Raw genomic sequence first — 235,858 nt, 5'->3', positions numbered from 1 at the left:
AGTTCAAGACCAGCCTGGGCAAAATGATGAGACCCCATCTCTAAAAACAAAACTTCATGGGGGGAGGTGTAGGAAAATAACATCTAAAAAGACTCTCTAGGGGGATGACAAGGAAAGACAAAATGTTGGGAAATGCTAGACTTGATGATCTAGAAGCGTCCTTGTTCTAGATCCAGATCTAGAAGGTCTGACAGTCTATGAATCTGGCTCTACGGGAGAGTGTTGATGGGAAATAGCAGAGGGAAGAGTGTTCTAGGAAGAGGGAACAGCACAAGCTGAAAACCTCAGATGGGAATGAGCCTGGGTTATGGGCTGGACTGTGTGCCCCTCTAGCAGCTGAAATAGCTCAGATGGGAGAGTGTTTGACCGAACTATGTCCCCCTAAAATTCATATGTTGAAGTCCCAAACCCCCAGTACCTCGGAATGTGACTGTATTTGAAGGTAAAGTGTTGAAAGAGGTGATGAAGTTTAAATGAGACCATTAGGGCGGGGCCCTAATCCAACAGGACTGGTGTCCTGTTGGAGGAAGAGGCAGCTGGGATGCATGTGCATAGCGACAAGACCATGTGAAGATTCAGGAAGAGGCTGGGCAAGGTGGCTCACAACTGTAATCCCAGCACTTTGGGAGGCGAAGGCAGGCAGATCACCTGAAGTCAGGAGTTCAAGATCAGCCTGGCCAACATGGCAAAACCCTGTCTCTACTAAAAACACAAAAATTAGCCAGGCATGGTGGCACACGCCTGTAATTCTAGCTACTCGAGAGGCTGAAGCAGGAGAAACTCTTGAACCTGGGAGGCGGAGACTGCAGCGAGCCAAGATCTCACCACTGCACTCCAGCCTGGGCAACAGAGTGAGACTCTGTCTTAATAATAATAATAATAATAATAATAATAACAATAATAATAATAAAAGAAGATGCAGGGAGAAAGGGGCCATCTACTAGCCATGGAGAGAGGTCTCAGGAAAAACCAGCCTTGCCGACACCTCTATCTTGGGATCCAGTCTCAAGAACTATGAGAAATATTTCTGTGGTTTAAGTCACCCAGGCTGTGGTATTGTGTTATAGCAACTGGAGCAGACTCATACACTTGCCCTCTTCTTCTTCTTCTTTGTTTTTTTAAATACAGAGACAGGGTCTTGCTATGTTGCCCAGGCTGGTCTCAAACTCCTGGGCTCAAGTGATTCTCCCACCTCAGCCTCCCAAAGTGCTGGGATTACAAGCATGAGCCACGGCACCTGACTTTTTGTTGTTGTTGTTCTTTCGGGGTGCTTTTTTTTTTTTTTTTTTTTTGATACAGTGTCTCTCCTCGCCCAGGCTGGAATGCAGTGGCACGATCACGGCTCACTTCAGCCTCAACCTCCCAGGCTTAAGTGATCCTCCCACCTCAGCCTCCCAAGTAGCTAGGGCCACAGGTGCACGCCACCAGACCTGGCTAACTTTTTAAAATTTTTTATGTAGAGATGGGATCTCAGTATGTTGCCCAGGCTGGTCTTGAACTCCTGGGCTCAAAGGATCCTACCACCTTGGCCTCCCAAAATGTTGGGATTACAGATGTTAGCCACCTGGCATCTTTAAAGAACAACCAATACAGGGACATGAGATCAAAATAGGTTGTGGGGAGAGTGGGGAGATGCAGATGATGACAAGCTTCACAGGACTGGGAATAATACTGGGTTTTTTTATTGTTGTTTTCTTGGCATGGTGGGGAGCATGGGAGGATTTTAAGCAGGAGTGTGACAAGATCTGCCTTACGTTTCTAGCAGGACCACTCTGAATGCTGGGCAGAGAGCAGATCACTCATGGGCAAAGACAAAAGCAGAGGGACTATGAGAAGGAGAGAGAAGAGGGTGGCTGGGACCAGAATGGCAGCAGTGGGCATGATGAGTGGGTTGGATTCTAATACATATTAAGAGTAGAGCTAGTGGCTGGGTGCCGTGGCTCATGCCTATAATCTCAGCACTTTGGGAGGCCGAGGCAGGCAAATCACTTGAGGTCAGGAGTTCGAGACCAGCCTGGTCAACATGGTGAAACCCTGTCTCTACAAAAAACGCAAAAATTAGCTGGGTGTGATGCACATGCCTGTAATCCTAGCTACTTGGGGGGCTGAGGCAGGAGAATCACTTGAACCTGGGAGGCAGAGGTTGCAGTGAGCTGAGATCGCGCCACTGCACTCCAGCCTGGGGACAAAGCAAGATGCCATCTAAAAAAAAAAAAAAAGAGTAGAGCTAGTAGGAATTGCCAATGGATTAGAATGTGAGGTGTGAGAGAAAGAGAAGGGTTATGGATCATTCCAGACATTTAGCCTGAACAACTTGAAAAGTGTAGCTTCAGTTATGTTTGGTCCGGTTTTGTTTGAGATGTGTATTAGACGTTCACATCAAGGTGTCAAGCAGTGGTCAGATGTTCTGGGACGGTCTGAGTAGAGGTAGGCACAAGAAGGGTCCGCCCCCCAACCCCATGCTTCCCGCCCCCACAGCCCCTATCATAGAATATTTGCAAACAGCTCTGTACTTTTCCGCATTCATTCCCCATTAAACTGAGTGAGAGAAAAAACTTTAGGTGTCATGTTTACCATTGTATGTCCCAGGCAAATGATCTGTTGAATAAATGGTACGATACAATGAGGAGTTAAAATTTACTGAGGCGCAAATGTTCCTAAACATTCCCCTCCCCTTCCTGAGCCAGATAATGTTATCTTTTCCAGCAGAATGTTCTGGTCCCCACCCCTTCCTGTCCCTATCAGACTGATCAGGGACATTTGTGGGCAGAGGAAGATGGGCCAAGAGAGCCTGAAACAAGAGCTAGAGGGCTCATGAGAGAGGTTTAGACAACCTATAAAATGCAGAACCAGGAGAAAGTAAGGAGGGGAGGAGAAAAAGAGAGATAGAAGAGACCAATCCTGCCACTTAGTCTTCAAGTGAAACAGGGGTTTCTTTGTTTTATAGGCTTTCTTTGGAGCATGGAGGGTGTTAAATGAGAAACTCCAGGGTAGTGTGTGTGAGAGAGAGAATTGGGAAGAGAGAAAAAAGGTATGAGAAGTGTCAGGCCTCTGAGCCCAAGCCATCGCATCCCCTGTGACTTGCACGTATACATCCAGATGGCCTGAAGTAACTGAAGATCCACAAAAGAAGTAAAAACAGCCTTAACTGATGACATTCCACCATTGTGATTTGTTCCTGCCCCACCCTAACTGATCAATGTACTTTGTAATCTCCCCCACCCTTAAGAAGGTACTTTGTAGTCTCCCCCACCCTTAAGAAGGTTCTTTGTAATTCTCCCCACCCTTGAGAAAGTACTTTGTGAGATCCACCCCTGCCCACCAGAGAACAACCCCCTTTGACTGTAATTTTCCATTACCTTCCCAAATCCTATAAAATGGCCCCACCCCTATCTCCCTTCGCTGACTCTCTTTTTGGACTCAGCCCGCCTGCACCCAGGTGAAATAAACAGCCATATTGCTCACACAAAGCCTGTTTGGTGGTCTCTTCACACGGACGCGCGTGAAAAGAAGTTTTGCTAGGGGAGAGAACTGACTCTCCATGCGTGGCTTTGAAAACCACAAGCTAGGAACAATTTATCAAGAAGACATAGCAATCATAAATATATGTACACCTAACAACAGAGCATCACAATTCCTGAAGGAAAAAAAAAATCAGGAAGCAAAAATAGACAAAACTAAGGTAAGAAACAGATAAATCCAAATAATCAATGATTCTTTCTATGTAATTCACTAAAATTGATTTTTTAAAAACAAGCTGCGGTGAACTATGATTGTGCCATTATACTCCTGCCTGGGTGACAGAATGAGATCCTGTCTCAAAAAAAAAAAAAAAAATCAGCAAGGGTATAGAAAAATCGCATCAACACTGTTAACAAATTTGATCTGACATTTACAGAACACTGTACCCAATAACTGCAGAATATAAATAGTTTTCAAGTGTACTACCAAGCCTTTCAAAGATAGACCATGTGGCCAGGAGCAGTGGCTCAGGCCTGTAATCCTGGCACTTTGGTAGGCTGAGGCAGGCAGATGTCCTGAGCTCAGGAGTTCAAGACAAGCTTGGGCAACATGGCGAACGCTGTCACTACCAAATACAAAAATTACCAGGTGTGGTGGCACACACCTGTAATCTCAGCTGCTTGTGGGGCTAAGGCAGAATTGCTTGAACCTGGGAGGTCGAGGCTGCAGTGAGACAAGATTGCACCACTGCACTCCAGCCTGGGTGACGAGTGAAACCTTGACTCATTAAAAACAAAACAAACAAACAAACAAAAAATAAAATTAAAATACAAAAACCATGTGCTGGGCCATAAAATAAGTCTTAATTCATTGCAGAAGACTTAAATCTTAAGGAATATGTTCTCCGACCACATTGGTCTTTAAAAACACACCAATAACAATAAACACCTAGAAAATCCTAAAGTATTTGGAATTTAAATAACATCCCTTTAAATAGCCCATAGGTCAAAAGAAAAAAAAAAAACCACAAGTGAAACTAGAAAATATCAAACTGAATGACAATGAAAACACATCAAATTAATATTTGTGGGAAGCAGCTAAAGCCATACTTGGAGGGAAATTTATAGCTAAATGACCGTACTGGGTGGGGGAAAGAGAGGCCTAAAATTAATGACCCAGAAGTCTGCCTTAAAAAAAAGCTAGAAAAACTAAGAACAAAGTAGGCCTGAAGTAAATAGAAGAAAGGAAATACTGAAGTTAAGAGTAAAAATCAGTGGAATAATGATAGAGAAAACAAGGCTAAAAACCGGTTCTTTGAAAAGATTAATAAAATTGAAAAGCACAACTAATACCAGACTTTCTCTTTTTTATTCGTTTGAGTTTTTTGTGCTGACTGTGCACGGACCAGTTCACATGGGTGCTGGGTTCACACAGGTTACAGGGGGAGGCAGAAGGAGAGAACACACCACAGCCTCCAGAGCGCCTCCATTGCAGATAAGCACGCATGCGCTCCTCCGTGCCGCACCCCTGTTCACTGCTGGATCCTGCGGATGCTCTGCACCTGGAAGGTCGGGGCATGAGAGCCCCACTCCCGGAAATGTTTGTAGTCACCGGAATGGTGATCGCATTCCAGCACATACTGAAATCCTCGGTAGCCCGGAAACTGGGAGCAAACCCAGCTGGAAAAGAGAAAAGGCAGACAGTTACTCTACAGAGACACCAGCATGGTGATCAACACAGGGGCAAAGGGATCTATGCACACGCACACAATTCCAGCCATCCTGGCCTTTCTTCAGTGCTCACAATGTGCCATGCTCTCTCCCCTACCACAGGGCCTTTGATCATGCCATTCCCTTTGCCAGAAGCACCATCCCAGCCTTTCTTTTCCTAGACAAGTTGTATTTGTCCTTCATGGCTCATCTTAATTATGAGGGCAATCTGACTCGTTCCCCAAATCAGGCCACAGTCCCTTATTATACCTTTGTAGCACTCATGTAATTCGATAGTTTTCAAATTATTTGTAAAATATCAGCCTCCCCTGCCAGCAGGCAAGCTCCTGAGTGTAGGAACGTGTATGTTTTGTTCATCGTTATCACCACCTGCATAAATATATAAAAGTCTAGCAAGGAAGAAGGGGTTCCTAAATATTTGCTGAATAAGTGAACAAGTGAAGGAATGGGAAGTCTTGTTCTTTCCCCTTTCTCCCTCCTTCCTTATCCAGAGGCACTTCCAAGAAAAAAAGCTATCATTTCAATTCATTGATTTTTTTTTTTTTTTTTTTTTTGAGACAGAGTCTCACTCTGTTGCCCAGACTGGAGTGCCGTGGCATGACCTCGGCTCACTGCAACCTCTGCCTCCTGGGTTCAAGTAATTCTGCCTCATCCGAGTGGCTGGGACTAGAGGCATAGCCACGACACCCAGCTAATTTTTTGTATTTTTAGTAGAGACGGGCTTTCACCATGTTGGCCAGGCTGGTCTCGAACTCCTGACCTCAGGTGATCCGCCCACCTCAGCCTCCCAAAGGGCTGGGATTACAGGCGTGAGCCACCGTGTCTGGCCCAACTCATTGATTTCTACTCTGTTCAGGACAAGGATTGGTGTCTGGTTTTCCAAGCCTCCATTTCCCTTTCTGTAAAAGAGGAAGTGAACTCAAGAATCACAAGGGGTCCCTCTTACTCTAAAACAACATGATTCTTTGGTGGTTCCTGAGAAAACTAAAGCCAAAAAAAGAAAAAAAAAAAAGATGAAAAACCCTACCTCCCATCTTTGCCCCCTGCCTACCAGGAGCCAAGGGGCACCTCAGAAAGTGGTTCTGATGTCCTCCCTAAATAAGAATCTCACACCTTAGCCTTCACCTGCCACCTCCTGGGTGGAAAGGAAAGGGCCAGTCAGTGCTGAGTTTGAAGCTGGATTGTTACCTACCTGCTGATGGACTTTGAGCAGGTTGCTGGAGCCACACCTGTGTTTTATGGCTAGGGGCATTCATTCTCCCCTCTTCTAGCCAAAGAGCCTGTGGCCTCTCACTCTCAGCCAAGGTGAGAAAATGAGGCTGAATCTAGCAATGGACCACATGACCAAACCTAGCCAATCAGAACACCCCATTCCTATGGGCATGATGATTGGTTCAGAGTTGAGCACAGGACCCAGCTGGACCAATGAGCACCTTTCTTGGAACCTTTAATAGAATCACTGAGCCTGGACACTGTCTTTCCCTAGGGCTGGATGTAACGATGAAGCCGCCACCTTTGCCTTCACACAGGAAGAGCTTGTCTAAGAATATAGTCACACAGAGGCAGGCAGGGCAACAGGTTGGGGGTTGTGGGGGGAGAGAGATACCTGCTGTAGTACCTGGATCCAGCTATGCTTGAAGCTAATTACAGGGGCTGATAAATATCTTCTGGGCTCAAACCAGTTTGATCTGGGTTTCAGTCCCTCAAATTCTGCCTGATACCTCCCTGTGCCTCAGTGTTCTCCTCTGGAATGTGGGCATCAGAGCACAAAAGTCCCCAGCACACAGTTTTCACAGGAGGTACACCTACCCCTCCCAGTAGCCCCTCCCCTGCCAGGTAGAGCCTTGAATACACTTACGCCCCAGAGTGGACGTGGAAGGACCCTACTTCATTGCCTTCCCATCCCATGGCCTGGAGGGAAGGATAGTCATCGCTCAGCTCTCCTTTCTTGCCCAGGAAGTTCTCTTGCTCGAAGATTGTCAGCCTCGAGTCACGGTGGTTCTACAGGAACAGGGAACACAGTCAGACCAGCAGGCTCCCAGTTGGAAACCCAGGAGCCTCTCCTGGCCTCCACACTCCCTGCCCTTGTCTCCCAAATCAGCCTTCCTTGCAAACCTTTTGGAAGGGCAATAAGGCAACAGGTACCAGAAACCTTGCCATTTGCCCTTCCAGAAATTTCCACAAAGAAAATAATCATGGAATAAATAGGCTGCAAGAATGTTCATCATAACAGTTTTTTCAAAAACAAACAAACAAAAAAAGGAGTCAACTTTTATGTCCAAAATTGGGGATCCAGTGGTAAGCTGAGGCATTACACTGTGGTTAAGAAAAAGGGTGTAGAGGCCCGGCGCGGTGGCTCACGCCTATAATCCCAGCATTTTGGGAGGCCGAGGAGGGTGGATCACCTGAGGTCAGGAGTTCAAGACCAGCCCGACGAACATGGTGAAACCCTGTCTCTACTAAATACAAAAAATTAGCCAAGCGTGGTGGCACATGCCTGTAATCTCAGCTACTTGGGAGACTGAGGCAGGAGAATCGCTTGAACCTGGGAGGCAGAGGTTGCAGTGAGCCGAGATTGTGGCATTGCACTCCAGCCTGGACAACAAAAGCAAAAACTCCATCAAAAGAAAGAAAGAAAGAAAGAGAGAGAGAGAAGGAAGGAAGGAAGGAGAGAGAGAGAAAGAGAAAGAAAGAAAGAGAAAAAGAAAGAAAAAGAAAGACAGAGAATGAAAGAAGGAAAGAAAGAAAGAAAAGGAAAGAAAGAGAAAGAAAGAAAGAAAGAAAGAAAGAAAGAAAGAAAAGGAAAGAAAGAGAAAGAAAGAAAGAAAGAAAAAGAAAGAAGGAAAGAAAGAAAGAAAGAAAAAGAAAGAAAGAAAGAAAGAAAGAAAGAAAGAAAGAAAGAAAGAAAGAAAGAAAGAAAGAAAGAAAGGAGGGAGGGAGGGAGGGAGGGAGGGGAAAGGAAAAGAAAAGAAAAGAAAAAAGAAGGAAAGAAAGGAGGTGTAGAGATATCATCTCAAATCCTTCCTGCTAGGAGGCAGCTGCCACTTACCAACTGACTGAGGTTAGACAGGATTTCTGAGCCTCTGTTCCTGTATCTATAAAATGAAACTAACCCTACCCATTTTTCAGGGTTCTTTTGAGGACTAAATGAAATCAGGAGTTGCAAACTGCTGGGAATGAGGGATTGTTTCTGTTGCAGCCCGCCACGGGTCCCTATATTAGCACAATATCTAGACTGTTTGCAGAATAAATGAACAAATGGACTTATTCACAAAACAGAATACTAGGGAGCTATGAAAAACGATGGAAGTGAGATTTAATCACCTGGACTGATGATTGCGACACATTTGCTCAGTGAGAAAAGCTAGTTTCCAAGCCTTAGATTCATTATGATTCCAATTTTATGACAAAATTATGTGTGCAATATAGATAAGATATATAGATTATACAGATATAGATGTAGATGTTGATTTGGATGTGTATATACATAGAGACACAAATGTATAGGTTGAACATCCCTAACCTAAAAATCCGAAATCCAAAATGCTCCAAAATCTAAAACTTTTTGAGTGACGACATGACACTCAAAGAATGCTCACTGCAGTATTTCAGATTTTGGATTTTTGGATTCAGGCTGCTCAACTGTAAGTATTACAAATATTGCAAAATCTGGGGAAAATATTCAAAATCCAAAACACTTCTGGTCCCAAGCATTTCAGGTAAGGGATACTCAACCCTGACCATAGCAGGATTTTCCTTCAGAATTTTGGATGGTAAATATGGTGACTTATGTCATTTTAAATCAATAAGAATTGAAAAATAAAACACACTTTGTTGTTTTTGTGTTTGTTTGTTTGTTTTTGTTTTTTTGTTTTGTTTTGTTTTGAGACAGAGTCTTGCTCTGGCGCCCAGGCTGGAATGCAGTGGTGCGATCTTGGCTCACTGCAACCTCTGTCTCCCGGGTTCAAGTGATTCTCCTGCCTCAGCCTCCTGAGTAGCTGGGACTACAGGCATGTGCCACCACACTCAACTAATTTTTTTGTATTTTCAGTAGAGACAGGGTTTCACCATGTTGGCCAAGCTGATCTTGAACTCCTGGCCTCAAGTGATCTACCCGCCTTGGCCTCCCAAAGTGCTGGGATTACAGGTGTGAGCCACCATGCCCAGCCTAAAATACACCTTTCTGAGCCTCAATGTTTTCATTGGTGAGATGGGAATAATAATGCCCACCTCCACCCACACTCCAAAAACAGCAGTAAAATGTAAGATCAGGAGCACTGATGCTGAATTAGGAGCAAGAAATGAAACCTTTCCTCTCCACTTGGCCCTACCATCCCTGGTACCCAGATTCTCTCAGGGTCCCTGAATCACAAAAAAAAAAGGGCACAAAACTGGCAGGGGCTCCTATCACAACCAGGGTTGCTGTGAGCAGAGAGTTTAAGGCAGGCTCTGGTCAGATGTTATACGTTCTTCTTCCCAAGAACATTGGTACTATTGCCCCATTTCAAGATGAAGAAACCGAGGCTTGGAGAGGAAAGAGACTGAACAGCCCTTGTCACACAGCTTGAAGTGGCGACATGAGAATTTCAACTCTGGAACCTTTGATTCCGAAGTGCCCACATGAGGGGCTTGGGCCTCCCCGGGATGCAGCAGTGGTAGAACTTACAGCACAGGCCGCAGGCCGGAAGGAGGTGAGCCTCTCGGCGGGGTAGGCCGTGTTGCCGCCCCAGGCATCCCAGCTTGGATATTCGCCTCGTTCCAGAATGTACTGCTGCCCTTGGAAGCCAGCATGCTCAAAGCCCACCCACCTGCAGACAGAGGGTAGAGTGTGCAGGAGGTAAGCGTCCCCCTCACCCTGCATTCTAGACCAGCAATTGGGTCTAGAACGGTCACAGTCACAACCATTCAGGGGTGACTGTGCCCCCAGGAAACACTTGACGATGGCTGGAGACATTTTTGGTTGTCACGACTAGGGGAGGGACTGCGAAGGCCATCTATCGGGTAGAGGCCAGGGATACCACTAAACATCCCATAATGCACAGGCCAGCCTTCCCTGCAAAGGATGATCCAGCCCGAAACATCAGTAGCGCCAGAGTTGAGGAACCCAGCTCTAGACCTCACTTGCTGTGTGTCCCATAGGTAGGGAAACTGCTTCACACAGGTGCCCTGACAACCTTGCTCCTCCGTCCGTGTCCACAGAGGCCAAGGAGGCAAAGCTGATCACAGACTGATCTCACCTTGGTGGAATTCCCCGTGATCCTGCCAGGGTGTGGGAGACGGGCAGTCTTGCAAGGAGCGACCGCATGGCCATCTCTCATTTTCCTCCCTCTCTTGTGGGAGGCTGCCACGAGGCAGCCCCTCATCTGCCTCTCTGGCCACTCTGAGATGTGGGGCTTTCCACCTCGCCTCCCCACAGGCGACAGCAGCAAGCTATCGTTGAAGCATGGAAGCAGCTCTTCAGCCACGGGGTTCCTACCATTCCTAATGCCTGTCATTCAGCCCCCTTTGTTTTGGTGTCGTCCAGTAGGACAAGGGACACAGGAGGCTGCACCTTGCCTTTACTGTCTGTATAAGTAATAAACTGTCTGAATCTATCCAAGCTCATTGTCTGCTTACTGGCTGAGTCTGTCAGCCTGCTGGACATACCCCTAGAAAGCCTCTGTTCCCATCTGACCCCCATTCCCCACCTGCACAAATCAGAAGCTAAAAGAGTATTTACTAAAGCATGAGATGTGCAAAAATCACCCAAGATGACCTCAGGTGGCACTCACAGGTGTAGCATTAAGTGACTCCAAATCTCCTATCTACTTTCCAAACTTCTACAACCTTCTATCCAATATGGTAGCTACTGGCCACATCTCCTGTCTATCTACTTTCCAACTTTCTAGAACCTTCTATCCAATATGGTAGCTACTGGCCACATTGCCTTTCTAGCTACTTTCCAACCTTCTAGAACCTTCTATCCAATATGGAAGCTACTGGCCACATCTCCTTTCGATCTACTTTCCAAACTTCTAGAACTTTTATCCAGTATGGTAGCTACTGGCCACACCTCCTTTCTATTTACTTTCCTGCCTTCTAGAAACTTCTATCCAATATGGTAGCTACTGGCCACATCTTTCCAACTACTTTCCAAACTTCTAGAGCCTTCTATCCAATATGGTAGCTACTGGCCACATCTCCTTTCTACCTGCTTTCCAACCTTCTAGAACCTTCTATCTAATATGGTAGCCACTGGCCATATGTAGCTAATTAAATTTAAACTTAAATAAATTAAGATTAAACAAGATTCAGTTCTCTACTCATGCTGGCTACCTTTCAAATCCTCAATGGTCACATCTGGCCAGTGGCTCTGAAATGGATGGTGTAGATGTAGAACATCTCCATCATTGCAGACAGGTCCACTGAATGACACTGGTCTAGAAAGTCTTGGTGTGTTATTAGTGTGTCCTTAACACCTCTCTGTGTCTCACTAATCTCTCTCTCTCACTCTCTTTTTTGTTTTTTAATTTTTTTTTTTTTTACAAAAAATGATCAGGCCACATGCTTAGCAGCAAGACTATTTAGCTAAAAATTAATAGCATTAAAACATTATGTTTATTTTTACAGTTACCTTCTACTTTAGGCGGGTGATGTTGGCTTTCAATTTACGGCTGGGAGGGACATTTTTAGATCCAACACTGGATTCTAAGGATCTCCTGCAGAACTGCCTCATCCAGTGGGCAGGGTCTGTGTAAATGGCACCCTCCTACTGTTGGGCAGTGCGCAACCTGCATAATCTTACATGGCAGTCCTGCACACTCCTCAGTACTTCAGGAGGGCACAACAGTAAGAGCCTAGGGAGAGGGGACCTAGAATATCTAAAAGTCCTAGCACCCGTCTCTAGGTCCCTTCCTGTCCACCCTCTACCCCAACTCAGTGTCCCCCTAGACTCACGCTCCACTCAGCACTTTCAAAGATCGCACAGTCTCGAAGCCAAGCTCCAGCACGCTGGGGCACTCGGCCGTGAACTCGTGCCGCCGGCCCTGGAAGCCGTCCTCATCCCACACCACCATCTGTGCCAGGAAAAAAAAAAGGTGGAGATCCGCATCAGAGTCCCGTGAAGGGTGAGAGGTTGGGGGCTCGCCCCAGGATCTGGCAGGTAAAGCAGGGATTGCAAACTCAGATTCCTCCAGGAGCCAGGAAGGCAAGAGCAGTGATAAATGTGAGACACTAGACAGCACAGGTGCCAGGTAAATGGGTGGCCTCTTCCCAGTGCCACCAATGGTTGCCAAGTGGGAATGCAGGCCAGACCTTCCAATTTCTCAAGACAATCACTAGATCTGGACTTTTATGTGGTTCTTCCAGGCTTTTAAAGGCTGATGATAAATCCAAAAGCTTTATAAAACAAACAAACACACACAGAGATGGTCAAAGAAATCATGCCCAAAGACTGCAACCTCTGCCAAAGAGTGTAACAGGTCAACTTTGGGAACCAGAAGACCCAAATTCACATTCAACCTCCCTGTATGTGACATACAAGTCCCTTCTCAACTCTGAGCCTTGATTGCACCTCTGTGAAATAGGCATTTATAATGCCCCCCTCCTAGGATTCATGGGGACCTGAACCCTCCCCATACCCCCTGAACACCCCCTCCCCATGCCTCTTCCTACCTTCCAGGGTCCCGCTGACTTTGTGCATTGCAGGGTCATTGTGGCCCCTTCCTGCAGAAGAGAAGAACATTATAATCTTCCACCCTGACCCTCTGCTCTCCTCTTTATGCAGATGGCTGGCTTGGACCTGGTCAGGATCCACATAGGGAGTCCAGGAGTGACTGGGCTAGGGGCAATGCATGGCTTTGGCCTGTCCCTCTCCTGTCCTTTCCATCTGTCACCAATGCCATCTTCCATCCTATCCCCATCTCAAAACTCACCCTTGCTGGGTCTCATTGACTCTGAGCCCCACTCTGTATTCTCTTATCTGCTTGTTATGGGAAAATTTTTGTGGCTGCTGGTGGGTGGGTGCATCACCCCAGCGAGTGCTGAAATGCTCAGCATAAGAGAGCCCTTCCAAAGACAGCACCTAGCTCAAAGAGGTAGCTCTGATGGTGGAAATTTAGGCAATAGGGCTACAGGAATAATTTGTTTTTAAATGAGGGAAGCAGGTGCTGGTCTTGATGGTTGGGGCTCATCCTTGGTTAGGATGAGGATGGCATTCAGGATGACACAGTGACATCCCTAGGACTGGGGACCTGGGTTCCTCGCCTCCCAGAATGCTCACTCAGAACTCTGATCCCACCCCTCCTCCAAACCTGGGACTTACCGAGATAGGCCCAGGGAACATGTCAGATCTGAGACCAGCCGAGGTCGGGCTCTTATAGGCAGGGAGGGAAGAGGGGCCCCTGGGAGACAAAGCCCCGACTCAGCAACTGGGCCACAGAAACAAAAGCCAGCCCTGGCTGAAGAGCCAATGGCAAGCCGTCAGCAGCTCTGGCTTTAGCAGGGAGGGAAAGGACCAGATCACCACCCCCAGGGATCAGCCACGAAGAAGGAGAGAGGTGGAATATTGGCCCTCATCAGCCCCACAAGGTTCCTGACTAGAGCAGGAGAATGAGCACTAGATGAGGAGTCCAGAAGCATCCTTCCTAGCTATGTGAGCTCCAGCGAGTCATTTCCCCTCAATTTCTGCCTATAAAATGGGGCAGAAACAAACCATATCACAGAGTTGTTGTGAGGTTACATAACATGCCTGGTACAGAGTAAACATTCAGGAAATGCCTATTCCTTTCCTTCTCTCTTTCCCCTTTCTCTTCCAGTTGAAGCAATCCAGATAGGCTTGCCGTTAGAGGAGGCATTTGAACTAGACTCTGAAGGATGAGGAAGATATGTACAGAGTGAGATGGAAGGAGAGGCATTCTAAGAAAAAGTTCAGAGGTGGGAACTTGGGGCACATGTACAAGAAAGAGCTGGTAGCCCAATTGGCCTGGAGCTCAGGGGACCTGAAGGGAAGTGAGGCAGGAGAAGAGGGCTAGGCCAGGGCCTGCTGGGTCCACAAAGCCTGAAGATGAATCCGGATGGCACTGTGGGCAGCATAGAGGAGCTGTTAGTTGCAAACATGCTTTGCAAACTGTGGCACACTTGCCAAATATCCAGGACTTGTACAATTTGCTGTGTGCCTCTTGTCCCGAAACCCTGCCCTCTGAATTGGCGTATGAGGGACCTAAGAGGTCCCTCATACATACATACTTGTGTGTAAAATGGGTGTAACAAGCATAGGAAAACAGCATGACTGGAAACCAGATCATCTGAGATGAAATCCAGCCCTGCTTCTTTCTTACCATCCGTGTGACCTGGAGGACACCTGAGTCCTGCTCATGACCTGTAAAGTGGCCACACCAGTTTCCTTTTAAGAGGGTGAAATGCAGCTCTATCAAACGCATGACTTTAGGCTGGGCGCAATGGCTCACGCCTGTAATCTCAGCACTTTGGGAGGCCGAGGTGGGTGGATCACCTGAGGTCAGGAGTTCAAGACCAGGCTGGCCAACATGGTGAAACCCCGTCTCTACTAAAAACACAAAAATTAGCCGGGAGTAGCGCGGGCGCCTGTAATCCCAGCTACTAGGGAGGCTGAGGCAGGAGAATTGCTTGAACCTGGAGGCAGGGGTTTCAGTGAGCCAAGATCATGCCATTTCTCTTGACCCTGGGTGACAGAGCAAGACCCCGTCTCAAAAAAAAAAAAAAAAAAAAAAAAAAGGAATGCATGACTTTGATGAAGGGTTGGCATGAAAATGAAAGGTTAACAATGCACCCTCTACAGCCAGACTGCCTGGGTTTGCATCCCACTGGTGCTGGCTGGGTAACTTTTAAGCATGTTACTTACGCACTCTGAGCCTCAGTTTACTTGTGTGTAAAATGGGTGTAACAAGGTAAGTTGGGATTAGTCTAAGAAACAGGGGGATTGTGAGGATAAATGTGAATAGCACATGAACAGCAGCTGGAATTGCTCCTGCAACATAAAAAATATTGTGGTATTTCCATCATCTTCATCATCACCATTGCTAATAAGAAAGATGATTATTATTAATTGTTGATCAAAAAGCAGGGGTGCATAGTTTTTAAGAGCCTGGGTTCATGAGTAAAGAAGATGTGAGTTCCAATTTTATCTTACATTTCCATTTTTATGAGAAAGTGGCTGAGAGAGAGGAAGGAAAGGGAGTTGCTTCAGTTTCCTTATCCGTAATTGGGGTTAATCCCAGAGACTTCATCCTTATACTGAGGAGTACAGGACAATGCAAAAAAAAAAAAAGAAAAGAAAAAAAGAAAAGAAAATAAATTGGCTCCATAAGACAGGGCAAAAAAGAAAAAGATATAATGAAGGATACAATAATAATAATAAATGCTCAGAGTGGAGCCACCAACATGGTGGGCCATCCCCCTTCTCTGCCCCCACCCTCTGGCAGACAGCCCATTCCTGGGGCTTTAGGGGGGGCACGGAACTGCCCCAGATGACCTGGCTTTGAAGCCTAGACTGGTGGGTGGGCCCTCACCACAGGCGTCTTGGCCCCAGTTCCAGTGGCTACCCCATCTTGCAGTTCCTGCCCACACCCCACCCACCAAGTCTTGGCCCAGGATGAAAGGCCAAGGAGAGGCTAGGAAGCGAGGGGGTGCTGGGTGGTGGAGGGACAGAGGCAAAGCTGGCTCCAGGCCAGGGAGAGTTCAAGACAGAGCTGGGCTCCACGGGGAGCCTAGAACCCCGAAAAAGAAGAGACAGGAGCCTATCCAGATGCCCCCGCAATATACCCTGCCTGGGACTGGGGAGCCGACTGCAGGTGACCTAGCTGAGCAGCTCCCCAGGCTCCTTCTGACCCCAGCTGTACTGTGAGTTCCCGCCATGTGACTATGTTGAAGTCATTTGTTCCACCTGGGCCTCGGTTTCTCCATTTGTGAAATGGGAGGATTGGGCCCTGTGATTTCTGGCGTCTGTTCCTCCGTCCTGAGGCTTGATCACCCCAACTTGACCTCTGTCTCTCCGTCTCTCGCTCCTTCACTGTCCATGTCCCCTGTGCCTCTCTGTGTCTCTGTCTCCACCTCTCTCTTTGTCTGTTACTTCTATCTGCCTCCTTACTTCTCTCTCCTTGCCTTGGTTTCCCTATCTCCTCCGTACCCTACCTTCTGTTCCGATCCATTGGAACCACCATTGAGTCACCAGTTATTGACTGAGAACCCATGATGTGCCAAGCTCTACCTAGCCAGGCCCAGCTAGGTGCTGGGGCCAGTGGTGAACAAGATGTGGTGGGCATCTGGGGCTTGCCAGGGCAGGAGGCTCTGGGACAGGCAGTCATATTTCTGGCCACCAGCACTGTCCTCCAGGTCAGATAACGTGGCCTGGGTAGAGGCGGGGAACTGGGGTGGCGAGAGGGATCACTGTCGATAGGTCAGGAAAGGATGGGGCCCAATGTGGGGAAAAGAAAAAGACCCAGGTCTCCGATATCCAACCCAGCTGAGCACAGTGCGACTCTCCCATTCCCACCCCAACCTACAAAGAGGAAGTCAGGCCAGGGGGCCTCAGGCCAAGGTCAAGGCTGGACAGCAGGAGAAGAAAGCACACAGGCCCAGAGCTGGCTGGCCTGGGCTGGCTCTGACCTCTCTGTGCCTTCACTTTCCTCTTCTGTGAAATGGGCATAATGAAAGTACCAAATAAGGCAGATTGTCCCGGGGACTGACCGAGATAACACGGGTTCGGCACACAGTAAGCACTCCGTAAAAAAGGCTGTCCATATCAAACCCACATCTGCCTTTACAAAACGCTTCTGTGCTCATTGTCACCTTCTTTTCTATATGGCATCCAACAGGGACACGTGCCCACCTTATAATTGCAGACACAGAGGCCCCCCTAGGGGTAGAGACCTACCAAAAGCCACACAGCGCGCAGTGGCTGAGTCAGGATTCAAACTCTGGTCTCCTGCCTCCCAGGGTCTCCCCTTTTCCCTGCCCCATGTTGGCAGCCAGCAGGGACCCTTTTGGGGGCCCATCCCTGGCTGGGGTTGTTGAGAAAGGAGTCAGGGTAGGGTTGGAAGGTGAAGCTGCTGTGGCCAGGGTTTCTGCTGTGTGTGCTGGTCTCACAAAGGAAAGTGCTGCTGTCTGCAGTGATCCAGGCGAGGTCAGGGCCCCAGTCCCCCACTCCCTGCCCAGGCCTGCTGAGCCAGCTTCCCCTTTGTGCCACAGACTATAGGGCCTGATGTCTGCCAGACTATAAAATGGGGGGTCGGACTCTAGTCACCCATAGCACCTGCCCGCCTGCCTGTCCTCCAGCAGGAAGTAGCAAGTCCCCAGGTAAGAGGGAACCCACAGCCCAGCTGAGAGCTGAAGGGGAGGGGAAGAGAAAAGGGAGACAGAGAGAGGGAGGCAGAGATAGCAGTGCCATGAGAGTCAGAGAGCAGGGCCATGGAGATAAAGACGGAAGTGGAGAGAGGAAGAAAGGGAGGGAGAGGGAGAGGGGAGAGAGTGAGAAAAGACAGAAATAGAGAGAGAAGTAAATATAATTAAAAAGGACAGATAGAGAGATAAGCAAAGATACAATGAGGGAGAGATAGTGGGGGAGAGAGGAACAGAGAGGGAGAGAAACAGACAGGCAGATAGGCAGAAAGAGGGAGAGAAGTAAGAAACAGATAGAGAGGCAAAGACAGGGAAGAGAGGAGGAACAGAGGGAGAGGGTGAAGCAGGGAGAGAGAGAGAATGAGAATATCTCCAGGAAGGCATGAGTCCAGCTGCCAGCCCTGGGGGAGTGTTTAAAGCCACAGATGTGGTCCAGATGTCTGGCCTCACCCCTGGTGAACAGGGGGCACCCCAGAATATGCACAGCCTTCCTGGAGGAGGCTGGGGGAGGGATGTGCTTATCCCAACTAGCTCCGCCTTACAGAATGTGTTCGGGAATCAGCTTGACCAGAGGGTCTTAATCTGTGCTAGCAGGGGGTCCTCAAATCCCTTAACATTGTCTCCAAAGTTAAAGAGAGCATTATTTTTGTCCGGGGACAAAGTTGAGGTATTCATCAAACATTCAAAGGAGTCCACGACCCCAAAGCAACAAGGAACCACTGGAATTGACCAAAGCCCTCTCCACCCAAAGCCTACCCAGCCCCAGTCCTCATTTTCAGAACCCTCCACATGCAGTAAATACATCCTCTTGGGTCCTCCCATAAGCCTCAGTCCCCGGCCTGTATTTGCACCCATACACCAACCCCTCAGAGGAAGCAGACGGGGAAAGGAGCTGGGAGCATGCATTCATTCATTCTCTGAACAAATGTTAATTGGGCATCTCCTATGTGCCAGGTGCAGAGCAAGTGTTAGGGATGGACGGTGAATAAATCAGATTAAGCAAATGGCAGAATACTTTAAAAGCCCAGTTGCTGGCTCCATTTCCTTGAGTTGAAATCAGAGCCCTACCACTTAGTAGCTGTTTGGGCCTGAGCTGGGCCCCTTCCTTCTCCAGCCCCCTGCTGCTCAGAGGGGATCATGATAGCAGCTACTCCATCGGGTGAGGTTCATGGTCAGATGGGTTAATTAATGTATGTCACAGTGCCTGGCACACCTTAAGTACTCCCAAATGGGACTTCTTGTTATTAGTCTAGGGAGGCAAATTGGAGTTGCACAAGCAAATCAGTGTGATAAGCAGTGTGGAAAATTGCAGGGGGCTAAGGAAGGACCTAGCGGGGTAATGGAGGGTGGAACAGCTAGTGGAGGGAACCGCATGGTCAAAAGCCTGGAGGAAGGATATATGTGGGATGAGTGGCCCCCAGACGGGAAGGTCTTGGCTGGGAAGTAGGGATGAAAGAAAAACTTCCAGGCTTAACCGTTTCAGAAGGAGATAGAGAGGAAACGAGCTCCAAGGAGGCTGAAAGCACAGGATGTGGGGCTATGAGGGCAGGAGGCAGTTTGGGGGTGTCATCCCTGAAGGCCAGAGTTTCTTTACAGACTTTTGCAGGCGGGAACCATGTCTCAGGCTGCAAAGGCCTCGGCCTCGGCCACAGTGGCGGTGAACCCAGGGCCTGACACCAAGGGGAAGGGGGCCCCACCTGCAGGAACATCCCCTAGTCCCGGCACTACCCTGGCCCCAACAACCGTGCCTATTACCAGCGCCAAGGCGGCGGAACTGCCTCCTGGGAACTACAGGGTAAGGACCTGGGGGTGCAGTGGCTGGGTGCCATGCCTTCTTTCCTTCCTTCCCTCCTCCTCCTTCTTCTCCTCCTCCTCTTCCTCTTTCACCTCTTACTCCTCCGCACCTCTTTCTCCTCCTTTTTCTTGGCTTATTTTCTCTCCTTTCTATTTACTCTCCCTTTTCTTCTTCTCCACCTCCCCAGACTCTTATCCTCTGTCCCTATTCTCTTTTTCCCTCACCTTGGCCTCCTCCTCCCTCCTCCTTCTGGGACACAAGTGTGGCCCAGCCAATCTGGGAGCCCATAAAATAGCCAGGGGTTCTGACACACTTGGAGAAAGTGGGGCCGGGCGCAGTGGCTCATGCCTGTAATCCCAGCACTTTGGGAGGCCGAGGCAGGTGGATCACCTGAGGTCAGGAGTTCGAGACCAGCCTGGCCAACATGGTGAAACCCTGTCTCTACTAAAAATACAAAAATTAGCCAGGCGTAGTGGTGGGCGCCTGTAATCCCAGCTACTTGGGAGGCTGAGGCAGGAGAATCACTTGAACCCAGGAGGCGGAGGTTGCAGTGAGCTGAGATCATGCCACTGCACTCCAGCCTGGGCAACAGAGGGAGACTCCATCAAAAAAAAAAAGAAAAGAATAGAAAGAAAAAGGGGACCTATAGTTGAGTTGTGCAATAACAACAACCAAACCATACCGCTTCACAGCTGAAGGGACACCTGGCAATCAGGCTACACCTGCACACGCACATGCTTAGAGTTTATCGAAAGCAAGAAAAAAAAAGAAGAAAAGGAAGTGGGCTGGCTTAGCAGCAGGGAACCAGCTGTCCTTGGAGGCTCACTGGGGCAGCAGGATGGCCTCAGACCCTCAAAATTGCTCGAGGTGGTCTGGGCTGAAAGGCATCCTGTGGAGCAAGGTGTCCAGTCCCCTGGGATTTGGTTTGGTGTGGTTTCAACCTCAGGTCACAGAAGTAGGCCATTTTGCAACCCCTAGTTCATGACACGCTCTCATGTGGTCAGTGCGTGGCAGGTTTTTATTTATGTACCTATTTAATCATTAGTTTTATTTAATTTCTAATAATGCAATATGCACCTACAAACCCACCACCCATATAAAAGCCAGGACTTGGTTAAAAACTTTCTACCTAACTCTAAGGTGTCTCCCTTGAGTCCATCATTTTCCTCCCCAACTCCAGGAAATACTGTCCTATCCTCAACCTGTGTCTGTAATCTGCTTGCTTGCTTTTGTATACAATTTTATGCATTATTCCTTTAAAAATGTATACACACATACACATGTATATTTATTTACTTGTTTTATTTATTCATTTATTTTGAGACCGAATTATGAGACGGGTTTTGCCATATTATCCAGGCTGGTCTCGAACTCCTAGCCTCCGCCTCCCCAAGTGCTGGAATTATAGGTGTGAGCCACCGCAACTGGCCGATTTACTTGTTTTTAATTTATTGAAATATGCAATGTGATTATTCTGGGCTTTTCTTTGTACTTTTCACTTACTATGAGATCCCTAATATCCATCCATATTGTTGCGCATGACTGCCGGCCATTCATTCTGGCTGCTGCCTGATATTTCAGAGCGTGACCATCTCTTTCCTGCTAAGCACGATTTCAGTGGTTGCTAGCTTTGCTCTCGTGAACAGCATGGCTTGGACGTTCTTATCCCTGTCTCCTGGTATCGGGGAACCTGCCCCGATATTCACATAGATTCTTTTCTATTTTTCCTAAGCGTCGGCCAGCTTGAGAAATAAAGGGACAGAGTACAAAAGAGAAAAATTGTAAAGCTGGGCGTCCGGGGGAGACATCACATGTCAGTAGGTTCCGTGATGCCCCACAAGCTGCAAAAACCAGCAAGTTTTTATTAGGGAGTTTCAAAAGGGGAGGGAGTGTGAGAATAGGTGTGGGTCACAGACATCAAGTACTTTACAAGGTAATAGAATATCACAGGGCAAGTGGAGGCAGGGAGAGATCACAGGATCACAGGACCGGGGCAAAATTAAAATTGCTAATGAAGTTTTGGGCACCATTGTCATTGATAACATCTTATCAGGAGACAGGGTTTTGAGATCAACCGGTCTGGCCAAAATTTATTAGGCAGGAATTTCCTCTTCCTAATAAGCCTGGGAGAGCTATGGGAGACTGGAGTCTATCTCATCTCTGCAGCGTCGACCATAAGAGACGACCACGCCCAGGGGGGCCAGTTTAGAGACCTAACCCCAGGTGCGCATTCTCTTTCTCAGGGATGTTCCATGCTGAGAAAAAGAATTCAGCGATATTTCTCCCATTTGCTTTTGAAAGAAGAGAAATATGGCTCTGTTCTGCCCGGCTCACTGGCGGTCAGAGTTTAAGGTTATCTCTCTTATTCCCTGAACAATTGCTGTTATCCTGTTCTTTTTTAAGGTGCCCACATTTCATATTGCTCAAACACACATGCTGTACAATTTGTGCAGTTAATGCAATTATCACACGGTCCTGAGGCGACATACATCCTCCTCAGCTGACAGGATTAAGAGATTAAAGTAAAGACAGGCATAGGAAAGCACAAGGGTATTGATTGGGGAAGTGATAAGTGTCCATGAAATCTTTACAATTTATGTTTACAGATTGCAGTAAAGACAGGCATAAGAAATTACAAAAGTATTAATTTGGGGAACTAATAAATGTCCATGAAATCTTCACAATCCACGTTCTTCTGCCATGGCTTCAGCCAGTTCCTCCGTTTGGGGTCCCTGACTTCCCGCAACATCCCGGGGCACACATACAGGAGTTTCTCTTGGGCAACCAAAGGTAGAAGTGGAAGTGCTGGGTCATGGTTATATGAACCTCCCCTCCTCTTACAGCTGGGGAAACTGAGGCTCAAAGAAGGCAGAAAATTGTGCCTTGGTCCATGTGAATGGCAACGTTGTCCCAACTTGGAACAGCAAGTGGACAAGGAACCAAACATGAGGCTTAGTGAGGAGAGAAGATTAGCTCAAGTTTTCCCCTATGTTGTGGAGGGTTGGATTTGCAAGTGTCTCCTGAGCATCAGCTCTGTGGCAGGTACTGGGGCTGGGGCTGGAGATACAGAAATTGATCAACCTCAGGCCCTGCCCTGGAGGAGTCCTTGGTCTTTGGAGGGGCTGGGTAATGGGAGAGAGGGAGTGCAGAGAGAGAGGGAGACCCCAAAGCAAAACAGCAGTGACTGTGTGGTGGGTTAGTTGTGCTGCTAATGGGGAGAGGACAGTGGGGGATGCTCAACCAAGGCCGATGGAGGAAGGGGCAATCAGAGAAGGCTTCCTGGAGAAGGTGGCACCTGAGCCTAAAACAGAATAACGAGCTGGAATGCGTATTAGGGAACTTCAGTTAGGCAGTGGGAGCTCCAAGCTGGATATGTGTGGTGGAGAAGGCATTCCAGGCAGGAGGAATAGCACAAAGAAAGGCCTGAAAGGGAGGTTCATAAGTTCCTAATGATGGCGCAGATCTTAGCTTCAGAATTAGGGCATGAGGCCAGGTGCAATGGCTCATGCCTGTAATCCCAACACTTTGGGAAGCCAAGGCAGGCCAATCATTTGAGCTCAGGAATTCGAGACCAGCCTGAGCAACATGGCAAAATCCTGTCTCTACAAAAAATAGCCAGGCATGGTGGTGGGTGCCTGTAATCTCAACTACTCGGAGGCTGAGGTGGGAGGATCGCTTGAGCCTGGGAGGCGGAGGTTGCAGTGAGCCATGATTGCGCCACTGAACTTCAGCTGGGGCGACAGAGTGAGACTCAGAAAAACAAACAAACAAACAAAAAACAAAAATCAGTAAAGAATTGGGGGATGGGAGGACAGGATCATTTCACAAACTGTGGCTCATCACACTTTTATGTGACTCCTGCACTGCTGGCTTTTATTTATGTAGATACTTAATGAATTTTTGACTCCCCCCTCACTCTGCCCTTGGCATGGGGGCTTCTCTCCTGCAGCTGGTGGTCTTCGAACTGGAAAACTTCCAGGGCCGTCGAGCAGAATTCTCGGGGGAGTGCTCAAATCTGGCAGACCGTGGCTTCGACCGTGTGCGCAGCATCATTGTCTCCGCGGGACCGTGAGTACTGGGCGGCGGAGGGGCACACTCTCTGCCACAGTAAAATGACCACACAACAGTAGCTGCCATTTCTCCAGCATCTGCTCTGTGCCTGCGGCCGTTCGTACTCCTGGCACATACATTATGTCCAATCCTCATATCAAACTGAAGAGGGAGGAATTGTTCTCAATCTCATTTTACGGATGAGGAAACTGAGGCTCGGAGAGGTGATCCAATTAGCATAAGATCACACTGGCAGTAAGCCATGGTTCTGGGCTCTGGAGAAATGCTGCTTCTACTATAGCAAAAACTCTAGCCCGGCCGGGCGCGGTGGCTCACGCCTGTAATCCCAGCACTTTGGGAGGCCGAGGCGGGTGGATCACGAGGTCAGGAGATCGAGACCATCCTGGCTAACAAGGTGAAACCCCGTCTCTACTAAAAATACAAAAAATTAGCCGGGCGTGGTGGCGGGCGCCTGTAGTCCCAGCTACTCGGGAGGCTGAGGCAGGAGAATGGCGTGAACCCGGGAAGCGGAGCTTGCAGTGAGCCGAGATTGCGCCACTGCAGTCTGCAGTCCGGCCTGGGCGACAGAGCGAGACTCCGTCTCAAAAAAAAAAAAAAAACAAAAAAAAAAAAAACAAACTCTAGCCCATTACCGAGGGCTGAGAGAGGTCAAAGAGTGAAGTGTCCACTCGCTGTCCCCTCTCCTGGGCGTCCAGCTGCCTGGGAGTAATGATAAGCATCTGTGGCACACCCACCAGGTGCCAGGCACTGACTCGGGACCACACCTAGATGATTCACAGTGCTGTAGGAGGCAGAGGCTATTCTTATGCCCACTTGACAGATGGAAAGACTGAGGCTCAGAGGGGGTGAGTCTCTTACCCAAGGTCACCTATTGGTAAGTGGCACAGCCAGGATTCAACTCAGGTTGATTGAGTTCATTCCTAAAGCTCTTAATCACCATGCTTCACTGCCTGTTCCTGTCTCTGTGGGTGTCTCTGGGCCTTAGTGACTCCCATATAAAACAGGGATAGTCATCCTTGGGCAGAGTGGTTGCCCTATGTCCAGCCTGTGTGTGCTGAGGTCAGGGTGGAGGGGCAGCCCCAGGACAAGATCCACGCAGCTCGTTTGCTCTTGTCTCCCCCACTTTGAAAGCCTGCAAGGGTTCCAGTCATCCTGTATTCTGAGCCCATTCCGAGATGAGCTTTGAGGTCAGACAAGCCTGGGTTTGAGTCCTGACTTCCCCTGTTTGCCTTGTTCAGTGTGCAAGCCTCAGTTTCCCCATCTTTGAAATGGGGAGAAGGATGGCCCTCACCACTCCTCACAGGATTATGCTGAGGTCTGAGGGAGATCATACAGCATGGGCCTGTTACCTTGTGGGCACCCAAACATGGCAGGTGACTCTGATGGTCACGTACCCACCTCCCTGCCCGGTGAATTTAGCCAACTTATCCTGGAGGCTACCCGGGACCATTTCTACCTCCTGCACCCTCAGTGTGGTCAACGCAGCCTCAGCTCCACCCTCAGCCCCAAAACCCAGCTGGAAGCAGAAGCTACCGGATGTGGCCAGCATGGGTTTTCAGGCTTTTTTTGGTACCAGTGACTCAAACCCAGAGTATTTCTCCTCAAACAAAGATGCAGCTGGTGTCTGACGTGTGCCTTGGAGCCGTGCCTGATGGGCATGGAAACGGGCCTGTGGTCCGGGGGCCTGGGTCTGTGTGGGCGCTGGCAGGGCCATGGGAAAAAAAGAATGAAGAGGGTGAGGTAGGCATGGGGAAAGTGAGGAGGCCTGCCTGCCTGAAACCCAGGAGACTGCAGCCTGACACCCAACACCATCATGTGACCTTAGGCTGGGGACTTAACCCCTCTTAGCCTCAGTTTCCATATCTTATAAATTAAAATTCCTGCCCTACCCTCTCTCCCTGCTTGCGGGTTGAAATGAGCCATGGGAGATAAGAAAAGGCATAGATATAAACATTTAAAATTTAGATCCTCACTGGTCCTGCTGAAGAAGATAGGGGAGATTTTAGGGGGACTTGGGCATGGTGGCAAGACCACATCAGTGTCTGTTTTTCCAGAAGCCTAGACCTCCAGTTTCCTTCTCCCTTTAATCAGGAACAGTATTAATTTGGAGGCTTACTCTGTGCTGTATCTGTTCCATGCATTCCCTCTTTTAGGCCCTCATAATCTCCCAACAAGGTAGATGCAACAAAGTAGATGTATCATTTCTTCTCTGTTACTAAAGCTTAGCAGGTGTAAGTGCTGCCCAAATGCATGCAGCAAATGGCAAAGCTTGGATTAGAATTCAGGTCTGTCTGTTTCCAGGGTCTGTCCTCTTAACTCCTACATGAAACCACCTTCCAAGGCTCCCTTCTTATTCACCCATGCGTCTATCCACCCATTTATTCATCATCCATCTACTTACCCATGCATCTACCCATTCGTCTATTGATCTATCCATACATACATCCATTCTCCATTTATACACACGTACCCACCATGTGTTCTCCATCACCCACCCATCCATCTATAAATCTATCCATCTACCCACCCATCCATCTACCCATCTAGCTATCCATCAATTCAACCATCCCTTCATCCATCCCTTTATCCATGCATCCATTCATCTGTCCATCTACCCATCCACCTATCCATCTATTCAACCATCCTTTCATCCACCCATCCATCCACCCATTCATCTGTCCATCCATCCATCTATTCTCCCATTTATTTCTCTTCTACTCCAGACCAGACAGGGCTGAGGCAAATGCAACTCTATTCTGGGAAGACAAACATATCTTTAATTTACTCCAGTGTGGTTAACTCATCTCTCAGACAAAGACCTGAGGCTCCTGTGATGCATTCTGTCTCAGCCCATGGTGATAGCCCATCATCCTTGTCTCCTTCTGGGGAGAGCAGGGTCCCAGCAGCCCCCTGGGAGAAGATGCTAGTGTCAGTGTCCCCTCATCCGTCTCTTTTTTCCTAAGAACTCTTGAACACACGGGGAGCAAAGGTCAAGGAGTTCCTTAGTCTCAGCTTTCTCATCTACGGAATGGGGATTGTCTTATCTACCCCACCTGCACTGCCACAATCCCTGGTCCCTGTAACACAAGCTCACTTCTTGTCCTTAATCAATCTTCACTGGGAAAGCCAGGAAAATCTTCCATCTAATTTCAAACTTCTAATTAGTCCATGTAAGGAACCTAGCATCTTCATAAGCGCTATCACATTATATTACCATAGGTATCTGAGGGTAGATATTACCATCATTCCCTTCCCATTGCCTCATACTAGTTACTGAGTATCTCCCGAATACCAGGCCAGTATTTACCCAGCAAGGATGCAAACACCTGTATCAATTTTTCCCTTACCCCTGTACCTCCGAGACTGTCGTTCATTTAATATATTTCATTTAAAATGATCCTGCTAACCACAAATAAACACATTTTAAAAGAACCCTGACACCACTTTTTACAAATGGAAGGCTAGTATTATTTCCTATAAGTAAAAGGTATCCATACAAAATTAACAATAAACACAAAAGTGGTATTATTATGTTGCTATTACACCATTGTCTGCTGGAGGTTCTGGGCTAGTGGTCTTTTCTCTCTTTGTTACAAAAGAAAAAAAGGAGAGATTAGTAAGTGTTAAAGGCACATTAACATCAAACGAGCCTTTCTCCTAGCTGGCGTCAAGTTTCAAATGTCTATGTGTTCCTTGGCTCCAAGTCCTGATAGTACTTGAAGCATGTATGAACCTTACATCTAGAGAAACAGTGTGCTCAGATAATCACACACATTTATCTCACTTAATCCTTCACCAACTCCAAGGAAACAGGCATATGAGTGTAGATGAGAAACAAAGGCTCAGAGAGGTAAAGTCACTTGCCCATAGTCACACAGCCTGTAAGTGTCAGAGCCTAAAATCAAACCCAGACATGTTCAGCCCCCTTTGGACTTTCCTACTGTCCTCAGGGCTGCCTTGCCAGGGGAGAGAGAAAGGCAAGTAGGGAGTGGGGGCTTCTACTAACCATATGTCTCCTGTCTGCCTCATGGTCCTTCTTGTATCCAGCTGGGTCGCCTTTGAGCAGTCCAACTTCCGCGGGGAGATGTTCATCCTGGAGAAGGGCGAGTACCCTCGCTGGAACACATGGTCGAGCAGCTACCGCAGTGATCGGCTCATGTCCTTCCGGCCCATCAAAATGGTGAGTGGCTCTCCGGCTGGGGCTGGAGAATCAGCCAGGCGGGGCAGGGCAGGTGTAAGTCTGAGATCTGACAAGGGCAAGAAGGAGATGATGGTGGGTAGGGAGGCGTGGCAGCCTCCGAGTTGTCAAAGGACCGTGGATTCTTGAGCTCATCAATTCATCAGTGTCCTTAACACACTCACTACATACCCAGCTAGGAACCCTGGGCAAATGATAAGCACAAAAGCTTCCAAGTTAGAGCTAAAAACTTCAGCATCTTCCTTGATTCTCTTGATATCCCTGGCTGCACATTTAGACCTTACTGGGAGCTTTTTTTTTTTTTTTTTTTCCCAAAGATGGGGTTTTGCTGTGTCCCCCAGCCTGGTGTACAGTAGTGTGATCATAGCTCACTGCAGCCTTGAACTCCTGGCCTCAAGTGATCCTCCCGCCTGGGCCTCCTAAAGTGCTAGGATTACAGCCGTGAGCCACCATGCCAGGCCTGGGAAAACTTTTCAAATTTCAGTGCCCATTCGAAACACCAAACATGCTGGTTGCAGATCATGCAATGGCTAAGAAGAGGGATATTGTAGCCGGGCATGGTGGCCCATGCCTGTAATCCCAGCACTTTGGGAGGCTGAGGTGGGTGGTTACCCAAGGTCAGGAGTTCAAGACCAGCCTGATCAACATGACGAAACCCCGTCTTTACTAAAAATACAAAAATTAGCCGGGCGTGGTGGCGCATGCCTGTAATCCCAGCTACTAGCAAGGCTGAGGCAGGAGAATTACTTGAACCCGGGAGCCAGAGGTTGCAGTGAGCCGAGATCATGCCATTGCACTCCAGCCGGGGTGACGGTGCCAGACTCCATCTCAAAAAAAAAAAAAAAAAAAAAGGAGAGGGATACTGTAGAAACGCAGCTTGAACCTCTTAATAATAAGACAATATACTGAATTAGTTTCTTATAATATTTAACTAAGTCAACTTCCAGAAGATTCAAGGTCAAAATGGTGGCGATATCTCCAAGTGATTCACAGTTTTTTCCAGAATTAAGTTGATGATGAGTCATGAACCAGCTACATCTTACTCACCAATGTTAGTTGCTGATGGTAACCGACTTTTGTCTTCCATGATGGGAACATTTATAAGAATTTTCATGAATGTGCATTTGAGGCTATCAAGTGCCAACCACCAGCTGTTTTGACATCACCAAATTTATCTTAATGGATTATTCAAACAGATCATTCCCAACACTTTTCGCAGAATGTAAGACTGAATTATTTGCCTTCATGATGCACTCTCTGTAAGAATTCACAGATGTCTCTCTCAATCATTGAATGGTTCTTATATGCCAACCTATGTTAAGGGGTTTGTTTGGAAGAGTGATCAACCAGGGCATTTCCAGTAGCTTCTAGAAGCTTGCTATTCAACATAATAGGCAGTAGCCATATGTGGCCATTGGACACTTGAATTTTGGCTAAATGGAGATGTGTCATAAGTGTAAAATACATATTAGGTTTTGAATACATAGTAAAAAAAATTTTAAAGAATGTCAACAATGCATTGATATCATTATATTGGTTACATATTGAAATTATAATATTTTAGGTATATTTGTTTAAATAAAATATGTTATTAGAAATGTTTAGAAATCTCAAAGCCTAGACCCCACCCCAGACCAATTAATTCTGAATCTCTAGGGCTGGAACTCCGGCACTGCTATCTTTTCTATGCCCTCTAAGTAGTCCGTCTGTGCAGCCAGGGCTGAGATCCAACCATCTAATTCAGGGGTGCCCAATATTTTGGCTTCCCTGGCCCACGCTGGAAGAATTGTCTTGGGCTACACATAAAATACACTATCACTAACGATAGCGGATGAGCTTTAAAACAATTGCAAAAAAAATCTCATAATGTTTTAAGAAAGTTCACAAATTTGTGTTGGGCCACATTCAAAGCCATCCTGAGCCACATGTGGCCTGCAGGCCGCAGGTTAAATAAGCTTGGTCTAACCCTTCCTCTCTCTGCCCTGCCACAGTCCTGGTCCAGGCCACCATCATCTCTGACCTGGTCATCTTCAGCTCTCTCCCTGCTGGGTTCCCTGACTCCTTTCCAGCCCCCTGTCGTGGGAAGTTAGAGGGATCTTTTCAAAATAAAAAAAAAAAATAAACCTGACCATCTTCTACTTGAACCCAGACATTTTGGTTGGCCTGTTTCTATTTTCCTTTTTTTTTTTTTTTTTTTTTGAGACACATCTAACTCTGTTGCCCAGGCTGGAGTGTAGTGGCACGTTCTGGCTCACTGCAACCTTCACCTCCCTGGGGCAAGCAATTCTCCTGCCTCAGCCTCCCAAGTAGCTGGGATTATAGGTGTGCACCGCCACGCCCAGATAATTTTTGTATTTTTTATAGAGACAGGGTTTCATCATGTTGGCCAGGATGGTCTCAAACTCCTGATCTCAAGTGATCTACCCGCCTGGGCCTCCCAAAGTGCTGGGATTACAGGCATGAGCCAGTGCGCCCAACCAGTTGGCCTGTTTCTGCCAGGCTCTGGTTCTAGGCTCTGAGTGCAAAACTGTGCATCAAACAGACTAGGTCCCTGTCTTCATGGGACTTAAGCTACCCAGGGAGGCAGCTATCAAAAAGCTAATCATAAAAATCCATCTACAATTGCAAACTGTGGTAGGTGTTACACAAAGGCCATGCAATCTAACTAGGAAAGCAGAAGCAGGAACTGGGGGCTCAGATATTGTTAGAGGTGGGAGTGGTCAGGGGGTCATCAGGGAAGCCAGCTCCCAAAGTTTGGAAACCAACTCAGCCACGTGAAGAGCAGATGGTAAAGCCTTCCAGGGAACAGTGTGTGCAAAACTCCTAGAGCAACGATGGACTGGTGGGACCAAGAAAATTAAAGGTGGCCAACAAAGCTGCAGCAGAGGGAGTGGAGGAAAGAGGGAGGCAAGATGGGAGGGGAGGTGGTGGTGGAGACCAGGGTCTTGTAGGGTCTCATAGGTGGTGGCAAGTTCAGTCTTGACCCCTCTAGCAGTGGGGAGCCATTGACTAACAACCTTCCCAAGGCCCTCAAGACCGTAACAGTAATAAGTAATCATTGTTGTACTTTTACCACTGGCTGGTAATTGCACTAAGGGCATTTGTCTTGCCATGCCCCAAAGGGTCCCCTGTGCTTACATCCCTGCCTGGCACCTTGCACTTGCCTTCCTGCACCCTGGCCACACAGATATTGTCTTGCACATTCCCACCTCCCAGCTTTTGCCTATGCCTTCTCTGCCTCAGTGCCTTCCCTCAACCCTCCTTCCCTTCTCAGCTTTGTGCACTCCTCCTTAACCTCCAAGGTCCCTCTCTAGTGTCACTTCTTCCATGAAGCCTTCCCTGATCTGCTCTGCTTTTCTCTGGAAGAATTAACCAGTTCTTTCTTCATCTATAATCTCCTACTGGAGTCTTTCACAGAAGGATGCACTTACGTTCTGGGCTCCTCTTCCTCCTAGTGGTGGTGAATAACAGTAGATAATAACAGTAGATAATCACAGCATCCATTTTTAAGCACCAACTACGTACTGGGTATATTACCTGCCTTTTACATAATCCCTACAACTGTCCTATGCTACAGGCTATGATAACATGCATTTTAAAAGCAAGGAAACTGAGACTCAGAAGTAGAAAATGACTGGCCTAAGGCCACACAGCTGGGAGTTGCTGGGGCTGGGATTTGAACCAAGGTCTGTGGGTTTGAACCTAGACACTGAGGTCCGGCATCACTCTGCTATTTCCTGTTCATCTCTTTGGCTCTTCAAACCCTTGGGCCTAAAACAGTGCATGATGACTTTTGAAAAGATGGATGATCCCTGCCCTCAGAAATAACAGACGAACTTTAAAAACAAGATACAGGGTCATGAAAGCATTAAAAATAAGTGCAAGCCAGAACTGAATCATGTGCCCACATTCAAGGGTGGGCCTGGTTGTTTGTTTGTTTGTTTTTTGAGACAGAGTCTTGCTCTGTCACCCAGGCTGGAGTGCAGTGACACAATCTTGGCTCACTGCAACCTCTGCCTCCCAGGTTCAAGTGATTCTCCTGCCTCAGCCTCCTGAGTAGCTGGGACTACAGGTGCGTGCCACCACGCCCAGCTAATTATTATTATTATTATTATTATTTTGTATTTTTAGTAGAGATGGGGTTTCTCCATGTTAGTCAGGCTGGTCTCGAACTCCTGACCTTGTGATCCCACCCATCTTGGCCTCCTAAAGTGCTGGGATTACAGGCGTGAGCCACCGCGCCCGGCCAGGCCTGTTTTATAGTTGGACTGAACCGTGAGTTGAGTAGCCATGACAATCCCACGAAGCAATAGTAACCCCATTCTTTTTTGTTGTTGTTGTTTGAGACAGTCTTGCTCTGTCGCCCAGGCTGGAGTGCAGTGGTGTGATCTCGCCTCACTGCAACCTCCACCTCCCAGGTTCAAGTGACTCTCCTGCCTCAGCCTCCCGAGTAGCTGGGATTACAGGCACATGTGATTGCACCTGGCTAATTTTTGCATTTTTAGTAGAGATGGGGTTTCACCATGTTGGCCAGGCTGGTCTTGGACTCCTGACCTCAGGTGATCTACCTGTCTCGGCCTCCCAAAGTGCTGGGATTACAGATGTGAGCCACCATGCCTGGCAATAACCCCATTCTACAGATGAACAAACTGAGGCTCTGAAGGAGGCAGAGTAAAATGTCCAAGATCACCAGTGCATAAATGTCAGAGGCAGGATTTGTTTTTTGTTTTTTTTTTTTTTTTTTTGAGACGGAGTCTCGCTCTGTTGCCCAGGTTGGTGTGCAAGTGGCACGATCTCGGCTCACTGCAAGCTCTGCCTCCTGGGTTCACGCCATTCTCCTGCCTCAGCCTCCCAAGTAGCTGGGACTACAGGCTCCCACCACCACGCCCGGCTAATTTTTTTTGTATTTTTAGTAGAGACGGGGTTTCATCGTGTTAGCCAGGATGGTCTTGATCTCCTGACCACATGATCTGCCCGCCTCGGCCTCCCAAAGTGCTGGGATTATAGGAGTGAGCCATCGCACCCGGCCTAGAGGCAGGATTTGAACCTAGATCTGTGTTCCACCAATGTTCCACGTTTCACCTGGTTTGTAAGAAGCATTTACAAAAGGGCAATTGGTTAAACTCCTGATGGCACAGGGACACTGCTTAGGAATGAAGTGTTTCTCTGAAAGGTTCTGCCCCTCCCTGGCTGTGTGATGTTGATCAATAAGCTTGACCTCTCTGAGCCTTTTTGTCCCTGATCATAATTTTAAAAATAATAAATACTTTTTTTTTTTTTGAGACAGGGTCTTGCTCTGTCACCCAGGCTGGAGTGCAGTGGTGTAATCATATCTCGCTGCAGCCTCAACTTCCTGGGCTCAAGCAATCCTCCTGCCTCAGCCTTCCAAGTAGCTGAGACTACAGGCATGCACCACCATGCCTGGCAAATTAAAAAAAAAATTATTTTTTTGAGAGACAGGATCTTGCTATGTTGCCCAGGCTGGTCTTGAACCCTTGGCCTCAAGCAGTCCTCCCACCTGGGCCTCTCAAAGTGCTGGAATTACAGACATGAGCCATGGCACCCGGCCAATAAATGCATTTATTGAGCACTTGATGTATGCCAGGCATCGTGCTCAGTGCTCTATATGGATACACTCATTTCATCCTCACGAGGACCCTATGACGTGGGAGTTGTCATCCCATTTTCCTTATGTCTCCTTCCAGACTAGACAGCAGTGGTCCCTGGAGAGTCCCCCAGCAGCCTGAACAGGCTCATCTCTCTCGCTCCACACCCAGAAGGCCCCGCTAAGTTTCTTCTCTTTGTCCCATTTGTACTTCACACACCTGACCCGGCCTCTCTTTCCCCAGGATGCCCAGGAGCACAAAATCTCCCTGTTTGAAGGGGCCAACTTCAAGGGCAACACCATAGAGATCCAGGGGGACGACGCACCCAGTCTCTGGGTCTACGGCTTCAGTGACCGCGTGGGCAGCGTGAAGGTCTCCAGTGGAACGTAAGCATCCCTCCTGCCAGGTCCGCGTCCCCTGCTTCAAGCACAGGCAGAATCAGAGGCTGCTCCCCTTACAGGTTATAACATCAGATTCCTAGAGAAGGCCATGGCCCCTTCCACAGTCTCCCAGTGCTGGTTCCTGGGATCAGCCAACAGAGCTCTATTCCTCTGGGGAATAGAGTCACACTTTGAGGAATTCCAGGTCAGTGTAAACAAATCAGCTCTAAAAAGCTGTTAGATGGAGAAAATAGGAGCTGCTAAGCCTAGTTGGGGTTGAAGGAGTAATCAACTAAAAGGGCCGGCGCTGATGTGGATAGATGAGGCTGGATGCATCCAGGAGCAGGGAATATTCAGGGAAATCAGAAGCTTCTGGGAGAATGAACAGAATGAGTTCTGAGCAGTGAATTTGCATCATAAGATGGCCCTGACCCTGCTACTGACATGCTGAGGAACTCGAGTGAGCCTAAACACCTCTCTGCCTCTCAGTCTTGCCAGCTAGGCAATGGGCACACAAAATTCCCTGATCCAAGAGTGCCCTTCCTGCTCTGAACGCTCAGGATCTGAAGCTATCAAAACGGAGCCCCATGACCTTATGTCATGAGAATACATGGAAGGGCCAGATCAAAGGAGTCACTTTATCCATCCCCCTGCCTCCAAATGACCATGCCAGACACCCTTGATCTCCTCTAGGTAAACGTAAGGCTCTGTCTCTCCATTCCCAGACTTGTTCTGAGCTCCTGTAACACCATCATGGCTATGGCCTTTTTCTTGTTCCTTTCTGCCTCCCTGAAACCTATATCCCTGCCATTCAAGCCATCTGAAATATACGGAGCCTTGTCTGTGAGCCAGGCACTGTGCTAGGTACACTGGGGAAAGCAGCGATGAATACAGCCAAGTTCCTACCTTCAAGGAACTTACTTGGCCTAGCAGGGAAACCCAGATATACCTGTGAGATGGTGTCCAACAATACTAGGTAAAGAATGGGCCAGCCAGGGCAACTGTGTTGTAGGAGGTCAGAGGAGGAGAGGTTTCTAGGATTTGGCTGTGTATGTTAGGGCAGAGGGCAGGTCAAAGGTTTATCTGCAGAGGATGGAACTTAAACCAGGCTTTACAATATAGGGAGGGGGTCTGGCAGAAGCCTGGAAAGACCCTCTCAGCAAAGACAATGAGAGAAGTTAGAAATTAATCACTGATGATAACTTCTATTGAGTGCTTACTATGTACCAAGGACTGTGCTAACCACTTTAAATGAATAACTATTAAATCTTCATAACAAACCAAGGAGGTGGGTGCATTATCATCCCCACTGTACAGACAGTACATTGAGGTTCTGATACCTTATCCACCTAGATTCTCACAGCTAGTAAATCAATGGCAGAGCTAGGATTTGAACCCACATATATTTGATACCAGAGTATGTGTTCCCAGCTGCTACGCACTGATGCACTTACCTACAAAGAAAACCAATTTTTTTTTTTTTGAGATGGAGTCTCGCTCTGTCCCTCAGGCTGGAGTACAGTGGTGCAATCTCAGCTCACTGCAAGCTCCGCCTCCTGGGTTCACGCCGTTCTCCTGCTTCAGTCTCCCGAGTAGCTGGGACTACAGGTGCCCACCACCACACCCTGCTAATTTTTTTGTATTTTTAGTAGAGACGGGGTTTCACTGCATTAACCAGGATGGTCTCGATCTCCTGACCTTGTGATTTGCCCGCCTCAGCCTCCCTAAGTGCTGGGATTACAGGCTTGAGCCACCGCGCCCAGCCAAGAAAACCAATTTTTTGAAATAACACTTCCTCTCTTTCATTTGCTTCATTGTTAACCAGTCCCTAAGTCCTATTCTTGCTTCCTTGGATTTGTTCTCTGAGCCCTGCATCATCACGTTTAATGGGATGTGTATTCATATTCCTACCATGCACAGGCAACATGCTTAGCAAACACTTGAGGTGCATTCTCCATTTGGTCCCCCCCAGCACTCTTAATAAAACCAGGCACCGTGACCATGCTCACTTCCTAGAAAAGGAAACCGAGGCCTATCAGAGAGGCAAAGTCCTTGCCCCAGGGCACAGAGCAGGAAGGGATATAGCCAGGACAGAAGTGAGAGAGCAGCCGACTGCAGGGATCAATGAAGGACAGGCTGGTCTGGCAGGGGTCTGGGTGCCAGGCAACGAGACAGGCTGTCTCCACTCTGTCCTTCTCACTTTTCTCTCAGATGGGTTGGCTATCAGTATCCTGGCTACCGCGGGTACCAGTACCTCCTAGAGCCTGGTGACTTCCGGCACTGGAATGAGTGGGGAGCCTTCCAGCCACAGATGCAGTCCCTGCGTCGCCTGCGTGACAAGCAGTGGCACCTCGAGGGGTCCTTCCCTGTCCTGGCCACAGAGCCCCCCAAGTGAGTCCACACCTCACTCTGCTACCTTGCCCCAACCCTTCTTCATGTTCAATTATTTCCCCCATTTTTCCCAGGCAAATAAAATTCCCTAAAGCCAAAATTTCTCCTGGATCTGTAAACAGATGTGTGCCTTGAGGTCCCCCATAGTTACTGGGATGTGACTTCCTCGCTCTTAATAATTACAACGATAATAAAAGCAGCAAACACTGAAAAGTTCTTTCTGCCTGTTATGTGAGTCTACCAAATGTGTAGGCAGAAATGAATAAGGCCAAGTTCCTGCCGTCAAGGAGTTTGCTCCACCTAGCAGGGGAAACCCAGATACACCTGTGAGATGCTGTCCAAGGATACTAGGTAAGAGATGGTCCAGCCAGGGCATTCGTGCAGCAGGTCAGAGGAGGCAGGTTGGTTTCTGGGTCCTGAATGGATGTGTTGGGGTGGAGGACAAGTACTTGGCCTTACTCATTATGAAGACTGCTCCAGGAGGTTGGTATGAGGAAATTGAGGTTCAGAGAGGGGAAGTGATTTTCCCAAGGTCACACAGTTAGCAAGTCAAGACTTGAATTCAGGCTGTCTGGCTCCAGAGCCTGTACTCTTCAAGACAAATCTATAAATTTTTTTCAAACTGTAGCCAGTTGAGCATCCCCCCTCAGGATTTTTTGCACTGTCTGCATGCCACCTGGTCTACTTTTGACATATTTTTATTTAAATAGACTTATTTTTTGTCCTTAAATGCACTGATTTGTAAATAAATCCTTATAATGCTCCAAGAAGTGGAAAATCAGCATCATATACATAGAAAGCAATCACACAGGCTGGGCGTGGTGGCTCACCCCTGTAATCCCAACACTTTGGGAGGCTGAGGTGGGTAGATCACTTGAAGTCAGGAGTTGGAGACCAGCCTGGCCAACATCGCGAAACCCCATCTCTACAAAAATTCCAAAAGTTAACCCAGCATGGTGGCGTGCGCCTGTAATCCCAGCTATTCGGGAGACTGAGGTGGCAGGATCACTTGAGGCTTTAGCCTGGGAATTTGAGGCTACAGTGAGTCGTGATCATGCCACTGGACTCCAGCCTGGGCAACAGAGTGAGATCCTGTCAAAGAAAGAAAGAGAGAGAGAGCGAGAAAGAGAAAGAGAGAAGGAAGGAAAGGAGAGAGAGAGAAAGGAAGGAAGGAAGCAGGCAGTCGTATAAATAAATCAAATACAATTTAAAGAAGGCCAAGTATCAAATTTCCAGCAGATACCACTGCCTGCAACCTGTTCACTCTTCGACAAAATGGGAGATTAGCCAGTGTTGAAAAGTGTGAAAGAGGACCGGGTGCGGTGGCTCACGCCTGTAATCCCAGCACTTCGGGAGGCCGAGGCAGGCAGATCACTTGAGGTCAGGAGTTCGAGACCAGCCTGGCCAACATGGTGAAACCCCGTCTCTACAAAAATATAAAAAATTAGCCGGCTGTGGTGGCGGGTGCCTGTAATCCCAGCTACTTGGGAGGCTGAGGCAGGAAAATCGCTTGAACCGGGAGGCAGAGGTTGCAGTGAGCCAAGATTGCGCCACTGTACTCCAGCCTGGGTGACAGAGTGAGACTCCACCTCAAAAAAAAAGAAGAAAAAAAACCAACAAAACAAAGAAAAGTGTGAAAGATGTTTGCACCAAACTGAGACTTTTTTCCTCCTTGATTTAATCAATAAAGGTTGAAAAGAGCATCGTTTTCTTGTATCTGATTCAGTGTTACTCAATCCTGGAGCTGGGGTACATCAGGAATCATCTCATTTGGAAATCTGTGCCAGACACTATTGTTTCCCATATCAACAGTTAATATTGATTGATGTTATTAATCATTAATCTATGCAGACAGCCTGGTGGAACGGGGTGTCGGGGTTGCTATGGATATCTTCCTGGAGGAGGGAATATCTGAAGGGGGCCTTGAAAGATGGAGCAGGAGCTTGCTTGATGGAGAATAGGGGAGATGATATTCCAGGCAGAGCAAACAGCAGTGTCCCCGCTACCCCATATGGCACCTTTGTGCAAATGATAAAAAGATGTCTCTTCCTCAAGACATTTTACTGCCATCTGTTAGAAATTATTGGTATAAATCTGGGACGTCTACCATGTAAATGTGATACCCTTGTGCTGTGCCCAACATGCTCAGCTGAACTTGGCAGCCCTGGAGCACCATGAACAAAGGCATAGAGGTTGAGAGAGTTGTGGTGGGCCCCGGTGAAGCTTATTGAGGTGGGAACATTAGCTTGGTGGTTGTGTGGGCAGAAGCACAGGGTGGGACGGATACACTTGTACGTCAGGAGATAAAGCTGGCAAGAAAGATAGGGCCTCATGACACCCCACCCTGTGGTTTTGCTGAGCTTCAAAGTTGAGACACCACCTCACATAATCTTGGACAGGTCTCACTCACCTTCCCTCATCTCACTTTCATTCTCCCCACCTCAACACTCTTGGCCAGCATCTTGGACTAGAAGACAGGGCTGTCTGCGGACCAGGATTCCTGGACAGAAATCGGGAATAAAAGGGTATTAACCCTGCTGTACTGTTAGAAGTTGGAAAGAACTAGGCAAATTGCATCCATTCCCTGGGACTTGTTTTTCTCTTCTATAAAACGACAGCTCAAATACCCATCCAGCCCCAAGATTCTGAGGTTCCAAAGTTCTATGACTCTCTAAGGTTCTGATATTTATCTCTAAGCTTCTGTGATTCTCTGATTCCAAAGCCAAGCCACATGGATCCCCATTCTAAGTTCTTAAGGTCTGTGAGTAAAGCTCTAAAATTCTACTGCAGTGGAGTCCATCTTCACAGTCATATGAGCCCCCTGAAATTGACTTCCATAGTTCTTTACCTTCAAGGTCTTATTGTTGGTAAGATGCACTATGATTTTATAATTCCAGGAGGAAAAAGAGAAATAATACCAATCAAAACATAACACAATTGTTTTCTGATCACTCAGAATTTTTATACTTATTGAAAGAATTATTTTCAACTTATTTAGATTTAACAGATTTTTTTTCAGTGTATCAATCTGATAAGTCCTATAAAAGGTAAACATACTAGAAATTCATCAGTTAAGTCAGTTCTAAAACCTCTTTGCGGCCAGGCACAGTGGTTCATGCCTGTAATCCCAGCACTTTGGGAGTCTGAGGCAGGTGGATCACTTAAGGTCAGGAGTTTGAGACCAGCCTGGTCAACATGGTGAAGCCCCATCTCTATTAAAAATATAAAAAATTAGCCGGACATGGTGGTGCACACCTGTAATCCCAGCTGCTCTGGAGGCTGAGGCAGCAGAATAGCTTGAACCCAGGAGGTGGAGGTTGCAGTGAGATCGTGCCACTGCATGTCAGCTTGGGCGACAGAACAAGCTTCCATCTCAAAAATAAAATAAAATAAAAACTCTTTGCATTGATGGTCCAGATTCTGGCCTGGCACAGTGGCTTATACCTATAATCCCAGTATTTTGGAAGGCTAAGGTGGGAGGATCACTTGAGCCCAGGAATTTGAGATCAGCCTGGGCAAGATGGTGAGACCTTACCTCTACAAAAAATAAAAAATAAGCTGGGTGCAGTGGTGCATGCCTGTAGTCCCAGCTACTGTGGAGGCTGAGGCAGGAGGATCCCTTGAGCCCAGGAGTTCCAGGCAGCAGTAAGCTATGAATGTGCCACTGCACTCCAGTCTGGGGAACAGAGCAAGACCCTGTCTCTAAAAACAAAAACAAGGCCATACATGGTGGCTCACGCCTGCAATCCCAGCACTTTGGGAGGCTGAGGTGGGAGGATCACTTGAGCCCAGGAGTTTGAGACCAGCCTGGGCAACACAGGGAGACCCCATCTCTACAAAAAATTAAAAACAAAACACAGAGTCCAGGTCTTCTGGATCACTTTCATCTCACAGGCATTTTTTTTTTTTTTTTTGAGACGGAGTTTTGCTCTTGTTGTCCAGGCTGGAGTGCAATGGCCCGATCTTGGCTCACTGCAACCTCCGCCTCCCAGGTTCAAGCGATTTTCCTGCCTCAGCCTCCCGAGTAGCTGGGATTATAGGCATGCGCCACCATGCCTGGCTAATTTTTTGTATTTTTAGTAGAGACGGGGGTTTTTCCATGTTGGTCAGGCTGGTCTCGAACTCCCAACCTTACTTGATCCTCCTGCCTCGGCCTCCCAAAGTGCTGGGATTACAGGCGTAAGCCACTGCGCCTGGCCTCACAGGCATTTTAAAATGTGCATATTAGCATCACTGAAACAAGATATGTACACTTGGCAGAATAAACACCAGAAGAAAATAACAATTAAAGTCATTTTATATTTAATGTATTGTTTGCTAATGAATTTATGAATAAACAAAATGCCTTGTAATAACAAAGGAGGACATATAAAATTATAAGCAAAAAATAAAGAATAGAGACTAAAAGAAGCAAGTTAAAGAAAATAACATGTAGTAAGGCTGAGAGTGAGTGTGACTTAGGAACCATAAACCTGGTGTTCCTTCCATGGGTCCTAGTTTCAACATATCTCTCAAAACATGAGCATCTCACCACCTGGAGCAGAATTTCAGAGCTTAAAGATAAGCCACACTTTTGCCTTCAAACTAAAACTAAGGTTTCATTTCATCAGGTGCTCAACCCCAGAAATCATGATGAGTCCAAGTTTAATATTGACGGAAACCAGTGAAGCTGGACTTCCAAGGGGCTATGTTGCCTTCAGCCTTTTCGGGGGCTTCTCCAAGGCAATTTTGACTGCATGGGTTTGGCTCTAAATGCTGGCTTTTTGTTTGTTTGTTTTGGTTTTTGTTTTTTGTTTTTTGTTTTAGCTAGAGTCTCACTCTATCGCCCAGGCTGGAGTGCAGTGGCGCAATCTCAGCCCACCACAACCTCCACCTCCCGGGTTCAAGCAGGAGTGTCCCTAAGCACTGGCTTTAAAATACAATGCCTGAGGAAACTGGGGACTTCATATTGTTTCAAAGCTAGATAGATCCCAGCTTGTGAATCTTTGAGTCTCAGGCCTTTGGAAAGGCAAAGCATCTTGATTATGAGAGAGCGGCTCTCATTCTCATCGACAAGAGGCAACCCGTAATCTTTTAGACATTGGAGCATAAGCCCAACGCCGGCAGTGTGTATATGTGGGGTGGAGGCAGGAGGATCACCCAGAGGCATTGAATGCTTTTGTGCCAGCATGAGATGCTGATAAATACACAGCAACTGGGCTCTGGGGAAAAGACATGGTTCCAGGGTGCCCTGCAGAGGTTCTAAAGAGATGAGCCTTCTTAGAGCCAAACTGCCACGACAGCCAATAGCCTGGGTCAGATACTTAGGATCAACGAATGCTTTGTGAAGCCTGGATCCCCAGCTAGGAACAATAATACTACACCCTTCCAGCAGGAGAAGAAAACCTGCCCACTTACTTTTACTTCCTGCCCACTGCCGAGCCACTGCCTTCTATCAGTGTACTAGAAAGGGTGAGAGAGACCTGAGTTTGCATTCCAGCTCTGACAATTACCAGCTATTATCCTTGGCCAAATCAAATTACCTGCTGGAGCCTCTGTTTCCACATCTGTAAAATGGGAGTAATGATAATAAAACACCAAAAGCTTGGAGAGGGTAAATGATCAGCTTGAATATAATAATTATAAGGTGTTTAGCACATAGCAAGCACCTGAATAAAGTGTTTTCTGTGGTTGGGCATGGTGGCTCACACTTGTAATCCCAGCACTTTGGGAGTCCAAGACAGGTGGATCACTTGAGGTCAGGAGTTGGAGACGAGCCTGGCCAACATGAAGAAATCCCATCTCTACTCCAAATACAAAAATTAGCCAGGCATATTGGCGCATGCTTGTAATCCCAGATACTCAATAGGCTGAAGCAGGAGGACTGCTTGGACCCAGGAGGCGGAGGTTGCAGTGAGCCGAGATCACACCACTGTACTCCAGCCTGGGCAACAGAGTGAGACTCTGTCTCAAAGAAATAAATAAATAAAATAAAAATAAATAAAATGGTTTTTAAAAAAATTTTAATTAAAAAAAAAAAGTAGAGACAAGGTCTCACCATGTTGCCCAGGCTGGTCTCAATCTCCTGGGTTCAAGCTATCCTCCCTCTTCAGCCTCCCACAGTGCTGGAATTACAGGAGTGAGCCATTGAGCCTGGCCTAAAGTGTAATTATTGACATAACATCAACCTCATCCTCTTGAATGTCAGAGCTGGAAAGAATTTTTGGATCAATGTGTATTATGCTACATCTATTCTTCCTGCTTTTGATAAATATTCTTCCTGCTTTTGATAAAACCTCTTAAGTACTGGGTTTTGCCTAGATGCTGGGAAGATAGGTTGGGGAGGAAGACAGAAGAGGTATCTGCTCTAGGTGTTCCCGGCTGAAGATGCAGACAGGAGGAATGAATTATTTTGTCTGCCTTCAAAGTCACATCAAATTCCTGGGCTGCACAGTCTGGTGTCTGGTCCACCACGATGTCCTGAGGGGCAATTAGCCTTCCTCAAGGAGGTGACAGACAGATTGAGACCTGGAAAGGTTCACTGAGCTAGGGGTACTGAGAGAAGTCCCAACCTAGACAACAAGACGATCATTCTGATCCTCCTCCTTAGCCTCTCAACTGAGATCTGCCAATTCTGTCTTCCAAACCTCTCCGGAACCAAAACACCCCCTCCATGCCCACATCCCCTCTCTGGGTTCCTGAATTATTTCAACACCCTCCAAACCAGTTTCTGCCTGTTTCTTCTTCACACAGCACCAGAGGGATCTTTGCAGAAAGTCAGGCTCCCCATGCCCTTCCCCTGTTGAACACCTTCCCTGTCTCTCCATCACTGCAAGAGAAAAGCCCCGACTCCTTCCCACAGCCCACAAAGCTCTGCAGCATCCAGCCCTGCAGACACCTCTGATCTCTTCTCTCACCTCCACCACATCCTGTCCACTCTGCACTTCATGCAAGGCCCCAGGCTCGCTTCCTTCCTGCTAGGCCTTTGCACCTGCTAGATTCTGTGACCAGTGCACTCTTCCAAGGATCCCCACCCATGCCTCTGGCATGTATACACACGCCTGGCCCTCCCTCCCTGGACCAGGTTAATCTCTGCTGCTCCTGCCTCATCAGTTACAGGTGCTCACTTTACTGTGAAGGCTTGTTGAAGGATCTAGCTTCCCCAACTTGGACCTTTGTCCCCCTGTTAGCTGCTGAATCTGTGCCTAGCATAGAGAGCTCAGGAAATGCCATTGCTAGAATGTTATTAAACAAATGCCCCCATTCACACCTCTTCCTCTGAACTCCATTTTTTTCATCCACAAAAGGACATTATAAAACACCCTGCTGGTGTTTAATCTATGTGTCTATCAAATCAGTCATATGAAGTCTCTAACATGCACGCAATAAACACTATGTAATGTTGTTGTATTGTTTCCAGACCAGTAATGGCTGGCTCCATGGAGGCAGCTTTATCAGTCCCAGCATTTTCCATAAGGCAAGCACTAACTATTTATTGGACACATGAATGAATTAATGAATGACCAATGAATGAACATGTGGCTGGCCATGGGCAAATTACTTAATATCTGTGTGCCCTAGTTTCTGTGTGTGTGTGTGTGTGTGTGTGTGTGTGTGTGTGTGTACTCACCCAGGATGGAGTGCAGTGGTGCGATCTACACTCACTGTAACCTCTGCCTCCTGGGTTCAAGCAATTCTCGTGCCTCAGCCTCCCAAGTAGGGGGAATTACAGGTGAGCAGCACCATGCCCTGCTCATTTTTTTTTTTTTTTTTTGAGACGGAGTCTCACTCTGTCGCCCAGGTGGGAGTGCAGTGGTGCGATCTTGGCTCACTGCAACCTCCACCTCCTGGGTTCAAGCGATTCTTCTGCCTCAGCCTCCTGAGTAGCTGGGACTACAGGCATGCACCACCATGCCCAGCTAATTTTTGTATTTTTAGTAGAAACAGGGTTTCACCATATTGGTCAGGCTGGTCTTGGATTCCTGACCTGGTGATCCACCCGCATCGGCCTCCCAAAGTGCTGGGATTGCATTTTTTTTTTTTTTTTTGAGACAGAGTCTCACTTGTTGCCCAGGCTGGAGTGCAGTGCAATCTCAGCTCACTGCAACCCTTGCCTCCCAGGTTCAAGCGATTCTCCTGTCTCAGCCTCCTGAGTAGCTGGGACTACAGGCATGTACCACCACACCCGGCTAATTTTTGTATTTTTAGTAGAGACAGGGTTTCGCCATGTTGGCCTGGCTGGTCTCGAACTCCTGACCTCATGTGATCCACCCACCTTGGCCTCCCAAAGTCATTTTCGTATTTTTATTAGAAACGAGGTTTCACCATTTTGGCCAGGCTGGTCTTGAACTCCTAGCCTCAAGTGATCCGCCCGCCTCGCCTCCCAAAGTGCTAGAATCACAGGTGTGAGCCATGCACCTGACCCAGAAATTTATTTTAAACAGATAATATATACATATGGCAAATAGAAAGTTAAAAGAGAACAAAGAACCAAAGTTCACAATGAAAAGTAAGCCTGCATGCCTACCCTACCTTTTCTTCAGGTATTCAATGCACAAGCATACGATGCATAGATAGCTCTATTATTTTTCCAATTTTACACATGAAGAAGCAGAAGCACTGAAAGGTTATAGAACTTAGACTGTGCTAAGATTTATCAGTCAGGAGTTTTGTTTCATTTGTGTATATCAGGGCTTCACAACCTTTACGCTATTCGGCATTTTTTGCAGGGTTTTTTTTGGGGGGGTAGTGGCAGGGCTGGGGGTGGAAAGGGTGTCCTATGCACCGCAGAATGTTTAGCAGCATTCCAGGCCTCTACTCACTAGATGCCAGTATCGCCTCTCCACTTCCCCAGTTATGACAACCAAAAATGTCTTCAGAGATTGCCAAATGTCGTGGTGGTGGAGGGATGTCAGGGCAAAATCCCTGATAAATGGAGAGAATGTGGTATATCCACAAAAACTCCCTCCAAAACCACTGGTGTGTATGACTATACATCAGACCACCCCTTTCTTTTTTCTGTGTTTTACACAAACAGTAGCACGAATACACCCCGCTGCGGGTCTACTTTTCTTTTCTTACACCACTTTTTGGTGATCATTCCACTTCATTGCTTACAGGCAGAAAGGAACTTCTCTTAAACAGAACTGACCGGGAGAAGTGGTGAGCTGCCCGTCCTAGGGGTAAGCCAGCGAGCAGACAGGGGCTTCCAGGGCGGCGGGGCGGGGTTCCCGGGGCGAGCCTCCGGGAAACTTCCCGACCAGCCTCTGCTCACCTCGCGGTCCCGAGGCGCAGTGGAGGGGATGGGGCGGGGCGGGGCGGGGCCGCGTATCGGGCCCGCCCCCGTACGTCACGTCGCCGCGGCCCCGCCCCCGCGCGGGCACCTCCCCCTTCCCCGGCTGGGGCGGCTGGAGAGCCGGGAGTCGCTGGGTGCGTGGGGCTGCCTCGCCGCGTCTCGCCACGGTAGGTGGCCCTGGGGCGGCAGGGGGTGGCCTCGGGTTGCAACCGGGGGCGCGGGCTGGGGGCCGTGCGGGTCGGCCTCGGGCGCCTGGCAGCCCTCCGTCCTGGCGGCTGCCTCCGGGCCCGGCGCGACTGCTCGGGCTCCGGGGCTGGGAGCTGGGATCTGGGAGGCAGGCAGGCGGCGCGGGCGCGCGGTTCTGGGATCCGCACCCGCTCGGCGTCCCGAGCGCTTTCCGCGGGGTGCGGCATCCACCGGGCCCCCGTTACCACGCTTCCCGCTTCGGACCCAGCGCCTGGGAGACGCTCAGCGTCTGTTGGCGGGGGGACTGGGGGGGAGGGCGGCGCGTCCCCGCCTCCGGAGTCCCCAACCTCGCCCAGGCGCGCGGGGACCCCCAGGCGGGCGCCAGGGCGCGTGGAAGTTAACTTGCAGCAGCCGTGGAGTTGCGAGGAGCGTCAGAAGTGGAGGCGTTGGGGGCGGAAATCGTCGGCTGGGGAGGTGGGCGCTGGGAGCACTGGGTTGGGGAGCCCTAGTGAACTTGGAGGTCACTGGTGAGGAGTGGAGAGGAATTTGACCCGAGGATCCCACCCCAACCCCCAACCTCCCTCCGTAAACTCCGCTTCTCGGTGTGAGCTGGATGGGAGGTGCCCGGAAAGCCGGGACTGGGACTGGTAGCAGGGGACTGGGAGCATGGGCTCAGAGGCTGAGCACGCCTGACCTGGCAGAGTCGTTGTTAGATGGGACAGAGGTCGAGGTCTGGCATTCCCACTCAAAGGCCCGTTCCCTAGGGAAGGAACCATCCACCTCAGCAGAGTCATTAGAAAGAACCGTGCCTAACCTCTTGCCCCCTTCCCCTTTTACAGATGGGGAGACTGAGGCTTGGAGAGGTCACCTGCCCGTGACCCTAGGATTCACAGCTAGGATGTGGCAGAGCTGAAACTCACTCACAGGCCTCCTGACTTAATGTCCTTGGGGATGTTGAGGAGGCGGGCTGTTGAACTCCTACTTATCCTACAGAAGCCCCCTCAAGCAGCACCTCCTCCGGGAAGCCTTCCCTGGCATTCTCCTGGTATTGTTGGGTGCTTCCTGTTTTGAACCCCACAGAGTTAGCCAGCCCTTTTTCTCACTTCCCAACAGACATTCCCTTGCATGTCTGTCTGCCAGACTGGGCTGTGGGTGGACACCTCTCCCTAGCCTCCATGTGATAACCCTTTCATCTCAGCAGGGTGGTCTGCTGGCGAGGGTAGGCTTCTGGATTTGAACAGATCTGTGACACACCGGATTTAGTAGTGATGTGGCCCGGGCGACGCATTTTCCTTCCGATCTAGTCTCAGTTTCCATAACTGTAAAGCTGGGTTTATTTCATTGTCCTAAAGGAACTGTTGGGTCATTTCTGAATCCCCCCACCCCACTGAACCCCAATTGTACTGTTGTTTACTTAATATACATCTTTGTATCACCTGATTTTTAAAAATCTCATGCAAACTTTTTTTATAACAGCTTTGTTGAGATACAGTTCACATGCCGTACAATTCACCCTTTTAAAGTATATGTTTCCGTAATTTTTAGGATGTTCAGAGTTGCATAGTCATCACCACTGTCTAATTTTAGAACATTTTTATCATGCCCAAAAGAAAGGCTGTTTCATGGTCACTCCCCAATCCTTTCTTCCCCTATCCCTTGGCAACCACTTACTGACTCTCAAATTCTCTATGAATTTGCCTGTGCTGGACATTTCATATAAATGCAGTCATATACTATGTGGCCTTTGGTATCTGATGCTTTTCACTTCAGAGAATGTTTCTAAGGTTCAGCCCCTTGCAGCCTGTATCAGTACTTCATTCCTTTTTTTTTTTTTAAGTACTTCGTTCCTTTTTATGGCTGCATAATATTCTATTATGTGGATATACCACATTCTATCCATTTGTCAGCTGATGGATGTTTGGGTTGTTTCTAACTTTTGACTATTATGAATAATACTGCTATGAACATTCATGTACAGGTCTTTGGACATACATTTTCAGTTCTCTCAGGTATATTTCTAGGAGTGGAATGATTGGGTCGTAAGGTAACTTTAGGTTTCACCTTTAAATATTTTTTTAATTTATTTTATTATTTATTTATTTTGTAGAGATAGGGGTCCCACTATGTTGCCCAGGCTGGTCTTGAACTCCTGGTCTCAAGCGATCCTCCTACCTCAGGCTCCCAAAGTGCTGGGATTATAGGTGTGAGCCACTGCACCCAGGTTTAACCTGTTGAGGACCTGCCAGACTATTTTTCCAGAACAGCTGTACCATTTTATATTCCTACCACCAGTGTATGAGGGTTCCAATAATCTTAAATACATTTAGTGTTCTCTGAAGCAGTCATAACCCTTGAAATCACTGGCTTTGATGTGTTAGTTGTAAACTATTTTCAGGCCGGGCACGGAGGCTCACACCTGTAATCCCAGCACTTTGGGAGCTAAGGTGGGCAGGTCACCTGAGGTCAGGAGTTCGAGACCAGCCTATCCAATATGGTGAAACCCCGTCTCTACTAAAAATACAAAAATTAGCCAGGTGTGGTGGTGCGTGCCTGTAACCCCAGCTACTTGGGAGGCTGAGGCAGGGGAATCGCTTGAACCCAGGAGGCAGAGGTTGCAGTAAGCCAAGATCAATCACACCACTGCACTCCGGTCTAAGTGACAGAGCAAGACTCTGTGAAAATACCGAAGCAAGGAGAGGCAGTGTAGGACCCAGTGGCTTACAGAGCCCACCCCAGGAGCTGGCACACAGTATTAGGAGGGGGTGAAAGGAAGGTGGAAGCTGCTCGGATCTTCCCATCCCGGGCCAGCCTGGAGCCCCCTTGCCAGCTGAGGCTTTGTGGAGGCCAGGGAGACCCTCCATGGCTCTCCTAGACCATAACTGAAGGGGAAGACTTGTCCCTTGACCCCAAAATTAAGTCTGGTCCTGCCCACACCCTATCTGGAACCCCCCACGCTACTCTGAAGGTGACTTCTCTGGGTGGCCACCGGAGTGTCCTATGTGAGTTGCTGCTTATTTCAAGAGGGGCCACCCCCCAGGCCTGAGATGAGCAGTCCTGAGTTACAGACGCTTCATCTGTGAACATTCTGCACACACAGACATCTTCCCCCTCCTCTCAGCACCTTCCCCACCCCTAGGACCCTGTGTTTCTTCCTTCACACTCTTTGCTTCAGCAAGAGGCTGCACCGGAAGAACTCAGGTCAGAACCCAGCGTTTTCACAGAGGAAGAGTTCCTTGAGAAGGTAGGTAGTTCACCCCAGCTTGAACCTGTACTCTGCTGGTTCAGGAACTTAGACCAGCACTTATCTGCGTGTTCCAGTTTCCTGACAACTTGGTTCATCTGGGCAGCTGCTGTTTGGGAATGGTGTTAAGACCACGCCTCCCAGCCGCTGTATCTGGCACCTCGTGACTTTATTCTTTTTTGCATACTTGCCTTTCCTTGTCCTTTTAAAATCCTGAGTTCCTGTGCATTAAGAAAGCAGCCTAGGCCGGGTGCATGGCTCATGCTTGTAATCCCAGCACTTTTGGAGGCTGAGGTGGATGGATTGGTTGAACCTAGGAGTTTGAGACCAGCCTGAATAACATAGTGAAACTCCATCTCTACAAAAAATACAAAAATTAGCCAGGCGTGGTGGTGCGCGCCTGTATTCCCAGATAGCCGGGAGGCTGAGGTGGAAGGATCGCTTGAGTAGAGGTTGCAGAGAGCTGAGATTGCACCACTGCACTCCAGCCTGGGCAACAGGGCGAGATTGTAGGGTATTAGGTCAGTACATAAAAATCAATTAAATATTAAAAAAAGAAAGAAAGAAAGCAGCCTAGGGACATGGAGACGGGGTGGGAAGGCTCCCTAGGCAAGGAACTGCCGCTCTCTGGGTGTCAGTGTACCCTACTGAGGAATGGGCATAGACCATTCAGAACTAAGATGTGGTGGTGCCTTGGGATCGGTTAGGCTGTTGAAATGTATTATTATGATTATTATTATTATTATTTTTGAGACGGAGTTTCGCTGTGTTGTCCAGGCTGGAGTGCAGTGGCGTGATCTCGGCTCACTCCAAGCTCTACCTCCCGGGTTCACGCCATTCTCCTGCCTCAGCCTCCCGAGTAGCTGGAACTACAGGCATATGCCTGACTAATTTTTTTGTATTTTTAGTGGAGACAGGGTTTCCCCGTGTTAGCCAGGATGGTCTCGATCTCCTGACCTTGTGATCCGCCCGCCTCGGCCTCTCAAAGTGCTAGGATTACAGGTGTGAGCCACCACGCCTGGCCTGAAATGTATTATTGATGTGACTTTGTGGGTGTATTTGTAGTAAGAGTGGCAGATCAGATGTAGCTTCACAGCCTGGGGTTGGTGACCAGAATGTACTTTCTTGGAAAAATGCATGTGGCTTGTGTGGCTTTGATGCCCCACGTGGCACCAGGGAAGCTTCTCTGGGTAGCAGCAGCTCCTGCTCCCCGACTTGCTGCCTATTCCGATTGCTTGCAAGTCCCCGTGCCCTCTGAGGACCTGCATGTACCCGGTCTGGGGCCCCTCCAGAGATCTGGGATGACTGTCCCCTCCCGTCACTTCTCAGGTCTCCCCCACCCTTTACTGCAGCCAGAGGAGGATTTGTGGGAATGATTCATTCAGAGCTGCTTGAGATCTTGGCCAGCCCCCAGAAATTGCAGGGAAGGACCTCAGAGGCAGTGCCCACAGGCCCTAGGGAACGTCTGGGGCTGATGGCCCAGGGAGAAACTTCTTATCCTATGTGCTCAGATGGCGGGCAGCCAGCCCGTCTGCCGAGTGACTTTGTATCAGTAAGACTTTTGACTGGGGCTTCTGCAGCCAGAAAGCAGGCAGGCAGCCCAGAAAGCAGGCAGTGTGATAGGGAGCTAGGGGGCACTGGCCTGTATTAGAATCCAGGTGCTCCACATCTTTCTGGGGCTGTTGGCTGTTTCTCTATGCTTTGGTTTTCTCATCTGTTGAATGCAGGTATAAGTAGGACCTATCTTCCAGGGGTGCTGGATGGAAGGGAATGGTGGTAAAGCACTTATCTTGGTACCAGGCAAAAGCTGAGGCCCTGGGGTTAAACAGGCTCTTTGGAATTTTGAACATGTTCGTTTGTGAACCTTAGTTCCTCCGTCTGTCAAAAGGCAACAATTATAAATACAGCCAATATCAACAGGGCTTACTGGGTGCCAGACACTGTTCTAGGCACTGTATGTGGTTTAACTCATTTAATTCCCCCAACAGCCATATGATGTGAACAGGCTGAGGCTCAGAGAGGTGAAGTAATTTGCACAAGGTCACCCAGCTAGGAAGTGGGAGACATAGGATTTGGATCCAGAATCTTTCTTTTTTTTTTGTTTTGGGTTTTTTTGTTTGTTTGTTTTGAGACAGGGTCTTGCTCTGTTGCCTAGGCTGGAGTGCTGTGGCACAATCATAGCTCACTATAACCTTGAACTTCTGGGCTCAAGCGATCATCCCACCTTGGCCTCTCAAGTGCTGGGGTTACAGGCGTGAGCCACCACACCCAGCCCAGACTCTACACTCTGAATTCTCATTCTTACTCCTCCTTGATATCCCATCTTAAGGCCTAGCACATAGAAAACACACAGAAAACATCAGGTGTTGTTATAACTATTCTGAATAAATATTGATCCGCTCTCCATCCCTCTGTCCACACTCCTTCCCTGATGATCAGAACATGCAGGGCTCTTGGCCTGTAAAGTCCAGATTCCCACCCACTCCTCCCTACTCGCTCTGTTCCTCCCACTCCCACACTCTCATGCACAGCAGAGCTTGGAAGCAGCCAAGTCCCAACTCTTCCTCCAAATTGCTGTGTGACATTGGGCAAGGAGCTTCCCCTCTCTGAGCCCCAGTTTCCGTACATGTTAAATGGGTGAGTTCACCCTGCTGCATGTTTTTTGTTGAGCTCCCATGCTACGTGTGTGTTTTTAAAATTGAGTCAACATTCAAACATTTCTAGAGAAAAATTCTGATTTCTCATTTCTCTTGGAAACCCAGGAGCTTAGGCCAAACTGGAGTGGCCTGAAGCTGCCCCTTAGGTGGCCTGGACTCTCCCAGTCACTGTGGTTCCCCCTACTCCCCATTGTCACGTAAGTGCGGCTTTTCAGGGGATCTGAGGATGCCTTAGGCCTGCCTCGTGCCACCTGAATAAGCAGTTCCATTGCTTTAAAAACAATTTTTTTTTTTTGAGACGAAGTCTCGCTCTTGTCGCCCAGGCTGGAGTGCAATGGCATGATCTTGGTTCCTTGCAACCTCCGTCTCCTGGGTTCAAGCTATTCTTCTGCCTCAGCCTCCCAAGTAGCTGGGATTACAGTCGCATGCCACCACGCCCAGCTAATTTTTGTATTTTTAGTAGAGACAGGGTTTCACCATATTGGCCAGGCTGGTCTCGAACTCCGCCTGCCTTGGCCTCCCAAAGTGCTGGGATTACAGGTGTGAGCCATCGCGCATGGCACAATTTTTTTTTTTTTTTGACACGCTCCAAGAGCCCTTCCAGCTCTGTGTTTCTAGGATATTGGAGGTTGTCTGAGGCCTCCTGATACCCTGTCTGCCATTTTAAGCCCTCAAGGCATTTTTTTTTTTTTTTTTTTTGAGATGGAGTTTCCTTCTGTCGCCCAGGCTGGAGTGCAGTGGTATGATCTTGGCTCACTGCAACCCCTGCCTCCTCGGTTCAAGTGATTCTCCTGCCTCAGCCTCCTGAGTAGCTGGGATTACAGGTGCCTACTACCATGCCCAGCTAATTTTTGTATTTTTTTGGTAGAGACGGGGTTTCACCCTGTTGGCCAGGCTGGTCTTGAACTCCTCACCTCAAGTGATCTGCCCGTGTCAGCCTCCCAAAGTACTGGGATTACAGGTGTGAGCCACTGTGCCTGGCCTTTTATTTGTTTTGTTCTTTTTTTTTTTTTTTTTCCTTTTTGAGATGGAGTCTCGCTCTGTTGCCCAAGCTAGAGTGCAGTGGTGTGATCTCGGCTCACTGCAACCTCTGCCTCCCAGGCTCAAGCGATCCTCCCACCTCAGCCTCCCAGAGTGCTGGGACTGGAGGTTGTCCCCATTGCATACTCCCTGTGTGGGGAGTTCCTGTCTCTGGGCGCTAGGGTGCCGTGCCACCTTACCTGGTACAGGCCCCTACCTAACTGTTGTTCCCCACAGTGAGATATTTGTTATTGACCACGCCATTTCCCAGAAGCCAAGGCTTGGAAATAGTCACTTTCCCGAGGTCACACAGGCCTGAGATTCAGCACCAGGACTCAAAGCCCATCTGCCCAACTTCAGAGGCTGTCAGTGGAAGTCATGCCTTGATCCCAGCACTGCACGGATAGCCACTGAGTGACGTCTTCCACTAGAATAAGGACACATGAGAACCCTCAACTGGATGTTGGGGTGCAAGATTTAAGAAGCAACGAGGTCCTAGTTGTCCTGGAGTTTACGTTCTGGTGGAGGCATCAGGCAAGAAAAAGTAACCCACATCTCTGACGTGAGATGTCAGCCTATGAAGTTGAGTACCCAGGCCTCTCAGATCTTAACATGCATATGATCCCCTTGGGGAACTTGTTAAAGTGCAGATTCTGTGTTTTTGGTTGTTTTTGTTTTTGTTTCTGTTTAGATGGAGTTTCGATCTTGTTGCCCAGGCTGGAGTGCAATGGTACAACCTCGGCTCACTGCAACCTCTGCCTCCCGGGTTCAAGCGATTCTCCTGCCCCAGCCTCCCAAGTAGCTGGGATTACAGACACCTGCCACCATGCCCGGCTAATTTTTGTATTTTTAGTGGAGACGGGATTTCACTGTGTTGGCCAGCCTGGTCTCAAACTCCTGACCTCAAGTGATCTGCCTGCCTCCACCTCCCAAAATGCTGGGATTACAGGCGTGAGCCACAGCGCCCGGCTAAAGTGCACATTCTGATTAGCAGGTTTGGGGCAGAGACTAAGACTGTGTTTCTAACCAGTTTCCAGGGGCCTCTGATGGTGTTTGTCTAAAGACCACATTTGGAATAGTGAGGGTCTGGATCAGAAATTGGCAGATTACCACTCATAGGCCACATCCGGCCCGCTACCTGTATTTGTAAATAAAGTTTTATCGGAACACAGCTATGCTTATTTATTGACATTTTGTCTGTGGCTGCTGTTGTGTAACAAAAGCAGAGTGGAGTAGTTGTGATAGAGACCAGAGAGCCCACATTGCTGGCCTTTGAAGAGAAAGTCTGCCAGTTGCTTTTCTAATCATCTTTTGAGTCCCTACAAGTTATAAAACTTTGATTTGGTGAGTGTTAGATGCTGATAAAAATAGTAATGATTGCAGTTAAGACTTGGGTGCTTTCTGGGTACTTAGCTCTTTACGTTTATTTTTCTTAGCTCAATTCTATCATAGGCAATACTACTGTCTCCACTTTACAGGCGAGAAAACTGAATAGAGGCTGGGCCATTGGCCCAGAGTTTGTGGACCAATGAGTAGGTGAGGCCAATTTGAGTCAAGTTGACTGATTCTTATTGGACAGGAGCTTCTGCCTAGAACTTTTTCCCAGAGCACAGAGAGGGTTTAGTTTAGATTTCCTTCTGTCCCAGAGTGTTCTGGTGCCTTCATTTCTTTCTCAATCCATCCTTCTGTTTACTCAACAAATACCTGTGCACCCTGTGCTGGAAGTTTGGGGACCATGCTGGGTTCTGAGAGGATGTGGGGACTAGGATGGGGTCCCAGCCCTGCACATTCCATGGGGTTGGCAGGGAAGCAACACCAGAAGCCACACAGGATGCTAAGCACCTTGGGGGATACTGGTACAGGGACAGGAGGCAGTCAGGGAAGACTTCCTGGAGGAAGGGGTGCAAATGATGCCAGTAGGAGTTAGCTTTGTAGAGGAGGTCAGGAAAGGTTTTCCAAGGAGAGAGAATCACAAGTGCAAAAGTTTGGAGGTGTGAGACTCTGTGGCCTGGTATGTTTGGTAGAGTTCAGGGCACAAAGACTATAGTGTGTGTGTGTGTGCGTGTGTGTGTGTGTGTGTGTGTGTGTGTGTGTGTATGTATGTTGAGGGTTGGGGGAATCGGTGGTGTTATAATAAAATTGGAGGTCAGCAGGAGTTAAGTCACAACAGAGCCTCAGTGCGATGCCAAAGGACTTGAATTTTGCCCTGGAGGCTGCTGTTGCCTAGTATGAAGTGCTAAATCACAGAGCGAAAGTCTTCCTCCCCACCCTCTGATGACTTTCCGGAGAAAGCCTCCATTAGGTGCTAACGCGTCTTTAGTGCTTCTCCCCAGACTCCTCTTGTTTAACAAAGATCGGACACAACCGGCTCCTTTGGGGATCCTTCCTTAGGCTGGCGGCCGTCTCTAGCCAGAAGGCATAAAAAAACATTGCTTCCTTCGATTTTATTTTTGCATTAATTTTTTAATTAGGGCATGTTTTAAATTTAATCCAGTGGATTATAGTTTCCCTTGAAAATATGTTTTAAAAATATTGGATCCATTGAACAAAAATGAATACGATTAAAGGGGGTTCTGGATGTAATTAACATTGGGAAGGTAGTGTTCAGAAGCTTGGAATTTGGAGAGCCCCACAACAGGTGAGAGGGCTGGAGGGGGCTGGGCCAGTAGTCACCTCTCTCTCAACATTCCCCTTCTTCCCTGGATACCCAGGGGCCTTGACTGAAGGGCGGGATGGCTGTGTAGCTAAGATGTGGGTGCAGGGATGTAGGTGCCCGTTGATGGTGTAGGAGCTGAGGTTCCTGTTCCAGGCTGCTGCTAGTGCTCATCTCTCTCCTTCTCTGTCTGGTGATTTTCTTATTCTTCTTTTCTTTCTTTCTTTTTTTGAGATGGTCTTGCTCTGTTGCCCAAGCTGGAGTGCAGGGGCAGCATTGCAGCCTTGAACTCCTGGGCTCAAGCAATTCTCCTGCCTCAGCCTCTCGAGTAGCTGGGACTACAGGTACAGACCACCACACCTGGTTCATTTTTTATTTTTTGTAGAAATGGGGTCTCACTATGTTGTTCAGGCTGGTCTTGAACTCCTGGGCTCAAGCAATCCACCTGCCTCAGCCTCCCAAAGTACTGGGATTACAGACGTAAGCCTCTGTACCCAACTTGTCTTGGTTTCTATTTTTGTCTCCCTGCCTCTCTCTCCCTCCCACCCATCCCCCCAACTCACGTCTTTCCCTGTCTCTGTCACTCTTTCTGTCTTACTCCCATCTTTGCCTCTCCTCTGACTCTCTCTCCCCATCTACATCCTCTGTCTCTATCTCCCTCTGTCTCTGCCTCTGTCTGTTTTTTTCTCTCTCTGTCTTCTTCCGCCCCAATCTGCACCACTTCCCCCTTCCTTCCCGCTGCCGACCCCAAGCCCACACAGGTGCCAGCACGGCCCTTCCTTTCTCTCATTAAAAACTTTTCATCCCACTTGCTTTGGCTGGTGGCTGACATCCTGCCACAGAACCATCCGGACCCTTGCAGAGCCCGGGGGCTCAGCCAGAAACCTTTGGAGGTGTGAGAAAGTGGTAGTAGCTACTTCCCAGGTGGAAGACAGAGGCCCTGTGGAGTCAGGCACCTGGCAAGGCCGCCCTACAAGGCCATGGTTTCCTCTCAACCCACACCCTTTCCACGCCCCCAGGGCCCTCCCTTCCCCACCGGGCCCCAGGGCTGTGGGGAAGAAGAGGAAGCCTGGGCTAGCAGCAGGACGGCAGATGCTGTTTTTGGTTTGATTTGGTTTGGGGTACTGGGGGAGTGTCGGCTACCCTTCCTCTGAGCACTGCTGGAAGCTGCATGCAGTAGGTGCCTTTGCCCTTCATTCTGCTACGTGGTCATTCCTTGCTCAAGTGCACAGTAGACCAGCAGTGCATATTTGATGGCTAAGAGTTTTGGGAAGAAAAACAAGGTTAGAAACTGAGTCTTGCCTCCAGGCTGGGCACAGTGGCTCACACCCATAATCCCAGCACTCTGGGAGGCCAATGCGGGCGGATCACTTGCGTGAGCTCAGGGGTTCAAGACCAGCCTGAGCAACATGGCGAAACCCTGTCTCTACAAAAAAGTACAAAAATCAGCCGGGCATGGTGGTGCATGCTTTATTCCCAGCTACTTTGGAGGCTGAGGTGGGAGGATTGCTTGAGCCTGGGAGGTCAAGGCTGCAGTGAGCCAAGATCACGCCACTGCACTCTAGCCTGGGTGACAGAGTGAGACCCCGTCTCAAAAAAAAAAAAAAAAGAAAGAAAGAAATAGGGTCCAGCTTTTTCTTTTCACAGATGGGGAAACTGAGGCCCAGAGAGTTGAGGTAACTTGTTCTGGATCATGCAAATAGCTTGGAAATAATGGGGTCTGGGTCTTCCATGCCTCAGAAACTGGGAACAGTGCACCCCTGTGTTGAGCTGGTGGCTGCTTTGACATCCCTCAGCGGTTGTTGTGTAGACACCGACTTCTGAGAGATGGGAGATTCTGGTTCGAGGCCTGGTTTGCTCTCCTCTACCTACTGCGGGACTCTGGGCAAAATCTTCCTTCTCTGAGGACCTTGGGGTCCCCAGGCATAGTCCCCATGGCACAGTCCTGAGGATCGCAGAGCGTGGTCAGGTTTGCAGGGTCGGAGGTTGCTGACCTCACCGTGGATGGAGGGCTTCTTCAACACAGGTTGCTGTACCCCACTTCCAGAGTTCCCATTCAGCGTGGTCTCCTTGAGCCCTGATAATCTGCATTTTGTGTAGGTTCCTAAGCGCTGTTCCTGCTGGTCAGAGAACCCACGTTGAGAGCTGGGGTAGTAGAGGTGCAGCAGACGAAGCACACGGGCGCTAAAACCTGCTGTGAGATCTCAGGCAACGACTTCACCTTTCTGTGCCTTGGCTTCCTCAGCTGTAAAATGGAATGACAGAGCACTGTCCTCATAGATTAGTTGTGAGGATTAAATGAGCGATTGGGAGGCGGAGATGCGCGGATCACCTGAGGTCAGGAGTTCAAGACCAGCCTATATAATTGATTTTAATTGAAATTCCTTTTGGTAATTCTTAAAGATAATAATACATTTTGATGTTTACTCATGAACATTACTGATATTCCTTCCTCCAGCTACATGATAATGTTTTCTCTCCTGTGGGTGAGATCTAAGAAATGAAACTCGGCCAGGCATGGTGGCTAATGCCTGTAATCCTAGCACTTTAGGAGGTCTAGACCTCCTCCTGAGGTCAGGAGTTTGAGACCAGCCTGGCCAACATGGTGAAACCCCATTTCTACTAAAAATACAAAAATTAGCCAGGCATGGTGGCTCAAGCCTGTAATCCCAGCTACTCAGGAGGCTGAGGCAGGAGAATCACTTGAACCTGGGAGATGGAGGTTGCAGTGAGCCGAGCTTGTGCCACTGCATTCCAGCCTGGGTGGCAGACAGAGTGAGACTCTGTCTCAAAAAAAAAAAAAAAAAAAAAAATGGCCGGGTGCAGTGGCTCACACCTGTAATCCCAGCACTTTGGGAGGCCAAGGCGGGCAGATTACAAGGTCAGGAGTTCGAGACCATCCTGGCTAACACGGTGAAACCCCATCTCTACTAAAAAAATACAAAAAATTAGCTGGGCATGGTGGCACACACTTGTAGTCCCAGCTACTACTCGGGAGGATGAGGCAGGAGAATCGCTTGAACCTGGGAGGTGGAAGTTACAGTGAGCCAAGATAGTGCCACTACACTTCAGCCTGGGCGACAGAGCGAGACCTTGTCTCAAAAAAAAAAAGAGCAAATATTTGTAAAGTGTGTAGAAAACCCCCCAGGCACACAGTAAGCACTATATGCATGTTCACTTTTTTTTTTTTTTTTTTTAAAGACAGGGTTTTGCCCTGTCACCCAGGCTGGATTGCGGTGGCATGATCATAGCTTGCTGCAGCCTTGAATTCCTGGGCTCAAGTGATCTCACCCTCCCAAGTAGCAGGGACTACAAGTATGCACCACCACGCTTGGCTAATTTAATTTTCTTTTTTTTTTTTTTTTTTGCAACAGAGTCTCGTTCTGTCGCCCAGGCTGGAGTGCAGTGGCGCAATCTCAGCTCACTGCAAGCTCCGCCTCCCGGGTTCACACCATTCTCCTGCTTCAGCCTCCCGAGTAGCTGGGACTACAGGCATCTGCCACCACGCCCGGCTAATTTTTTGTATTTTTAGTAGAGACGGGGTTTCACTGTGTTAGCCAGGATGGTCTCAATCTCCTGACCTTGTGATCCACCCGCCTCGGCCTCCCAAAGTACTGGGATTACAGGTGTGAGCCACCGCGCCCGGCCTTTTTTTTTAGAGACAGGGTCTTGCTATGTTGCCCAGGCTGGTCTTGAACTCCTTGTCTCAAGTGATTCTCCCACCTCAGCCTCCCAAAATGCTTGGGATTATAGGCATGAGCTACTGTGCCCGGCTTTGTCTTACTATTATTGTTGTTATTCTTATTGCCATGATTATTTACCTTCCCCTCCTCCACAAAGACAATTCTGTTCACAGTGAATTCCTTGCCATTCTCCAAATTTCCAGTGTGCTTTCACACTTCTACCCGCTGCTCGAGCTGTTCCTTCTACTTGGGACGCTTCCTCTAACTTCTGCACGTGTTAAAATGCTGGCATTCTTTTCGACTCAGCTCAGATTCCTTCCTCTGATGTCTGTGATGACATGACTTGCTTCCCCTAACCAAGCTCTTATTTCATTCTGTGAATTATCCTGTTACTTGGGTGTCAATCTCCTGTGCTGACCCTCAGGCTCCTGTAGATCTGACTTGGGGCTTTGCTGGTACAGAGAGTCTCCCAGGAATGTTACTTTCAAAGTCCAGCTTTGATGGTGTTTCAAGAAGACCAGCTCCATCGTTGTCAGTGGCAGCTGTCAGAGAAGCCTTCCAAGGCATATGGGGTGGAGCCCCATTGGGACGTGGGATTTCCTTAATTAGTAAGAGTGTGAACTTAGCACTCCACAGTCCCAGGTTCATGTCTGTGTTTTGCCATTTAGTGTGATGCAGCCTCGGATAATTTCCTTAAATTTTTTTGTGTGTCCTTTGCATCTTCATTTTATTTTATTTTATTTTATTTATTTATTTTTTATTTATTTACTTATTTATTTATTTTGAGATGGAGTCTCGCTCTGTCACCCAGGCTGGAGTGCGGTGGCACGATCTCGGCTCACTGCAACCTCCGCCTCCCAGGTTCAAGCAATTTTCCTGCCTCAGCCTCCTCAGTAGCTGGGATTACAAGCACACATCACCAGGCCCGGCTAATTTTTTTGTATTTTTAGTAGATACGGGGTTTCACCATGGTGGTCAGGCTGGTCTGGAACTCCTGACCTCATGATCCGCCCACCTTGGCCTCCCAAAGTGCTGGGATGACAGGCGTGAGCCACTGCGCCCGGCCTGCATCTTCATTTTAAAAGGATGCCATCATCATTTACAGCAGCGGGTTTTTGTGAGGATTCAGTGGGGTCTCATTTCTGCAGCAAATATGAGCACCTCCTGTGTGCCTGCTCTATGCCGGATGCCGGGAATCCAGCAGTGAGCAGGAGAGACCCTGTTCCTGCCCTGGGAGAGCTGATATTTTAGATGGACACAAGGGGAGGTATAGAAATGATAGTGTCGCTGTCTCCGGAGGATGCAGCAGGAAGGAGATGGTCTTTGAGAAGTGTTCTGTGCGTGGTCTTGCAAGTAGGAGGCCCTTAGCAATTGGTAAGTGTGATGATTACTGTTATTGCCGTAATTATTTGGGAGAGGAGGCAAAAGGGGAAGGGAGGCATTGTGGGAAGAGGGAATAGTTTCAGTACAGGGTCAAGAAGGCATTCGGTGTCAAAGTCGTAATATTCACAGCCAATGTTTATGGATGCCCTAGTGTGTGTCAGGTACTCTGCTAAGGACTTCCTAGGTGCAAATTCATCTCAACCTCCAGGGAAGTGCTGTGTTATCCCCATTTTCCAGATGAAAGACATAGGGCACGGGGGAACTGAACCACTTGTCTGGGGAAGTGGAGGGGCGGGAGTCAAACCTAGATTCTTACCCCTGCATCTAGGGTGTGTGATGGGAAATGAGACTGAGTGGGGACAGGTCCTCATAGGGAGGGCTCAAATCTTGACTGTCCTCCTGCTGGAGTCCCTTAGATGGTCCCGGGATGGACAGGGTGGGGAAGTTCATGGCACATCTCATTTTATGGTCCAGAAAGCCAGTGGCATGCAGCCCCTCCAAGAGTGGGTAGGAAAGGATGGCTCCTCCTGGACCCCTTCTAGTTGGGTTCTCCTGGTTGGTGGCAAGTCCCTGGCGGGGCTGGAGTTGTGGGAGGTGATAGGCACAGTGCAGCCCATGGTTGGGAGCCTACATTCTGGGTGGTGAGGATGCTGGTGAGTGCTCCTTCATTGCAAGGATGCAGTTGCTCACTGTCGCCTTTTCCTCGTTTCTGCTCTCTGAGACCCTCTCTACTTAGGACTGGGCATGAGGGGAGCCCAGGAGAAAAGCAGATAATGAGGATCCAAGGGACTTGTATTTGTCTCCAGCCAGTCGCCTCCCAAATACCTATGGCTTGCTCGTTCCTGGGCAAACAGGTGCCTCAGGCAGTATCTTTATCTTTTGTGTGTGTGATGCCATTGGAACCTCACAGTGACCCGTGAGGCAGGCATCAAGAGAAGGCCTGTTGTTGTGGGATGATAGCAACTCTCAAGTCAGACACACTTGAGTTAGAACTCCAGCTGGCTTATGCATGAGCTTTGAGACCTTGCTCCAGACACTTCTCTGGTCCTCAGTTTCCTCATCTGTGCAACAGGGATCATAATAATGATTATTTTGTGGGTGACAGATAATAGTTATATGGCATCTAATGCATAGAAGTGCTCAGTAATTCATAGCAACGAAAATTTTGTTGTTCTTCACCCATTTTACAGATAAGGAAACTGAGGCTCAGAGAAGTTAAGGGACTCTCCCCATGGCATTTTGCTTCCTGGTAATGGCCAGGCAAGTTTGCAGATGGAAATACTTTCCATAAAACCCAGGTCCCCCAAAGCCCTGCACCATTAGGAAAAGGCTGTTCCCCAATTGTAAATCTGTCCCCCAAAACAGTGAACCATGAGATCATGCCCCTTCTCTCTCGTGGGTTTCTCCCTGTGATGTTTTAAGTGTTCATACTCTGAGCAGCTCTTAAAGCCTTTGCAATTCTTCCGGTTCTTCCTGCTTCTAGGAGTGAGTGAAAACGAAGAAGATATCACAGTCTGTCCAGGAAGGAAACAGAGGAGCAGGTGAATGCTCAGGAAACCGGATTCGTAGTATGCACTACCCCAGAATTGGGGCTGGCAAATTCTGCTCTTAAAACCCCCACCTAGAGCCAACTGCTGCCCCTAATAATATGCCCAAAATATTACCAGGACGAAGGCCTCATGCTTCCTGGATGAACCACAAAAAAAAAGGTTGAGGCCATCTTGTTGAGGAACATTACATCCAGCAAGTATTTATTTATTGCTTGCTTTGTTCTTGGTCAAGCCTTTTCACTTTTTGGCCATCAGCCATTGCAAAACCTCCACAACAAAGAAGTGGAAAGTCATGCAATCAGAAAAGCCATAAACTACAGCTGGGGCCAGGGGAAGAGGGAAGTTAGCTGAAGACTTTGTAAGCAGAAACATCAGGAAACCTTCTGACATGTTAATAAAGATACTCTAGAGTCACATCTTGTGTGGAAACTCAAATCCGCATTGTTGGGGCGGAAGTCGGAGTCAGTGACTGGCCCCAGCTGTCACCCCGAGCCTTCAGATAAGACGGTGGAACTAGGCAGGGCGCCGTGGCTCACGCCTGTCATCTTAGCACTTTGGGAGGCCAAGGAGGGTGGATCACTTTAGCCCAGGAGTTTGAGACCAGCCTGGACAACATAGTGAGACCTCATCTCGACAAAAAATAAAATTAGCCAGGTGTGGTGGTGTGTACCTGTGGTCCTCTCTACTCGAGGGGCTGAGGTGGGAAGATTGCTTGAGCAGTCCCTGGAGGAAGAAGGTAGAGCCAGGAACTATCATTAATTAAACACTTAACCAGCTCTAATATGGTAGTAAAGCCCTTATGTGTATTTAGCTGCTCTCCCGATTCACAGATGAGAAAAATGAGGCCCAGAGAGGTTAAGTGATTTACCTGAGGTCACAAAACTAATAGGTGGGGAATTCAAACTCAGGCGCATCTTTCTGCAAAACGCATTCTTTTTTCACTACTCCCTGATATCTGAGGAAACTTATTGATGAGCAAAATGACCTGAAAAAAATAAAATGTGAATGCCTCTCAGTGTCAGGCTCTGTGATAAGTGTAGGAAAAAAAGAAAAAGAAGAAGAAGAAAAAAAACCCACCAGACTGCAATGCCTCCCAGCCCGTGAGCACTCACAGTGGAATATGGGAAACAGAAGGGCAAACAGCATTTACCATACAGAATGGTGAGTGGTAGGCAGAGGGGACTGTGAGACATAGGAGGGTAGAGCTTAATCTAGTCGGGGTATTCAGGGAAGGCTTCCTGAAGAAGGAGATACTTTAGCTGAGGAGATAAGCAGCCCAAGATAAGGTGGGAAGAGGGTATGGACCCATCTATTAGCTAGGACTCTTGATAAACAGAGACAGAAACCCAGCTTCCATAGCATTGAGCAAAAAGGTAAATTTATTGGATTATGTAAGAGGTGAGCCTCAGGTATGGCTAGATCCAAGGACTCAAGTAATTTTAGGGATTTGTGTCTCCATCTCGGCTCCACCTTCCTAGGTTGGCTTTGCTCTCATGCCAGCTTTGCAGGTGGTGACTAGAGATGGCCCCACACCTCCAGCCCTATACCCTACTTGCTTAGCCTCCCCGCAGAATTCTGTAAAAGTCTCCAGTTGAGTTTCATTGACCTAGATTGGGTCAAACGTCCATCTTTGAACCAACACTGCAGTCTGGGAATGAAATGCTGTGATTGGCCAGGCCTAGGTTATGTGTCTGCACCAGGGGTCGAAGGTGGACTGAGAATGAAAATAAGAAAGCCAGGGATGCATGGCACCCTTGGGGCTGATAGAAGGTCCATGGGGCTGGAGAAGGGGTCTGATCATGACACCCCTCTAAGCCACGTGAAGAAATTGCATACTGAAGACAGTGGGAAGCTTTGAAAGTATAGTGAAGGCGGGGGTGACATGCCACCATATGGGGACAGGCAGGGGTGGAAGCATGATCAGGTGGCGGACAGTGGGGACTTGGACTGGGCTGCTGGTGATGGAGAGAAACAGTTGGATCCTGGGGGTGTTGAGTGTAATGCACAGGACTCAGTGGTGATTGGATCAGGGGTTCATGGGGAGGAAGAGGTTCATGATCTTGGGTTTCTGGCTTGTTCCAACAGGCAAGCCTGGAAGAGAAACCAAGCTCAGGAGATCCTATTAGGAGTTTAGGTTGATTGTGTTGAGTTTGAAATGCTGTCAAGCATCCAAGTGACAGACTAGTGGAGAATTGGCCATTTCACGGTTGCTATGCTGAGAGGGGCCGGTCAGGATTCTGTGGCCTTAGGAGAAGGGGTGCAGAGTGACAACTCTATCTAGTAAATATTAATTGACCACCTACTGAGCTGCAATGCTCCGGAAACAGAGCATTCAAGGCTCCCAGACAATGAATGCAGAATATGTAAGTCAATCATATGATGTGTTAGAAGGTGGTGAGTGCTGGGGGAAAAAAAAAATCACGCAGGGTGAGGGCTTCTGGAGTGCCGTGTTGGCGGGGCAGGTTGCAGCACTAACTGGTTGATCAGAAGAGGCCTTGAAGAAGTGCGATGTGAGAGAGGACAGGAGGGTGAGAGAGTGAGCCAAGTGGATGTTTGGGGAAAGGGCATCCGGGCAGCGGGCACAGCCAGGGCACTGGCCCAGAGGAGGGAGGGTGCTTGTGTGTTTGAGTGACAGCAAGGGGGCCAGCGTGGCTGGAGAAGAGGCAAGGGCCAGTGGGGTTGGGGGCAGAAAGGTAAGGGGTGGGGTCAAACCTGTAAGGCAAATGAGGACTGGTTTTTCCTGAGTAAAGTGGGAGCCATGGGAGGATGCGGAGCAGAGGAGGGCCATAGCCTGACTTCCGTTTTCCTAAGGTCACTGTGGCTGCTTGCTGAAAATCAACTGATGAGACAAGGGCAGAATCAGGGAAGCTAGTGATGAGGTGGCTTGGACCAGAGTGGTAAGAAGTGAACGCCTGAAACAAACGTCTGGCAGTGCGGGTGGTGAGAAATGGCGGATTCTGGCTCTGTTTTAAAGGTGAAGTTAACAGGAGTTGCTGCTGGATTGGATTAGGGTGAGAAAGAAGAATCAAAGCTGCCTTCAAGGTTTTTGGCACCAGCATGAAAGGATGGAGCTGCTACCAGCTGCAGGTGGGGTATGCTGCTGCTACCAGCTGCAGGTGGGGTATGCTGGGGAAAGGACCAGGCTCAACACCCAGGTGCAGGGAGGAAGAGAGTGGGCAACTGTGTCCAAGTGAGGAGAGAGATTTGGGTTCAAGATGACAATTCAGGAGATGTCAGCCTGTGGGGAGCATCCAGGGGCGCTAGTATCTCCTGAACTGGAGGGAGGAGAGAGGGCCACAGTAGCCAAGTGTGACCTCCTGATACCTGTGCCAGAATGGCTGGGTTTGGCCCCGCATAAGGAAAAACCCTGTAAACGTTTTCATGGGGCTGTAGAGAAAGAGGAAGACAAGCAGACATAACCTCCTTGGCATCTGATCAAAAGCCACCGTGGCCTGGCTGCTCATTTATTGAGTGTGGGTCTGGGAGGTGTCCATGCCAGGAGCCGGGGTGTGGGTGGCATGATCAGAGGCTGAAGCTCAATTGTCCTTGAAGTTCCTGGCGCCCAGGACCGACTAGCCCTGGGAGAGCGCCGTCCTGCAAGTGTTGATTGAATGAATGCAAAGAGTCTTGTGTGTTCCTCTGCAGCAGCCGGGAAAAAAAAGTGTGTGGGGTGGAGTGGGGCGGGTAGCATACCCCAGCCAGCAACACCATTCCTCAGCATTTGACAAAGTGTGATTAATTAATTTTTTTCTCTCTTTCTTTTCTTTCTTTCTTTCTTTCCTTCTTTCTTTCTTTCTTTCTGTCTTTCTTTCTTTCTTTCTTTCTTTCTTTCTTTCTTTCTTTCTTTCTTTCTTTTTCTTTCTTTTCTTTCTTTCTTCCTTTTTTTTTTTTTTTTTTGACAGAGTCTTGCTCTGACACCCAGGCTGGAGTGCAGTGGCATGATCTCGGCCCACTGCAACCTCCACCTCCCAGGTTCAAGCAGTTCTCCCTGCTTCAGTCTCCCGAGTAGCTGGGATTACAGGTGCCTGCGACCACGCCCGGCTAATTTTTGTATTTTTTAGTAGAAACAGGGTTTTACCATGTTGGCCAGGCTGGTCTTGAACTCCTGACCTCAGGTGATCCTCCTGCCTCAGCCTCCCAAAGTGCTGGGATTACAGGCATGAGCCACCGTGCCAGGCCATTAATTTTCTTTTTTTTTAGGAGACAAAGTCTCTCTGTTGCCCAGGCTGGAGTGCAGTGGTGTAACCATGGCTCATTGCAGCCTCCAGCTCTTGGCCTTGAAGTGATCCTCTTGCCTCAGCCTCCCAAAGTGTTGGTGTGAGCCACCAAGCTTGCTGAAAGTGTGATTCGTTAAGACTATTTTTATTCAAGTCTAACGTGTATACAGAAAAATGCATATTTCATACGCATACAGCTCAATGAATTTTCAAAAGACGAATGTGTCTGTGTGACCAGCACCTGGATCAATAGCTGAACGTACATAGCACCCCTCCCTGCCCCAGGACACCTTGCTCCCCCTGCAGTTACCCCTTGCCCCACCGGGGTAACCACCATCCTGACATCTCCCCCTAGAATTTCACCTGTTTTTGTACTTTGTATCCATGGAACTGTTACTGGAACGGGGTCCCGATCCAGACCCCAAGAGAGGGTTCTTAGACGTTGTGCAAGAAAGAATTCAGGGTGAGGCTGGGCGCGGTGGCTCACACCTGTAATCCCAGCGCTTTGGGAGGCTGAGGCGGGCGGATCACGAAGTCAGGAGATCGAGACCATCCTGGCTAACACAGTGAAAGCCCGTCTCTACTGAAAATACGAAAAATTAGCTGAGCGTGGTGGTGGGCGCCTGTAGTCCCAGCTACTCGGGAGGCTGAGGCAGGAGAATGGCGTGAACCCAGGAGGCGGAGCTTGCAGTGAGCCGAGATCGGGCCACTGCACTCCAGCCTGGGAGACAGAGCGAGATCCGTCTCAAAAAAAAAAAAAAAAAAGAATTCAGGGTGAGTTCATAAAGTGAAAGCAAGTTTACTAAGGAAGTAAACAAACAATAGAATGGCTACTGCATAGACAGAGCCTCCCAGAGGACTGCTGGTTGGCTATATTTATGGTTATTTCTTGATCATATGCTAAATAAGGGGAAAGGTGTGGGCAGTTCCCAGAACTGAGGGTTCCTCACCTTTTTAGACCATATAGGGTAACTTCTGGCATTGCTATGGCATTTGTAAACGTCATGGCGCTGGTGGTGGGAGTGTCTTTTAGCACGCTCATGCATTATAATTGGCCTATAATGAGCAGTGAGGATGACCAGAGGTCACTTTTGTTGCCATCTTGGTTTTGGCGGTTTTGTCCGGCTTCTTTATTGCATCATGTTTTATTAATGGGGTCTTTACGACCTGTATCTTGTGAAAGCAGTCCTGCTGACTTCCTGTCTCTGTGACAAAGAATGCCTGACCTCTTGGGAATGCAACCCAGCAGGTCTCAGCCTCATTTACCCAGCCCGTACTGGAGAGATGGAGTTGCTGTGGTTCCAGTGCCTCTGACAGAACCACGCGTTATGGTCTTTCTTGTGCTGACTTGTTTCGCTCATCACAGGTGTTGTTATTGCGTAAGGTTCTGGCTTGTTCTTTCTCCTGGCTGTTTAGTATATATCTGTTTATTTGTATTTACTTGTTTATCCATTCTATTGCCAATGGGCATTTGGATAGTGTCCAGTTGGGGGCAATTACGATCATGCCACCGGGAACATTTTGATATGTGCCCTTCGGTGAACAGTTGAATGCATTTCTCATGGATGTATAATCAGCAGTAGAAATGCTGGGTTGTAGAGAAGGTGCACATTCAGGCTTTGTCTCAGTTAAGCCAGAGTTTTCCAAAGGGGTTGAACCAGGTTTCCCTCCTGCCAGCAGAGTATGAAAGTTCTGGTTGCATTACATCCTTGCCAACACTTGGTATCCTTTTCTTTTTTTAGTTATTTAGTTATGTAATGATCCCACAATGTACTTTAAATTTGCATTTGTTTCCCCGATGGATATGAGTTTGAGCACCTTTCATATGCTTATTGACCACTTAGATAACCTCTTTTATGAAGTATGTCTTCAGACGTTCCCATTTTTCTGTTGTGTTGCCTGTCCTTTTTTAAATTGATTTCACAGAACTCTTTATATGTTCTCAGTATAAATATTTGTTTGAGATGTATTATAAATATCTTTTTTCATGCATGACTTCATTTGATCCATAAGAGGAGGAACCGGGAATTTTAAGCCTCAAGGTCATTGGAATCCAGGACAAGCTTCACATGTGTGAGCCTCAGTTTCCCTCTCTAAATCCTGTGGATATTAGCTCATTGACTGGTGTATAGATGGAACTGTGACTGATATTAGCATCTTTTGCTGGGATGAGGAAGCCCTGAATTAAAATGGGCAAAACTGGCCTTGCATGGCTTTCAACCTAAGTCATCCCTGTTTCTCAGGTCTGTATACCAACTTCCAGGCTAGGCCTTGAAAATAAACAGTGAGCAAGGCCCATTTCCTACCCTTGGAGGGGACTGCACCAGTGGTGAGCGCAGGGGGCTGTGGGATCCCAGCAGAAACACTAACTGGGCTAAGGCATTGTGGAAAGCTTCCTGGAAGAGGTGAGTCTCAGGGTGGAGTAAGCCTCTTCTGTTCAGGTACAGGCTTGGGCACCTTTGTGCATCAGGCACTGGACAGGTACCTGGGAGATGGAAAGAATCGGCTTAGTCTCACCCCCTCTTACCCCGCAATAGACCAGTGTTCTTGATGGGGATGACTGCACCCCCAGGGGGCAGTCAGCAATGCCTGGGGACATTTTTGGTTGTCAGGACTCAGGGAGGGGATGCTACTGGCATCTCCTTGGTAGAGGCCGGGGATGCGGCTAAACATCCTACAATGCATGGGACAGCCCCACCCCATACTACCACAAAGAATGATCTGGTCCAAATGTCTATAGTGCAGAGACTGAGAAACTCCAAGATGGACAATTACAATACGATATGAGCGGGGGAAGAGAGGAGAGCAGAGGGATTGGGAGTGTTGTCCTGGCCTTAAGGAGTTTGTTTGTTTGTTTGTTTGTTTATTTACTGACTTTGAGACAGAGTCTTACTCTGTCATCTAGGCCGGAGTGCAGTGGCTCAATCTCGGCTCACTGCAAACTCCGCCTCCTGGGTTCAAGTGATTCTTCTGCCTCAGCCTCCTGAGCAGCTGGGATTACAGGCGCCTGCTACCATGCCCAGCTGATTTTTGTATTTTTTTTTCTTTTTCTTTTTCTTTGTCTTTTTCTTTTTTTTTGAGACAGAGTCTTGCTCTGTCACCAAGTTGGAGTTCAGTGGCGCGATCTCAGCTTACTGCAACCTCTGCCTCCCAGGTTCAAGTGATTCTCCTGCCTCAGCCTCCCGGGAGTAGCTGGGACTACAGGTGCGTGTCACTACGCCTGGCTGATTTTTGTATTTTTAATAGAGACGGGGTTTCACTATGTTGGCCAGGATGGTCTCGATCTCTTGACCTTGTGATCCGCCTTCCTCGGCCCCCCAAAGTGCTGGGATTACAGGCGTGAGCCACCGCACCCAGCCTAATTTTTGTATTTTTAATAGAGACAGGGTTTCACCACGTTGTCCAGGCTGGTCTCTAACTCCTGACCTCAGGTAATCTGCCTGCCTCAGCCTCCCGACGTGCTGGGATTACAGGCATGAGCCACCGTGCCTGGCCAGGAGTTTATTAACCTTCATGCCCACCACGTCAACCACAAACCACGTGTGGCTGCAGAGCCCTCGAAATGTGGCTGCTGTGGCTGAGGAACTGAATTTCAAGTCTTTATCTATTTTAATTTCAGAACAGATACTCATTCCCATTCTTGGAAAACTTTTAAGTGTGTGTACAACAGTTTGGGTGTGTGGATATACTTTGTTCAACTATCAATTTTATGAAATCTCTGTACAGATTAGCCATTTCTACTGAGAATTTAGCATCCAAATTGAGATGTGCTGAAAGTAGTTTTACCCTGGGTTTCAAGGACTAAGTAATTAAAAAAAAAAGACTATAAACTATCTCAGTAATGTTTATATTGATTGATGATAATATTTTATATATATTGAGTTAAATAAAATGTTATTAAATTTACTTCTGTAACATAGCTACTGGAAAACTGAGAATTTGAAGTGTGTCTCACACTGCATTTCTATTGGGTGGCGCTGTTACAAACTACAGGAAGGAGCTAGAATTCTGTGGAAGGTTTTAGGCAGGGGCTGACATCCTCTGGCCAAAATGACAAGAGGGAATTCCAGAGACCAGGGCAAGTCTGGCCACAGGGAGACTGCATGGCCTAGGAGACCTGAGCCACAGCCGCCAAGAGAAGCCCTGATTCCCCAGAGAGGAGGTGCCCGCTGCCAGTCCACAGGTGAGCAACAAGACTGGATCCAGAAGAGGGAGGAGCCTTTAGGAGAGGCAGGCCCATCGCAAGGCTGACTGATCCTTCAAAGGAGCCTCCCAGCTAAAAGCCAGCAGGAGAGAGACCTTGGCCACCAAGGGTCTGCCAGCTCCTGGTGGTCCCCACTCCAGCCACCTGCCAGCTCGAGCCTGACCCTCGCCTCCACCCTGGCTGCTGCCTGTACCGCTCTCAGGTTTGAAACCTCATCTCTTGCTGCTTGGCTCTGCTCTCTACTACTTACCAGCTGTGTCAACTAGAGCAAGTGGCTTTCCCTCTCTGGGGGCTACCAGCTTTGCATGGCCTGGCCCATGTTGCAGCTAGAGCTCAGGAAAGATCAGAGATGCCCACAGGTGACAGGTCTTCCTGGGCTGGGTGTTTTGGAGGTGGCATTATGAAGTCTCAGTGGGGGGTCTGCAGACAGTATTCTCTGTTTGCAGATGGCTTCCCCTCTCCACTCTGTGTGTTACGTCCTCATTTCACTGCTGAGAAAGTGGAGGCTCAGAGAGGTGAAGCAGTTTGCCCAGGGCCACACAGCTCCACAGAGGCAGAATTCAGATGAGTAATGCTGACTTTGCAGGTCCAAGGATACCCCTTCCATGGCTATAACTCAGTGTTCGATCAAGGGCAGAGCACTGCACCTCTCTGGGCCTCAATTTCCCCATTTGTCAAATGGGGAGAATAACAGTGCCAGTCAGCTGCTGTGAGGCTATAGTAAGTTGAATAAAAGTAACAGAGCACCGGCCCAAGGCAAGGCTTCAGGTGGTGGCTGCTGTTTGTTGACTGATCTGTGCATAAGTGTTCACTGCAGCCTTCTGCAGTGAGTGGTAGGAGCCCATTTTTAGGGGAGGAAACTGAGGCTAAGATGTGCAACTGGTGAGAGCAAAGTTGGGGACTCATCTGGCTTCTTGGCCCTGGAGCACTTTCCCTCCTCTGCTCGGCCCTCCGGCGTTACCTGTTATTCATGACGGGGCAAGGCTTGCGCTGTCCCCAGCCTGGTCCTCCGTCCTGCATGACTGGACATGAAGGGGCATAGCAGCAGCCTTGCCAGTGGCGCTCACAGATGTCCAGCCCACTAAGCCTGCTCCCTCCCTCAGGAACTCTGCTTCCTTTGCTGGGTGAGCTGTAACCTTTCCTCCTTCCTGCTCCAAGCAGCTACTGAGAGTGAGAGTGGTTGATCAGGAGGCTGGTACGAAGACACCTAGGCTGTGGCCAGATCCTAAATGTCAGAACTGGGAGAGGCCTTAGAGGTCATTGGCCCCTGGCGCTGGTTGTCTAGACACCTCGTTCAGCCTCAGTCTCCATAGTTGGAAAATGGGAGGAATCGTCAGCTTGGCAAAAACGGCAACCTCCGGCAACACAAAGTTGGTGCAGAAGGGGAACATGCAGACTGCTGGCAGGAGGGTCTTTGGGAGGGCACTTGCAGTATCTGCTGAAATATAAAGGGAGAGTGGCCCCTGAGCCCGCCGACCCCCTACAGGTAGCTACCTAGAGCTGTGCTTCTCAAATCGTATTGTGCATGGAAACGCCTGGGGTCTGGTTAAAAAGCCGGTTAAGTACCTTCTAAGGCATGGGACTAGCAGCCTCCCAGGTGGCCTTACTGCTTGCAAGACCCTAGTGAGGCCCTAGGGCACCTTTCATGCATGGGCACAAGGAGGCATGGTCCTTTGTGATGGTATGTCATTGCAAGAAGATGAAAGCAGCTTACATGTCTGTCAGAAGGCCTTGGCTAACTGAATGGTGTGTTGTTCCTGCTGGGATGCTCTGGAACAATTAAGAAGAGGGAGGGAGGGCCGGGCGTGGTGGCTCACGCCTGTAATCCCAGCATTTTAGGAGGCCGAGGCGGGTGGATCACAAGGTCAGGAGATTGAGACCATCCTGGCTAACACGGTGAAACCCCATCTCTACTAAAAATACAAAAAAATTAGCCGGGCGTGGAGGCGGGTGCCTGTAGTCCCAGCTACTTGGGAGGCTGAGGCAGGAGAATGGTGTGAACCCGGGAGACGGAGCTTGCAGTGAGCTGAGATCACGCCACTGCACTCCAGCCTGGGCTGGAGTGAGACTCTGTCTTAAAAAAAAAAAAAAAAAGAAGAAGAGGGAGGGAAGGAGGTCCATCAAGGTGTTGCATGTTGATGTGTCTTTTCTTCTGGAAGGATATCAGTGCCCTCTGGAGGCTGGGGCTTTGTCTTGTTTACTGATTTGGCCCCGGTGCTAGAACAAGGCCTGGCACCCAGTAGGTGCTCAAGCAATGTTTACTGGATGATAGAACAAACATGCTGACACGGAAAGACCTCGTGTTCAGTGAACCCAGTCAGTTTCAGGAGGCTATGTAGAATCCAGGACTTCTTAACCTTGGCACTAGTGACATTTGGGACTGGATGATTCTTTGTGCTGGGGATTACCTGGGCATTGTAAGATGTTTAGCAGCATCCGTGGGCTCTACCCATGAGATGATCCCTAATTGTAACACCAAAACTATCTCTGGACATTACCGATGGTTCCCTGAATGGCAAAATCGCCCCTGGTCCCAGCACTTTGGGAGGCCGAGGCGGGCAGATCACTTGAGGTCGAGAGTTTGAGACCAGCCTGACCAACGTGGTGAAACCTTGTCTGTACTAAAAGTACAAAATTAGCTGGACATGATGGCACATGTCTGTAATCCCAGCTACTTAGGAAACTGAGGCAGGAGAATCGCTTGAACCTGGGAGGCGGAGGTTGCAGTGAGCTGAGATCGCTCCATTGCACTCCAGCCTGGGTGACATAGTGAGAGTCAGTCTCAAAAAAAAAAAAGAAAAGAAAAGAAAAGAAAAAGCAAGTGTAGATGGCTCCCCTCCAAACTAATCAACAGCAGTTACATCTTAGAAAAGGGGGAAGAACATAGGATTGGATCTTTTACTCCAAAGAGACTTATGCCTTCTCCCTCCAGTTTGTAATATAGAGGTTGTACCAATGAGTTGAGCAATTAGGTGCATCTTAAAAGTAGAAATGGCACATGGACTGGCTTGTAGAGCTGTGAGGGTTTAGTGAAGTTACACACCTGGAACGTTCAGCACAGTGTCTGGCTCATGGTGGGGGTGCTGCCAAAGGACACCATTGTTGTTTTATTGTGTTGCATCTCTCCAGCAGCCCCTAAGCATACAGAAGCAGATAAGTCCTTCTCGCATATGGGCAGACTGGAGCTCAGAGAGGGAAAGGGACTCTCCCAAGGTCACACAGCAAAGGAGGAGCTAGGCTTGCCTTCATGACTCCAAAATAAGGACAGTTTCTCCTCTGCCACCCTGTGGCCCCCGCCGGGCCGCTGGGCCTCCTGGTCTTTGTATCTGTGGATTGAGGCTGTGTGGGCTGCTTCAAGTCCCCCAGCTTGTTGACTGCTTGGTGTTCACCAGCCCGGCTGGCACCCAGGAAGCAAACAAGGCTGGAAATGTCACGGGGTGTAGCCTGTGGGAGTTGTGCTCTGGCTTTGCCCAGCAGCACTGGGAGGACTGCCAGGGATTTGGAGCCTGCGAGGAAGGACCTTGGCAAAGATGTTCCCTGTAGGTGGGTACTGGACTGGCGGCCAGCCCTATGCAGCTTCAAAGTCATGCTGCTCACCCACTGCTCAAACATCTGCCATGGCTCCCTAGTACCTAAGCCTAAATTTTCCTTCCTGTGCCTGCTGGGATAGCATTCCATGTCCTACAAAGGACTCTCCGTGAGATGCTAGATTCCAGATACTAATAATAGTAATAATGATGATAAGACCTAGAGCACCTGCTGTTTGCTAGGTGTGGAACTAAGTGCTTCACATGCAATATCTTTTTTTTCTAATAAAAAAATTGTATTTACTTAGAAGCATTCAGAATGTCAACAAAACAGCTGCAACTTTTTCTTTTTGCAATTACAGAGTGGTATTCAGTTAACAGAATAATTATTTCGTATAAGCTGCATCAGAGACAACTGAAGATGAAAAAACTATCATCCCCATATATAACTAATTTGTGCTGTGCACCAACAAGAACCCGCTTTAAATTTCCATGCCAATTTACAGCCCCCATACTGTACCAGGCAAGGTTAGCGGCTATTGAAAATACCATCAGGACAGGGCTATCTAAAGACACATTCGGTAGTGTGTTAACTATACAAAAAAAGACACTGTACAGTTTAAAAACAAATCTTACACAGCCTTACATTTCAATTTTTTTCTTTAAAAGGAGTGAGTTGTGTACAGGGGGGTTAAATGCTTTATAGACAAGAAAAAAAAAACTGCGCTAGAACCAACTTATTCATCATCTTCTTCATCTTCATCTTCTTCATCTTCCTCCTCCTCATCCTCTTCATCTTCCTCATCTTCCTCCTCTTCCTTCTTTTTCTTGCTTTTTTCAGCCTTGACAACTCCCTTTTTTGCTGCATCAGGCTTTCCTTTAGCTCGATATGCAGCAATATCCTTTTCGTATTTTTCCTTCAGCTTCGCAGCCTTCTTTTCATAAGGCTGCTTGTCATCTGCGGCAGTGTTATTCCACATCTCTCCCAGTTTCTTCGCAACATCACCAATGGACAGGCCAGGATGTTCTCCTTTGATTTTTGGGCGATACGCAGAGCAGAACAGGAAGAAGGCCGAAGGAGTCCTCTTGGGTGCATTCGGATCCTTGAACTTCTTTTTTGTCTCCCCTTTGGGAGGGATATAGGTTTTCATTTCTCTTTCGTAATGGGCCTTGTCCGCCTTTGCCATATCTTCAAATTTTCCTTTCTCTTTAGCAGACATGGTCTTCCACCTCTCTGAGCACTTCTTAGAAAACTCTGAGAGGTTGACTGAAGCATCTGGGTGCTTCTTCTTATGCGCCTCCCGACAAGTTTGCCCAAAAAATGCATGTGATGACATTTTGCCTCTCAGCTTCTTAGGATCTCCTTTGCTCATGTTTAGTTATTTTTCCTCAGCGAGGCACAGTCGCCCAGTGCCCGTCCGGCTCTCACTTGCCCCGGCGCTGTCTCTGTGGAGCTCAGTGTACTGCAATGCACAATATCTTATTTAATCCTTACAAAAGTCATATGGCACTGCTGCAATATGATTCTCATTTTACAAATGAGGAACCTGATGACCACAGAGGTTAAGTGTCTTGCCCAAAGTCATGTAGCTCTGTAGCCAGCATCTGTAGCCTGACTCCGGAGCCACACTTTAACCAGGAGACCATCCTACCGTATCTTGTTAGGAGAGCAAGCCAGCATGATGCCAGCAGAGAAGGCCTCTGGGTACATGGGAAGAACCCAGCCAGGTGTTCAGGCCTGGCCGTGCCATTAACTTGCTGTGTGACCTTGGCCACACTCTCCTTTCTGAGCTCGCCCAGGCTTTCTCCGAGGCCACTGCTGGCTCTGCATTCCCGAGCTCAAGGACCCAAAGTTATGCATCAAATCTAGAAATCATCTTCTCTTATTTTATATCGTATTACAGCATTGATATGTATATGATACATATACATTGATATGATATGCTTCTATACCCGGTCTGTCACACCGTGTGGATTTCCTCAGAGGCTCCTAGAAGGCCCTGCTGTCCAGGCTAGGAGGTTTCTGGCAGCCCCAAGCTCCCTGGCTTCTGCGTGAAGGTGTGAATAGAACCATGCTGTTAAGTGGGGGTTTGCAGAAACCAGGGTTTGACCTGGGAGAGCCCTAGGCAGCAGGGGATGATCAAGTGATCAAGATAATATTTTAATGCAAAATTTGAAAAATCAAAACTAACGGATGAACCTTGAACAGAGTGTGCTAAGTGGAAAAAGCTGGTCATTAAAGAACATGCTTTGTGTGATTCCATTTTTATGAAATGTTCAGAATAGGCGAACTCATAGAGACGGAAAGTAGAGTAGTGGTCTCCTGGGGCTGGGAGGAGAAGGGGGTTACAGTTTGATACGTAAGGGTACGAGGTTTCTCTTTGGGTGATGAAAATGTAGCAAAATTGACTATGACTATACGAAAACTCTGTGAGTGTACTACTCTGCACATACTAGAAACCTGTGAATATATTAAACCCTGTGATTATACTAAAGACCATTGAACTGTACACTTTATTTTTTTATTTTTTTTGAGATGGAGTTTCGCTCTGTTGTCCAGGCTGGAGCGCAGTGGCGCAATTTTGGCTCACTGCAGCCTCTGCCTCCCAAGTTCAAGCGATTCTCCTGCCTCAGCCTCTTGAGCAGCTGGGATTACAGGCATCTGCCACTGCACCCTGCTAATTTGTGTATTTTTAGTAGAGACAGGGTTTCACCATGTTGGCCAGGCTGGTCACGAACTCCTGACCTCAGGTGATCGCCTGCCTCGGCCTCCCGTAGTGTTGGGATTACAGGCGTGGGCCACCGCGCCGGGCCCATGAACTGTACACTTTAAATAGGTGAGTTATATGATATGTGCATTGTCCCTCAGTAAAGCTGTTATGAAACAATCTAAATGCAAAAATATCCATGAAAAACAACATATAAAAATTGTAAATAATGTCAGGATCAGTATTACTGATTTTTTTCTTTCTGCCTTGGCTCCAGTGTGGCTTAGCACAGCGCAACATCACTTGTCCTATTTAAACACTTTATATTTTTTGTTTGTCATGGATTTTTTTCCACTGATCTAAAAAAGATTGCATTGAAACATTATTGATCTTGGTTACTGAGTTTTTTGGCACCCCCTTGAGTTTTTGTGCTCAAGGACAATGCCCTGCTTGCCTCACCCTGTTCCTGCCCTGCCAGGCAAGCCTTTTGCTCTCCCTAGGGTGGCCAGGGTCTCCCCCACCACTCTGTCCCTTCCTTCTCTCTGTCTCCCCATCTGACGGCTGAGACCAGCAAGCCCACCCCAAGAGAAGCTATGATTTGTCTGTCCAGCCAGTGAGTCATGTGTGAGGACCACAGTAGGGGGCTCTCTCCACATCACATCCTCCTCCTGCCCACAGTGTCTCCTTTGCTGCTTTCTCCCTTCTCTCCCATCTCCCTCCTTTTTAATTTTTTTGTTTTGTTTTGTTTAAGGCCAAGCACAGTGGCTCATGCCTGTAGTCGCAGCACTTTGGGAGGCCGAGGCAGGCAGATCACTTAAGGTCAGGAGTTGGAGACCAGCCTGGTCAGCATGATGAAACCCTGTCTTTACTAAAAATACAAAAAAATTAGCCAGTGTTGTGGCCCAGTGCCTGTAATCCCAGCTACTCAGGAGGCTGAGGCAGGAGAATCACTTGAACCTGGGAGATGGTGGTTGCAGTGAGCTGTGATTGCTCCATTGCACTCCAGCCTGGGCGACATATATATGTGTGTGTGTGTGTGTGTGTGTGTGTGTGTGTGTGTGTGTGTGTGTATTATATATATTTTTATATAATAATTTTTATACAATATATATATATAAATTTTATATAAAATATATATTTTTTTGAGACGGAGTCTCCCTCTGTCAACCAGGCCAGAGTACAGTGGTGTGATCACAGCTCACTGCAGTCTTGACCTCCTGGGCTCAAGTGATCCTCTGGCCTCAGCCTCCCAAGTAGTTGGGACTACAGGAGCATGCCACCACACCCGGCTAATTTTTAATTTTTTTGTAGAGATGGAGCTTTACTACATTGCCCAGGCTGGTCTTGAACTCCAGAGCTCAAGCAATCCTCCCTCCTCGGCCTCCTGAAGTGCTGAGATTACAGACATGGGCCACCACGTCTGACCCCATCTCTCTTCTTTGAGATGGCTCCCTGGGTCCCCCAGCAGCTATCACTTGGCCTCCAGCCCTTGTCTTTTCAGGCATCCTACACCAGAGAGAGCCTGTGTCCCCTCCCAGGTCACAACCAGACCAATGCTCACAATTTCCCACCGTCCCCAGGATAACTCCAAGCTCCTTACCTGGCATTCAAAGCCTGGCACAGTCTAGAGCTTGCCAATCTCCTTTCCCCACTTTTCCTGCTCACCACTGCTGATTTCTCATCGGTAGATTCAGATGGGACTCACAGTTATTGAAGAGCTGCAAGGCATTAGCCACACCCCTCTGGTCTTTCCCTTATTAAGCCCCTATCTCACTTAATCCTCACAGCAGCATCGCTAGTAAGAATTATTGGGCCCATTTTACAGATGAGGAAACTCAGGCCCAGAGAGTGGAGGTGATGCTGCCAAGGGTCTGGGGTAGATGCAGGTGCACGCCCAGTCTGGCTGGCAGCATGGGACTCTGACCACCTGCCTGTGCCTCCCCTCATCCACTGCGGATGTTTGCTTTCCCTCAGGGCCATGTGTACAGTGCCTCTGCCAGGGTCACCCCCACTTTGGTCCCTGTTGGCCTTCACACTGCTAACTTAGTAGCCAAGGTCACATGCCAGTGTGTGATGCCAGCGTGGAGAGGAGCCATGGTTCTTTTATAACAGTTGCCATCTCCTACCTACTTATATTTGGGGCTTGCTATGTTGATAGCCGCAGGCTGGGTCTCAAATTCCTGGGCTCAAGCTGTCTTCCTGCCTCAGCTTTGTGAGCAGCTGGGATCACAGGCATGAGCCGCTGCTCCTGGCCACTTTTACTTCTTAAAATAAAATCAGAACATGCAAACCATGCTCCACAATATGCCATCAAGTGTTTCTGGTGCAAATCCCTACTGCTCTTGTGTTTGATGGTGGGGCGAGGAAACGGGCAGGAATGGGAAGGAAGGTGAATCTAGACTCCTGAGGCAGGACCATGGCTCCCTGGCCCTAACAGCCATAGATTTTGTGTCCATAACGGAGCCAGATGCTGGCAGCGATTCTTAATTGGGGTTCCAGGCTGCATTCGGGGGCCTAGGAATTTGGATGAGGGGAAAATTACATCTTTATTGACCCTAGTTTAACATTTCCTCCAGGTGACAACATAGGTGATAAATCACAGTAGTAGTGGCAGCACTCGCATCACCAGTAGAAACCACACTTTTTTTTTGAGATGGAGTTTCGCTCTTGTCGCCCAGGCTAGGGTGCAATGACGCGATCTCGGCTCACTGCAACCTCTGCCTCCCAGATTCAAGTGATTCACCTGCTTCAGCCTCCCAAGTAGCTGGGATTACAGGTGGCTGCCACCACGCCTGGCTAATTTTTTTGTATTTTAGTAGAGACGGGGTTTCACCATGTTGGCCAGGCTGGTCTTGAACTCCTGACCTCAGGTGATCCGCCCACCTCGGCCTCCCAAGGTGCTGGGATTATAGACATGAGCCACTGCTCCTGGCCCATATTTTTATATCACATTTTAGGTGCCACAGATGTGTCTGCTTGCAGATGACAGTGATTATTCTGTCTGCTACTAGATCTTGTTATTGATTGCTTTAATAAAGGAGCAGATAGGTTACAGATAATATTTCACAGCAATTTTTGTAATCACATTCTTAGCCAAAGTTTACTATGTTGGTTTCCTTTTCATCCTGTATATTTTATTGTATTCCATTTAAAAGCATTATTCTGGGAAGGGGCCCATAGATTTCACCAGATGGTTGAAGAGATCCATGGCACAAAATGGTGGAAGAACCCATTAGACCTGGGTTTGAGTCCTCATGCTGCCCTGCACCTGCTGTGTGAGTGTGAGCAGAGTGTGAGCAGCCCATTCCGCCTCTGGATTTCTTATTCATGATCCAGCCAGAGAGGGGCTGTCTCCCCCACAGGGTTGCCGTGGGAGGCCTGCAGTGGGAGTCGATGCCACTTTGTTGTGGTGCCTGTCTGTTGGGTGTTATTAGGTCTTCTGGGCAGGACGTGACACTGGGTGCTCCAGCGTGCCCTGAACGTGTTCCCACCGCCTCCTGCACACCCCAGTCTGTCTGGGCATCCATCCCACTGGGTTGATTGTCTGCCGGCTCAATGGCCGTGACACTCATTATGGGCAGGACTGTGTCCGTCCTAATAAATAATGGTACAGAATTGTAGCTGATGCCTCTGAGCTCACACTCTTTGCCAGCTTCACAACAGCTCCACAAGGTAGGTGCCGTTTTCAGACTTATTTTGGAAATGTTAAACGTTATAACAGGTGAGTGAGGCTCAGAGACAAGAAGTCACTGGCTCAAGGCCACTGGTGAGTGGCCACACCAAGATCGCCTGGGTCTGTCCAACTTTAGGTCTACACTCCTGACCCCTGCACTCCACGATGATTGCATTCCTGAGCCTGGCCCAGGTGGGCAGCCAGTGAATAGTTAGCTGGTGCAAAAGTAATTGCGGTCTTTGGTATTACTTTCAGTGGCAAAAACTGCATTACTTTTGCACCAGCCTACTAGAACGCTGAGTTCAGTGCCTTAAGCGGTGTTTCACAGAGAGGGAGCAAGGGGCAGCGCTTGTTAAAATGCAAATTCCCTCAGCTCCACGTTAAAATGCAAATTCCCTCAGCTCCACCTTGCCTCTTCCAAATCAGAATATTTGAGGGCAGGCCCCAGGAAATCTGCCTTTTAAAGTTTTGGGCTATTCAGAAGCACACCAAAGTTTAACCACTACCCTAAAGGGAAGGAATAACAGTCAGGTAGTAACAAAGCTCTGTTCTGAGTGCTTTATGTGAGTTTATTTATTGTGAGACAGAGTCTTGCTGTGTCACCCAGGCTGGAGTGCAGTGGCGCCATCTTGGCTCACTGCAACCTCCTCCTCCTGGGTTCAAGCAATTCTTGTGCTTCAGCCTCCCAAGTAGCTGGGATTACAGGCATTCACCACCACGCCTGGCTAATTTCTGTATTTTTGGCAGAGACGGGGTTTCACCATGTTGGCCATGCTGGTCTTGAACTCCTGACCCCAGGTGATCCGCCCACCTTGGCCTCCCAAAGTGCTGGGATTACAGGCATGAGCCACTGCAAGTTTATTTATTTAGTCTTCACAAGTGTTAATGGCCTCCCCATTTCACAGATGAGGAAAGTGAGGCACAAAGTAGTTAGATAACACCTCCCCACTGACCCCCAACCCAGGGCTGCATTGCTAGGAATCAGCCAGGTGTGGAGGATTCCTGCCCCTATGCTCAGTCCCCTACCTCTGACAGCTTCTGGACAGAGGAGTAGAGACGGGATCCCATGGTGGGTGGGGGTGAGGGCTCAGGAAGCACTGGTCCCTACAAGATCACGCTGGCCCTTTCCTGTTTGCCTTGTTTACCAGGCAGGGGCCCTCTGTGTTTCTGGGCAGGAAGTCCTGAGCAGGGGCTGTGCCAGGTGTCAGGGGCAAGACTGGGAGATGGTCCAGGAGTCTGAGCCGGGCACTACTCTGAGCAGCTGTCTGACCTGGGGCACATAGCTTCCCCATCTGTGTATGGGGTGGGGTCGAGATTTGGAAGAGGTAGTTAAGAGCTTGGGTTCCGGCATCAGATAGACCTGAGTTCCAGATCAAACTCAGCCACTTATCATCTGTGTGATCTCCAACAAAGCACTTCACCTCTCTAAGCCTCAGTTTCCCCTTCTGTAAAACGTGGCTAATAATAATAGTGCCTACCCTCCAAGCCTGTCATGAGGGTCAAAATATATTGTTGGCTGTCCGTCTTCTTGGGTTCTGCATGCGGGGATTCAGCCGACAGTGGATCAAAAATATTCGGGAAAAAATGGGTGGTTGCATCTGTACTGAACATGAACAGAGCTTTTTTGTCCTGTGATTGTTCTCTAAACAATACAGTGTAACAACTACCTACATAGCATTTAGATTGTATTAGGTAGTATAATTGATCTAGCACTGATTTAAAGTATATGGGAGGATACGTGTAGGTTTTATGCAAATATTACATCATTTTATATAAGGGACTTGATGTATACTGGTATTCGAGGGATATTCTGTAATCAGTCCCTTATGATACCGAGGGGCGACTGTATATAAAACTGCCAGCCAGGTGCAGTAGCTCATGCCTATAATCCTAGCACTTTGGGAGGCTGAGGTGGGAGGATTAAACTCAGACTGGCCTGGGCAACATAGTGAGACCCCGTCTCCACAAAAATAAAAAATTAACTGGGCATGGTGGCACTTGCCTGTAGTCCCAGCTACTTGGCAGGCTGGGGCAGACAGATCATTTGAGACCAGGAGTTTCAAGGCTGCAGTGAACAGTGATCACTCCACTGCACTCCAGCCTTTGAGACAGAAGGAGACCCTGTCTCTTTAAAAAAAAAAAAAAAAACTGCCAGGCATGCACAAGCCTCTCTGCTAGTCCTTACGTGGCAACAGACAGGATGCTGGATGATTCCCTATGCATGAGTGTGCACTTCTTTTTCTTTTCAATCAACTATTTGTTTTCCCGAATTGTACATTTTTCTCTTACCAAAGGCTGGCCACCTGGGTCCTCCCACAGTCCCTACTGAGAAAAGTCCCAGAACCAAAACTGGCTTCCACCTCGGCTCACTGTATTTGTGCTTTGTGAGTTTGCCCAGGTTGCACTGAGGGCAGGTGCTGCTGATAGTGTCTTTTTTTTTTTTTTTTTTTTTTTTTTGAGATGGAGTTTCGCTGTTGTCACCCAGGCTGGAGTACAATGGCACAATCTCAGCTCACTGCAACCTCCGCCTCCCGGGTTCAAGCAGTTCTCCTGCCTCAGGCTCTCGAGTAGCTGGGACTACAGGCGCCCGCCACCATGCGCGGCTAATTTTTGTATTTTTAGTAGAGATGGGGTATCACCATGTTGGCCAGGCTGGTCTCGAACTCCTGACCTCAGGTGATCCTCCTGCCTTGGCCTCCCAAAGTGCTGGGATTATAGGCGTGAACCACTGCTCCTGGCTGATAGTGTCTTTTCGTGATATAGACCAGGGGGTTGGCAAACTATGCCCACGGGACAAATCTAGCTGACCGCCTGTTTTCGTAACTAGTCTTATGGAAACGCAGCCACTTGCCTTCATGTATGTGTCATCTTGGTTGTTTGCATTACAGTTGCAAACTCGCAGTGGAGCTCTTGTGGCCCACAGAGCCAAAAACATGGGTTTTATGACTTCACAGAAGCTTGCCTACCCCCAAGAGAGATGATAAAGCAGGGTCGTCGAAAGTTGGGGAAACAGTTTGGGTTCTGGCATCAGATAGCCTGAGTTTCAGTTCAGGCTCAACCAATTACCATCTGTGTGACCTCCAACAAAGCATTTCACCGCTCTAAGCCTCAGTTTCCCCTTCGGTAAAACGTGGCTAATAATAGCGCCCACCCTCCAGGGTTGTCATTAGAGTAAAAATGCACAGTTGGCCCTGTACATTTTGACTCTAAATGACAACGAACAGGGAGAAGAAGTCACCCCTGATCCCACCTGACCGGACCACGCGTTCCTTAGTTTGTGTGTATGTCCCTGCCAGTCTTTATCCATGTGCTGTAATGACTGATCCTAACATCAAAAGGCGGCCAGGCGTAGTGGCCCATGCCTGCAATCCCAGCACTTTGAGAGGCCTAGGCAGGAGGATTACTTGAGCCCAGGAGTTTGAGACCAGCCTGGACAATGTATTAAGACCCCATTTCTACAAAAAATAAAATATTAGCCGGGCATGGTGGTGCACTAGCTACTTGGGAGGCTGAGATGGGAGAATGTGCTTGAGCCCAGGTGTTTGAGGCTGCAGTGAGCCATGATTGCACCGCTGTATTCTAGCCTGAGCAACAGAGCAAGAAACTGTCTCAAAAAAAAAAAAAAAAAAAAAAAGAAAAAGAAAAGAAAAGGAAAAGAATTAAATGGTAATAGTTTTCTTATGCTGGCTCTGCCTGGCTTGATGGAAGTTACATAGTTCCCATGACACTCTTCCAGGTGTTATTCCCATTTCTCAGATGAGAACACTGAGGCTCAGAGAGCTGCCCAAGATTGACCCAGGACACCCAGCCTTTGAGTGGGGGAGCCAGGATGTGACCCCCAGCCTCATCAGTCCCCACCCCTGGCTAGTCCCTAACAGAGTGCTGAACTGGGCCTCTGAACGGGAGACTGGGACAGTGTGTGGGACCCTGCTTTGATGGTTTTAGGTAAAAAAAAATGCAAAGCAAGACAGGGAGGAGAACACAGGCTCTGGAAAGAGAGAGACTTGAGTTTTCCTTCTAGCTCCCCTGCCTCCCAGCTGCATGGCCTTCGGCAGGTTCCTTTACGTCTCTGAGCCCCAGGAAATGGATGGTTAATAAGGGAGGGTCAAATAGGGTCAATGGTTAAGACAAAATGCAATGATATATGTAAAACCCTTAGTTCAGTGCCTGGTATATAATAAGGGCTCTAAGTCTGAACTAATGTTTTTTTGTTTGTTTGTTTGTTTGTTTTTTAGGCAGAATCTCTCCCTGTCACCCAGATTGGAGTGCAGTGGTGTGATCTTGGCTCACTGCAACCTCTGCCTCCCAGGCTCAAGCCATCCTCCCACTTCAGCCTCCCAAGTAGCTGGGACTATGGGTGTATTATCATCAAGCCCAGCTAATTTTTGTAAAGAGAGGGTTTTGTCTTATTTTCCAGGCTGGTCGCAAACTCCTTTGCTGTAGCAATCCATCCCCCTCAGCCTCCCAAAGTGCCGGGATTATAGGCATGAGCCACCATGCCTGGCGTGAGCCACTGTGCCTGGCCTGAGCTAATATTTTTAAGGCTGCATGCCAGCCTCCCTGCCCTTTTTCCCTCTTGAACCACTCTTCATGCTTTTTATGCTCAAGCAGTGTCCAGAGCTTCAGAATTATTTTTCCCTTACTCACACCCCATTGGAATCTGGAGGGCTTTCTTGGCTGGCTTCCCCCCGCAATAGGTCAGAGGTCCCTGATTCCCAGGGACCCTGCCCAAGAGACCTGCGTCTCCCCAGCTCTGCAGAAGGTTGAGGCGTGGTGGGTGGGAGTTGGTGTGGTCAGCGTGGTCTGGTAGGGTTGGGAATAGCCATGGCAATGGAATGTTGGGAGCTGGTTCCCATGGGGAGGAATTGCAGGGCTGATGGCTGAGCCTGAGCACGTGGGCACTGGGCCCTGCTCCAGGGCCACTCTGTAAGTGCAGTGACCTCCTGAGCTGGCTTTGTGCACTGCCAGCTCCCCGCTGTTGTCCCCTCCCTGCCCCCCTGCCGCTTTTCTCTTGGGAACCTCCTGATCTGCTGAGCTTGGAGAAATGATGATTTAGAAAGTTCCTATAGATTTGAGCCAAAATTCAGTGTGGTCTCAATGCAAATGTCACTCCCTTCTTTCCTTCTTTAACCCCTGGGGAATGCCTCCACCTCTCATCATGGGCATTTGCTTCTGAGCCTTTATCACTGGTGTCATTGTCTCACATACTGGTTTCTTGGCTCCCCACTGGAATGTCAGCTCTATGAAGGCAGGAACCTTTGTCTGTTGCCCTTGATGTATCCCAGTATCTTGAGCAGGGCCCCGCACATGGTACTTGCTCAGTAAACATTGGTGGAATGAATGAATCTGAGTCTAAGGGGATCTCTTAGATTGATTAGCCCCTCCCTTCCAGGGACATTTCAGGGTCAATGGAAAGAGGGAGCAAAGTTTCCTCCCATGGTCTCCTGCTGCCCATTTGTTTTTTTTGTTTTTTTTTTTGAGATGGAGTCTTGCTCCATCACCCAGGCTGAAGTGCAGTGGCATGATCTCGGCTCACTGCAACCTCTGCCTCTCAGGTTCAAGCAATTCTCCTGCCTTAGCCTCCTGAGTAGCTGGGAGCTCCCAAGCGCGATCCCCCACACCCGGCTAATTTTTTTTTTTTTTTTTTTTTAGTAGAGAGGGGGGTTTCACCGTGTTAGCCAGGATGGTCTCGATCTCCTGACTTCGTGATCCACCTGCCTCGGCCTCCCAAAGTGCTGGGATTATAGGTGTGAGTCACCACACCTGCTGAAATGAAACCCCGCTGTTTCCAACAACCGATTCTGGCTTAATCTGATTATTTTTTTTTTCTTTTTTCTTTTTCTTTTTTTTTTTTTTTTTTTGAGACGGAGTCTTGCTCTGTCGCCCAGGCTGGAGTGCAGTGGCATGATCTCGGCTCACTGCAACCTCTGCCTCCCAGGTTCAAGCGATTCCTCTGCCTCAGCCTCCTGAGTAGCTGGGATTACAGCCACGCGCCACCATGCCTGGCTAATTTTTTGTATTTTAGTACGGAGGAGATTTCACTGTGTTGGCCAGGATGGTCTCGATCTCCTAACCTCGTGATCTGTCCACCTTGGCCTCACAAAGTGCCGGGATTACAGGCGTGAGCCCCTGTGCCTGGCTGCTGCCCCTGTTTTATGAGCCGCATGACACCACGCTAGGGTTGGCACCTTGGAGGCAGAACCGCATTTGGAAACTGGCCTTTCCTCTTACTTGTTGTTTGGCTTCTGCTAATCACTCCATCTCTTGGAGCTTCAATTTCTTCACTTCTCAGATGGGGATAAAAATCTCCACCATACAAGGATTTGCTGAAAACAAGAGCCAGCAGGCAGGTAGCACTTGCTCTGGGCCAGGTGCTGTTCCGACATGCCCTAATTTATTTATACCTCCCAGCACTCCTGCAAGACTAGTTTCTCATTTGCGCTAGGCACATTTCAAAGTGCCCTTCTAGGAGGTGTTACAGGCTGCGTATCCCTTTATCTGAAATTCTTGGGACTAGAAAGGTTTTGGATTTCAGATTTTTTTTTCTTTTGAGGCAGGGGCTCCCTCTGACACCGAGGCTGGAGTGCAGTGGCATGATCATGGCTCACTTTAGCCTTGACCTCTGGGGTTCAAGTGATCCTCCTGCCTCAGCATCCCAATTAGCTGGGACTACAGGCAAGCACCACCACACCTGGCTAATTAAAAAAAAATTTTTTTTTGTAGTGATGGGGTCTCACTTTGTTGCCCAGGCTGGTCTCAAACTCCTGGGCTCAAGCGAGCCTCCTGCCTCAGCCCTCAAAGTGCTGGGATTACAGGCATGAGCTACCACACCTAGCTTGAATTTTTTCCGAGTTTGGAATATTTGCATCATACTAATCAGTTCAGCATCCATACTCCAAAATGTCTGATGAGCTTGCTTGCTTGCTTCCTTCCTTCCTTTTTCTTTCTCTTTCTTCTCTCTTTCTCTTTTTTCTTTCTCCTTCCTTGCTTTTCTTCTTTTTCTTCCTTTTTTCCTTCCTTCCTTTCTTCTTTCTTTCTTTTTCCTTTTCTTTCTCCTTTCCTTACCTTTCCCCTTTCCTTTCCCATGCCCTACCTGGTTTCATACTCACATCAGCCCAATCAGGCGGGTGGTGCCATGTCCTCCCCCTTCCCCTCCCCCGCCTCCTTTCCCCCTCCCTCTCCCCTCCCCTTCCCTTTCCTTTCAAGATGGGGTCTCGCTGTATTAACAGCCCAGGCTGGTCTTGAACTCCCAAGCTTAAGTGATTCTCCCACCTCGGCTTCCCAAAGTGCTGGGATTACAGGTGTAAACCACCATGCCCCACATCCGATGAGCGTTTTCTGTGAGCATCATGTTGGCACTCAACAAGTTTTGGATTTTGGAGCATTTCAGATTTTGAAATTTTGGATTAGGGCTACTTGACCTGTATTATCATCCCCATTTTACAGACGAGAAAACCAAGTCTCAGAGAGGCTAAGTGACTTGCCAAGGTCCTTCAGCCAGTAGCTGGTGCAGCAGAATGTTGAACCCAAGCAGTCTGGGCCCATAACATGTATGGCATACAATTCAAAAATTACTAGTCACTTTATTATTTTATCATATGGAAAGACAATAAGATGACACCATCAAGTTATGTTTTTAGGAGAAAAATATCACCTACCACCCGAGTACCACCCCTGGTAGCAATGTTTTTTGTTTCTTTGTTTTGAGGCAGTCTCATTCTGTCATCCAAGCTGGAGTACAGTGGCTCGATCATAGTTCACTGCAGCCTTGATCTCCTGGGCTCAAGCAATCCCCCAACCTCGGCCTCCCGAGTAGCTGGGACTACAGGCGTGCACCACCCCCTGCTTGGTTAACTGGTAGCAGTTGAGTCATATTTCCTTCTTGTCTTTTTTCTTAAGTGTGGTTTCTATTTGTTGGCGATTTTGCTGTGTGGTAGAGTCGTGCTCACCCTGCACCCACGTGGGCCTTTCTTAGCTTAAAATGGAGAACATGCCACCACCTGCCTGACTGGGCTGATGTGAGTATGAAACCAGGTAGGGCATGGAAAGCCCTTGCTTTGGTGTTAAATACACAGGGGTGCTGTGTATTTAATATATTCCTCCTACAAGAAAAGGAGGGGCTGGGTGAAGTGGCCCACACCTGAAATCCCAGCACTTTGGGAGGCACAGGCAAGAGTATTGCTTGAGTCCAGGAGTTTGAGACCAGCCTGGGCAACATAGCGGGACTCCATCTCTACACAAAAATACAAATATTAGCCAGGCATGGTGGCATGCACCTGTAGTCCTGGATACCTGGGAGGCTGAGATGGGAGGATCTGGGAGGATCGCTTGAGCTCGAGGAAGTCAAGGCTGCAGTGAACGAAGATCATGCCACTGCACTCCAGCCTGGGCTGGACAGAGTGAGACCCCATCTCAACAAAAAAAGAAAAAAAGGAGAGCTCTTTGACTCCTACCTCTCCCTCTCATTTGCCCTCTAATCAGCACTGCCCAGCAGAACACTCTGCAGTGATGGGAATGTTCTAGTGCAGAGGTCAGCAAATTTCTATAAATGTCCAGATAGTAAATGTTTCCAATTTTGTGGTGTTCATGTGGTTTCTATTGCCATTGCTCCTCCTCCTCTCTCTCCTCTTCCTCTTCCCTTCACCCTCTTCCCTTGATAAAATTTACAAATCATTCTTAGTTCAAGAGTGATTTGAAAACAGGCCCTGGGTTGGATTGGGCCATCATTGGCCTACCCCATCCTAAATGTGCACTGTCCAGTACAGTAGCCACTGGTCACATGTGGCTTCTGGGCACTTGCAGTGTGGCTAGTGCAAATGAGAAGCTGGATTCTTAATTGTATTTAATGTTGCATAAGGTGAGTTCAAATAGTTACATGTGGCTGGTAGCTGCATGTTGGATGCACAGCTCCAAATGACTGACAGCCCTGACAGCCCTGTTCCATTGCTCTGAAAGGGCCTGTGTTCCCTGGAGGGGGATGGCTGGGCTCGTGGGCCATGGGAGCTGCCTGGCTGGCAGGCCTCTTGGGCTCGCTGGCATTTCAAGAGCTGTCTGAGGGCAGCTGGGCGAGCCATCCTGCCTCTGGAAGAGCTTCAAGTGCCTGGTTCCTAATTGGTTTTGTTTATTCCAAGAGAGCAGGCCTCACATCATTGACCGCCCATGTCCCAGGAGTGCCGGGGCTTGAGTATCTATAGTTTGGGGGTGGCCTGCTGTGGGGGGGTCTAGTTGCTGTGGTTACACCTTGGTTCCCTTTTCCATCTGGGTTTAGATGTCCTAATTGGCCTGATATTTCAGGAATAGGAAAATGGTATGGAGAAAAGGAGTGAGTGAATAGGAAGGAATGGAGGACCAAGAAATGCAGTCAACACCCTGCAGCCGGTTTATTGCCATCATGGCACAAATAATAAAAGCTGAGTTTTTTTTTTCTTTTTTTTTTTTTTTGAGACGTGGTCTTGCTCTGTTGCCCAGACTGTAGTGCAGTGATGCAATCACAGCTCGCTGCAGCCTCGACCTCCTGGGCTTCAGCAATCCTCCCATCTAAGCCTCCCAAGTAGCCGGGACTATAGGCAGGTACCATCACCTGGATAACTTTTTATTTTTTGTAGAGACTGGGTCTCCCCATATTGCCCAGGCTGGTCTCTAACTCCTGGGCTCAAGTGATCCTCCTGCCTCTGCCTCCCAAAGTGCTGGGATCACAGGCGTGAGCCACCACCCCAGGCCTGGCTGAGATTTAAAAAGCTGACATTTTAAAGTGTTGTTACCCTGGTTAAAATCTCCTGTTTACAGAATAGGAAAAGTCTGAGAGGAGTGATATGTATACTCAAGGAGTTGGCCAACTCCAGAGCTGCATTCCAAACTACCCACCTCCTGAAACAGGACTGACAGGTGGGAGGTTTAGCTTCAGACTCAGTATGTGAGTCTGTAAAATGATTTTTCCTTGTGGGCCTCAGTTGTCCCATCTGTAAAATGGGGGAAGGTTTGAATTGGACTAAAAATCTTCCCTACCCTAAATGGTAAGGACACAGCACTGGGAGATATATACTCCCTGCCCTAAAGCTATAAGGATCCCCTTGATTCCACTTTGGCCTGGTTCTGGCTACATGCCAGGACTCATCGTGGACACAGCCTCGTTCCTGTAACCATGGGAGATTAAGTGTTAGGAAGGTCTTACAGATCTGGATGGTGAAACTCTTTCCATCCATTCCTTGGGTAAGTTGCTCTTCCTCTTGGTGTCATGCTTTCTCATCTGTAAAATTGGGATCATCACACTTTCCTTTTATTGGGGTTTAAATGACACAGGTATTTGCGTGGTCAGCATTTGGTCAGTGTTAGGTGGTGACAGTAGGATGTTGTGTTCAATTCCAGGAAGCAGCATATTCCTTGTAGGCTGGGCCTGTGGTACCATTTGGAATTGTGCAGTCCACAACCTGATCAACCATACCCAGCCATCTCAGGTGGCAATAGTGGTGTGTAGTGGTGGTTGTTGTTGCTTATTGTTATATTTACTTTTCCTGGAGTCCAAGGTCCCTAGGCCAAGAGGAGGGGAGAGGCCTGGTTGGCATAAACCAGGGGCTCCCTAAGGCAGCGGCGCCTTAGCTCAGACTTCAGCTCACACCTCTCTGCCTAAGAAGTGAGCCAGTTCATTCCCTGTAGGAGTAGATAAGTTGAGACTCCAGCTGTGGTATCTTGAGCTGAAGCAGCCTCCCCTGCATTCCAGAGTCCTTCTCCCAAATGTCACTGTCCAGTGCTCTTGGGAGCCTAAACCCTCACTCTGCCTCTTTGAAGGCTTGGCCCCTCTCCACAGTGCCCATCCCTGATGCAATATCTCCTTTGCCTCTCCAGGGCTCTGCCAGCAGACAGCCTTGGCACACAGGCACAAGGGCTGGAGCCCAGAGATGAGAGTGCCCAAGGGAGGTAAGTGCACCTAGAAGGAACTTCCCCTGGAGTCCTGGCCCCTCCTGAGACCGCCCTCCAAAAGTCCCCTCCATGCCCCCAGCCTCCATGATTGGGTGCCTGGGCAAACTCCCCTGGCTGGTTTTCACCTTTCTGTTCAGCCAGCAGGTTGGAAATCTGGTACTAGAAAAAGCTGCATCCCAGCAAGCATCATAGAGAGATGAGCATCTTCCTTGTCTATTAGGAAGACGATTCTCCAGGTGATAGGAGAGAGAAGGCTGAGTCCCAAAGTGGGCGGGGGACTTGCCCAGTGTCACGGAGCAGATTCAAGCCAGAACCCAAACGCTGTTGTGTCCCGTTCTCCTAATGTTAGTGTTTTAGGTATGCTTTCTCAGTACCCCACAGGAGTTCCTTGGCCTTCTGAATAGCTTCCTTGAGAAAAGGGTATTATTATTCCTTTTTTGGAGAAGAAAGTAGAAGCTCAGAGAAGTGATACCTTTTGTCCAGATCACCAGCTGGCAAGTGGCAGCAGAAGTGAGATTTGAACCTTGGAGTGTAGTACTCCAAGTTAGAAGCCCTCACCTATCATCCTCACTGCGAGGATGCCAGGATACCTCCCTTGCCAGGGTCCAGCAGGGTGATGAGGGTGTTGGGCAGGCCTAGTTCCCTGGGCTGGGCCCTCTAGCTCCTTCCACAGTGGGGTCCCTAGCTCTGGGTAACCAGGAAGCTACTTTCTGCTTTGTGGGTTCCAGGCTGCTTTCTGTGTCCCAAGTCACCCTGCTTTTTCTTCTTAAGCCATCGTGCAGGTCATTGCTGTCTTCTGCTCACTTCTGACTTGCCTGCTTTGAGCTGTTTTCTTCAGCCTTGGCCTGGTCTGATCCAGGATTCCTGCCCTGGCCATGCAACCTTGGGCAAGCTGCTTCATCTCTTTGAGCTTAGATACTGCAGGGAAAATGCTTTAGCAGAGTTTATGCTCCATAATTTCGAACACCTTTGCTGAACATAAAATGCTGAAGCTGGCCGGGTGCGGTGGCTCACACCTGTAATCCCAGCACTTTGGGAGGCTGAGGCGGGCAGATCACCTTAGGTCAGGAGTTCGAGACCAGCCTGGCTAACATGGTGAAACCCCATCTCTACTAAAAACACACAAAAAAATCAGCCAAGGTGGGGATGCTGTCACTGAAATCCTAATAACTGACAGGATTCTGGTCACAGGTCTCAGGGGAGAATTTCACTGAGCACCTGATGAAGACAAAGGGTCGTTGCAGGGATTTCGGAATGGCTTCATGTCCTGTTCAGCCTGCCTCCCCGCAGGAAGTAGCTCTGAATTAGCTTTCTCCATCACAGACCCTGAATCGAGGGTACAAATGAAGCCCCAACCTCTTCAGCAGAACTTCATCAGCACGTTTTTCTGAAGAGAGGGAAATTATCCAATGCACAGAGAGGCCGGTGACCCCAGCCTGAGATCCATCTCTGGTTTGTCAGCTGCTTCTCATATTTTCACAGCAGCCTCTGAGGTCAGTGGATCCACCCTGATTTTGCAGCTGAAGAGACTGTGGCTAAGATGAGGGAAGTGACTCTCCCAAGCCACATGGCCAGGAAGTCCTAGCCTCTTAGCAGTTTCCACCCCAGGCCTGAGACTGTGTTCCCTCCGCTTTGATGTTTATTTTCCACTTGCTATAGCCTAAGAAGGCCCAGGCAGCCCAAGCCCTTGCAGGTGGATAGGCCCAGCTGCAGACTGGGCCCTTGGGTGGTTTTGGGTGGAACCTCACATCCAAAGAGGCATGCTGTCTTCCCACTGGCTTCCACCAAACCCTCCGTTCACTAAGTCACTTGCAGTTCCCCAGTCGTGCTGCATCCTTTCCTGCCTGTGGCTCTGCGCTGGCTATTCCCTTTGCTGGTAACATCCTTGTTTCCCTTCTCCACCTGCCTGTTTCCTACCCACCACTGAAAATTCTGCATGAAGGCTACCTCCTGCAGGAGGCCTTCCCTCACCTACGCAGGTAGAACCCATCAATCTCTCTCAGGCACAGGTCCATGGTAAGAGTAGACTTTGGAGGCTGAGGCTCCCAGCACATAGCAGGTGCTCATTAAATGTTGGAATAAGTAAATAACCAATGATTATGATAGAAATCACTAATATTCTTGGGCCAGATGGGGTAACTCATGCCTGTAATCCCATCATTTTGGGAGGCTGAGGCGGGAGGATCACTTGAAGCGAGACCCTGTTTCTAAAAATTAGCCAGGTGCGGTGGTGTGTGCCTGTAGTCCCAGGTACTTGGGAGGCTGAGGCAGAGGATTGCTTGAGCCCAGGAGTCCGAGGCCGCAGTGAGCTATGATCTCTCACCACTCAATGCACTCCAGCCTTTTTTTTTTTTTTTTTTAGACGGAGTCTCGCTCTGTCGCCCACGCTGGAGTGCAGTGGCGCAGTCTAGGCTCACTGCAAGCTCTGCCTCCCAGGTTCACGCCATTCTCCTGCCGCAGCCTCCCGAGTAGCTGGGACTACAGGCGCCCGCCACCATGCCCAGCTAATTTTTTGTATTTTAGTAGAGATGGGATATCACCGTGTTAGCCAGGATGGTCTCGATCTCCTGACCTCATGATCCGCTGGACCGGGTGGCTCATGCCTGTAATCCCATCACTTTGGGAGACAGGTAGGAGGATCACCCAGGCCCACGAGTTCAAGAGCAGCCTGGGAAACATGGTGAGACCCCATCTCTTTAAAAAAACAAAAAAAATTGAAAAAAGTGCCCAGCAGGGTGCCAGGCACACAGCTAGTGCTTATGAAAGGTGCCCTCTGCATTCATGTCAGCAGCCTCTTGTTTGCAGTTATAGGGCTTTGCAGTTATTGGAGAGCTCACAGCTCACAGACCTCCCTGACTATGCATGTCCCCCTCTCTCCCCAGATGTGAGCCTGGCGGGCTGCCCGCTAACCTGTCGCTGAAGCCCCAGAAGCGGGCCCTCAGGCCAGGCCTACCCTGCCTCCGGCCCAGCATGCGCCTGTCGGTGCGGAGGGTGCTGCTGGCAGCCGGCTGCGCCCTGGTCCTGGTGCTGGCGGTTCAGCTGGGACAGCAGGTGCTAGAGTGCCGGGCGGTGCTGGCGGGCCTGCGGAGCCCCCGGGGGGCCATGCGGCCTGAGCAGGAGGAGCTGGTGATGGTGGGCACCAACCACGTGGAATACCGCTATGGCAAGGCCATGCCGCTCATCTTCGTGGGTGGCGTGCCTCGCAGTGGCACCACGTTGATGCGCGCCATGCTGGACGCGCACCCCGAGGTGCGCTGCGGCGAGGAGACCCGCATCATCCCGCGCGTGCTGGCCATGCGCCAGGCCTGGTCCAAGTCTGGCCGTGAGAAGCTGCGGCTGGATGAGGCGGGGGTGACGGATGAGGTGCTGGACGCCGCCATGCAGGCCTTCATCCTGGAGGTGATTGCCAAGCACGGAGAGCCGGCCCGCGTGCTCTGCAACAAGGACCCATTTACGCTCAAGTCCTCGGTCTACCTGTCGCGCCTGTTCCCCAACTCCAAGTTCCTGCTGATGGTGCGGGACGGCCGGGCCTCCGTGCACTCCATGATCACGCGCAAAGTCACCATTGCGGGCTTTGACCTCAGCAGCTACCGTGACTGCCTCACCAAGTGGAACAAGGCCATCGAGGTGATGTACGCCCAGTGCATGGAGGTAGGCAAGGAGAAGTGCCTGCCTGTGTACTACGAGCAGCTGGTGCTGCACCCCAGGCGCTCACTCAAGCTCATCCTCGACTTCCTCGGCATCGCCTGGAGCGACGCTGTCCTCCACCATGAAGACCTCATTGGCAAGCCCGGTGGTGTCTCCCTGTCCAAGTGAGTGGAGCCCCTGATGCTTCCACTCAGACTCTGGCCCTGGAGTCAGAGGCGCCAGGCAAGAAAATCAGCACTGCCTTTCTTGAGCTGTGTGGCCTTGGGCAAGTCACTATATCTCTCTGAGCCTCCGTTTCATTATCCCAAAAAATGACAACAATTACTCCTCTCCTTTCTGAGAGAATCTGCAAACTTCGTGGGCTGTTTGTTTGTTTTTTGAGGCAGTGTCTCGGTCTGTTGCCCGGCTGGAGTAACAGCCGCCACCTCCCTGTTCAAGTGATCCTCCCACCTCATCTTCCTGAGTAGCTGGGACTATAGGCATGCGCCACCAAGCTGGGCTAATTTTTGTATTTTTGGTAGAGATGGGGTTTGCCCTGTTGCCCAGGCTGGTCTCAAACTCCTGGCCTCAAGCAGTTCTTCCACCTCAGCCTCCCAGAGTCCTGGGATTACAGGCATGAGCCACCACACCCAGCCTAGAATCTGCAAACTTTGAATATGCTTTGTAGTAAGGCAATAGTGGGTAAAGGTTAAGAGCACAGATTCCAGAACAAGGATGTCTGGGTTCAAACCTCAGCTCTGCCACTTCTTAGCTGTGTGACCCTGGGCAAAGCGACTCAACCCCTGTGCTTCCATTGCTTCATCTGTAACATGGAAATATAATTTGCCTACCTTATAGATACCTGTGGGCATCAAATAGGTTAATAAATGTTAGGTGCTATTATTACTATTTTAGTGTTGATACTGCTTTTATTGATGGAGTACCCATCCTCACCATTGTCATTTAATGAGTGCCTACTGTATGGCAAGTATTGGGTTAAGCCCCCAACAAGTTTATCTCCTTTAATCCTCACAGCAACCTGAGGACATAGGAACACCTCTTATCCACATTTTATAGACCAAAAAACTGAATCTCACAGAGGAGAAGTTACTGGCCTCAGGCTACACAGCTAACAAAGCATGGTGCTGGGATTGGAACCCAGGTCTGTTTTTTGGGGTTTTTCTTGTTTTTGTTTTTGTTTTTTTGAGACAGGGTTTCACTCTGTTGCCCAGGCTGGAGTGCAGTGGCACGATCCCAGCTAACTGCAGCCTCGACCTCTTGGGCTCAAGCAATTCTCCCACCTCAGTCTCCCGAGTAGTTGGGACTACAGGCGAGCATCTCCACACCCAGCTCATTTTTTTTTTTTTTTTCCTAGTAGAGATGAGATCTCAGTATGTCTTCCAGGCTGGTCTCCAACCCCTGAGCTCAAGCCTTCCTCCTGCCTTGGCCTCCCAAAGTGCTGGGATTACAGGCCCCTGGCCTATTGTGTTCTTAAACTCCCCATGTCCAGAACTCCTCCCATCCTCCCCTTCACTCCCCCTCATCCTTTCCTTTCCTTCCTCCCTCTGTCCCTTGCTCCCTGCCTTCTTCCATTGGAAAAGCTGCTGTCCCTATCCTGAGACCCAGAGCACTTTGAACAATGCTGGAGCAGAATATGCAGTTTCCACGCTTTCCCATCCTGATCAGGCTCTGGATAGCCTGAGAGCTCAGTGAAAGGGTGGTCCTTCCCATGGCTGGTCCTTCCCATGGCTGGTCCCTGCTGGGCCCCTTCCCAGGCCCAGAGCAGAGCTAGAGGCTCGCAGCTGCTCTCCGCTAGCAACAAAGTTCCTACATGCCGGGTACCCCAGCCAGTTGGTGCTGGAGCTAGGATTTTATAAATTATTATGACAAAAATATTAGATTACCAAAGTAATACATCTTGACTATAGAAAATTAGAAAAGATACACCAAAGAAGAACGGAGAAACAACCCATGATCTCACCACCCAGATCTTGATGTGTGGCCTACTGCACCATTTTCAGGGCCTGTTGATGAAACTGGAGTCCAACGAAACATACTCCTCTGTAGCCTTTTTCCACGGTGGTGTGGGAGCCCTTGCCAGTGGCAGCCAGCACTCTTTGGTAGCAGCATTTTTGTTGTTGTTTTGTTGTTGAGACGGAGTCTCGCTCTGTCACCCAGGCTGGAGTGTAGTGGTGTGATCTCGGCTCACTGCAACCTCCGCCTCCCGGGTTCAAGCAGTTCTCCCTGCCTCAGCCTCCCAAATAGCTGGGATTACAGGCACCCGCCACCACGCTCTGCTAATTTTTATATTTTTAGTAGAGATGGGGTTTTGCCATGTTGGCCAGGCTGGTCTCGAACTCGTGACCTCAGGTGATCTGCCCGCCTCAGCCTCCCCAAGTGCTGGGATTACAGGCATGAGCCACCGCGCCTGACCTGCAGCATCATTTTGAATAGCTGTGCGACAGGCTGCTACACGGATTGCCATATTCGACTTCACATTCCCTATTGTTGGACACTTCGGTTATTTCCAGTTTTACTGATATGTATCAAGCATTGCCCTCATTCATGTTCTGGGATGTGTCCACCTCATTTCTGCACCATAAAGTCCTAGAGACACAAGGATTTTGGCAAAAGCCATGCACATACTCAAGATTTTTGACATATTGGGTAGAGTTAAGATTTAAATCCAGGTTTGCAGCCTCTGAATCTGTGTTCTACCCACCAGTCCACACCCTTTCACCTTCCCCTGTTCTCCTCACCTCACGCCCGGTCTTGTCTTCCTTTTGCTGCCTCTTTCTGTTCTTTCCCAAGTCACCTCTTAGTTGGGATGAAAACATTTAGAACTAGGCCCTTGATCCTGGGGGTTCCCCACCATTCATCCTGTCAGGCCCCTGAGTTATAATTGGTAAGATCTGCATCATTCAGGTGGCTTGGGAAGCCTGTTACAGGGAGAGTTAGGAAGCAGGTTGAAGATGATGGTTATTCCATGGTAGCTGTGAAAAGTTGGAAACAACCTAAATGTCTGTCTTCAGGGGAATGGAAAAATAAGTGATGGAGGAAGGCTACATAGCTGGCAAAAAGAGTGAGGTATTGAGTGGGGAAAAAAAACTAGCGTATTTGTTTTACAGCTGCAGACGCGCGTTTGTGTGTGTGTGTGAGAGAGAGAGCGTGTGCACAGGAGAGAGAGCATGCTAACCCTTATTAAAAATTTACAATGTGTTGGCCAGGCACAGTGGCTTATGTCTGGAATCCCAGCACTTTGGGAGGCCGAGGCGGGCAGATCACTTGAGGTCAGGAGTTCGAGACCAGCCTGGCCAACATGGTGAAACCCCGTCTCTTCTAAAAATACAAAAATTAGCTGGGCGTGGTGGTACATGCCTGTAGTTCCAGCTACTTGGGAGGCTGAGGCATGAGAATCGTTTGAACCCAGGAGGTGGAGGTTGCAGTGAGCCAAGATTGTGCCACTGCACTCCAGCCTGGGCAACAGAGTGAGACTCCATCTCCAAAAAGAAAAAACTTACAATGTGCCTACGCTCTTCTAAGCACTTTCTTTGTATTAACTCATTTACTCTTCAGACAACCCCAGTGAGGTAGGTACTACTATCATTGCCAATTACAGAAGAGGAAACTGAGGCCCAGAGAGGTGAAGTAACTTTCCCAAGGCCACACAGCTGGGGAACAGCTGGCGTCTGAACCCAGGCAATCTGGCTCCCTGGTTTGCTCTTAACTACTCTACAAGAAAAGGTTAGAGAAGGTGGTGTGCTCCACAGTGCAAAGACTGAGTGCCTGTAGGAAGCCGATGGGCTGGCAGTGATGAACACAGTGGCTTTCAGCTTTATCATTAGTGTTTTATAACTTTTTTTAGGGACAAAATATTCATGTTAGTCATACACATTAAAAAGTGTTTCTTTTTTTTTTGAGACAGGGTCTTGCTCTGTTGCCCAGTCTGGAGTGCAGTGGTGCAATCACAGCTCAGGCTCACTGCTTCTTCAACCTCCCGGGCTCAAGCAATTCTCCCATCTCAGCCTCCTGCGCAGCTGCTGGGACTACAGGCGCTTGTTACCATGCCCAGCTTATTTTTGTAATGGGGTTTCACCATGTTGCCCAAGTTGGTGTCAAACTCCTGAGCTCAAGTGATCCTTCTGCCTTGGCTTTCTGAAGTGCTGGGATTACAGGTGTGAGCCACTGTGCCTGACCTAAACTGTTGTTATTTTTTAAGCTGGAGAAGAAAGCAGAATGTATGTACCAATGGTGTATACTGCTAGTACTTTCTTCTGACTTCTCACTGCATGCTGTGTTCCCATTGTACAAAGGAGGTATGAGGAGGCAAAAATGACTCACCTGCCATCTCACAGTTGATGGGGCAGAGCTGGGTGGAGGCCAGGTTTCTCCAGTCTTTCCTGCTGCCCCAGAGTGGCTGAGCAGGGAATCCGCTCAGGCGCCATCTGGGTCTGCCCTACCCTCTCCAGCGTCTCCTCTCTCCCCAGGATCGAGCGGTCCACGGACCAGGTCATCAAGCCTGTTAACCTGGAAGCGCTCTCCAAGTGGACTGGCCACATCCCTGGGGATGTGGTGCGGGACATGGCCCAGATCGCCCCCATGCTGGCTCAGCTCGGCTATGACCCTTATGCAAACCCCCCCAACTATGGCAACCCTGACCCCTTCGTCATCAACAACACACAGCGGGTGAGTGTGCACCTGTACTTGTGGAAGTGTACTCTTGGGGATATGGGGCTTCTGCAGATGTGGAAACTCCAGCCACCTGAGGAAATGTTCAGTCTCTCAATTCCTGGTCATCTGATTTGTTCCTGTCTGATGGACACAGTGAACTACATGATTGCTTGTATTTCCATTTTGCTTGGGCTGCAGGGAAGCTCAAAGCCAACTGGTAGCCTGTCTCTCATACTCTAACATCTAACAGCAGGCCAGCTTGTACACTAATTTCATCTTATTTCTCTAATTTTATTTACATTTTTACCCCTATTTCCCTGGCTATTTGTTTATCTGTTTGTAAGGCACCTCAAGTCTTTGTTGAGAGGGGGTATAAATAAATAAACTATTGGTCCCTTTCTTGTCTTATAAGGTTTAATGTGGATTTCTCAGACAAATGTGAGTTTAGGGCTGTTTAAATTATGCTTAAAATTCTCCTTAGTTAAGATGGTGAAGGGAAATGACTTTTTTGTTTTGTACTGTTTTGTTTGAGGCATGGTCTTGCTCTGTTGCCCAAGCTGGGTGCACTGGTGCAGTCATAGCTACTGCAGCCTGATACTTCTCGGCTTAAGCCATCCTCTCACCCCAGGCTCCTGAGTAGCTAGGACTGCAGGTGCACGCCACCATGCACAGCTAATTTTAATTTTTATAAAGGCGGGGTCTCGCTACGTTGCCCAGGCTGGTCTAGAACTCCTGGCCGTAAGGGATGCCCCTGCTTCACTCTTCCCAAAGTGCTGAGATTACAGGTGTGAGCCTCCAGTGACTGACAAAATGCTTTTGAAGTGTTAAAGTAGGCTAACACCCACTGGGTAAAAGAACAGTTAACAAGTTGATGGCCTTATTTATACGTTTCCATTACAGCTTCTAGTTTACTTTAAGTGCTGTGTTCTAACTTCCTTATAGGCAAATATTTGAAAATGGGACCCAGGCCTGAGGAAGAGCTTTCACAGCCCTTACTTCATTAAGACCCAGAGTCTTTAATTTAAGCTAAGCTCAGCATTTCTGAGCGTGTGCTGATTTTAGGAAATAAACAGTTATCGTATTGAATCACAACGGAAAAAAGTTAATCGTCTCTTAGTTCCGTAACTCTTCAGTTGGCTCAAGAAGAAAGTTTCCATTTGGTGCTAAAAAGTCATTACCACCTCTCTAGCACTCACTGATCTCTCTTTAACAAAGAGAATTTACTAACGCTGAGCTTTGGGGGCTGTGCCCTTGTAATTGAAGTGTAAGCTTTGTCTGTGGGTCTCGTGAGTTCCTCTTCCTCTTGACATTAGTTGATTTTGCAGACATCTATTTATGGAAATACTCAGAGATTCAACGTACATACCAGCCGACATTGACAGGTGAATGGCTGCAACCCAGATGTGGTTTGTTATTTTTATTATAAATATTATTAATTTTTATTTTATTATTCTTTAATAATAGTAATCTTTAAACCCTACTTATGTGTTTTACATACTTTTATCTGCCTGTGGGTTGTACATGTATTATCAAAATAAAAAATTAATTAACTGGATTAAAAAGATGGTAGTGATCTCACAATCCAGCCCCAGGTGCTTCTCAGAAGCAGAGGCGAGGGCCGGCTGGGGACACTGCAGTAGTGGGCTGGATGTTGCTTACTTCACTGTTCTCAGCCAAGGGCCCAGCAGTGGCTCCTCTGGGGTCTCCTTAAAAGGTGGCTCGCTGCCCCTGGCTTGCCCCAGGCTATGGGTCGGACGTTCCTGGAGTAAAGCCTGACTTTATGTATTTTATAAAACACAAATAATTTTCATGAGCACTGGTGGTTAACATCAACTCTTTGGAGCTTTTTGTGTTTGTTTATTTAAAATGGAAGCTGTCTCTCATTTTCATCCAAAGAGATTTCTTCCCTGGGGCGGTCAACAAGTCTTGGCAAGTGCTAGATCCCTGGTTTAGTTTTTGCCATAGCTTGGCTGTTACTGCAAAGAAAAGTCCTCTCACTAAGCCCTGTGAGTTTGCATGCATGCCTGTGTGCTTCTGTGAGTGCTGTGGACCCTGTGTGTTCCAATAATGGATCCTGGGGCTCAGTAAACACAGTGGCTAAAAGGACATCTATGCTGATGAAATCGTCTCTGCCTGCAGTGTCCCATACGGTAGCCACTAGCCATGTGTGGCCCCTGATTCTGTAACAGGAGGCTAGTCCAAAGTGAGAGGTCCTGTTAGGTGTAAAATACACACTAGATTTTGAAGGCTTAGGACAAAAAAGTATGTAACGTTTCTTATTAGTCACTTTTATATAAATTACATATTGAAATGTTAATATTTTACATAGGCTGGACATGATGGCTCATGTCTATAATCCTAGCACTTTTGGAGGCCAAGGCAGGCAGACTGCTTAGCCTAGGAGTTTGAGACCAGCCTGGGTAACATGGTGAAACCTCATCTCTACTAAAAATATTGAATATTAGCCAGGCATGGTGGCACGTGCCTATAGTCCCAGCTACTCAGAAGGCTGAGGTGGGAGAATCACCTGAGGCTGGGAAGTGGAGGCTGCAGTGAGCCGTGATCGCACCACTGCACTCCAGCTTGGGCTATGGGAGTGAGACCATGTCTCAATAGAAAAAAAAAAAAATTAGCTATATCAGGTTAAATAAAAGATATTGTTAGAATTAATCTCCCTTGTTTCATTTTATTTTAAAATGTGACTACTAGCGGAAAGGCCTGAAATGTTGTGGTTCTAACTTCAGGGCCTTTGCTCTGTTGCCTCTGCCTGGAGTGCTTTTTCTTCTGAGCTTAGCCTACCTATTTTTCCTTGTCGTTTGGGTCTCAGCTCAAAGGTTATCTATTTCAAGAGGCCCTTTTTATTTTTATTTATTCACTTTCTTAGAGACAGGGTCTCGCTCTGTCACTCAGGCTAGAGTGGAGTGATGTGATCATACTTCACTGCAGCCTCAACCTCCCGGGCTCAACCAATCCTCCAGCTGAGGCTGGAGTAGCTCCAGAGCAGCTGGGACGATAAGTGCATGCCACCATGCCCAGCTAATTTTTAATTTTTTAGAAATGGGGTTTCAGTGTGTTTCCCAGGCTGATCTCAAACTGCTGGACTCAAGTGATCCTCCTGCCTTGGCCTCCAGAAGTGCTGAGATTACAGGCATGAGTCACTGCGCCTGGCCCAAGAGTCCCCTCTTGACCACCCACTCAAAAGAAGCCCCCTGGTTACTCCTAATCCCACCTCTTTACTGTACTTTTTTCACAACAGTTCCCATGGTTTGCTATGTCCTTGTTTATCTGTGTTTATTTTTCTTGTATGTTATCTGGTGCCCCCTCTAGAATGGTAGCTCCAGGGGAACAGGAATTTCCATTATCTGGTTAACATCATGTCAACCAGACACAATGCTTAGAATAATGCCTAGAAGAAGAGGAGCTTAAGCAATGTTTGTTGGATGGAGGGATGGGTGGGTGGCGAGGTGGATGGGTGGATGACTGGATGTGTTGGGAATGACTAAATTTTATTTTTTGGCCATTTTCATAATAGTGATATTTCTTTTTCTCTTCCTTAGGTCTTGAAAGGGGACTATAAAACACCAGCCAATCTGAAAGGATATTTTCAGGTTAGAAACCCCAAGGGGAATTCCGAATTCTGTCTTTCTCAGCTATACCACCATCTGGCTGTATGCCCTTAGATGTGTCACTTCTCCACTCTGGTTGATGGTTTTCCCATTATAAAAAGGGGGATGTGAGCTGGCTGCCTGTAATCCCAGCACTTTGGGAGGCCAAGGCAGGCAGATCACGAGGTCAGGAGTTCAAGACCAGCCTGACCAAAACGGTGAAACCCCGTCTCTACTAAAAATACAAAAATTATCCGGGCGTAGTGGCACACACCTGTAATCCCAGCTACTTGGGAGGCTGAGGCAGGAGAATCGCTTGACCCTGGGAGGCAGAGGTCGCAGTGAGCTGAGATCACGCCGTTGCACTGTAGCCCGAGCGACAGAGCGAGACTCCATCTCAAAAAATAAAAATAAAAAATAAAGGGCTGTGGGGATGCGTGCTGGACCAGAGGGTCTCTAAGCACTGATCCAGCTGGGGCCACATCTCAGTGGCCCTTCTGCCAGGAAGCAGCCTCTCACTTCGTCTTCCGGCTTGAATGCAGTTGGAGGGACTTCGTGGGGACTTTTTCTTGGGCTTTCTTTCTTGTTGAGACTGGAGTGCAGTGGTGTGATCATGGCTCACTGCAGCCTCAATCTCCTGGGCTCAAGCAATCCTCTCACCTCAGCCCCTCAAGAAGCTGAGACTACAGACACACACCATCATGCCCGGCTAATTTTTGTGTTTTTTGTAGAGACAGGGTTTTGGCATGTTGTCCAAGCTTGAGTTGTATTATTTATAATAAACAGGTAGCAGTTAGTAAAGTGTTTTCCCTAGTGTCTTGTGAGCTGTTCTAGTGAATTATCAAACCAGAGTGGGGGTTGTGGGAACCTCCAGATTTGAAGTTGGCTGGGAAGAAGTGTGGATAGCCTGCGCACCCCATTGCAGCTGGCATCTAAAGTGGGGCAGTCGTGGAACTGGGCCCTTAATCTGTGGCAGCTGATGCTAAGTAAGTCTGGGAGCTGGTGTCAGAACTGAACTGAATTGTTGAACACCCAGTTGGTATCCAGATAATCAGAGAATTGGTCACTGATATTGGAAAGCACCCATAAGCCAATATCTGAAGGATTAAAACTAGGTCTGCCACACAAAGATCTGGATAGAAAAGGCTTCCCGGCAGAGGGAACTGTAAACGCCTGAAAGTGGGGAGTGTGGCCGAAACCTCTGGAGTGCGTATGCACTTTTGCATTCGTTGCAATTATATTTTTCTTTGTTTCTACCCCAATGTGATTTACAGGAATGTTCATTGCAATTTTCATGTTCAAACTGCCTTGTTTTGCTTTCTTAATATTTTCCTATCTTTTGAGTTTCACCGGCACCATTTTGGATGGCTACGTAGTGTTCTGTGGAATGCATGTGCTACCATTTACTAAACAGCTTCTTCAAGACCATTTCCAGTTTTTACAACATCCAGAATGACATTATGTGCACAGTGGAGGACAGTAGGGAGATGAGGGTTGGAAATAGAGGCTTGACAAAACTTATCTGCAGGGCAGCCCTCCTGAGCGTGGGGGTATGCCATTCCTTCATATTTTGTTCCTAAAAGCAACAAAAACCAGTCCCAGGTCAGCTAGACATCTTGCATATGTCATACACGGCAGGAAGTATAAACTGGCCCAACCCTTTTGTTTTTGTTTTTGTTTTTGTTTTTGAGATGGAGTTTTCCTCTTGTTGCCCAGGCTGGAGTGCAATGCGGTGATCTCGGCTCACTGCGGCTTCTGCCTCCCAGGTTCAAGCAATTCTCCTGCCTCAGCCTCTCAAGTAGCTGGGATTACAGGCACCGGCCACCACGCCTGGCTAATTTTTGTATTTTTAGTAGAAAGGGGTTTCGCCATGTTGGCCAGGCTGGTCTCGAACTCCTGACCTCAAGTGATCCACCCACCTCGGCCTCCCAAAATGCTGGGATTACAGGCGTGAGCCACTGCTCCTGACCCCAACCCTTTTGTAAAACACTTTTAGCCTTGTTGTTCAAGAGTCTTCAAAAGATCTGAACCCTTCCACCTGCTCCTGCTGATTCCTTTTTTTTTTTGAGATGGGGTTTCACTGTGTCACCCAGGCTGGAGTGCAGTGGCGCCATCTCAGCCCACTGCAACCTCCACCTCCCGGGTTCAAGCATGATTCCATTTTTTAGAAGTGAATTCTAAGGGAATGATTCAGTAGAGCTTCAGTACCCAACAGAAGAGAGGCAGAATCAGGATGTGATGTCATTTAAAATACTGCAAAAATTGGAACCATTCTTAGGTAAGCAGTCAGTAAACGGTGGTACATGCACTCCACAGAATATCTGTAGCCATCCAAAATGGTGCTAGTGAAACCCAAATGATGAAAAAATAGTAAGAAAGCAAAACAAAGCAGCTCATACTATACAATTGCAACTAATGTAAAAATGCATATTCAGGTGGACAAAAAAAGGCAACACGCAGGAGTTGGGTGCAGTGGCATGCCTGCAGTCCCAGGTTCTCAGGAGGCTGAGGTGGGAGGATCGCTGGAGCCCCTGTCTCTTAAAAACAACAGCAGCAACAACAACAACAAAAACGAAGGCAACGTGCAAAAATGAGAAGTTTCAGTTTGTGGATAATTCTCCTCATCCCCACTGTGTTGTTCTGCCTACATCATCTTTTTGGTTAAAACAAATACTAAATTAGTGCTCACTAATTCTGGCTACTTTCTTGACGTCAGCAAAAGATAGATCTCTGATTCCCACAAAGGGAGTGGGACCTCTCCCCAAACAACCAGGAAATGCTCAAAAGCCATGGTCCCTAGCTCTCAGATCGCATTAATTTTTTTTTTTTAAATTCAAGGCCAACACAGTGAGACCCCATCTCCCTACAAAAAAGAGAAAGCCTTAGCTGGGTATGGCACATGTGGCACATGTTCGTGCCACTGCACTCTGGCCTGGGTGGCAGAGTGAGACCCTGTCTCATAAAAAAGAATACAACTCAGGTACAGTCAAATGCAAGAAGCGTAGGGTGAGGTATGGGGGATGGGTCACAGAACATCCATGCCCTTTCCCGGCATGACACCCTCCCAGCCTCTCAATGTGTTTACCAACCAGGAAGCTTTCCAAATTCTGTCATTTAGAGATTTCATCATAGAGGCATGACTGATTAAATCATGGGTCATGGGTGATTGCCCAATCTCCAGCTCCTAGCCCCTAGACCCTCTCCCCTCTCCCCTCCCAGGAGGTCAGGGAGGGGAGAAGGCAGGTGGGGCTTAAAGTTCCAACCTTCTGGCTGGGTGTGGTGGCTCATGCCTGTAATCCTAGCACTTTGGGAGGCTGAGGCAGGCAGATCACTTGAGGTCAGCAGTTCAAAACCAGCCGGGCCAACATGGTGAAACCCTGTCTCTACTAAAAATACAAAAAATATTAGCCATTCGTGGTGGCACACGTCTGTAGTCCCAGCTACTTGGAAGGCTGAGGCAGGAGAATTGCTTGAGCTCAGGACGCGGAGGTTGCAGTGAACCAAGATTGCACCACCGCACTCCATCCAGCCTGGGCAACACAGTGAGACTCCGTCTCAAACAACAAAAAAAGTTCCAACCCTCTAATCATGCCTTGGTCTTTCTGAGACCCCTTCCCCTAATCCTGAAGCTATCTAGGGACCCCCAGCCATTAGTCATGTCATTAGCATGCAAAAGATACGTTTTGTTTTTTTTTTGTTTTTGTTTTTGTTTTTTTGATACCTAGTCTCCCTCTGTCACCCAGGCTGGAGTGCAGTGGCATGATCTTGGCTCACTGCAACCTCTGCCTCCCGGGTTCAAGCGATTCTCCTGCCTCAGCCTCCTGAGTAGCTAGGATTACAGGTGCCCGCCACCACACCCGGCTAATTTTTGTATTTTAGTAGAGACAGAGTTTTGCCATGTTGGCCAGGCTGGTCTCAAACTCCTGACCTCAGGTGATCCACCCTCCTCGGCCTCCCAAAGCGCTGGGATTACAGCCATGAGCCATGGCGCCCGGCCAAGATACCCTTATTCCTTCAGAGATTCCAAGAGTTTGGGGAGCTATGTGCCAGGAACTGGGGACAATGAACAAATATTTATTATTATACCACAGCTGAAATGCCATCTTGTAGAGTCCTTTCCTGGCCACCGTTTTTGAAGTAGCACAGATACTGATCACTCATAGCAGCCTGTCATATTGCCCAAGTTTGACATTTTCTTGCATCTGTGCGTGTTCAGTAGGCTTTTTCTTCAACTCGAACGTAAGTTCCGTGATCCTAGGTTTGGGTCTGTCCCGCTCACCACGCTATCCCAGCACCTGGCACATAGTAGATGTACAGTAAATACTACGTGAATAAGCATGTGCATGACTCAGTGATGCTGAGGGGTGACCCTCAATACAGCAAGGCATCCCTCACCTGGCCGTGACCCCTTCTTCTGTGTATTGTCTTTCTCCAGGTGAACCAGAACAGCACCTCCTCCCACTTAGGAAGCTCGTGATTTCCAGGTAAGCCTGTGGACTTCACTGGGGGTTCCCGCTGCTTCTGGGTGGCCCCGGAGCCACTTTTCTGAAAAGCCACTTTTCTGTCCTTCCAGAGCCTCCCTGGGGTAGACATGTCCACTAGGGTGGGCTGACCCAGCCCCATCAGAGGTTTCCATGGTGACAGACTGGGGGTGCTATTTATAGAATCAAGGCTTAGTTTTCTAGCTCTGGATCAAGGACAGGGAGAGGGATTAACGCTGAACCAACCAGAAAAAGGTTTGTCTGACACTGGGGACAGGGCAGGAAGCACCACTATGATGGGGGAGGGGGAGATTCTGGAACCATTTTTGCACAGAATGCTGTCTGCCAGTCTGGCTTCTAAAAACAGCATCAGCGTTGGGCCAGAGCAATTAATGTTCTAATAACAGTCACAAGTCGTTCTGTTCTAAGAATAACCCCCATGGCCGTTGGGCCAGGTACTGGTCCTGTGTTACTCATTTAACCCTCAGCATCCTTGGGAGGCGGATGACATGATCATTCCATTTTACAGAAGAGAAAACCAAAGCACAGAGAAGGAAGGGCTTTGACTTGCCCAAGGCTACACAGCCACCAAGGGACAGAATTCCTCCCAGGTTTGCTTTTAGTGAATGATTTTAAGTGCACATTTATCCATCCATATTCTACTAAGGGGTGGGGAAAGGGATTTTTTTGAACTTGGTAATTCAAAGATTTAAGATCTCCAGGTTTAACTCCCTTCAGCCCCTGTTTTCTTCATCTGGAGAATGGGGATTCATCATTGCCCACCTCTGAGGTTGGCCATGAGATGGCGTGAGCTGGCCCAGGTGGGAGTGCTTGGAAACCGTGAAGTGCTGGGCCCTCGCTGTGGACTTGGGCACTGGAGTTAAGGCTGCATGAGTGAGCTCACTTCCTTCTGTCCCCCAGCCTCTATGATCAGGTTAAAGGAAACCTCAAGAGAGGTTATTTTACATGGAAACACCTTCCAGCTTGGACTCTTATTTTTAGTCTCTGTATCTATTTTTAAACAATCAGCATATGTTTTAGTTTTTCTTTCAATTTACTTTGCTCCAACCTGCAAGGACTCTGTCATTATTAGGGTTCCCATCTTGAGTTGCACTAAGATCCCAGAGTTTTTGTTTTTGAGACAGAGTCTCACCCTGTTCCCCAGGCTGGAGTGCAGTGGCACGATCTCAGCTCACAGCAATCTCCACCTTCTGGGGTTCAAGTGACTCTCGTGCCTCAGCCTTCCAAGTAGCTGGGGTTACAAGTGTGCGCTACCACACCCAGCTAATTTTTGTATTTTTAGTAGAGACGGGGTTTCACCATGTTGGCCAGGCTGGTCTCAAACTCCTGGCCTCAAGTGATCTGCCCACCTCAGCCTCCCAAAGTGCTGGGATTACAGGCATGAGCCACCACACCTACCCAAGATCCCATAGTTCTATTCCAAAGAAAAGAACCCTCTCATGAAAAACAGCTTTCCTCCCTGTTCCTCACTAACTGTTCCCTCGCTGCCTTTCTGCAGATCATTAGTAGAATCCTGGACCTTCTCATTGACAAAAGCAGATTTGTTACTTGTTTTACTGTTTAAATGAGATACCATATAGAGGTGCTTTAGCTGAATCCTGGGTACAGAGTTGGCCTTGAACAAACATGAGTCCTTCTCTTGCCTCCAAGAATTCATCAGTATTTATCACATAATCACTGTCATTTGCTCTGTGTCCATAAGAAAAGTGTATATTTGAGGTCAAGTGGATGCAAGATGAGATGTGGGGAAGAACCCAGGAAACGTTTTTAAATTTAAACTCTCTCTGGCCATCTGGGATGCATTCTTAAAACATTACATGCTTATGCGAATGGATGAAGACAGTATGTTCTGCAATCACATGTATAAATATAAATGATCTATTTCAGAATTGTTACTCTGAGCCTAACACAGTCTTCCCCACTTTCAGATCTCCGCAAATGACTTCATTGCCAAGAAGAGAAGAAAATGCATTTAAGTGGAAATCGGACCTCTAATCCAAGCATATTGCTTGCTATTAATCGCCAAAACAGGACTGCTGATGAGGAATGTATTTGCATATGTTTGCAAAAGCTGAATCATTGAAAACGTACCTTGAAACTCTCTATCTCTGGACACTCCAGGGTAGAGAATGAAGGGTATGGAAGTAGTCCGGCTTTTGAAACTTAGGTATTTTATATTTTTCCCCTCAAGAACTTTTTTTTAAGAGACAGATTTGCCATCCTCCTTAATTTGCAGGACTGCCTTGGTGGCTTTGTTTGCTGGGACAAGGCCCACAACCTGTGCCTCTCCTATTGACCCTTACTTTGAATTCAAAGAATCTATTTAAGAGTTTAATATATGAGGCTTTCTTTGATTCCTCCTCAGTTCTACCTAGTTTCACAGAGGAAAAAAATACTCTTTGAATAAAGTGAACAGAGGCTCATTTGTTTGTGCCTTACTTTACTGAATGAATAGGGTTTTTTTTTTCTTTCCATACTGGATTTTGTCAGGTAGATTTGTGATGAGCAAAAAGCTGGAGAATATAGGTGCATGTAAGGCACAGCTGAATTCCTGTGTCAGGGTCCCCAGGGCCACCCCCAGGATCGATGATTGGCTAGAAGAACTCAGAATTCAGAAGAGCTATTATCCTTATGGTTATGGTTTATTACAGCAAAAGGATAAACATTAAAATCAGCAAAAGAGGCCGGGTGGAGTGGCTCACGCCTGTAATCCCAGCACTTTGGGAGGCCAAGGCAGGCAGATCGCCTGAGGTCAGGAGTTCGAGACCAGCCTGGCCAACATGGTGAAACCCCGTCTCTACTAAAAATACAAAAATTACCTGGGCGTGGTGGTGTGCACCTGTAATCCCAGCTACTCAGGAGGCTTGAACCTGGGAGGCGGAGGTTGCAGTGAGCGGAGATCGTGCCATTATACTCCAGCCTGGGTGACAGAGCAAGACTCCATCTCAAAATAAAATCAACAAAAGAAAAAGGTGCATAGGGCAGAGTCCGGGAGAGACCGGCCTCAAGCTTCCAGTTGTCATCTCCTGGTAGAGTCTTACAGACACACTTAATTTTCCCAGCAATGATATGTGACAACACGTACTAAATATTACCAGCCAGAAAGCTCACCCTAGCCTTGGGGTCTAGGTTTTTATTGCATGTCAGTCACATAGGGCAATCACATGACCGACTTTAGTTACTTAATCACCAGCTGCTCCAGAGGTCAAAATGATACAGCATGGCCCAAGGTCCCCACCATAAATCACATTATTAGCACAAACTATCTGGCCTGGTATGGCCCAAGGCCTGAGGTATACAAAGACACCCCTACTTGGGAGGATATTCCAAGGACTTAGAGGTTATCTCCCAGGAGCCCATTAAGGCCAGTTTTTTCTTTGAGATGTGCTGGGTTTGGACACTTCAAGCCTGCTGAGTTAACCCTTATAGCACAGTCCCCAAATGCTGAGGGACCAACTGGGCCTACAATAAGTTTGTATCTTTAAGGGTTAAGGTGTTTTACCCATACCTCCTTGCCTTATATCTCATGATAATATGAGGCTTTTGGAAGGCAGTGACTTATTGTGGCTTGGGGCATGGGTTTTTGGAGTCAGGCTGACCTACTGGCTGTATGGCTTGAGACTTTGTCTCTTCATCTGTAAAATGGGGAAGTTAAAACTTCATGGTGTGTATGTGTGTATGTGTGTGTTTAGACAGAATCTCGCTCTGTCACTCAGGCTAGAGTACAGTGGCGTGATCATAGCTCACTGCAGCCTCGGTCTCCTAGGGTCAGGTGATCCTCCCATCTTAGCCTCCTGAGTAGCTGGGCATGTGCCACCACACCTGGCTACTTTTTAAATTTTTTTTTTTCTGTAGAGACGAGGTCTTTCTATGCTGTTCAGGCTGAACTTCATGGGTTTATTGGGGATGGCTAATGGATGACATTGGCGGTGGTCCTTGATACCAGATAAGCCCTCAGTGTGAAGCAGCTCTTATTTTTCCTTGTCTTGAGATTGCTCTGGAATGGAAATTAGGCTTTTTTGAAGGTGTGACCCTTTTTGTTCATTTCTTCAGCAGTTACTTTTTATTTTTTAAATGTTTGACACACAGTCTCTGATAAATGATCATTCACCAATCACCGATTACTCTCCTTGCTCTGTTAAGTGTGACACTGTCCCTTTGAGAATCTGGCGACAGCTATGTATCCCATCACCACACACCCCAAAAAAAAAATTTATGTCTGGTTCCAGGAGTTACCTTTTATGAGAAGTCCATCTGTGAAGACCCTGGATGTTCAGAGAACTTCCTGGGAAAACACTGAAAGAAAATAAAGAGGCCGGGCCCGGTGGCTCATGCTTGTAATCCCAGCACTTTGGGAGGCTGAGGTGGGCAGATAAGCTGAGGTCAGGAGTTCCAGACCAGCCTGGCCAACGTGGCGAAACCCCATCTACTAAAAATACAAAAATTAGCTGGGCGTCGTGGCGCATGCCTGTAGTTGCAGCTACTTGGGAGGCTGAGGCAGGAGAATTGCTTGAACCCAGGAGGCAGAGGTTGCAGTGAACCAAGATCATGCTAGTACACTCCAGCCTGGGCAACAGAGTGAGACTCCATCTCAAAAATAAAATAAATAAAACAAAATAAAATAAATACAATTTCTGTTTCTAGCCCCTAAGTGGTAGCACTGGGTCTTGTTCCCTGAAAAAAACTAGGCTCAGAATCCACTCTCATTTCATCTCCCCTGATTTGATCTGAAAAGATTTTGTTTAGAGTACTACATGAATATATTATAAAACATGGGACAATCAGAATTGATAGTAAGAAGGCAAGTGGCTCTATTTGTACTTCCTCTCAATAGCTCCTAAAGGTAATGCTACCATTTTCTGTTTGTACATAGTCTTCCAGACTTTAAATTTTTGAACATATAAATATTATCATCTTAAAGACGTATGGAAAAAACCATTTTGAATAGGTTATTCCAAAATGTAATTTAACAGATTGCTCTGGAGGATTGTTTGTTTGTTTGTTTTGGAGACAGAGTCCCGCTTGGTTGCTCAGGCTGCAGTGCAGTGGCACAAACACAGCTCACTGCAACCTCTAACTCCTGCAAACACAGCTCACTGCAACCTCTAACTCCTGCAAACACAGCTCACTGCAACCTCTAACTCCTGCAAACACAGCTCACTGCAACCTCTAACTCCTGCAAACACAGCTCACTGCAACCTCTAACTCCTGGGCTCAAGCAGTCCTTTCACCTCAGCCTCCTGAGTAGCTGGACCATGACACCTACCTAACTTTTTATTTTTTGTAAAGAGGGGAATCACTATGTTGCCCAGGCTGGTCTCAAACTCCTGGGCTCAAGCAATCCTTCCTCAGCCTCTCAAAGAGTTGGGTTTACAGGCGTGAGCCACCGCACCTGGCTCCTGGAGCATTTCTGATGTGAACATGTGCTGATCTAACACCACTCCTTTTACCAGCTGCCTGTTCTAGAGCAAACCATCTTTTTTGAGCATTCCACTTTGGCTAGGCCCTTAGGCTGTTAGCAGTTTTCATCGCTACTGGCAAAGCTGCAGTGGACGTTCTCCTGCACATATAACCTCTTGATGCCACTGTATGAGTGAGTCTCTGCAAAATGAGAAGTAGAATTGCTGGGGTGAAAGGCATACATACTAACTTTTTTGATTAATTCCACCCATGTACCCTGATTTGGGCAGAATTTTAATCTCACTGTGAAATCAGAGCTTTGTTCTAGAGCCTTTCTTGGGGGTTCCATGGATCAGTGGGTCAGCCGTCACTTGTGCCCTGGCCCATCCTCTGTCCAGCTTGGGCAGCATGCATCATTCATTCTGATTCCTTAATTTGCCATATGTGAAAACATGGTAATCTATACATTACTTGGGTGCTATTATTATATATAACTAGCTTTGGAGTCAGAATTAGCGTCTCATCCTGGCTCTACCACTTTCCAACTGTGCGACTGTGGCCAAGTGACTCCCCTTCTCTGAGCCTCAGTTTTCCTCTTCTGTAAAATGGGGGTAAAGGGATAAGAACTATAGGGGGATCTCAGGGGATGGTTAAGAGAAATCCATGAGATAAGCAAACACATTATCTAGTTTAGTAAAGCTAAGCAATGAAGACTTAACAGCCCCATGGTGAAGGCTTAATACATGGTAGCTATAATGATTACTATTAATATTGTGAAATAAAAGGTTGTGATGAACCAACCATATCTTCTCATCAGGATGTATGTTTGTCCAACTGATAGCCATTTGTAGTCATGATCTGGGGTTGGAGAAGGGTCTTCTGCACATGTGCCAGATGGACTGAATATAGATCTTCACTCTCGTTAGCAGCCACCAACCTGGTTGAGCCATCAGGGCCTCCAAAGGGCTTGGCAATTTTTCATTGAAAACAAAAAACAAAAACAAAAAAACTCTTAAACTATGTCTACCCAAAGAATAAATCCTCTACCCTTCCAGGGTAAGGGATGGACAGCTGATGGAATTACAGACCCAGGAAGCTCATGGTTGCCAGTCATTGGGTAGCAGAGGACATCCAGTCTCATTCATTGTTCCACTCATCTCTTGCGGCCCAACCAAGCAGCCCCAAACTGAGTGACTTAAAACAACTTGTTTTTTTGTTTGTTTGTATGTTTTTTTGAGAGCGTTTCACTCTTGTCGCCCAGGCTGGAGTGCAATGGTGTGATCTTGGCTCACTGCAACCTCCGCCTCCTGGGTTCAAGCAATTCTCCTGCCTCAGCCTCCAGAGTAGCTGGGATTACAGGCACCCGCCACCACACCTGGCTAATTTTTGTATTTTTAGTAAAGATGGGGTTTCATCATGTTGGCCAGGCTGGTCTCGAACTCCTGACCTCAGGTGATTCACCTGCCTTGGCCTCCCAAAGTGCTGGCATTACATGCGTGAGCCACCGCGCCTGGCCACAACTTGTTAAATCTCTCAGTTCTAGCCAGGTGCAGTGGCTAGAACTGTAATCCCAGTGGCCTGTAATCCCAGTAAGTTGGGAGGCCAAGGCAGGAGGATCACTTGAGCCCAGAAATTCAAGACCAGCCTGCGCAACATGGTGAAACCCTGGTCTCTAGAAAAAAAAGAAAAAAAAAAAAAGGCACGGTGGCTTGTGCCTGTAGTCCCAGCTACTGGGGAGGCTGAGGTAGAATCACTTGAGCCTTGGAAGTGGAGGTTGCAGTGAGCTGTGATTACACCACTGCAGTCCAGCCCGGGGGACAGAGTGAAACCCTGTCTGAAAAAAAAAAAAAAAAAAAAACCGCTCAGTTTTGGGAATTAACTAGAGTGAGCTGGTGGTTCTCTAGTCAGATGGCAGCTGAAGATTTCTTCATTCATTTGTCTGGTACCTCGGCTGGGATGGTTGGAGCATCTAGAGGCTTAGTGGGGTACCTCTTATGCATGTAGTCTCTCCGCATGGCTAGACTGGGCTTCTTCAGGACGTGGCCATCTCAGGGTGGTTAAACTTCATACATGGTGTTGGCTTCCCCCTGAACAAATGTCACAAGAGTCCAGGAGTTCGAGACCAGCCTGGGCAAAATAATGAGACCTTGTCTCTACAAAAAGTTTAAAAAATTAGCTCGAGCTGGGTGTGGTGGCTCATGCCTATAATCCCAGCACTTTGGGAGGCTGAGGCGGGCGGATCACCTGAGGTCAGGAGTTTGAGATCAGCCTGGCCAACATGGTAAAAACCCGTCTCTACTAAAAATACAAAAAAAAAAAAAAAATTAGCGGGAAGCTGGGTGTGGTGGCTCACACCTGTAATCGCAGCACTTTGGGAGACCAAGGCGGGTGGATCATCTTGAGGTCAGGAGTTCAGGACCAGCCTGGCCAACATGGTGAAATCTCCTCTCTACTAAAAATACAAAAAAATTAGCTGGGTGGTAGTGGCGCACGCCTGTAATCCCAGCTACTCAGGAGGCTGAGACAGGAGAATCGCTTGAGCCTGGGAGGCAGAGGTTGTGGTGGTGAGCCAAGATTGAGGCATTGCACTCCAATCTGGGTGACAGAGTGAGACCCTGTCTCAAAAGAAAACAAAACAAAAAAATTAGCCGGGCGTGGTGGCTCACGCCTGTATCCCAGCTATTCAGGAGGCTGAGGCAGGAGAATCACTTGAGCCTGAGAGGCAAAGGTTGCAGTGAGCCGAGATGGTGCCACTGCTCTCCGGCCTGGGCGACAGAGTGAGACTCCGTCTCAAAAAAATATATTAGCTGGGCATGGTGGCAAGCACCTGTAGTCCCAGCTACTTGGGTGGCTGAGGTGGGAGGACCACTTAAGCCCAGCAGGACAAGGCTGCAGTGAGCCTTGACTGTGCCACTGCCTGCACTCCAGCCTGGGTTGACAGAGCGAGACCCTGTCTCAAAAAACAAAAAACAAACCACAACAACAACAGAAAACCCATCAACAATTGGCCACAGTTATCCTTAAAAAACAATTGATCAGCCTCAATTGTGGGTCAGCAAATGGCTTTCAGATCTCTGGGATACACCAATGTCACCAGAATATTCCCTTTCTTCATTTTGGGGTAGAAAATGAAAACATTTCTTTCGTCTACTATTTAAATTAAGAGGCTAGGTCACCAAAAAACCCAGGCTTCTTTGAGGGTTTCCCCAGCCTGTTCCTTGGGACCAGAGACAACTGGTCCTACCAATGGAAGTGTTCCAGGCCTCTCCGGACCCCACATCTGGGCCCAGAACCAGAAAGACACCTCTTACCCCTGTCCTCAAAGTTGGCCTCATTCTGTGTTCTAAACCCACACTGCTCAGGATAATTAACAATAAGCATTCCATTCCTGCTGGGCATGGTGGCTCACACCTGTAATGCCAGCACTTTGGGAGACCTAGGTGGGCGGATCACCTGAGGTAGGGAGTTCAAGAACAGCCTGACCAACATGGAGAAACCCCATCTCTGCTAAAAACACAAAATTAGCTGGCCATGGTGGCCCATGCCTGTAATCCCAGCTACTCGGGAGGCTGAGGCAGGAGAATGGCTTGAACCCGGGAAGTGGAGGTTGCAGTGAGCCGAGATTGTACCATTGCACTCCAGCCTGGGCAACGAGAGCGAAACTCCATCTCAAAAAAAAAAAGAATTCTTTTTCTTCAGACAGAATCCCTGGCTCCACCACATCAGGCCCTCCTCCAGTCCTTTCATGAATTTGGATTTTTTTTTTTTTTTTTTTTTTTGATACTGAGTCTTGCTCTATCATGGCTGGAGTGCGGTGGCGAGATCTCGGGTCACTGCAACCGCCGCCTCCTGGATTCAAGCAACTTACCAGTCTCAGCCCCCCAAGGAGCTGGGACTACAGGCACATGCCACGACGCCCAGTTAATTTTTGTATTTTTGGTAGAGATGGGGTTTTGCCATATTGGTCAGGCTGGTCTTGAACTCCTGACCGCAGGTGATCCACCCACCTCGGCCTCCCAAAGTGCTGGGATTACAGGCATGAGCCACCGCACCCCGCCAAGTCTGGATTATTTTGATCTAACCTTGTTTCCATTTCCAAACAACAGCTGCTTTTTTTTAAATGGGTTGTTTATTAACTTTTTATTTTGAAATAATTGTAGACTCATGTGAAGTGGAAAAAGTGGTGCAAAGGGTTCCATGTGTCCTTCACCTGGCTTCCCCCAATGCTGATATCTGATGCAACTGTAGTGCAATAGCAAAACCAGGAAATTAGCATTAGTAAAAACTGTTAACTGGACTACAGACCTTATTCAGTTTTCGCCATGTTTATGTGCATTCATTTGTGTGTGCTTACGGATTTTGCTAAGATTCAAAACCTTGCATTTCAGGGTTTTATTTCCTTGTTTTAGCAACAGATCCCTCCATATACTCCTTATACGCCCATAGAGACAAATCAAATCACATGTAAAAACTCAAATCTATAAAGCAAAAGTGGGCTAGGTGAGGTGTCTCACGCCTATAATCCCAACACTTTGGGAGGCCAAGGTGGATCACTTGAAGCCAGGAGTTCAAGACCAGCCTGGGCAACATAGTGAGCCCTCATCGCTACAAAAAGATCTTAAAAAATTAGCTGAGTTTGGCTACTGCAGCCTGTAGTCCAAGCTACTCGAAAGGCTGAGGCAGGAGGATTACTTGAGCCCAGGAGGTTGAGGCTGCAGTGAGCTATGATTATGCCACTGCACTCCAGCCTGGGAGACAGAGCAAGACCCTGTCTCAAAAAAAAAAAAAAAAAAAAAAAAGTGGCTATTTTGATGAGGACCCCATCACTGTCCCAAGCATCAGCTATTTCTCTCTGAAGCACTTTTATAATCGTTAAGGTTTTGTATTTATTTTCCTGCTGGGTTGATTCAAGTTGATTTTATTCAACAGGCTACAAACTGCATGAGAACAGGAATCATTATTTTTCATTGTTTACCATTTATCCCCATAGTCTACCATGCCCAGCATGTTAAGGTTGTAGAAGCCAGCTTCCAAGATGGCCCCCAGTGAACCTGGCCTCCTGGTATTCACACCCACTTTGGCATGTTTTTCCTTTGTGCACTGAATAGGGTTAGGGTTCCATACAGGATGGTGGTTAAATTTGAATTTCAGATAATTTTTTAGTATTTCGCAATATTTTACGAGACATACATATACTATTATTCATTGTTTTATCTAAACTTCAAGTTTAATTGGGCATCCTGTATTTTTATTTACTACATCTGGCAACCCTATATAGGGCTGAATGTGTAACCAATAAGATATTGCAAAAATGGGCCAGGCGCAGCCGGGCACGGTGGCTCACCCCTGCAATCCCAGCACTTTGGGAGGCCGAGGCGGGTCCATCACGAGGTCAAGAGATCAAGACCATCCTGGCCAACATGGTGAAACCCCCATCTCTACTAAAAATATAAAAATTAGCTGGGCATGGTGACGCACACCTGTAGTCCCAGCTACTCGGGAGGCTGAGGCAGAAGAATTGCTTGAACCTGGGAGGTGGAGGTTGCAGTGAGCTGAGATTGTGCCTCTGCACTCCAGCCCGGTGACAGAGCGAGACTCCATCTCAATAAATAAATAAATAAATAAAAATAAAAAATAAAGAAAATAAAAAAATGGGCCAGGCGTGGTGCCCCATGCCTGTAATCCCAGCACTTTGGGAGGCTGAGGCAGGTGGATTGCCTGAGGTCAGGAGTTCAAGACCAGCCTGACCAATATGGTGAAACCCCGTCTCTAATAAAAATACAAAAATTAGCCGGGTGTGGTGGCATGCGCCTGTAGTCCCACCTACTCAGGAGGCTGAGACAGGAGAATTGCCTGAACCTGGGAGGCAGAAGTTGCAGTGAGCCGAGATCACGCCACTGTACTACAGCCTAGGTGACAGAGCAAAACTCAGTCTCAAAAAAAAAAAAAAAAAAAGATATTGCAGAAATGACAGTGTGACTCCAAGACTAGGCCATAAAAGACCTTGTGGCTTCTGCCTTGCTCTCTCTTGCTTTGCTCATTTTGAGGGAAGCTAGCCACTATGTCATAACGACACTTGGTAACCATGTGTAGAGGCTCACATGGCAAGAAACTGAAACCTGCCAACAACCAGCACCAGTTTGCCAGCTATGTGAGAGAAGCACCTTGGAAGTTGGTCATCCAGCCCTGGTCAAGCCTTCAGATGGCTGCAACCCCATGAAAGACCCTGAGTCAGAACCACCCAGCTAAGCCACTCTCAAATTCCTACCAAAAGAAATTATGTGAGATAATGTTTACTGGTGTTGCAAGCTGCTACGTTTGGAGGTAATTGTTATACTGCAATAGATAACATGTAGGTACTCATTAATTATTTGTTAATGACAAATGAATAAATGAATGATGAAGGCTGTGGTTTCTCCCCTTACTGTGTTTTGCGGATATTTAATTTCCAGATAAACACCCCGAGCCTAAGGAACCTCATGTTCCAGCTTTCCATATAAGGATAGAGTCTTCACGAATTCTTGAAAGATAAGTAGGGTAGAAACCATCTGTAAGAAACATTTAGAGGGAAATCAAATTGCTAATCTCAGCTGATCTGGGTTCTCAATTCTGCCAAGTTAAGGACACCATATATATTTTTGGGACAAAATGCAAAATAAGAATAAGCCATGTGCAACTGTATAATGTCACTGTCCTAGAAAAAGTACATGTGCTAGTCTTTAAATATATCAGCTTTGAAATGCCACTTATGGATTGTTTCTATGGTACCAACCTATTTAAAGTTGTAACTAAGTGACGATATTTTTTTCCCGAAATCTTTTGTAGGCAATATGGAAAGTGTGCTGTATGGCATAGGCTGTAGAAATAAGAGGTTAGGAATGTGGACTCTGGGGTTATAACAAACTACCTTAGAAGGCTGAAGAATCAAAGAGATGATGTCTGCAGAGTTTGGCTCTGTGGCCCTGAACACACAGGAATCATGATGTGGGACCCCATGCATGGTTTTGCAAAGAAAGCACCTGCCTGGGAGTTTGAGCTCCTGGGTTTCAGGCCTGGCCCTGTCCTTAAACTCACTGTGTGGTGCTGGCACCTCCACTCTGCCAGGGGCTCCCCCACCGCCTCAGCTGCGAAAAGAGAGGTATAGACCCATGAGTGCTGGAGGGCCCTGCCAGACTCCTTCTGCCCAAGGAGCCTTGTTGCTTTGGCAACCCCTTCTGCGAAGGCCACATGTCTGAGCACCTCATTGGGAATGTAGAAATGAGTGTGGATGTTCCCAAATCTCAAAGCAATGTTTTTGTTTTTTTTTTTCCCCTCTAGGAAATGACAGGAGATCACGATAGATATGAGACCTTGAACCTAAAGCTCTGGTTGCCTTGTAAAACTTTTCCTTGTTTTTCAAAGGCTGGGCATTTGATCCCAGAAATCCTGAAAAACCATGGATTTTTGAGACTGAAAGGGGTATGACATTGGGTTTTTAAAAATGAAGGCTGGCGCAGTGGCTCACGCCTGTAATCCCAGCACTTTGGGAGGCCAAGGCAGGTGGATCACGAGGTCAGGAGTTCGAAACCAGCTTGGCCAACATGTTGAAACCCCATCTCTAATAAAAATACAAAAAGTAGCCAGGCGTGGTGGCGCACACCTGTAATCCCAGCTACTCAGGAGGCTGAGACAGGAGAATTGCTTGAACCCAGGAAGCATATGTTGCAGTGAGCTGAGATCGTGCCACTGCACTCCAGCCTGGGTGACACAGTGAGACTCTGTCTGGGGGAAAAAAAAATTAAAACAAATAAAAAAACAAAAATTAGCTGGGCGTGGCGGCGTAACGCCAGCTACTCGAGAGGCTGAGGCATGAGAATCACTACAGCTGCGCCTGTAATGACAGCTACTCGGGAGGCTGAGGCATGAGAATCACTTGAATCTGGGAGGTAGAGGTTGCAAATGAGCGAAGATTGTGCTGCTGCACTCTAGCCTGGGCGACAGAGTGAGACTCTGTCTCAATAAATAAATAAATAAATAAATAAGAATATAGCCACAATCCTTTAGAAAGCTCTTACCATGCCAGGAGCTTTACATGCACTAATTATCACTTTCTGTTTTTGTTTTTCTCTAAACAACTCTCTTAGATCAGTACTGTCACTATCCCCAATCTACAGATGGAAAAATTGAGGTGTAGAGAGGTGAAGCAACCTGCCCTCGGGCCCATACCTAAGAAGTAGCAAAGTCGAGATTTGGATCCTTGAAGTTTTTACTCCAGAGCTTTCATTTTAAGAAATTGCAAAAAAGTTATTAAGTACAGAGAGAAACATTTTCCCTGTAATAATTTGAAATTAAGGTGACCATTTGATGCCTTATCCCCTGCCAAATACATTGATTTACTTTCCAGCAAACAAGAACATCCTCTGATGTAACTTAACAGGCAACCATGAAAATCAGGAAATTAACACGGACACATCATTACCACGGCATTGTAGGCCCCATTTAAACTTTTCCAACTGTCCCTGTAACTTCCTTTCAAGCAAAAAGATCCAGTTCAGAATCATGTGTTGTGTTTAGTTGTCATGCCTCTTTGGTCCCCTCCAGTTTGGAACAGTTCCAGGGTCTATCTTTGATTTTCATGACCTTGGCACTTTCTAAGATTACAGTTTTGTATACAGCATGTCTCTTTACGTGGGTTTGTCTGATATATCCTCATGATTACATCCAGGTTATGGATCTTCAGCAGGAATATCACAGGGGTGATGTTGCAATCTTCTCAGGGCATCCTATCAAGTGCCACATAACTTCACTTTGTCCCATTCCTGACAATGCAGACTCTGATCACTAAATCAGAGCCTGCACTCTTAACTACTCCATGACAGTCCACAAAGGTCCCTTCTTCAGAAGCCACAAAGTGAGTTCCATTTGGTGAAGTAAATCCACTAGCATCAGTCCCTCATGATCAAAGTAATTGCAGCTCCATAAAATCTGCTGTAAAGCCATAAACATAGCTACAGAAAAGCCAAGCGTATGTATGCTTTTGGCTTTTGGGCTACAAACAGATGTAAATACATTCAGGCACAGACTAAAAACACTTTTCTCCTCTGTTTCCCTTACTCTGCTCCTGGCAGGGCTTGTAGTCTGTTAGACCCTCTCTCCCGGCCTTCAATGCTAAAACCACATTTTCCATTTCTTTCCTGAGTACATACTATGTGTCAGGCACAATGATTCTACATGTCACTAAGAATACAGAGATCATTAAGACACAGTCATCATTCCTAAGCAGCCCACATTTAACTGGGTACACAAAAATTGTTGTTTAATTCTTAACAACTACTTGATGGTAGACTTAAGTATTTGACTCCAAGTCCCGTGCTCTTTTTACATTCCAACAATTGCCTCTTGAATCTTTTCATCACATAGAGCAGAGAGAGAAAAATTAAGCAAAAATTAATAGCTAACACTTCTTCAGCACCTACTGTTACCAGGTACGGTTTTCATTGCCTACAGTTTTATCTTATTGAATCCTTAACCATTTTGCAGAAGAGAAAACAGGCTTAGATGTAATGACTTGCCCAAGGTCCACAGCTGCTAAATTGCACTCAAGGTTGGAACTCCAGAGCCTGTGGACACTTAAATGTCTACAAGGAGTCCTTGGGCTAGTGAGGGCTTCCCAGGGAGGGCCCATGACTGTTCTGCTCATTGTATCACATTGGCCTAGCACAGGTGAGGGGCACTTAGTATATTTTAATTAGATCAATGAATAAATTAATGAATTTACCAACCTGCTGGAAACGAAAAGAATGGAAACAGCTCCTGGAGAGAATACTTGGGAACTCCAGAGTTTGCCCATTCATTCCTTCATTCCCTCTTAAACTCCTGCATAAAGGCCACTGCCCTGTGCCCACGACGGTGCTTATACCGAGAGCGTCAAAGATACAGGAATCACAGTCTTGACCTTCATTATTCCCATTTGAATGCTGTGTCCCAGGCCCCTTATTGTCTCACAGTATTTACCACAACTACCGTATGGGCTAATCCTACATCTCTATTTTACAGATTTACAATCTCAGAGTGGTAAAGTCTCCTTAGGCCAAGGTGGCTCAGCGGATTCCACACCAGTCATCACAGGCTGAGCGTCACAGTACAAAGCAGGAGCGGCAGGGAGGCCGATTCCGCGGGGAAACCACTCCCCAGCTATTCTAGGCCTTGCAAATCCACCCCTCCTATCTAAGATCCCAGCCGGCCGCTCTGCAGCCATATCCGCCGTAGCGTCCCACGCTGCCCTGGCAGCCAGCAGGACATCCGCTGTCGACTAACGTCATTTCCGGCGCGCCGGCCACGGTGCTTCCGGGTTCTGGTGTAGGAGCGGCGTCTTCTCGCGCGGATGGTGAAGCTGAATTTGGTACGCTGGACCCTCGGACAGGTGAGCACGGCTGGCCACAAGGGGACTCAGCGCCAGTGAGAGTAGGGACGAAGGCTCAGGGAAGGCGAGCTTCGGTCCAAGCCGTTGGGGTGTGGGGAGGGGAATCCATTTCGTAGACAGCTCTGCCGAGGCACGGAGAGGGGCGGTGCTGCTTGGGGTCAACTGGGATTTAGGGCTTGGATTCATTTAAGAACCTGAGCTTCCTTCACCAAACCTAGACAGCAAGAGAGAGACAAGCCCGAGGCCTGACTTCTAGCACTCCTGAGTTTGAGCCCTATGAGCAGTGGAACCTAGGGTAAGTTACTAACTTCTCTGAACCTCCTTTTTCTTATCTGAAGCATGAAAACTAACGGTACCTACCTTGCAGAAGTGTCTTGATGCAGACAGTTGATAATCGGTCTCAAGCGACCAGCATGTACCTAGCATCTACTGATAAAGGCTTCATAACTTGTGACTACTCGGGGCTTATTACCATTTACTATGCCCACGCAGGCAGTGGTATTATTTAACTTTATGTATTTGAGATTCCCCGTCTTTTCTGAAAATCCTTCTGTCCTAAACACTCCTGGAAGAGGTTGGGACCCGTTGCACCCAACCGGTGCACCAGTGAGTAGAAGAAGGCAGAGATAACGTTTTGCCAGAGGTGACCAGAGTTTGACACTGCCTGTGGAAGTAGTGAACTCCGTGTGCCTTAAGGCCGCTTTCAGCAAGACAAGAATCACAATTGCTGTCACCTATGGAGTGTATTATTGTGTAGTGCACCATGCTTGGCGCTTCACGTGCATATTTAATTCTCATACACTGGGTATCTGATAGAGTTGAATTTGAACTCAGGCTTCGATTTTAGCCTGCCTGATTTTACAGTCACTTTGCTAAGTTTACTCCCTAGTCCCATAATAATAATGATGATTGTGATGGTAAATACTGAGTGTCAACTTGATTGGATTGAAGGATACGAAGTATTGATCCTGGGTGTGACTATGTGGGTGTTGCCAAAGGAGATTAACATTTGAGTCTGTGGGTGGGGAAAGGCAGACCCACCCTCAATTCAATCTGTGTGGGCATAATCTAATCAGCTGCCAGCACGGCAAGAATATAAGCAGGCAGAAAAATGTGAAAAGAGAGACTGGCCTAGCCTCCCAGCCTATATCTTTCTCCTGTGCTGGATGCTTCCTGCCCTCGAACATTGGACTTCAAGTTCTTCAGCTTTGGAACTTGACTGGCTCTCCTTGCTCCTCAGCCTGCAGACAGCCTATTGTGGGACCTTTTGATCGTGTGAGTTAATAGTTAATAAGCTCCCCTTTATATATGTATGTCTATTCCATTAGTTATGTCGCTCTAGAGAACCCTGACTAATACAATGATTAACCTAATCATGGGACTAAAGTAGAAGCTATCGTTTCTTGAGCACTTATTTTGAACTCATTGAATTTGCTTTGTAAGCCTTCTCTAAGGTTGGTATGGTAGTTAATCCCAATTTAAGAAAGACAACTGAATCTGGTCACCCAGCTACTGTGAGGTAGATTCTCTATATCAATCTCTGGACATCTGACTATTAAAATAGTGTTCATAATTACTACAGTCTTTCAGTTCATCAGAAGAAATTCATGTTTTGTGAGGAAAACTGAAAATTTTGTTTCATCAAGTAATGTATTTCAAAAAGCATATTCTAAAAAAAATCACTCTCCTAGGACCACCAAGGATCCAGATATAATTCTTTCCTCAGTAATAGAAAAAAGAATCTGGGATCTAAGAAGATACCTACTCATTTTCTAAGGTAATAATGTACAAAATAACCTACTTAGTTATTTTTGTGTGGTTTGTGTATGTGTGAATATGTGTGATATTTATGATATTGACTAGGACAAGGAGATATGTACTTTTAAAGAATCATAGACTGTTAGGAGTAGTATTTTGTTCACCTGTTTTAGTACTGATTGTTATCTAAAAGTAGGTTTTTAATATCTTTTTTATTGAATAGTAATGCTGACTTTAATGGACTTTGAATTTGGAGAAAGTTCTGAAAGCAGCAAGGAATAGAGACTCACAAGGAATCCTTCGACTGCTGCCCCCAGGACTTACGGCCTGTGCTCTTTTTGTCTCTTCCTTTAGTGACTGGCCATGTCATTGTCCCACTTATACCGGGATGGGGAAGGCCGCATTGATGATGATGATGACGAGCGGGAGAACTTTGAGATCACTGACTGGGATCTCCAGAATGAGTTCAACCCCAACCGACAGCGCCACTGGCAGACCAAGGAAGAAGCCACCTACGGGGTGTGGGCAGAGCGAGACTCGGATGATGAGAGGCCCAGCTTTGGAGGCAAACGGTATTGCCTGGCATGGGGGCTGCTTCACCTTGCTTTAGGGAAGAGGGGGAAGATGGACAGGGAGTGGAGGAGATACCCTGATAAGTATACTTCTCACCTGGCCTTGTTGAGACTGTTAGCTGTGACATCATCTCGAGAGGTCTGGTTTCCTCTTTAGGCTAGAGTGCTGCTCTTTCACTGATTTATTCTATTTATTATTATTTTTTTTGAGACACGGTTTCACTTTGTTGCCCAGGTTGGAGTGCAGTGACGTGCTCTTGGCTAGCTGCAACCTCCACCTTCCAGGTTTAAGTGATTCCCGTGCCTCAGCCTCCCGAGTAGGTGGGATTACAAGCAAACGCCACCACCTCCAGCTAATGTTTGTATTATTAGTAGAGACGGGGTTTTGCCATGTTGGCCAGGCTGGTCTTGAACTCCTGACCTCAAGTGATCCACCCACCTCAGCCTCCCAAAGTGCTGGGATTACAGGCGTGAGCCACCACGCCTGGCCTCACTGATTTAATTATCAGTGTTTATTGAGCGATTGCTATGTATTAGGCCTGTGCTATAGACCCATTCTTGCCTTCCTAGAGCCCAGACATTAGAAGATGGAAATAGGCATTAACAACTCAGACGATCAAACTTGTGACTGTGATGCAGGACATGAGGGACATGAGGACATGAGGGAGAACACATTTTAGGGCATTTCATCTATTCTGAGAGGTCAAGGAAGATTTCTGTGGAGAAAAGTGACCCTTAAGCTGATATGACTGACAGTAGAAGGTAACTAGGGTGGTAGAAGAGGTCCCAATATGCAAAGGCCCTTGATGGGAAGCATCACGGTATCCACAAGGATATGAAAGGCTTGGGGGCTGGAGCAGAGAGGGGGAAGGGTAGCATAGTGTGTGTGATAGAGAGGGTGTGATGTGGGGCTGGGTTATGTTTTGAGAAGACCCTTTTGCTGGTGTGCTCAATAGGCATGGAGCCACAGTGGAAGACTGTGAGGAGGCCAAGCCAGTGGTCCCTGCACAGGTAGTGGAGGACTGGTCTAGGATAGTGGTGGGCAATGAGGATTCAGGCTGCACGTCTTCTCCCCAGCACAAGGTTATGTGTGCCCTGGCTGAACCTCACTCAACCAGGGTGTGCCAGGTTGGGGGTTTTTTCCTCCATGGCCTCACCTGTGGCCTCTAGGCTCTATCCTATTGAGAGTGTGCCTTTTTCTTTTTCTTTTTTTTTTTTTTGAGATGAAGTCTTGCTCTGTCGCCAGGCTGGAGTACAGTGGTGCAATCTTGGCTCACTGCAACCTCTGCCTCCTGGATTCAAGTGATTCTCCTGCCTCAGCCTCCCGAGTAGCTGGGACTACAGGCATGTGCCATCACACCCAGCTAATTTTTGTATTTTTAGTAGAGACGGGGTTTCACCATGTTGGCCAGGATCTCTTGACCTTGTCATCCGCCTGCCTCGGCCTCCGAAAGTGCTGGGATTACAGGCGTGAGCCACCACACCCAGCTGAGAATGTGCCTTTTTCAAAGGAGGCTGGGGGAGAAAGAGTATAGAGATTAGTCCAAACTTCTCATCCACAAGGAAGTCTGAAAGTGGATGACAAATAGATCAGGGAACAAGAATTGCATAATCATAAGATAATAATAATAGCTAACATCTCTTGGCTGCTTACTTGTCCTGGCTATTTCATAAACCTGGATTAATTTTCCTTATGAGAAAGGTACCATTATTGTCCCCATTTTACAGATTAAGAGACTGAGGCTAATGGTCATACAACTAGGCAGAGGCTAAGCTAGAATTGGAACCTGGACCTATCTGACTCTAGAGTTTGGGATCTAAATCACTAAGTTATATTACAATTTTAGGAAAAAACTCCCTAAATTCTGTTGTTGCCCTGAGGGTGTTGAATTACTAGGTTGGTCATTTTACAAGGCATCCCTTTATTTGCTGTATTCCCAGGTTTTCTTTTTTTCTTTGAAACACAGTCTCTATTACCCAAGCTGGAGTGTGCAGTGGCGTGACCTTAGCTCACTGCACCCTCTGTCTCCTGGGTTCAAGCGTTTCTCATGCGTCAGCCTCCTGAGTGGCGTGGGATTACAGGCGTGTGCCACCACACTCAGCTAGTTTTTTGTATTTTTATTAGAGATAGGATTTTGCTATGTTGGCCCAGCTGGTCTTGAACTCCTGGCCTCAAGCCTCCCAAAGTGCTGAGATTATGGGCATGAGCCGCTGTACCTGGCTCCAGGGTTTTTTATTGTAATTTTTTCTTTTTTAAACCACACAGTACAAATATATCAATTTTATTTTATACAAAAAAGACCTGAGGTTAATGGCTTAATGTAAGTACTTGAAGCAGTCAGAGTTTAAATCAATATATTTCATTTTATAGAGTTAATTTCTTATTTCTTAGGGGACTTTAGTGTAATTTTCTTTTCTTTTTTTTTTTTTTTTGGAGATAAGGTCTCACTCTTTTGCCCAGGCTGGGGTGCAGTGACATGATTATAGTTCACCGCAGCTTCAACTTCCTGGGCTCAAGCAATCCTCCCATCTCAGCTTCCCATGTAGTTAGGACCACAGGCTTGCACAACCATGCCTGGCTAATTTTTATTTATTTTTTTTTTATAGAGACGAAGTCTCACCATGTTGCCCTGGCTGGAAATTTTCACATTCAAATAAATTTAATGGCTAGGAGCTTTTTCTAAGTTTGATTAATATAATTGTTACATGCTTTACATTCATATAATCTTTCAATGGGTTTTATTTATGATTTTCCATCAAAATTTCTGCTCCTGTTGGATTTTTGTACTTGAAATAGTTTTCAAAACAATTGCTTTTTATGATAAATTAATTTTTTAAAATGTAGGAAAATTGTATTATCACATCATATTTTGAATTTGTAATCAACCCTACATTGATGTGATAACTCTTCAGCCGTAGAGGGATATGTCAGGTAAAATGTTAAATGTGACTACAGGAAGCCAAATCTGGGGTCCTTTGGATTTTTTGACACATTAAAAAATGTGTTACTTTTTTAAAAAACCTCCCATGAGATTCACTCTAAGGAGTCTTCAAGCACGTAGTTTCTGCAAAAGGATCGCTGCAGAGAAAAGAGTTCTTTACCGACCTGGTGGGGCTTTGTTTCTGTGCCTACAGGGCCCGTGACTACTCTGCGCCAGTCAACTTCATCAGCGCAGGGCTCAAGAAAGGGGCAGCGGAGGAGGCAGAGTTGGAAGATTCTGATGACGAAGAGAAACCTGTTAAGCAGGACGACTTTCCTAAGGATTTTGGACCAAGGAAGCTAAAAACGGTAGTCTCTATTGCAGGATTGTGACCCTAGGAATATCCTTCAAAGGTCATTGTGGCCCAAGCATTTTCTAGCCAGGGAGAAACTCATCTGGAATGAATTTCGTGAGTGTCTCCTTTTGGTGGCAGGTTTCTGTGAGTTGTGAAGTGTGTAGTGCAGTCTCTTCCTTCCTGACACGTTATCACACACATTTTTGGTTCATATGACACTTTTCATAGTGCTGTATAACTTAGGCCATTTTCCTGTTGGCCAAGCTTTCTTAGATTTTTCTTCATTTTGTTTTTCCATTAACTAAGCTTTGATTTTTCTTTTTTGCAGGGTGGCAATTTTAAGCCCAGCCAGAAAGGTTTTGCAGGAGGAACCAAATCTTTCATGGACTTCGGCAGCTGGGAAAGACACACAAAAGGAATTGGACAGAAGCTTCTTCAGAAGATGGGCTACGTCCCTGGACGGGGCCTCGGGAAGAATGCACAAGGTATTGCACCTTTGTCGTCTTGCATGATGGAGGAGGGCAGGCATAGGGAAGGAGAGGGGCGTTGGGAGAGGAGGTTTGCTTTTCCCTTTTAAAAGCACTTTATCTCTCCAGCCTGGTTTGCCAGCACAAGACATTTGCGTTCCTAAGCTACCTTGCTTTATCAAAGCTCAAGTTAAATAAGTAATTGTTTCAACAGCAAGGAAAGGGTTAGGGTCTAAAACAGGCTGCAAACAGGTTGAAAACAGGCTTTTTTTCTGGTCCTGACCAGTGCTTCTAAAAACAAAAATGAGGCTGGGTGTGGTGGCTCATACCTGTAATCCCAGCACTTTGGGAGGCCAAGGCGGGTGGTGGATCGCTTGAGGTCAGGAGTTCAAGACCAGCCTGATGAACATGGTGAAACCCCGTCTCTACTAAAAATACAAAAATCAGTTGGGTGTGGAGGCATGTGCCTGTAATCCCAGCTACTCAGGAGGCTGAGGCAGGAGAATCGCTTGAACCCAGGAAGTGGGGGTTGCAGTGAGCCGAGATCACTCCAGCCTGGGCAACAGAGCGAGACTCCATCCCTGAATAAATAAATAAATAAATAAATAAATAAATAAATAAATAGAATAAATAAAAACAAAAATGAATTAGTTGCTAATATTTAAAAAACAGACAATTTCACCTAAAATTCTAGATTTTGCCTGGCAGTAGTTAGTTGAGGCAAGTGAGAACTGCTCCTGGGACGATGGACATGGCCTTCTCTTGGAGGCAGTCTCCATTACCCCCTGTTGTCTTCCACCCCAACCCACAGGAACTTTTCTTGGTCCCAGAGTCATTTGAGTTTGCCATCCCTACTCACAAGGGTTTTAATTTTGTGGAAATAACCCTATTTGTCCTTCAGGAATATCAGTAAAACATCGTGCATAGTTTTTGTAATAGCTAGAGCCATATGGCTATAAAACTGGCTGAGCAAATCCTGCATTGGTTACTTCCATCTTCCTCTAGTAGCCCAGTCTCCTCCTGTCTTCTCATGGCCAGCCCCATTGAGACACAGCCCCTGTCACACTCTTACCTTCTTGAGACCAAAGCCTCTCAAACCAAACAGTTGGATTCTTCCTACAGGAACATTTCCCCCTCTTCTTGAGCTATTTCCTATGCATGATTGCCAAGTAGATATAATCAAATGTATCCTACATATTCAAATTCCAGTCTCTAAATAATAATAATAACATTATTATTTTTTGAGACAGAATTTCACTCTTGTCACCCAGACTGGAGTGCAGTGGCACGATCTCAACTCATCTGCAACTTCCACCTCCTGGGTTCAAGTGATTCTCCTGCCTCAGCCTCCCGAGTAGCAGGGATTACAGGCACCCGCCACCACGCCCAGCTAATTTTTGTATTTTTGGTAGAGACAGGGTTTTACTGTGTTGGCCAGGCTGGTCTCGAACTCCTGACCTCAAGTGATCCATCCTCCTCGGCCTCCCAAAGTGCTGGGATTATAGGTGTGAGCCACTGCGCCTGGCCTCTAAATAATTATTAAAGTGAAATCCAGGTTATGTGTTGAAAACATTAGGTACATGAAAAATACATGAACTTGAGTAAAGATACACTGAATGAGAATGAGGGGACAGTTTTTTTGCTTTTTTTTGATACAAAGTCTCACTCTGTTACCTAGGGTAGAGTGCAATGGCATGGCATGATCATAGCTCACTGCAGCCTCAACCTCCTGGGCTCAACCCTGCCAAGTAGCTGGGACCACAGGCACACTCTGCTGTGCCTGGCTAATTTTTTCTTTTTTTGTAGATGGGGTCTTACTATGTTGCCCAGGCTGGTTCAAGACCTTGGCCTCCCAAAGTGCTAGGATTACAAGCATAGCCACCACATCTGGCCCAGGGATAGCTCTTATTTAAGACTTCAGTGGAACTAAATGGAAGGGGGGCAGGGATGGAAAATTTGGAGTCAGGGGAACGTCTTCATTGAAATGTTGTGGTCCTATTCGTAAACTCTTTTATGAGAAAAACAACGTTTATTTCCAGGGCTTAAACTTGTTATAAAAAAGTTAAACACAGGAGATAGGAACTCCTAAGTAAAATATGTGAGGAGTCTTATATTAAATTGCAGCTTCACTTCAGTCAGAATCAGTATAGTATTGGAATTATTGCATTTTCCCTAATAGAGGCTCCCAAAGAAGTGAAGCATAGAATTTAGTGTGCTGGAGTTCTCAGTTATAAATGTAGTGTTCTGTTTTCTTCCTGTCCACTAAACAATCCAAGTGGAAATGGAAATCTATTTGGGATATAAATAAACTAGTCAGCAGACTGTTCTGTGGTAGCATAAATGCTCATAAGTTTCAAATCACAAGGGACAAGAGTAGTGTTCTGAGGGCAGAGAATAGCTCTCCTTCCTGAGTAGCATGTTATTTTGTGGAAGGAGCAAGAAACTGTCATTTCACTGAGTGGCTGATTCACATACATGAATTGCTGTGATCGTAAGACTCTCTTTTTTTTTTGCTGAAATTCCTCAGGTATCATTAACCCAATTGAAGCCAAGCAGAGAAAGGGAAAAGGTGCTGTGGGGGCTTATGGATCCGAGCGCACCACTCAGTCCATGCAAGACTTCCCTGTGGTTGACTCAGAGGAAGAAGCTGAAGAGGTAACTGGAAGTCAGGAGACATGGGTGGATGGTGTCCTGTCCATTTCTAATGGCTGTTCATTTATCCCTTCATTCTGTTAGTCCTCAGATGTTTATTGTACATGTACCGTATGCCAGGTACTGGGCTGAAGGCTAGGTGCACCATGATGAGAGGGCTAGGGTGGACAGAGAGTAAACAAGCAGCTGTGGTGTGGAAGTGGCAGTTGAAATGGCAGAAGGTGCCAGGAGCTGCCTAGACAGAAAATAAGGCTGGGGGTTGGGAGGTGGTGTTGACCTACTTTTATAAATAGGCTGGTCAGGGAAACCTTTTGGGAAAGGAAACATTTCAGTTGAGACTTGGCAGAAGGGTGAGCTGACAAGCCAGAGGACACTGAGAGGCTCTGAGCTTGGTGGTTAAGAAACCATAAAGGAAGCCCTTGCGGTGGGAGGGCGGTACACAAAGCAGAGGGGAAGGAAGTGCATTCAGAGGGGTGGGTGGTCCACAAGACAGCCATGACAGCCATTTTTAGGTGCTCAGGTTTCATCCCAAGTGCAGCAGGGAGCCATCTGCTGGCAGCTGTGTGTCCCTTTTCCCCAGTGATAGAAAGGGCCAGCTCTCTTGATTGAAGTATTACTCTTTTCCTGTTTGAATTTATGGGGGAAAGCAGGATGCTGCAAAGAGACATGTTACTCTTCATGTCACTGACCTTTTCATGAAAGAGTTATTTGATAAATGTGGGATTGACCACTGTGAGTCAGGTGTTCTCAGAAGCCTACAGGTGCCAGGCACACCACAGAAGCAAGTAAGATGAGCCAGGTGCTAGACAATAAAGAGTGGTGGGGACTGTGGCACAGAGGTGAGGCTGTAGTCTGTCTAGAAGGTAAATCTTTATTCAGCTCTAGGTGATTGTTGCTTATGAGGATGTGGGCTCAGTATTGCCTGATCCTCTGATTTTCCCAAAGTAGCCAGATGTCTAGATACTTTTAGAGAAAAAATGACAAGTCTTAACCAGTATGAGAAAAACATAGTGACAACCCCAAAACCAACTTCTGTGGGCTGGACTTTACTACCGTCACACTAAGAAAGTTTACAAATTTGTGTTCGTAAACAGGCCGTATTCAGAGCCGTCCTGGGCTGCGGGTTGGACAAGCTTGCCTTAGCTCCTCCTCTAGAAAGGTTTTGCAGACCCTGATTGTAAGAGACACCTTTGCTTTGAGAGTTAGGGCCTGCTTATTTATCTTCATTTTAAAGTTAGAAACAAGGTTTTGTGTGCTTAAAAAATCCTTTACATTGCATTTCTAAGTTTTACATGAGGTACATTTAAAAGTAGTATAGTGCCTGCCCATAGTAGATGCTCAATAAATGTTGTTTCGTTTATCTTTATTTTTGTTTCTCCCTCCCATCTGGTGTACCTGCCTTCTGAACCTCATTATTTGTAAGAGGGCGAATGGGGTCAAGGAGTATCATTAGATAGTTTTGGTGTCTTGCAGGTGCATCCTTTCCTTCCTTCATATAGAGCTTGTAAATAAATCTAAGACAGTGAATGGTGACATCTGCTAATGGTCTCAGCTACCTCACCTGTGGTAAAAAGTGGTTGTTCCTTGCTGCATCTGACTGTATTCTTCTGGTTCAGGAGTTTCAGAAGGAGCTGAGCCAGTGGAGGAAAGACCCAAGTGGAAGCAAGAAGAAGCCCAAATACTCTTACAAGACCGTGGAAGAGTTGAAGGCCAAGGGCAGGATTAGCAAGAAGCTCACTGCTCCCCAGAAGGAACTTTCTCAAGTCAAGGTACAGGGGCCCTTGGACACCTGGTACAGGATCCACACCCCAGAAATAATCACTGAACATGTTCGAGGGTTTTTTGGATCTTTTAGCTAGGCTTTTTTTTTTTTTTTTTTTTTTGGTACCTTGCTTTTCTCACTTATTTATAGGAGTGTAATGAATAGGAACATGCTCACATAGTATTAATATCATGTTCCTATTCATTACACTCCCATATTTAGTAATAGTTACCAAGTTCCTTCTCTGCTAGGCACTCTTCACGGCACTACACTGGTAAACCAAATGATGTTCCTGTGTTTCTGGAGCTTACATCAGTGAATTTAATAACATTCTTGTTATTAAAAACTCAGTGCAAAGTGTTTATAATGAGCACGTAATTCCAGAGAGTGGCTGTGCTGTATTATTTGATCCTACCTCCGTTGTTAGACATTTAGCTTTTATCTGGTTTAGTTTGGGTTTTTGGCTGGTTAGTTTGTATATAAAACTTTGTCTTTGTTTCAGACATTTTTTAAGGATAGACATGTACATGTGCAATCACCATGTTGAATACAAAAGTACTTAAGGCATTTAAATACTCAGAAGGTTGTATTAACTCTCTCTGACCAGGAGGGCAGGAGAGAGTCCCCAGGGCTCCTTAGCCAGCATTGAGTATTTTCTTTTTTTAAGATAGATTAAATTTTCAGCCACTGTTACGTCCATGTAGTGTATTAAGTTTTCCATTACTTGGCTGGGGATGGTGGCTCACGCCTGTAATCCCAGCACTTTGGGAGGCCTAGGCGGGCAGATCACAAGGTCAGGAGATCGAGACCGTCCTGTAACATGGTGAAACCCCGTCTCTACTAAAAATACAAAAAATTAGCCGGATGTGATGGTGGGCGCCTGTAGTCCCAGCTACTCGGGAGGCTGAGGCAGGAGAATGGCATTTACTCAGGAGGCGGAGCTTGCAGTGAGCGGAAATCGTGCCACTGCACTCCAGCCTGGGGGACAGAGCGAGACTCCGTCTCAAAAAAAAAAAAAAAAAAAAAAAGTTTTCCGTTACTTTTCCAAGTAGTCAAAGAACAGTGGTGACAGTTGCCTGTTGTCATTTGCTGTAGGATATGTAGTGTGTCATAGACCTCAAAGAAAGCCTTTAGTGGGGTTCTCAAACGTGCTGTTATCTGGACGACCTGATAAGAAATAAGAGTGTCTAGGTGCCTCCCAGGAATTGAGTCTAGACTGAACCTCAGGACTCTTTTTTTTTTTTTCCTCCAGTGAGTCTAAAGCTGGTGGTTCATGGATCACACTCTTACTTAAAAAGTGGTGATGAATCATTCTGTTTCAGAAGTGTAGTCCGTATTCACATTTCCTGTTTTCCTAAAATATTGGAATTAGCTCATTGTCTAGGTTGCCTTTGTTCAGTTAGCCTTTTGTATATTTTATTTTGTTTTAAAATTAAAAGGCTGGGCGCAGTGGCTCATGCCTGTAATCCCAGCATTTTGGGAGGCTGAGGCAGGCGGATCACAAGGTCAGGAGATTGAGACCTTCCTGGCTAACACAGTGAAACCCCATCCCTACTAAAAATACAAAAAATTAGCCAAGTGTAGTGACGGGCGCCTGTAGTCCCAGCTACTTGGGAGGCTGAGGCAGGAGAATGGCTTAAACCCAGGAGGCGGAGCTTGCAGTGAGCTGAGATCGTGCCACTGCATTCCAGCCTGGGCAACAGAGCGAGATTCTGTCTCAAAATAAATAAATAAATTAAATTTAAAAAAACTTTGTTATTACACAGCAGTGTGTAGTACATTTTAGAAAATTAGGAAATAGGCAAAAATGTAGAAAATATTTTCCATCCTTCCAAGATTACCAAATGTTAACATCTTGTTATACATCCTAGATCTTTTTCTATGCTTATGTGCATTTTTTAAATCAAAATGTGATATTCTGATTGTATGTTACCTTCTTTGATCAGTACAGCTTCTACCTTTCCATTAAAATAAATTTTCACATCTACTAATACTCAGTCCCTATTTAAATTTCATGTTTCCCTAAAAAGTCTTCTCCATCTGGCTTGTTCACAGTGATCCAACCTAGAACTGCTTGCTGCATCTGATTTTGTCCCTGGAGTCTCCTTTAGGCTAGGACAGTATGGTTCCCACTTTACAACACTGCCCTTCTCCAGCTCTGTTGAATAATGTGGTTTCTACACACTTCCCCTGTCATGGGGCCTTCCCCTGGGCTTAGCTGTGTGTTTAACAGGGCTGCAGCGGTGTTAACCTTCATCCCTCTATGTTTTCCAAGGTCATAGACATGACAGGCCGGGAGCAGAAGGTCTACTACAGCTACAGTCAGATCAGCCACAAGCACAACGTTCCCGATGATGGGCTGCCGCTACAGTCCCAACAGCTGCCACAGTCTGGCAAAGAGGCCAAGGCCCCCGGCTTCGCGCTGCCCGAGCTGGAGCACAACCTGCAGCTGCTCATCGACCTCACGGAGCAGGAGATCATCCAGAATGACCGGCAGCTACAGTATGAGCGGGACATGGTGGTCAACCTCTTCCACGAGCTGGAGAAGATGACCGAGGTCCTGGACCACGAGGAGCGGGTCATCTCGAACCTCAGCAAGGTCCTGGAGATGGTGGAGGAGTGCGAGCGGCGGATGCAGCCCGACTGCAGCAACCCCCTCACCCTGGACGAGTGTGCCCGCATCTTCGAAACCCTGCAGGACAAGTACTATGAGGAGTACAGGATGTCCGACCGTGTGGACCTTGCTGTGGCCATCGTCTATCCACTCATGAAGGAGTACTTCAAGGAGTGGGATCCCCTCAAAGTGAGTTGCTGGGAAAATCAACCTATCCCTGCCTCTCGGTTGGGCTTACCCTTGCTTGATGAGTTGGTTCAATGGGCAGGGAGGGCTGGAGAGCCCGCTGCCCCTCAACTGCTCACCTTTCTCCTCAGGACTGCACTTATGGCACCGAGATCATCTCTAAGTGGAAAAGCCTCCTAGAGAATGACCAGCTCTTGTCCCATGGCGGACAGGACCTCTCAGCAGATGCCTTTCACAGGTACACCACAGAGCAGGGCTCTGTACCCCAGCTCCTTTCTCCTGGGGGGTTGGGAAGGATTGCTGAAGGTGGGGGAAGGCAGCAGTGCTGGCCTTGATTAATTCTCTGCTCATGCTGACAGTGCTTTAGGAATTTAAATTCATTTGGCTATGAATTTTTTTTTTTTAATTTTTTTGAAATGTTTTATTTCCATAGGGTTTGGGGAACAGGTAGTATTTGGTTACATGAGTAAGTTCTTTAGTGGTGATTTGTGAGATTTTGGTGTACCCATCTCCTGAGAAGTATACATTGAATCCAATTTGTAGTCTTTTTTTTTTTTTTTTTTTTGAGATGGAGTCTCACTCTGTCACCAGGCTGGAGTGCAGTGGCGTGATCGCAGCTCACTGCAACCGCCAACTGCCTGGTTCAAGCGATTCTCCTGCCTCAGCCTCCCAAGTAGCTGGGATCACAGGCACACGCCACCACGCCCAGCTAATTTTTGTATTTTTAGTAGAGACAGGGTTTCACCATGTTGGCCAGAATGATCTCAATCTCCTGACCTCGTGATCCACCCGCCTTGGCCTCCAAAAAAATGCTGGGATTCCAGGCGTGAGCCACCGTGCCTGGTTCAATTTGTAGTCTTTTATCCCTCACCCCCTTCCCATCCTTTCCCCGAGTCCCCAAAGTCCATTGTGTCATTCTTATGCCTTTGCATCCTCATAACTTAGCTTCCACTTATAAGTGAGAACATAAGATGTTTGGTTTTCCATTCTTGAGTTACTTCACTTAGAATAATAGTCTCCAATTCCAACCAACTTGCTGCGAATGCCATTATTTCATTCCTTTTTATGGCTGAGTCATATTCCATTATATTTATACCACAGTTTCTTTATCCACTTGTTGATTGGTGGGCATTTGGGTTGGTTCCACATATTTGCAACTGCGAATTGTGCTGCTGTAAATTTGTGTGAGCAAGTATCTTTCTCGTATATGACTTTTTTTTTTTTTTTTTTTTGAGATGAAGTCTTGCTTTGTCGCCAGGCTGGAGTGCAGTGGCACGATCTCGGCTCACTGCAACCTCTGCCTCCCGGGTTCAAGCGATTCTCCTGCCTCAGCCTCTCGAGTAGCTGGGACTACAGGCGCTCGCCACCATGCCCAGCTAATTTTTGTATTTTTAGTAGAGACAGGGTTTCACCATGTTGGCCAGGATGGTCTCGATCTCTTGACCTCGTGATCCGCCTGCCTTGGCCTCCCAGAGTGCTGGAATTACAGGCGTGAGCCTCCGTGCCCAGCCATGACTTCTTTTCCTCTGGGTAGATACCCAGTAGTGGGATTGCTGGATCAAATGGTAGTTGTACTTTTAGTTCTCTAAGGAATCTCCACACTGTTTTCCATAGTGGTTGTACAATTACATTTGGCCATGAATTCAGCTGACACTTGTCAAATGTCTGTTGCGTATCATGCTTGTGCTAGGTGCTGGGCTTACCCTAGGAGCACAGCAGACAGCCTCTGTCTACAGTACAGCAAAAAAAGCAGATGGGAAGTAAGGTAGTGAACAAATAAAGGCAGGATGCACACCAGGTACAGCGATAGAGAACTGCAGGAGCAACCTACTTGGAACGGGGGTTGGCACAGAGGTCTTAGGGGAGGTGACGTTGAAATTGTGATAAGAGGGTGAGAGGCATCAGCTCATGAATAGAAGCCTATAGGTGGGAAAGCACTTGATACCTGGGAAGAGGCCCTTGTGACCCTAAAGCAGCTCTGCCAGGTGGATGGGCACTACCTAGGAGACTGAGGCCTCAGATTGAGAGGAGAGTCAAGAGAACAAGGAAGAGGCAGGCTCAGTCTGGCCAGTATGGTGACTGGCCTGATGGTTTCCTCTGATTGGATTTCCATGCTGTTGCATTTTTATTCCTGATTCTAGAGAGGCAGGTGGTGGTGGTGTACTTTGAAACCAGTCAGTGTAATTAACCAGCCTGTCCTCTGCCTTTCTCCCATAGGTTGATATGGGAAGTCTGGATGCCTTTTGTTCGAAATATTGTCACCCAGTGGCAGCCAAGGAACTGTGACCCGATGGTGGACTTTTTGGATAGTTGGGTGCACATTATTCCTGTGTGGATCTTAGATAACATACTGGACCAACTCATCTTCCCCAAGCTGCAAAAGGAGGTGGGATGAGAGTCATGGGAAACAGTCGTCATCACTAATCACAGGGACTTGTTCAGTCTGTGGCTTCATTATCTCAGTGCTGTTAAAACGCCTGGAATTAACGGAATTTGTCAACACAACTATTGACCTATAGTGTTAATTCCAGCCTTTTTCTCAGCACTTTTTCCCCCAAGCCACCCTCAGGAGGGAATTCATTTTCTTGATTTTGTCACTAAAATTAGAATTGTGCTGTTTCTGAGATGTAATCAAATGGATGGGCATATTTGTTTGGCAATGTACAAAGGACTGTGGGCCTCAGAGAGCACAGGGCCTCCTCCAGGGGCAGCTCTTGCCTTTAGCCACACAGGGGTGTTATGTGACTGCCCCACAGGCGACATGAACTGTTTCTCCTCCCCACTTCGCAGGTGGAAAACTGGAACCCGCTCACAGACACTGTTCCCATCCACTCTTGGATCCACCCATGGCTGCCCCTTATGCAGGCACGGCTGGAGCCACTCTATTCCCCCATCCGTAGTAAGCTGTCCAGCGCCCTGCAGAAGTGGCACCCCAGCGACTCCTCTGCCAAGCTCATCCTCCAGCCCTGGAAGGATGTCTTCACTCCTGGCTCCTGGGAAGCATTCATGGTCAAAAACATAGTGCCCAAGCTGGGTAAGGATAAGGGGAAATGCATTCCAAGCCCAGCAGCTTTGGTGCCCTGGTTTCTGTGGTTAGCAGTGATGATTTAAAGCATCGCCTTTATGTTCATGAAAGTGCTTAGTACACAATATTCCTTGCTGTGAAAAAGGTAACATTTTGTTCAGAGGCTGAACATAAATGTAACTTGGGTCCTTTCCGCTGTTTATTTACAACAGTCACTAATAGTCGACAGTGACAATATCGGACTCTGTGCCTTGTGGTTTTCCCGATTGGTTTTGGCTTCTGGTAATAGGACAGCCATTGGAGTTCTAAAATTTTTGTGGTATTTTACTCTAAATTATTAGGGAGTTATTTCCAGGTTAGCAAAAAAAATATATATACATACACACACACACACACACATATATGTATATATATACACACATGCATATACATGTATATATACACATGTATATACACATATATGTATATACACACATATATATGTATATATGTATACACACACACACATATATATATGTGTATATATATACACATATATATTTTAAGAATCGCTATGTCGGGAGCTTAAATTTGACCTTTAAAAGCAGATTACAGCCTGAGCAACATGGTGAAACCCCATCTCTACCAAAAATACAAACCAGCCAGGTGTGGTGGCGGGCGCCTGTCGTCCCAGCTACTAGGGAGGCTGAGGCGGGAGGATGGCTTGAACCTCGGAGGCAGAGGTTGCAGTGAGCCAAGATCTGCCATTGCACTTCAGCCTGGGCAACAGTGAGACCCTGTCTCAACAAAAAAAAAAAAAAAAAAAAAAAAAAAAAAAAAAAGCCAGGAGTTGTGACTTATGCCTGTAATCCCAGCCCTTTGGGAGGCTGAGGTGGGCAGATCACCTGAGACCAGGAGTTTGAGACCAGCCTGGGCAACATGCCAAAACGCTGTCTCTAATAAAAACACAAAAATTAGTTGGCCACGGTGGTGCACACCTGTACTCCCAGCTACTCGGGAGGCTGAGGCACAAGAGTCACTTGAACCCGGGAGGCGGAGGTTGCTGTAAGCTGAGATGAAAACGGACATTGTCTTTGCTCTTTGTGCTTCTTTGGCTTTGCCAGTACTAAAGCTGTGCCTTACAGACCGGGTTTCTCTTCCAGGGATGTGTCTTGGTGAGCTAGTCATTAACCCCCACCAGCAGCACATGGATGCATTCTATTGGGTGATTGACTGGGAAGGGATGATCTCTGTCTCTAGCCTGGTGGGACTTCTTGAAAAGCACTTCTTCCCCAAGTGGCTTCAGGTACACTTTGTTTTGCTTGGATTTCTGGGGGAGGGAACTGGGTGGGGATTAAGTTAATTTTCTGCCAAGGCCTGACTGTAGGTACAATTCCATAATGAAAATAAATTACATGGTAGGGTAGGAATGAGTTAGGTCATCTTCATAGTGGGCACCATTTATTGGACATTTGCCATGTATCAGAAGCTGTTCCAAGCACTTTATTTGCTTTATCTCAGCTCCTCTCAGCAACCCTATGGGGTAGGGGATATGGTATCCCTGTTGTGTAGACATGGAAGCTGAGGCTCAGAGAGTTTACATGCAAGGGCACTTTAGCTACCAGGCTGACTCCAAAATCCATATTCATAAGTGCTAGACTGTTTAGCTACTATAAATCCCTGTAAAGTAGTGTCACTAGCCTGTAGGACCAGGATCAAAACAAAACAAATGGCCACTTCAGAAATCTTGCCTTCATTTGTTGCCACGATGGATGCAAGTAATTTTTCTTTTTGGCAGGTGCTGTGCTCTTGGCTCAGTAACAGCCCAAATTATGAGGAGATCACCAAGTGGTACCTGGGTTGGAAGTCGATGTTCTCAGACCAAGTGCTGGCACATCCATCTGTCAAGGACAAATTTAATGAGGCACTTGATATCATGAACCGGGCGGTGTCCTCCAACGTTGGTAAGTGAGGATTCCCATTTTGGATGTCCTGGCCCCAAGTTTCAGATTTTACACATGTAAATGACACAGAATCAGAGTTTTCTGGTTCCTGTAGGCAGCCTAAACCTTAGGTCACACTTTTGCACATAGCAACAGACTCTCACCCTGCTGACTGGGGTACATGGTCAGCTGGCACCCACTGCCCAGGTCTACCATGACTGAGAGGGGCATCTTCCCTGAGTGGAGACTGACTTAAGCTGGATTCAGATGATGTCAGTCTAACCCCAGGCCCCGCCCTCTTAACCACTGTGCTGTGTGGCCTTTTAAGGCTCATTCATGCCTGAGCATGCTGCTTAGGTGACGCATCTTACAGTGTGGAGTTTGGCACGCGGTCTGACACTTGGTGATTGCTCAGCCTTAATCAGCCCCATTTTACCTGTTAAACAGTAAGATCTACTTTATAGGCTAAAAGGGAGAGTGAGTTCATGCTTGTGTATAGCCTTCAATAGGTGGTGTCTGTGTTGTCAAAAACAGGCAGTTCACTGTTCGTGTACTATATCTGTTCCCAAGTTCTAGGTAAGTCATTCTGCCTAGATCATAAGTAAGTGAGAGTATATTTATGTTTCTACATTTGGGAGCCTATTTCAACCAGTCCTGTGCTCCAGTGTTGCTCATTAGCCGATTCGCAGCATTGAAATGGGATCGTCTAGTCTGTGTTTTACAGATAAGCCCAGCGAGGCTGAGAGCCTGTTCAAGGTCACATAGTTAAAGGGTGGCAGTTAGAACTGGAATTTCTATTTCCTGAGTCTTTAATTCTTGTTATTTAATAGCCTAGGCCAGGCACGGTGGCTCACGCCTGTAATCCTAGCACTTTGGGAGGCCGAGGCGGGTAGATCACGAGGTCAGGAGTTCGAGACCAGCCTGACCAACATGGTGAAACCCCGTCTCTACTAAAAATGCAAAAATTAGCCGGGCGCGGTGGCACATGCCTGTAATGCCAGCTACTTAGGAGGCTGAGGCAGAAGAATCGCTTAAACCTGGGAGGCAGAGGTTGTAGTGAGCCGAGATTGCAAGCACTGCACTCCAGCCTAGGTGACAAGAGCGAGACTCGGTCTCAAAAAAAAAAAAAGAAAAATAGCCTATTCTGTGAAAACAGAGATTAAGTAATAAGGCAAATATACTTCTCTGCTTCTGTAATTATCAAGTTTTTTCTAAAAACTCTTCCTTAGCTACCCTTGGCCTCATGTTTCCAAAACTGTTCCCTGAATATACCCCTCAATTAGCACTTAGCATTTATGGTCTTGGTATTATCCTTTAAACACTCATTTCAGCTCCCTAAATATATGTGAACTTCTTTCAGGATGGGGGCCCTGTGTGGGTAGGTTAAAAATAAAGCCAGTATGGGCCCTATGTTTTCAAGGTACTAAAAGCTGCCTCTTTGGTGGTGGGAAATGGAAACTCTACAGAGCAAGGTGGGAACAGAAGAGTGGCTGAGGACTCTCTGTTAATGTTTCCAGCTCTGAAGGAAGAAATCCCTTGCAGATACTTCATTTTAAAATGTTGAATATTAATAATCTGGTTACTAGATACTAGCCAGGAACCTTCTGAACAGTTTTTATGTGATACTGGCCAGTCGTCTAAACTTCCTCCAAAGTTGTATCTTTGAGGCAGAGCTGCCCTTCAGTGAGTCACAAGCACTCTGGCACACCCAAGACCTGGGCCAAGCCACAGTGTCAACTTCCATACACCTGGAAACACCTCTCCTCACCGCCCTGTCCTCCTGTATCTTAGGTGCCTACATGCAGCCAGGAGCACGGGAGAACATTGCCTATCTCACCCACACGGAGCGGAGGAAGGACTTCCAGTACGAGGCCATGCAGGAGAGGCGGGAGGCTGAGAACATGGCTCAGAGGGGCATTGGCGTGGCCGCTAGCTCTGTGCCCATGAACTTTAAGGACCTCATTGAGACCAAGGCTGAGGAGCACAACATTGTCTTCATGCCCGTCATTGGGAAGCGACACGAAGGGAAGCAGCTCTACACCTTTGGCCGCATTGTGATCTACATCGACCGGGGAGTGGTCTTTGTCCAGGGCGAGAAGACGTGGGTGCCCACCTCACTGCAGAGCCTGATCGACATGGCCAAGTGAACTGTGGCAGGTCCAGAACCAGTCAGAGACTTGCCCCTAAGAGGGATGTACTGTAAATAAACAGTATTTTTAGATCACCTTCAAAAGGGTAACTTCTTTACTCAGGAGCTACTCCACATCAGGCCAGGTCATGAGGGAAGGATGTAAAATGGGACAATGCCACGTAGGGCAGGAATCTTTATACCAAGTCCTCATGTGGGGTATCGTCCTCAAAACAGGACAGCCAAGTTGATGTTCTTTCCTGGCAAAGGAGTTCTCTGTAGTTCCTCCATAGCAGCCTTCCCTTTAGTCTCTGGTGGCAGCTTCTACCTCAGCCAACACTGAGTACCTCACAACGAGTTCAGTCAGTAGCAGAAGGATCTTCTCTCTTGTTCCTGATGATTTCAAGGTCCTCACAGTCCTGATAATCTGGTTCTTCCCGAAACTCCCAAATATCTATGGAGAGCTGTTCTAGCTTTTGCACAGGGAACCAGTGGACAGAGGTATCATTAAATATGTCCATGTATTGTGAAGTCTGAGGAAACTCAAGCTCCTCCAGTCCTTTTAAAATCTGAGCAGAAAAATTCAAGTATAAAAACTTCAGATAGTCACAGTAATCCCCACTCTTCTGGGATAAATTTCCACTTTACTTGTCATCCCCACTTTACTTTTTAAAAAAATAACAAATAGGGTATTTTGATTTAAATGCTTTTGCACAATGAATTGGGCGCCCCAAGGACAGTGGATATCATGGACTGTGATACTAAGAATAAAGGAAATAAGGAAAAAACTAAGAGATGCATTAAAGAGTCATAGCTTTCTGGAACACAGACCCATGGAGAGAGCTGACAGTACACTAGCGCCACTTAGCCCATGAGTTTCCTCCTACGCCTGTAAAGAAAGATAGAATTCTTCACAGTTTCACACCCTTTTCCATCCCAGCCCCTTTATTCAGATAGATACCTTTGCAATGTAGGGATAATTTTTCTGCAGAATCCTTGCCAACAACCTAGAAATTAAAAAAAACCAAAAAAACAAAAAAAAAACACCATGATTAGGAGGTATGAGGATAGTTTCATTCAACTTTTAAGACACATAGAAGGGCAAGATGATTGAAGCATAGTAAGAATTCAGGAAAAAACTCAAGATGTGGAGTAAACCAGTTAAATAGTTGAAAATGTGGGCCAGGCGCAGGTAATCCCAGCACTTCAGGAGACTGAGGCGGGCGGATCATTTGAGGTCAGGAGTTCAAGACCAGCATGGCCAACATGGTAAAACCCCATCTCTACTAAAAATAAAAAAATCAGCCGGGCGTCCTGGTGTGCATCTGTAATCCCAGCTACTCATTAGGCTGAGGTAGGAGTATCGCTTGAACCCAGGAGACAGAGGTTGCAGTGAGCTGAGATCATACCACTGCACTCCAGCCGGGGGGACAGAGTGAGACTCCATCTCAAAAAAAAAAAAAAAAAAAAAAGCAAATATTCCAGTAATTGTGCCCATTTCATCAAGAGAAATGACTGAGCAGACTCCTAAGCACGTGAAACAGAATGAGGACGTGGAGCTGTAGGCAGAGGAATCAAATAGCTTTTCCCTGTTTTCAAAACCATTTCTGTGTATCATAATGGAAGGGAGGAATTCGTGGCAAAAAGACTCCTTAACTTGCTTCATAGTTCGAATCAGGATTTGACATCTGTCTTTAAGCCTTCATCCAGTTCCCTGTGGAAAAGCATTTCCCCAGTATGGAATCGTCAAGGAAATGTTTTCTGCATGTGGGTCAATCTGAGGTATGGGCTTCACCTCAGGGCCTGACAGAATCTCAGCATTCTCAGACTTACCTCTCCTCAAGTCCTTTGAAACTGTTCCCAATGATGACCATCTTAGAAAGGGCATCTACTGACCAGTTACTCCATAAAAGATTGTTGTACAAGGCCGTCCCACAATGGAGCATGTAAAAGATGGTAGGCTCCCCGCGAATACTCCGTTTCCCTTCCTGGGGATACGATATTCACAGGTGTAAACATGCCCACAACCTATTCTTTACAGCAAGGTGAGGGAGAGGTAAGGATGGGGATAATCATGAGACAAACTAAAGGATCAAAAGGAAAAAAGCTCATTTTGTGGAACAGTTACACTCGTATATGAAATCTATAGTTACAGGACTAAAGAGTCAGGAAATCATGATGTCCCGAAAGAACTCATGTTTACTTAACAAATGTACACATTGTGTTCTCATGAACACAAAGCCCTGCACTGATGGAGGGGCTTCCTGGGTCTATGACGGCAAGAACAGGAGGGATAGTGATGTTACTTACCCCATGTATTTCCCCTGTGTTCAGTAATCCACACTTCCTATGTCACTTCCTGCAGATCTGCATAACTAAGTCCTCTTCCAATGTCCCTGAGGCACAATCACCCCTCCTGAGAACCACTGCTCTCTGGCCAAACTCCAGCAGGGAACATAAGGCCCTTTGTCTGACCCTTGCCCACCTCTGGCCTGCCTCTCCTCTCCTTGCAGCTTCCCTTGTGTTAATAACAAACTGGCAGTGGTTTCCTGAACAGCCAGCACTGCACAGCTACCTTCAATCCTGGTTCTGTCCCACTAGCAAACTCCTGGTAGACCTTCAAAGCCCAGCTCAGACCCAGGAATCCTTCCTCCATCCCTCCGAACACCTGTCGTAGTACAAGGTTCTGCCTCAGTATTTCATTCCTCATTCACTTGTTGACCATGGGCTCCCTGAACACAGGGACTGGCTCCCATTTTTCTTGGTCTCCCCAAAGCTCCCTGCCTAGCACAGAACAGGCACCCAGAAAGATGATCTGAACTGAGTGACAGTGTTTTAGGACCTTGCCAATATCAGGGAATGACTCTTCTCTCAACTGAGCCAAATTTTCATACATAATAAGCAATAAGATGGCAGTTTCAGCACACACACAGGAATCAAAAGATTCTAATCCCCAAGACAATACAAAACCGAAATCGGAGGGATTTGCTCATACTGGCTTTGGCCCTGTGCTTTAGGGATGCATTTCTTTATTCCACAGGTCTCAGAAATGTCAAATCCCAGCTATTTTGGGGGGTGCAAACATGGGCAGAGAATTAATCCACAACTCACAGCCAGGTGCTATGGGTTTGACTGGGTTATAGCATCAAAGAGGAATGCTGCATCCCCTTTTATTACCTCCCTGGGACAGGATAAAATCCAACCACAAAGACCTCACTTGAGGCACCTAGACTTTTATGTTTCAGTAGCAACAGCAAATACCAAGTTAGCATAATTTCCAGACAAATAATTCTCAAAAAAGTGGTGCAGACCTAACATGTTCTGGTTCATGCTATCTGTGTAATTTTTTTCTGATGGGCACAACACAAGCCAAAATGTAGGTAACTGATTGGCTGGTTACATCGTTCAGGCACTACAAAAGTGAGCAGGCGGTAAGAGAGGAATGGCTGCCACTGCAAAGAATGCTGGTGTCCACAGGCAGGGCCTGGGGTGAGTCTGGTCAGGATTTTTACAGTTCTGTCTGCTCCCCTTTAAACCACTTACCTCGTTCTCACTGAGAACAGTCACACCAAGGGTGTTAAGGACTTCAATTTCAAGTTGGCTAAACAGAGGGTCATATACCCAACAGTGACTTCTGGGAATCTAGAAGGGAAGAATGAGTTGTTTACTTCAACCCAAACATCTGTGTGCACCCATGTATAGGACCAGAGGAGGAGGAGATGAAAATGAATCCAAAAATGTACCTGGCACTTTTCCAACAAAAGCAGCAAAAACGTTAGCTGGTTTCTAGCTACGATGCAGGTGGCAAAGTTCCCAATGCCGTAACACACACACTTCAAATGGCAGGTTCCTGTGACCAAGATCTCTCTTGGGATAGAATCAGTGGCCACATCTGACTCCTCTGGCAATGAGTCAAGATGCAGGTTTCCAAAGATGTCTGAAAGAGTCCCCACAGGGGCCTTCAGTTGTTCCAGATGTTTTGTGAGACATCTATTGATGGTTTCTGAAAGAGCAGGCCCCCAAATGCAGTTAGAGGGCATGTTCTGACCCTGTGAACCAAATCATCCACAAAAGAAGTTCACATATTTGGGGAGAAAGAGATCAGGGCAGTAAAAGGTTTCAATTCTTCAGAGAGAGAGAGAAGCTGCCAGCCTCATTCCCAAACATGCCTGGACATACAGTCACATTCACCACCAATTGACAAACTGTCCCGGCCCCTGGACTCCCAAAACCCAAGAGCATGTTGCAAGCAGAAATTGGGTTTCACTCAAGGGCAGTTTCCATCTAAAACTCTAATGTGAACTCATTCTAATTTAACAAGACCCTCCTAGTAAATGTAGACTATGCTCTGAAATGCGTACTTTTAAAGTTGTAACAAACCAGGTGCTCACGCCTGTAATCCTAGCACTTTGGGAGGCCTAGGTGAGTGGATCGCCTGAGGTCAGGAATTCAAGACCAGCCTGGCCAACATGGCAAAACCCCATCTCTACTAAAAATACAAAAAATTAGTCAGGCGTACTGGCGCACAGCTGTAGTCCCAGCTACTTGGGAGGCTGAAGCAGAAGAATCACTTGAACCAGGGAGGTGGAGGTTGCAGTTAGCCGAGATCACACCGCTGCATTCCAGCCTGGGCAACAGAGCAAGACTCCATCTCAAAAAAATAAAATAAAGTTATACTCTGTTTAAGTCTTCTCATGTAGAGGTAGGTTCTCTTGTCTCTCCTTTTATTGTACTGGTACTGAATTTAGCAAAACAAAAAAAGCCGTGCATTCCAATAAGATACCAACTTTTCACTTAAGATACCAGCAAAGGGCCAGGCATGGTGGCTCACACCTGTAATCCCAGTACCTTGGGAGACCGAGGTGGGCAGATCACTTGAGGTCAGGAGTTCGAGACCAGTCTGGCCAACATGGTGAAACCCCATCTCTACAAAAATACAAAAATTAGCCAGGGGTAGTGGCACACACCTGTAGTCCCAGCTACTCAGGAGACTGAGGCAGGAGGATTGTTTGAACCCAGGAGGTGGAAATTGCAGTGAGCAGAGATCACACCCCTACACTCCAGCCTGGGTGACACAGTGAGACTCCGTCTCAAAAGAAAAAAAAAAAAAAAAAAAAGCAGCAAAGACATCTTTAAACAAGACCCCAAGCCAGGAAAAACTGGCTCTTCAGGTCAATTTTGATAAAAGAATTGGTGAAAATTTTCTGGATAACTTGACAATAGATATCAAGTTGGTCACCGCCTTTCATTTAATTCTACTTCTGGGAATATATCCTAAGAAGATCATCCTAAGTTTGGTAAAAGCTTTATGCATAAAGTTACTCATTGCAAAATTATGTATAATAACTTAAAAAGGCTGGTTGTGGTGGCTCATGCCTATAATCCCAGCGCTTTGGGAAGCTGTAGGTGGGAGGATCACTTGAGCTCAGGAGGTACAGGTTGCAGTGAACTATGATTGCATCATTGTACTCCAGCCTAGGCGAAGAGTAAGACACTGTCCTAAAATAATAACTGAAAAACAACAGAAGAAAACTAAATGTCCCACAATAAAAATGATACCTATGGTATGTCCACTCCATGCATAAATATTATGTCGCCACCCACACACTATGTTTAGGAAGAGATTATCACTGCACGAGGAAAAGGCTACATTGTAATATCATGGAAAAGGAACAGGATAAATATAAATTTCAGCAATAATAATGACAACATTTATTGCCTTGTATACAGCAGGCAAGCATTTAACTAAACAGCTTCAATTCTCAAAACTATAGGATATACACATTATCTCCATTTCACAGATAAAGAAACTGAGGATCAGAATTAAGTGCCAAAAGACATACAGCTGTAAGGGGCGGGCGGCGTTAGAACCCAGCAAGTTATCCCTCTGTGAAGCAAAATGTCCTCAAATGAGGACTGATTCTCTTTTCTGCCCCACAATCCCTACCATTGGCCAAGTGGTACCCACCTAGTGCTGAACTCCAGAAATCAGAGATAAACAGGTCCTTCCTGTTGAGAAAAAAAATGGCACAGTCATGTCCCACCCATCTCAGGGCTGCCCCAACAGTAACTTTCCTGATCATGACCTGAATGCTTACAGAATGAGGTGCCCTGCAATGCAGGGCCCACCCTTACCAAGTGATAGGAGGGGGATATATGTTGAATATGTCCAGAGCCAGAGCACATACTGCTGGGGCTCAGAGACTGCAGGAGAGAGTATGCTGGAGGAGGTCCTTGATTCCCAGAGAGAGATCTGGGTCTATTCTCAGTCTACAACAGAGCCTAGCATAGAATTGCAGCTCAATAAATGGTTGTTAAGTGCTCAGAATTAGCCTTTCTGAGCTTTAGTTTCCTCATCTCTAAAATGGGGATAAAAATCATTCCCAACACGGAGGAGTTTAGAGGCATAAAATGGGTTAACATTCTTAGCCCAGTGTCTGGCACATAGCAGGTACTCAACAAATGGTATTTGTTATTATAAATAGTTTTAAGGGGAAAGTAAAGAGACAAAACCAAGTGTCTGGGCTTTCTTTATTCAAGTCAACTGGTTTTACAGACCCAGAGCAAAAGAAAGTCAACAGTGAATTAAAATGAACTGGATTTAAACTGACAAGCCACAGCCAGAGACAGTGATTATGGGGTTCAGAAAGGAGTACAGAGAATTGAAAGTCGGCCCAGAGGCTGCTGCACGTTTCTCACAGAGGGTAGAGAGTTCTGATGTACACAGGAATGCTTTATGAACTGGTAAATGCGTACACAGATATGCGTGTAAAATGCTGGCTCAATCTCTACTCAGAGCGATGGTGATTGCACCACACTTGGGTGTTGGGAGAAGCAAGGAGCTCCTGGGGAATACTGAAGCAGTTGAGGAGATCGTGACAGTGTCAAGGGATATGAAAAATGCCTTGAGTTTTCCAAACCCCTAGGCACATTCACTCTCACTGGCATCCTCTGAGAGCTTAAAAATAATCGCAGGTGCTTTTTATTCAGGCTGAGCCAAATGGTCAGCAACTTTCTCTTCAGAGGTAAACTCTGGGACATTACTGCCTCTTGACCCTAATTCTAGGGGAGAGGAGCACACAAAATTAATCTAATTTCTCCCCTTGTGACGGCCCTTCGGATGCTGATCTTAAGTGCTAACTAAAGCTGTTATTTATTGAGCCTAAACAAAACTGCGAATAAAGATAATAATACTAAATAACAATAATAAGTAACATTTATTGAGTGTTTCCTCTGTATTAGGCACTCTCTATGTACTTTCTAAGGTACAGAGCAAGGTATGTGAGAATCTGGGCTGGGATAAGCAACAAGCATAATGGAAAGCTGGAAGCACTGGTTTTTGTCACAAAGACCTGGGTTTGAAATCTGGTTCCACACATTTTCTTTGTCTCTTTGAGAATCAGTGAGCTACCAGGGTCCTAGTATGCCTGCAATGTTTAACATAAAGTGTGTAGAATGATTAAGCTAATGTCAGGCACATAGCAGCTGCCTGATGATAGCAGTCACGTGTTCATGTTGCTTCCCTCGTGTCACCACCACCAATAATATCAACATCGGCATAATATTAATAGCAAACACTGGCACAGTGCTTACCACGTGCCAGAAAATGGTTTCCGTTTACTAATTCATTGAATCCTCAAAACAAACCTACGTATGTACTATTTTCATCCCCATCTCACAGATGAGAAAACTGAGGCACAGAGATTATAAATTGTCCAAGGTCACGCAGCTGTAACCGTAATAAAAGGAAAGACGACCTTTAACTGAGCGCTTACTATAATCCACATCTTTAATGAGCTCGTTACCTACGTTAACTCTTCACAATAACTCCTTAAAGGGTGTGCATTATATCTCCACTCTACAGATGGGGAGACTGTGGCTCAGAATTGCCCATGGGCGCAAAGATTCCATCAGGGCCGAGCCTGCACTCACTCAGCCTCCCAGATGCGACGAAGCACGACTCCGCTGTCAGACTCGAACTCCGCCTCGGGGCCCCGGGGCGCCGCCTCTCTCCCCCGGGGCGCCGCCTCTCTCCCCCGGGGCGCCGCCTCCCTCCGCCGCGGCCGTCGAGCCGCGGAGCGCCTCTTCCGCGGAGCCGCCGCCTGCCAGGATTCCAGCGCCGCAGCTGCGGCCGCAGCCATTGGTCTCTGACGTCAGCGGCGTGCGGCGCACTCGGCACGTCATCGCCGCGCGCCGGCTTGCCAGGAGCTGGAGGGGGAGGTAGGCGGGGCGGCGCGTGACCTAAGGCCTCTCTGCCGCGCGCGCAGGTACGGGGCAGAAGTCGCAGGTACCCAGCTGCTGCCCACATTTCTGGTCCAGAGTCCCGAACCCCGAGCACTGGGATGCCTGGCTACTCCGGTGGGTGGGCGGCGCTCGGAGCGCGGGGATACCGAGGGGCGGGCCCCCAGCTTAGAGCGTGACCCGACCCCGCCTAATCCTTAGGCGTTCGCCCACCATTTCCCAGTCCCGTAGAGCTGGGGCCAGACACCGCACAGCCCTAGTGCTGTTACCAGTCGCTGCCTGCGCCCCGGGGGCTGCGCCCAGCAGCTTCCTGGCCCTTTTCCAGCCATTAGCGTCCGTTTTCCAGCCCTGCTGCCCCACTGAGGCCCCTTCCCACAGCAGTATCACCAGCCCCAGCCCCGCGTTGTTACTATTACTTCCCAGGCTACCAGATCCTTTTCTGCTCATGTTCCGACGTCTCTTCCTACTCCAGGGCCATTATTGGTCTCTTCTGGACCTTTCAGAGATAAGAGAGGACCTCGGTAGTGTAGGGCCCAGTCCTCTGGGAACAAGGGATGGGGAGTTTTAGGCTGCTGTCCTTGGTTCCAGTAACAGAGATACCCCCTCCACAGGCACCCAAATATGCTCCATAGAATACAATGAGTGTGGTCCTGTGGAGGCCCAATCCAAAATATCTAGAGCTGAGAAGAGATAGAGATTTTACAGGCCGTCAAATATTCAATGGGGGTCGTCTCTAGAGACTTTTAACAAACTGTATTGTGTACCCACAGATTGCAGAATGGTGAGCAAACATTTGAGACCATGTTGCTAAAGCATTAAGCTTGGAGAAAGTGACAGTAAGAATTAGACAATAGTTTTGAAGTGACCAAGAGGTTGTCACATGGAAGAATTAGACCTTGTTTTGTGTTTTCCTGCAGAGCGTTATCCAGACTAGCGAGTGGGAGGCAGATGTAAAATCTGGAACGCAGATTTTAGTTTGTTGGAAGGAGAAATGTAACATAGTGAACCACGCATCTCTGGAGGGTGTAAAGCAGAGACAGCCAAGGTAATTTTTGGAAAAGAGTGCAGGAGAGTAGAGTAAACGATGCCAGGGTTCCTTCCGACTCTGAAATTCCGTGATACACTGAGCTGTCTTTCTCTTGTGGAAGTTTGAAAGCCATTTGATAAAGTTCTCTTCATTTTTTAGAAATTTGCCCTGCTCTGGAATTCTGCATGTTCAGGTTACTTTTGGACTGTCAAGATGACAGTTCCTTAATTTGGGTTCCATTATTACCACAGCAACTGGTTTATTTGTATAGCTGTCCACACCTAGAGCATTTTCACCCTGTCATTTGATTTTATCTTCCGTGAAGCTTGTGGTGTGTTTCCCTTAACTGTTCGAGAAACTAAAGCCCTTACTCTGAAGTCTCTGCAAGCCTCCCTCTTTGATTTTGAAGCATGATTGTCACCCTCACAGAAAGCTCTTTTGAAATATACCATTCGTTTAATCCTGCTGGGTCACATGCTCTCTCACGAGTTGCTGAAATATCTATTCCTTGTGTTTATTTCAGAGCCAAGGCACTGATGTTTGAACTGGAAACTTCAAAACGTTTAATAAGAGTCTTCAGGATGGGTTTGAACTAGACAAGCTAGAAATTTCTTTAGAACACCAGCTCTAGCATGCATCTCCCACTTTTGGCTTTCCTGGAGAGGAGCTTGAAGAGGTGGTTCTGCAGACAGCCACAGTGATACTTAGGAAACCAGAGGAATGGATTTGACTTTTCTGCTAGGATTCTCTGTTATAGTTTCTCCCTGAGTTGTAAGAGGCATGGAAATATACATGAAACTGAAGAACCTGCAAGGAAGGGAAGTGGAACTTTCCATGCTGAGTGAAAACTAACCAAGTGGCAGTTGTGACTGAAAACACTGAAACCTACCACGTCCAGATTCACTGGATTGGGGGATAGAGGAACGGTCACAGCTAGGGAGAAAGAAGTGATACCGGAAAAGAAAACCTAAATGAAGAGAATGAGGATGACTGCACAGTAGATGGCCACCTCTACCTCCACAGAGGCAAAGTCAGCCTCGTGGTGAGTAACAAGGCCTGCCATGGCATAGCTTTTGCTGGGCTGTTGGTTAGAGTTTTGGGGTTAATTGAAAATCCCCAGCCAGATTGTGTTAATTTTATTAACATAACAATAAAAATGCCATTTTCCTCAGAGCAGCTGAATCAAGCACGTGAGCCATCGCTCTCCAAAGCTAACATGTTTTAACCTTGCAAGCCTCTCCCAATGTTTGAATGAGTCTGGCATTGCTGGGAGATTGTAGAAAAGATAGCCACAGCCTGATCATGCAGCGAGCTTTGATGATAATGTGAATATTGTAGTCTTCAATTTGCAGAGATGAGGTATGGTTGCATTTGAGAATTACAGCATGAGGAGAGGTCTGGCCAGACTGGGTATCAAGGGGTATTACTCAATGTCTGTCTGAAACCCAGTTCCCTTCTCAACCCTAAATGCGTTAATCCTTTCCCATAATTAGGTTTAGCAAACATCAGTCATAGAGGAGATGAAGGTGAAAAGCAGGTTTAGCTAGAATTAGCAGGATTTAGTGACTGATTATTTATGTGGAAGTCAAAAAGATGGAGCAGTTCAAAATGACACCCAAGTTTTCTTTCGTGTGCCCGCACAAGCAGGGATGCTTTCATCAAGAGAACGTGGGGACAGGGGAGGATGGGGTGCACATGGAGTTTCTGAGTTGGCTTTGAAACTTTTTTGAGGCTTTTTGATCTGAGCTTACCCTGCAGCCAGTTGTACATCCAGCCTTAGGTATTGGGAAAGAGGACAGTGCCAAGAGACCAAGTTGGTGCTTTATTTATTTGTTTGTTTGTTTTTGAGACAGGGTCTTGCTCTATCCTCCAGGCCAGAGTGCAGTGGCATGATCTCAGGTCACTGTAGCCTCAATCCCCCAGGCTCAAGTGATCCTCCTACCTCAGCATCCCAAGTAACTGGAACCAGAGGCACACCCCACCATGCCTGGCTAATTTTGTCTGTTTTTTGTGGAGATGGGGTTTCACGGTGTTGCCCAGGCTAATCTCGAACTCCTAAGCTCAAGCAGTCCTCCTACCTAGGCCTCTCAAAGTGCTGGGATTATAGGTGTGAGCCACTGTGCCCAGCCAAGTTGGTGCTTTTTCATCAGGAAGGCAGGGTGGGAGCCATGGAGGGAGGCTTCAGAGAGGGCATAGATCCAGGGAAGAGAGCAGATGACACATTGGTCCCATTGCTTGTTTATGCTATAGCCTCATAAATGTGTTCTCAGAGACTTAGAAGTAAAACAGGTCCAGCCAGGCTCAGTAGCTCACACCTGTAATTCCAGCACTTTGGGAGGCCAGGGCAGGATTATTTGAGTCCAGGAATTTGAGACCAGCCTGGGCAATATAGTGAGACTCGTTTCTATAAAAAATTTAAAAAAAAATAGCCGAGCATGATGGCACACTCCTGTAGTCCCATCTACTTGGGAGGCTGAGGCGGGAGGATGGCTTGAGCCTGGGAGATTGAGTTTGCACTGAACCGCAATCGCACCACTGCACTCCAGCCTACAGGGCTACAAAGTGAGACCCTGTAAAAACAAAACAAAATTGAGGCCTGGCCTTTGAGGTGTTTGTTTTATGGTCTTAAAGAGGTAATCAGATAATAACATTACGTAATATAGTTATACTGCAGTGTAGTCTGTAAGAGTCTTTGAGGAAGAACAGAGGGTCATGGAAATTCAGAACAAAGAGATATCTCTGGGCCGAGGGAATCAGGAGACGGTTAATGAGGAAGTGTGCTTGAATGATACTTGGTGAGGTTTGGCATGGTAGAGAGGAGTTCAGAGTTTCTCTGTAAATTCTCATAGGCCCCTGTTTTTTCCCTGTTACGAACTTTTGGACTCACTATCCTGCATTGAAACTGCGTGTTTGCTCAGCAACCGCGGAGCACACTGTGGGCCCTCAGTAAATGTTTAAGTGAATGCATGAATTCCTGGTAGAAGGGCTGTTTCTGGAAATCTTTGTGCTCAGCACTTATGAGGAGTGCATCTAATACATCCCTAACTTATTTTGTTATCAGAGCCTTAAAAGACAGCGTATCAGACCATGTGGTTGTATAGTTAAGGTTCAGTGTTTCAAATAAGAGCAGTCATTGTGGGCGCCTCGTTTTTTTTTCTAGCTACTCGTGTCTTCTCCGGCAGATGGTCTAACGGCTGGATAGAGGCATATTTTTAGTTTGAATTTCCTGCGCTTACAGAATGGTTTTATCTAATTTGTAGCTACTGGGGTTCTTTATTCTCTGGGGCCACCTGAAGGCTTTCAAACACAGTAATAAGCCCTCCTCGGGCTGGGAAACAGGAAGCTGTGTTTTAAATGCCGTGATCACTGGATTAAAGGAAACATGGCTCCACTCTGTTCTCTTGCCAGGTGGAATTATTTTTTTCTTTATGATGGTTCCAAGGTAAAGGAAGAAGGCGATCCAACAAGAGCTGGCATTTGTTACTTTTATCCTTCCCAGGTAAGCCACACAGCATTTTATTGTTCAGTGAGGATCCCAGTGCCTCCAAGTGGTGACTTTTCAAAAGTATGGGGTTTACATTAGGACAGTTTGGCTAATCCAGACAATGACATTTCTACTGTCTTATTCTTAGTTGTACTATTTCTTGTTGTTCTGGTCTTAAAATTTCCAGGCAGCTCGGCACTTTCATCGTCTTTAGCTTTCTATTTCCATCATGATTTTTGTCTGCCTCCCTCTACCCCCAATTTTTTGATCAGCTTGGTTTTTAAAAGTTATTATTCTGCTGGGCACGGTAGTTTATGCCTGCAGTCCCAGCTCTTTGGCAGGCTGAGGTGGATGGATCACCTGAGGTCAGGAGTTTGAGACCAGCCTGGCCAGCATGATGAAACCCTGTCTCTACTAAAAATCCCAAAATTAGCTGGGCGTGGTGGCACGCTCCTGTAATCCCAGCTACTTGGGAGGCTGAGGCACGAGAATCGCTTGAATCCAGGAGGCAGAGTTGCAGTGAGCAGAGACTGCGCCATTGCACACCAGCCTGGGCAATAAGAGTGAAACTCCATCTCAAAAAAAATAAATAAATAAGTTTGTATTCAAACATATACAAAAACAGAGAGGCAAGTATCATGAACCCTCATATGCCATCAGTAGCTTCAACAATTATCAATACTTTGCCGATTTTTTTTTTTTTTTTTTTGTGATGGAGGCTCACTCTGTCACCCAGGGTGGAGTGCAGTGGCATGATCTCTGCTCACTGCATGCTCCACCTCCCGGGTTCATGCCATTCTCCTGCCTCAACCTCCCGAGTAGTTGGGACTACAGTCGCCCGCTACCACGCCCGGCTAATTTTTGTATTTTTAGTAGGGACGGGGTTTTACCATGTTAGCCAGGATGGTCTCGATCTCCTGACCTCGTGATCCACCCACCTCAGCCTCCCAAAGTGCAGGGATTACAGGCGTGAGCCACCACGCCCGGCAATACTTTGCCAATTTTATGTGACCTATCTGAACCTCTTCTTCTCTCTCTTTTTTTTTTCCTGGAGCAAATTCTAGATGTTGCGTCATCTCACCAGTATCAAGCAACATCTCTAACTGAAAAGGGCATTATTTTGAACATTACCACACCTAACGAAAGTTACAGTAATTAGTAACAGTAATTCCTTAATATTACCTGATACCCAGACTGTATTCAAATTTTGCCTTATTGTCTTGGATATTACTTATTCTGCTCTTCCTTCCTTCCATGCACCCATACTTCCATCCTTCCATTTCTTTTTCTTTTTCCTAATAAGGATCCAAACAGCATCCACATATTCTATTTGGTTATTTTGTATTTTAAGTCCTTTTAATAACAGTCCTCACCCAGCCACTCATCTTTTTCCCCCTCCTCTATGCCATTGAATTATTGAAGAAACCAGGTCATATGTGTAGTAGAGTGTTAGAATGTCCCACACTCTAGATTTGGCTGATTTGTTCCTCATGGTGGTGTCATTTAATGTCTCCTATCCACTGTATTTCCTTTACATTAGTAGTAAGATCTAGAGTCTTGGTGAGGTTCAAGCTCAGTTTTCTAGGTAAGAATTCTTCATGGGTGGTGTATACATTTCCTGTGTATCCCATACTGTCTGGCTGTCCTGTGCGTTAGTTAAGGCTAAGGTTGATTAGGAGATTCTGTACATTCCCTCCTGTGACTGTGCTCTGACATGGATAGTTGGGGTTAATCTGCATCCCTCTGGCCACTCCGTATGGGGGATTTGAGTAGGAGTGAAAGGCTCATGCTTCTGCTAAGCATATGCCTATAATCCTAGCAACAGAAATGCGGTTCTGTGCAGTCATCGCATGTGTTCCTGCTGGGTGTTCTCTTAGGGTTCAGTCATCTCAGGTAGGGGTTGGCAAACTTTGTAAAGGGCCAGAAAGTAAATATTTTAGGCTTTGCAAGGCACATAAGGTTTCAATCACATGTTCTTCTTTGTTGTAACCTTTAAAAAGTATAAGAACCATTCTTAGCTTACAGGCCATAGGAAAACGGGTAACAGACTGGATTTGGCTTGCAGGCTTTAGTATGCTGTAAGAAATGACTTAAGAGTTCAAGAATTTCAGCTTCCTATCTGGAATGTGCTCCTTTCCCACAGACCCTGCTAGACCAACAGGAGTTGCTTTGTGGACAGATTGCTGGAGTTGTCCGCTGTGTTTCTGACATTTCTGACTCTCCTCCTACTCTTGTTCGTCTGAGAAAACTGAAGTTTGCCATAAAAGTTGATGGAGATTACCTTTGGGTAAGTTGAATGGCAGAATCAGTGCTGAAGTGTTGCAATGATAAGTTTAGGAAGTTATGTTGTTTCTGAGTCTTGAATTTAGAATTATCTGCCCCCACCAACCTCATCCATGTACTGTGTTTAGTAATCACCCTCGCTTCCTGTGGTACTCTCTGCAGGTTTTCATCATCAAGTGCTTTCCAAAACATTTCTAACATATTCTGCATTGCACACAGCTGGTTTCTCCTTTCCTTTCAAAGACTTAGGCCAACTTGTGGAAATTCTGTTTACTCTGTGTTGTAAATTGAGTTTTTATCATCATCTTTTCTTCTCCATGCTCTCTACACTTACTGGGTAAGTGACCCAGAAAAAAATGATAGATATATGTTAGGTTTTAGAGAACCCATTAAAAAAAAAAAAAGAATATTGCTTGAGTCCAGGAGTTCGATATCAGCCTGGGCAACATAGTAAGACCCCCGTCTCTATAAAAAATTTAAAAATTAACCGGGTGTGGTGGCTCATGTCTGTGGTCTTAGCTACTGGGGAGGCTGAGGGGAGGATTGCTTGAGCTTAGGAGTTTCAGGCTGCAGTGAGCCATGATTGCCACTGCACGCTAGCCTAGGCAACAGAGTGACACCCTGTCTTAAAAAAAAAAAAAGAATAAAAATCATTCCTTTACATTCTAATAGTAGCATATAATCTAAAGTGCTGTTTCCCATGGCTACATTTATTTTAAGGCTTCCTGAGGTAAAGGGATGCTTAAGTGTGGGATGCTATATTCAACTTTGTAGGTATTATTTCCAACATTTTATTACGAAAATTTTTTAAAGTACTGAACAGTTGAATTTTACAGTGAATACTCATATACCTCCTCAATTCTACAGTTAGCATTTTATTATAGTTGTTTTATTACCTATCTATTCATTCCTTTATCCTCCCATTAATTCAAATTATTTTTATTTTATTTTATTGAGACAGGGTCTCAATCTGTTGCTCAGGCTGGAGTGCTGAGGTGTGACCTTGGTTTACTGCAACCTCCGCCTCCCAGGCTCAAACGATCCTCCCATCTCAGCCTCCTGAGTTGCTAGGACCACAGGCATGCACCACCATGCCCGGCTAATTTTTTAAACTTTTTCTAGAGGCAGGGTTTCACCATGTTGCTCAGGCTGGTCTTGAACTCCTCAGCTCAAGGAATCCTCCCGCCTTGGCCTCCCAAAGTGCTGGGATTACAGGCGCGAGACACTGTAACCCAGCCCCAAATTATTTTGTTACAGTTTTCAAAGTAAGTTGCACACATTAGTGTACTCTCCACACAGATACTCTCTCTATCATGCATATCATCAACTAAAATTTAATGTTTGGGGCTGAGCGCTGTGGCTCAGGCCTGTAATCCCAGCACTTTGGGAGGCCAAGACAGTCGGATCACCTGAGGTCAGGAATTCAAGACCAGCCTGACCAACATGGAGAAACCCTGTCTGTACTAAAAATACAAAATTAGCCAGGTGTGGTGGCACATGCCTGTAATCCCAGCTACTCGGGAGGCTGAGGCAGGAGACTCTCTTGAACCTGGGAGGCAGAGGTTACAGTGAGCTGAGATCGCGCCATTGCACTCCAGCCTGGGCAACAAAAGCGAAACTCCATCTCAAAAAAAAAAAAAAAAAAAAAAGAAATTTAATGCTTGTTTGTGGTTACATGCTTTACAGGCGTCTGTCTTGCCACTTAACACTTGTGAAATTCGTTCATGTTGTTGCATCTATCAGCGTTCGTTCCATTTTATTATCAAACAGTATTCCGTTGTCTGAATATATCACAATCTGTTCTTCTTTTGATGGACATCTGAACTGTGTCCAGTTGGGGATATTAAGGATAAGGCTTCTGGGAACATTCCTATACAAGTATTTTGGTGAACACGTGTTTTCATCTCTCCTGGGTAAATATCCAGTCCTGGAATTGCTGGGTCATAGAGTAGGTGTATGTTGGATTTTATAGGAAACTGTTAGAACTTTTCCTTCAGTGGTTGTACCATTTTACATTCCTACCAAGAATGTATGAGAATTCCAGTTACTCCACCTGCTCATCAGCATTGAGATTGACAGTCTGTTCATCTTAGCCATTCTGCTGGATGTGCAGTGGTGTGTTATTGTGGTTTTAGTCTTCACTTCCCTGATGACTAATGATAGTGAGGCCTTTTCATGTGCTTAATGACCACTTGAATATCTTCCTTTGTGAAGTGTCCATTCAAAGCCCTGCCCATTTTTTAAATTGGGTTTTATTTTTTTAATTGAATTGTAGTTCTTTTTATATCCTAGATACCAGTTCTTTGTCAGATACATCTTTTTAAAATAATTTCTCCCAGTTTGTGGCATGCCTGTTAATTTTCTTGTTGTCTTTTGATGAGCAGAAGTTTTTCATTTTAATGAAGTCTAACTTATAAATTTTATCTTTTTATGGTTATTGCTTTCTGTGTCTTGCCTGAAAAAAACCACTGCCTACTCCATTGGAGGAGATAGTCTCCCTTTTTTATTTTTTGTAAGAATTTGATAGTTTTAGCTTTTAAATTTAGATCTGTAATCCACTTTGGGTTAATATTTGTGAATGGTGTGAATAGAGGTCAAGGATCTTTTTTTTTTTTTCCACCTGGATAACCAGTTCTTCCAGCATCATTGTTGAAAACATTTTCCTTTCCCTATTGGATTTCCCTTTGGTTCCTTTGCCAAAGATCAGATGACCATTTAAGCGTGGGTCTATTTCTGGACTCTTTTCGGCTTTTCCACAGATCTGTTTGAAGATTCTGTGTGAGTACCACACTGTCTTGATTTCTATAGCTTTATAGTAAGTCTTGAAACCAGATAGTATAAGTTCTCCAACCTTATTCTTTCTCAAGATAGCTTTGGATATTTCAGGTTCTTTGTGTTTTCATTGTACAATCAGTTTGTGGTTTCTGAAGAAAAGCTGGTGGGATTATGATTGCAATTGCATTCAGTCTGTTCATCAATTGGAAGAATTGAACACTTCTTACATGCCAGACTGTTGTAAGCTCTTGGATTACATCTGGGAACAAAGCAAAGATCCTTGTGCTACTGTAGCTTACATTCAGAGGGAATTTTTGTTTATTTGTTTTCTGTCAGGGTTTATTAGTTTAAATATCTGATGATTCCCTTAGGACAGATTCCTAGAGGTAGAATTACTACATCAAGTAATAGGAACTTTTTCAGGCTCTTTAAACATATGACCAGATAACTTTCTAACTCAGCAAGTACTTTTTTTTTTTTGAGACGGTGTCTCGCTCTGTTGCCAGGCTGGAGTGCAGTAGCGCAATCTCGGCTCGCTGCAACCTCTGCCTCCCAGGTTCAAGCGATTCCCCTGCCTCAGCCTCCTGAGTAGCTGGGACTACAGGCACACACCACCACGCCCAGTATTTTTAGTAGAGACGGGGTTTCACCATGTTGGTCAGGATGGTCTCGATCTCTTGACCTCGTGATCCACTCAAAGTGCTGGGATTACAGGCATGAGCCACCGTGCCCGGCCAAGTATTTATCTTCTGTGGAACTAACCACTACGCTCAGCATTTTGGAGATCTAGGACTGGGAAGATTGCGGTCAGTTCTTGCTCTTAAAGCACTCTATCCAGCTGGAGAAACATGATGGCCATTCATGAAGGAGTTTGAGTCCTGTCCATTGTTTGTAATGGAATCCAGATTAAACATCTACTGTCCAAATAACAGTCCTAACAATGCAAGGGTCAGAAAAAAGGTCAGCATTATTGGCTCGAGGTAATAGAACAGACCTCATGGAGATACTGAAATTGGTGGTGGGCACTGAAGGTTGTAAGTTCTGGGGAAATGAACAATAAGGAAAAGGACATTTGAGATTGGAAAACATGAATTGAGGTACAGAACTTACTTGTCCATGGAGATTAACTTGGCCAGAATGAAGGGTGTGGACTCAGGGACAATAGAAGATCAATTTCGATGGGCCAGTGAAGTCAGGTAATTGAGAGCCCTGGATGCCAGGATTCTGGGCTTGGACTCAAAGAGAAGGAAGATGCTTGTCTTCCTGGTTTCTCTCTTTACAGGTGCTGGGCTGTGCTGTGGAGCTCCCTGATGTCAGCTGCAAGCGGTTTCTGGATCAGCTAGTTGGATTCTTTAATTTTTACAATGGACCTGTTTCCCTAGCTTATGAGGTACAAGTATGGGGTTGAGGAGTCTTACATTGGGCCTCTTTATAAAAACCGGTATTGCCAGAATGCAGCACTTACTCTGGGGTCTTGTATACTTCATATAAACACATTGTGTCTGGGGACAAGGTCAGGAGCTCTTGGAGGCCCCTCATATGCCTTTGGGCCTAGTGGCATAGGTCACATTTATTCCAAATGTTTATCCCCATCTCCTCCCTGGGATGTTTAGAAAGCGCAGGCCCTGCTTGCCACCCCCACGCGGCAGGCGCCGTGGATCTGTGATGGGATAGGTTTAAAACAGGTCCTCCCTTCCGGTCAGTTTCCTGTGTGAGGAACAATTTTTGAGGTAGTTGGGACTCTGGCCAAAGAATCTGTCCCTCAAAATCTCAGATATTGACCTGAGGCTCTTTCTGTTTTAGAACTGTTCTCAGGAAGAACTGAGCACGGAGTGGGACACCTTCATCGAGCAAATTCTGAAAAACACCAGTGATCTGCATAAGATTTTCAATTCCCTCTGGAACTTGGACCAAACTAAAGTAACATTTTCATCCTCCTTATTCATTTTATATGTAAGACTAGGGCTTCTGGATACTTTTTTAATATTCCTGAAGTGAACTATATCTGGAAAAGTGAGTAGAATGTCACTTCTCAGGCAGGGCCATGACACGGCAGGTCACCTCTCAGCCTCATTTCCCTTATCCAAAGAATGGTGTCAGCATACCTGCCTTCTTGAACTGTTTTGATGATCAAGTGAAGCAGTACCTCAAATGACACCAAGTAAATGCTCAGTAAAGGGAATTAGTATTTTGTTCATGCCTCAGAAGTGTTGAACTCAGTAATCTGAAGGCCGCCTCTCTTGATATTCATATCATATGATCTAGTTATTCTCAGCATCAAAAATGCCCAGCATGAACATTTCAAAAACAAGGTTGCTGTCTTTGAGAGAGAATGGTTGGGAACTGTTTTTGTATCTCTGAGCCGCTCCGTTTGCGGTTGGCACTCAGTGAAACCTAGGCTGCTTGTGTGGCTGGCCTGACCACCTGTGCTGCCCCATTAAGAGCCAGCTACCTGAGCCCTGACTCACAGCCCTCTCCTGTGTCTCACTGCGATAGTAAATAATGTCCCTGTAGCAGGGGTGTAGCACTGTGGCTCAGCCTTCACAGAGCATGACTCCACCAGACATGGGGAAGGGTTTTCCCTGCTCCAGTCTGGAAAACTTCCTGTAGCTGGCCCCAGAGCTTTATAGAATGGCTGGCTGGGATGGCACAGTCTTGAGGCTATGAAGAATAAACTTCTTAATGTGTCAGCAGCTCCGGAGGCTCCATTAACACTAGTTCTAACAGCTGGTGGATACTTGCTGGTTCTAGCTGGCAGGTGGAAGTCTGAGGAGGCTGCTGGTTATTGCTGGCTCTTCCTGACCAGGTCCAGATGCTTTTCTTGTATTTTTAGGGACTTCTAGGCCCCTGACTCCATACAAGGAATGTGGAACTGAGGCATATTTCCCCGAGTGAAAGAGCATGATGTTTTCATTTTATGTGATGGAATAGAGTCATGGAACCTGGTCAGACATCAAGCCACCTGTATCACCATGGGGATTGTGCTTCAGAAGGAAAGTGGAGGATAGGGTAGGTGGGTTTCACCTGGTACCATGACATGTATTTATAGGATACACCCTCCTCTTCTGCTGCCGTGAGGTCTTAGCATTGTCAGGGTAGACAGTCGGTCTCCCAGGCCATCTACTTTGACCCCTTTGAATAGCCATATGCCATATTTGCTGCACCTTCTAGCTTCTGGACAGGCCTCCTTGTTCTAAGAATTTGGCATTTAGTGGTGTCAGCAGTTCTGAGTATAGAGAGGTAGAATAGTCCCAAGCCATGGCACAGCTTTCACTGTGTGACACATTCTCCTTTTCCAGGCTTTGAGCTACACCCTGTCCAGCTGTTCTGTACAACCCTTTCCCCTTTTCTCCCTTCCTGATTGTGAGCATGCTGATGGGTGGGCATGATGCCTCTTGCCCTGCACAGGTGGAGCCCCTGTTGTTGCTGAAGGCAGCCCGCATTCTGCAGACCTGCCAGCGCTCGCCTCACATTCTCGCTGGCTGCATCCTCTATAAAGGACTGTGAGTAACTCCAGACCCCTTTCTTCCAGCCCCATTCCCTTGCTGCACAACTGACCATCAGCCACCTCCAGATCACAGTGGGGAGCCCAGTCTCTGGCCAGTTCCAAGTGGGCTGGTTCGGCAAATATCAGGTAGTTTAGATTTGACTCAGTTTAGAAAGACAGGTGTGTACCTGTCTTTGAGCAAAGCTGAGAAATTGGAAATAGTTGTGTTCAGAAAAGAGTTAAGAATGTCCCTATAATTCTCAGTATGGGGCATGCTGGAATAGTTGTCAGTCTGCAAAATGCTAATGCAGAGTCCCGAGCGTTGCCAGCAGCCAGCACTGTAGTCAAGAGGCATGGAAGGGGCCTGCTGTGACCCTCCTCCTGCTGCCCAGAGACCCTGGTGTGCTTGCCTCAGCTCAGCTCTGCAAAGCAGCCTTACAGGCCCTTATCCAGCTGCCTTCAAGCCTCTTGGCTGGGCCAGTGTCTTGGTTGGCCTCTGAGAATTCACTTCACTTCTTCATGTAGTTGGAGGGCTTCTTGGTGAATCTGAGTGCCCAAGAGCCACTCTAGGTCATCTAAGGCCTCTCTCCTCATGGAGGGTTTGCTGTCACAGCCCAGGGCAGGCAGGGCCATTGCGCTGTGCCCGGAGCTTCCTGAGGAGCAGGCAACTACTGTGTAAATGGAGAAGCACTGAGGCTCTCGCAGGGGCCCTTGGGCCAGACAGGCTCGGCCCCAGATCCTCCCTTCTTTCGCCAGCCATGCGGCCTTGGGCAAGTTGCTTAGCCTCAATTTTCTCTTCTGGGAAATAGACATCCCTTGTGAAGAATGAAATGAGATGACAGATGCGGAAGAACCGAGCATAGACCCTGGTGGGCTTTGCACTCTTCTTCCTTGCCCCGGTTCTTATCATGATGGTTCTGAATCAGCTGTGGGATTTCCAAGTTCGTCAGTGACATACCCACCAAAGACAGTATTTTTTTTCCCCTTTTCTCATTTTGCATTTCTTAAATGTATATATATATATTTTTTTTTCTTTTTTTTTTTTTTGTAGGGACGAGGTCTTGCTATGTTGCCCAGGCTGGTCTCAAACACCTGGCTTCAAGCGATCCTCAGCTTCCCAAACTGCTTGGATTATAGACATAAGCCACTGCACCCAGCCTGTATTTACATTATACGGCTAATACATGAATACATTTTCACTGTAAACAAATCAATCAATAGAGGAACACACAGAGCACAATTTAAAAGCCCCCCTTCTTTCTTCACCATTTTTGTTTGTTTGTTTTTGAGACACAGTCTTGCTTTGTTGCCCAGGCTGTAGTGTAGTGGCATAAACACAGCTTACTACAGCCTCGACCTCTTGGACTCAAGTGATCCTCCCACGTAGCTGGAACAACAAGCACTTGCTACCACACCTGGCCAAGCTTTTGATTTTTTTTTTTTTTTTTTTTGTAGAGATGGGATCTCACTATGTTGCTCATGGAGGTCTCAAACTCCTAAGCTCAAGTTATTCTCCCACCTCAGCCTCCCAAAGTGCTGTGATTGCAGGAGTAAGCCACTGTGCCCAGCCTCTCCCTCACTCTTAACCTGTCCTCACCATTGGCAGTTTGGTGGGCATCTTGCTCTTTCTGTGTGTTTGTCCCCACTGGTACATGTATGCATATATTGCTTTTGTTTATTTTTGCTATCTCCTTAAATAGGATCACATGGTTTCTCAACGCATACAGTGAAGATTTCCTTACCGGTTCATATGGGTCTACCTCATTCTTATGAGGACTGCATACTTTTTGGGATTCTGGCTGTGTTGTGCTTTACTGTCTTGTTGATGAACATTTTGGTGGTTTACTCATTTTTTAATTGTTTTTACCATTCTCCCTGTAATGAATATTCTTACGCATACATCTTGGTACAAGCTGAGTCAAAGGGTTTGGATATTTTAAATGTTGGTAGGAACTGCCAGAGTGCCCTCTGTAAGGGTTTTACCAGTTGAAACTCCCACCAGCCAAGTCCCCAAGATCCTCGTCAACACGGGCTGTTAGGCATCTTTAAAATTTGGAGTGTTTTGGTGTATTTCGTCTCATGGTGTTCTTGTTCTGTGTGTGACCTCCTAGGATTGTCAGCACCCAACTCCCGCCCTCCCTCACCGCCAAGGTCCTGCTTCACCGAACAGCACCTCAGGAGCAGGTATTGTAAAGTCCACCCACCTGGCTGGACAGCATCCCCCAGAGCACTGGTCACTGAGCCTGAGGCTGGAGGGATCAGGAGCAGAGGCCGTGGAGCAGTTGTTTCACTTGGTCTTGTCAGGACCCCAAGTCCTCCAATGTCATTCTCCTCAGTAGTGAAGCCATTGGTGAGGCTGAAAGAAAATGTTTTCTTCCACGAGCTAGGCCTGGATAGTTGTTTTTTCTTCAAACCAAGGAAATCTTGGTTGAATTCGACTTCCCATAAGAATTTGATGTCTCTTTATGTCAAAGAGATGTTAGACTTTTCAGAGACAGACTGTAAAGGATGTGTCTTTAGAAAGATTTAGGGGGTTGGGCACGGTGGTTCACACCTGTAATCCCAGCACTTTGGGTGGCTGAGGTGGGCAGATCACTTGAGGTGAGGAGTTCAAGACCAGCCTGGCCAACATGATGAAACCCATCTCTATTTAAAATACAAAAATTAGCTGGGTGTGGTGGTGCACACCTGTAAATCCCAGCTACTTGGGAGGCTGAGGCAGGAGAATCGCTTGAACCTGGCAGGCAGAGGTTGAGGTGAGCTGAGATCGCGCCACTGCACTCCAGCCTGGGTAGCAAGAGTGAGACTCTGTCTCAAAAAATAAAAATAAAAATAAAAAAATAAGGAAAACAAACTCTTCTAAAATACTTCCATTTTATATTTATTTAATTGTTTTTATATTGAAAAAAAAGCCATGCATGCTCATTGAGAATAAAATTGCCCATCTTTGAACTGTACAGGGATAGCCACTGCCAGCATCTGGCATATCTCCTTCCAGTCCTTTTTTTGTTTTGTGTATGAAGCTGTGGTTTCCAGCGTATCATGAGGCTGTCTTTTTACATGTATTAGTGAACAGGCATGTAAAATGCTGGTAGGGCTCTATTCAGCCTCCTCAGCCACTGTGGCTATGGGTGTCAATTCAAGTAGCCTTTCTGGGAAACACTTTGATAATGAGAACGTTAAGGATGCCCTTTATTTTTTTCCTAATAATTTGACTTCTAGGAATATATCTTAAGGAAATAATGTAACTGCTGAAAAAAATTTATACTCAAAACTTGATCACAACAAGCTTTATGAAAGTGAAAAATCAGACAAAACTTGAATGCTTAAAGTAGGAGGTGGCAAATTATGGCCTGTGGGCCACCTGCCTACAAATGAAGTTTTATTTGGCTGCTTTTGAGCTATAATAGCAGAACCAAGTAGGTGGGACAGAGACCATATGCCCTGCAAAGCCAAAAATATTTACTGTCTTGTCTTTTGCACAGAAAGTTTACTAATTACTGGTCTAAGGTAGGTAAATGATTAATTTACTCATATCACTTAAACCTTCATAAAATTTTAATCAGCCGTTTAAAATGGCCAAAGATGTTTTAGTGGCAGGAAATGCGTGTTACTGTTTTAAGCAGAAATATGAAATTTTATATAGTGTGGCCTCAAAAGTATAAAAACTGCATAGGCTTAAGGAAAAAATACCCAATATTAATAGTACTAGCTTGGGGATGAGGGATTGTATGTGATTTTTTTTTTCAACGCTTTGTCTAGAGTAAATTGAGGTTAGGCTTAGTAATCTAAAACATAGTTTTTTAAAAATCACCAAAAAAGGAAGAACACCATATCATTCTAAGATTGAAAGTCATTTTGGCTAGAAGAGCAGTTCTTGTTTGGTTTGGTTTTGTTTTGGTGGGTTCTTTTGGAACCCTCAGATTGAAACGAGAGATGTTTTCATTTTTGAGAAAATCATCAGGTTTTAGGCCCTGATTGTGAACCAGAACAAACGAGAGATTGGGTATAGCATTTTGTTTAAGTCAAATCCTTTATCGTGAGAGTCACAGTATTTTGACATTTTTATTATAATGGAATTTATGTGAATTCTACATCAGGGCTGTGGCAGATGTGACTGTATTCTAGAATATGAGTTCCCCAAAGGTGTAAAAGAGAACAGGAATCCTCAATTTTATTCCCAGAAGGGAGAGAGACTGAGAAAATCAGAACGTAGAGTGTGATGTGAGTTTGGGTGGAGCTGCTGCCTTGCAGCCTGTGTGGGCCCAGGTTCTTGCTTCATCCCAGCCATAGTGGGAGCCAGCAGCTTGGGGGAGCTTCTGTTCCATCTGCTTGGCTCTTAGCATGTGGTTGGGACAAGCTTTCTGGGCCTGGCTAAGTTTTATGAACAGATGGCACAGCAAATTCCTGATGGTTAGGTCAAGAGGAGAATGTGGTGCCCAGCGCCAACTTCTGTGTGTGTTTGTTTTCAGAGACTCCCTACGGGAGAGGATGCCCCGCAGGAACATGGTAAGTAGTGAGGCGCATGGTTGCCTCTTGAGAACGGCGGTCTTTTATGCTACCTACCCCTGTACAAGTTATGCGAAGGAAACCAAGCCATCTGCATGTTTATTTCCTCTGCTCATAATAGGAAAATGGATGTTATGGAGCTTCAAGAATCGAGTTACCCACCAGAACCCTAATGGTAAAGCTATGATTTTAGGCATGCTGTCAAATCCCTGCTTTCAGACCCTCCTTAACTTCATATTGTGAGACTGCTCGGTCAAGTGCCAGGAGATTGTGATTGGGAGAGGGTAAGGCAAACAGCGACTGCCAGAAAGACCTTTTGCAGGATGTGGAGGCGTCCTCAGGAGAGTTATTTCGATTTATTCTGAAGCCTGAGTTGGAGCAGATCCCTTTCTTAGCTTATATCTTCTTCTTGTAAAAGTGCTTTTCAACCTTTCTCTCCCGAACATCTTCCTTCTCCAAAGCTGGGAGTCATGTTGCCTGCAGGGACTCTTTCCTTACTGGGCCCAGGAGTTCGAGGTGCAGTTTGGCAACCTGTGTCCTGGCTGAGGAATGCACTCACAGCACCCCTTTCCGAGCCCACGTGTGGGTTGGATGCATCACGCCAGTGCAGCTATTGCCCCGCTGCCCTCTCTGGCTCAGGGGAAAGTCCTGTTCATATTGCTTTGCAATTCCAGGAGCGGCATTGCCCCCGAATGTCCAGATTATCCCTGTTTTTGTGACCAAAGAGGAAGCCATTAGTCTCCACGAGTTCCCGGTGGAACAGATGACAAGGTAATGGAGTGCACAGAGAGTTAACCTTGCACCACACCTGAGGGACCCCATCGCGTGATTGGTTAAAAAACAAACCTCTGATACATCCCATCGTTCCTTAATTCCATCTTCCCCATGCCCTGTCTTGTAAAGGAGCATCTGAATCTTGAGTTTGTTAAGAAACAGAGTGGCATAGAGAGATGACATTGGCTTTCATATCCCAGCTCTCTTACTTATACCAGCTATGGGACCTTGGGCAAGTCCATTCCCTGCCTGAGCCTCAGTTTTTTCATCTGAAAAGTAGACAAAATAGTATCCCTTTCATGAGTTCATTGTGACACTTGAAAATAGTATAGGTACAGCACCTAGTATAGGGCCTGATGCGTAGGAGACCTTCCAGATGTGGGTCAGTCTTATTCAGTGGGCTCTGCCATTTTCAGTAGGTGAGTCTGGTGTCACTACGTAAAGCCCCAAGGGCCAGATGTTGGTGTATTTTTACTCTTGTGATTTAACTCTGGTGGCCTCTTAGGCTCTGTGGCCTCAGGCACCCCCTTGTCCTTGATGCCTGTGCTTTAGTCTTCACTGTGGAAGGGCACTTGCCCTGCAGTCTGTCAACGTGCCCCTTCCTTACATCTCTCTTGTTTGCCAGGTCTCTAGCATCTCCAGCAGGACTCCAGGATGGTTCAGCCCAGCACCATCCAAAGGGTGGGAGCACATCTGCCCTGAAAGAAAACGCCACTGGCCATGTGGAATCCATGGCCTGGACCACCCCAGATCCCACATCCCCTGACGAAGCTTGTCCAGATGGCAGGAAGGAGAACGGATGCTTGTCTGGCCATGATCTGGAGAGCATCAGGCCCGCAGGACTGCACAACTCTGCCAGGGGTGAGGTTCTTGGCCTCAGCTCCTCCCTGGGGAAGGAACTAGTCTTTCTCCAAGAAGAACTCGACTTGTCTGAAATCCACATTCCAGAGGCTCAGGAAGTGGAAATGGCCTCAGGTCATTTTGCCTTCCTACATGTGCCTGTTCCAGATGGCAGGGCTCCTTACTGCAAGGCATCTCTCAGCGCCTCCAGCAGCCTGGAACCCACGCCTCCTGAGGACACAGCCATCAGCAGCTTGCGCCCTCCCTCTGCTCCTGAGATGCTGACCCAGCATGGAGCCCAAGAGCAGCTCGAAGACCATCCTGGCCATAGCAGCCAAGCCCCCATTCCCAGAGCAGACCCTCTCCCCAGAAGGACCCGCAGGCCCTTGTTATTGCCTCGCTTAGATCCAGGACAGAGAGGAAACAAGCTTCCCACGGGGGAACAAGGCCTGGATGAGGATGTTGATGGGGTCTGTGAAAGCCACGCAGCCCCTGGTCTGGAATGCAGTTCAGGCTCAGCAAACTGTCAGGGTGCTGGCCCCTCTGCAGATGGAATCAGCTCCAGGCTGACACCAGCAGAGTCCTGCATGGGGCTCGTGAGGATGAATCTCTACACTCACTGCGTCAAAGGGCTGGTGCTGTCCCTGCTGGCTGAGGAGCCGCTGCTGGGAGACAGCGCAGCCATAGAGGAAGTGGTGAGTGTCCTCAGACCTTCTCCTGCCCCTCTGCGGCCTCTGCCGATCTCCTGTGCTTCCCTCACAGCACTGTGCCAACACCCAGGGAAGAGATAAAGGCTCAGCCCTCAGTTGTGTGACCCTGGGCAAGACGTTCTTGTTTAGACGATGGAGGTATTACCTGCCTCTGTGGGTTTTTGTGGGGGGTAAGAGTGAGTCAAGCGCATAGCACTGGTGGTGCATTGGCATCCAACAAGTGTTGGTTCTCTTCTTCCGCTGTTTCTAGTTTTGCAGAGCGCAGGCCTTGGAGAAAGGGAAGGCCTGAGATGGAATCCTGGCCCTTGTCCTCTAGCTGTGTGAACTTGCCCACAGACCTTTGTCCCCTTGAGCCTTGGCTAACTCCTCAGTCACGTAGGGATGGTGGTAGACCTTCCTGTTCCAGATGCAGTGAGATAATGCAGGCAGAGACTGCACACGTACGTGCATGTGTTGTGCCGCCCCTGCTCATGGCCTCATTTCCTAGCCTGGACAGCTCTAGGTTCTGTGTCAGCTGGAAACTCCTCCGCAGTGTGTCACAGCCTGGGTTGGGAGTTCCCTAGAAACCCAGTGTTTCCCTCCATAGCCCCAGCATCGTACCTGATCTGAAGCTCCTTCCTAGAAGGCTGGGATGTCTGAAATCCTGCCTGGCTCTGGAGGGCTCTTAAACTATTGCAGCCCCTTCCCCGCTTAGAGGCTTAGAGTGGTAAACTGACCTTCCCTGGGGCCCACGCTGGAGATTCGTTGCTATAGTAACAGCCTTGCTTTAGTAGGCAGGGAAAGTGGTAGCAGTAAGAACAGCAGGTTGAAATTGCTGCAGGGCAAATGGTGTCTTGGGGCTTTCCTTGTTTTTATTCTTAAATGTGTATTATTCTAAGCTGATCTTACTATCATGCAGGGCTTGTGACCCTCCATAAATGAGCTAGTCACCTTGAAATACAGAAGAAGAGATAAGACTGCACAGCAGCTTCCTTGCACAGAGCTCCTAGCAAGAGAATGCTCTCTGGAGCTGTCAGGCTTCTCTGTGCCCTTTCCACAGACGCTGGATCACTGAGTTATGGCTCATTTGCTTCCTGTATCCCCATTCACCATAGCTAGGAGTGACTATCCATCTCCTTCTTATAGCAGTGCGGGGAGTTGTGGCTGCAGTGTTAAATGCCTCATCTCCCTGCCAATGCCTTGGTTTTCATGGTCTGTTCTGCACAGTGTCGAGCCTTGGAAGTGTCATTTTGAAGGGCCCAGTGTTTGAATGCAATAAAGTGGATATAATACCTCTCTTTTTACCTTCCCCCACAAAAAGGAAAAAATAGCCCAGGCTGCTCTTTGAGATGTATTCTGCACCAACTATATGTGAAATACTTCGCATCTCTCGTTTTAGCCAAGCCTTAGAACAGTTCTGGGAAGGAGGCATTGTAACTCCCATTTTACCAGTAAGAAAACAGCCTCATTGAGATGAAAAGACTTCCTGCAAGTGGCAGGTCCAGAATTCTTGCTTGTTTCTGGTTCCCCACCCCAGCCTCTCTGTCCCCCCACTGCCCTGCCCTTGCAGTGATAGCTGGGAAGCTGAAGAAAGGGGGTCAGTGTCCTGCCTTCTGTGGCTCGTGCTCTATGGCCATATCCCCTGGTTTGTCAAGGTCTATCCATGCTGTTACGACATCAGCCTCCATGGGCTTCTGTGGAAAGCAGGGTTTGATGCTGGCTAGGCCCCGGGAAATAGACTGCAGTTTTATGGAAGAGAAAAAGCTAATCTTTTCTTCTTTTTTTTTTTTTTTTTTGAGATGGAGTTCCGCTCTTGTTGCCCAGGCTGGAGTACAATGGTGTGATCTGAGCTCACTGCAACCTCCGCCTCCCCGGTTCAAGCGGTTCTCCTACCTCAACCTCCTGAGTAGCTGGGATTACAGGCATGTGCCACCAGGCCCGGCTAATTTTGTATTTTTAGTAGAGACGGGGTTTCTCCATGTTGGTCAGGCTGGTCTCGAACTCCTGACCTCAGGTAATCTGCCCGCCTCGGCCTCCCAAAGTGCTGGGATTACAGGCATGATTGCACCCATCCCTGAAAAGCTAATCTTTTCTAGTATGGAGTGACTAACTTTGATCAGCCCACTGGTTTGAGAGTGGGTTTGTTAATCAGACCCAAAGGATTTCTGTTTTATAATCAGGAAGAGGTGTTTGATTGCCTTTTTGTCCCAGACTAGCCTTGAAAATACTTTATCTGATTTCCCTGCAGCCCCTCTGCTACTGTCTAGAAAAACCAAATACCCCCAGTTACGGTGAGCACACCCCTTTTGCAAGGGCTCCTTAATGATGTTACATACTGCCAAGCTGCCCTTGTGTCATTTGGCTGTCTTGTCTTTGGGTGGATCAGCTTCCACAGGGAGTAGGGGTAGGGTGAGGGGCAGCAGGGGTTGGGATTGGTGAAAGGAGCCCTGGGTGGAGCAGCCAGGAGGGTTGGGATTGGGGCTGGAATTCCCTCAGAGGGAGTGGAATAGGCTCACACCAGGGGGCAGCATAGAGCCGCTGATAGTCCATTACTCAGACCCCAAGATAATCTCCTTGACCTTCAAACACAGTGATCAGATTAATTATTTATCACTACAATAGGACATGGAGCTTCTGTGTACAGTACATGAGGCTTGAAGTTAGTGTGAGAGTGTTGCCATAAAACATTTTATGAAAAAACACCTTCCCCCAACTGGGAAACCGGTATCTCTAAGTGAATGTGTGTTCCATGCATTGCTCCTGCTGCACGCTGTGTCACACACTGACATTTGTGCCACTTGCTTTCGTGTGCACTAGAAGTCAGAGGACCCGGGAATTAGCCTCAGCTCTGTGTTGCCTAGGGCTGTTGTGAGGATCACATTATGTAGCAGTATATATCGGTGGCTGGCAAACATTTTATGTAAAGGACCAGAAAGCAAATATTTTCAGCTTTGCACAGCTTTTCAGCTCTGCTGTTGCAGTACAAAAACAGCCATAGACAGTATATAAATGGTATGACTGTATTCCAGTAATTATTTATGGACATGGAATTGGAACTTCATATAATTTGCACATGTTACAATATTATTCTTTTGACTTTTTTCCCCAACCAAGTAAAAAAATATAAAAACCATTCTTAGGTCTCAGACTGTACAAAGATAGGCAACAGGCTGGATTTAGTTTATAGGCTAGAGTTTGCTGACCCCTGGTATGTATGAAAGCACTTGGTTATCAGTAAAAATTATCCACATGTCATCTGACATAGCATCTTGTGATTAACTGTGTTTTTATGGTTAAGTGATCCTATCTTGAGTGCAAGTTAGGCAGAAGATTTTGGAAGCAAAGCTCCGTGCCTGTGGGGAAACAGTTTTTGGCATGGCTCACTCTCTGTTCTTATTGTTTCTTCCTCTGGACACCAGCTCAGCATGGAAGGGATGACTGTTAGCACGTTCTTGAGGTCCAAAAACTTTCAGTGAGGCTGTGGTTTGACTTCATCAGGTGAATGCTTATGTGTGCCCGTGTGCGTGTCGGCACATGCACACACACACATCTGTTCAAATAAGAGGCTCAGTGTTAAACGCAGTGTTGGTCAGGCTCTCTCAGTGATCTGAACATGAGATATTATGATTGTCTTTCCTGAGCACATATCTTTTTACATAGCTCTGCAACCTTGGTTTAAACCAAATAGCTCATAAATTGGCAGTGCTTGGCATTGGATGTGTTCATTTATTCATTCATTTAGTGGATTCATTTATTGAGCACCTACTAGGAGTCAGACACTCTACTAAGCATTGAGGATACAAAACTGAGCGCATAGAAAATAACTTTGTATGTCACACCTATTGACTTGAAATATCATTTCTGAGACTTTCATACAGGAAAACTGATTTAACACCAATATACTCCCAAAATAACATGTAAGCTTCATGACATTTACTTCAGAAGCATTCTGTTTGCATCTCTGTACTTTTTATATGCACTTATTTTTCTTACATAGCTGTTGAAAAATAGTCCACAAATTATCTGTGATCTCTAAAGAGACACCATTTCTTTTATATGATTATTTTCATTTCCTTGACTTTATAAAAAGACTCTGCCTCAGGATAGCACTTTAGAGTTTACAAAGGACTTTTGGATGTGTCATTTCATTTAAGTCACTCAATAGTCCCGTACTGTTCCCATTTTGCAGTTGACTAGAAAAATGAGGCACAGAAAACTTGGTAACTTGCTCCTGGTCATTTGACTAAAAAGAGGCTGAACTTGGGATGTTTTTTACCTGGGAACTGCAAATGTTTGGGGACAGTGACCTTCTTTCTTGTGGCTGAAGCAGGCCCAGGAAACCCCATTTCAGACCAAGCCTATTATGACAGGCCTGGCCTACTGAGTCAAGCCCTCAGTGGAGCTTGAGGAACACTGCACAGCCATTAAAGAATTATATGATAGAATATTTAAAGACGAGAAAAGCAGTTCATGCTGTGTTGTTAGGTTAAAAAACTATCAGTCATTATTTATGATTTGATCTCATTTTTATTTTACAGAAAAAGAGTTACACAAAACAGTTTAGTCCAGTCTTTTCAATTGTACTTAAACTTTATCTCCTTGGAGGTTTGTAAAAATACAGGTACTTGAACCCATCTCCTTGACAGTCGTCCTCAACTGTATTCCTCTTCTGAACCATCAAGTGCAGAAAGCTGTTTGACTGACACTCAGTCCTTCCAAGAAAGCCAGGACCGTGCTAGGTGTAGCAGAGAGAAGTTACCGTGTTACATCCAGTGAGGGACTTCTGTACCCAGGGCCAGTGAGAAACAATGCGGGATGGTCCCAGGCTGTTTGTATTGTGAAATCATGCAGCCTGGGTAGGAAAGCCATGGTTAAAATAAGATACACCACAGTGGTGACAGTGGCTATTACTGGATGGTGAAATGATGGGTTGTTTTCTTGTTATTTTTTTGCTCATCTCTTTTCTAAATCTCCTACAATATAATCATTATTTTTAAAAACATTAGAACATAAGGGTGAAAGAAAAATGTTGGTGAGAGTCCATTTTGCTGGATCAAGTAGGCAGTAAGATACTCCATGAATGATTTTTTTTTTTTTTTTTCGAGACAGAGTCTCACTCTATCACCCAGGCTGGAGTGTGGTGGTGCGGTCTCGGCTCACTGCAGCCTTAAACTCCTGGCTTAAGTGATCCTCCTGCCTCGGTCTCACAAAGCACTGGGATTACAGGTGTGAGCCACCGTGCCTGGCTGGAGGATTTTTTTTTTAACTAAGTCTGTGGTTAACTAGCCCTCAGAAGGCTTGCTGAGGTCAGCCCTACAAGCCCATGACCCTCTCCCCCTTTGCAGTACCACAGCAGCCTGGCTTCACTGAATGGGCTGGAAGTCCACCTGAAAGAGACGCTGCCCAGGGATGAGGCAGCCTCCACGAGCAGCACCTACAACTTCACACATTACGACCGCATTCAGAGCTTGCTGATGGGTAAGAACCAGCCAAGGGGCCTGGGGCGACGGGGATGCCAGATTCTAGATGGGTGGAGATGAGAACTTGAGCCCCAGCATCATGATGACACGGCTGTGCACAGAGTTGTCTGACCTGCGTTCAGGGCTCTCTTCTCACCGGGAGCCCAGTCCCACTGAGTGTGGCGTTCACTGGGCAGACGCTTCTCTGCTCATGTGTCTGTTTTTGGCGTTTCCCAGTGTTTTGAGAGAAGTTCATGTTCACATATCTGTGATAGGGTTTGTCTCAGAATGTTGAGATCCACACGCAGAAACCGGGTGCTGCATCGCACAGCGGCGGCAGCCGAAGCCCAATGCCCCGGGCCTTTGTCTCTGCCCCGGGCAGCCAACTCATGGCCTTGAGCCGTGCTCAGTCCCCGTGTTCAGTACTGGGCTTCATGGGGTGGGAGGGCAGAAGGTAACTGTCTGCTCTTCACAACTCTGTGTCCTCTTCTGGAAGCAAACCTGCCGCAGGTGGCCACCCCGCAGGATCGCCGCTTCCTCCAGGCCGTCAGCCTGATGCATAGCGAATTTGCCCAGCTGCCCGCGCTTTATGAAATGACTGTCAGGTGAGCCTCCCTGAGTCGCTCCCCAACCTACTCTCCACGGTCCTGCTCATGGGAACCACCTGTGGGGCCCAGGCAGCGCCTTATTCCTAAGTAGATGAAAAACATTCTAGTTACTCTCCTTAAGGCCTTCCTTTGTCGGTTCCTATTGCCGCCATCATCCACTGTTGTGCAGTCACGTGCCATGGACTTTCTGGTTCCCTTCCTACTTTAGACGCTTGGGGTCCAGCAGTGAAGGAACCTGAGGTCCTCACCATCATGGAGCTACATCCATTACTAGGGACGGTGGCTCCGTCTCCTTGCTAGAAACAGTGTTGAAATATTGTTGTCTTTCTAATTACAAAGTAATATGGCTGGGCACAGTGGCTCACACCTGTAATCTCAGCACTTTGCGAGGCAGGGGGATCACTTGAGGTCAGGGTTCAAGACCAGCCTGGCCAACCTGGTGAAACCCTGTCTCTACTAAAAATACAAAAAATTAGCTGGGCAGGGTGGTGGGTGCCTGTAGTCCCAGCTACTCAGGAGGCTGAGGCAGGAGAATCACTTGAACCCGGGTGGCAGAGGTTATAGTGAGCTGAGATCACACCATTGCACTCCAGCCTGGGCAACAGAGTGAGACTGCGTCTCAGAAAAAAAAAAAAAAAAAAAAAAGTAATACGTGCTGATCATACAGTCATGCAGAATGCTTGGAAATGTATCAAGTAAAACATTTTCCTCTCTCATCTCCATCACACACCAGGAAATAACCACATTTTACAGTTTGGTATATATTGCTCCAGGTTTTATTGGTTTTTGGTTTTTATTTTTTGCACATATAAATTGTATTTTTAATTATTTTAAGTCTTCTAGAAAATAGGATTCTACTAATGTACAATTTTACAGTTGTCTTTTTTCACATTATGTCATAGCTTGAACACCTCCATGCCAGAAGAAATATTATGATTATTGTAATTTACAGTATTTAACCAACCGAATTTGTTTTTTTCTTTCTATATGCTTCTCTTATGAAACCAGAAAGGGAGTTTGGGCTTTAAAGATCACTTTATAAAAGCCCGAGGAGACTGGGACCTGAGAATTTGGTTGACAACTGGTAACAGAAAATAAAGCAAGTTAGCAGGTCAAGGGCAGTGCTGGCAATGTGTATATTAGTCCACGTAGTCCTTGGAACCATCTGGTCAAGGGCATTATTTTTTATTTATTTATTTTGAGATGGAGTCTCACTCTCGCCAGGCTGGAGTGCAGGGGCTCAGTCTCGGCTCATTGCAACCTCTGTCTCCTGGTTTCAAGCAATTCTTCTGCCTCAGCCTCCTGAGTAGCTGGGACTACAGGCACCTGCCACCATGCCCAGCTAATTTTTGTATTTTTAGTAGAGATAGGGTTTCACCATGTTGGCCAGGATAGTCTCAATGTTTTGACCTAGTGATCTGCCCACCTTGGCCTTCCAAAGTGCTGGGATTACAGGCGTGAGCCACCACGCCCGGCTTCAAGGGCATTTTTTAAATCCTCATTTTACAGATGAGAAAATTGAAGCACAAATAGGATAAGCAGCTTGCCCAGGGTTATATTCTTCTTAAGTGGCAGGGCCAGGATTTGAAGCATTTTCTCCAACTGTTAAGCACATGTATGACCTTTCCACACACATTTCAGTGTCGGGGCAGTGTGGTCCAGTGTGAGGGGCATGGGTGGTGGACTGACAGGGAGCCTGGGTGGGTGATTAGGATGGTTCTGATTCCCTGTCACCCGCCACACTTGAGCGCCAGGTGTTCTGCTGCCTCTCAGCGTCTCCAGCCAATATTCCAATAGATCTTTCTGTCAGAAATGTGTCTTCTCTGGCTTTAATTCACAGCTGCCCCAGGCTGGCAACCCAGAGGCAACTTGCATCTACAGTCACTGGTTTGGGAACTGGCTGTGTTGGGGGTGTGTGTGTCTGTTTTGTGGGAGGTGGAAACAAGTAAAATGTCAGCATCTGCTCCACCAACCACCTTGTGGCCCTGCAGTATGTCACCTTCCTTAGAGCTGAGAGGGGTTTAGTGTTGAGACACATAGCTCAAGGCATTTGTTGAGAGATTATTTCAATAACAGTAATAGAAACAACAGCTACCATTTCTTTTTTTTTTTAATTTTATTATTATTATAAGTTTTAGGGTACATGTGCTGTGCACAACGTGAGGTGTGTTACATATGTATACATTTGCCATGTTGGTGTGCTGCACCCATTAACTCGTCATTTAGCATTAGGTATATCTCCTAATGCTATCCCTCCCCCCTCCCCCCACCCTACAACAGGCCCCAGTGTGTGATGTTCCCCTTCCTGTGTCCATGTATTCTCATTGTTCAATTCCCACCTATGAGTGAGAACATGTGGTGTTTGGTTTTTTGTCCTTGCAATAGTTTGCTGAGAATGATGGTTTCCAGTTTCATCCATGTCCCTACAAAGGACATGAACTCATCATTTTTTATGGCTGCATAGTATTCCATGGTGTATATGTGCCACATTTTCTTAATCCAGTCTATCGTTGTTGGACATTTAGGTTGGTTCCAAATCTTTGCTATTGTGAATAGTGCCGCTATAAACATACGTGTGCATGTGTCTTTATAGCAGCATGATTTATAATCCTTTGGGTATATACCCAGTAATGGGTTGGCTGGGTCAAATGGTATTTCTAGTTCTAGATCCCTGAGGAATCGCCACACTGACTTCCACAATGGTTGAACTAGTTTACAGTCCCACCAACAGTGTAAAAGTGTTCCTATTTCTCCACATCCTCTCCAGCACCTGTTGTTTCCTGACTTTTTAATGATCGCCATTCTAACTGATGTGAGATGGTATCTCATTGTGGTTTTGATTTGCATTGCTCTGATGGCCAGTGATGATGAGCATTTTTTCATGTGTTTTTTGGCTGCATAAATGTCTTCTTTTGAGAAGTGTCTGTTCATATCCTTCGCCCACTTTTTGATGGGGTTGTTTGTTTTTTTCTTGTAAATTTGTTTGAGTTCATTGTAGATTCTGGATATTAGCCCTTTGTCAGATGAGTAGGTTGCGAAAATTTTCTCCCGTTCTGTAGGTTGCCTGTTCACTCTGATGGTAGTTTCTTTTGCTGTGCAGAAGCTCTTTAGTTTAATTAGATCCCATTTGTCAATTTTGGCTTTTGTTGCCATTGCTTTTGGTGTTTTAGATGTGAAGTCCTTGGCCATGCCTATGTCCTGAATGGTATTGCCTAGGTTTTCTTCTAGGGTTTTTATGGTTTTAGGTCTAACATGTAAGTCTTTAATCCATCTTGAATTAATTTTTGTGTAAGGTGTAAGGAAGGGATCCAGTTTCAGCTTTCTACATATGAACAGCTACCATTTCTTAACCACTCACAATGTGTTAAGCACTCACTTAATCTCATTCTTTAAAACAAAACAAAACAAAAACACCAATGAGGACACATACTGTTGCAACAAACACTGTACAGATGAAAAAGCTGGGACTCAGAAATGTTGAATAGCAGCCCAGGACACACACTAGGAAGTAATAGGGCTGGGATTAGCACCTGAGTGTGTGTGACTCCAGATCCATGCTCATAACCATCTGGCCTCGGAGCCCTCCCACAGGGCTGTGAGAAGAGATTGTCTTGCTGGGCCAGTGGGTGCAGGAGACACTGAAGCTTGGAATAGGGTGGGATTTTTCTCCCTTACAGGGAAGGAGAGAATTGAGTGAGGGGAGCCTTAGCAGTCCCTGACTCCACCCTTTCTCACTAGATTTGGGGGAAACTGAGGCCCATAATAGTTGGAGAGGCAGGATCCAGAAACCAGGGGGGTTTGTTTACCTTGGCCTGGAGTTGGCTCCTCCCAGGTGGCTCCGCCTCTGTGTAGTGCCCTCATCCCTCCCTCTCTGTGTCCACAGGCTTCCTGTCACTTCGTGTCACATCCCACTCCTGTCCTTCACTCCCTCTCAGTCTATCCAGCCACCCCCAGTGTGGAGAGCAGACTAGACTCCTTTCTCGGACACTGCCATTGCCTCGTCATAGAGGCAGGGCAGCCCCAGCTACTCACTCTGAGCCTCAGGGTCCTTGTCTGTGAAATGGGACCATACCACCACTGCAGAGCTTATGTGAGGGGCAAAGCAGAGACTGTATGCAGAGCACATTGCATAGCTGCCAGTATGTCAAAAAAGCCAGCACTCCACAGTTCCTTTATGCAATACTTATAACTCCAGGATCTGTGGCTGCTGCCACTGTGGATGGTCCCGCCACGGACTCTTCCAGCATCTAGTGAGCTGAAAGGAAGGAAAGATGGTATTGGCACTGAAGCCTGAAACTCAGCTGAAGAAATAGAATTCCGTGCCATGACAGCTGCACATGCCACATTGGGTGTCCTGGGTCCTCTGTGACAAGAACCTTACTGAGGTCTCTGTGTGGTCTGAGATTAGCACCAGCAGCATTGGACCGTTGCCTTCTTTCTTCCTCCAACAGAAATGCCTCCACGGCTGTGTACGCCTGTTGCAACCCCATCCAGGAGACATATTTCCAGCAGCTGGCACCTGCAGCACGGAGCTCCGGCTTCCCAAACCCTCAGGATGGCGCCTTCAGCCTCTCCGGCAAAGCAAAGCAGAAGCTGCTGAAGCACGGGGTGAACTTGCTCTGAACTGCACCCAGGAGGTGACTGGGAAGGAGAAAACCAGCAAAGGAAGCTCTGCCTTTTATAATTGAAAAGGCCCCTCTATTTTATTTTTCTTGAAAACATTCCCTTTTTTAGGAACCAAATGATATTTGAGTTTTTGTTATTCCTTTTGCAGATTGGGATGTGTTTTGGGGGCAGGGGTTAGTTCTTCAGGTCGGCAGACCCAGAGCACTTGATAAAGAACTGTATTTAATCGGTAGTGTTGGGGCCGGGACGGGCTTGGCTCCCTCTCTGCCATACTGAGCCTGAGGTATTTCATATCTCCTGCTGTTCCATCCCAGCTTGAATTGGTGCCACAAGCTTCCAAGTTGGCATTTTTTCTAGAACCTGATCGTCCACTAGCCCAGAGTGTGTGTGTTCAACCCCCACACCAGGTGGTGGTAGGCGGTGTGACTGCACAGCGAGGTGCCGGATCTGTGAGCAGGCCGACTCCACTCCCACGCCGCAGGTAGGTTTCTCCAGTGCGCTCTTGCTGGGAGGTCCGGATCGTTCCTGCAGGGAAGCGGCAGCACACGGAGACCACTTGGTTGAATTCTGTTGGAACTCTACTCAAATCTAGGGGCGTCTTCTTTGGACCCACAATGGGGGCAAGCCTTAATAATATGGAAGGGAGTTTGGGCTTTAGAGATCCCTTTATAAAAGCTCTGGGGGCTGAGCCCTGAGAATTCAGTGACAACAGGACCAACCTGCGCTGCCTTTGACTACAAGTGGGCCGTGCAGCTGGTTCCTCTCGAGCGAGTGTCCCTAAATAGGAGTTTACAAGATGTCTGGGGGTAAAAGCACTGTGCTTTTCAGTGGTGGCTGCGTGAAAGGGAGCGACACTCAGCTGTGTGTTCCTGGGCTTGTGTGGTACTTAGAACCTCAGTTCTATTACGTTATAGTCAGACATTTTTTTGACAGTATGAGACAGACTGCAGGATGAAAATATTTGTCAAAATCTTAACTGAATGTTTACTGGAAGTACTTGAGATTCCATTTGAGAGTTGTATTGTTAATAATTTCATGTCAGTGAACTGATATCTGATGTTTATGATATGGTGTCTTTTTCTTGAAACAAGCTTCCAAGGGCTAGAAATAAAATAGCCAAAAAATGCTGGAGTTCTGAGTAATTAAATGGCAGCATTTTTTTGTGACAAAGGTAAGGGTTAAGACAGTGTGTGTGTGTGTGTGTGTGTGTGTGTGTGTGTGTGTGCGCGCGCGCGCGCGCGCGTAACGTGGGCGCATCCCTCTTTTCCTTCCCTGGGTTCAGTGTGGCTGGGTAAGGACCGTCTGTTTGTAGGGCTGCCAGGCTGCAGCCTGCTGCTCCAGGGAGCACCAGCTGCAGCTGATCCAATACACCAAGCCTGTGTCTCCCTCTTCTATCACCTCTCTCCAGGATCTCTGCTGTCTCTTGGATCCCATCTGCCTAGATGGAAGAGGATCCTATCCGAAGCTAGGATAAATGTTGTCTTACTCCTCTGCTATGTTCTCCCAGAAAAAATTGATTACAAGTTCTCTGCTGTGGTTGCTGCAGCTCCAGGAAGTCCCCGCAATGTCTCACGTTGTCTTTGACCAGTGGTCCCCAGTACCAGGCCAGCGAAGACAACTTTATAATGTCATTTGTGTTGTGAAAATTCTTCCACTGACCCAAAATGGAACCGTACAAAGCCTATCCGTGTATATGGAAAAGTCTCATGCACCTGGATTAACTCAGAAAAAGTAAAGTCCTGAAACTTCACTTTGCAGGTGTGCCCCTTTCTTTCCTCCTTTGATCCTGCTTAGTTTCTGCAGTGGAGGTTCTGCTCAGAGCCCCAGGGCACTGGCAGCTGCAGCCGTCATCTCTAAAGCTTGGTAACTGTGGCCCAGAGGCTGCAGAGAAGAAACACTTAACCCGCTGTTTTCCCGTTTTTTAATATTTCAGAGGTTTCAGGGGGTCACTCAGGACACGGTTAATCCCACAGCCCCAGGCCCATCCCCTCAAAATTAGCGCCCCCAGAGTACGGGCCAAGCGACGGACAGCCAAGCAGCATGTTCTTGCTGGAATGGGCACCACAACCTCTTATGGCCATGTTTCCCAAGGGAAGGCAGTGTGCAGGACAGCCTGCCCACCCTGGACTCCTAGTTGACACCGAGTGCCACTGTCAGTGATCCAGGACCACAGATTCTAGTGACTCTTCAGGGCAGAAAAGCCTCTGTTTTGGCTTCCTCTGTGCCAGCCATCTGCCACCTGTGAACTGTAAGGATAAAGGTCGCATGAGTGATTAATAGTGGTGTGTTAGTCCGTTCTCACGGTTCTAATAAAGACATACCCGAGACTGGGTACTTTATAAAGGAAAGAGGTTTAACTGACTCACAGTTCTGCAGGGCTGGAGAGACCTTGGGAAACTTATGATCATGGCAGAAGGGGAACCAAACACATCCTTCTTCACATGGTGGCAGCAAAGAGAAGTGCAGAGTGAAAGGGGGGAAAAGCCCCTTATACAACCATCAGATCTCACGAGAACTGTCACAAGAACAGCATGGAAGTAACCACACCCATAATTCAATTACCTCCCACCAGGTCCCTCCCACGACATGTGGGGACTATGAGAACTACAAAATGAGATTTGGGTGGGAACACAGCCAAACCATATCAAGTGGCAATCAGATTCCTACTGGGAAAGGACCCCTAGAGGGGATGTTTGAGCCTGATCAAACTGTCTCCTCCCCTGGAGGGAAGCATCTAGACTTCTGGGCCGTTGTCACTTCAACCGACAGAGGGTGGTAGCAAGTGGAGCCCAGGGGCTTTGTTGAAGTCGCCCTCCATGGTGTCTGTCTTGCATATTTGGTGGTCTTTTCCAATGTGGCTAAGATGTACTTCCCATGCCGCCCAGTTACTGCGTTCTTAACACCCCGCCCTGCTCGGGGTGGGTGAGTAGCAGCAGACCTTTCTCTGGTGTGAGCCTCCCTGCCACAGGCCACTTCCCTGTGTGTGCAGTGAGCTGAATGGTGGCCCCCAAAGATCAGGTCCCAATCCCCAGAACCTGTGAATGTTGCCTTGTTGGATCGGATGTTTGCAGATGTGGTTGAGTGAAGGATCTTGAGACGAAGAGATGATCCTGGCTTATCCCGTGGTCCCTAAATGCCCTCACAAATGTGCTTTTAGGAGAGGGGCAGGGGGAGGTTACTCACGTGGAGAAGGCCACGTGAAGATGGCAAAGACTGGAGTGATGTGGCCGCCAGTCAAGGAATGCCAGCAGCCACCAGGTGCCAGAAAAGGCAAGAAGTGGATTCTGCCCTAGAGTGTGCGGAGGGACTGTGACTGTCAACGTACTGAATTCGGTCCCGTGAAACTGATTTCAGACTTCGGCCTCCAGAACCGTGAGAGCATGGGTTTGTGTTGTAAGCCTCTGGGTATATGCTCATTTGTTACAGCAGCCAGAGGAAACAAATCCATCCTCCTGCCAACTTGCTTTCTCCTTGTGATGCCCAGTTCCCTCTCTCTCAGTAGCGCCGAGCCACAGAGCACGGAGGGCGTGAGAAGAGCTGGGGCCCCACATGAGGTTGCCATGGCGCGGGGCACAGGGGAGCCTTTAAGCAGGGGAGTGGGATGGGCGCGGTGTGACGCCTGTATAATCCCAGCACTTTGGGAGGCCGAGGCGGGTGGATCACTTGAGCTCAGGAGTTCAAGACCAGCCTGGCCAACGTGATGAAACCCTGTCTCTACTAAAAATACAAAAATTAACCAGGTGGGGTGGCGCATGCCTGTAATCCCAGCTACTCGGGAGGCCGAAGCCGGAGAATTGCTTAAACCCAGGAGGCGGAGGTTGCAGTGAGCCGAGCTGAGATTCATTGCACTCCAGCCTGGGTGACAGAGTGAGACTCTGTCTCAAAAAAAAAAAAAAAAAAAAAAAATGCAGGGGAGTGACTGGAGCTGGTTCTCATGAGGAAGGTCACTAGCTCCTGAGTAGGGGATAAGCTGGGCAACAGTGGAAACCACCAGGAGGCTATGGTTGTCCAGGTGGGAAGTGGAATGGCTGAAGCAGAGAGGAGGCCAGATAATGGGCAGACGAGCCTGGGCACTGATGAGGTTTGGGGCGGGGAGGGACAGCCCCAGTGGAGAAGGCAGCCAAGGAGATAGATTCCTGCCCTGAAGGAGCTGGCGGACGGAGTGAGCAGGAAACCCACACTAATACTCTCAGCCTGTGCTCCCGACACACACACTCCTCTCCCAACCCCTGAACCCACCGCTGCTCCTGGGAAAAGGGCAGTGGGTGTGGGAAAGCACTTGTCTCCTGCTTTGCTTCTTGATTCTGACTGCCACCCGGCTCTCTGTGAGGAGACAGGGGAGGGCAGGTGTCAGACCCACTCTCAGCATCCTAGCTTAGAAATAAAACATACTCTAGATCTTTCTTCAACATATTTGTTGAGTTTGAGAAGCTTACAGTGAAGATTCTAAGGGCTTCAAGGTGAAAATAGGACACCTTCTCTGTTGATCCAGTATTTAAATGTCCAAACCTGAAATTAGCTGTACTTCCCCTGAGAATAAAACCCAGAGAGTGCTTTGGAATCCTGTCAAGAGCTGGGAGGTGTTTTATGATTGCCTGTGCATGCCGAGGTATAAGCCGAAAAGTTGCAACCCTTCTCCCCTGCCCTGCCTCGCTGTCAGCTGGGCCAAGCACCCTGAGGAAAGGGCTTGAGGCCCAGGCTGCCAAACCCATGGGGAGGAGAGGGAGACAAGTCCTCTACCGAGTGTGCTGTTCAAAGACACCTTGTGCATCCTTCCTCCCCACCCAGGCTGGACTGGCTTGTGTGGCTGTGGCAGGAGCACATGGGCTTTGGTGTCAGACAGCTGGGTTCAAATCGCAGCTCTGCCACTTATTGCTGGAAATCAGGGCAAGTTGCTTTTCTGTCTCTGAGCCTCAGTGTCCTTTTCTTTAAAATGGACAGGAGAAGGAAATGGATGTAAGGACTTGGCCTATCATGGGCCCTCAGCAAATGGAGGGTCCTGTTGAGTGTTCTGAGAAGGCAAATGGCCTCCCAGCACAGGGAGAAGGACCTGGGGGCCGGAGGGGTGTGGTCCTTCTGCATGTTGAGGAAGTGAGTCCTGGATGTGTGTCCAGACTTCAGAAGATGCGCTGTGCTGCGAGCCTGGATACTCGGCTTCCAATTCCAGCTCGCCCTGCAGCTGGCTGCGTGACCTTGTTCATGTCAGCTGCCCGCTCTGAGCCTGTTTCCTCATGTGTTAAATGTGCAATTGACAAGGATGAGGTAGGGGAAGGAACCTCGTAGGGTGCACAGTGCTCTCCATGCTCAAAGAAGCAGGTGCCCTCACCTCGAACGTGGGGGTGGCTAATGTATGGGAAGCGGGGAGATATGGGGAAGGGCAGGTACCCAGAAGTTAGAAGCAACGTGTGTGCCTGGGAAAGAGGCGGAAAGTAAACCAATCCCTGTGTGTGCTCCCTCCTGCCTCCTAATGCTGCAATCTGCTTGAGTGTTTTCCCTGCCATCTGTCAGCAGTTCTAAAATATGTGGCCTTATTCTGTCCTGTTCCCTGTGTTTACATCTGGTTAGCAAGATTCGGCTGGGGAGTTAAATGTTATGGAAGGTTGCTGGCAGCAGGCATGACGGTCCTCAAAAACCTCATTCTGTGCTTAGCCTCTGCTACTCATATTTACATCCTGACAATGTGTATGGAGCACCTCTCCCATCCACCCAGACCACGACATAATAGCATCTTACCAAAACCTCACTTGACACTCACAGAGTGGATTAGGACTTTTGGTGGCAAGGATAGAAACCACAACTCAAACTTGGCTTACGAATAAAAGGCGCACTTATTGGCTCATGTAACAGAAAAGTCCAGAGGTAGAGCTGGTTTTCGGCAGAGCTGCGTTCAGGACTCACGTGATCTCCACAGCGCAGGCCCCGCTTGCCTCCGTGGGTTTCTCTCTCAGCTTCTTTCCCTTCACCTCCCCCCACCACCCCACCTAATAAAAAGTGGCCTCTCTTTCACAGTCGTCCCAGAAAAAGAACTTGGATCACGTGTCCAGCCCTGACCCAATCTCTCAGTGGCCCAGAGTTTGGAAGACTGATTGGTCAGATCTGGATCATGGGCCCAGCCCTGGAGACCCAAGGACTGAGCATGGGGATGTTATGGTCTTGCAAGAGGCTCATACTGTTGGCAGGATAGGTTTAAAAGCAGTGGCTGCTGGCCAGGCGTGGTGGCTAATGCCTGTAATACCAGCACTTTGCGGGGCAGAGGCAGGCTGATCACTTGAGGTTAGGAGTTCGAGATCAGCCTGGCCAACATAGTGAAACTGTCTCTACTAAAAATACAAGAATTAGCCAGGCGTGGAAGCGGGCACCTGTAAGTCCAGCTAGTCACGAGGCTGAGGCAGGAGAATCACCAGAAGGTGGAGGTTGCAGTGAGCCGAGATTGCGCCACTGCACTCCAGCCTGGGCAACAGAGGAGACTCTGTCTCAAAAAAACAAAAACAGATAACAAAAAACAGTGACTGTCCTCTAGAGACCAAGCTTAGGTGGCCTGCCCGGTGTTACACAGGGCCATAGCTCAGACTTTAATGTCCAGGCTGAATGGTTTCAAAGGCCTTATCATTCTTGCTACTCACAGCAGCGACCCCCTCAGCCTGAGCTACACGTTAGAATCATGACCGGAAATGAGTTTAAAACAAAGACCCGTGCCTGGACCCCACTCTCGGAACAATGAAAAAAGATGCTTTGGGAGTGGGGTGTGTGCTTTGGGGTTTCCGACAAGTTCCCGGGTGACTGCATCGTGCAGCCACAGTCAAGGACCAGCACACCAGGATCACTCCTCTCCCCCACAGTATGCTACGGAGCACTCAGTGTTACAAGTTTAATCGCTGTCACCAAGGACAGAACCCAGACAATCTGGGTGACTCTAGGGGCTGATGAACAGGTGCCTGGGAGAAAGGGTTTGGGATCAGAAGACCTGGGGTGTGACCTTCTACAAATAGTAATTGGTCTGGCCTTGAGTACATGGGAACAGAGGGAGCTTGAGGCCAGTCCAGCCTGTCTCGGGTGGAAGGCAGGATTCCCATTTGCAGCCGGCTGGCTCCCCTTTCTCACCTTGAGCCTCCAGAGCTACAACACGTAAATTAGCTTAGCAATGCCTAGCTGGCAATGCACACTTGAGGAGGGTGAGAAACATCGCGATCCCAGGTGAGTGGCGCTCTTCCCTTCCGCTTGTTGTGGCAGCCCAGCCCGGACAGCTGGCTGGAACCTCGCTTGCAGGTGGAAACATGCGGCAGCCCGGCTGCTTCTAGGGCTCCTGGCTGGGAGACCCCCCTGTCTCCCTCTCTTCTAAAGGGAAAAACATGAAAAACACAGCTACTGAGGGACATGTTTCTTCCTCTGTGATTAGACACAGGCAATTGAAAGTAGCCACTGGCTTCTCTGGCCACACCCACTGCTGTCCCGATGTGTTTTCCCATCTCTTCCATTTGGCGGCCTTCCTCTTCACCTGTTTCTCTACTCAGCTGTGGCAGAAAGGGAAACAAGGTTGTTGAGTGCCCTTCATGTGCCAGATACTGCACATACCCACAGAGGAGAAACTGAGGCTATGAGAGGCTAAGGGACTTGCCCAAGGTCCCGAGGGTGCAAACTCCTGGCACGGAGTCCTAAATCCTCAGCTTTTCTGAAGCCAGGGTCCTTGTTCTTCTTTGCCCAGTTAGACATCTATTGCTCCTTAACATATCCTAGATGTGCTCTTGTCCCCACCCCACTAGTCCCATTGCTTTGGGACATTTTGCTTCATTCACTATCCACGATCAATTCTAGTGACCCGCCTGTCTCTGTGACATCACTCAAAACACAAGAGCCTCAAAGTCACTTGCCCCCTTCTGCCTAGCAAGTCTTTTTTTTTGGACAGGGTCTTGTTCTGTCGTCTTGGCTGGAGTGCACTGGCGCGACCTAGGCTCACTGCAGCCCCCGCCTCCCAGGTTCAAGTGATCCTCCCACCTCAGCCTCTCAAATAGCTGGGACTACAGGTGTGCACCACCACACTCAGCTAGTTTGTTTGTTTGGTAGAGACAACGCCTCACTATATTACTCAGGCTGGTCTCAAACTCCTTGGCTCAAGCAATCCTCCCCGCTCAGCTTCCCAAAGTGCTAGGATTACAGGCGTGAGCCACCGAGCCTGGCCTAAGTCTTTCTTTACAACAGATGACCTCACCACTTCACTCTGGTTTTCAGCAAGATCCTTTATTTATCTTCTGTTCCCCAGACATGTCACATGAATGCAGGTAGCTAGGTACCTGCGCGGGCTGTTGGTTTTGTAAACGCAGAGCAGAGCAGTCACGATGTGTAGAAATCATGCACCTCAGTGATTCTTTAACAAGATAATGAGTAAAAAGACTTCAGGTATGTTTGAAATGTCTGCCTTTTCCTGCATTCTCATCACTGACAAATATCTGTGTAGACATTTTACTCAAATGTAGACGTGCTCTTTGCACACTTGCTAGTACCTGCCTGGTGCATTTCAACTGTGTTTTCTTCCAACAGTTGTACCTCTTAGAAGCTGCTGTTTTCCATTTGGATCTAAACACTGGACCTGCACCTGCGACCAGCTGTATATTCCAAACCACTCCTCGGCTTTATAAATCTGACACTGCTCATAATACATTATTCAGAAAAGGCATCTCTAGTGTGGCTGGCCGGCTACGCTTTCACACATCAGCTAACACAGGCTATTTCTAGAGTGAGTGCCTCAAACTGGTCTCCTGGGACCTTTTCCTTCGGGAAGAGATCCACATGTTCTTCACAGGAGACCAGAAAACCAGCACAACGGCCACGGGTCCTCTGGGCATGTAGGTCTTCTCTGTCTCCTCACTAGCACACACTGGCTTGGGTCATTGTCACGCAGTGCACACCTTTGTGCCATGACAAAGACACAGGGCCAACTCTTCCACTATCTCCAAGTCTAGTGTTTGAACATTTATGTACAGACAAATAAATGAAAAAAAAAAAAACATAGGCAACAGAACTCCAAAGCAAAACAGAAACTTTGGTCAGATCTATTATTCCAGTTTTGCCAGAGAAAGGCTTTCCCCAAATGTCGCTGGGTGAGCGCGGTCCTATCCCCCTACAGCTCCTATCAGCCAACCTGGTGGCCTTAACGTTCATCACTGTGGACTCAAAACACCTAAAACTGGGAATTTTCCAGGCCCAGTTTGGCAGTAGGGCTTCTGTAGGCAGTGAGGTAAGCGGATCACACGTTCCGTGGCTGATCTGTGTGAGCCGCAGCTTGGTGCTGGGGGACACCAGCTTCAGCTTTGCAGGAAAGCCATGTTTAAAGAGTAGCCTCCAGTCCTACTGGCCCAATGCTTTTGCCATCAGGGACCTGACAAGGTTTAGAATGAGGTGAGCGATGGTGACAGTATCCCTGGGCCTGGACACTGTGTGCCACCCTGACTGTGTCTGGCAGCCCCTCCACCTGGCTACTGAAGCCAGTCAGGTGTGGGGGCTGCAGACTGTCCCCCTGCCGTCAGGTGGCTGAAGGGTCCCCAGTGTGCCAGCATCAGAGGCCAAGTTCTCTAGCTCTCTGGTTTGCAGTTTTTAGTTTTTTTTTTTTTTTTTTAAGATGACCACAAGAAGTTTTACATTATTATATTCAGACAAATAACCATTTAGTTACTCTATTTCAGAGCACTGAAAAAAACAAGTAGCAACAGAAGACAGACTTACAAGGGCACTAAGTCTCTGGTCACTCAAGGACCAATCAAAGGAATGCGCTGTTAGGCCAGAAAGGAGTCTCTGAAGCAAATGATTGGAAGGAAAAAAAAAAAATCTAAGGAAATACAAGCCGAAAAGTTTCCATTTACAATAACCAAGGGAAAGAGGGACCCGACATGATATAAAATCCCAAATAAGAGCTTTCCGCTGAGGCAGGTTTCTGAGCATGGAAACAACACCGGTAGGGACTGGACCGGACCACAGTCTGCCCAGGCCCCGCCTCGGCCCTTCTCGCCGACTCCAGCATGGGAAATACTCTCATCGTCCCGGAGCAAAGATGAAATCAAGAGCCTGCCGTTCGGCCGCTGCGACGTTTGGATGCCACAAATCCACCATGAAAACCACCCGTGGGCCATCCTCTGCTGAACCTGGGGGGGAAGGAGGGGTGAGAGGACAGGTTCAAACCACCCTGGAGTCAGGACCCAGGATCCAGGCAGGGCTGGACCCTACGTGCTCAGCTTCGGGGCAGGGACCCCATCCTGTCCCTCGGCTCGGATCGGACCACCTCCTCTCTCACTGAGAGCATAAACCTGGCTTCATGGGCTTCTGAGCAGGGTGGACAAAAGGAAATGGGGAGATGGAGGGATCTTTAAGTGGGAATTTTTACGGCAGTGAAACTATTCTGTATGATACTGTCATGGTAGGTCCGTGTCATTATCCATTTGGCGAAACCCACAGAATGGATGGACAACACCAAGAGTGAACCTTAATGTCAACCATGAACTTTAGGTAATAATAACGCATCAATACTGTGTGTGTATATGTGTTATGGGGTGATATGAAGGGGCCTCCTTGGTACTTTCTGCCTGATTTTTCTGGAAACCTAAAACTTCTCTAAAAAAATAAAAGTCTATTCATTGAAAAAAAGGAAGTGGGAAAGGCAGCCACTCACCTTCATGGAACGCAGCATGCAGGAAAGAGTCATCAAAGAGAAGGCAGCGCCCTTCTGCCCAGCACTGGGGCTCTCCCCCCACCACCAGCTCACAGCCATTTGGAGTTTTCAGACCTTGTAGGAAAACCAGAGAAAGGAGAGTGAAGGCAGGCAAGATTCAGGGAAGGCCAGGAGATAGGGGGTGATTTGCCTTACTGAGAGTTTTTGACTTCTAAAGCACCTGACCTGCCTCACACCTCTGGAGCCCGTGCTATGGTCTGAAGGCTTGTGGGCTTGTGTCCCTGCAAATTCCCATGTTGAAACCTGACCCCAAGGTGATGGTGTTAGGAGGTGGGGCCTTTGGAAAGTGATCAGATCATGAAGGTGGGGTCCTAATGGGAGCAGCATCCTTATAAAACAGGCCCAAGGGAGCTTCTTTACCTCCTTTTGCATCTTTTTTTCTTTTCCCTTTTTTTTTTTTTTTTTTTGAAATGGAGTCTCTCTCTGTTGCCCAGGCTGGAATGCAGTGGTGTGATCTCGGCTCACCGCAACCTCCACCTCCCAGGTTCAAATGATACTCCTACCTCAGCCTCCGGAGTAGCTGGGAGGCACTGGAGTAGCTTACAGGCACCCACCACCTCACCCGGCTAATTTTTTTGTTTGTTTTGTTTGAGACAGAGTCTCACTCTGTCGCCCAGGCTGGAGTGCAGTGGCGCGATCCTGGCTCACTGGAACCTCTGCCACCTGGGTTCAAGCGATTCTCCTGCCTCAGCCTCCCGAGTAGCTGGGATTACAGGCACCTGCCACTGTGCCAGGCTAATTTTTGTATTTTTAGTAGAGATGGGGTTTCACCATCTTGGCCAGGCGGGTCTTGAACTCCTGACCTCGTGTCCACCCGCCTCAGCCTCCCAAAGTGCTGGGATTACAGGCGTGAGCCACTGCACCTGGCCGAATTTTTGTATTTTTAATAGAAATGGGGTTCCACCATGTTGGCCAAGCTGATCTCGAACTCCTGACCTCAAGAGATTTGCTTGCCTCAGCCTCCCAAAGTGCTGGGATTACAGGCATGAGCCACAGCACCTGGCCTGACATCTTTTTTTTTTTTTTTTTTTTTTAGATACAAGGTCTTGTTCTGTTGCCCAGGCTGAAATGCAGTGGCTCCACCATAGTTCACTGCAGCCTTCACCTCCTAGGCTCTAGAGATGCTCCAGCCTCACCCTCTTGAGTAGCTGAGACTATAGGTGTGCACCATCATGCCCAGCTAATTTAAACTTTTTTTTGTAAAGATGGGGTCTTGCTATGTTGACCGGGCTGGTCTCGAACTCCTGGCCTCAAGCTATCCTCCCACCTTGGCCTCCCAAAGTGTTGGGATTACAGGCAAGAGCCACTGCTCCTGGCCACCTCCTTTCACCATGTGAAGTCACAGTGAGAAGGTGTCATTTATGAACAAGAAGCAGGCCTTCACCAGACGCCAAATCTGCTGGCACCTTGATCTTGGGCTTCCAGCCTCAGAACTGTGAGTTCTACATTTTTGTTGTTTATAAGCCACCATCTAGATCTTCACTGCACTCTTGGCAAAAATTCATTCCTTCATTGGCTTCATCTATTCTGGGTCATGGATTCCTTTTATGAAAGTCACAGACTGACATTTGCACTACACTCTGAAGCCTAACCAGGGGACCCCCAGAAATCCAGGGAGGTTGGGTTTAGAACCTTGCCTTACCCAGTAACTGTGTTTACTGTAGTCTCCCCTCTAGGACTATCTCAGTTGCGATTAAAAAATCAAAGGCTCACACAGTGTTCTCCTCCTTGGGTTCTAGCCTTTTAATCCGTTTTGAGGCTGGAGAATGGCGTGCTCTTCGTCTGCCCTCATTCTGGGAAACTGGAGGACACTTCTAAGGTAATGGCTTAGGTTCAAGAGGAAATAGACTGGCAGCTTTGTAAGAAGCCGTATGCTTGGCTGGGCACAGTGGCTCACACCTGTAATCCCAGCACTTTGGGAGGCTGAGGGGTGGGCAGATCGCGTGAGGCCAAGAGTTCGAGACCAGCCTGGTCTCAAACATGGTGAAACCCTCTCTCTACTAATTATCCAAAATGAGCCAGGCATGGTGGCAGACGCCTGTAATCCCAGCTACTCGGGAGGCTGAGGCATGAGAATTGCTTGAACCCAGGAGGCGAAGGTTGCAGTGAGCCGAGATTGCATCACCGCACTCCAGCCTGGGCGAATCGCACCACTGCACTCCAGCCTGGGCAACAGAGTGAGACTCTGTCTCAAAAATAAAAATAAAAAATAAAAAATAAGCCGTATGCTTCAACCGGCCAGTGGGGTCCGGTTGGAACACTGCCATGTGTGACCCTCAGTCGCCCTTTCCAACACAAGGGTCTGCAGAAACACTTGGCCCCCATCACTACCTTGATGTCCAGAAAAGAAGGGGCCACCGTGGCCATCTAATGATTTCAGAAGGGGTTGGGTCAGCCCAACAGCTCTCAGGAAGGCCCACCCAGGGGGAAGCAGAGTCCTGGAAGAGGAGCTGGGATGGGTGGTGGTCTCATCTGTCTTCAGTGACTCACTGTGACCACAATGACCCTGGGCCAGTTGGCATTCCCCTCTGATTTAATGTCCTTTAGCATAAAAATGAAATAGCTTTCCTTCCAGCAGCCAGAGTATTTTAATGTATTCTTTGAACCAGAAATAATGGTTCCAGGAAGTACGTTCACAGTAATAATTCAAATAAAGAGGCCACATGGAGGAGACAGAAGGACGGAGGACTTGGGGACAGACGACTGGTTGTGACTCTTATGTGCTGTGTGACTTTGGGCAAGTCACTCAGCCTCTCTGAGCCATACCCTCACCTGTAAAGAGGGGACATTAGCATACTGAACCTTCCAGGGCTGCTATGGGACTTCTATCCTTGTTACCAATAACTGAAGACCTACTGTGTCTTCCTACTCAGCTTTGTGCTAAATACACACTTAACAGGTATCACTTCACCCACTTTCCAGATGGGGTAACTAAGAAGTTAAATGACCTGCTAAAAAGTTACCATTTAGTGTTGCTGAGTCAGCCTGACTCCAAAGAACAGGCTGTTATAAAACTGGACATGATGATATAAATGCTAGTTGTTATACTATTAACAGAGGAATTAAAGTGATTGTGGAGTTTTCGATTTTTCTTTATTTATTATTATTTTTTTTGAGACAGAATCGTGCTCTGTCGCCCAGGCTGGAGTGCAGTGCCATGATCTCAGCTCACTGCAGCCTCTGCCTCTTGGGTTCAAGCAATTCTCCTGCCTCAGCCTCCCGAGTAGCTGGGATTACAAGTGTGCACTACCGTGCCCAGCTAATTTTTGTATTTTTAGTAGAGATGGGGCTTCACCATGTTGGCCAGGCTGGTCTCGAACTTCTAGCCTCAAGAGATCCACCTGACTCGGCCTCCCAAAGTGCTGGGATTACAGGCTTGAGCCACTGTGCCTGGCCTGATTGCTGATTTTCTTGTAGTTAACATGTCTGATAGTTAATACTGAGTTTCAACTTGATTAGATTGAGGGATACAAAGTATTAATCCTGGGTGTGTCTATGTGGGTGTTGCCAAAAGAGATTAACATCTGAGTCAGTGGGCTGGGGAAGGCAGATCCACCCTTAATCTGGCAGGCACAATCTAATCAGCTTCCAGCAAATATAAAGCAGGCAGAAAAACATAAAAAAGTGAGACTGGCCTAGCCTCCCAGCCTGTATCTTTCTCCAGTGCTCGAAGCTTCCTGCCCTCAAACATCGGACTCCAGGTTCTTCAGCTTTGGAAACTGACTGGCTTTCCTTGCTCCTCAGTTTGCAGACAGCCTATTGTGGGACCTTGTGATCATGTGGGTTAATACTTAATAAACTCCCCTTTATATATATATGTGTGTGTGTGTGTGTATGTATGTATGTGTATATATATATATGTATGTGTATATATATATGTATATATATGTGTGTATATATATATGTATATATGTGTGTATATATATGTATGTATATATATGTATGTGTATATATGTATGTGTATATATGTATGTGTATATATGTATGTATATATATGTATGTATATATATGTATGTGTGTATCTATATATATGTATATATATGTGTGTGTGTATATATATGTATATATATGTATGTGTGTATATATCTGTGTGTATATATATATCCTATTAGTTCTGTCCCTCTAAGAGGACCCTAATATGTTTCAACTCTCAATAGTACATTTCATTAAATCAGCTGAGACTGCTCATCCTGACAGAAGCCATGATTTCCCACTATGGTTAACAGCAGCTGGGGGAGTCAGGGCTGTAAAGACGCCCAGATGGAGGGACTCAGAGGCTACGTTTTCCTTTGGCGTGTGCCCCTACTGGCTGGTTCAGGTGGCGAAGGCCTTTAGGAATGGGCAGTTCTCTGCAGGGACAGCCACCCCGGGGTTTCAGAAAGAAGCTCCCCTTTCTCTGGGCCACTAAATGATTCATCGCCACGTGCCACGGTGCGATAGAAAAATGGCCTGGCCTGCTGGCTTGACACCCCCCTGCTTCTTGTTCTCCGCCTCCCCTTCATTCTGCTCCTGCCCCCATTCCTGCCTGTTGCCCACAAACCAGCTTAGTTGGCAGAAGAGCTCAATTCTTCCCTAAACAGATCATTCCAGTGGCTCTTGAGGACAGTGACAGGTCCCACACATGGCCTCAGATAGTCCCATATGCTCCTCTATGGCTCAAGCTTTGCTGCTCTGTCCCTACCGAGCCCTGAAAGAGGCAGGAAGGAGGGTAGAGAAAGGGCTGTGTCCACCAGTGGCCCCCACTTCAGGCGGCTGGCAACCGGGCACTCAGGGTGGGCAAGGGGAACATGAGCTGATCTACTGTTACCACCCGGCTAGACCACCTAGAAATCTGATGACATGCAGAAAAGAAAAACAAGAGTCTAACTGTGCTTCTTTAGCTAGAATTTGCTGAACATATTCATGCATTTTCATGAAGTATCTGCCTCCCTGGTAACATCTGCCTGGTGAGTTTCAGAGGTGGTTTTCTGGAAGTTTGTGGCAGTGCATCTGGAATATCCCAGCATTGTGTACGATGCTGAGTGGGGGGTGGGCCTGAAGCTGTCCTGTGGTCCCATATGAAGTCGGGACTAGGTGATGCCACCTCTAGAAGTAGCTCACAGCAGGGCTCAGCAAATATGTCTCGAACAAATGGGCTGTGTTAGTGAGGAGCAGTGGCTGGGTCTTCAGTGGTCCACAGGGACAATTCCATCAGTCACAGCTCAGGCAGAAGGCAGAAGAAAAGCAAGCATTGGCATTTCAAGAGCACGGTTCTGGAACTGCAGGTGCCTCTACCTTCAGCCAGGTAACCAGCAGAGGTGTGGCCACCAGGTACGCACCAGGCTTATCCTGCTTCTGACCTCATTCTCTGGACTCCCTCTCTGTCAACACACAAGGTCACATAAATCCGACACACCTTTGTTTCCTTCCTGGGTGGATATTAATGTGGGCATGATAGTGTAAAGAAGGAAACGCTGAGAAAACCCAACCAGGGAGCTCGCCTTGGCCGTGGAGAACAAGCCACGCCACAGTGGGACGTCTTCCAAGAAGGTTTCCTGCTATCTACAGGAACATGGAGGGCCTACTTTTTCTGGCAAGTACCTAGCTGGGCTGAGAAAGGAATGACAGGCCACAGGCCACAGTGTGAGCCAGCGTGGGCATGTTTTACACACACACACACACACACACACATGCATGCATATCATACAGATGAACAACAAGTGTTAATCTACAGAAAGCAAACCCCAGATTTTCCTTGCTACCATCACTTCCTACTCACACCTCTTTGAAATTCTACCACATCAGTCCTCAAATGCCCTTCCCCAGATGTCATTCTGAAGTTTTAAAACAATACATAAAGGCAAACCTTTCAAAAGAAGAGCATCACTCCCCATTGCCCACGGCCTCCATTCTCAAGCCTGGCATCAAGGGCCTCTGAGGTTTGCTCCCACCTGACCTGTCCAACCTCAGCCCACACTACTGGCCTCCCCAGCAAGCCTAGACCCGGCTTCCCCAAGCCCCAGGGGATGATTCCGCTCCCTCGCTCCACCCTGGCGGCACCTGATTTCTGTGTGGGGATCCTCCAGTGTCAGACCCACCTCCCCAGGGCACCCCGTCTGCAGCCAAGTGAGGCTTGGGGCCTCGCACAGCAGTTTTGCTAATGACCATCACCTGGATTATCATCCCATCACTTAGATTAGCTTACTGTCCACTGCCCTCTACCTGCCAAGCATTTTACACATATTACTTCCCACTCCTCAAAACAGCCAGCAAGTGGGAATCGTCATCTCTGTTTTAGAGAAGATAAAACGGAGGCTTAAGGAGGTTCAGAGCCCTGCCCAAGGTCACTCAGCAAATGGGGCGAGGCCAGGACCTGAGTCCAGATCTGTTTGCTTCCGAAGCCTGTTCCTTTCCCACTGTTTCCTGGGGGCAGGGTCTATGTCTTATGGATCATTTTTCACATGGTCCAACACAGTCCTTGATAATAGCTACTAGCTCCCATTCATCAAATGCTGTCACGTGCCAGGAATCCTGCCAAGGGGCCATGTAAGATGCCACTCATTGAATCCTCTCAACAATCCTGTGAAGTAAGTACCATCTCCCCATTTTACAGATGAAGAACTGAGGCAGAGAGAGACTCAGTGACCTGCTCAAAGTCTCACGGCTGACTGCTGACCAGGAATTCAGGCCACCTCCCCCAAAGCCTCCACCCAGTCCGCCCTTTACTCTTGAAATTCCTACCATGTCAATTGCTCAAATCTCATTATATTTTTCTTTTCTTTTCTTTTCTTTTCTTTTCTTTTCTTTTCTTTTCTTTTCTTTTAGTGCAGTGATATCCTCCATCCAAACCACATCTTACTCAGAACCCCCACACAGACAGCAGGAGAAGCAGAGCTGCTGAGGGTGAAGAGGGCTCGGGGGCCCCCAGCTCCGGCTCCTTCCCAGGCAGCCCTGAGGCTCCTCTGCAGAACGTGGTTATGAAACTCCCACTCCAACCCATGCACCAGGTTCCTCCTGCTGCTCTTCCTTCCTCCCTACTGAAGCTGAAGCAGCGTTGTGAACTTTGTAAAGCTGGACGCTGCCAAGGCTGTCTCTGCACACTCTAATCTGAGATACTAACCGGTGATGCCACCATCCCAGAGACGAGCTTTTTATCGCCACTCACCAGGAATAAGGCATTCTGGGGAACTAATACCTCCATGATTAAGTTGTTTTAAGCCTACTTTTATTGAATACTTGCTCTATTTTAGGCTCTGTGTGCATACATACAATACACATTATCTGATTGGATCCTCAGAATAACTCTTTAGGAGAAGATCTTTTTACCTCCACTTCCCAAATAGTGAAATTGAGGCTCAGAGAGGTGAAATGACTTGCCTACAGTAGCACAGCTCGTGGTGGGGCCAAGATGCAAACAAAGGCTGTCTAACTCCAGTCTTTGTTTGCAAAACCACAGCCGCACACACAGTACGCATACGACCAATTTTCTCAGAATCGGAGTAAAACAAGCTTATCACCAAGGATCATTTCATCCTTGATGACTGCAAAGATGCTTAAGTATCTTTCACAGCCTCCTGGACATCATTATGAAGCTCGGTAATCATTTTAACAAGTCTTTGGCTCTAGAACGACACTGTCCCCATACGGTAGCCACTAGCCGTATGTGTCACTGCTATTTAAATTAAATTAAAATTTAGTTCCTCAGTTACAGGAGACAAGTTTCAAGCACTCAATTAGTCACATGTGTCTAGTGGCTACCATTTTGGACAATGAAGATGGAGAACATTTCTGTCACTGCAGAAAGTTCTTTGCACAGAGCTGCTGTCAGAAATTAGGTTTGCACTGATCACAAGATTTCTTTTTGACTCAATCTCTGCTGTCAAATTGTTTACATGCAATTCATCAGTTTTTGCTAAAAGTGAACAATGCGAAAAGGCGCAATTCTGACCATTTGAGCTTTCGCGATGTTTTGATGGAGAGGGGCTGAGCTTGCAAATGTGCATGCCGGGAGACCCCTGTCCTTGCAACATACCTAAATGGCATCGGATGCGGATGTTGGTGGGTCCATAGTGCTCCGTTATCACAGTCCCAGGGCTCAGCACAGAGATGCACGCGTTCCCAAAAACATTGTTCCCAATACAGGTCCGAAGGCTTCCGAGCAAGCGGTACGTCCGTGGGCACTTCCTACAGTTCCTGGGAACACAAACCCCCTGATTGACCAAGTAAAAGGTGAACCACTCCCCGCTGGGGGTGCTGTTCATTTTCCATCCTTGCGGGAGGCTGCAGTTTGAGAAAGCTTTGTAGAGGGTCTCAAACTCACACAGGATGGTCTGGAAGTTCCGTTCCAGCACTTCCACATCATGTTTCTGTGCGTCCCGGGAGAAATAGGGCGTGGTGGGCAGGTCGGGCAGGAAGAAGACCTCGGGCTTCTGGATGGAGGGCCGGCTGTTGAGGTACCGGCCCTGCTCGCGGATGCCCTTGTGGATGCGGCCCATGCCGGACCAGGAGTAGCGCTTGGCGTACTCCTGCAGGTTGTGGTACAGCTTCTGGTTGAGGCCCTCGTTGTGGGTGCAGCGCACGCACTCAGGGGACTGGCAGTACACGTAGCCATTCTGCAGCCCGTTGGCATCGGCAGCCTGCATGAGGGAGTTGACGGAGACGTAGGGCCGGGGCTGCTCCCTGCCCACGTGATAACAGTACCACACGAAGAGGACCAGGAGGCAGGCCACAGTGATGACAGCGGTGGTGTCGCAGTCCCGCACGGACTGGATGCCGGTGGCGATGCAGTCCCTCAGGCCATCCAGCGACCAGCTCCAGGCCACCAGCCACTCGAGCGACATCTTGGGGGAGTCCTTACTGGGCGTGTGAAGCAAGGTCAGACAATCAGTCCTCGGGGGTCCCAAGGGCGCCCACACCATGCAGATTAGCGTGGGGGGGAAGGAGCGGCTGGGGCAGGGGGAGGCATGGCTGCCACCGATCCTCAGATACTGCCAGGGGCGGCATTGATGAACGACAAGGTTGGCCGTGCCCACTGCTCCACTTTCCGGCAAAAGTCACTGCAGTGGGGTGGAAGAGGCTGGTTTTTGTCACATTATCAAGTGCCGTCGGTCCCTGTGAAAGGATTTGTTTAGGAAAACCAAACCTGGGATGGAAAAAAAAAATCAGCATAAATTTTACACCTGGAAAAGTCCTCAACTGAAATGTAAAGTGTTAGATCGTTCTGTAGGATCCTAGTTGGTGGGGGTCACACTTTGCAATCTTGTGTATTCCCTCCCCATTCTACTGCCACTCCCATTTCCCAAAAGGCCAGTAGTATTTCATCTGCATCAGGTACTGCTTATAATTACAGTGGTCCCATCTGCTTTGTGCCCTCCATAGGAGGTGCTATTATCCCCATTTTACAGATGAGAAAACTGAGGCTCAGAGAAGTTACATAACTCACGAGAGTTATACAGCCAGGGCAGAGACTCAAACCCCATCTGACTTCAAGGCCCATGTCTACCCATTTTGCTGTGCTATTTCATCATAGGTATTTAATCAATGCTTATACTCCTGTGATCGCTGTACCTTTAATTCAAAAGAATCCTGGATTCAAAAGCATCTTAAAAATGGCAAAGGGACTTAAAAACTGCATATTCTCCATTTCACTTTCTCTTTGCAAGCATTTCATCATCCTTATTTCATTCTGTTGCCCTTCTGACAGAGGTTGGGCTAATACCAAGTTGGAAGAGGAAGTAGGCACTCTTGAGGTCATGCCTGCGGCAAAGGGCATTTTCTGTCTACCCACCTGGAGACTACCTATGGTCTCACCCATAGGGTCATGAAAGGAAAATGAGGGAGGTAGAATGAAAATAAAAGCCCTTCCAGGCCTCTGCCTCAGTTTCCCACAGCTGACAGCATCTCCAAAACAGCCAGAAGTGCTTTGCCACTTACCTAGCTGGGGGTTAGGGACAGAGCCCGGAACTCTCATTGTCCTAATAACCTAAAAGGGCCTGAATGTCATGCTGCCTAAGTCTCTCAAACCCCAGCCGTGTTTCCCAGCATTCTCCAAAACCTTTTGTTCATCCTGCTTCTTCTAATACAATGAGAACAGCCAGGTCTCTGCTTCTACAAGTCTGATACTCAGGGAGCACAATTTCAAATATCCCTTTTGTACTCTACCCTCTCACAGCTTAAAAAATGGAAAAGTTGTACCCTCCCTTTACCCAGGGACTGAAATTTGGCCTGAAAATTCTTGCAGCATCGTAGCAGAGAGAAGCCAGATTAGAGATGGGCCCAGTTGAGGATTCATCCCAACCTTGGGCAGATCGCTTTTCCTAAGCCTGTTTCTTTTCTTTTGAGACGGAGTTTCACTCTTATCGCCCAGGCTGGGGTGCAATGGTGCAATCTTGGCTCACCACAACCTCCACCTTCCAGGTTCAAGTGATTCTCCTATCTCAGCCTCCTGAGTAGCTGGGATTACAGGCATGCGCCATCACACCCAGCTAATTTTGTATTTTTAGTAGAGATGGGGTTTTTCCATGTTGGTCAGGCTGGTCTTGAAATCCCAATCTCAGGTGATCCGTCCACCTCAGCCTCCCAAAGTGTTGGGATTACAGGCGTGAGCCACTGCGCCTGGCTGCCTCAGTTTCTTTATCCATGAAATGGGGTTCGTGTTCATCTCACTGGATGAAGATGAATGATGGCGGATGGACAGCACTTACGACCACGTCATAATGAGCACCCAATATATGCAGGCGACGGCTAGGATGGGTGGCATCCCATAATGAGTAGCCAGCGTTCCAAAGGTGGGGCACGAGAGAAAGGTATAGCAAGACTCGGAATTCCAACAGTTAAAGGTAAATCCTGGACACTCTTGTTGCCTCATGTATTGAGTGGCTTTTTTGTCCCCAGACTTGCTAAGCTAAAAATGAAAGGGAAACCTTAGGTGCTCATTAACTGCCTACTTGCTTTTTCCCAGTTTCGGTTGAATAATCACTTGACTATAATGTTTAGTAAGTCAAAAACACACATGCTGAATATTCATGGAAATTTTTTATGTTTCTAGGAAAAATACAAGAGTGGGGAGGTTAGAAGCTAAGTTGTTTTTTGTTTTCTTTTGTTTTTTTTTTTTTTTCTTTCCCACACATTCTCAATTTCTTCTCAGATTCAGGAGAAGAGGAAAAGGCTATGACTCACTGGAGGTTAAGAAACCCCTTCAGCCCCCTGTTTCTCTCCTTGTTAGACCATAAACTGGCAGCTGTTACTCTTTAGGAAAAGGAAAGAAAATCCAGATGAAAGATGTTTTGTTTGCAAGCCATCTCCCAAACAGAACCTCAGAGTTCCTGAAATTCAGTGTGAAACAATCATCTATGTGACACCAAGCACTTTTACTAAAAGGATTTCCCCCATCACTGAGCTAAACCCCTACTGGAACTTTTCAACTGAGTCTGTCAGGAGGAAAGGTTTTTTTCTTAAATGTTCTAAGAGTGAGACGGTGATAATTTAACAAGCACCTGTAAAGTGTTAGTTCCCATCAGCCCTGCTGATCACTTAAGTCAAGCAAAATGCAGACACAGAAAACAGGGTGGATGATGGAGAAACCTCTCCACTGGACACCCCAGCCCTGTACTCTTCTCAGGAAAGCCTCCTTCTGTACTAAGCCAGCCATGAGCCCTCCCTAAGGCTGAGCTGTAAGCAAAAGAATGTAAAAGATTCTGAACCCCAGCTTCAGACCCTCCTCCCGAGATCATAAATAGCACTGAGAGCTCAAGTTAGGACTTTTCATACCTGTCAGTCACTTTTAGCCAAAATATGCCAACAGGCCCCTGCACCCGGAGGTGGATTTACAAGCTCAAAGCTGAACTATGACAATAAAAGAAACACATTTGCAGAGTGACTGGCAGTTTATTAAGCACTGCTTCAAACATTTGATCCTCACAGCTACCTAGTGACAACTCCCCATCTACCCAGTGGGGAGAGGAGAGACTCTCTCCCCCGACAGCTCCTTGCCCAGTGACCACAGTAGCTTCCAGCTTCCTTCGCACATCTGTTCATTGTCATCTGTGTTATTTCTGTCCTCATCAGGGATGGGGACATCTCATTGCAGCTCTGCACTTTAATAATAAGCAACCCCAGATCTTCCAGCTCAGTTGGCTCTGGGGAATTGAGTCCAAATCCATGGCCAGTTGGAGAGCAAGTCCAATCCAAGACAACTTCTCACACCATGAACACCTGGGAGAGCCGGTGTCAGGCCTGACCTGGTCAGCCTAGTTCAGATGTCCATTCCCAGAGGCTGCCTAATGCCAAAGAGTGTCTGCTCACCCTCAGGATGAGGCCAAGTCACCCTGGAAGCCCCCCAGTGAGCAGCACTGGGCAAGGTGTGTGATGCCTGTCACCCTCTCCACTCAGGAGCCAGAGAGATGCCGTGGGGCCAGCCCTTCCCGGTGCAGACCTGGGGACCTTCCCTCTCTTGGCCAGCTTCTCAGCACCCACCTGCCCTGGAGAGTGGGAAAGAGGGGAGGGCTGAAGATGGGTTAGCACAGATGGTGACCACCAGGAGGTCAGGGGAGGAGGGGGATGGGACGATGGAAAGGTGAGTGTTGCCCGGAAAAGTGGACGATCAGCTCAAGATTGTGGAAGGAGGTTTATGGCGCCTCATAATTCGTGGGACAGGGGAGGAGGGTCACCACGTGAAATATGGGAAGTGGGTGATGCTGAGGGCTGGGGGAGGGGACAGGAGGTGAGGAAAGAGGGGTCACAGGGGAGAAGGGAGATGGAGGAAGGGACCACGATGGGGCAGGGAAGAGGAGTAGGAGGAGGTCTAGGGAGGGTGATGCCCGGCTCCGAGGCGGCGGCGCTTAGCACGTACGAGCACTGGCCTCGGCCGGGCCGGGATGCGGGCGCCCGGGTCCCGGAGCATCCTCGGCGGGGGCGGCGGCGGCGGCGGCGCCGGTAAGGGAGGGCCGTGGGCCTGCAGCTGCCGGGCTCCCGCCTCCAACCCCTGTCCTGGGGTCGGCCCAGCCGCGCCGCCCTCCCGCCCCGGCAGCCCCCGGAGACGAAGCTTACCTGCGCCCGGGCGCGCGGACGGCTGCCGGGACCCAGGAGACGCCGCCGCCCGAGGGCGCGGACCCGCGGACGGCCCCTGCCCGGCGCCGCGGAGCCGCCGCCTGGCTGCTGCCCAGCCCACGCCGCGGGAGCCCGAGCCGGAGCCCGAGCCCGAGCCTAAGCCGCGCCGGTGCCCCTGCCGGTGCCGACGCCGCGCTGCGCTCCGCGGGGCCGCGAAGACCACAACTCCCACAATGCCGCGCGCGCTGGGCCGCCGGGGGAGGGGGTACGGGGGGGCGGGGCCTGCGGGGCGGGGCCGGGGACCCCCCTGCACCCGGCACCTGCGCTCGCAGTGCGGGAGGCGACCCGAGGCCGCGCCCGCCGCCGCTCCGGAGGGTCCTGGCAGTGCGCCCCGAGACGCAGCGCCCGCCCAGCCCGAGGTTGCGCGCAGGCGGCGACGGGCGTGCAGTCATTCATTAAGAAAGGCTCGCGTCGCTTCCTTCGCTCTTTCGTTTTTCGCTCTGTGTCTTTCTCAGTTCTCCCTCCCTCTGTCTCTCTGTTCCTCTCTGAGTCGCCCTCGTCTCCATTTCCTCCTTTTCATTCTCTTTCACTTCCCCCCCACCTCACTTCCTCTCGCCCTAACGCCTTCTTTCCTTTATTGATGGACTCAACACGGACTTCTGAGGCCCTCAGGCACTTGGAATGGAACCGCAAATCAAACCAGATTCTTAGTCTCATGGAAAACTCATTCGCTCAGTACAGTAATGATGGGCCAGCCTGGGTCCCCGTCCCTGCCAGCTGCGCTGAGCGTGCGCGGTGAGCGCTCAGGCCCGCCCTGCCCTCAGTGAGCCACCGTCTAGCGGGAGGGGACCCTCACCCCCGGGTAGGGTTTAGGAGGGGAAGTACAGGCAGGACGGTTGTCTGACCAGGGGACTGATGAGCTGCGAATGGAGGCCCCAAGGAGGCTGCTTGGAGGAGGTGACGTTTGAGCTAAGACCTGGGGGAGACTAACAGTGGCTACGGGATGTGTTAGGGGCGCCAGGGAAACTGCATGGGTGGGTTCTGGGAGCATAGAGTAGGATGGCCCGCCCACAATCCATCTGTCTCTGTCCCAGACCCACCTCTCTTGTGTCCCAGAATTTATCTCTAACATGGCCCAGAAGCCACCTCATGTCTGTCCCAGAATCCATTTCTCATCCCTATTCCAGAAGCCACCTTCACCCTGTTCCAGAACGTACCTCCTTCCTGTTCCAGAACCCACCTCCCTCCCTGTCCCAGGACCCACCTCCACCCTGTGCCAGAACTCACCTCCTTCCTGTTACAGAACCCACCTCCTCCCTCTTCCAGAACCCACCTCCTCCCTCTTCCAGAGCCCACCTCCTCCCTCTTCCAGAACCTACCTTCTTTCTGTCCCAGGACCCACTTCCACCCTGTCCCAGGACCCACCTCCTCCCTGTCCCAGGACCCACCTCCACCCTGTCCCAGAGCCCACCTCCTCCCTATTCCAGAAGCCACCTTCACCCTGTTCCAGAACATACCTCCTTCCTGTTCCAGAACCCACCTACTCCCTGTCCCAGGACCCACCTTCACCCTGTGCCAGAACCTACCTCCTTCCTGCTACAGAACCCACCTCCTCTCTCTTCTAGAACCCACCTCCTCCCTCTTCCAGAACCCACCTCCTCCCTCTTCCAGAACGCACCTCCTCCCTCTTCCAGAACGCACTTCCTCCCTGTCCCAGGACCCACCTCCTCCCTGTCCCAGGACCCACCTCCACCCTGTGCCAGAACCCACCTCCTCCCTGTTCCAGGACCCACCCCCTCTCTGTTCCAGAACTCACCTCCACCCTGTTCCAGAACTCACCTCCTCCCTGTCCCAGGACCCACCTCCTCCCTGTCCCAGGACCCACCTCCACCCTGTGCCAGAACCCACCTCCTCCCTGTTCCAGGACCCACCCCCTCTCTGTTCCAGAACTCACCTCCACCCTGTTCCAGAACTCACCTCCTCCCTGTCCCAGGACCCACCTCCTCCCTGTCCCAGGACCCACCTCCACCCTGTGCCAGAACCCACCTCCTCCCTGTTCCAGGACCCACCCCCTCTCTGTTCCAGAACTCACTTCCACCCTGTTCCAGAACTCACCTCCTCCCTGTTCCAAGACCCACCTCCACCCTGTCCCAGTACCCACCTCCTCCCTGTTCCAGAAGCCACCTTCACCCTGTTCCAGAATGTACCTCCTCCCTGTCCCAGAGCCCACCTCCACCATGTCCCAGAACCCACCTCTCATCTCTGTCCCAAAATCCACCTGGTCCCTGACCTAAGAATCTGCCTCTACTGTGATAGCCTAAAATCCACCTCCTCCCTGTTCCAGAACCCAGTTTGTCATGTCCCAGAACCCACTTCTTCCATGTCCCAGAGTACACCTCTCCCATGTCCCAGAATACACCTCTTCCATGTCTTAGACTCTTCTTCATCTCTGTCATTTCTCTCCTTTTCTCAACTCCAAAAGAGGAAGAATGTTTTTTCTCTTTTATTCTACTAAAATAAACCAAAACACTTGCATTGGGAAACCATAATATGCACAGATTTGCTCAAAGTGTGGATAATCAACACAGGCATCAGATTTAGAAACATTAAATGGGATGTCTGTCTTCACTGTCAGCCTAAGAGTGGTTGAGCCTGGGTGGGGTGGAGAAAATGGAGTGGGGGGTATTTGACTCATCTCACATTCAGAAAGTTGCTCAAACTTAGAATTCTCCAAAGGCAGTCATACATTCTATCACAGCATTATCCTGGCAGGTTTGAAAAAAAAAAGATATTTTTATATTGTAAATATGTGTTCCATTCCTGCACCATCTTATCTGTACTGTATTATGAATTAATATTGTCTATCAATCCTATAAGTGTCCTTGACCAGTGCAATTATATGATATCTGTAGACCACTGCTCTGCATTTGTTAGTATTTATTTGTTCAATGGCAATATTACTATACACGCAATTTTGTTAGCCCTGCTTACCATTTCTTCATCTTTTTAATTAGCTGGGAGTCTCAATAAATGGAAATGACCTGGGCCTCTGTCAACCCCTTGGAGACCCTACTAGGTGAATTCTGCAGAAAAGGATATCCATGCCTTTCAGAGGGGGATTTTGGGTGAGAGCTCCAGATAAATTGTTACTGTGCTCATGGAGAGGCGGAGAGGAGGACCAAGGGCATCTGAATTGCCTGCCTTCAGCTTGGCTGCCACCTGCATCCTCCTGCTCTCGCTGCCTTCTTTAGCGCAGTCATCCTACCCACTCCGAGACTACACAACCTATCATTACACCGTCTCATACACTCACGGGGTCCACTCAACTCCCTCCTCCTACAGATGGAAGCCCAGAGAGAAAACATGCCTTGCTCAATCAAGGTTGCAGCAAGTCAGTGGAAAATGTGCTTGCGGCCAGCCGTGGTGGCTCACATCTGTAATCCCAGCACTTTGGGAGGCCGAGGCCAGTGGATCACCTGAAGTCAGAAGTCCTAGACCATCCTGATCAACATGTTGAAACCCTGTCTCTACTAAAAGTACAAAAAGTTTTGTATTAATTTTTGTATTAATTAACTACAGGTGTGGTGGTGCACGCCTGTAGTCCCAGCTACTCTGGAGGCTGAGGCAGGAGAATTGCTTGAACCCAGGAGGCAGAGGTTGCAGTGAGCTGAGATTGCACTACTGCATTCCAGCCTGGGTAACAGAGCAAAACTCTCTGAAAGAAGAAAGAAAGAAAGAGAGAGGGAGGGAGGGAGAGAGGGAAGGAGGAAAGGAAGGAAGGAAAGAAAGAAGGGAGGGAGGGAGGGAGATGTGCTTGCTTGGTGCATTAAAGAAACTGGTATGATCACTTTGGAGAGCAGTTTGGTAGTATTCCTTAAAACAACAACAAATATGTATACACTGAAACCAACAATTTCGCTATGCTATATCTAACCTAGAGGGATTCTGGGATAGATGGAAGACTAGTTGTTTTTTCATATTACGTAATACTGTGAAGCTACTAAAAGCAGGAGCTAGATGTATATATAGCAACGTGGATAAAGCTCCTAGAAAAATAATAGGGTGAAAATTAAAAAAAAAGCAGAATTATGATTGTAGTATGATTTTATCTACATAACACGCACCTGTACACATGTGGGTATACACATGTATTTATATAAAAGCAGGGAAAGCACTAGAAGAACACACTAGTATGTTCTCCTATATAAAATGCAAAATAATTACGTTTGTAAATGCAGATAATATCCCTCAGAGGAAGCACACCAAATTCCTAAGAGTTGTAACTTCAGGGGGGACCAAGAAGGAACAAGGAATTGGGAGCAGTAGGCAAGGGAAACTCCAGCATTTTTTGTGATGTTTTAATTTAATATTTTCAAAGGTGTTTAAATACTCCGGAACAACATGCAGAAAGTTACTGGGACCGCGTCACTCTCCTATCCCTCAACCAGTTGGTTTTCTTTAGTGAAGACAGCCATTATAACAAATTTCTTATTCATCTTTTCAGGAATACGCTTTGCATTTGCAAATATTTGGAAATAGCTTAACTTTTAACTTTTAAAAAGTAAGTTTCACTTTTAACAAATAAGTATTAGTATGTTATTTGTGATATTAAAATGGTTTTTAAAGCCGGGCATGGTGGCTCACACCTGTAATCTCAGCTACTTGGGAGGCTGAGGTGGGAGGATTATTTGAGACCAGGATTTCAAGACCACCCTGGACAACATAATGAGAGCTTGTCTCAAAAAAATTTAAATAAAAGAAAAATTTTATTCACATTAAATATTATTTTTCAAGAATGTAGAATTGTTCAACATCAGAAAGTATTTTAATAGAATTCATTCTGTTAACAAAGTAAAGGAGAAGAATGACACCATGATCTCAACAGATGCAGAAAAAGCATTTGACAGAAGTCAAACATCCATTTATGATTAAAACTCCTAGAAAACTGGGAATATAAGAAAATTTTAGGCCGGGCACGGTAGCTCACACTACAGGTGTGGTGGTGCACGCTATAGCACTTTGGGAGTCCAAGGTGGGTGGATCACCTGAGTCCAGGAGTTTGAGACCAGCCTGGCCAACATGGTGAAACCCCATCTCTACTAAAAATACAACAACAACAAAAAATTAATCGGGCATGGTGGTGGGTGCCTGTAATCCCAGCTACTCAGGAGGCTGAGGCAGGAGAATTGCTTGAATCTGGGAGGCAGAGGCTGCAGTGAGCCCAGATCATGCCATTGCACTCCAGCCTGGGCAACAAGAGCAAAACTCCATCTCAAAAAAAAGGAAAGAAAAAGAAAAAAGAAAACTTTAAAAAATTGTATAAAAGGTATCTGTCAAAACCTACCATGCTACAGGTTAATATTCTTCATGAGCACAGACACATGCATCATTAACAAAATAATAACTAATCAAGTCAAGCAACATTAGAAAACATAACATGTGTGTATAATGAAGAATTTAGCTCGTCTTTGTCCCCAATTCTTAACCCCTAAACCTTTATAATTTCTTGAATAATAAGTGTGTCTTTGTTATCTGTGCATTTGTGGTAGACCCCTCAGGCCCTACTCGATAGTTTGTGCTAATGCGATAACTCAGGATGGGGGTTGGCCACACCAGAAAGACCAATCATGTGATTAGAGGGTGGAGACTTTGAGCTAAATGGTATCATCTCCAGGGAAGGGAGGGGGACTGGAGATTGAGTTCAATGATATAGGTGGTGATTCAATCAATCATATCTACATAATGAAGCCACAATACAAACTCTGGACACTGATGCTTGGGTAAGCTTTCCTGGTTGGCCATACTTTTAGAGTATTGCCACACTTTGATGCCCAGAGATCAATGTGTCCTTTATGTTTCAAGCCCTCTCAGACTTTGTTCTATATATGTCTTCTTTTGGCTGGTTCCAATTTGTATGCTTTGCTGTAATGAAACTGTAATTGTAAGTATATTGCTTTCCTGAGTTCTGTGACTCATTTTTCTGAATTATCAAACCTGAGGAAGTCTTTTGGGATGCTCAAACTTGTTGCCAGCTAGTATGAAATAAGGATGGCCCTAGGGACCCCTAGATTTGCTGCTGGTATCTGAAGTCTGAAGTGAGGGCAGTCTTGTGGAGAACTCTGCCCTCATATTTGCAGCTTGGCACTCATTGCAACATCCTATGGCCAAGTGGGGCTTATCTCAGGAATGCAAGGTTGGCTCAACATTTGAAAATTAATTATTGTAGTTTACCTTATTGACAGAATTTCTTTTAAAAACCCCTATAATCCCTTTTTGGCTTTCTGAGCAGTACCATGGTGGTTGGCAAGAACAAGCACCTTATGAAAGGTGGCAAAAAGGGAGCCAAGAAGAAAGTGGTTGATCCATTTTCTAAGGAAGACTTGTACAATGTGAAAGCACCTGCTACGTTCAATATAAGAAATATCGGAAAGATGCTAGTCACCAGGACCCAATGAACCAAAATTGCATCTGATGTCCTCATGGGTCATGTGTTTGAAGTGAGTTTTGCTGATTTGCAGAATGATGAAGTTGCATTTAGAAAATTAAAGCTGATTATTGAAGATGTTCAGGGCAAAAGCTACCTGACGAACTTCCATGGCATGAATCTTACCCATGACAAAATGTGTTCCATGGTCAAAAAATGGCAGACAGTGATCGAAGCTCATGTTGATGTCAAGACTACCAATGGTTACTTGCTTTGTCTGTTCTGTGTTGGTTTTACTAAAAAATGCAACAATCAAATATGGAAGACTTCTTATGCTTAGCATCAACAGGTCCGCCAAATCTGGAAGAAGATGATGGAAATCATGAACTGAGAGGTGCAGACAAATGACTTGAAAGAAGTGGTCAATAAACTGACTCCAGACAGCATTGGAAAAGACATAGAAAAGCCTTGCCAATCCATTTATCCTCTCCAGATGTTTTCATTAGAAAAGTAAAAATGCTGACTGGGCACAATGGCTCATGCCTGTAATCTCAGCACTTTGGGAGGCTGAGGTGGGTGGATCACGAGGTCAAGAGATCGAGACTATCCTGGCCAACATGGTGAAACCCTGTCTGTACTAAAAATACAAAAATTAGCTGGGCATGGTGGTGCACACCTATAGTCCCAGCTACTCGGGAGGCTGAGGCAGGAGAATCACTTGAACCCGGAAGGCAGAGGTTGCAGTGAGCCAAGATCATGCCACTGCACTGCAGGTGGTGACAGAGCAAGACTCTGTCTCAAAAAATAAAAAATAAAAAAAAAGAAAAGGAAAAAGAAAAGTAAAAATGCTGAAGAAGCCCAAGTATGAATTGGAAAAACTACTCATGGAGCTTCATGGTGAAGGAAGTAGTTCTGGAAAAGCCACTGGGGACAAGATAGGTGCTAAAGATGAGCAAGCTGATGGATATGAACCACCAGTCCAAGAATCTGTTTAAAGTTCGGACTTATAATCAGTGGGAAATAAAAAGTCCTATTTGTGAAAAAAGAAGAATTTGACAAAATTCAACACCCATTCATGATTAACAACTCTCAGCAAACTAGGAATGGAAGGGAAATGTCAACCTGATAAAAAGAACTATGATATACATTATGACAAAGTTTCTGAAAGTGTAGTAAGACAATTGTTTTGTGAAACTTTGTTTTACTTTGTGTTTGTGTGTGTGTGTGTGTGTGTGTGTGTGTGTTGCACTGGGTCCTAGAGAAGTTTTCAGAGTAGATACATGCACAAGAATGTTCGTTGCAACATTTCGTGAAAAATTTGAGGCAGCATTGATAAAAAGGAAAATGCACACACAAATTCATACAACAGGCCAGGCACGGTGGCTCACGCCTGTAATCCCAGCACTTTGGGAGGCCGAAGTGGGCGGATCATCTGAGGTCAGGAGTTCGAGACCAGCCTGACCAACATGGAGAAACCCCATCTCTACTAAAAATACAAAATTAGCTGGGCATGGTGGCACATGCCTGTAATCCCAACTACTCAGGAGGCTGAGGCAGGAGAATTGCTTGAACCTGGAGGCGGAGGTTGCGGTGAGCCGAGATCATGTCATTGCACAAGCCTGGGCAACAAGAGTGAAACTCCATCTCAAAAAAAAAAAAATTCATACAACACAATATGATGTAGTAGTTAAAGTGCATGGGCCAGAGCTAAATGCATCAAGGTGGATAAATCTCCAAAACACAATGTTGAGCTAGAAGAGCAAATTGCAGATTGATGTTTGCAACATTATTATTTTTTGTAAGTGTTTGATAGGGTCTTGCTCCGTTGCCTAGGCTGGAGTGCAGTGGCATGATCTTGGCTTATTGCAGCCTCAACCTTCTGGGCTCACCTCAGCCTCCTGAGTAGCTGGAACTATAGGCACATGCTACCATGCCTGGCTAATTTTTTGATCTTTTGTAGAGATGGGATTTTGCTATGTTGCTCAGGCTGGCCTTAAGCTCCTAGGCTCAAGACATCCTCCTGTCTCTGCCTCCAAAAGTGTTGGGATTATAGGCATGAGCCACTGCATATATACATATTCTCACTAGGGGAAACTATATATTAATATGTATTTATAGGAAAAATCTTTCATGGGGATGATCAATACGAGTTCAGTGTAGTGGTTATTTCTGAGGAGGAAGGAAGGAGGAAAGGAGAATGAGATTTGGGAGGAGCACATAAAGGGGCTTCAACAATATTTGTAATATTTTACTCCTTTAAAAATAACCAAAACAAAATGTTAAGATTTGATAAAGTTGAGTGATGGGTACATAAACATTTGTTCTATTTTTCTTTAGGAATGTTGGAAATATTATGAGATTATAAATTATAAGAAGGCAATTTGACACGGTAAAATTAACCCTTTGTTTTTGAAAGTTTGAGTTGTGAGTTTCCAACACAGCTTGAGCTATTTGGAGATTTGCAAGTGCAGCTGTTTCAAGTGTGTTTCCAGAGGTTCCTGGTAGTCCCCGCACGTCGGCAACAAGAGACAGGGGCAGAGGAAATGCCCAGGTTTCCCAGTTCTTCCCTCTGATCTGCTTGACCTTTCTCAGCTTTATATATTGGCCTCTGTATTTGGAAGCTATTATAAAAGACCCCAGGACTAAAATAACTTTGTAAACCACTGCCCCAAATAAAAGTTGGGAAGCTTTGCTCTGGGAAATATGAAGTTAAACCTGAGTCACAAATTCTAGGAAATAAGTTTGCCTAGAATATTATTTCCCTAGAATAAATGAAAGGGAATAGCCCTCCAAATGGGTTTATCACATTGGATGATTTAATTTGGTTGGTTGACACATACACATGAGTAATTCTATCTGTCCAGAAAGCAGAGCCACACACATGTGTTATAAGATGATGAATGCGTTCCCAGAACAAATCGAAATCACCTTGAGCTGATCCAATAAAGTGCTGCTAACATCTATTTAGCATTTGAACAGACGATGAACTTCCTGCTTACGTGCAAGTAGGTAGAGCTAGACACGAGCCTGCTGTTTGTGAAGCCTGGGGAAAAGCTTGCTTTTATACACTGGGGAAAGTGAATTAGTTAGAACCTCTTCCCAAAGCCATCCACCTGTTTCCACCACTGCTTTCCACTGGGTCACCCTGCACTTGTTCCACCTTGTGACCTTTATCCGGATGTCTCCAGTCATTCCATGTTCTCTAGGAGCTTTGCAATAGCTTTGGCTGGGCATGGAAACTAGGTGTGAGAGCCTGTATGTCTCCCAGATGGAAAAATAGAAATGAGAAGCGTGGCCAGGTTCCAATAAGAGATTTGAGAGAAGCAGCCCTCTATAAAATCTGGAATAGAATTCAACACCTAAGTGAACTAGATCTTGTTTTGACAACAGGCATCATTTCCCACCTCCATGAGCCTTTCTTGGTGGTAACAGACTATGACCAGTAATAGGTTTCCATTTCTGCACCCAGTTGGGGGTGATATTAAAATTACTTAATAATCTGTACACCATGGTGCCAACCATCAGAACGGATGCTGGCTGTAAAAAACAGACATGGCCATGTCATTACTTACTGATTCATACACCAGCCCCAGTCTGAGTGATACAGAAATGTAATCTTCAAGAAATTTCTGATGGGTTGTGTCTGAGTCCAGGAGCAGCTATACCTTAAAGCTTCCAGCTATAATGGAGAAGCTTCTTCCTGTTCTGAATCTACTTTTAAAAAATGTTCCCAACAGAGGGGAGGTGAACTACCTGTCAGCTACTTCTAAATGCTGAGAAGTCAACTGGGAAGGCTATTCATTTATTCAACATATAATTATTGAGCATATACTATGCTAAGCCCACTGAACATACAGCAGTGATTGTATACCAGCAGCCTCTGCGTTAAATCCAGCACAAAGATATGCTTAATGTGGCCTGCACAGGGTTTTAAAAATTGCCAACATTTAAAAATTAGGAGACACCATATAAAAATCTAGATTTTCAGTTTCTCTTGGAAAACAGCAATATCTGGTCACCCTGGGTCAGATTTCTGCAAAACAGCAAATTGGCTGGTGTGTGGTTTGCTGCAGTGCTCACCCAATCCCTCTTGCTCTCCAGCTCCAGTGACAATTGTCACTTGCCATTCTCATCCTCTTTGCACTATGTATGAGTACGTGTATGAATGTGTGTGTGTGTGTGTGTGTGTGTGAGTGTTTATAGTAAGGAAATATTTCTCTGCTCCCACGTCTCTGTCAAAAGGGGAAAAACAAAAGCCAGACCAAGAGGGCTGAATGATTTTTATTAGTCTTGGCCCCTTCTCTTGTTTCTGTTACCTGTCATGTTCCAAAGACACTTGAGTTTGCGGCTCCTGGAACACAATGATGCCAAAAACCAAAACAACAAAACAACAAAAAAAGAGTCTGCCTCAGGGAGTTTGCAGGAGGAAGGATTAAACTTGACAACCTAAGGTAATCCCTCACCCAGGACCCAGTAGCAAGTAGAGGGAAGGAAGAAACTGCAAGTACAAAGGCTTATATGTGTGAATAAGCTTGGCTTCAAGCATGGCAAAAGGCCTGCTGTAGCTGGGACAGACGAGAGGGAGTGTGGAGGGAGAGGAATTTGGAGAGCCAGCTCAGACCTTTTAAGCCATGGTAAGGAACTTGCGTTTCATTCTAAGTGGCATGACATAGTTTCTGCTCTCCTCTCCTTAACAAGGCTTGGATCTTGTTACTTCATGTAGCTACGGTAATAGCAATAGCAGGAGACAGGAGAGGCGGGTGAGGTTTGCATCTACCTAAACTATTAGTATCGCTCAGGTGTCCAGCAGTGGGGAAATGATATGCTCCCACATTGGGTCCTTTGAAGAGGGCTTGCTAGTTATTTATTTATTTATTTATTTTTAGAGATCAGGTCTTGCTCTGCCACCCAGGCTGGAATGCAGTGGTGCAATTATGGCCCACTGCAGCCTTCAACTCCCGGGCTCAAGTGATTCTTCAGCCTCAGCCTCCTGAGTAGCTGGGACTACAGGTGTGCGCTATCATACCTGGCTAAGTTTTAAAATATTTTGTAGAGATGGAGTCTTGCTATGTTGCCCAGGCTGGTCTTGGAACTCCTAGCCTCAAGTGATCCTCCTGCCTGTCCTCCCAAAGTGTTGGGATTATAGGCATGAACCACTGCACCCAGCCTGAAGAGGGTTTAATAAAGGGATTGAACAGGGTTGAAGAAAACTCCAAGAAGGATATGGTACCCCAGACTAATAACAGACTAGTAACAGGCGGAGACTAGGAACAGGGGAGATGTCATCCCCTTGGGCCTGAATGGACAAAGGAAGGCTACCAGAACCTGGAGAGTGGCTACCAGAACCTGGAGAGACCCATATTGTTTAGAGAGGGCTGGATTATTCTCATAAGGGACACAGTCAGCTTGTGGTAACTCCACAAAGAGAAAGCCAGAAGAAATGACCTCACTCTCCTCCCACCTTTTTATTTCCTGCCGGGGCTGCCTGTAGAGTATACCTAACTAAAAGCCAGAGAGAGGACGCTCATTGATGGGAGCTACACAGTTAGCCTCCAGGAACCTAGGACAGAGAGGAGGTGGCCATAGAGTGGCTTTTGGCAGGGCACAAGATACTCAATTCACCATCCAGGACACAGGACAAGAAAATAGCATCCCTATTTGTAGTAGTAGGGATAAGATTCAGGTGTGGTGTCTGTAGACAATATTATCCAATTCCTCCAACTTCCGGGGAGAATAACCGCCCGGTTTCAGGAAGCCCAGGGGCCAAAGCAAGGAGAACCTTTGGGATCCGGCAAAGGATCTGAATAGATAAGCTATTCAGATGCCCATTCAGCGCTGCCAAGATGGTGCAAGAGACACCTTCGATTGGTAGGGTGTCCCTCGAGAGATGTTCCTGATCTGCTATTACTGGAATTTGCAACTCCTGTAAAAAGCTGCCTGGGGCATGAGTCACCCAGTCGCTGTCCAAACCACTGCCTCTGCAGCACACCATTCCATTCCCCGATTCTCCTCTCTCTTTCTGCAGCTGCAATCCGAGAGGCATTTGTTCCCTCCAGGGAGGGGCCCCAGGACCTGGAGCCAGCATCCTTCCCTGGCCGGCTGCCTTTGCAAACTCTAGGTAGTTGGAATTTTCTGAGTTCCAGGGAGAAAGAAGCCTGTCTGAAGAGCCCAGACAGTATGTCTCCTCATCACCTGGCACATACCTAGAGGGAACAAAGTGAACACCGTAACTGGGAGTCACCTGGATCAATGTTACAAGCTCAAGCATGGTATATGAATTTAGGACAGCTCCAAGGAGCTAAGTTTTCTTTGCATTTCTTTTTTGTTTTGATTTGTTTCAACCTAAGACAGCATCCAATTCTTTGCATTTCTTAATAGTTAGTTTGATCTGAATGCATCTGGTAGTTTTGCAGAAGCCTCAATCAGATGCATTAGGGGTTAGTTCAGTTTTTTTCGTTTTTCTTGCAAGCTTCCTTTTTGTTGTCTTTTTGTCTGTATTTTCCCCTCCCTTACACCTGTCTAAGGTAGTTATATATCATCCCTGCCAGATTCTATCTAGTTGATTCAGCAGTGGAGTGGGAGGGTGTTCAGGTCACGACGTGACTGTTATAAACTCAACCTACTGGCTGACACATATGACCTACCTAGAACTGAGAGGCTGTGTACTCAATGTTCCTCCGAGTCTTTTGCTGGCAAAGTCATCATGATTTCTGTTAACCTAGGAGGCACTGTTCAGAATTTTTGCCTTTACAAACTCTTACTTCACCTGGTGGAAGAAAACAAGGAGCTTTAGGCTCAAATGTAGGTTTGAATCCCCGTTTTACCCATCATTGGCTATGCAGCCTTAGACACGGGTTACTGAAGCTCTCAGAGCCTCAGTTGTCCATCTGTAACAATGGGCTTATTACCAACCTCAGAGTATTGTCATAGCAATCAAATAAGATAATATAAGCAAACCACTTACACACAGTCTGACTTAGGAGTACCCAACAACTTTTAGTTTTCTCCTGTCCTCAGCCTCCTTATCCACCAAAGCACACACATTTTAACCATTTTTATTCAAGCTACTGACTCCAGGATCTTGCTTGACCACAAGAAGAGTTAGCATGAACATGAACAACTGTATTGTTACTCACAGCTTTCATTACCCCTTGTAGCTCCCTTGACCCGGGCAACACAGTGCCCTCATCAAACCTTCCGCTAGGTTGTGTCATATGAAGAGTGTGATGTTTGATGCACGATGTTGATTTGAGAAGTGGTAGATTCAGAGCAATGAACTAGAAATGCAGAAGGTGGGTGGTCAGGGGTCATGGAATGGAAGGGTGTGCCAGGGACTCAGGGGACTTGAGAGGGGCTGTGAAAAGCTGTGGGACTGCTGAGAATCCTAGGGAATGAAATGTAAGCCTCCCTAATGGGGCCATGCGGGGATATTGGACAGGTTTGCCTGGCACACAAGAGGCCCTCAATTAATATTGGTGAATGAATACATTTGGAGGATTGGCTGAATGGGCAAACCATTGGTGGTCTCAGGGAACTTAGAAGATTGGGTTCCTGCTTAAATGCCCCTTATCAGAGAAGCCCTCTTTGACAAGCACAACAGCACTCCATCAGTCCTTTCTCACAGTGCTTATTATCATATTGCATATTTATTTATTTATTTTTTCTTGAGACAGAGTCTCACTCTGTCATCCAGGCTGCAGTGCAATGGCATGATCTCAGCTCACTGCAACTGCTGCCTCCTAGGTTCAAGTGATTCTCCTGCCTCAGCCTCCCAAGTAGCTGGGACTACAGGCACATGCCACCATGCCTGGCTAATTTTTGTATTTTTAGTAGAGATGGGGTTTTGCCATATTGGCCAGGCTGGTCTCAAACTCCTGACCTCAGGTGATCCACCCACCTTGGCCTCCCAAACTGTTGGGATTACAGGTGTGAGACACCACGCCCAACCATATTGCATATTTATTATACTCTTATTTGTTTACTGTTTGTCATATCCACTAGCATATAAGCCCTATGAGGGCAGGGATGCGGTCTCTTTGGGTCTCTCCTGTATCTTCAGTGACTAGAGTAAAGCTTGGCACCGAGACTCAGTAAATTTGTTTATTTATTTATTTATTTTGAGACAGTCTCACTCTGTAACCCAGGCTGGAGTGCAGTGGTGCACTTATGGCTTACTGTAGCCTCTACCTCCCTGGGCTCAAGTGATCCTCTTACCTCAGCCTCCTGAGTAGCTGAGCAGCCCAGCTAATAAAAAAAATTAGTAGGGCTAATATTTGTAGAGATGGGGTTTCACCACGTTGCCCAGGATGGTCGTAAACTTCTGGGCTCAAGCAATCCACCTGCCTTCGCCTCCCAGAGTGCTAAGCATACAGGCAGGAGCCACCATGCCCGACCTTCAGTAAGTGTATTTAAATAAGTGATTGTAGACATGAGAGCTATTATAGAGGTGGGTGGGAATGAGAGTGCCTGGGAGAAAGACTTGCAGTGCTTCTCAAACCTCAGTTGCCTGAGACTCACCTGTGTTTGGGTTGAAACTCCTGACCTACTCAATCAGAATCTGAATCAGGAACATGGAGGCCTGTATTTATCAGCTGCTCTAGTAGTTCGAATGCAGATGTTTTGAGAACCACATTGAGAAATATTTGCCTCATAGAAATGGATGGATTTCCCCCAACAATATATCTCCCTTCCGGAGTAGACTTTTCCTCTCTACTTATCTCCGAATCACTTTGCAACATCCAGGCACTTGATCTAATAGCTCTTCACAGCTTTATAGATCGCCTTGGTGAAGGCCACCCAGAATAACTTTATGAAAAGGAAGAGACAGATTTCTCCAAACCGCTCCATTCAAAAATGATGCTCCAGGTCTCCCAAAACACTCCTTCCTAAATGCCCCACTTGCTTTCACATTATAAAGATATGTATTTATTTATTTTTACTTTTAGCCCGTTAGTGTCCATTATCTAATAGTCTCTAGTCTCTTATTTCTAAATGATCCTTTGTGTTTGGATTGCTCATTTTAGAAAGTAACCTCAAAGAATGAAGATTGCAACTTCTATTTTCTGTCTTCTTTTAGTGCCAGCTGTTCAAGAGGATGCTCGCTTAATGCTCTTAACTCCTGGACCAATTAACAGCCACAGCAGGGCCCTGAGTAGAGGCTTGAAACATGAAAATGAGGACAAGTGCAATACTAATAATAACAGCTTCCAAGTTTCTCCCTTTCCATAACACCAATGACTTGATGTAAGGAAAGAGGAATTTACCTTTTCTCTTTTTTTTGAGACAGAGTCTCCACCCAGGCTGGAGTGCAGTGGCATGATCATGGCTCCCTGCAGCCTTAAACTGGGCTCAAGTGATCCTCCTGCCTCAGCCTCTCAAGTATCTGGGATTATAGGCACATGCCACAATGCCTGGCTAATTTTTGTATGTTTTGTAGAGATGGGGTCCCACTATGTCACTCAGGCTGGTTTCAAACTCCTGGCCTGAAGTTATCCTCCCACTTCAGCCTCCTAAAGTACTGGAATTACAGGCATGAGTCACTGTGCCAGGCAAAAAAGGAATTTTTATATTGCTATGTAACTTTCACTTTTTCTTCCCTACTCTTTTGCTTTCTTTTCTAACCCATCAAAATTATCTGGCTTTAAAGGAAATTATTCATGTAGACTCAAGAATATGTTTACAGTATGGATTTCCAGGTTAACACGAGAGATGGGACTTTGCAGTATGAACAAACGGGGATGCTAACAATTTTGCTGTTGCTGACTCACCTTACATTTAAAGCATAAATTGTGGCTCATGCCTGGAATCCTAGCACTTTGAGAAGCTGAGATGGGAGGACTGCTTGAGCCCAGGAGTTCTAGATCAGCCTGAGCAACATAGGGAGACCCCATCTGTACAAAAAATAGAAAAATTAGCCAGGCATGGTGGTGTGCACCTGTAGTCCCAGCTGCTCAAGAGACTGAGGTGCAAGGATCGATTGAGCCTGGGAGTTTCAGGCTGCAGTGAGCCATAATCATGCCGCTGTATTCCAGCCTGGATGACAGAGCAAAACTCTGTCAAAAAAATTAATAAAGAGGCATATGTTGGCAGGACAGATGGCTCTTGCCCTCTGAATTTGTGGAAATATTATTTTACTCCTGTGCCTCTCACTGATGATAAAAGCAGTGGTGGGAGAATGAAGGCTGGGACTCACTTGATTGGCACCTATTGCTGGTGGTGGTGGTGGTGATAGTGATAATGTGTATCTGTGCATGTATGTGGCAGTAAACAGTCTCATCTTTTATTAAAATGCTTCTGACGATTCTTCAGTCCTTACTTCCAGCCCTAAATCTGAAATCCTTCCATCTTTTCCTTTTCAGTTACCAACGCTGCCATTCTCCCAGAGCCCTTGTTTTGAATATTAGAAGCCAACTTTGATCCTTTTCACTTATAAATGCTTGCCACATCCCGTACAGTCTACCTCCCTTGTCTTTCTCACAAGCATCTCTTTCCCATTCTCTTTGCTATCATGGTAATTCCAATCTGCACAATTCCCCAATCTGTACCCTCTTCCCCATTCATCCTACATATCATTCATGGTTTAAGCCTCCTAAATGAACAACTTGGTTTCAATGGCTCTCAGTTAACCAATGGAAAAGATATACTAGCTCATCAGCCTGGTTGTCAAGACCTTGCACAAGAAAGCCCCTATCTGGCTAAGCATATCCCCTATACACGGACATTTTCCTCCTTTAGGTATTTGCTCAGGCTGTGTCTATGTCCAGGAATGCCTTCCTTTGGTGTTGTGCATCTGTAAAAATCTTTTTTCACCATTTGAAGCCTCATGAAGTGCCTATAAATCAGCCCTTTGGTTTAGCCAATCTTTACTGAGTTTTAGGCACAGTGCTAGGTACTAGGGAAGCAAATAAATAAAGCGTGGTCCCTGCTCTCGGAGGAGTTCACAGACTGATAGGGAAGAGGGACGGAAGAGCAGATAATTCAATAAAGCTGATAGTTCCAAGGATTCAGATTTCTGTGGAGTACTGAGAAGGGGCACCTGACTTAGACCTTTTTGTGGGATGGAAATGGTAAGAGAATAGGTAAGTTGATACTTGGGCCAAGTCTTAAGGGGTGAGCAAAAGTTAGGTGAAGATTGCAGGGCAAGGCATGAGCCAAAGATGGAGATGGAACAAACATAAAGGGATGGGATACTGAGCAAGCCACAGCTCCAAGAAGAGGCACAGCCAGTTGCTCAGTCATGCGGGACATCTCCGAGCAGGCTGTAGAGAAACACTGTGCCTCAGAACAGTTCATCAAAGAGAGGAAGAGAGATGAATTTTTCCCTTGTTTCCTCTTGACTCTTGACTCTCATTAATTAAAGTTTATTTCACGGAGCATTCAGTCTCCACACTTAAACTAGCATTTCTGGGAAGCTGCTGGGAAGGCCAGACTCCAGGCTCTGTTGCGTGGTGCTTCGTCTGAATCTAGACATCATGAGCAGAGTCAAGTCTCCATGAGGCTGGTGTGGTCAGGAACTTGGGTGTCCAGCTGCTATGGCTCCCGCCATGGTGAATGCAGTGAAGATTGTGTCTGACCCCGGCCTTATCTCAGAGAAGGCAAGAAGGTCAGCACTGGGGCAGTGGAGGCTTTGGCTGTGATAATGGTGTCTGGGCTTTCCAAGAGGGGGAGCATCAATTGTGACTGATACAGTCCACCCCTGGAACTCCTCAGCTATACTTATGTGTTTTTATGATATCCAGCTTTCATACTATAATATCTAGCCTCAATTTTTGGAAAACAGGGCTACTACATGGAGGGTGGATCTGAGGAGGGCAAGATCAGGAGCAGAGAGATTAGCTAGGATGCTACTGCAATAGTCTTAGCAAGCATATCAACTGGGACAATGATCGTGGCAATGAAAAAGAGCAAGAGAGCTTGAGAAACATTTAGGAGATGAACAAAATTTGGTGATTGATGGATGTGGGGGTTAAGGGAGAAGAAGGAATCCAGGTTGAGTCCCAGCTTTCTACCTTGGGTAACTGGAAGAAGGATAGTGATTCCAGCAACTCAAATGGAGAAGTCAGAAGTTTTCCATTAACTACTGGAATCATGGATAAAAACCAAAAGGTTAAGGTCATAGTTTTCTAATGGCTCAAATGAAGTTTACCAGAAAAGTAAAGGCCAAGAATGGGACCTTTGTCAGAATAGCTAAGTTTTTATATCATAACAGAGAAACAAAAATTTTAGTTTCTCTATTTTTTTTGAATCTATTTTTTAAAAATAAATTGAGTGTTCTCTTTAGAAGCTCTCTTTTAAAATTTCGTCTTATGGTATGTTAATATGACAGCTGTTAGAAGATGCTATTATCTTTCATTTCGCATTACTGCCTTACAGAATAGATTTAAAAAATAGATATACTGTATAATCACACAAGTCGAGGAGCTCTTTTTTAGCCCTGAGAGTGGGAGGTAGATTGGCATGCAAGAGATGCTGGGTTCATTTTGTAAGCGTATTCACAGTCATGTTATTGCACTGACCTGTCAAGATTTAAACTCTGAGAAGAGCAGACTGGTTTCTTGCCCATAATAAAATCATGTCTGAAGTCAGGAGCCTGCAGATCAGCAGGTCTGCTTCACCCGATAGCTGCCCAGAGCTTGTTTTTAAAAGGACAGAAAAATCCAGACAGGATGTTGGGATCTAGAAACAGTGTCAAGCCATTCTTATGATGGTTTGTTTTCCTTTGTCCTCTTTGCAAAGTTGTGCTATTGTTTCTCTTTCACATCAGGTCTTAGAAAATATATGGCAGGGTAGTTCTGGACATCTTGACTTGAAATTTCCAGCAGCTCTTCCAGCAAGTGCTTTTTTGTCTCCATGGAAACCAACAATGTTTTGAAGAGGCAGTGACAGGTGGAGCACATATGAGCTACCATGGGGAGTGCATGTCAGTCTATCAGTTAAAGTCAATGGCAAAATACCCACAGTTCTGGGGCTTTCTACGGCACACCCAATTTGACCTTCCGAAGGAAGAGAAGCAGAATGATAAAGATGAAGTCATTTTTCCCCCCAGCATTTCAAGCCTATACACTGGTTCCTCTTTACATCACCAAGTCATTGTTCCAATTCATCTTCAGCACTCCCACTTTTAAGCCACCAGTGGGGCAGATGCGGTGACTGACGCCTGTGTGAATCTTGTGATCACAGTGCTAGGGAGATGGCTCTGGCAAGGGGAGGCTACTTTTCCATTGGCTGGTATTTCCTCGCTTGTGGGATTCATTCCCAGGAACCCTAGCTTTTCTTACTAGTAAATTTCAGGTTGGGGCATTTGCTTTAAGAATTCATGGTTTTCACATATGCATGTGTGGGGGAGAGAGGAGCATGCATTTTTCACAAACCCTGGGATTCTTCTGGATTTGGGGACACATTCCTGATTGATCCGTAGAGGCGGGACCCACCTGCAAAAATCCAATTACTTGTAAGCCAGGCATGGAGCACTATCAACAGGAGAGCAGTACTGACCTTCCACTCCAGCTTCCTAATCAGCTGGTAATGATACGTTTTTATGGAAACAAATATATGTAGGGTGGGTGTGGGGGCTCATGCCTGTAATCCCAGTGTTTTGGGAGGCCGAGGCAAGCAAGTGGATTGCTTGAATACAGGAGTTTGAGACCAGCCTGGGCAGCAGAGCAAAACCCTGTCTCTACAAAAAAAAAAAAAAAAAAAAAAAAAAAGTCCAGGCGCGATGGCTCATGCCTGTAATCCTAGCAGTTTGGGAGGCCGAGGTGGGAGGATTGCCTGAGCTCAAGAGTTTGAGATCAGCCTGGGCAACATGGTGAAACCCCGTCTCTACTAAAAAAATACAAAAAATTAGCCAGGCATGGTGGTGTGCACCTATAGTCCCAGCTACTCGAGAGGCTGAGGCAGGAGAATCGCTTGAACCCAGGAGATGGAGGCTGCAATGAGCCAAGACTGTGACACCGCACTCCAGCCTGGCGACAGAGTGAGACTCTGTCTCAAAAAATAAAATAAAATAAATAAATAAATAAATAAATAAATAAATAAATAAATAAGCTGGGCATAGTGGTATGTGCTTGTAGTCCCAGCTACTCGGGAGGCTGAGGCAGGAGGATCCTTTGAGTCCAGGAGGTCGAAGCTGTAGTGAACTGTGATTGTGCCACTGCACTCCAGCCTGGGCAACAGAGTGAGACTGTGTCTCAAGAAAGAAAAAGGAAGGAAGGGAGGGAGGGAGGAAGGAAGAAAGGAAGGAAGGAAAGAAAGAAGGAAGGAAGGAAGGAAGGTAGGAAGGAGGGAAGGAAGGAAGGGAGGGAGGGAAGTAAGAGGGAGAAAGGGAGGGAGAGAGGAGGGAGGAAGTAAGAAAAGAAGGAAGAAAGGAAAGAAGCAAAGAAATGTAATTTTCAATAAGATTCAGCAAAAACACTTCACTGCTCTCACAAACCCAAAAGGAGAAACTGTTTTATATATTTCCTCTGGCTTTTATAAGCCATTTGACCGCAGAAGAGGCACTCTTGTTTGTCTCAGCATACACTCTCATCTTAGAACTTGCAGGAGATGCCACATATGCCCTTGTTCTTGACCACTTATGTGCACCTGTGTCCCTTGCCTTGAGGGCCTTCTCTGGAGACCTCCGTTTGTTGACACAGGGGGCAGGCCTGAAAGTATCAGGGATTAACATCCTCTGACAGCAGCCCTCATACAATGACTGCTGAGAGCTGGAAGACAAATATCTCTACTCCTTCACCATTTGGAATAGGAAGACCAAAGTGTGTATTCTCCACTGGTCCCCTGGGGTCCCCAGAGGGATGGAGCTCCAGTCGCCCGCAGGACTAACTTGCTCAATGTACTTTTTTACTAACCGTCGCCTCTTCCCTGTCTTATTTCCCCACTTTCCTAGAAATATTTCCTGGGAGGGCTTCTTAGGTATTTATTTTTATTTCATTTTCCCATCAACTTTTTTTTATTGAGGTGAAATTCGCGTAACATAAAATGAACCTTTGCAAAGTAAACAGTTCAATGGCATTTAGTATAGGTGCAATGTTGTGCAACCCCACTGCTAATTCCAAAATATTTTCATCACCTCAGAAGAATACCCTATACACATCAAGCAGTTACTCCTCCTTCTTTCCTACCCCAGTCCCTGACAACCACCAATCTGCTTCCTGTCTCTGTGGATTTGCCTCTTCTGGATATTTCATATTGATGGAAGCATAGAATATGTGATCTTTTGTGTCTGGCTTCTTTCACTTAGGATAATGTTTTCAAGGTTCATCTGTGTTACCGCATGTATCAGTATTTCATCTTTTTTTTTTTTTTTTGACGGAGTCTCGCTCTGTCGCCCAGGCTGGAGTGCAGTGGCACGATCTCGGCTCACTGCAAGCTCCGCCTCCCGGGTTCATGCCATTCTCCTGCCTCAGCCTCCCGAGTAGCTGGGACTGCAGGCGCCCACCACCATGCCTGGCTAATTTTTTGTATTTTTAGTAGAGATGGGGTTTCACCGTGTTAGCCAGGATGGTCTCGATCTCCTGACCTTGTGATCTGCCTGCCTCGGCCTCCCAAAGTGCTGGGATTACAGGTGTGAGCCACTGCGCCCGGCCCATTTCATCCTTTTTTATGGCTGAATAATATTTCATTGTATAGGCCACAATTTACTTATTCTTTTGTCCATTAATGGACATTTGGGTTGTTTCCACCTCTTGGCTGAAGAGTGCTGCTTTGAACATCCACATACAAGTATTTGTTTAAGAACCTGTTTTTTAAATTCCTTTGAGCATATACTTAAAAGTGGAATTGTAGCATCACATGGCAATTCCATTAACTTCTTGAAGAATCGCTCAACTGTTTCCACAGCAGCTATACAAGGATTGCAGTTTCTCCCCATCTTTGCCAATGCTTGCCATCTTGTTTCTGTTTTTGTTTTTATTATGGCATACTAGTGGGTGTGAAGTGGCAATCTCTGTTTCTGTTTGCATTTCTCTAATTATTAGTGATGGTAAGCATCTTTTTTCTTTATTTTTATAGACAAGGTCTTGCTCTGTCGCCTAGGCTGGAGTGCACATGACCATAGCTCATTGCAGCCCCAAACTCCTGGGCTCAAGTGATCCTTCCACCTCAGCCTCCTAAGTAACTGGGATTACAGGCATGCACCACCACACCTTGCTAATTTAATTAATTTTTTTTTTTTTTGGTAGAGACAAGGTCTCACTATGTTGCCCGGCTTGTCTCAAACTCCTGGGCTCAAGTAATCTTCCTGTCTTGGCCTCTCAAAGTGTTGGGATTATAGTTGTGAGCCATCACACCCAGCCTAGGCATCTGTCTTACTAATTTGTTTTTATTTTGAAAAATTCCAAACACATTGAGAAGTTTAAAAAAAAAAAAAAAAGGACACAGAACACCTCCTGTGTATACCCTCCACTTCTAATTGGGCATTTCCTGCAAACTAGAAGTTTTGTGTAGAGGCTTGAGTAGGTTCAGGTAAAACATTTCAACTTGGCATCTTTAATAATATTAGCAGGCGAGAGTACTGAGCGTTTTCTATGGGCCAATTGTCTCACACAGATATTCTCATGGAATCTCATGATGATTCTGGGTAGAGGATGCAGTGGTTGCTTCTACCTCCCTAGAATCCACAGCTCTCTCTCCTGGTAATGACATTTTGATTTTCGTCCCAGAAACCACTCATCCTTTGTTGATCCAGCTGCTCAGATGAGGCTGACCTCAACTTCCAACCCCAGAGGTGCATGTGACTGAGGCATTACAACTAGAGACGCCATGATTGGCCAGGGAGAGGCACGTGACCCAAGTTGGGCCAATAAGAGCCAGCCTCTGAGCTACCATAGATCATTGAATAGAAGGTAAATCTTTGTAGGACTCACTGTTCTTTTACATATGCTGAGGACGGTGCTGCCAAGTAGTTATAAAATAGCATCAATTGTAAGATATACCCTAATTTCAGAAATGTTCATATGTGAAAGGAAAGAAACTGTCTTAGATTGCTGGACTGTAGGTCATCTCACCCTCCCTGGAGGAGAGTCTACCTGAAGAGTTGAGTAGTGTTTACCCCCACCCCCCCTTTTTTTTTTTTAAGAGATGAGGTCTCTGTGTTGCCTAGGCTAGAGTGCAGTGGCTATTCACAGACTTAATCATGGAACACTCACCCTCACATTCCTAGCCTCAAGTGATTCTCCCACTTCAGCTTCCCAAGTAGCTGGGACTACAGGCTACAGGCCCATGCCCAGCTTCCTGGTTAACCCTCCACACCTTCCTGCCCCTTCTTCAGTGGCCCACAGTCATGCACTAGGAAGCTACTGGCTGGAGCTCTGGATGCTCAAGAAACAGACCCCCAGACCCCACCCCCAAAGGCTTGCTGAAAATGCCCTGCACTCACTTACCCATCTGCCTTGACAACCAGGGTGTTCTGGTTCTTTGAATTTGTAGGACTGCATGGACTCCACTCCAGTGAGGGGCCAGCACTAAAGGCAGTTACACAGCTTCCAGAGGCAGCTGTATGATGGGTGAAAATTCCACTGGGAGTGACCATGGTGGTTAGGGCACTCAGAGGTGAGGTGGGGAGTACCAGGAACCAGCACTCCCCCCACTCAAAGTCTCCAGGTATTGGGCCGAGGAATTGGACTGTTCAAAGAGTAGACATTCAAAGCTGCGTAACATTGGATGAGTTAGCCAGCCTCTCTGAGCTGCAGCCAGTTTGTCATTTACAGGATTGCAGGGAAGATGAAATGAGATCATCTTTACGGAGCTTATCACAATGCCAAACACATTGCAATTACCGAACACTTGTTAGATGTCAGTCTGCCCAAGGTTAGCCAGCCCTTAAGTGTTCTGGCCAGGCTTGAACCCAGGGATGTCTGGCTCAACTGCTGAGCTCTTAACACCTCTTCAGGATCTTTTCACAGCCTTACCCTGCTCTCCCTTCTCCTGACTCTTGTCACTCTCTGAAGCTCGCAGCTAAATTGTAACAAAAGAGGAACTTGTGGCTAATGGCTCAGCAGGATTAGGAAGCAACTGCTGCGCATGTTGACAGATTCCAGAAAACAAAATTGTTACCAGCTCAACTCACTTTGGTGTTCATGGTGAGCACTGGGGTAGTGGGGAGCACTTCACTTGGAGGATTGGTTGTGGGGCAACTCCCACTGAGGGCTTGCAGGGGTTCCCATACCCTCGTGCTATGTGTCTTTCAAAAACACAAAGTTTATTCTGCTTCAGGCAGCAGAGACAGAAAGAAAATAAAAAATAATCACAAAGTTTAGGAATGAGGTTTGTTTTTTCCAGGCACTGCTATTCCCTGAGGCCATTCTATGGTCTTTTTATTTGAATCTCAAATGTCAAAATATTTTTTTTTTTAAGTAGAGGTGGACGCAGGAGAAATCTAACTATGAGAATGTGCGTGGCAGGTTTCAAGGCAGCCCACGACGTGAGCAGCCTGACAACTTGGTCCCTGCAAGAGGAGGCTGGTGTGGGGGTGATGTGGCGGGGGTGGGATACAGACAGAGACCAGGAGAGAAACAGAAAGTGAGAAAAAGAGACAGAGAGAAAAAAACAGAGCCACATAGAAACACACACACACACACACACACACACACACACACACACACAGAGAGAGAGAGAGAAATAGACCATAAAAAAAGAGAATAGGAGAAGAAAAACACACAGAGAGAGGCAGGGATGGAACTAGAAGAGACAGAGACAGAAAGACAAAGAGACAGAGAATCAGGAGAGAGTGGCTAAGACAGGCAGGACCTCAGGTCCTCTGGGATTTAGCCAAAGGCACTGCCCACAGCTTGGCCTTCTCTTGACTTCATTCACTCATTCGACAAATATTTAAGACTGCTAGACTTGAGTGGCAACAAAGGCCTCCATTTCTCAAGCATTTTCCATGTGCCAGGCACCGTGCTAAACATTTTACCTGTATTATCTCACTTTGTTCTCACTAGTAACTATATAGAGTAGTTATTATTATTATAGATCCATTTTACAGATTGGGAAACTGACACCTCTGGCCAAAGTCCCAGGGGTATTAAGTGATAGAGCCAGGTCTGCCTGCCTAGATCTCTCACTGTGCCATTAGGCCAATCACTATTACCCTTCCTCCTTCCTCCTTCCTCCTCCTCCTCCTTCTTCTGCTTTCTTTCTTCCTCCTCTTCTTTCTCCTCTCCTCCTCCTCCTCCTTTATCTTTTTTTTTGTTTTTTTGACACAGAGTCTCACTTTGTCATTCACGCTGGAGTGCAATGGTATGATTTTGGCTCACTGCAACCTCTGCCTCCTGGGCTAAAGTAATTCTCCTGCCTCAGCCTCCCGCATAGCTGGGATTACAGGCGCCCACCACCACGCTCGGCTAACTTTTTGTATTTTTGGTGGAGATGGGTTTTTGCCATGTTGGCCAGGCTGGTCTCAAACTCCTGACCTCAGGTGATCCACCTGCCTCGGCCTCCCAAAGTGCTGGGATTACAGGCGTGAGCCACTGCTCCCAGCTCACTATTGCTCTTCTAAATGGGACAGGAGACAGAAAGTGAGGCTCAGCGGGTAGGGAAGGAGCATCTGCTTCAGGAATTCTTCTTGTGGGCAGGGAGATCACGGGGAGCTGAATTAAAACAGTAAGAAGGCTGTTCCACATAAACATAGGGTTTTTAACACAGTGGAGGGATGGGCAGAATTGGCAAGGAACAGTAAATCATGCCCCTAAAAGCACAACATGCCTGTGTCCTAGGAACACGAGGATTAGAAGAGTTCAAAAATTCACAAACTGATGACAATTAGAATATCAGGTATAAGGAGCTACAGGGTCTTGGGAATTTGTTTCTTTTTTTAACAAGGCACTAACTCACCATATCAGGTGGCTTTGCAGTGAGCACCGCTTGCTTGGTGTGTGGAGTCCTTTAGAACAGGGATTTTTAGTCTGAGGATGTGGGTGGACTCTGGTTTGTTGGGAGTCTCCTGAGTTAGGATAGAGCTTTCCTGGTTTGGTTCTCTGGAAGCCGACCCTGAGTCATGGATTCCTCTAGAAGTGGTTCATTTGGAGGTGATACCAGAATGCACCAGAAAAGGAACAGAGAAGTGAGGCTTGGAAAGGAAGAAAGCCAATAAAAGGCATGTTACTGAGCGCTGTGGACAACCGAGGCCCCGATCTCCCTGGGAACTCTGGGGACGGCGCAGAACATGCCTCAAAGGTGTCCCTCCCAAGGAAAGGGGGAGCTGGGTATTTACCCCTCAACCCCATCCCTCTTTAGCTGAGGTCCGCTTCCAGGCATATCTCTCTGGCAGTTCAAGATGCCTTATGAGCCACCAACATAGAGTATTTGATTCTTACCTGTGGGTCTTGAATCCTTACGGATCTCAGACTTATTTTTAGAAGTAGGAAAACTGTTTGTACATTACATCAATATGATAACTTTGCAGATGAAGTATAGGTGTTTTGCAAGTATGACTGAATTCTTAATAGCTCTCTGTATGTGTGAAGTTGGGGTGGGGTGGGGACACAGGATGTATTTTCTTTCTTTCTTTTTTTTTTTTTTTTTGAGACAAGATCTTGCTCTGTGGCCCAGGCTGGAGTGCAGTGGCATGATCATGGCCCACTGCAGGCTTGACCTCCTGGGCTAGGGAGATCCTCCTGCCTCAGCCTCCCAAGCAGCTGAGACCACAGGTGCACACCACCACACTTGGCTAATTTTTAAATTATGTATACAGATGGGGTCTCCCTATGTTGCCCAGGCTGGTCTCAAACTCCCAAACTCAAGGGATCCTCCTGCCTTAGCTTTCCAAAGTGCTGGGATTACAGGTAGGGGCCACAACGCCTGGCCGATAGGATGTATTTTCTTAATTACTTGAAATACAAATAGTGTTCTATTACCAAGACCTCTTTTAATTTCAAGGGACAGAAACCCAACTCAAACTGGCTTCATCCCAAAGAGAATGTTTGGTTCATATGATTACAAAGGTGAGAGGTGGGTGGGTCTCACTTTCAGTCCAGCTGAATCTAGAAACTCCAACAACATCACCAGGGATCTGTCTTTTTCTCTTTCTAGGCTCTGTTTTACTTTCTCTTGTTTTCATTTGCAGTCATGATTGCCCTGCGCGGCAATAAAATGGCTGCCAATGGATCCAGGCACACCTCCTAGAGGCCTGGGAGCTCCTGCCAAAAGAGCCAGTCGGTTTCCCATTGGCCAGTTTGGACCACGTGACTTTCTCTGAGCTACCGTGGAATCTTTGATTGCCCAGGCTGTGGTTAGGTCCTCATGGTGTCAGGAAGGAGGATCAGTTCCACTTAAGCCTGTAGCCCCAGAGCCCCTCTCTCTTTCCTCAAAGGAAAAATTGAGGAACTGTTACCATGAGAAGAGGGCCTGGATTTCCATTATAACCGACATATGGAGTCCCTGAAGTGAAAAAGGGACCCTTCTTTTGGAAAATGTTGAGTTCTAGGCCAAAATGTACCAGGGTCTTTCTAGAGAGACATGCAATTGTTTGGCCATGGTGTATGGTTGCTCTTTCATCATTTGATGAAATCCTTTTGATTATATAACCTCTCAGAAAATTCTCCAGTAGAAAATAGTTGAAAGAAAGGAAGGAAGGACTATGGGGAGGGAAACTGGGGAAGCAGAGCAGAGCGAGGCTTCAGATAGTCACTGGAGAGGAGGGCCAGGTGGAAGCCATCTTCCTCCAGATGGGATCCTGGAGTATTGAAGGTCAGGTCCAGACTGATAAGAAAAGATGACTTCTAGAGCCACTAGTAAAGCCTCTCGAGACAAAAAAGCACACCCTCCTGCTGATTGTCCTTCATAGTCTTTTTAGCTTTCGATGGAACAAACTGTGCTGTGATAAACAACCTTGTATAAAAATCCTGACCCAAGGTGTTGAGCATTTCTGTGGGATCCGTGGAATAAATTAGGATGCAGCACACTCTGGCCCATAACTCAGCTTTAGAGCTCTGTGTAATGACCTGGAGAGATGTCCATTCGAGATATGTTCTTTCTCCCTGAATCTATGTTGAGAGAGATACACATAAAGATATAGATATATCAAGGGCGGGGGCATGGGGGAAGCAAAGCACATAATAACTTCTTTTGAGGAAAACAAAGTCTCTTATATGTATCCTTATGAGCAAAGAGAATGATGTGGAAGGAACTATACCAAAGAGTACTGGAAACATTGATGTTTCAAAGATGTGGGACGACAGGGGTTGAGAAAGGTTATTAGCTTGCTTACTAGGCCTGTGTGTTGCTTGAATCCTATAATCGCATGTGACCTTTTTCTTTCTGTCTGTTTTTTTTTTTTTTAATTGAGACATAGTCTCTTTCTGTCGCCCAGGTGGTGCAATCTCGGCTCACTGCAACCTCCTCCTCCCGGGTTCAAGTGATTCTCCTGCCTCAGCCTCCTGAGCAGAGTAGCTGGGACTAAAGCCATGGACCACCATGCCTGGCTAATTTTTGTATTTTTAGTAGAGATGGGGTTTCACCATGTTGGCCAGGCTAGTCTCGAACTCCTGACCCCCCTCAAGCAATCTGCCCACCTCAGCCTCTTAAAGTGTTGGGATTATATGCGTGAGCCACCATGCCCGGCCACATGTGACATTTTAAAGCATGTATATATTTCACATGCCATGAAACAAAATGTGAAAAGGAAAAAAAAATTACTGTATTTGTTAACGGCCCCCCAATATTAAACTCTACGGATATCTACTTGCCCCTACCCCTGCCTTCTTAGAAGGAAGGACACCAAGGAGGGTCCTGCAGGTTGGTGGATGGGGAACTGAAAAGGCAGACCTTGCTTGTATGTGTCTATGTATGAATTTATTCAGCCTGAGATTTTATTAGTAAAGGAAGTCCTCTCAAGCAGTTTCACCTGGCACAAAAGTTGTGAGATTCACGACGTTGGAAAATTTGCAAATCAAATGGTTCATTTAGTATGATACTGTACTTGCTAGTGGGATTATGTTGATTATGCACTATGAATAGCATATTTTATTTTTCTTTCTTTTTAAAAAATTGGTTGTGGCAAGAACACTTAACATGAGATCTCAACTTTTAACAGATTAATTTTTTTTTTTTTTTTTATTAGACAGAGTCTCGCTTTGTCGCCCAGGCTGGAATGCAGTGGTGTGATAATAGCTTACTGTAACTTCAGACTCCTGGGCTCAAGGGATCCTGCTGCCTCAGCCTTTCCAGTAGCTAGGACTACAAGCATGCACCATCACACTAAGCTAAGTTTTTAATTTTTTTGTGAAGACAGGGTCTTGCCATGTTGCCCAGGCAGGTCTCAAACTCCTGACCTCAAGCAATCCTCCGACCTTGGCCTCCCAAAGTGCTAGGATTACTGGCGTGAACCACTGCACCTGGCCCCGAACAGATTTTTAAGTGTACAACATAGCATTGCAGAACTTGTTCATCTTATGCATTATTTTTATATAAGAAGGGTGTGGTGGTATGGTTGCTAGAGAAA

The 235,858-nt window shown here is 47.2% G+C and overlaps 7 protein-coding genes, 1 long non-coding RNA gene, 1 other non-coding gene and 2 pseudogenes across 82 annotated transcripts, besides 42 other annotated features; 6 read left to right on the top strand and 5 right to left on the bottom strand.

Moving 5' to 3' along the window:
* Positions 2,255 to 3,005: a transcriptional cis regulatory region, noted in NCBI's record as "candidate enhancer chr22.1058 targeted for multiplex CRISPR interference". NCBI's record gives its function as "positively regulates TPST2 gene expression with high confidence in K562 cells {active_cell/tissue: K562}" and the evidence as "EXISTENCE:mutant phenotype evidence [ECO:0000015][PMID:30612741]".
* On the bottom strand, positions 4,812 to 45,261 carry CRYBA4 (crystallin beta A4). 2 transcript variants are annotated; one of them, XM_006724140.4, is made up of 8 exons: positions 45,118 to 45,261; positions 38,398 to 38,487; positions 27,419 to 27,659; positions 12,846 to 12,896; positions 12,129 to 12,247; positions 9,859 to 10,000; positions 7,051 to 7,193; positions 4,812 to 5,141 (listed from the first exon to the last, which is right to left on the bottom strand). In XM_006724140.4, the coding sequence occupies exons 3-8, from the start codon at positions 27,419 to 27,421 to the stop codon at positions 4,994 to 4,996; spliced, it is 606 nt and encodes a 201-aa protein (XP_006724203.1). In that variant the 5' UTR covers positions 27,422 to 27,659; positions 38,398 to 38,487; positions 45,118 to 45,261; the 3' UTR covers positions 4,812 to 4,993. The 2 variants fall into 2 exon arrangements, with proteins under 2 accessions (XP_006724203.1, NP_001877.1); NM_001886.3 differs by lacking the exons at positions 27,419 to 27,659; positions 38,398 to 38,487; positions 45,118 to 45,261 and adding an exon at positions 13,495 to 13,518.
* Positions 16,369 to 17,044: an enhancer, noted in NCBI's record as "H3K27ac-H3K4me1 hESC enhancer chr22:27014401-27015076 (GRCh37/hg19 assembly coordinates)". NCBI's record gives its function as "activates a minimal SCP1, AML or CMV promoter by ChIP-STARR-seq in primed H9 embryonic stem cells {active_cell/tissue: H9 hESC(primed)}" and the evidence as "EXISTENCE:reporter gene assay evidence [ECO:0000049][PMID:30033119]".
* CRYBB1 (crystallin beta B1) lies at positions 17,454 to 36,203 on the top strand. 2 transcript variants are annotated; one of them, XM_011529899.4, is made up of 6 exons: positions 17,454 to 17,504; positions 19,153 to 19,341; positions 23,291 to 23,409; positions 27,460 to 27,592; positions 33,460 to 33,602; positions 35,808 to 36,203. In XM_011529899.4, the coding sequence occupies exons 2-6, from the start codon at positions 19,162 to 19,164 to the stop codon at positions 35,989 to 35,991; spliced, it is 759 nt and encodes a 252-aa protein (XP_011528201.1). In that variant the 5' UTR covers positions 17,454 to 17,504; positions 19,153 to 19,161; the 3' UTR covers positions 35,992 to 36,203. The 2 variants fall into 2 exon arrangements, with proteins under 2 accessions (XP_011528201.1, NP_001878.1); NM_001887.4 differs by having other exon boundaries at positions 19,143 to 19,341.
* Positions 17,723 to 18,400: an enhancer, noted in NCBI's record as "NANOG-H3K27ac-H3K4me1 hESC enhancer chr22:27013045-27013722 (GRCh37/hg19 assembly coordinates)". NCBI's record gives its function as "activates a minimal SCP1, AML or CMV promoter by ChIP-STARR-seq in primed H9 embryonic stem cells {active_cell/tissue: H9 hESC(primed)}" and the evidence as "EXISTENCE:reporter gene assay evidence [ECO:0000049][PMID:30033119]".
* Positions 21,111 to 21,789: an enhancer, noted in NCBI's record as "OCT4-NANOG-H3K27ac hESC enhancer chr22:27009656-27010334 (GRCh37/hg19 assembly coordinates)". NCBI's record gives its function as "activates a minimal SCP1, AML or CMV promoter by ChIP-STARR-seq in primed H9 embryonic stem cells {active_cell/tissue: H9 hESC(primed)}" and the evidence as "EXISTENCE:reporter gene assay evidence [ECO:0000049][PMID:30033119]".
* Positions 24,142 to 24,211: a silencer, noted in NCBI's record as "silent region_13574". NCBI's record gives its function as "represses an Ori minimal core promoter by ATAC-STARR-seq in GM12878 lymphoblastoid cells {active_cell/tissue: GM12878}" and the evidence as "EXISTENCE:reporter gene assay evidence [ECO:0000049][PMID:35858748]".
* Positions 24,822 to 25,201: an enhancer, noted in NCBI's record as "active region_18796". NCBI's record gives its function as "activates an Ori minimal core promoter by ATAC-STARR-seq in GM12878 lymphoblastoid cells {active_cell/tissue: GM12878}" and the evidence as "EXISTENCE:reporter gene assay evidence [ECO:0000049][PMID:35858748]".
* Positions 27,441 to 28,083: an enhancer, noted in NCBI's record as "H3K4me1 hESC enhancer chr22:27003362-27004004 (GRCh37/hg19 assembly coordinates)". NCBI's record gives its function as "activates a minimal SCP1, AML or CMV promoter by ChIP-STARR-seq in naive H9 embryonic stem cells {active_cell/tissue: H9 hESC(naive)}" and the evidence as "EXISTENCE:reporter gene assay evidence [ECO:0000049][PMID:30033119]".
* Positions 42,549 to 42,698: an enhancer, noted in NCBI's record as "active region_18795". NCBI's record gives its function as "activates an Ori minimal core promoter by ATAC-STARR-seq in GM12878 lymphoblastoid cells {active_cell/tissue: GM12878}" and the evidence as "EXISTENCE:reporter gene assay evidence [ECO:0000049][PMID:35858748]".
* Positions 44,995 to 45,134: an enhancer, noted in NCBI's record as "active region_18794". NCBI's record gives its function as "activates an Ori minimal core promoter by ATAC-STARR-seq in GM12878 lymphoblastoid cells {active_cell/tissue: GM12878}" and the evidence as "EXISTENCE:reporter gene assay evidence [ECO:0000049][PMID:35858748]".
* Positions 45,245 to 45,614: a silencer, noted in NCBI's record as "silent region_13573". NCBI's record gives its function as "represses an Ori minimal core promoter by ATAC-STARR-seq in GM12878 lymphoblastoid cells {active_cell/tissue: GM12878}" and the evidence as "EXISTENCE:reporter gene assay evidence [ECO:0000049][PMID:35858748]".
* TPST2 (tyrosylprotein sulfotransferase 2) lies at positions 45,349 to 113,485 on the top strand. 7 transcript variants are annotated; one of them, NM_001362923.2, is made up of 8 exons: positions 45,349 to 45,428; positions 87,863 to 87,981; positions 90,806 to 90,877; positions 93,763 to 94,692; positions 98,995 to 99,193; positions 102,736 to 102,786; positions 107,219 to 107,267; positions 109,214 to 113,485. In NM_001362923.2, coding segments are annotated over exons 2-7 (1,296 nt in total). In that variant the 5' UTR covers positions 45,349 to 45,428; positions 87,863 to 87,979; the 3' UTR covers positions 107,261 to 107,267; positions 109,214 to 113,485. The 7 variants fall into 7 exon arrangements, 6 of the variants coding, with proteins under 6 accessions (NP_001349852.1, NP_003586.3, NP_001349851.1 ...); XM_047441549.1 differs by lacking the exon at positions 45,349 to 45,428 and adding an exon at positions 70,140 to 70,257; XR_007067981.1 differs by lacking the exon at positions 87,863 to 87,981 and having other exon boundaries at positions 107,219 to 107,875.
* Positions 45,625 to 45,804: a silencer, noted in NCBI's record as "silent region_13572". NCBI's record gives its function as "represses an Ori minimal core promoter by ATAC-STARR-seq in GM12878 lymphoblastoid cells {active_cell/tissue: GM12878}" and the evidence as "EXISTENCE:reporter gene assay evidence [ECO:0000049][PMID:35858748]".
* Positions 45,625 to 46,151: a biological region, named in NCBI's record as "H3K27ac hESC enhancer GRCh37_chr22:26985294-26985794".
* Positions 45,651 to 46,151: an enhancer, noted in NCBI's record as "H3K27ac hESC enhancer chr22:26985294-26985794 (GRCh37/hg19 assembly coordinates)". NCBI's record gives its function as "activates a minimal SCP1, AML or CMV promoter by ChIP-STARR-seq in naive H9 embryonic stem cells {active_cell/tissue: H9 hESC(naive)}" and the evidence as "EXISTENCE:reporter gene assay evidence [ECO:0000049][PMID:30033119]".
* Positions 53,872 to 54,789: an enhancer, noted in NCBI's record as "OCT4-NANOG-H3K27ac-H3K4me1 hESC enhancer chr22:26976657-26977573 (GRCh37/hg19 assembly coordinates)". NCBI's record gives its function as "activates a minimal SCP1, AML or CMV promoter by ChIP-STARR-seq in naive H9 embryonic stem cells {active_cell/tissue: H9 hESC(naive)}" and the evidence as "EXISTENCE:reporter gene assay evidence [ECO:0000049][PMID:30033119]".
* Positions 53,872 to 55,758: a biological region, named in NCBI's record as "OCT4-NANOG-H3K27ac-H3K4me1 hESC enhancers GRCh37_chr22:26975739-26976656 and GRCh37_chr22:26976657-26977573".
* Positions 54,523 to 54,817: a silencer, noted in NCBI's record as "tiled region #8544; K562 Repressive non-DNase unmatched - State 17:Gen3'". NCBI's record gives its function as "represses a minimal TATA promoter and a strong SV40 promoter by Sharpr-MPRA in K562 cells {active_cell/tissue: K562}" and the evidence as "EXISTENCE:reporter gene assay evidence [ECO:0000049][PMID:27701403]".
* Positions 54,790 to 55,707: an enhancer, noted in NCBI's record as "OCT4-NANOG-H3K27ac-H3K4me1 hESC enhancer chr22:26975739-26976656 (GRCh37/hg19 assembly coordinates)". NCBI's record gives its function as "activates a minimal SCP1, AML or CMV promoter by ChIP-STARR-seq in primed H9 embryonic stem cells {active_cell/tissue: H9 hESC(primed)}" and the evidence as "EXISTENCE:reporter gene assay evidence [ECO:0000049][PMID:30033119]".
* Positions 55,679 to 55,758: a silencer, noted in NCBI's record as "silent region_13571". NCBI's record gives its function as "represses an Ori minimal core promoter by ATAC-STARR-seq in GM12878 lymphoblastoid cells {active_cell/tissue: GM12878}" and the evidence as "EXISTENCE:reporter gene assay evidence [ECO:0000049][PMID:35858748]".
* Positions 55,899 to 55,948: an enhancer, noted in NCBI's record as "active region_18793". NCBI's record gives its function as "activates an Ori minimal core promoter by ATAC-STARR-seq in GM12878 lymphoblastoid cells {active_cell/tissue: GM12878}" and the evidence as "EXISTENCE:reporter gene assay evidence [ECO:0000049][PMID:35858748]".
* Positions 66,148 to 66,671: an enhancer, noted in NCBI's record as "NANOG-H3K27ac-H3K4me1 hESC enhancer chr22:26964775-26965298 (GRCh37/hg19 assembly coordinates)". NCBI's record gives its function as "activates a minimal SCP1, AML or CMV promoter by ChIP-STARR-seq in primed H9 embryonic stem cells {active_cell/tissue: H9 hESC(primed)}" and the evidence as "EXISTENCE:reporter gene assay evidence [ECO:0000049][PMID:30033119]".
* Positions 66,672 to 67,195: an enhancer, noted in NCBI's record as "OCT4-NANOG-H3K27ac-H3K4me1 hESC enhancer chr22:26964251-26964774 (GRCh37/hg19 assembly coordinates)". NCBI's record gives its function as "activates a minimal SCP1, AML or CMV promoter by ChIP-STARR-seq in primed H9 embryonic stem cells {active_cell/tissue: H9 hESC(primed)}" and the evidence as "EXISTENCE:reporter gene assay evidence [ECO:0000049][PMID:30033119]".
* Positions 66,672 to 67,719: a biological region, named in NCBI's record as "hESC enhancers GRCh37_chr22:26963727-26964250 and GRCh37_chr22:26964251-26964774".
* Positions 66,943 to 67,237: a silencer, noted in NCBI's record as "tiled region #407; K562 Repressive non-DNase unmatched - State 17:Gen3'". NCBI's record gives its function as "represses a minimal TATA promoter and a strong SV40 promoter by Sharpr-MPRA in K562 cells {active_cell/tissue: K562}" and the evidence as "EXISTENCE:reporter gene assay evidence [ECO:0000049][PMID:27701403]".
* Positions 67,196 to 67,719: an enhancer, noted in NCBI's record as "OCT4-NANOG-H3K27ac hESC enhancer chr22:26963727-26964250 (GRCh37/hg19 assembly coordinates)". NCBI's record gives its function as "activates a minimal SCP1, AML or CMV promoter by ChIP-STARR-seq in primed H9 embryonic stem cells {active_cell/tissue: H9 hESC(primed)}" and the evidence as "EXISTENCE:reporter gene assay evidence [ECO:0000049][PMID:30033119]".
* Positions 71,387 to 71,910: an enhancer, noted in NCBI's record as "NANOG-H3K27ac-H3K4me1 hESC enhancer chr22:26959537-26960060 (GRCh37/hg19 assembly coordinates)". NCBI's record gives its function as "activates a minimal SCP1, AML or CMV promoter by ChIP-STARR-seq in primed H9 embryonic stem cells {active_cell/tissue: H9 hESC(primed)}" and the evidence as "EXISTENCE:reporter gene assay evidence [ECO:0000049][PMID:30033119]".
* Positions 73,865 to 75,053, bottom strand: HMGB1P10 (high mobility group box 1 pseudogene 10; annotated as a pseudogene).
* Positions 78,725 to 79,694: an enhancer, noted in NCBI's record as "H3K27ac-H3K4me1 hESC enhancer chr22:26951753-26952722 (GRCh37/hg19 assembly coordinates)". NCBI's record gives its function as "activates a minimal SCP1, AML or CMV promoter by ChIP-STARR-seq in naive H9 embryonic stem cells {active_cell/tissue: H9 hESC(naive)}" and the evidence as "EXISTENCE:reporter gene assay evidence [ECO:0000049][PMID:30033119]".
* Positions 80,158 to 80,269, top strand: MIR548J (microRNA 548j). The gene has a single exon (NR_031615.1). It is a non-coding gene; the product is annotated as a microRNA 548j (primary transcript).
* Positions 84,884 to 85,178: a silencer, noted in NCBI's record as "tiled region #3066; HepG2 Repressive DNase matched - State 8:EnhW, and K562 Repressive non-DNase unmatched - State 14:Gen5'". NCBI's record gives its function as "represses a minimal TATA promoter and a strong SV40 promoter by Sharpr-MPRA in HepG2 and K562 cells {active_cell/tissue: HepG2 | K562}" and the evidence as "EXISTENCE:reporter gene assay evidence [ECO:0000049][PMID:27701403]".
* Positions 93,635 to 94,136: an enhancer, noted in NCBI's record as "H3K27ac-H3K4me1 hESC enhancer chr22:26937311-26937812 (GRCh37/hg19 assembly coordinates)". NCBI's record gives its function as "activates a minimal SCP1, AML or CMV promoter by ChIP-STARR-seq in primed H9 embryonic stem cells {active_cell/tissue: H9 hESC(primed)}" and the evidence as "EXISTENCE:reporter gene assay evidence [ECO:0000049][PMID:30033119]".
* Positions 113,486 to 120,912: 7,427 nt separating the features above from the next.
* On the bottom strand, positions 120,913 to 122,949 carry TFIP11-DT (TFIP11 divergent transcript). Its single transcript, NR_144529.1, has 2 exons — positions 122,447 to 122,949; positions 120,913 to 122,069 (listed from the first exon to the last, which is right to left on the bottom strand). It is a non-coding gene; the product is annotated as a TFIP11 divergent transcript (long non-coding RNA).
* Positions 122,186 to 122,723: an enhancer, noted in NCBI's record as "H3K27ac hESC enhancer chr22:26908724-26909261 (GRCh37/hg19 assembly coordinates)". NCBI's record gives its function as "activates a minimal SCP1, AML or CMV promoter by ChIP-STARR-seq in naive H9 embryonic stem cells {active_cell/tissue: H9 hESC(naive)}" and the evidence as "EXISTENCE:reporter gene assay evidence [ECO:0000049][PMID:30033119]".
* Positions 122,946 to 123,125: an enhancer, noted in NCBI's record as "active region_18792". NCBI's record gives its function as "activates an Ori minimal core promoter by ATAC-STARR-seq in GM12878 lymphoblastoid cells {active_cell/tissue: GM12878}" and the evidence as "EXISTENCE:reporter gene assay evidence [ECO:0000049][PMID:35858748]".
* On the top strand, positions 123,008 to 144,241 carry TFIP11 (tuftelin interacting protein 11). 7 transcript variants are annotated; one of them, NM_001346857.2, is made up of 16 exons: positions 123,008 to 123,087; positions 123,306 to 123,382; positions 124,328 to 124,362; positions 124,779 to 124,864; positions 125,200 to 125,417; positions 128,553 to 128,706; positions 129,022 to 129,178; positions 131,688 to 131,815; positions 133,429 to 133,581; positions 135,850 to 136,377; positions 136,506 to 136,612; positions 138,592 to 138,760; positions 139,165 to 139,408; positions 140,542 to 140,684; positions 141,177 to 141,342; positions 143,113 to 144,241. In NM_001346857.2, exons 5-16 carry the CDS (start codon positions 125,209 to 125,211, stop codon positions 143,466 to 143,468), a joined length of 2,514 nt encoding a protein of 837 aa, NP_001333786.1. In that variant the 5' UTR covers positions 123,008 to 123,087; positions 123,306 to 123,382; positions 124,328 to 124,362; positions 124,779 to 124,864; positions 125,200 to 125,208; the 3' UTR covers positions 143,469 to 144,241. The 7 variants fall into 7 exon arrangements, with proteins under 7 accessions (NP_001333786.1, NP_001008697.1, NP_001333787.1 ...); NM_001008697.3 differs by having other exon boundaries at positions 124,286 to 124,362; NM_001346858.2 differs by having other exon boundaries at positions 124,164 to 124,362.
* Positions 128,202 to 129,401: an enhancer, noted in NCBI's record as "BRD4-independent group 4 enhancer chr22:26902046-26903245 (GRCh37/hg19 assembly coordinates)". NCBI's record gives its function as "activates an origin of replication core promoter dependent on BRD2, P300/CBP, MED14 and CDK7 cofactors, and independent of BRD4, by STARR-seq in HCT116 cells {active_cell/tissue: HCT116}" and the evidence as "EXISTENCE:reporter gene assay evidence [ECO:0000049][PMID:35650434]".
* Positions 132,373 to 132,442: a silencer, noted in NCBI's record as "silent region_13570". NCBI's record gives its function as "represses an Ori minimal core promoter by ATAC-STARR-seq in GM12878 lymphoblastoid cells {active_cell/tissue: GM12878}" and the evidence as "EXISTENCE:reporter gene assay evidence [ECO:0000049][PMID:35858748]".
* SRRD (SRR1 domain containing) lies at positions 140,823 to 151,604 on the bottom strand. Of its 3 annotated transcripts, none has more exons than XM_011530178.3 (7): positions 151,382 to 151,604; positions 149,418 to 149,458; positions 147,193 to 147,498; positions 146,993 to 147,091; positions 145,283 to 145,437; positions 144,411 to 144,456; positions 140,823 to 144,018 (listed from the first exon to the last, which is right to left on the bottom strand). In XM_011530178.3, exons 3-7 carry the CDS (start codon positions 147,487 to 147,489, stop codon positions 143,809 to 143,811), a joined length of 807 nt encoding a protein of 268 aa, XP_011528480.1. In that variant the 5' UTR covers positions 147,490 to 147,498; positions 149,418 to 149,458; positions 151,382 to 151,604; the 3' UTR covers positions 140,823 to 143,808. The 3 variants fall into 3 exon arrangements, with proteins under 3 accessions (XP_011528480.1, NP_001013716.2, XP_016884288.1); NM_001013694.3 differs by having other exon boundaries at positions 147,193 to 147,452; XM_017028799.3 differs by lacking the exon at positions 145,283 to 145,437 and having other exon boundaries at positions 147,193 to 147,452.
* Positions 140,994 to 142,193: an enhancer, noted in NCBI's record as "MED14-independent group 3 enhancer chr22:26889254-26890453 (GRCh37/hg19 assembly coordinates)". NCBI's record gives its function as "activates an origin of replication core promoter dependent on BRD2, BRD4, P300/CBP and CDK7 cofactors, and independent of MED14, by STARR-seq in HCT116 cells {active_cell/tissue: HCT116}" and the evidence as "EXISTENCE:reporter gene assay evidence [ECO:0000049][PMID:35650434]".
* Positions 151,421 to 151,510: a silencer, noted in NCBI's record as "silent region_13569". NCBI's record gives its function as "represses an Ori minimal core promoter by ATAC-STARR-seq in GM12878 lymphoblastoid cells {active_cell/tissue: GM12878}" and the evidence as "EXISTENCE:reporter gene assay evidence [ECO:0000049][PMID:35858748]".
* Positions 151,531 to 151,650: an enhancer, noted in NCBI's record as "active region_18791". NCBI's record gives its function as "activates an Ori minimal core promoter by ATAC-STARR-seq in GM12878 lymphoblastoid cells {active_cell/tissue: GM12878}" and the evidence as "EXISTENCE:reporter gene assay evidence [ECO:0000049][PMID:35858748]".
* Positions 151,618 to 192,372, top strand: HPS4 (HPS4 biogenesis of lysosomal organelles complex 3 subunit 2). 58 transcript variants are annotated; one of them, XR_007067983.1, is made up of 16 exons: positions 151,618 to 151,716; positions 153,241 to 153,759; positions 156,126 to 156,216; positions 158,345 to 158,488; positions 162,542 to 162,649; positions 163,063 to 163,179; positions 164,668 to 164,762; positions 166,858 to 166,930; positions 169,219 to 169,255; positions 169,377 to 169,430; positions 169,930 to 170,026; positions 170,655 to 171,564; positions 176,904 to 177,036; positions 177,514 to 177,622; positions 182,077 to 182,732; positions 183,660 to 184,599. XR_007067983.1 is itself a non-coding variant. In XM_011530486.3 (16 exons), exons 2-16 carry the CDS (start codon positions 153,719 to 153,721, stop codon positions 182,246 to 182,248), a joined length of 2,259 nt encoding a protein of 752 aa, XP_011528788.1. In that variant the 5' UTR covers positions 151,618 to 151,716; positions 153,241 to 153,718; the 3' UTR covers positions 182,249 to 184,599. The 58 variants fall into 58 exon arrangements, 41 of the variants coding, with proteins under 41 accessions (XP_011528788.1, XP_047297519.1, XP_047297528.1 ...); XM_011530486.3 differs by adding an exon at positions 164,191 to 164,268 and having other exon boundaries at positions 182,077 to 184,599; XM_047441563.1 differs by adding an exon at positions 152,608 to 152,735 and having other exon boundaries at positions 182,077 to 184,599.
* Positions 163,322 to 164,521: an enhancer, noted in NCBI's record as "CDK7 strongly-dependent group 2 enhancer chr22:26866926-26868125 (GRCh37/hg19 assembly coordinates)". NCBI's record gives its function as "activates an origin of replication core promoter dependent on BRD2, BRD4, P300/CBP, MED14 and CDK7 cofactors, with strong dependence on CDK7, by STARR-seq in HCT116 cells {active_cell/tissue: HCT116}" and the evidence as "EXISTENCE:reporter gene assay evidence [ECO:0000049][PMID:35650434]".
* ASPHD2 (aspartate beta-hydroxylase domain containing 2) lies at positions 190,466 to 206,221 on the bottom strand. Its single transcript, NM_020437.5, has 4 exons — positions 205,995 to 206,221; positions 200,980 to 202,089; positions 192,909 to 193,022; positions 190,466 to 192,384 (listed from the first exon to the last, which is right to left on the bottom strand). Exons 2-4 carry the CDS (start codon positions 201,863 to 201,865, stop codon positions 192,275 to 192,277), a joined length of 1,110 nt encoding a protein of 369 aa, NP_065170.2. The 5' UTR covers positions 201,866 to 202,089; positions 205,995 to 206,221; the 3' UTR covers positions 190,466 to 192,274.
* Positions 192,266 to 193,465: an enhancer, noted in NCBI's record as "MED14-independent group 3 enhancer chr22:26837982-26839181 (GRCh37/hg19 assembly coordinates)". NCBI's record gives its function as "activates an origin of replication core promoter dependent on BRD2, BRD4, P300/CBP and CDK7 cofactors, and independent of MED14, by STARR-seq in HCT116 cells {active_cell/tissue: HCT116}" and the evidence as "EXISTENCE:reporter gene assay evidence [ECO:0000049][PMID:35650434]".
* Positions 194,778 to 194,934: a silencer, noted in NCBI's record as "fragment chr22:26836513-26836669 (GRCh37/hg19 assembly coordinates)". NCBI's record gives its function as "represses an EF-1alpha promoter that drives an FKBP-Casp9 reporter gene in an ReSE screen in K562 erythroleukemia cells {active_cell/tissue: K562}" and the evidence as "EXISTENCE:reporter gene assay evidence [ECO:0000049][PMID:32094911]".
* Positions 204,044 to 204,338: a silencer, noted in NCBI's record as "tiled region #14748; HepG2 Repressive non-DNase unmatched - State 22:ReprW". NCBI's record gives its function as "represses a minimal TATA promoter and a strong SV40 promoter by Sharpr-MPRA in HepG2 cells {active_cell/tissue: HepG2}" and the evidence as "EXISTENCE:reporter gene assay evidence [ECO:0000049][PMID:27701403]".
* Positions 206,071 to 206,130: a silencer, noted in NCBI's record as "silent region_13568". NCBI's record gives its function as "represses an Ori minimal core promoter by ATAC-STARR-seq in GM12878 lymphoblastoid cells {active_cell/tissue: GM12878}" and the evidence as "EXISTENCE:reporter gene assay evidence [ECO:0000049][PMID:35858748]".
* Positions 206,251 to 206,380: a silencer, noted in NCBI's record as "silent region_13567". NCBI's record gives its function as "represses an Ori minimal core promoter by ATAC-STARR-seq in GM12878 lymphoblastoid cells {active_cell/tissue: GM12878}" and the evidence as "EXISTENCE:reporter gene assay evidence [ECO:0000049][PMID:35858748]".
* Positions 212,263 to 213,458, top strand: RPS3AP55 (RPS3A pseudogene 55; annotated as a pseudogene).
* Positions 230,052 to 230,568: an enhancer, noted in NCBI's record as "NANOG hESC enhancer chr22:26800879-26801395 (GRCh37/hg19 assembly coordinates)". NCBI's record gives its function as "activates a minimal SCP1, AML or CMV promoter by ChIP-STARR-seq in naive H9 embryonic stem cells {active_cell/tissue: H9 hESC(naive)}" and the evidence as "EXISTENCE:reporter gene assay evidence [ECO:0000049][PMID:30033119]".

Source organism: Homo sapiens, chromosome 22 (genome assembly GCF_000001405.40).
Source record: "Homo sapiens chromosome 22, GRCh38.p14 Primary Assembly".
In the NCBI taxonomy this organism is placed as follows: Eukaryota; Metazoa; Chordata; class Mammalia; order Primates; family Hominidae; genus Homo; species Homo sapiens.
This window is presented reverse-complemented; position numbering and strand designations above follow the sequence as displayed.

Excerpts from the sequence above, each read along its gene's own strand:
- CRYBB1 (XM_011529899.4), top strand. The coding sequence starts at position 19,162 with ATGTCTCAGGCTGCAAAGGCCTCGGCCTCGGCCACAGTGGCGGTGAAC. Across the intron at positions 23,410-27,459 it reads ATCATTGTCTCCGCGGGACC|CTGGGTCGCCTTTGAGCAGT; the intron begins GTGAGTACTGGG and ends TCTTGTATCCAG. Across the intron at positions 27,593-33,459 it reads CCTTCCGGCCCATCAAAATG|GATGCCCAGGAGCACAAAAT; the intron begins GTGAGTGGCTCT and ends CTCTTTCCCCAG.
- CRYBA4 (XM_006724140.4), bottom strand. Across the intron at positions 12,248-12,845 it reads AGTCAGCGGGACCCTGGAAG|ATGGTGGTGTGGGATGAGGA; the intron begins GTAGGAAGAGGC and ends TTCCTGGCACAG. Across the intron at positions 7,194-9,858 it reads TCCGGCCTGCGGCCTGTGCT|AACCACCGTGACTCGAGGCT; the intron begins GTAAGTTCTACC and ends CTGTTCCTGTAG.
- TPST2 (XM_024452294.2), top strand. The coding sequence starts at position 84,840 with ATGGCTGAGCCTGAGCACGTGGGCACTGGGCCCTGCTCCAGGGCCACT. Across the intron at positions 94,693-98,994 it reads GGTGGTGTCTCCCTGTCCAA|GATCGAGCGGTCCACGGACC; the intron begins GTGAGTGGAGCC and ends CTCTCTCCCCAG. Across the intron at positions 99,194-102,735 it reads TCATCAACAACACACAGCGG|GTCTTGAAAGGGGACTATAA; the intron begins GTGAGTGTGCAC and ends TCTCTTCCTTAG.
- TFIP11 (NM_001346861.2), top strand. The coding sequence starts at position 125,209 with ATGTCATTGTCCCACTTATACCGGGATGGGGAAGGCCGCATTGATGAT. Across the intron at positions 125,418-128,552 it reads CCCAGCTTTGGAGGCAAACG|GGCCCGTGACTACTCTGCGC; the intron begins GTATTGCCTGGC and ends CTGTGCCTACAG. Across the intron at positions 140,685-141,176 it reads TCTTCCCCAAGTGGCTTCAG|GTGCTGTGCTCTTGGCTCAG; the intron begins GTACACTTTGTT and ends TCTTTTTGGCAG.
- SRRD (NM_001013694.3), bottom strand. The coding sequence starts at position 151,590 with ATGGCTGCGGCCGCAGCTGCGGCGCTGGAATCCTGGCAGGCGGCGGCT. Across the intron at positions 149,459-151,381 it reads CGTCGCATCTGGGAGGCTGA|GAAGGACCTGTTTATCTCTG; the intron begins GTGAGTGCAGGC and ends TTTTCTCAACAG. Across the intron at positions 144,457-145,282 it reads TTCAAAGGACTTGAGGAGAG|GTTGTTGGCAAGGATTCTGC; the intron begins GTAAGTCTGAGA and ends TTTAATTTCTAG.
- HPS4 (XM_011530486.3), top strand. The coding sequence starts at position 153,719 with ATGGCCACCTCTACCTCCACAGAGGCAAAGTCAGCCTCGTG. Across the intron at positions 169,431-169,929 it reads TACCCACCAGAACCCTAATG|GAGCGGCATTGCCCCCGAAT; the intron begins GTAAAGCTATGA and ends TTGCAATTCCAG. Across the intron at positions 177,623-182,076 it reads CTTTATGAAATGACTGTCAG|AAATGCCTCCACGGCTGTGT; the intron begins GTGAGCCTCCCT and ends TTCCTCCAACAG.
- ASPHD2 (NM_020437.5), bottom strand. The coding sequence starts at position 201,865 with ATGGTGTGGGCGCCCTTGGGACCCCCGAGGACTGATTGTCTGACCTTG. Across the intron at positions 193,023-200,979 it reads CCGCATCCGATGCCATTTAG|GTCTGAAAACTCCAAATGGC; the intron begins GTATGTTGCAAG and ends TTTTCCTACAAG. Across the intron at positions 192,385-192,908 it reads GCATGCTGCGTTCCATGAAG|GTTCAGCAGAGGATGGCCCA; the intron begins GTGAGTGGCTGC and ends CTTCCCCCCCAG.